Genomic DNA, 288,358 nt, shown 5'->3' with positions numbered 1-288,358 from the left:
CTGACAGTATAGGAAAATTATCCACACACCTTTGTTTGGAAGCTGTTCCAGTTCACATGTGTTATGCTGTTATACTGTGGTTAAACTGCATGTTACAGTTCAGAGGTGAGATTTGATCAGAAGAGTTGAACCACAGAACTATATAGCAAACACATAATGTTAACAATGTTTAAGGTCCAACCCTTTTCTTTTAAAATTCTTAATTGTCTTGAAACTTTTTTGCATCAATACCCCTAATTTTGCATTTTAAACACAGTAAATGAATAGAATATTATCACATAAAATGTAATTTGTGCAGTTGGAATTCCATAATAGAGTGAATCTATTGCATTACACATCAAGCATTCTGAAATGTTAGACGTCACCGTGGGAAGAATCAGCAGAGAGGAGGGATTCCACTGCATCCTTCTGTTTTAACCTAGTAGTTGCAGGATGCGGAGCTGAAATGAAATTGGAAATAGTTGAAACACAAAGGGAAAAAATATAATTTTCATTGAATTGATCTCAATACATTAAATGAAAATATCTTTTGCACATTTAAGCTCGCAGGTCTTTTAGTACGTTCCTAGAGACTTTTAAAAAAAATATGAAGCTTCTCAAACCTTGGAATACTAGAAATAGTTCTCATGAGGACAGATTAATTAATAGCAATGATGATCATAGAAACACACTATATATGTCGAAGTCAGAGTACTTTGGTCATCAGATAATGATACTTCCCTCTCTCCCACACCACATATATGTACTTTGTTACAAGGTCTGCCAATTACCTACTGCACAACAGTACTGATATGTGAGAGATTATGAAGATGTGCAAAAATAATAGTAGAAACACAGAAAAATAAATCCATGTAATTGCAAATCCATTTCCAGCACAGGAAGAGCCTAAAACTGCTGCCATGGAAATCCGTTGCTATTTGGCCATTTTACCCTGTAGAAGAAGGATCAGGCCCTATATAAGCAGAGAGATAAAATATCCGCTATCTCTATTCAGCTGTATAAATTACAGTAACGTTAATTCATTTACTCTAGTGAAAAGTTTTGACTGTACCTTAGTTACTAAGCCTTCCAGTGAGTTTGTCAACTAGTACAAAACATCTCGGTATTTCCATGCGAATGATCTCCCAGGCACAAAGGCTGTATTGTTTTTCTTTCAGGAAAGCATCTATCCTCTGAAAGTATTTTTTCACTCTCCGACTGGTGAGCTGGAGTTCCTCACTTTCCAGTTTGGTTAATTCCTTCTCCATCTCTGTTCTCAAACATGCCTCCAGCCGCTGACTTTGCTGATAAAGTCCATTTTGGAACCTGACTAGGGAAGTCTCATCCCAGGCACTCTGGGTGAGGTTTTTGCTAAAGATGTTGAAGATCTCTTGGAGGATCTCTTGAATTGCCACCTTGGCATTCTCCTTCTGGGACACTGGAAGTTGGACAACATCCTGGGTGGGTCTGAAAGCTGCTCTTTCATTTATGCATTGTGAGGGGAAATTTCTGCTCATTTTCTGCAGAAGCTCCAAGCTTTCTTTGTTCACTTTGTTCTGCTGGAAGTGAAGCATGGTACAGAGCCGAGATGAGATTTCCGTAGAGAAGAGCAGCATGAGGCAAATGTGCAGCAAACATCTGGTGGTCATGGTGATATCTTCCACTTCTTTTCTTTGTGTGGAACCTTGAGCCTGGAGTTTGTTGAGGGTCCTACGTAGACTGCTGTGTCTTTCCTTCATGTCTCTGAATTTAAATATATGGCTACAGAATTTTTGTTTCATCATTTTCGTTTAAGGTTTTTCCCTCCTGGAGGCTTCAGTCTTTTTCTTTCTGTTTAATTCACTGCTTTCTAGTTCTTTTCCACGCTTCCTCCTTTTTGTATTTTTGTGAAAGTGACCACAAGTGGCAATATACAACCCCTTTAACTCATGGTGGATCCACATACATACAGGCTTTTCATGATACATTAACTTAGATATAATTTAATAAGATCATCCACACTTCAGAAGTGGTAGAGAGAAAACCCCCAATTCATCAAACCCTACACTTCCCATCCATAACCTTCTTCATTTGACAGACAAAAATAGTGTAGGTATATTTAAAGTTTTGAGGCATAGAGGAAGTGGGAGGAAAGGGTTAGGCCTCAGGGGAGCTGGAACAATTTGTATAGTGGGGCTGTTGAGAGCCATTGAACCAAACTGTAAACCCTGAATATGAAGGAAACCACTTCAAGCCAGGGGGTGTGGCAGCACCTATGTTAGGCCTCCCAAAAATATTGGTAAATTTCAACTTCAACCTGGAAAGCACACTTAATATGGAGACACCAGAAAATATCAGTATCTTCCTTCTAGGAAAACCAAGGAGACAGTGCGCTCTGCAAGAATGGAAGCTTTTTTTCACTTTTTGTTTACTTCCAGATGTGTGTGTGTGTGTATTATATACATATATATATATATATATATATATATATATATATACACACACACACACTGTAGCTGAGAAATAGATGCAGTTAGATGGTGTGAACATCATGTCCTATTGGTCACTCTGAGTAGCTGACAGTGGTGAAAAATGGAGGGTAATTCATAAAACAGGATGAGCAATTAGTTACACATACTAGAGAGGTACCCACATGGATGATTGTGATTTACAGTGTGGCTAGAAGAGAAGTCATGCTGTGTATTTTTAACAGGCATGTCCCTGGGTTGTAATAATTCAAAAAAATTTTAAAAATCAAAATCAGTGTTCACCATTTTTGCTGGTTCCTTCTCTTTTGAGTTTTGCTTTCCCCTTGGCATGGGCAGGGAAACTCTTCTGCTTTGTTTAAGCCTCTTTGTTTCCTATGGTCACATTTCATTTTCTGATATTCTTCCCCTAGCAAAGACTGTTTTGCTGGATTTTTCCATTATGTCAGGAAAATGTTTTTCATCCAAAAAGAAAACTGTTTTCACTGAAATTGGAAAGGAAGAATCACACGAATAAACCATGAAAACACTTTTGTGTATATTAATTTGGTTAGTCTCCCAAGTCTCCTGCACTTTTTTATAAGAAATTTCAGATTTTTGCATCAGCTACATAAAAGTTTCTGTAAAGCAGACTTACCAGAGCCCCCAGATTGCCATGGGCTGTGCTCCCCATTCTCCCATTACTTTACATGGGTGTTGGGGATGTTTATTCCACATGAGGGTGAAGTCCAGAGGAAGATGTTGAGGAGAGAGGGAAATAAGTAGTATGAATACTAGGAGAGGATAAGGTAACAAAGTAATCACAGGGTAATGGAAGGGGGGCAAATAATCTTTTTCAGTAAATCTGTATGGTAACAGCAATTTAGGGGCGCTGGAATAATTGTTGTTGTGTGGCTGCTGAAAGCCATTGAACAATATCGTAAACCCTGTATATAATGGAGACCATGCATTCACTTGCTAATATTACTTGAAGCTGCTCAACACCCCTACTTCCATCTCCCCTGCAGCAAGTAGGCAAACAACTAGTCTATTGTTTGAGAAGTTGGTTACAAGGGCCTCAGAGCCTGCTGCAGAGGATCCATGTAGGGATAGAGCCCTCTGCTTGTGACTCTTACCTGTGCCACATGGAAGTGTGTGTCGGGTGAGATGAGGTGCCATGGAGTCAGATGCTTTTGCACATAGTTCCCTCTTGGGGTGTTCTCCATACAGGTTACGATCCAGGTCTGGTGGGTGCATCTCGCCATGTCAGCTGCACAGAAATGACACTTACGGGGCGTGTCTGAGGCAACTGCAACCTGAAGGAAGCCCTGGTTTCATGGCTGTAATGGAACCATGCTGATAGGGACCGGAACGGGGCTCTGACTGGTCCTGACAACTGATGCAGAGATTCAGTAGCTCTGTATGAAAAGACCTTGTGTTCTGTGTAGAAGCCACAGGCTCATCTGTTTCTATGATGAAGGTTGGGGACACACCTGGGAGTATCCCCTCCTGCCTGCCAGTGGAAGGATAAAAGTGAGCTTAAGTGGGGATGTATTGGTAGCATTTTCCTCCTTTTTTTTTTTTATCCCCCTGTCATTGGCTTTCCTACAGGAAGGCGTGAAATCTTAGACGATACATATTATCAAATGGCTTCTTCAATAGATGAATGGATTCTTCCACGTAGCACAGCTTATAAACAATATGATGGGATGAATGTCAGGAGATTCCCCTCTGAACTCTACGGGTAATGAAGTAGCTATAGTTCGAAGAGTTTGTATGGCTCCCAGGTGCTATATGACTGCCATGTTCCACTGGGGGGGAATACATTTTGGAGGTGGTGATTTTGTCATCCTTGACTTTTTCATACAGTCTATTTTTGCTCTCATTATTTTCATATAATTGTGTTTTGTCAATATAACCTGTAGGTTCCAACTACATGAAGGAATGAATGAAGGGAGGAAGATTTGGGCAGGAAAGAATTTAGACAGCTGATGGCTACAGCTATTGGAAAAAGCTGCACCATAAGAAAGGATAGGCATTTGTTTTACTAGTTAACTCCTTATACGTGCCTTTAAACCAGCAGGTACCAAAAGGAGTTTCATGAATCAGTGGTAGTACATGGAGTATTGGGTGGTGGTCTTCAGAGAACTGGCAGATCCCATGTTACTTTAAAGACAGCTAAAATTATATAAATGCATTTCTAGTACTACCTTTCTTTGTAAGCATTTGGTGTACCTGCCACAAAAATGTTACCTGATCTTGAATGGGAGGGGAAATGATCATTAGAACAATTTTGGTAAGATAAGGCCCACATAATGAAACGTTTGACAAACCCTCAGATAAAGAGAACAGAGGGCAAAAGCTTCTGCAATGCTGCCATCTGTTGACTGTGAAGAATTTACAGTCTCCTGTTAGAGACTCCATAGTTTGGCTTGTGTTACAAAAGGGATTTAAAATGGGACATACATTCTTGTTTTTTCCCCAAAGGCAGGTAAAAATTCCCCAAAGGCAGGTGTAAAAATTCACACACGATTAATTTTTTTACTATTTGAACATTTAATGTAGTGGTTGTTTGACTTCTTTTAAAAACTTTTAAATAAGAAATCTCCAGGTTTAGGGTCTGGCTTAAATTAATCCTAGACAGTGCTATGACTGACTAATAGCTCTTCAAAAATACTATCTACATACCCAAACTTGGGAAAGAGAGAGATCCTTACAAGATTTGGTCCAAGATTTGGTTTGTTTTTTGTTTTGTTTTTGCTTTCAGGTAATTTTTAACTATTGGGTTTAGGGTAATTTTTAGTCATTATTCACAGCACAACTGAAATTTTGATGCACTGTGCTCATACAGCTGGTGGTTGTTGGTGCAACATGCAGTCCATAAGCACACACGCTTGTTTTGGGAGCTCCAGAGGGAGAGCAAAGGGAAGCAGCACCAGATGCTTACAAGCCTGAATGACAGGAGGGGTTGAGTATGTACAAGCTTGATGCTGTTTGTGAGCCAAGTGTACCCAAACCTAACTGGTGGAGGCTGAAAATTAGGCTCACACAAGCCTCCTTGGTGGGGGAAAGGGGAGGATACGGAGTCTGCGCACATGGAAACCTGATTGATGGGGAGCCAGTTCACACACATCTCATTAGGGGAGGGAAGGGACAAGCAACTTTGTACCACGACAGCCTGAAGTCTTCCTCTTGGAATGCCAGTCTCTCCATCACCCCTTTGATTTCATCACAATGAGCTACTGCTCCAAACACGCGCAACTACAAATGTTGTGGGGAAAAATAATCTGGTAACAGGCAGACACACACAAGCTGCAGAGTTGAGGTTGTGGTGTGTGGTCTGTTGGAGTGGTAAAACTAATTACCATAGCTATTTTTCTTAGGGAGTCACTGCTGAATCAGGGTTTCTGTTCACAATGCACTTTAGCATGTTCCAATGTTTAACCACTTATGTCAAAGGGAAGCTCGTGTACTTAAAGTTAGGCAAATGTTTACAAGTCCTTTGCTGAACTGGAGTCTTAAGGTAAAACAAGAGAAGATTTTTCTTGGGTCTCTAGATATTTTTTTAAAATAATAATTAATACAAATCACTACTGCTGTAGGTTGCTATTTTGTATAAATAAATATTTATTTATAAATATTATAAAATCTCTGAAAAAATAAATAAAAGCAATACATTAATATTTTGAATACATATAAATGGACCAACATAAAACACTCTTACAAATCCCATGAAATGATCTGAAACTATTTTTACAGTGCAGGAAAAGAATATATATTTGCACTAGTTTAAAATTTAAGAGTGCCTAATTATAAATGACCTAGAAACTGGGATATTCTTGTTTCTTTGTTATCCTTGCAGCGAAATACACCTCCAGAAGTTTCACTTGCTTATGAGTCCATATCAGGATCTTTCTATGCAACTGTCGTTCCAGGAAGCTTGTGAGGGTATATAGCATGAAATGTAGGAAATCTGTTGGAGGATCTCCTGGATGGCCACCTTGGCAGTCTTTCTGGGTTTCTCTGGGCTTGAGAAACTTTTGGGGCCATGTGAAGTCACTTCCTTCGTTCTGCCATTGCAGGAAAATTATCCTTCCATTTTGTTTGGAAATTGTCCTGGTTCAGATTTGTTGTGCTGAAGCAAAGCCTGTTACAGTTAGGAGGTAAGATTTCATTTTTAAAAGCAGGCCAAGGGAAATTGGAGCAAATGCGTAATATCGGTGATTAAGAAATAGTAAGATTTTTCTCCTTTGGTTCAAATACTATGTTGTCTTCTGCGATATTTTCAGCAAAATCTTCTGTTTTACATTTTCTCATGTGAATAAATCAGACCGGTAATGGCAAGTAGTATATAAATAGTGCAGTTGAAGTTTGACAATTTGCTTAATTCAAGATGGATTGATAAGAGTCTCGAAAGGTGCTGCTTGTAGAATCAATTTAGAGACAAAGGACTCCAGTGGAGGTGCAGTTTCATTCAGCTTTTTTCATAACATCATTACTTGACGCACCGTGTGCTGGAATGAAAAAGGGGAATGGTTCAAACATGGAGAGTTTCAAATGCCAAATATAGGCCATCTTTTTCTAACCAGATGTCAAATCATAAATCCTGATCCTTACTTCACTTATCTTGTCACAATTTGTTGTTACTAAGGCTGTTGAATTTAGGGGTAAACAAAACAAAGAGAAACCGAATAAGAACCTTCGGCCATCCCAGTGTGCAGAATTAGATGAATTAGAAGTGTGTGAACACAGACCCTCTATTTTCTGGTGTCCTAACTGGAATGTTGTCTAACAAGGCAGTTGTTGAAAGGGGGCTTCTCACTGTTCTTTTCCCCAACTTAGAAACTTACTGGGCAAAGTTATATTTGGTATGGCTAGTTATTACTTAACAATATTTTGTCATTAGTTAGCAGTTATGATATATTTCTACATTTTTCATATAGAATATTGTGTGTGGTAGAGAAGCACTAAATTATATGCTGCTCTAAAAAGATATGAACATATTTTTTAAATAGCTGTATACATAAAATTACGATGGGAGAAAGATTGGGCCCTACATATTAGGAGTTATAAACCTATCACCCACCTCTCTCCAGCTGTTTTATTCTAGGAAAAAAGAAAATATGGTACCTTAATTTTGAAGTCTCTTTGTGAGTATGTTGTGCATGAGGAAACACCTGGATATTTCCACACAGATGATCTCCTAGGCACACTGGCTGTATTGCTTTTCTTTCAGGAAATCGTCGATTGTCTGGAAATATCTCTTCAGTTTGAGGCTGGTGAGCAGTAGGTTCTCATTTCCTGGGCAGGTTATTTCCTTTTCCATCTTGGCACTCAAACACGTCTCCAGTTTCTCAATCCACTGGTGAAGTCCATTCTGGAATTCCTTTATGGAAGTCTCATTCCAGGCAGCTTGGGTGAGATTTTTTTCTAAAGATATGGAAGAACTTTTGGAGGATCTGCTGGATGGCTTCCTTGGCATTCTCTTGCTGGATCTTGAGGATATCTCTGGGCTGTCCTTTCATTTAGACATTGGAAGGGAAAGTTTTCACCCATTTTCTCCAGATGTTCTAAACACACTCTATTCATTCTGGTTTGTAGAACATAAATCCTGTTACAGTCCAGACATGAGATTTCACTGAAGAAGAGCAGCATGAGGCAAAATTGCAGCAAACTCCTGCTGATCATGATGATGTCTTGGATTCCCTGTGTTTGTGTAGAACTTGAGCAACTGGTGCCTGTTCAAGGTCTTTCGTAGACTTTTGTGTTTTCGACCCATGTCTCTGAATGTAAGTATTCTGTAGGAAGAGATTTTGCTTTCATCACTATCTACTTTTCAAGGTTTTTCCTGCTTGAGGTTTTTACTTTCGGTTTCCTTCTTTTATTTAGTGGAAGCGAACAAGTCATTAGAAGAACAAAACCAGTTATTATTATTTTTTTTAATATTAAAGAATCCCTACATTTCTTTCCTTAGGTCGCCCCTCCCCCATGCCCTCTTAGATAAAGAAAATTTAAAGGGTAAGAAGAGTGATGATTAACAGTGTCATCCAGTTACAGGTTAGAGTAGGGACCGGTCTGTCTGCTCCCAAGTACCTGTAGTTAGTAGTGCTGGGCTGATCTGAATGTCTGTTACATCAGCAAGACTATCTGTCTTATGAGAGAGGAAAAAACATGTTTGTAGAGAATACCAGAGGATGGACAAAGGGCACTGAGAAACTGGGAGGTTTACTTAAACTGATAACTGAAAAGATTGTGTGGTTGGTAAGAAATATGCCAGAGCGACTGACCTAAATGAATGTCACTTTCAAATGTGTTTGACTTTTCACCATTCAAGCTTTATTCTTTTTTTTTTTTTTTTTCAGTGTGCATTTTACTGAGCTTGGACATTGAAATTGAAGTGGTCTGATGAATGAAGTTTGCATCCTGTGGCAAGTTTCATTTTCTGTTTTTCATACCATAGCACTAGGCTGTCATGTTGGAGTTTCCATCCGTGAAGGGGAATGGTTTTCAACCCAAAAATTGAAAAGGAATGTTTTCATTTTTTTTTTAAAGGAAAAGAAGAAAACATAAATATCATTCTGTTCATGTCACTACTTCTACATCTCCCTCCCCCATCACCTCAAGCATTGTCTTTAATCATAATTTAGAGTTTTGCCTAAACTATTTGGAAGTGTCACTTTAAAGAATGTACATAAGTATTGTACATAAGTATACCATATAAGGGACCCAGTCATATCAGAGGCTTTGCACCCCAATCTTGCATTCACTCCAGTGGGGGTCCTTCGTGTGCATTTTCTGGCAAGCTGAACCTTCAGGGGATAATATTTATATTAAAGAGAAATTAAAAAATCTGAATCTTAGCTTTTCTTGTTAAAGTAAGAAAGCAATGAGAGTAAAGACAGTCTTTCAGCATATTTTCATCAGCAATTAGCCTGTTTTCTGGGAAAGATTAGCTTCAGACTCAGCTGGGTGAAATATTTGCTAGAATTTGATGAAATACTATATATTTAAATTTGAGTAAAAATAGCGGGAATTTTTACTGGATTTTTTTCCTGTGTGTCAGCCAGCTTAATTTGAATATGAAATAAGAGATTAATTTAGCCTCTTTTCCTATTTGCAAATCTGCAAATAAATTCAGAATGTGCGAATGTGTTTTATTTAAAATGATTTGACAAATGGTTTATGCACATTCCACTCTGATTGTTCAGGACTTCCTCACCATATCTTTTCCTATGAGTATTTGCTATGCATAATTTGCTACTTGTTTTGTGTGATGGCTATTGTGTCTGTTCCCAGGCTGATTGCCTTCAAATTCAAAACTGCTTTCAAGATGTCTGCATGAACTTTTCTTGAGAAAATTCTCTTTAAAATATGTATTTATAGGACTGTTTGTTATACTTTCTTATTAAAGAGATGTTCTTTTCTAACAATTTCAAACGGAGAAATATTACAGAAAATGTTTACAAAGGGCCAAACATTTTTCATAAATGTTTAATAAGTCTCAAATGTTTAGGCTGTAGCTGAAATATGTTGTTGACTGATAGCTCTTCAGAACTACTATCCACCTACACCAAACTTGGTAGTGAGGTGGATTCTCACGAGATCTCATGCAACCAGCAGGGTTATTACTAGAATTTTAAATGTTGGGTATAGGTAATTTTTAGGCATTGTTGATAAAGCTGAAAGTTGAGCACATTCTTTATACCAAACTGGTTGTTGGTGGCAAGGAACCACACAAGCCTGATGTGGAGGGGTGGCACCAGTTGGTCAGAAAACTGAGGGATAGAATTTAGTTATATAATATAGACTTAGAGAGAGAGAGAGCCCTTCTAAAAACATTAACATGTATTACCGGCATGCGAAACCTTAAATTAAAAAGAATAAATGAAGACTTGGCACACTGCTTCTGAACGATTGCCTACCCCTGCTCTAATGAAAACACTGGAGGTTAGTACATAAAATGTAGACACTTTGACAGAATGGGCAAGAAAAATATTGGCCCAGCCAAAGCATAGAAGCAACTTGATGTAACCTCTCTTCAAGCAGGTCATTTTAACTCTTCACTTTTACATACTGTCATCAGAGGCTTTATGTAAACTCCCCATCAGTAATGACTAAACTGGGAAAAGCATAGGATAGAAAAAGCAGATCATCCAAATAGACTGTTGTTGCCAAGTCTGTTGGCATCTACAGAAAACCAAGAATGTCAGCAAGGCCAGGGACTCTTTTCATGGGGAAAAAAAAAATCCCATTTTTAGACCTGCTCATGAGATTTTTGGCTACTTTATAACTGGACCTGGAAGAAGCACACCTACTGATTTTTTTTATCTGTTTTCGATTCTTAACTGTGGAGCAAATTCATATCCCACCTGTCAAAAAACACAGAAAGTAAGCTACATATTTTTCCTGTGAATATTGTCACAATTTTTAGTGTCTCTTTTTTTTTCTTGTTCATCCCTGTATATTTATACAAGGCACCCAGTTGACTGTTCCACCATTTTTGTTTTGGGGAGGATGTTTTCTCCATTCTACTAGACACTGTTATGTTTGTCCTGCTGTATGGGGAGATTTCGGCAAACCAGTAAAGCGCCTTAAACCACTATGGCTTATTGCTAAAAGAAGTCATATTAGCAGGCCATAAAGTGGCCATGCAGCAGCCTCAGCTTGACCAAGGCAGGAGGGAAGGGGGATATGCGTGCCACAGAAAGGGCAGCTTGACCCGTGTCCTTCCTGATAAGAATTGTGTTGGAGTTGCTGATACATGCATTTTAGAAGAGCAGGATGTGCCCTCAGGAATGTCTATTAGGACCTGAAGCCTGCAAACTCTGGGGAAAAACCCATACCTGGTTAATCAATAATCAGAAGAAAACCTCTTGCTTGACCATTGAAACTGCTTGCTTAACAAGTTTTCTTAAGGAACACTTCATTGTGTTTCTAATGTATAAAATTAAGGGGAAAAGTTTGAAGTAGTGGGACTCTTTGGGGCAGGACTCTCCCTCTGGATGCATCTTGTGTTCCCCACCAGCAGACGGGCTGCTGCTGTGCTATTCGACAGCCACACTCAGCTTCGATAATATCAAGGGTTGGGGGTGTCTTACTAACCTGCTGCGGACGTGTGTGAGTTCTTGAGACTAAGTAACATTTAGCTTTAAGTGAAAGCACTCTTGTCTTGTCCTGTTTGTGCCAGCCACCTATCGGTCGTACGGCTGTGTCTCCCCTGATTTATTTCCTGACACCACCTCGCACAGAGTAAAAGTTACCAAGAGCTTTGGGTTGAAAGAACCCTGGGTAACACTGACACCATCATCAAAACTGTTTCACAAAGCTAGAGGTATTATAAAATGCCAAATGCTGTTGGGCTGTCCAGTCCATAAATACCTTTTAGAAAATAACAGATATTCCAACTAGGTCTAAATAATTATCTTCTATATTTCCCTTACTCCTACTTTTCATCTAACAATTATGGCACCACAACAAAGTTCATGGCATATTTCCCACATAATTTCTCCTCCTTTTCCTCTCTCTTGGTTTGTGTCATGCTTGCCTGTACTTTTCTTCTCCCTGTTAGAACAAAACTGTGCTAGATAACCAGTAAGGGCCATCATATAAACCCCTTTAATCCTAATTTCCCTTGAGGGGCTTTCCAACCTTGGAGCTTTTCGGCTAAAAGACAAACTCATCTTGGCCTATATTTGTCTGAACTTCTGACAACGTGGCAACCCTTCAGCACAACTCCTTTCACAAAAGAACAATTTCATATCTAGTGGGGTGATTGTTTTAAATTACTTGACTGTGTATTCATGCTGGTGATGGTCAAATGCACAGATAATTGCAGCATGTATGCAACTGCCATTTGCAAAATAAAATGTTAAACTATCTTCTAAGTTGAAATTTTATGACTTTCAAAAACATATACTAACTATGCAAGTCAGAATGCATCAATTCTCCCTATGTATAAATCTGTGTGGTATAAATCTGTTCCTTGAACATCTGTCAGATACTTCTTTGTATAATATATGAGAAAATGTAAGTGCAGTATGACATGACACACAGGATCACAATACAGATTGACATAAAAGCAGAAGGACATAAATAGACAAGACAGAGGTGCTATAGTTGTTACCTAAATACAAAATCTTAGACAAGGTGAAGAACCTCCACAGACTATGGCAAAGATGAATCCCAGGATGTTTTTCATGCTTATACTCAGAGTAAAACATACTCTTCAGTCTAGAAAAGAACAGGAGTACTTGTGGCACCTTAGAGACTAACAAATTTATTAGAGCATAAGCTTTCGTGGGCTACAAGCCACTTCTTCGGAACTGAACTAGTGGGTGCTCAGCATGTCTCAGAATTGGACCCAAAGACTGAACAAATAGAAATTTTCCATGACAGAGAAAACACAGTGACCGTAACATGCTGCATCTTAAGGACAAGATGGCAGCTGCATTAGTCAGGGAGAAAATCTACTTTTAAAAGTGTAGTATTTAGAAAACAGCCTTTATTTTACATTGCTACGTGTAGAAAGAATAGTTAGACATAATAGGCAAGATTCTGCCACTCCTACTCACACTGAGTAATACCTCATTCTACTAACACTGGTTTCAATGGGTATTGCTTGTGGGGTATTATACTAGTCAGCATAAAGGTGGCAGAATCTGGCCCAACACGAGAACAATGGGCCAGATCCTCAGCTCCTGGAATGCAGCATGGCACTATTGGCTGGCCCAATATCATTAGAAGAATCCAGATAACCCAGAGTAGAAGTCAGTTACAGTGATTGGTGTAAGAAGGTCAGAGTCAGAGGCTGACAATAAAATTTATATATCTAGAGAGAGCGAGCGTGATCGATCGATCATCCAGGTGGGGTAAATACTTGTCCCAGTCCTGTGGGTGCTGGTTCATAAACGTTTTCAGCATCATCTTTAGGGTCCCATTAAACCTCTTCACCAGCCTGTTGGACTGACGGTGATATGCTGAGACCCAGGTATGTCGGACCCTACACTTCTCCCACAAGCACCAAAGTAGTGTTGACGTGAAATTGGAGCCCTGGTCTGTAAGGACCTCCTTGGGGAATCCCACTCTGCTGAAAACGGTCAGCAGTGTGTCTGCCTCAATAGAGGACAAGGCCACCATCTCAGGATAGCGAGTAGCGAAATCTACCACCAGCAGAATGTATTTTTTTCCTGTCAGAGTTGCCTTGCTGAGGGGTCCCACTATGTCCATGGCCACCTTCTGGAAAGGCTCCTCTATGATGGGCAGGGGCCTCAAAGCTGCTTTCCCCTTGTCACAGGCCTTCCCGCACCCTCTGGCAGGTGTCTCAGGACCTGCAGTACTGCTGGATGGCATCAAAGATCCCAGGCCAGTAAAAGTTCTGTAGCAGCCTCTGCCTGGTGTGTTAGATTCCCTGGTGTCCCGAGAGAGGGACATTGTGGGCCAAGTACAGTAGCCTGTGGTGGTACTTCTGGGGGACCACTAGCTGTCTCCTGATCACCCACAGTTCCACTTCCCCTTGGGGAGCCCATTCCCAGTACAGGAATCCCTTCTCCCACTGGAATCTTTCCCGGCAGCCTTCCCCCAGGGTTTTCGCTGTGCTGTGGCCAGCATTTTCCCTTAGCTTCTCTAAAGAGGGATCCTTCCACAGCTCAGCCTGGAATTCAGCAGCTGGGAAAGGGATGCGGACTTACTCCCTCTCAGTGGCTGGGTCCGAGGCTGCAATCCCGCCAAGTCCTGTCCCCAGTGACTCCTTTCCCGCCGGGGTAGGGACCTGCACCTGCGGCAGGGTACCCTTCGCTTGCTCTGGCTTTGGGTGATGACTAGGGCACTCTGGGGGTCGCCTGGCCAATCTGCCAGGTTACCTCCCCCCATCAGCACCTCCGATTGGCAACTGGTGCATCCGCACATCTTTGGGCCCCTCCTTGGCCCTCCATTTCAGATGTACCCTTGCCATAGGTACTTTAAACAGGGGCCCGCACACACCCGTCAGGGTTAGGTAGGTGTTGGGCACCACCCAGTTTGAGGCCATCACCTCGGGCTGGGCCAGCATCACTTCAGTGCCTATGCCCCAGTACCTAGTGACCTGCTTCCCATCCGCCTCCAGGGGAATGAGGCACTTGCTCCCCAGGGGCCACCCCACACCCACCCTGTAGACTGAGAACTTTGAATCCAGAGCATCAAGGCTTCCTGAGGAGCTGGTCTGGAAGACTCCTCCCTCTTGGGCCATTGGTAAACTGCCAGCCCCTCCCACCTGGGGAGCCAACCCCTTCTCCTGCTGGGCTCCCACCCAGTTAACCCTGTGAGGGCTCAGTTTGCTCATCCTGTCCCTGAGTTTTTGGCACCAGGCCCATCTGTGGCCCCTCTGCCCACAGTAATTATACCTCGGGTCCTATTGGTCCCCTGCGGCTGGTCGGTCAGCTCTGGTATTGGCTGTGCCTCTTGGGAGGGATTTATCAGAGACCCCCTTCAGGGAAGCCCCTGGTTGACCCCCTTCTGCACTGATGTGGGCCTGTTCCCCTGGGATTCCATTCCATATCCCGCCCGACTGTCTACAACCTCGTCAGCCAGCAGCTCTGCATGGCACAGGTGCTTCGGCCTCTTGTCCACGAATCAGATCCTCAGGTCAGGGGGACAGTTCATATAGTTGCTCCAGTCCCATTAGATCAATCATGTTCTCCTTGGTCTGGGCCCTGGCCCCATTCACCCACTTGCGGGTGTATTCCCCCATCAACTGACCAGTTCCAGATAGGTCATCCCCTGGGTCTTCTGCACACCCTGGAACCTTTTCCTGTTTGGCTCGGGGGTCAGCTCAAACTTGCGCTGCAGGGCTTGTTTGAACAGTTCATAGTCCCCTGCTTCCACCGTATCCATCTGGCTGAACATCTCTGTGGCTTTGGGACCCAGTAAGGGGGTGAGATGCAGAAGCCTGTCTGCAAGGTCAACCTGGTGCACATTGCAGGCCTTCTCAAAGGCAGTGAGGAAGGCATCTATATCATCCCCTTCCTTAAACTGAGGCAGCACTTTTATATCAGAGTTCCCTGTGGGCTTAGCCACCATGGGCCCATCCCCGCTCACCACGGTAGGGGTCTCTCTGCTTCTCAGCTCCACCATTACCAGTTCGTGCTGCCTCTGTCTCTCATGGTCCTGCCATTCCTTCTCATGGTCCTCCAGCTCTTTCGGTTTGAGTCCCGTTTCCAGCTCCAACAGTCTCAGCTCCACCAACGGGGAACTCGGTCGGGAAGATCCCCTGCTGGTCGGGTAGGTGGATCCTGGGGCTGCTTGGCTGCTTTCAGCCCCTCCTGCATCCCCGGTTGGGTCGGTGGCTGGAATGACCCCTGGGGCAGCCTGGCTGCTCCCAGGCTCTCTCATGGCCCCAGCTGGCTCAAGAACCGGCTCCTTAGAGCGATCATTCTCTTCCAACTGGCAATCAGCTGTGCCTTGGTGAATTTGGTGAACTCTAGGGCCACGCTGAAGTTACTAGGGATGCATACACCAGCAACCCAGAGGAAGCCCTTCAGGCCTCAGCCTCCTCAGCAGGGGCAGTACCAACCTCGCCCCAGGCACGACCCATATCACAGATGGGGCAGAAATAATAGGCGTAGGCTGCCAAATAACATGCCTAACCAAGGCCAGAATAAACCCCAGCCAGCGAACAAGCAAGGGTTTTGAAGGCACGCTCGAGGACAGACTACCAACCCATTTCCAGGATCCATCCCCCGGTTTTTAAACTGGCTATCTCACTTCTACCATGCGTGGTCCCGTATAATATCTGACTGCTGGGTCCTATGCATGGTACAGGTGGGATACTCCCTCCAGTTCTCTTCCTTCCCTCCCTCTCACCTCCCTTCCCCGTCCCTCTTCAGGACCCCTCTCACAAGCAACTCCTTATGCAGGAGGTCCATTCGCTCCTCGAGATAGGGGCAGTGGAGGAGGTTCCCCAGGAGCTAAGGGGAAAGGGATTTTACTCCCATTATTTCCTAGTTCCGAAGGCAAAGGGGCGGGGGGGTCTCCAACCCATTCTAGACCTTCGTGGACTCAACAAATGTATGGTCAAGCTCCAGTTCCGCATGGTCTCTCTAAGCACTATCATCCCATCACTGGATCCAGGAGATTGGTACACCTATTTCCACGTTGTCATCCATCCGGCACACAGACGCTTCCTCCGGTTTGTAATAAACCAAGAACACTACCAGTTCACGGTAGTCCCGTTTGGCCTATCCATAGTCCCCCACGTGTTCACGAAGTGCTTGGCAGTGGTGGCGGCCTTCAAACCTCTGGTCACTTATTTCCTCCTACTACTTTTCATGGAAGGTAGCATTCCTGGTGGCCATTACATCGGCAAGGAGGGTGTCTGAGCTGAGAGCTCTCACCTTGGAACCCCCTTACACAGTGTTTCATAAGGTACAGCTTAGATTGCACCCTAAATTCCTCCCCAAGGTGGTCTTGCAATTCCACATGGGACAGGATATTTGTCTGTCGGTGTTCTTTCCAAAGCCCCACACGAGCCCACAGCACCACAGCTTACACACGCTGGATGTTCGAAGAGCCTTAGCGTCCTACATAGAGTGCACGAGGCCTTTCCGCAAATCAACCCAATTGTTTGTGGCCATAGCCGATAGCATGAAGAGCCTTCCAGTTTCCGCATTGTGCATATAGTCTTGGATCACAGACTGCATCCGCACGTGCTATGAATTGACCAGGGTCCCAGCCCCAGCAATCACAGCCCATTCGACCAGAGTGCAAGCGTCTTCGACCACCTTTCTGGTGCAGGTTCCCATCCAGGAGATCGGCAAGGCAGCTACCTGGTCTTCAGTGCACATGTTTACAGTCCACTATGCTGTCAACCAGCAGGACAGAGATGATGTGGCGGTTGGCAGAGCTGTCCTCCAATCAATCGTTCTGACTCCTACCCACCTCCAATAGTAAGCTTGGAAGTCACCTAATTGGAATGGACATGAACAAGCACTCGAAGAAGAAAAAATGGTTATTTACCTCTTATAACTGTTGTTCTTCGAGATGTGTTGTTCACGTCCATTACAATACCCACCCCCATTCCCCTTTGTCGGAGTCAATGGCAAGAAGGAACCGAAGGGGGGCCGGGATGGAAGGGTACTATATACACCGCCATAAGGGCGCCACTCTAGGGGGCTCCCCTGCCATCCCGATGGGAGCTGCTAAGGGGAAAAGTTTCTGACGTCCGTGCACGCAACACGTGCACATCTAATTGGAATGAACGTGAACAATACATCTCAAAGAACAGTTACGAGGGGTAAGTAGCCGTCTTTTTTTTCCCCCCTGTCTAGACAAATTGTTAAAAATAATTGAAAACATCTACCTCTACATCAGCTTTCATTGTAAAGTAACAAGACCTCTTATATATGTATTTCCATTCTGTCACACTGATGACTGGGTTATATTAATTCAAATACTCAAAGTATGTGCTTCAGTTGTGTCTGTGAATTTCTTGTCTGTATCTTGCTAGCAAAATTTAGCCCTAAATGTCTAAAAGTAATTCTTAATTGAGATCGAATAACTCATTGAACTAAGAACGAAAAAACCTACTCAGGGAGATTAACCAGTTTGAGAAAAACACTTGGACGCAAGAGCTACAGCAGTGTGTAAGGAAAAGAGCTGAATCTGACACAGAATTTGAATTGAAGAACACAGTTTCCAGTTCTCACTTGGACTGGGATCACAGTCCTATCAGCTAAAATAATTAGTCCAACAGACCTATCAGCAGAAGCCAAAATGGTAAATACTTTTAATTAAATATTTACCATTTGAACTCTGATCTTGAGAGATGCTATATCTTTTCTCTTGGTCAGTCTGAAGAACTTTGTCATCTCTTGCCCTTCTTCTATGAAAGGAATTACACACACAATTTGTTCATAAAGCAAGAGAATGGCGAAAGACTGCCCTCTAGTGAAGTTTCACAGTAATCTTTCAGAGGTTGCTTTACTCTTTACCATGGACCAAGATATTCCAAATCTGCCAGGCCTGGATTCTTTTTGGATTAAGACATTTTGAAAGTCTTTCTATAAAGTAAAGAGAGACTTGGGAACATGGTTGAATCAAAAATGTATAGGGTTACACTTCATTCTTTGAAATTGCCCTGGGATCAAAGATGTTGTCGTCTTAGTTTCCAGGTAAACAAGCAAGCCATAAACAGAGCAGTCAATAATACTTATGAGTCTTCGCCATGGTAAGAATTTCTGATGGTTGTTGGTTTGGGTTTTTTTGTTGTTTCTTTGTTGTCTTTTGGGAGGGGAAGGGGCTTAGAACTGCTTTTCTTCTGGGTTCCCCTGGAAACCTGTTACACCTGTATAATATTTGTTCATCATTTTTTATTGCTACAGAGCCAACAGAATGTCACTTTTTAGGGTGAGTATATTTCTGCCCACAAGTCATAAAGCTTAGTTGATAGATACATCTCATCTTCTAAACTATATGTTCCACAGGTCATTAGCTGTCATTGATTTACTTCTGGAAGCTCCCATCAGTTTGTTTCCTTATAAACAGGGTTTCTAGTTTTGGGGTTTCAACTGATAAAATGATCTCAAATCTATTTTAACTGCCTGGAAGTTTTAAAAACTAGAACAGAAATGAATCAAATTTGGATATTTTGAAGGTTTTATTTATTGATTGATTGTATTTAATCTTTCCTGTTGGAGCAGGTCTCCCAGTCTGTTACTGGGACGTTAAACAATACGTCTGTGAGTGGAAGGATCTCTGTAATGTTATTTTACTCTGTTAAAACAATGGCTTAGATTCTTTCCTGCTATGTGGCAACATTGTGATCCTCTGCTGGTGAAAAGCTGCTTTCAAGCTGGCATAGGCAGCCAGTAGATGATTCTCTCTCTCTCTCTGCTAAGGAATTCTAAATGGTGTAGAGCCTCCTTCTCCTAGTCCTTGGGGTAGTGGACAGGGTTGAGGAAAAGGAGGTATGACTGGGATTTTCTTACACATTGGTCATTCTTAGCTGTCAGATGTGTCCTGGGAGCTGTGGACAGATAGCACAATTTAGAATAGCCCTGAGGTTGCTTTAAACTGCTTAAACTGAGCTTGAGCACAAAAAGCACACAGACCCAAGGGTCCTGTCCCATTTCTGTAATCCAAGTAGGTTCATCACAAGTCTATACTACATTAGTTATGGACTGATCTGACAGCAAAACCTATAATACCTCACATTTTCCATTATAAGGCCCATTCTCAGTTGCTTATAATTTTTCAAAACTGCAACAACTTAGGCCTGATTTTTTTTTTTAAGTTTAGCAAAAATGGGTCAGCTGTTTCTGAGAACGGGATGGGGGGGGGGAACATAGTTTTGCCAATGTTTACAAAATAAACCTTTTATTTCTGATTTTTAGAGGGGTTCTAGCACCTTCAGACTTTGGAACTTGGAAATTTGGCAGGGGAACAGTCTTGGGGCAAGAGAGATGTCTTTTGCTGCCCTTGTGAGTATGTAAACAGATTTGAACAAGTCATCAGCCACTGAAAATCACCATTTCCACATATTCACTGGAGTTTCTTAGAGGCTTGCTGCTAAAATCTCTAAACATTCCATCTCCATGGAGCATGCTGTCAGGCCTCAAGGAGCTTTATGGTAGGTACAGAGCTAAAGACTTGGATGGGACATAGTCAAAGCAGTATAATTAGCAGCAAAATATTGTATGACTTAGAGGAAGGTGTGCAGGACTGAGAACCTGGAAATCTTCAAATCTGTCTTGTGTTAATAATTCTGCCTACTTCAGCCCTCCGACCTTGGGAGACAGGCAAGTATCATTCTCTGCATTTCTGCAGGAGCTGAGAGATTGCACACGGTCATTTCTAATGGAGCTAGGAATAGAACACAAATCTCTAAAATAGCAGACACAAAACTCATCCATAGCTATGCTGCCTTTCAGACACAATGTGCCAAATCTGTGTGTTTGGGCGTGCTGTCTGTGTTAGTTTTTTTCCACAGGTCTGGTCAAATTTAAACCAGCATGTGAGCTGTTAATCTCCTAGAGGAAAAGGATATCCGGGGGGGGGGGGGGGGGAAGAATGAGGATAAAAAGGCTCCACGTAGGTGCCCAGCCTTTTCTCCCCCAGTAAACTTTCCCTTCTGTCACCATTCTTTTAGCCTTCTGCCCCCTAACTTTCCCTCCATTGCATCATTCGGTGTACAGGATAGACAGCAAGTGAGGCAGAGTAATACTGAAGAGAAAAGATGTTCTCTTAGGTGAAGGCACTGCCTGGGGACCCAGGAAAGCACAATTCTATTGCTGATTCTGCCACAGGCTTCCTATGTTATGCTGGTTGAAATCTGTCATAATCATGCATAGATGTGTGGGTACTAAGGTGGCACATGGAACCTAGATTCTGGCATTTCTTAAGTTCTGAGTGCTTCACTTTGCAACTTTAACATTCCTTTAACAATGTGTTGTTGGTTTTTTTTGCAATAAAATAGTAAAAACAATAGATATATTGACAAAAAATTGTGACTCTCATATAACGGAGTATGACTTTTCTCATGTGATCTGACGGAGTTAATTAAAACAGATTTTTATAAGTATTTAAGTGCCTGAAGATGCTGATAGGTTGCTTAAGTGCCTAACTCTGACTTCAATGGGAGTAGGTGCTTTTGAAAATTGCAGTGGGTGCCTAACTACTTCTAAAAATTTGGCCCTTAAAAAATTCTTATTGATTATTCTCAGTTTGGGTAGCTTGGTAATAGTGGTGCTATTTAGCTTCTACTGTGACTCATGGTAATCACTGTCACCACTTGTATTGGAGTGAAATGACAATATGCCCCCTAATTATCAGGGAAATAAATGGTTTCTCATGCGTATCATTGAACTGTCTGGGACACATCACAAAACGATTTTCTGTTAACAGGTTGCCACCTTTGACACTAAAACTTCAAGTAGTTTGGTGTCACAAGACCTGTCTGCTGGGTGGGTGTAGTGTTGTTCACCATTTCCCTGTATTGCAGTTCAAATGTTTGGGGAGAGAGAGGAGAGGGAGAGAGAAAGAGAGAGAAAATCATGAAAATCTCGTGCTTGTTAGTAACAGATACAGACTCCTTTGTGAGGATACACAGCAGGCGCTAGACATGCTTGCCCCACTCTTGTGAACAGATAGGAGAGCAGAAGAACCAAGTGTTCTGGATTCTCTTAAAACCATCAGTATTTTACCTGCTCACAGAAGCAGGGCTAGGGTAATTGTGATCTGCACATTCATCTAAGGAGAAAACCAACAAAACCATCCTAGTTATTCCTTCTCCAGGGCTTCTCTGTGCATCCTATTGGCTCTGTCGCTCTTGGTTAGCTTGTATGTTCTTTGGGACACTGTTGTGTTTTCCCCCCCGCTAAGAAGCTCAGGGCCTTCTCATGTTTAGCTCCTAACAGAATAGCACAGTGGTTGGTTTTCGTCAGACTACTGGAAATCATAATGGTACGTTAAAACTCCTGGGGTCAACCTCGAAGAGACCCGGCTGGGCTTCACCAACTTCAAGTCATTGTCCTCACCTGTCGCACCGTTGCAGCCAAGCCCGCTGAGGTCAAGAGTGGTCCAGGCCACTTCCAGCTTTTGAGTCCCCTAGCCATAATAAAAAATAACACATGGTCCAATCTTGTGCCATTAGAATGGATATATTTGTATTAATATTTATGAACATTTTTAACTCCTTCATATGACAAAATATCAGTTAAAAAAGTATGTCTTTCACTAAATCATATCTTGTGCTTAAATTGCAGCTCTAAACTGTGGGAGTGTGTCACATTTTGGTCTGATAGGGATGCAGATAAAAAGTTGCAAAACTGACGAAACGCTAAAAAATTAACAATTGGAGGCCCCCTTTGAGCTTGAGGCCCAGGCCAAATGGCCCTGCTGCCCCCTCTGATGGGCCCTGGTGGCAGCAGCAGGAAGTCCAGCAAAGCCCTGTTCTCAGCCCAACCCGGGGGCTGGGCGCAGGAGGGGCGCGCTGTGGGCCCTGGCGGCTGAAGCCGTGTCCGGGCCAGGCCAGTTGCTCGCGCTAGCCGCTCTCCGTGCCCGGGTGGCCAAGGACGGACCCTGTGCGCGGGGAGGCGCTCGGCCGGCTTGGGGCGCAGAGCGGGGAAGCAGTGGAGGCGGAGGGGGCAGCGCTGCGTAGGCCGGTGCCTGGGGGCATGGCCGGGAACAGGCCAGCCCCTGGCTTTGGGGCTTGTGCATTGCTGCGGGAGGGAGGAGCCGGGCAGGCACTGGTCCGTGCCTCTGCTCCTCCCCCGGCCCGGGCGGCGGTTTCCACGGAGACCGCGGGGCACAAATGCCTGGAGCCGCGCCGGGGAGCCGCCACCCCAGCCCGGCTCGCCTTGGCCCGCAGGCGGCGGGTGTTAGCAGCCGCCCCTGACCCGCTCCCGGGGCCCTGCCCGGGCTCTCACGCCGTGTGGACGGGGGTGACTCGCCCAGCCGACCGGCCCCCCGGCCCCGGCATAAATAACTCTCGTGTGGCCCGGCCCGGCGGAGGGGCCGCCCCGAAGACAGAACCCGAAGCCCCCGGGAGTCAGCAGGTTCGGCGTCCGCCGTGATCACTGCAGGCAAGGTGGGTGGTCAGTCCCGGGCTGGGCTGAATGTGTCACCCACAGACCCGAACACCTGGCCAGCCACCCCCTCTCCTCTCCTGCCATGCAGCCTCCCCTCCAACCACACAGTAATGCAATCACCCCTCCCGCAACGCCCGTTCTGCTATGCGGGCAATCAGCCACTTCTCCAGCCACCCAGCGACCCGTCCAGCCATGCAACTGCCTGGCCATCAGTCCAGCTACCCAGACACCTTTCCACTCCTCCAGCCATGCAGTCGTCCATCCACCCTGCCACCTATCTGTCTGGCCATGCAATCGCCAGCCAGTCCTCCAGTCATGCAGCCACCAGACCAGCCGCATTGCCACCTGTCCAGGCATTCTGCCATCTATGCAACTGCCCAGCCTTCCAATCAGCCAGCCACAAAGCTGTCCACCCTTCCAACCGCCCAACCATGCAGCGGCCTGTCCAGCTTTCCAAGTACCTGCCCAGTCATGCAACCACTCACCCAGCCTTCCAGTTGCCCAGCCACCTGTCTAGCCTCCCAATCACTCATCCGCTCTCCCAGCCATGGAGCTGCTCAGCCACCCAGGCTGCCAACCTACCATCCATCCACGTCCACTCACCCAGCCATATGACCACCCAACCACTTACCTCACCATCTGCCTTCCTATCATCCATACATCTATTCACTCATCCATACACCCACCCACTAGCTCAGCCACTCACTTTCTCACTCAGACACCCACCCATGCACTCAGTCATCTACCCATCCACACACCCATTGGAGGAGCCATCCAGCCACCCATACAACTGCTCACTCACCTAGACATCCCCCTATACACATCTGCCCACTCCCCCAGCCATCCAAGTGCCCAGTCATCCATACACTCACCCATTCTCCTAGATATCCTTACATTCAACCATTTGCTCATTTGCCAAACCATATGTACCACCATTCCATACGCCTAGTAAATTTCTTATCCTGTTCTTCTCCTCCTGATTCTCTGTGCCCCAACCCACTTTCCCATCCATCTCCCAACCCATAAACTCAGCCATATCCTTACTTACACACCCACACACTCAGCTGCTTTTTGATCCATCCCTCCACACACCAGTCCACCCATCCATCACTCAACTTTAAAATTATGTTATCGTTGTTTATTATATAGCACCCCAGGTGGACATGGAACTTTCCAGAGCTGATGAAGACTGTCCTGTTCGTGAGAGTTTACCCTCTAAAGCACTGGTTTCCAAGTTGTGGTCCATGAAGCACTTGCTAAGGGTTCACAGACAGCTGGCTGGTCACAGGGTGTTGACTCACTTCCTTGCTTCCACCTGCTTGACTGCATTTAAAAAAAGTTAAAAATACATTAGACACTTTCCTCACACTACTTTTGTATGTAGTTTCAGTAATTGCTACAGGAATGTATGCAACAGAAAGGGAGGGTCCATGAGGTAATCTCTCCATTAAGAGGTGATCCATACTATAAAAACAACTTTGAGAGCCTTTGCTATAAGGTAAGATGATAGATAGCACAGGGAGGGCTAGGGGAGAGAGGGTGAGGATGAACACAATACAATTATTCAATTGATTGGGGAATGTACTGCATTTTTCTTTAGGATTATGCAGGTTATTTTAAGTGATAGGACTATGTTTTATAAGCAGGGCTTGAAAAATCCACTTGTCTTTGGCTAATTGGAAAACTTCTGCAGTATATAAACTTTCCTTTAAAAAACAAATTCTAGTTCTTATGGTTGGGAAGATAAACAAATGTGAACCAAGTGCAAACTGGTGCAGTACTGCCTCCTGGATCTTCTACTCCTGAGGAAATTCTGTGCCAAAAATTAAAAATTCTGCACCAGATAATTAAGAATTCTATGCACAATAATTTAAAATTCTGCAAAATTCCACATATCTTAGTTGTCAAAATAACACTATATAATCATGCCAGTTTCAATTATTTTGAAAAATTCCCCCAGGAGTAGAGAGTTAAAGAAACCCCTACGACAATCCAGCTCCTGTTTCTATTTCCCTTACCCTCCAGAGCCCAGCCATGAGGTGCCCCTCCCCAGCAGCCCAGACACTTGCAACCCCTTCCCTCCCAGAGCCCATGTATGCAGAGGGAGAAGCAGCCTGATGCTGACCCGGGCTTGTATGGCATTTCCTGCACGCCATCTCCTTCCTTCAGGATGTGCCAGGAACTGTAGCTTCCAGGAACCCTCCAGCTCCTCCTCCCTCTCCCCCCAGCAGTGTCTTCTATTTGGAAGTTGGGCTTTGCTGGGTCCAGCTGCCCCTAGTGACAGCTAACAGCTCTGCAGTGCCAGTTCTGTTGGGGGAAAAAGGAAATTCTGCGCTGAACATTAATTCTGCACAAATTCTGCATTGCGCAGTGGCACAGAATTCCCCCAGGAGTAATCTTCAGATAGACAGCTCATGTTTCCAGTATGCTGCTGCTCAAGGTGAAAACTGCAGCACAGCAAACACTAACCAGTCTTGTTAGTTTATGTTGCTGCTATTCAGAACCCTCTGGGGAGCGGTGTAATTGACAAAAATCAGTTCCATTTTACTCTGCTGCTGCCCCTACTTGAGAAAGCTTTGAGCAGTTGTAAAAGGAAGCACTATTCACTGGGCAGAAGGACTCAGACAGAAGCTGAGGGAGGAGGAGTATACCAGGGTAACTTCCTCTTTGAGCAGTCAGGGAGGAGCTAGAATAGAGATCAACGCAGACTACATGTCCTGGTGTGTGGTGTTCCATTTTGCTCAAAGCAGCCTGGTCTCATCACTCCAGTGAAGATACAGCATTGTTTGCTGGTGTGATATAACTTATCTCTAAAGTCCTAAAGATATTTGCGTTACTATGGTAACTCCCTTGGGTCATTTCTTCTGGATAGGGGATTTCTAAAAAAGGTGAAGTGGGCTGGATATAGGATAAACTATTAGAAGTGAAGTGAGAGGTTGACCTGAGCCAGAGAAGTAAGTTTGACCTTCATGTTAAAGAGAGCTCTAAAGCAGCAGTATTTGAGATCTACTCCTGTATAAACCCGCCTGGGTACATGAAGATTGAGGAAGCCTGGTTTAAAGGTCAGAGACTAAGTACTAAAAGGGCCAGGTTATTGAGTATACAGGGATGTACCAAAAGGTGTTGGAGAGCTAATGTGTTGAAGAAATCTCTTCTGACTTTGTTCTATTTTGTTCAGTTGAAATGGACTTCTGTGTATCTAGTAAATATTATTTGTCCTTTTATCATTTGGAAACTATTTGGAAATACTATTTGGTTTATGTTGCTTCATTTGTGTTGCTTTCTAGCAAAAGTGGATGAGATCTGGGCTGTATTCCTATCTGTGCCAGATATCTGTGTGCCTTTGGGCAAGTCACTTAATCACTCTGTTCTTCAATTTCTTCCTCTGTGGCAACTAGGATAATATTTACCCATCTTACTGGTAATGTTTGTAAAGTCTTTTGAGGTTCTTTAAGGGAAGGTACTGTAGCAGTGAAAAGTATTGTTTTTAATTATTAATCTGGTCTGCATTAAAGAAAATGGTATAGAGGAGAGATTAGAGATAGATGTTGGTAAAATCAACAAAAGAAAACTAAATCCCTAGAAAACTTGGATGTTTAACCCTTGTTCTGCATCCAGAACTGTCATATTGTTGAACCAAAGGAGGGCAGTTATTGTATAGTTTTCTTGTTGTGGGATGAGACAAAATGGGGGTAAAATAGGCTATCTGTGAATGGGAACTCTGGGCCAGGCCAGACAAAGCAGAGTAGGCTTTGCCTACTTTATTAAGTTAGAGCCAATGTGATCTTTACTCACGTTGTAAATTACCAATGAACATTTCTTTTAGTTTTGCCGAACCATGTTCAAATATCACCTGTCTCTACTGGGAACAAGAAAAACCCTTTCGCTGCATTGTCTCACCTCTCCTCCTTCAGTTGCCAGTCTTACCATCCCTTAGCCTCCTCCTAATTTTCTGTCTCCCATCCCCCCCCCCGATGTTGTTTACCAAGTTATTTCCCTGCTGAATTGCCCCACTTGACATAGCTTGTATCTGCAGCATTGTCACTGAAATGAACTAATATTCTGTACTATTAAAACACAAGTATAATTTATTTATACCTCTAGGTGGCAATTGCAGACTGTGATCTGTTTTAGAGACTCATATGATAACACATTGTTTTCTTAAGGGTTTAATCTGGTGGTATGCAGTTTACTTTGGAACAGTGATTACTCCTGGTGGAATTCTGTGCTAAAAAAATTAAAAATTCTGCACACAATATTTTAAATTTCTGCATATTTTATTTGTCAAAATAACACAATATAATCACATCAGTTTCAATTATTTTGGGTCATTTAGTTCAAAATACCTGTCAGCAAGTATGTCTATAACCATACAGACAACAAAAAAGATTCAGGAAAGGTTTTTTGACAAATAGATTCCTTACTAGGCATATTAATACAGAACGCTGAGTAATAATTCATTTAAACTACAATACAGAACTACATTTCGGCGGCGGGTCCTTCAGTGCTGCCGAAGACGCGGAGCATCTGAAGGGCCCCCCCGCCGCCGAAGACCTGGACCACCGCTGGGTGAGTACAAGCACTGCAGCCAGGGCCAGAATCGGGCCCTGCGCCCCTAAGAGGGCCCCGCAACGTCCAGAAGGAGCTGCCGCCAAAGTCCCGCCACTGTCTTCAGTGGCAGCTCAATCGCTGCCACGGAGGAAGGTCCCTCTGCTGAAGTGCCGCCGAAGGCACCGGCAGCTGATTGAGCTGCCGCCGAAGTTCCGGTAATGTCATCGTCGGCAGCTCAATCATTGCCGCTGTCTTTGGCTGCATTTTGGCAGAGGGTCCTTCCTCCGCGGCAGCAATTGAGCTGCCGCCGAAGACAGCGGCGGGACTTCGGCGGCAACTTCTTCGAATCGGGCCCCGCAGTGCCTAAAGCCAGCCCGGGCCGCAGCTCCCCCGCTTTGCCCCAGGCCCCATGAATCCTCTGGGCGGCCCTGCTGGAAGTCCCAAGCTGGCAGGGAAAACGGGCTCAGAGGTAATTCCAGCATGTCAGGTGACAGTCCCAAGAGGGTCTCTGTGACTGAACCTGTCATATATGAAACAGGTTTTTTTAGGGGGAGGGCAGGGAAGGATTGTTAGGGAGCTTACCCCATGCAGACCCTGGCTGGCCCTAGCCTCTCCCATTCAGGCAGGCACATCTGCCTGCTCCCATGTACCTCTGTGCCCTCACCCAGCCACTCTGTTGTCCCTATGTAGCTCTGCACTCTTCCCACATCACCATGTGTCTGTGCCCTCACCAGCTATTCCCCTGTCCCTATGTCTCCCTGTCCCCATGTGTTTCTGTGCGCTCACCCAGCCACTCCCCTGTCCCTATGTAACTCTGCCCCTCTCCCCCTGTCCCCACATGTCTCTGAGCCTTCCTCCTCCTGTGGTCCTGTGCCTCACTCCCATTCACACCCTGCCCCAATCTGTCTTCCCCCATTAGCCCTTATGAGCCCTGAGATAATGCTCCTGGTGGATTGAGATAGTATGCATTTTTTGCAGTTCTTCAGCAGTTTCCGGAGTTGGCTTTAAAAACAAACAAAACAACTGACTGCCTTTGGCCTCTGGGTGAAATGCTGTCCCCATTAAAGTCAATGGGAGTTTTACCATTCACTTTAGTTGGGCCAGGATTTCACTCCCAGTATTTTGGGGGCTCCACATAGCTTCAGTAACACCCAACCTGATCACCATCTAGTAGAAGGATGGCTTGTTTTGTTTTGATATTAGTTAAACCTTCACTACTCTTTTGTTTTGTGTCATCCAGAAAGTGACTCTACAGAAATGACATTGTGGGTTCCATGTTTGTCTTTCAGTTACTTCATATGAAATTTGATCAATTTTTTTTATCTGTCAAATGCAGAAACCTGGATCTGAAAGTCAAGTCGGATTCTTTCCTTCTTGAGTATAATTACTGGTATTTCAAATGAAACTGAGGTGTAGTATAGGTGGAATGATTGTCCAGTTCATTACACCTGTACTAGGGATGTAAAATGCTAACTGGTTAACCAGTAAGCATAGTCTTACCGGTTAACTGCCTTAACCGTTAACGCCTGGGCTGGCTGGCCAGCTGGCTCCCGTGGCCTCGTGCCAGCTGGAGCGGGCCCAGCCGCAGTGCCCAGATGGAGCAGCACCGCCTGGACGGAGCGGGTCCAGCTGTAGTGCCCAGCCGAAGCAGTGCCGGCTAGCCAGAGCAGGCCCAGCCACCACCCAGCCACTCCGGCGGGATGGGCCCCAGCCACTTAAACAGTTAACCGTTTAAACAGCTAACTTTTTAAACTGTATTTACCTCCCTAACCTGTACACTTCTTATGGTATCAAAATACTATATATTGTATTTTATCATTTGTGCTATTCTGTTAAATATGAATCTCCTAATTTTCACCAGAAATTAAAAGATACAGTGCCAAAAGTTAAATCTCTGCAAGCTGCATGGAAACTTTTCAAAGACACTCTAATAGAGGCTCTATTTAAATGTATGCCTCAAATTAAAAAAACATAGTAAGAGGACCAAAACAGTGTCACCGTGGCTAAACAACAAAGTAAAAGAAGCAGTTCGAGGCAAAAAAAACCTTTAAAAAAGTGGAAGTTAAATCCTAATGAGGAAAATAGAAAGAAGCATAAACTCTGGCAAGTGAAGTGTAAAATATAATTAGGAAGGCCAAAAAAGAATTTGAAGAACAGCTAGCCAAAGACTCAAAAAGTAACACCAATAAAAAAAAAAAAAAAAAAAATTAAGTACACCAGAAGCAGGAAGCCTGCTAAACAACCAGGAGGGCCCCTGGCTGAACGAGTCTGCTAAAAGAGCACTCAAGGAAGATAAGGCCATTGCAGAGAAACTAAACAAATTCTCTGCATCGGTCTCCCTGGCTGAGGATGTGAGGGAGAGTCCCAATTCTGAGCCATTTTCTTTAAGTGACAAATCTGAGGAACTGTCCCAAATTGAGGTGTCATAAGAGGAGGTTTTGGAACAAATTGATAAATTCAACAGCAATAAGTCACCAGGACCAGATGGTATTTACCGAAGAGTTCTGAAGGAACTCAAATGTGAAATTGCAGAACTACTAACTGTGGTATGTAACCTATCATTGAAATCCGCTTCTGTACCAGATGACTGGAGAATAGCTAATGTGATGCTAATTTTTAAAAGGGGCCCCAGAGGCAATCCCGGCAATTACAGCCTGGTAAGCCTAACTTCAGTACCAGGCAAATTGGTTGAAATTATAGGAAAGAACAGAATGATCAGACACATAGATGAACACGATTTGTTGCGGAAGAGTCAAAATGATTTTTGTAAAGGGAAATCATGTTCCACCAATCTACTAGTATTCTTTGAGGGGGTCAACAAGCCTGGGGGACAAGGATGATCCAGTGGATATAGTGTACTTAGATTTTCAGAAAGCCTTTGACGAGGTCCCTCACCAAAGGCTCTTAAACAAAGTAAGCTGTTATGGGATAGGAGGGAAGGTCCTCCCATGGATCAGTAACTGGTTAAAATATAGGAAACAAAGGATAGGTATAAATGGTCAGTTTTTAGAATGAAGAGAGGTAACTAATGGTGACCCCCAGGGCTCTGTACTGGGGCCAGTGCTGTTCAACATATTCATAAATAATCTAGAAAAAGAGAAACAGTGAGGTGGCAAAATTTGCAGGTGATACAAAACTACTCAAGATGGTTAAGTCCAAAGCAGACTGCGAAGAGTTACAAAGGGAAGTCACAAAACTGGGTAACTGGGCAACAATGACAGAGGAAATTCAATGTTGTTAAATGAAAAGTAATGCACATTGGAAAACATAATGCCAGCTATACATACAAAATGATGGAGTCTAAATTAACTGTTACCACTCAAGAAAGAGATCTTGGAGGCAATGTGGATGGTTCTCTGAAATCATCCAGTCAATGTGCAGGGGCAGTCAAAAAAGCGAACAGAATGTTTGGCATCATTAGGAAAGGGATAAATAATAAAATAGAAAAATCATATTGCCTCTATGTAAATCCATGATACACCCACATCTTGAATACTGCGTGCAGATCTGGTTGCCTCATCTGAAAAAAGATATTAGAAATGGAAAAGGTTCAGAAAAGGGCAACAAAAAGGATTAGGGGTATGGAACAGCTTCCATATGAGGAGAGATTAGTAAGACTGGGACTGTTCAGCTTGGAAAGAGATGACTAAGGGAGGATATGATTGAGGTCTGTAAAATCATGACTGGTGTGGAGAAAGTAAATAAGGAAGTGTTAGTTACTCCTTCTCATAACACAAGAACTAGGGGTCGCCAAATGAAATTAATAGGCAGCAGCTTTAAAATAAACAAAACCAAGTATTTCTTCACACAACATACAGTCAATCAATGGAACTCTGTCAGAGCATGTGGTGAAAGGCCAAAACTATAACAGGGTTCAAAAAAGAACTAGACAAGTTCATGGAGGATAGGTCCATCAATGGCTACTAGCCAGGATGGTTAGGGATGCGAAACCATGCTCTGAAGTGTCCTTAGTTTTGGTTTGCCAGAAGCTGGGAATGGGCGACAGGATGGATCACTTGATGATTACCTGTTCTGTTCATTCTCTCTAGGGCACCTGGCATTGCCCACTTGCAGAAGACAGGATGCTGGGTTAGATGGACCATTGTTTGACCTAGTATGGCTGTTCTTACGTACCATTTATCATCACATATTCCTTCCCCTAAACTCTATCCAGAAGCTTTGTAATGTGATGAGTATTTTGATGTTGTTGCCTGAGAAGATAATTGTGTGCTTAAAGCAGCTGTTTGGCCTTAAAGCCAATAAGCTCACGCAGCTTTAAAAAGTCTGAACTCAGGCCCTGACTCAGCAATATACTTAAGATTGTGCCTAATTTTAAACTCATGAGCCATTCCATTGAAGTTAGTGGATCTACTCACATGCTTAAAGTTAGATGCATGCCTAAGTACTTCGCTGAGCTGGAGCTAGTGCTTCTACAGCTGATTCTGGACCCATGTAAGTTAATGGGAATTTTGCCATTGACATCATTCGATGCAGGATCAAGTCTTTAGCCTCAGAATGGAAAAGTAAAATTGCATCTTGTTTTAATTACTTAATCCAAACTAATATGCATTTTTTACCTTTTTTGTCTATAGTTAGTTGCTTCAGTCCTGTAATAATGCATTGAATATGTTCAGGGAAGGTCTCAGTTCATCTGTAAGAATTATATTTGTAGTTCTACTTTTGCTGAAAAATTTCATTTTTGTGTACATATGTTTTTTGCAGATGGAGCATTTATCTGAAAAAGCAGCTGAACGGCTCCATGCTGAAATCATTAATGAAACAGACACACCTCGCACCCGCGACCTCAAGCTCTTACGGGCCAAGCGCTTAGCTTACTATGGAAGGTGTGGAGGGACAAGGATTTACTCTTGTGGTACTGATAATAAACCAAGTTCATCAGCTTCCAGAGGAGCAGTTTTACATTCTGCAGTGAGCACAAAAGAAGAAAATCAGATTTCCACATTAAGTGGCTCTCAGCAACCTAATGATGCAACAAATGGAAGGAAACCTTTAATTCAGAGATCATCTGGAGTAAACCATGAAGGAAAAGAACAAGAAACAATTATCAGAAATCCAGAAACACATAGCAAATATATGAGCCAGACTTGTATTTCAGAATTAGATCATAGACTACTTGAGGATCTGACTGTTCCGGAGACTCAAAAACTCCAGCATGTTATGAGTTGGGCACAATTGGTCCTTAGTAAATCTCAGCAAGCAGCTCATATGCTGAAATGTTCACAGTTATCTCAAGGACTTATTTTGCCTCAAGACAATGAAAGTGAAATAGCACTAAATAGGGAGAAGAAAGAAACCAGAAGCTCATATGGTTCTTTGTCACAATCGACAGATGCTTTTAACCTCAATGCACATGCTAATATTCTTAAGAGTTCCAGCATTTCTTCAATCTCTGAAGTTAACTCAGAGCATACAGAGAGGTGCATTTCTCTTGATCCTTTAAGAGATAAAACATTAGCCCCTGAAAACAAATATTTCTATAACATTCAGGCTAATAATAATAATAGTCAGAGAAAGACAATAATTAGGATCAAGAGAGAAAGAAGGGACCCTGAGATCTCCCCATGTATTTTGGGCCGACTTGCACTTGCTGATGAAACCTGGAACAGCAAAGAAAAATCAAATTTTCAAAATATAGGTGAGAAAGATATGTGGTCAGAGATACATAGAGTCCAGCCACAACCTCAAGTTGTGTGTAAAACTGACAATTATTCAAGTAAAACCGCAGAGGCTCCACGTGAAGATCCTAGTACTTATTTTTGGGCTCCCCTAGTTGATAGTTCAGATGAGGAATGCACAGACAGAATTGTGAAGACAAAGAGAACTAATAGGTCTGGTGCTGAGATCAAGGAGCACAAAAAATCTTCACACAGCATATTTTCATTTAAAGAAAAAAATATAAAATATTTGAGTTCTGGTGTGCTAGGCGGTAGTATTGCCTCCATGAGGAAGATGTACAGCAATGGAAAATGGTCTGTGGGAGAAAAGCTCATATTAGAGAACAAAGAAAATTATAAACACAAGGATTTCAACTTGTCCTTAAAGGCTCATGGCTGCAGCGAAGGCAAGGTTATTGCAAATAGCATCAAGGGAGAGGCTGAAAACAGATGTATCCCCTTCTCTAGTGAATCTGAGGTTGAAAATGATGAATTGGAAGATCTGGTGGTAGATTTTACACCTCTGAAGAGAGAGACAGATCAGAGAAATGAATCAAGGTTCAGGGATATGGAATTCTCAGATTCCACTGTTGAAGCGAGAAAATGGATTGGAGAAGAGCAAACAGACAGTATCTTCAGTAGCACAAGTTTTGACAATAGTATGGGTAAAGGAAATAACTACAAGAGAGCTCAAAAAGAAATAGAGCTAAAATGCTCTAAGAAAGATCCAGCCATGCAAAGTAGCAATCCTTTGCTGAATTCATTAGTGAACCCTCCAGAACACACTTTTAAAGTTTGCCCTGACTGTGCACGTCTCAGTTATCCAGATATGACTTGGTGCAGTGGGTGTGGTTGTGTTTTATTAGGTATATTAACACAGTCTAGTAAAGACAATATGGAACATAAATCCAAAGTATTCCTAGGAGATGTGACTGACAAGCAGAAGAATGTTTTCAGTCAAGTCATCAAATCTTCACAAGTTTCAGAAAGCAGCTCAGAGGAATTCCCCAAACTAAGAGAAAGAAGTAATGATTGCCAAAAGATATGCTGGGATGATAAGCCACTCTTATATTCAGACTGTGATATTAGTGTTTTGGATAAATATTATTTTTATTTGGATCAGTTAAATAAGGCCAGATGTCTTCATCCTAAAGAGAAAAACCAGCCATTTTCTTTCCAAGAATACCGTGGATACTCGAAAGAAGAAAAGATCGCCAAACATCTTGAGGGTAAGGTGGTTGAGCAAGAGGAGACTGAAGAAACTCACCGTGATTGCGGAGCTACTGAACTAAGCTCTGTTAATGACATAAATCCTGATGCCATAGAACAAGAGAACAGCCGTCTTGAAGAACAGGACACATCTGAAGGAGAATCTACTTTTATGAAACTTTTGGATGATCTTGAGTTGAATAGTAAAACAGAGCAGAAAAAAAGCCAAGTTTCAATAGGTAAAGAAAATTTTCACATTTGTTAAGTTGTTCATTTTTAATTATGTAAAATATATAACCATTGCTAATGACTACTTACTACTCTTACTACATGAGAAATGTGCTAATCCTCTGTTGTTGAATATATGCATGATCCAGTTGTTTATTCTTCTCTGACTGTCATAATTCTTCTCTGACTGTTATAATTATTTATTTTGGGTGTTTATATGTAAATCTAAAATTTTATGACCTTTGATATAAAAATAATAATAATAATGGTTCAGCACTGATAAAGTAGCATCCATCTCTCCAATTCCTAATTCATTGTTAACTGAAATTGATTCATGTGTTTTGAGATGCTTAGTTTTTGCATTAAAAAAAGCTGTCAAGTAATGACACATAACTGTTTGTGAAATTCATTGTTTTTATTAGCCCTTTTTTATCACTTGCATGTAAATAAACAGCTCTGATTAGGCTGTTCTTGGGACTCAATGAGTAAAGTTGATGTATGTTTTTAGGAAATGTTTCTTGTGGAGTACAGTAGAATGTAGAACTACAGTACTATAGTTTGGTGTCAGAATTTACTCATAGTGAAGTAAGATCGCTCCCTATGATAAAAAAATCGTAAATTAATTATATGTAAATGTTTGGTAACATTTAGTGTTGTTACATATTTTTAGATAGGAAACTCTCAGAAACCAAAAGCATTAGGACAAAACTGACTGGTTTTAAGAGGTATTGGGAGAAATCCAGCATTGCATGGTCATCTTACACACATGGAGAACTGAAGCCAAGGTTTGCTTACCTTTTTTTCGAACTTACAATCTACTAAAAATTATCTGTAATAAATGCTCCAGTTAGGGCTTTAATACTTACATTCTACCCATCAACATCTTTAATTTTGCCAATTTTTTTTCTAGCTCTGCAGTATGTTGTTCTAAAGTTACAATTTAATTTGAAACATTCTAATTTTAACTCAAATTAGTCAAATTAAGTTAGTCAGAATTGAGACACTAGATTGGCAAATAATTAAAATCAAGATTTTTCTTCTACAACTCTAACTGCTTCTGAAACAAATCAAGCAGTGGGGATTTTCAAGGCAGCTGAGTGGGAAAGAACAAGAGTACTCACCACATGGTTAATATCCCTTGGAGTCACAATAAGGTCTGTGGAAGACATTTGTTCATAGCGCTTCCCTCTTCCTTCAGGTCAGCGATTAGATGGCAAATGGTTAAAGAAAGAGGTTGGAAAATACAAAACTGTTGTGGGAATATTTTTATTGTCTCTTAAGTAGAACATTATTTATTATGGTCTGATTATCCCTTATACTAAGGCCCCTTTAAACCAGTTTAGCAGTGTAAAGGGGCTGTAACAAACCCAGACCAGTGGGGTACAGGAGTCTGGTAGAGGGCAAATATACTGATCACTGGATGAGTAGTTTTCTGTTCCCTGAGTGACTAGAGCAGGGGCTGTGCTAGAGTAATCAGGAACCTGCTAGAACCAGTTAAGGGAGGCAGGCTAATTAGGACACCTGGAGCCAATTAAGAAGAAGCTGCTAGAATCAATTAAGGCAGGCTAATCAGGGCACCTGGGTTTTAAAAGGAGCTCACTTCAGTTTGTGGTGGGAGATGGGTAGAGTCTGGTGGTAGCAGCCTTCAGATGGCATCTGGCAGAAACAGAGAATTGAGTGGGGGGAGAGGGTGGGGTTAGCTCTTATTGTGGCACCATCCATATCAAGTGGAATGAGCATGAGGATCCTCTCTCTGACTTCCCAGCAATTTTAATTCCTGGAAGCCAGGTAGACAGTGGCAGCAGCAAGGGTCGTGCACAGGAGGCGATGGTGGTTTGCTGTGGGAGCTGCTCTGATGCAGCTCACTCCAATGACATTGCTTCCTGGATTTGGAACCCAATGGAAAAGGGCCAAGTTCATGGGGCTCAACATTTTCCCCATAATTAAGTTGGAGATAATAATATTTCCCTACATCACAGGAGAGGGGAGGATTAATGCATTAGAATTAGCAAAAAGCTTTTAAATTGCTGGCTGGAAGGCACTATAGAAATGCAAAACTGTTTCATTATTGTTACTAAGCTAAATTCACCCTGGTGTAAATGCATTGACTTCAATAGAATAACACTGTGCTGGATTTGCACCATTGTCTGTTATAGAACTAATAACAAATCAGAGCAGCAACAAAAAGATGATAAATTTACATATTTCCAATCTAGTCAGTCAAATTATTGGTTGTATTGTGTATGTCTAAAAGGTGATACTTGTATTAATTTAGGGACCCAAATTTAGGCACCCATATTTGAAAAGGTTGTCCTACCATTTTTGTGGTGAAATTTCCAGTTTTAACAAATTCTGTTTCTTACCCATTACACCATTAAACTGATTCATTGCTTCCTGCAATGGATAGTACCAATAGTAACGAGATAAATCATAGCTTGGGAAAGTCTCATTAATATCTCATAGTCTCTGACCCTGGACATTGTTTCACATGGGCAAACCTCTGTGTTCATGTGGGGTACCTGAAAGGATTGGGCCCATTTTTGGAGTCCCGCTTATAGTAAGCATCATTTGTTTTGAAAGTTTATTTTTATATTTATTTTCTTTTAAGAGAAATAAAATAATTAAACTAGAGGTTTTATAAATCTTATCTGAAGAAAGCATTCCCCAAGTACTCTCAGCTTATCAGAATTGGTGTGAGCGTATTATAAAAAACATGCATCTAAACAGTGGAAAAAGTCAGTGTATGTAGAATTGGGGAGAATTCAGGCCAAACATGAAGCTGCACAAAGTAATTTTCTTCATCCACCCACTCAAGAGGGCTAAATTCTTATGATTTCATGGCAGAGAGCTGAAAACGTTTTTTGTGTTAATATTAAGATGCTCTGGGTTGGTTTGTGTAGGAAGGCATTTTTTGTGTGTAAAAATCCAGTTGTGCTTTTTCGATAATTAATGAACTTCTTAGCACTAGTGATCAATAAGGAAGAGAATTGTTTTAATCTGGATTCAGTTACTAATGGCCTCTTTTCTTATTTTCAATTGATTTGTTCTTTGGTGGTAAGAGTCTGTGCATGTGCTCTTGCCCACATCCTCTGTCATGTTTTGCCTCATTTCTGTCCTTGTTAAGGGCCTGACCCTGCTTCCTGTGAAGCCACTGGGCTGGATTCTGTGGTCTACTAAAACCACTTTGCACAAACCAGTCTTAAAGTTGCTGGAAATGGACAGTGGAGAACTCCCTTGCACACAGGAACTCTTCACAGCCAGCAAGCTGGCAAAGCTGGCTCCACCACCTCTTGTGTCTGCCACCCCTGTGCCACCCAACTGCACTTACAGTTAGACATTAGGAAAAACTTTCTATCTTAAATCTCCCTTGCTACAATTTAAGCCTATTACTTCTTGTCCTGTCCTCAATGATTAAGGAAAAAAATTGATCACCCTCCTTGTTGTAACAGCCTTTTACATATTCAGTGACTGTTATCAATTATGTCTCCTCTCTCTCCCCCTCCCCAGCAAGCCTTCTCTTTCCCAGACTAACCAAAGCCATATTTTACAGTCTTTCCTGGTATGTCCTGTTTTCTAGACCTTTAATAATTTTTGTTTCTCTCATCTGGACTTTCTCCAATTTGTCCACATCTTTCCAAAAGTATGGTGCCCAGAAGTGGACACAGTACTCCAGTTTAAGCCTTATCAGTGCTGAAAGAATTACTTCTCATGTCTTGCTTACAGCACTGCTTTTAATACAACCCAGAATGATGTTCACTTTTCTAGCAACACTTTTATATTGTTGACTCATATTTAATCTGTGATCACAGTATCCCCCAGATCCTTTTCTGCAGTACTCTGTCCTAAGCAGTCATTTCCCATTTTGCATGTGTGCAATTTAGTATTCCTTCCCAAGTGTAGTACTTTACAGTTGTTCTTATTGAATTTAATCCTATTTACTTCAGAACATTTCTTCAGTTTGTCAAGCTCATGTTGAATTCTAATCCTGTCCTCCAAAGTGCTTGCAACCCCTCCAAGTTTGGCATCATCCACAAACTTTAGAAGTGTTGTCTCTATGCCATTATCCAAATCATTTATGAAAATATTGAATAGAACCAGACCCAGGATAGATCCCTGCAGGACCCCACTCGATATGCCCTTCCAGCTTGACTGTGAACTATTGAGAACTACTCTCTGAGTGCAGTTTTCCAATCCATCGTTCACCCATTTTACAGTAGGTTTGTCTCTAGACTATATTTCCCTAGTTTGCTTATGAGAAGGTTATGTTAGAGAATATCAAAAGCCTTACTAAAGTAGAGATATATTACAGCTACTGCTTCCCCGTTATCCTCAAGGCTTGTTATCCTGTAAAAGAAGGCTATTAGGTTGGTTTGACTTGATTTGTTCTTGACAAATCCATGTTGATTGTTATTTATCACTCTTATCTTCTAGGTGCTTACAAATTGATTGATTATTTACTCCATTATGCTTCCAGGTAGCGAAGTTAAGTTGACTAGTATGTAATTCCCTGGGTTGTCCTTATTTTCCTTTTTATAGATAGGTACTATATTTTACCCTTTCCAGTCCTCTGGGATCTCCCCCGTCCTCCACAAATTCTCAAAATAATCACTAATGGCTCAGATATCTCTTCAGCTAGTTCCTTAAGTATTCTAGGATATATTTAATCAGGCCCTGTCTAGTAAGATTCACACAAGTTAGATGTAAGACTTAACTTGTTTGTTCCCTGTTTTAGCCTTATATCTTACCCATTTATACTGATGTTCGCTATGTTAGTTGTCCAATCACTGCTAACCTTTTTAGTGAAAGCTGAAACAAAAAAGACATTTAACACTTTGGCCATTGCTGTGTTTCCTTTATTGTTTTTCCCTCCTCATTGAGGCTACGTCTTCACTACCCGCCTGAATCGGTGGGTAGAAATTGATCTCTCGGGGATCGAATTATCGCGTCTCGTCGGGACGTGACAATCGATCCCCGAATCGACGCTTGTACTCCACCAGTGCAGGTAGGAGTAAGTGCCGTTGACGGGGTGCCGCGGAGGTCAATTTGCCACCGTCCTCACAGCAGGGTAAGTCGGCTCGGATACGTCGAATTCAGCTACACTATTCGCGTAGCTGAAATTGCGTATCGCCCCCCCCGCCCCGTAGTGAAGACTAAGCCTGAATAATGGGCCTACCCTGTCCTCTGTCTTCCTTTTGCTTCTAAAGTATTTGTAAACTATTTTCTTGTTACCCTTCACATCCCTACCTAGTTTAATTACATTTTGTGCCTTGGTCTTTTTAATTTTTGTGGCTACATGCTTGTGTTGGTTTTTTAAATAGTCCTGCTTCATAATTTGACCTAGTTTCCACTCTTTGACTCATTTTTGAGTTTCAAGTTGTTGAAGATCTCCTGGTTAAGCCAAGGTGCTCTTGTCCCATACTTCCTATCTTTCTTGTGCTTTGGGATAGTTTGCTTTTGTGCCCTTAATAATGTCTCTTTAAAAAACTGCCAACTCCCTTGAACTCTTTTTTCCTCTTAGGCTTGGTCTACACTACCCCCCTAATTCGAACTAAGGTACGCAACTTCAGCTACGTGAATAACGTAGCTGAAGTTCGAAGTACCTTAGTTCGAATTAGTTCGAACTTACCTTGGTCCACACTCGGCAGGCAGGCTCCCCCGTCGACTCCGCGGTACTCCTCTCGCCGAGCTGGAGTACCGCAGTCGACGGCGAGCACTTCCGGGTTCGACTTATCGCGTCCAGACTAGACGCGATAAGTCGAACCCAGAAGTTCGATTTCCAGCCGTCGAACTAGCGGGTAAGTGTAGCCAAGGCCTTAGTCTTGCTTCCCATGGGTTCTTTGCTACAATTCTCTGATTTTGCTAATGTCTGTCTTCTTGAAGTCCATTGTCTTTATTCTGTTTTCCCTACTACCATTCCTCAGAATCACATACTGGAATCATGAAATGATAAAGTTCATAATTCTTTTCAACCAAAGTGCCTACATATGCCTGTAGAAATTCAAATTGCTTGAAAGAAAGAATTTTACTAATTTCAGTTTACTCCCTTTTCTGGATCATTAGAGAGTATTTTAAATATGACAGGACACAATACTGGATCCCTCCTGTATCCCACTTGATGCCTCCTTTCATTCAGTAATTTGCTCTTTATTTTTACCCTTTGTTTTTGTTCCTTCAGTCAGTTTTCATTCCATGTAACTTTCCTCTAAACCCAAACAAATGTGAATAAACTTTGTGTATAATCTGCCATGAGAGAGTTTCAAATGCTTTATTAAAATCTGCATATTAATATGTATGTGTGTGTTTCCTAATTGTCTTCTAAATGAACATTAATGCTTTAAAACAACTCTGTTTATACACTGTGGCTCTCTGTATATTTCCCAGTTAGTTAACAAGGGCAAGCAGTAATAATTTATACTAACATTGAAGGAATAATGATTCAATAAGCACTTGTAGTATAATTCCATATATATGAGGTAATTTGCTCTACAGTAACTTAATGAGGAGAAATTAAATAAAGTCTCCTCTTGAAATAAGGTTAATGTTATCAGAGTTCATGTGCACACACGAGAGGTGTGAACATCTGACTCAAGCTCTCTGTCTTCATTTGGCAAATTAGCCAAAGGAATGCTGTGGTATTGGAGGTGATCTGATTGATTAATTTGTGATGGAAATGTCTGATAATGAAAGGGATGAATTCACACATGACAGGACTCAGATATTCTTCTAATAATACTTTAGTGGGAGGAATCTGCATACAGTTCTTTTTAAGAGCCACTAAAAAATTTCTAAACCTTGACAAGTTAAGTGAAAGAATTTTTGTAGAACCTTCCTTGGATAAATGTAATAGGTTCTGCAAACTGTTTAGTTGGTTCATAGCATTTATCACATGGCTATCACCATGGTTCCATATGGCTCTGCAGCTTATCAAATATTTATTCTCTCCACATATGTTGTACATTATATATTTAAATAAATGTGTCTAGTAAGTTTAATAAAACAGTAGTGGTACAATTTCAGTTACATGTTTGTCTTCCATTTACCGGGTGCTGTAGTGCCAAAGCTGCGCACTATGTTGTCAATCCATAATATGAAATATATTATTAGCCTCTGATGATGGGCAAGTGGAAATAAAGAAAAATACTATTCCAACGATTTTTTTGTTTGCCTGATATAGATCACAATGTGTACAAAGACCAGTCTCAGCTGAGGTAGGCAAGAAGATGGTCTATATATCTCAAAATATTCAGCCTTCAGGTATGTGTCTCAATAAACAGTAAATGTGACCAGATCTACGATATGCCAAAGAAAATTAATATTTTAAATATCATGAAAATATGTATCAGTGATTTGATGCATGTATAGCATGTAACTTTTGATAGGGGAGGGGGAGTTTAGCTAGACTCCAGAAGCTGAACTTTCTTCTGAAATAGAACATGTAACTGTATTCTAAGGGATCAAATCTATTTCTAATTTTTAATATTTTAATTAAAAACACAGATGAAAAAAGGGAGAAATGATCTGCTACTATGAGGATTTAAAGAGCCCCACTGCCATATCTTTTTTTTCTGTCATCTTCTCCTCTTCCTTGTGAGAAAAGTGATGTGTTAAATGGATAATATTCACTAGGGCTGAAATTCAGGTACCCACCACGCCTCTCACCAGAGCCCAGTAAACAGGCTTTGCACAGGGAGGATGAATATGGAGACTGAGGAAAAATGGAATTTTCCCTTCTCCTAGCCAAGAGGCTGGACTTGGAGCACTTGCTCAGCCAGTCCGTATCCATTAGTATATCCTGTGGTCTAGTAGCAGACATAGCTTGCTACAGCCTCGCTGTGCAGGGTTTGTGCACGCTGGATCTGCACAGTTATTGGGTCCATTGACCACTACCACTTACCCACCCACCTACAATACTTTACCCTCTGCACTTATGTAGGGAGAGCTACCATGGAATTTGACTCCAAGGTGTGCAGGGGCGGCAGCAGACTTTGTGGATATTTTTGGTAGTTTCAATATATCCATAACCATATCTAGAGTCTCCCTGCTTATTCTTTCTTTTGGAATCACACACACAGGGCTTTCCATGGCCCTGTGTTAGGCATTGTGAGTTTCACCTGAGAAGAATAATTTAGAAGGCAAATAAAAATGTGGGTAACTTACTGTAATACCTTGCATGTCATCTAGGCAGTAATTCTCTGCCCTCCTCCACATTGTCCATCTTCTTGGAGACACCTTTATTGGTACAGCCTTTGCTCTTGCTGAAGGCCCTATCCATGATGAGCTGATTTATTTGTGATTTTTGGTTTGTAGATTTCATTTTAAAAACATGTTATTCGTATCCCATTTATTGGCAAGATCACTCAGCGCAAGGATCCTGTACATCAGTGAGATGAGCACAAATGAACAAAGAATACAGATTAGAGCCTTATCTGGCCATGCTGGAAGACAAGAGGCAACGGATATAGTTTAATTAAACTACAAGTTTATTCTCTTAAAATATCTGGCAATACGTACATCATCATTCCTTAATCATTTCTACATGATCTGCAACCTGATCCTTGCCATCCCAGTGCTGGTACCCCACTGCCCACCCATTGTCTGAGCTAAAAGGGGGCTCTAAAAGGAGAGAGTTGGCTCCCTGCTGTGCCAGATGTAGGAGCCCCAACCTCCTATTCCTCAGATCGCTTAAGGGATGCTTTCTTTCAAATCCTTTTCCAGTCCATTTTCTCTGATAACTGTATCCCTTCCTAAGAAGTACCTGCACTGGACATCTTCCATGGGTTTTATGTACTAAGTTACAATGTTAGAACCTAACTCCTGAGTCCCAGACTTCCTATGGGGAAGGCGACCCCCCCGCAATCCCTAAGGAAAAAAGGGTGACTAGCATAAAGCCCAAAGTGGCTCATGAGGAAAATGGTCCTTTTGCAAATTTCATGGGTGGGTTGATGGGTGCGTGGTGCCATCCCAATCCAGGTAAGAGAAGATTCTCTGGGGCTGATTGGTGAGTTATAAGTACCCCACTCCACTCTTCTGGTGAGAAAGAAGGACAGTGTTCCTCTCCCCTGACCTCATCCAGTTGCTTCCTGCTCTTTCTTAGGTTCATAGATTCCAAGGTCATAAGAGGGACCATTGTGATCCTCTAGTCTGACCTGACATATAACACAAGCCATAGAAATTCTCCAAAATAATTCCTAGAGCAGATCTTTTAGAAAAATATCCTGTTGTTCTGCTTGCTTGACTTTTGGTCCGCAGGAAAACTGATTGAGACATGATCCTATCAGTAGATATCTGCATAAAATTTACTTTGGTACATAGCGTGCATAGCCTCGTGATGACCACACAAATTAGACTTTCAACTTAGATCTGTTACATAAGCTGGTATGGTGCTAGAAATGCATGTCACATTCACAATGAAAATGTGCTGGCAATATGCTAAAAATGCCCACCAGGCCCATTTCTGAATAGACCTCTGTATTTACTCTAAATGTGTCTCTAATGGAAATGTTTCAGGGACATGAAGGGATGAGTGCTCAAGAAGTTGTCAGTTGACAGTTTTGCCTTTCTTAACTCATCATACAGTGATTCAGTAATAGCAGTTTCATAAAGAAGTACAGTAATATTTCTTTCCATAGGGAATGTACAGATTTTTAAATTTAAAATTGTGTCTAAAATTTCACTATATTTTTCCTAGTCCCTCTCTGTTTTTTTGGCTGTAGTATCTGGTTTCATATGGTGCTACTCTTAATCTATATTTCTTGTGACTGATATTTAAATTTGGCTTCTTCCTTTCCTAGCAAATTACAACCTATCTGATTTAGTTTAGGTGATAGAGGAGTAAGCTGTCAGGTTTGGGATCAAAAGTTCTATGTTCCCTCATTCTTGTTTGCCATTTTCCCACATCCTATTTTGAGTAGCTGTCCAGCTATGTATTTCTACTTTGCCTATCAAATAAATATTTTTAATATGCAGAAGTATCTGGGCAAAGATTAGAGACAGTTACTCTCTAGCCATGCACCCAGACACTATGAAGATGGGTGCAACTGAGAACCTGGATGGAAAGATAAAGAGTAGCTAATTATTTGTCCATTTTCCTTCCACTAGTTTGAGTCTTTTTGAATGCTTTAGAGAAGATATCTTTGGGTGAAGAAAGCCAGCGAGGCCAAGAAAGCCAGAGAGGCCATGTTGAGGCTATTTTATTGGGGGTTGGCCTGTGCAAAGAGGTGTGCTTTGCATTGTGATGTAAGGTCTTTAGTCAGCATGGTTCAATTCAGTAGGACTACTTGTTTCCTTAAAATTAGGCATGTGTTCAAGTACTTTGCTTAATCCAGTCTAACTATTTGAGGCATGGGCTCATCCCACTCTAGGCTCCGAGCTCCTCAGCTGTCACTTCTCTTGGGCAGAGACCCATGTCTCTCTCCCTTCTGACCAGGGTTTTTTAGGCACAGATCTCTGCCTACACTTCGATATTCTTAGCAAGTCTGACTGCCTAAACAGGCCAGTTCTGCGCTTTGCTTTCTCTTCAGAAGGCTATGAACAATGTAATTACCAATAGTTACGAGTTACCACACAGCTTGGTATAAGCAAGCACATTTATTCTTCAGGTGAAAGCATTACAGAGAAAACATATTGAAACAATAAAGAATCTACAGTTTACCAGAGATCACAAAGGCTCTGGTAGGAGCCAGTCATTCAAACTTCATATAGAGTTTTTTCTGTGGTTACTAGTTCAGAACAGCCTTAGCTCAGAACAAGCACCTGCTGGAATAGATCAATCTCCTTTATACAGCTTGGGCCCTTGATCTTGACCTCATGTGACAGGTAATCAGCAGACAAAAGCCCACTCCTCAGAGCATAGCTTAAAAAGGCTGGCTGTTTGCATAACCTGGGGTGGAGAATTTGCATGCACCACCCCCTAAATATTTTCCAGGAAATCGACTTCATCCGTATTGTCCAAAAAAGATCATTCTTGTCTGCCACATGGTTCAGTATAGTCCTTTGATCATCCAGGTCCACAATAATACATAACCTTTGCATTTAATACAATGGACTCCAAAGCTACTTAAACTTAATTCAATAAGGTTTTTTTAGGACATTGTAGGAAATTGCCATATCTGTCATGGGGAGTTCCACCAGAAAATTTTGCCCTGTAGCTGTAGCATCCCTGTGGCATGTAGAGCACTAGGATTGGGGATTTCATAATCTAATAGTTAATTTCTACCTCTTACTTCTATAATATTATCAAAACTTTCCTCCTTTCTGTAGGTAGTGTTAATTCCAGACAGATGAAGGCACATCCTCTCCCAAAACCTACCATATCTGCAAAAGCTCAGCAGAAACCACCTAATTATCAAGCCACATCAGTAGCTTTTGTGAAGACTGCTAATGCTTGTAAGTAAAAATGTGTGCACATATTTGTTAAGCATGTTAACAGTCCATAAAGTTTTTATTAGGATATGCAGAGGAATGATGTGTAAATTGTTTCATGTAATTTTTGTGTTCATGTGTACTCAGTATGTTCTTTTTAATCACTTTTGACCTTCCTTCCCATTTACCTATCTTCCTTTTGCATTCTCCAAGTGCTTACTCTGTCCAAGGAACTAAAGCTGAGTGATAATCGATAGATGCTGACCTGAAATTTAAAAAGAAACAGTAGCTCAAAGTGTCAATAAACTATAACAGTGCAGATTAGAGAATTTGAAGATAATTTAAATTAGTAATAATTTAAATAGGGAAGAACAGCAAGATACAAACAAATATTTTTTAAAAATTAACCCCCAACTGTAATTTCTAAGCCCATTACTTCCTCATTTCTTTTGTCTTATGTAATATGTATGTTCTCTGATCAGATCTAGTGTGAGGACTGATTCTGGAAGGTAACAAACACCTTTGGAGAGGTACTGAGAGCCCTTGACTCTCATTGCAGTTCCTTTCTTGTGAAAATGCTGAGATCTTTAATAACCAGAAATAGTCAGGACTGTGGGTTTGTATCTCATCTGCAAGACATCAGTGCTATCATCACAATGCTTCTTTACAGTGTGTTTGGGCATTGGGACAGTCCTGATTTAGAAGGGGAATGGCTTCTTGTAAATTACCAGTATCATTTCCTGCAACATCTTTGGCTTTACTTGGAGGCCTCCAATAAATATTGTCAGGCCTGACTCTGCCATGGAAGATCTAACAATATCCCAGCCTGATACAACATGGTTACATTACATCCTAAATGAACAAAATGATTTTGGAAATTCAAGGTAGAAATCAATGTTTTGTAGTGGATAAACAGATCACCTTCCTTTTAAAAATAAGTGGTCACTCTTCAGAGACCCATTCCATGACAATGGCTTTAATAAACACCCTTTACAATTTTTAAAAAAAAACATGAGAATGAATTTACTGGCTACATAAAGAACATTTCTGACGAGTATTAAAAGACTTTTCTGAGCCTAACAGTGTGGACCTCAATTAAAGGCAAGTGAAATAGGTCAGTCAAGAGATCCATAAAACTTAATAAGGGTATGTTACATGCAAACAGAACAAAAATATCCTGGGGATATTTATGGTTCCACAGATTTATAACTGAAAAATTGAGAGTAAGGGAGTTTCCTGTACTCATCCAAAGTAGCAGAGAAAATTGCATGTTTTGGTGAATGTTCTTTCTGTTGTGAACATTATTTAACAAACACAGCAATGATCTGTGCAGATAATTATAAGGAGTGGTTTTAGTTTTTATTTGATTTTTAGTCTGTTGAGGACATCTGACTAAATCAAATCTGTTTTCTCTACTCATAATGCCCTGGGTTAGCTCCTTCCAGTTCCTGACCAGCCAAAGAAGAATCTGCCTTCAAAAAATCTGTTCGAGGTGGTACATTGAATGATGGGACAAGAGTTTGGGAATTTATTCATTGCTATGTGAATGCTCATTTAGTGTTGATATGATCAATAAAGCTCTGTCTTGCAACTCACTGTTGAGCATCAGTGCCTTATATTAAGGTGCTCCCTAATAACCAGGACAGGCAGCTATTTATGGGTTGGTTGATTGCATAACTATTTACATAACTTGTGTCTAAAATGGAAATATAGCGGACATTTGCTATCTTAATAGCAAATTCTCTTGAAATGAATACTTGCAGCTATGGTCCATTTGAATCTCTATCTGACGATATTGTGTTCCATGTACAAAGACAATCTGTGCCAGCAGTGGTGTTATAGTTTCGGTGTTCAACCACTTCTGCTTTTCTAAAAGATGCTAATAATGTATTTAGGATGGTGTATGACATTGCATAGATTAAAAGGCTTCCTAGTGAGTGGCCTTTCGACTGACAAATGTTTGATTATTTTTTTTAATGTATAGTGAGTATAATGCAACTGGTCTGTTAGCAGCTGTAGTGACAGAAAAAATTAATATAATTCAATTAATAATTGCACCATTCACCAAGACAGAAAAAAGTTTGATTTGAATATTTGCCAAAAATGTGTTATTCCATTGACATGTCTGATATATTATATCTGTATATATTAGAGATAGAAAATACCTGTTAAAGCCATGTAATCTATCCTCCTACTAATATGGGAATATTGTATTCTAGTTCTGTGTTTAAGTTAGAGATTAAGTACCAGCATTTTCTTCCTGCCTTCAGTGGTCTCTTTTTTTGACTTGTAAAATTGTCAGCATAGTTATTTATACCTAGGGTGACCAGATGTCCCATTTTTAAAGGGACAGTCCCGTTTTTTGGGACGTTTTCTTATATAGGTGCCTATTACCCCTCCCTCCTCCCACCGCCCCTGCCCCGTTTTTTCACAGTTGCTATCTGGTCACCCTATTTATACTTGCATTAAGGTTACATAGATGTCTAACTATCTAATTGCTCCTGCAGGTCAGGTACTCAGACATACGTATGACAATGTTTGTTTGTGTCCAAATAATCACACACACACACACACACACACACACACACACAATTATGGCACAAAATTATGCCTGCAACTATTTGCCCCCATAATTGCAGTCATAAAAAGGGGCGCCAGCTTTTGAAAATCTGGTGCTACTGGCAAGATATTGATACGTAGAACCACCAAATATATTTTTCTATATGCGGCTGCTGGGTTTGTTTGTTTGTTTTTACATTAAAGGCAATTGGGAAGAATCCTGCCCTAACCAGAGGTAAACTGAATACCTTACCAGGTCTTTTTCATCTCTAATTTCTGTAATTCTGATTATTTATAGTGTGGACACATGGAAATATTGCTTCATCTTTTTCTCATATGTTGCTCTCTATTACCAAACAAACAGACTTTCACATAGCTCTGGGATTCCAGAATAATTTCTCTTTTACCCAGGCACTGACTCCAAGCAACCTTGCAAAAGTCCATTTCAAGGTTTTGAGGAAACAGTAAATTGGGTAAGTGTCTGCATCAGCTCCCTAGCTGTATATGGAACATGCTGGTGTTTCAGAATTTTGAAATCTATTTTTCATACTAAGCTCAAATTCAGTCTTTATAAATAAAAGATCTTGTCTGCGCAAAATATTCCACCTTCTGGATTGGGCCTTAATAACCCAGAGCCAAATTCATCAAAGCAATAACTGCTTTACGTATTTATTTACCTTTTTTAGAAAAGTTTGCTGTACTTTATTTAATCTGGTCATTTGAATCTGTTTTCTAATGTGAACAAATTTCTATTAATGATTTATCTGCTGTATGAATAGCAAAATGGTATTTTGATAGCTATATTTTGAAAAAGAGAGAACTGGAGAGCTTTTATGAGACTCTTTTTAAAATTAAGTTGTTAGGTAATAAAAAACCACTATATTCTGCAGGCAAAAAGTTTTATTGGCATTCAGATGGAGAAATTTGTAGAAGAGATGGGGATTGAAGCCCATCTATGGCTACCTTGAATGACAACTCTGGAGAAGTTTTATAAAATAAAAGTAACATGGTGAAGGGAAAAAATTGTTCTTCAGAAACTGTTATCATGATGTGGTACCTGAAAGCATTGTTGTGCAGGGGATTTGTGGGCATATGGAGCCAAATCTCTACCAAAACAGGCCAATGCTGTGCAAATGTCATAAGACTTTATACATTGAGTTTTCCTGTCCTCTGTACTTCTCCTATGTAGGGGACAATCTGGCCCTATGTCTGCAAACCATAGGACATACTTAAAAAAATGAAGGGTAGTTGGTCACTTTCTTCATGTGTCTTCAGAGTGACTTCAGTGTCTTCCAGGCTGTGTTTCCAGCTTGGGAGAGCTAATCAGAACCAAAACATTCCAGATCTGGAATTATTGTTATCATTATTATTATTATGAGAGTTGTATTGATAAAGTGAGCCGGCTAGTAAGGGTGTGGCTGATCAGAATGCTAGATTCTCATTCCTTCTGACCAGCAGGCTAAGCCCCAGATTTTGTGGCCAGCTAACCCAAAATCCAGGTGGTTAAAATTAAGTAATACATCGTTCTGATGCCTCAGATTGGAAATAGAAGAGGAGAAATAGACAGTTCCTTTGCAGTAAAGTCTCTTCTCGCTGTGCTTGCCAGTGAAACAGAAGAAAATGTTCTTCTCTTTGGTACCTGAATCTTATTTGTTTATTTTACTGTTTGTCATGGACAGGAGTTAGCTGTCCACTAGAGAATGCATTGTATTTGTTTGCCGTTCCTTGTAATAGCATGTTACTTTGATTTGTTTTTAGGATAATAAACGTGAGAGTGACCTCTCAGTTTGGTTGCTTCTTCCTGATGAACTGTGGCTATGCATCTTCTCATTGTTTTCCCATAAAGAGCTTTCTCAGGTTGCCCAGGTCTGCCACCGTTTCCACCAGCTTGCGAGGGATGAGTCCTTTTGTAAGTACATTAAAATACCTAGCTAGTAATGGTCAGTAAGCAGAAAGAAAGGAAGGTCCTCCAAGGTAACTAAGAATGCCAGTATAAAGGAAATCTCTAGTGTAATATCAAAAATATCCTAGGATCCAGGATATAGGCAATAGGAATAGCAGCAGGAACAGACATTTCTGTGAACTACATAGAGGAGTGAATCACTAAAAATGTTTATTAAAATGTCTCTAAAATAAAATAAAAATGAATAATTACCAATCAGTTTGGAAGATGTCTGTTTCCTACAAAGTTGAATTGAAAGAATTGGCTTCAGCTTTTGAAAATGTTATCTAATGGTCATCATGCTACCTTGCAAACAGTATAAATTTTCAAGTGTAAAGAAAACTGTGAAAGCACTGGAAATTAGGAAACTTTGGAGTTATAAATTAAGATCTACAATTGAAAAGAAAATAGTTGATTTTAACAATGATTAAATCAAATGCTAAGTTAAACAAATTGTTTAAAAAACTTGATAATTTAGAATTGATTCAAATTGCTTTCTAATGGTGCCGCTGTCCCTCAATCCTACTGTACTTTGAATTACATTGAATCCTTGCTTTGAAGTGTCATCCAAATGGCATCTCTTTCTGAAAGAGAACAGACTCATTCACTGAATATGTATACTGAAATTAGAGATGGATATTAAACCAAAACCCTGAATTGGAACAACCCAAGCAAGTTCCCCATGATTTTTCTGGGGAACTTGAACAGATCCTCAAGGAATCCATTTTGAAGCAATTGGAGGAAAGGAAGGTGATCAGGAATAGTCAACATTGATTCACCAAGGGGAAGTCATGCCTGACCAACCTGACTGACTTCTATGATGAGATACTGGTGCTGTGGATATGGTGAATGTGGTGGACATGATATAACTTGACTTTAGCAAAGCTTTTGATACAGTCTCCCACAGTATTCTTTCCAGCAAGTTAAAGAAGTATGGATTGGATGAATGGACTATAAGGTGGATAGAAAGCTGGCTAGATTGTCAGGCTCAACAGGTAGTGATCAACAGCTCAATGTCTAGTTGGCAGCCAGTATCAAGTGGAGTGCCCCAGGGGTCGGTCCTGGGGCCGGTTTTGTTCAACATCTTCATTAATGATCTGGATGATGTGATGGATTGCACCCTTAGTAAGTTCGCGGATGACACTAAGCTGGGGGGAGAGATAGATATCTGGAGGGTAGGGATAGGGTCCAGAGTGACCTAGACAAATTGGAGGATTGGACCAGAAGAAATCTGATGAGGTTCGACAAGTGCTGAGTCCTGTTCTTAGGATGGAAGAATCCCATGCACTGCTGCGGGCTGGGGACTGACTGGCTAAGTGGTAGTTCTGCAGAAAAGGACCTGGGGATTACAGTGGACGAGAAGCTGGATATGAGTTAACAGTGTGCCCTTGTTGCCAAGAAGGCTAATGGCATATTGGGCTGCATTAGTAGGAGCATTGCCAGCAGACCGAGGGAAGTGATTATTCCCCTCTATTCGGGACTGGTGAGGCCACATCTGGAGTATTGCATCCAGTTTTGGGCCTCCCACTATGGAAAGGATGTGGACAAATTGGAGAAAGGCCAGCAGAGGGCAACGGAAATGATTAGGCGGCTGGGGCACATGACTTATGAGGAGAGGCTGAGGGAACTGGGCTTATTTAGTCTGCAGAAGAGAAGAGTGAGGGGGGATTTGATAGCAGCTTTCAACTAACTGAAAGAGGGTTCTAAAGAGGATGGAGCTAGGCTGTTCTCAGTGGTGGTGGATGACAGAACAAGGAGCAATGGTTTCAAGTTGCATTGAGGGAAGTCAAGGTTGGCTATTAGGAAAAACTATTTCACTAGGAGGGTGGTGAAACACTGGAATGGGTTACCTTGGGAAGTGGTGAAATCTCCGTCCTTAGAGGGTTTTAAGGCCTGGCTTGACAAAGCCCTGGCTGGGATGATTTAGTTGGGGGTGGTCCTGCTTTGAGCAGAGGGTTGGACTGATTGACCTCCTGAAGTCTCTTCCAACCCTAATCTTCTATGATTCTATGCCCTTACTTGCAATTTGTGGTTAAAGTGTAATTGTGGCCCTACCTGTTTGCACCAGTTATCCCTTTTCTTTCAGTAGTTTGTTTGCAGAATACACCATATTCACACATAAAAGAGACTTTTGACATGCTCTGCTTTGATTTCGGACATTTTAAATTCAGCCTTGCCCTGTCAGATGCATCTTCTTAACCACTGTGAAAAAGACAATATCATTCCATAATTCCATTTGGAATTTCTCCAAGCAGAGGGGTAACTATAATGTTACTGGACAAGCTGCTCAATAAAAAACACTGGGGGAAATTTTTCAGTTTCACAAAATATTGTAATTCAAGTCAATGATAGCTGGTGATGGAAACTTTGTATGATATATTTAAAAACAGCAACCAAAATTATTACTGTAGTATTTTTAAAAACATTTTTAAAATGCTTTGAAAAGTTATAACAAAAAAGAATAAAAAAGGCAAAGATTTTCCAAAACCATATTATGCCTGATGTCAGCATCTTTATAATTTATTTTAATTCTCTGATTTAAAAAATGACATGATGTTTTTAATTTTGGGATTATAATTGCCTTTTATTTGTTCTTTGTCCACGTCTGGGTTATAAATTATCCTGCTTGGAATTTTTCAATAGGGTAAATACCGGTACTCAAGAAATGTTTCCATAAAGGAAAATTCTGTCATGCTTATCTTTGATAACTTAGTTCCTGCTGCAAGGTGCCCTCTCTGTCTCTAAGTTCACCTTGATATGCTATCCACGTACTTGCTCCTGATACCATCATGACTCCTATGTTCGGTGATCCAAGTGGCCTCAATGATTCTGATTACATGATCACACTGAAAAGAAGAAAATACTGGTAGTTAAGTACCATACGTTTTGTAAGTTACTGTCTCAGGGCTAATTGCTACAGTCTTTACACCACAAATAGTATGAGCCGAATGAGTGTAGTACCTTTAAAGCCTGTTGAGCTGCATTCATTTCCTCAGTGTAGAATTTCACCCTGTATGACTGTAGAGTGAAATGAGCTTTTTGTGGCTTTAAGGGAGTCCCTTTGGTTGGGATCTATGAAAGTCCCAGTTTTAGCTCCATTGTGAGCCACAAAACTCACTGAACCCTAAAAGCACTTGGCACCTAAGTTTTTAGAATAAAATTTCCCTAGGGGCCTAAGTTCCTGCCTCTAGGCATGCGCACTGCAGCCTCCCTCTAGGCAGCTGGATGCCTATCTCCTGCCTAAGTGCCACAAACCAGGGAAAGACAGGTAGTTGGCCACCAAAGTCACCTGCCTTGGGGGCTTGATCTGGTAGGCTACCTCTGAGCATGCCTAGTGGATCGGGTCCCATTTCAGACTCCAGGAGGAGCTGGAGTATTACGTCTCTTTCAAAAGCGAGAAGGTGATGGTAGTATGCCCCTTAAAACTTTTAGCTACATGGTTAGTGCACTCACCTGGAATCTGGGAGACCCAGGTTCAATTTCCCTCTCTGCCAGAGGGAATGACTTGACTGGGGTCTCCTATCTCTCAGGAAGGTGCTTTACCCACTGCCTATGGAATATTCTGATGTGTGGCTCCCTCAATCTTTCCTTTTGAAGCTGTTGACCTGTGGATAAATAATGAACGAGAGGTTGAAACAGGGGGACTGGACAGGGACTTTTACCTCCCAGATGAGGACTATAATCACTGGGCACCACCTTTTCCAACCATTTTGTGTGGTGGAGTGCCTAATTCAGTCCCATGAAAAACACCTTAAGCACCTGAGCTGCCTGACTAAATGGCAGGTTCCCATTTGTGGATCATTAAGAAGAGCTAGGTGCCTCCCTGCAGCCCAGACTTAGGGGCCTATCTCTGAAAGAGGGGCAAGGCTTAGTGTACACACCCATCTCCTCAGCACCTCCCTTTGGCTATTGGCTCCCCGCCTAATGTGCTGGCTTTTGTGGATTACATTCTTAGGTGCCTATATATCCCTGTTCATTGTATAGGGAGCCTAAGCACCTAACTTGGCTTTGTGGATCACAGTGTTGTTCCTGTGATTTTTTTTTTTTTGGTTGCCTAAAAGTTAAGCACCATGATGCTCAGCATTGCAATGCCTAAATCACTTTGTGGATCCCATCCACCATGTTTCTGTTTTTTCCATCTGAATAAAGGGGATAATATGTAGGTATCACTTCCAAAGGTGTTTTGCGCATTAATTAGTTAATCTTTGTAAAGAGCTGCTCCACAGATTTATGATTACATTTCATTCACTACTGACTAGGGCCTTATTTGAACCAGTGACCTGGATAGCTATGGAAAATTCTGTATCCTGTTATCAATAGTAGTAGTTCATATCTGGATTTTTATATCCTTTAAACAAAGGAATCCCAGTCACACTCAGAATTTCCTCCAGGTAAAATAATTGATCCAGCATATTTTTATCCAAAAGCTAATCATAAAGATACATAGTTAAAACAACAACAACAAAAAGCACTGAATGAACTGAATGCCAGACGTTTAACAAAGAAAGTGACTTCTAAAAAAAGAACAAACTCAAGGCTGTGACTGGGGAGGCAAACAAAGCTGTAGGTCACCTGCTGTAGATGCCTGTGTCTCGGCTTATGTCACATTCCCACGGTGAACTCCAAGACAAATACTTACACCTTGAACAAACAAAGGTGGGCCATTAGACGTAGCTGAGTGTTGCGTTTCAGTGATGTTGAACAAATGTTCTAGGAACTAAGTGTATTGTTCTTTTAAAGAAGCAACAGCTGTCATGAATGGTCTTTGCAACTTGATGGAGAAGCTCTGATGTTTATAACTATTGTGTAGCCATTGGGGCTTGCATTTCTAGATGAAGCCAGCAGTGCATTCTGTAAAATCTTTGAACTGTATTGTAGGATCTCATGTATGAGGTAAACTAAACTAACCAACTAGCCATGAATCAGCTTAGTTTCTAATCCGGGTTTTTTCTTTGTGTGTTTGTTTTATCTTATCTCTGCTGTGCATACGGTGTATAGCATCAGTTGGAAAACGTATTAGGAAGATTTTTCAACTCCACATGGCAAATACAAGTGAAAAAGTGTTTTAGAGGATGTACAGTATATTTCCATACTCCCATGTATTTCAGCTATACTGTAGCATATGGTTTTACAAATATTAAAGCAGGGTAGGCCTTTATCAGTCTGTTTTGGAGACTTTAGCAAGAGGAATTACGTTGTTTTTCCGAAGCAAAAGCATTTTCTTTGTGAGGCCTAGTCTACACTAATTTTAACTATATGGGTTTAGAAAACGATATAATATCATGGTAGAACTCTGCTCCCTCCCCCACTGTAGATGCAATTATACCTGCATAAAGATGCTTATTTCCATACACTTACAGAAATAAACTGTCTGGCTATAAACACCTTTACACTGGTGTAACTGCATTCACATAAGGGGATTGTACCACTTTATTGGTTTCCAAACCAACACAGTTATAGCAAACAAAAACTGTACCTAGACCAGCCATAAGAGAATTGTTTGTAAGTGTTCACAAGTGCCAAGTTGATATTGATAGAATAGGTTTACAGTAACATGGGCAGTGGCCCTCTTCAGTACCCCCCTCCCAGTCAATTTTTCCAACCCTACAGCTTAGGTCCCTGCAAATTGTAAATCCTGCCCTGCTTTTAGCTTCAGTTCTTCATATTTTTATCTGTAGTCGTCATCTTGGATATCACTCTATGCAGTACTTGTCCTGCCAATATGGTGTGTAGTTTGGATTATGTTTGAGTGTACACAGGTCAGTTTTGGTGTATTAAAGCAACTTTACTGGGAGACAGGGGGCTGCTTGGAGCACCTGAATTTGATATACTGTTGATTGAATATTTAAAATAGCAGATTCATTTAGTGTGCTTGTATCTTTTCCCTTGGATTCTCTTTAGAACTAGTTGAAAAATGACCAGCTACAAAGCTTTGCAAACTTTCTTTATCTTTCATAAAGAGCTACACGTATTTATAAAATATTTCTACCCTGCAATTAAAAACCCTGCGGCTGGCCCTGCAAGGTTGGAGAGTCCAACAGTTTGGGCTGCAGCTCGAGCCTGAAAGTCTACCCACAATAAAACAGCCTCTTACCCTGAGCCCCACGAGCCAGCTGGCACAGGCCGGCCGCAGGTGTCTAATTGCAGTGTAGATGTACTGAGGCTAAAATTTTGTGGGGAATGAATCTTTATCTGTGAGGTAGAAATGTCTGAAAATAAAGAGTCAAGTAATATTAATACCTATTACATCCTCTGATTACATTAAACAGTTGCATATTTCCTTGACTTAGCGGACTGGTAAGTGAATCTCTCAGTTAACATTGATGCATCATGATTTGCATTTGCTCAGGATTAATATTATCTTTCACCATGAACATTTCATTTGTATAATATTTATCCCCTTTACTTGTATTGGAGCACTCAGGGCCAAGTGTGCTGAGCTCCACCAACTTCCAAGGAAAACAATAGGTACTGAGAGAGATCAGACCCTATGTTTACAAGTATGACTCAAATGGAGAGGCTTGAGAAGCTGCTGTATATGTCAAAGGGCATTTATATTAGTGCAGTTTTGAATGAGGTACATGTATTGCAAGGCACGAAAGGGAGTAAATCAGTCTAACGATAATATGAAGGCTCTTCTGATACTTAACATAGAATCCCATTTGGACTTTCATTTCTTGTTTCCACAACCACCGTTTAATTTAAAAAAGGAGAAATTTTGGTTAACTGTTGTGTTGCTGTCATCTCAGTCAGACTTTATCGGTTACTGGGGTTTGATAGTTAAATGATGGCTTTTGGCACACAGAGAAAGACCCTGAGCTATTTCGCTGAAAGCAACTTGGCATTCCTGGTCTGAAATGGAAGGTTCTTGACCCTTTGTGAACTAAGTCTTGAAGTATATGTTCTAAATTGTTTATTGGGGTTGTGATTGTTATTTATACAGCACCAGAGATGTGCATCATACTTTATAGACAAGGTGGGGGGGGGGCAGAAAAGACCCTGCTGGGATATCTTTTCAGTCTAATTGGAATCATATATTAAGCAAAGAATTTTCAGTGAATGAATGTGGACAGCTGAATTTATGCACATCAGTAATTCAGTTAGAGCTATCATAAGTCACTTCAACATTCAAGCACACATTAAAATATATTATGTCAAATCTGGAAGTCTCTGCATTTGATCTATATTTAGGCAATTGAGTTATGCCAGAGTTTGGATTGAGTACAAACTACATAACTTCAGGATTTGGCCCTAAATATATTCCTAGCAAGCTTAGAAACTTTCTGTATTCTTGCACTGCTGTTGCTGTGGTCACAAAATTGTTTGTGTATAGTAGAAGCTCTACATTTTGTAAACAGTTTGTTCCTCCAACCTGCATCATTGACTAATGACACAGTTGAGGATTTGTGACATTGCAAGTGTTTCTAATGTGATGTCACAACCTCTGAGTTATAACTACTAAAAGAAAAAGGCTAACTATTAAAGAGAGCTATTTACATCTCTTTTTCTATGTAATCAACAATGATGGCAAAAGTACAATAGATGCCTATTTTCGGCTCACTCCCGTGAAATGCTAAGTACTCTAAGCTCCTGTTGACTTCAGGATCTAATGAGGTTTTGTGAAATTATTAGAAATCTGTGCTTGGTTATTTAAGTGCACAACAACTAGAAAAAGCATTGGAAACTATATCAATGAATCTTAATGCCAAAGGGTTAAATCAGTGACTTTGCTTGGCATATATCAGATGACTGTTTAAAAAAGAAAAAAGGTACAGACTGCCAGCATTTCTGTCATAAAAACCCCGCCTACTACTAAAGAAAAGAAAAAGAAAGGGACATACTTGCTTCCCCTGGACAGCTCAGAAGAAATCCCATTAGTAATACAGGTAGGATTTTAGAATACTTTTGCATAAAAACCGTAAGGAAAAATAGACCTGTGTTTATGAACCCTAAAGGATTATGTCGGGACAAAGAGATGAAGAAAACACCTGTTCAGTAATGTAATCCAACTGTTATCTTGTATCCCATTTCTTTGGATTCTGTAGCGGAATGTCATTCAGCTTTGATTAGTGAGCCAGTCTTAGCAGCTAAAGCCACTGTCTTCAAAAGATTTAAATAGCTGTGTTCTTTACTTAAAGTTGATCTTCTCTTATCCCTCATACAAAAAGAAAGAAAAGGCTTTATTTTGATCCCTTGTGTCCAGTTTCCTCTGGATCTTGTGGTGTACTTTGAGTCAAGTCATATGCAATCAGTCAGACTGTAATGTATCAATCATCTAGGCATACAGAACATGTCAAAGGGGTCATGGGTTTGAGTTCTCTTTTATTTTAGAAGTGCTGTATATATTATATAGCTATGGACAGTTGAGGTTAAAGTAGCCAATTAGATTAGGATTTGAAATCTCTGTTAACAGCAGAGAACTTCTCACTGTTGAGGTGACAGCCAAAATAACAGGTTTTTTTTTTAAAGTCAGTGAAAAGGGAAAGGAATTGCAGTGACCTATATTGTTCTCTTGCCACACCCAGGGCTGTATAAAAGTTTATCCAGAAGCTCAGTTCCATTGTTGCGTTGCTATGGGCATTGCTATGTAATGGTGTATCAGACACAAATAAGGGCTAAACCTTGAGGCCCTTTCTTGGAAATAAGTCTCAGTTATTTAAGGAGTCTTGAACCTCTGTAAGTTTAATTCTTCTGACAGAGGAAGTCAAATTACTATTCATTGTAATATAGCAATTTCATTTTAAGATGCGTTGGTGGTGGTGGTGGTGGTGGTTTTATTTCATGTTTAGAATGCTAAAATCAGCTCAGGTTCCCTAAGGTTTGCTTTCTGTTCAGATGCTGACTTGGCCAAGTCACATGCACAGGCCACAAATCAATCACCCAAATCTTACATATCCTGAAGGAATCAGTTTGAGCAGCATCCTGAAACACAAAAAAGTGATCAAGGAAAAAAGGGTCTCAGCTGGAAGGAAAGAAATAAAGTGAAACCATGGGAGACAGGATTTTTTTAACACAAGTATTAAAAGCTTTTTAGCAAGAAAAGGCCCTGCTCAGATAAAATTCTTTGATACTATCAAGGCCATGTTCAGGAGGGAAGTTGGAATCTATTTGAACAAGGCTACAGGTATAATCTGAGAAAAAATATATTTAAAATCATGAGTTTATTATTGAGATGTTAATACACTCTTTTGTATTAGTCCAGATAAACTGTGTCTTGTTGAACAGGCTCAAGCAGTGCAGAACTAATTAGCTGACATCAAAGACATTGCTTTGGTAGTGGATAAAGATGACACGAGCTACCTGAACATTATGATCTGATTCTGGGAACTAAGCAGAGCATGACTGAGGGTGAACTGTTCTTTACGCAAAGCCTGACATATCCTAGAGGAAATTGCTAATTTACCTTAAGCTTTAGCTGGACTCACTTTTATCATAGCGTTCTTAAAAACTTTACAACAATAACAGCAAACATAGCTATATTTTTATGCATATAGATCTCTCTACAAAGAATTTGTCCTCCTGCCAACCAAGGGTCTAATTCTTCTCTTATATACACTGTTGCAAATCAGGAGTAACGCTACTGAATAAAAGGAGTTATAATGATGTAAAATGGGTATGGGTCAGATTCAGGCCACAAATTGTTAAATCATTGAAGTTCACACTAGTTTTACATTAAATGCTTACATTATGCAAGATACTAAATGCTCTCAATACCTATTGATTTTCCTGACAGCACCTCTCAAAGTGAGTCCCTGGGTGATTATGTGCACCATTTCTGTGAATAAATATAATTTAGATGTCTCCCTTCCTACTAAATAGAGATAGTATAATATATAAGTACCCAACACAAGAGAAAAAGTCCTGATACTCTGGCAAATTGACAAAAAGCAGTCATGATTCTGTATACTGTATTATATGCAGTGTTATTGTAGCCATGTTGGTCCCAGGGCATTATAGGGTCTAGGTGGGTGATATTAAAAGAAGTTGGTCCAATAAAATATATTACTTTGCCCACCTTTTCTCTCTATACCAGAGGTTCTCAAACCGCGAGCTCCATTCAGGTGGTCTGCGGATAGTTCCCTCTAAGGTGCACGCGCCTGGGCGGCCACACACAAGAGAATGAAGGCACCCACCTAATTAGTAGAGCTGTGCAGGCGTGGCTCCACTAATTAGGTGCCTGGACCCCGGAGAAGACGCACATGTAAGGTGAGGTGGTGGCCTTGGGGAGGAATAGGAGGTAGGTGGGAGGAGGCAGTGGGGTGAAAAGAGGGGGTGGGGGGAATTTGGGATGTGCAGGGCTATGGCGGCCAGAGAAAGAGGCACCTTTCCCCGGCAGCCACAGCCCTGGAACTGGGGAAAGACCCCCTCCTTCCCAGCCCCAGCTTGGGGGCTGCCATGGCAGGGCAAAGACCCCTATCCTTCCCAGCCCCAGCTCAGGGGTTGCCGCAGCGGGGGAGAGAAGGCACATCCATTGCATTAGAAAGGTAAGACTACTGCTATTAAAATATGAGTTGTGCTTTTATTTGTAGAACAAAAAATGTTAATTATTAAGGGTTTTTTTTTTATATAGCACTTTTATCCAAAGTGCTTTACAATAGTTAGCTAACGGTACAAATAACATTTGGAAAGATCATTAAGTGGTCTGCTGAGACCCTCAGCAATTTTCAAGTGGTCAGCGGAAAAAAAAATTGAGAACCATTGCTCTATACCATGTTATGTGCAGTGTAGTTGTAGCCATGTCAGTCCCAAGATATTAGAGAGGCAAGGTGGGTGAGGTAATATCTTTTATTGTACCAACTTCTGTTAGTGAGGGAGACATGCTTTTGAGCCACACAGAGATCTTCGGGTCTGGGAAAGGTATTCCAAGCATCACAGCTCAATGCAATGCAATATGGAACAGATTGTTTAGCATAAGTAGCTAGCACATATTTTTAAAATCTGGTTGGCATGTTGGAAAGTTCTGCCCATTCTCTACCCCCATCTACCTTACAAGGGAGGGGGCAGGAAGTATTGAAAGCACAGTCCCTGTTCGTCTGCATCAGGGGAGCAAGGGAGGGTTTCTTAATCCTCCTTACACCGCAGTGTAGCAACACATGGTCAGTCACCACTCTGTGTCATCCACAAATGTTATCAGCAGCTATTCTATATTTACTTCCAGATCATTGATGAAAATGTTGAATAGCATCAGGCCTAGTACTGACCCCTTCAGAATGCACTAGAAACCTCCCCATTGGATGATGAGTCCCCATTGACAGCTAGTTTTTGAGATCTGTCACTAAGCCAATTCTTTATCCAGTGAGCATGTGCTCTATTGATACTGTATAGTACTGTTTTTTAAACCAGAAAGCCATGTGGTACTAACTCAAAAGTCTACTACATCTATGCACTTACCTTTATCAACCAAATTTATAATCTCATCAAAGAAGGAAGTCAAGACCTGTTTTCCATATTGACTGGCATTAATTATATTCCTTTCCCTTAATTCTTTCATTATTCTGCATGGGATTAATGTCATGGTAACCAGCCTATACTTACTTGGGTCATCCCACTTGCCCTTTTTGAAAACCGGCACAACATTAGCACTTTTCTAGTCTTCAGGACTTTCCCTGGTATTCCAAGATGTTTTTAAAAATTGAAATCAGTGGGACAGAGATCTCCTTAGCCAGCTGTTATAGGATTGTTGGATACAAGTTGTTCAGGCCTGCTGATTTAAAAATGTTTATTTCCTATAGATATTGGAGAAGTATGTTAGACATTACAAATAGTCTGGAAAGTATTTTGTAGTCCTTGTATGATATGGGTAAATTAACCTTTTATTTTTCCAAATACAAAACAGAAATATTTATTGAACATACCTGTCTTTTCTGCCTCATCATAACAGTTTTATCATCTCCATCTAGAAATGGGCCTATCCCATTGCTAGAATTTCTCATGACACTTGGGCCCATTCATGGTTCACTACACTATGGCTACATCTACACTACAGGGGGGGGGTTCGATTTAAGATACGCAAATTCAGCTACGTGAATAGCGTAGATGAATTCGATGTATCGCAGCCGACTTACCCCGCTGTAGGGACGGCGGCAAAATCGACTTCTGCGGCTTCCCGTCGACGGCGCTTACTCCCGCCTCCGCTGGTGGAGTAAGAGCGTCGATTCGGGGATCGATTGTCGCGTCCCGACGGGACGCGATAAATCGATCCCCGAGAGGTCGATTTCTACCCGCCGATTCAGGCGGGTAGTGTAGACCCAGCCTATGTCAGCAACTCCTATCTCCTGTCTGACCTGACAAACTCACTACATCTAACATGTTGCTGTCATAGTATTTATCTATAAAGAGTATCTTGTAAAGTATCAAATGAAAGCTGGGAAAACTTGGGTCATTAATATAATTGTGAAACCCATATATTAACACTACCTGAGGAATTATGGATGCTTACTGGTATTTTGTTTGAAAGTCTGTAGCCAAACAAAGAGAGAAACAGGTTTCAAGACAGGAGGGAAGGTAGGTATCTTCCTGCCTTGCCTGGTTGGGAAACCAACACAAAGGAAGCTGCATTGGCATGCAAGTCAACAGGAAAAGCCAGGTTGACTGAAGAATGTGAAATCAGCACAGAAAGACAACAGAGATTAAAGCTACAGAGGGCTGGCTTGTCTGTGGGGTCAAAACAATGACTTGTGGGGAAATATAAGGTGAAGCAAAAAGATGTTTTGTTATCCATCACTGAGGGAACAAATTGGTCAGTGCCTTTTGTATCCATGAATGGTGGATCTCCAGCCATGTGGGTTGGTAATGTTGAGAGGTGGCTTTTGGTGAGAAAATGCCATAGTCAAGGATTTCAGCCTATTAAGTTTTAGTCTCTAGAAAGCATATTATACTACTTGTTTTATTTGTAACTATTTTCTGTTTCTGTTGTCTTTACTTAGTATCACTTAAATCTGTTCATTTAATAAACTTATTCTTGGTTTTATTACAAGTTCATCTCACTGATGTTATGTTACAGTGGGACTCCTTGCCTGCGCTAACAGGATAGTATGTATACTCTCTCTTTGGAGACAGTGGACTTGGCAATTTCTGTGAGTGTCCAGTGACACTGGATACTGCAGAAGAACACTCTTCCAGGTGGTTTGGGAACTGGTTTGCACCAAGCAAAGCAGAGTAAGGGCTGGCAGAGTCTAAGGAGTTGCTTTGGCTGACTAATAAACTGGGCTGGAAGGGAGTTGTCACTCACTTTGGCACCAGCAAATCTCTCTTTTGCTAAGGCAGAGGGTAACAAGGTGACTTGCAGTTCTCGATGCCCTGTGAAAGCATCACATGTCCCTAATGTTTAACTTGGGTGCACCCAAGTTAAATTTCTTACTGTCCTTAGTGCTACCAGTCATAGATCTTCTTTTTTCTCTGTCATCTTTAGCTTTCCTTATCAACCTTCTGCACCTCATAACTTCTAGTGTATATCAGTTGCTATTTATATCTTCCTTTTCCCATTTGTGTTATATTACTTTTTTATTTCTAATTGCTGCCTTTGCCACTTATTCAGGATGGGCTTTTAGTCAGTGACACCTCTTTTTTGACTGGGGGATTGTGGCTTTCTGGCCATCTGATAAATTCTTAAATAACTGTAAATTTTTATTCATGTTGTTCTGTCTAAATTTTTCCTCCCAATCAGTTTTGCTCGTAATTTTTCTCAGTTTTGGGAAATTAGTCCTTTTGAAGCATAAAGTATATATGAATGACTGGTTGGGCGTGTCTTCCATTTACACAAGTCATGATTACATGTCCCAAGGCAACAACCAATGTCTAGTCCAGCGATTGATTCATGTTTATCTGTCATAATGAGGTCCAAGATAGTTACCTCATGTCAAGTGCAATCCTTCTGTGTTAGATGATAATTTTCTATAAATTTTAGAACATCTAATGAGGATTTACTGGTGGCTGCATGAGTCTTCCATCACACATCTCCCAAATTGAAGTCTCCTATAACACAATTTTTTTTCACGCATTTACAAATAAGTGCTTAAAGAGTAACTCATCCTGTTCTTTGGCTTGATGTGGTGGTCTGTAACATAACAGTTTTCCCACTGAAGCTTTGAGGCCACTGCACACCACTGGTGGCAGTGTGTAGGGTATGTATAGCTACACACCACATTGAAAAGCCTGCTGTGTCCACACTGTGGTGTGTAGCTATATGGTAGTGGCAAGACAGTGTGGAAAAGTTTCAACGGCTCCTTGCTGCTGGAGCTTTTCACTGGCATGAGGAAAGGCTCGGGCATGGGGGAGGTGGTGTGGAGGGGAAAAGCTCCAGTATTTGGGAGCTGGTGGAGCTTTTCCTGGCTGCCTCCCCAGCTGCCAGAACCTCTCCCTGCAGCAGGGAAGGGCTCCAGCAGTGAGGACATGGCAGAGCCTTTCTCTGCTCCTCCCACCTGCTGGACCATTCCCCTGCTGGAGAAGTCTTTTCCTGCAGAGGGTACTACACTGCTAAGCACTGTAGACTGGAGCATGGTTTGAGCGAGTGTCGAGGGTGGAGGGTATATTCTCGCATACATACTCACACCCTTCAGGGCATGATTCACCGGCAACACTGCTATTCATATCTGTGCTGCGGGTGCTATGGGGATATGTACTCTTCATGTGACCTTTAGTCGATTACATCAGATCTTCTAAGAGAGGATGATAATTCTTTACATCTAGCACAGATTTTAAGAAGTTCTGATTAAGTTTTGCAGTATCTGCTGCTGTCACTAGCACAGGCTGCTCAGAAACAGTTAGATTTTAACTAGACCTGGGGGGGGGGGAAAGCCTGGAATAGATTAAAGCAATATAGGTATGTTAATTCAAATAAGAAATGGATAGTTCTGGCAGAGTCATTTAAAGTTACAGCTCATGCAATTGTGGTCTAATAATCACACAGCTCATAGCTAATGAGCTGCACTAATTACTGGATATATCTTGCAAGGTGCTGAGTGCCCTCAGCACCCCAGACAAGATGCTCAGTACCTTGCAGAATCAGTCCTTCTGTACCAAAACCAGGAAGATTTAGGGTGGAAACCTGGCACCACTAGTTTTGCCATGGTCTCCAATGGGCCAGGATTTCATACATACTTTCATAGCAGATTCTCAGCTGCTGTAGAACCTGTCCTAGGTCCATTGAGTATAATGAAGCCAGTGACATCATCTGAGGATCTGTGCCTCAATCTTCACTCAGGCAAAACTATCAGTGACTTCAGGATTTGGGCCTATTTCTCTGCATTTTAAAAGCCAATTATGCCATTTTAAAAACAAAACGACAGGCTCCAGGCTAGCAATGATTATTCTTTGGCTTCATACCTACCTGAAAGTTGGCTATGTCAATATCACGATTATGACTAGTATTTACTAATGCTTTCACATCTCATGCTGACCAAATAAATTTCCAAAAGTTACAGTAACATTTAAATGCTTTTATAGACAATACACACAAGGGAAAACATGTTGACACCGCCACCGTAAGCTCTTCTAGGAATATTTCAAAACAATCCATGTTAAATGTCAGTGCAATGTTTTCAGATTTTTTTCTTCAGCAGAAAATATTCAGGAAGCATATATAATGGAATCTCCTTTGTTTGGAAGAGCACTGCCTTTGTAACCACTTGATATAAAAATACATTTTGCATTTTCAGCTCATAGTAGGGCTTTTTGAAAGTTGCACTTTAATGATGGATATGTTAGTGAAAACATTATGCAAACATACCCTGAAATTCAGTTATCCAAATGAGATCCATCAATAATTATATTCTACCCTGTTAATCAAAACAATAGACAATAAATATGGGCTTGTATTTTGTGTTTGACCATTTTGGTAATCTGGCTGTCTTTTTCCAGGGAGGCACATTCAGATTTTAGACTGCCATTGCTTGAGTGATGAGTGGCTGATCCACCTGGGACTACACCATCCCCAGTGTTTCACTCTTTACCATTGCCATGATGAAACACAGAGCATTACTCATAAGGGGTTAATGAAGTTCTTTCAGCACTGCAGAGACTCTCTTAAGGTAACATCAGCCTACGTTTTAGAATACAGCTTTACTTTCTGAGACATTTAGTATGATGCAATACTAATATATTTCAGATTTCTAAACATGTGTCCACAGATTTCTAAACGTGCTCTGTCATATGCACAAAAACTGTAAAAGTAGCATCCCAGTAAAGAAGTATTTCATTCAACTGTCTGCTTTTCTTACCAACTTTTCACAGTATTTTAAAAATGTCATGTTTGTCATGATGACCAGTATTGTGTCCTTGATTCCTTGTGCTTCCCCCCATCTGTCTGTTGTACCATTCGTTTCTCATCTTATTCTTCATTTGTAAGGTCTCTCACCAAAGGCTCTTCAGCAAAGAAAGCAGTCATTTGATAAGAGGAAAGGCCCTCTCATGGATCAGTAACTGGTTAAAAGTCAGGAAACAAAGGGTAGGAATAAAAGGTCAGTTTTCACAGTGGACAAGGACCAGTACCGGATCCAGTACTGTTCAACATATTCATTACATGCTCTGGAAAAAGGGGTAAACAGTGAGGTGGCTAAGTTTGCAGATGACACAAAATTATTCAGATTTGTAACTCTTCACAGTCAGCTTTGGACTTATCTAAGGGATCTCACAAAACTGGGAGACTGGGCTACAAAATGGCAGATGAAAGTAATGCACATTGGAAAACATAATCCCAACAATACATACAAAATGATGGGGTCTAAATTAGATGTTACCACTCAAGAAAGAGATTGGAGTCATCATGGATAGTTCTCTGAAAACATCTGCTCAATGTGCTGCAGCAGTGAAAGCGAACAGAATGTTAAAAATCACAAGGAAAGGGGTAGATAATAAGTATGGAAACAGTTTTGTCATGATAGAATTAGGCAAAATTTATGGAACAGTCATGGTGAAAATGTACAAAATCAGGGTATGGTCATGACGACAAAAATATGTAACAATTTAATAATAAAATATTACAGTGTAACATTTACACAAAAACAAACTAATTCATTAGTTTTCATTTCCTTGTCAAAGTAAACTGTTTCAAAATTATATATGCATATTGTGCAATAATTTTTCAAACAAAAATAATGAAAAACTACAAAAATAACTAATTCTTTTTAGTAAAGTCCCTTTTGTAAACTGTTGTAATTTTGGTATGACAAATTATGCAGAGACAGATTATTTTTTTTTAATGTGGCATCTGTTGTCCCCAAGCACATTTTTATAAGATGAGAAAGAGTGTTTGGCGTCCATGCTGTTGACTGGTACTGCTAAGCATCACAGGACAAGTACTGACAGAGCTGAGAATTTGGCAATTGTGCTTCTCCAGAACTGGAAAACATCCTCGTTCCTCAATTCTGGAACTGCTCCACAGTAAGCCCAATATTCTCTCTGTGCTGGAATATTATCTCCAGTTGTATATTGTCATATACCGTGGTCTCACAAATGTCATAGTGTTTTGCTTGGTTTGGCTCAAATACACTGAAGTTAAGTACTGAAGAAAGTGGCAGCAGGTTGGTGAAAGTGGGAGGTTGAGTCAGTGTCCATGTATGACACAAGAGTGGTGTTTTTGCAGTTGGGGTGTTGGCAAGTTTCACAGCAGCTCTCTGCCTACAACACAAAATCACACATGTCATTTTTGACTTGATGAGCACAAACTGTGGGCTCTTCATAAGCTGTAAGCGTGTTCATGATTCAGGGTGCAAATTCTTTTAGAGCCTGAAGTTCAATAGCTGCTTGGGATTGGCAAAGATCAACAATCTCTTGAACACTTGAACTACTGCTACAACCATTCTCTTCTGTAAAAAATGAAACGTAATCCTCAGTGTGATAAAGAGCTGCATTGAACTAGGTGTTCCATCTGGTTATTGTGGGAGGTTGTTGTGATGGAAGGACTGTTCCCTCTTTCTTTTACAAACATACAGAAATGGGCTTTTCTTGCAGGGCAGGCAGTGAAAGCATGTTTTACCGTCACAATTAATTCATTTACTTTCAAAACTATCTTCCTCTACAGATTGCCCTCAAAGTTAAGCAAATGTGCCATGCATGTAAGGTGTTCAGCATTTAAAAACAAAGTTTTCAAACCTCGATCCCAAGCTTTCCTCGTGTATGTGGCATTATTGGTCACAAATGCAGTGTTACGGTCAAATGGTAGGGCAGATTTTTCAACTGTTTCCCATATAGCTTTGTGGACGGTTTTAAAATTGACTGCTTCCAAAACAGTGTAACAAAACAACAACAAAAAAAATCCAGCTTGTGTTCACTTGCATCGGAAGTGCCTGCATTGTCACTGCTTGTTGGGAAGGGGATGGCAAGAATGTTAAGCACATACGTTGTCTTCAGCATCGGAGTTTCACCTGCGACAATGCTAATTCCTTCACAGGACTGCAACTTTTCCTTTAGTTCTTCAATGTGACAGTCAAACACTTTGGAAGGTAACATTTTCTAAGCTGATCTGCACTTGGTATAACACCTACCTTGCTTTCTAAAGACCATCTTAGTTTTGGATTGTCAAGCGTATGCAGGGGTATATTTGCAGCAGTGTGTGTTAATTTGAACACTTTATTTCTCCTGTAAAGCTGCTGCTTGGTCTTGGTATTAAACCGCTCTGTAACTGTTTTCTGCTTTTAAAAATTTCTATCTGCGTTTCGTTTGCGCTTATGAGTTGCACTTTCAAGATGCTTATCACAGCTAGTGTTTCTTATAAAATCAACATCTATATTGTATGATGTAGAAAACAACTTTCCTTCACTTTCATAGAATGTTTTAGGGTACTGCTCTGCTCTCTGCCTCGCACTTAATTTTGTCATTTCGTTCATTTTTTTTTTGTTTGCTGTTTTTCTCTGTCTTCTTTCAAATTAATCGCTCTAATCCCTTCTTTTACAAGATGCGTGACTCTTACGTATGAAATTTGACAAAGGCAACGTGATGTAACATCCATAGTTACTGTTGCTAGGTGAGTGACTGTAAACAAAGTGAGCAGTGGTGAATGGAAACAAATGTTAGCGAGTTTATTTCATTTCTTTTTTTACATATACTTCTAGTTCTTACAAATAAAAAAAATTAAACAGTTTTATATGGATGGAATGGTGCATTTTAAGGCATTCTCTCTGTTTTCATGGTCAAACTGAAGTAAATGGCAAAATTCGTGGATTCTGTGCCAGTGATGACTGCCATGACATAATTGTGCCCATAATAAGACTGAAAATATCATAATGCTACCATATAAAACCATGGTAAGCCCACACCTTGACTACTGCATGCAGTTCTGGTCACCTCATCAAAAAAGATATACCAGTATTAAAGTTGGAAAAGGCACAGAGAAGGATAACAAAATTATTAGGGGTATGGAACAGCTTCCGTATGAGGAAAGATTTAAAAATGCTGGGACTGTGCAGCATAGAAAAAAGATGACTAAGGGGGGGATATGATGGAGATCTATAAAATCGTGAATGGTCTAGAGAAAGTACATAACACTTCCTTATTCAACCCTTCACCTAACAAGAACCAAGGATCACCAATGAAATTAATAGGCAGCAGGTTTAAAAGAAACAAAAGGAAGTACTTTCTCACACAACATGCTGCCAACCATTGGAGCTCATTGTCGGGGGGATGCTGTGAAGGCCAAAACTATAATGGGGTTCAAAAAGAAACTAGATAAGTTCATGGAGGATAGGTCCATCAATGACTATTAGCCAAGATGGTCAGAGATGTAACCTTATGCTCTGGGTGTCCCTAAAGCTCTAACAGCCAGCAGCTGGGACAGGACAACAGGGGATGGATCACTCAGTAATGGCCCCTGTTCTGTTTATTCCCCCTGAAACATGTGGCATTGGCCACTGATGGAAAACAAGATACTGGGCTAGATGGACCATTGGTCTGGCCCAGTATGGCCATTCTTACATTCTTATCCAAGCTATTCATTTGGCAGAGGAGGAAAATGAGTCACTGAGAAGTTAAAAGAAGAACAGGAGGACTTGTGGCACCTTAGAGACTAACAAATTTATTAGAGCATAAGCTTTCGTGGACTATAGCCCACTTCTTCGGATGCATATAGAATGGATCCGAAGAAGTGGGCTATAGTCCACGAAAGCTTATGCTCTAATAAATTTGTTAGTCTCTAAGGTGCCACAAGTCCTCCTGTTCTTCTTTTTGCGGATACAGACTAACACGGCTGCTACTCTGAGAAGTTAAAAGCCAAAATGTTCAAACATGTAAGGTTAAAACTAGACACCTAAATCCTAGTTTTAGTCAGAATGACTTGTTCAAGGCCAAACGGTGAGTGAGAAACAGAACTGGGGTTAAAACTTTGGAGTTCCTGGCCCTCCAGCAGAAACTTGAGGCTCCACTTGGGATTCAGAATTACTTCAGAGTTTCTTTTAGTTTGTAATGCTAAAATAGGTTTCTGCATAGTGAATGAAACAGCAGCCTCTGTCAAGTAGGGAAATAAAATCTGTGAACCTTGTCATTGTATAGCTGGCACTTCCTCTATATACAATGGGCAAAATTTATCACATATATTCCTGGTATAATTCCATTAAGAATTCACAACTTTTTCATATGCTGAAAGACTTTACAGGAAAGAATCTCTCTCTCATTCTAGCTATCATTAGTGATCTAATTGTTCAGTGTGTATTGCCATATAGATTCAGTTAAATAGTGGATTTCAAATTTTGTCAGAAATATATTTGAGAACTTTCATTTTAAAAATAGAAGAATCCTAGACTTCTGGAAATAAAAATAAAAAGCCGCAGGTGCAGTGCTTTCACATTCTGTTGATCCTACTTGTAGTTCATAAACATCTGTACTGTTCTCCTAAGCATAATGAATCAAATTCTGCTTTCAGTTACACCAGTGTAAATCCCTAGGAGCTCTACTGATGGCTTTGCACCAGTGTAACTTAGTAGAATTTGGCCCAATATTTGGAACTTTCCTTCTTTCCCCTCCCAGCACCCGTAAGAGCAGCTTGTAATAGTCATAGAGGTCACAGGATTCAGGAAATAAGTAGATTAGTTGGATGTCTTTTTAAAATATCTTCAGATTATTTGACTGCCTTTTGTTTGCAAAATTCACTTAGTGATAGCCTTCTATTAACTTGGCATGTAATTGTGCAGTTCTGTATCACATGCCTAGCTATGCAAACTGAATAAAACAGTTTTCCATTCAAAACATTTTAACTAAGCAGTTAAAATATTCTGACTGGAAAGTCTACCACTTGTCAGTAGCAACTTATTTAACAAACAAGTTGCAGGTTTCATTGTTTAGTCCATTAACTTTCTCAAGAACTGCAGTGGTGAATCATGCCCTAAAGTGCAACTTCTCTTAACTATATTCAAATCATCTTACCTTTTAGGGCACTACTGTGGCTCCTTATGTAACTCTGAGCTCACTCTCAACTCTGAACATCTTCAAGGATGAGGCCATATGTGACATTCCCATTTAAATAACCCCTAGATGTTACAGGTTTTTGGCTGGGCAACAGAATATTTGTCTGGTATATGACAGAGGGGGAAGTGTAGTACACTGGGGGTGAGGGCGAAACAACTTTTATTCATGTGACCAATACCAAATCCAGAATAACCAAAGCATTACATTGATTTTTTTCTTATGTAAATACTGTCAGTGCCTTCAGTACAGATGAGTTTTCCTAGGCCAAATAATCTCTTCCTATAGCAGTATTCATTGGACAGGGGGAGGAAATCTCTGTAAAGATGCATTCTTGGTGATTCTCTCAGATCATCCAGTTGTGTGCAGGGTGGATGGGAAGTGTTGTCCCCTCTGTGGAATAAGCTGCATGGATAAACGTATGTATTCGCAAGAATATGTGTGGTGTACGTAGTAAATACAGTGCTTACCTGGTAATTGTATTTAATTGCCATTTAATGTGTGCCCTTGTTTAAAGGTGAACTCTGTAGGAAAGTTGTTGGGGGTTTTTTTCTGCTTGTTTTTTATATTAGAAATATGTCCTGGAGTCACTTGTTTTGTTGAAGGACCTTCTGGAAGACCAGAAAATTAAGTGGGATAATGATATCACCAGATGTGTTGCAACTTTCCCAACCCTCAGTTTAGGGGAGATTGGGGTTCTCACAGAGACCGCTTGTATCCCAGCTGTTTAATGTAAGGAGCTAGAGTTAAAGAAGTTTTAATTAAAACAAAACTTTAAGAGAAGTCTGACTCAATGTCCCGTTCTTCCCTGATCTAACTCATGGGAAAGCTGCTGCTCAGGTTTCAACCTGATGTGATGTCACTGTTCTTTTCCAGTTCTTCAGGAACAAAGGGTCCTTCAGAAAAACAGGGAAATCAAGCTCTGATATTTCTGTTTAGACAAATAAGCCATAACAAATCCTGGAACAAAATCCTTTTGGTTGAAAATATACTAAGGACCTGTCTACATGAACGGTTAGTTCATGACAATCTGAGGTGTGAATATACCCTCACTAGCCTGCCGAGGACTAACTCTCCATATGGTTCCCGCTGACATGCATTAACAGTTTGTTAATGCTCTTTGATCTAGTTCTCTTTGAAACAGGCTAGACCACAGCACATTAACAAATTGTTAATGCATATCAGCATGATCCACATGACAACTAGTCTGCAGCAGACTAGCGTGAGGTGGATTCACACTCTTGCTTGCCGCAGACTAAATGTGTGTGTAGACAAGCCCTGAGACTTGAATTTTCAAAGGGGTTTAAGGGTATTTGATGCTGAAATCCCATTAGAATTCACAAAAAGAAGAACAGGAGTACTTGTGGCACCTTAGAGACTAACAAATTTATTAGAGCATAAGCTTTCGTGGACTACAGCCCACTTCTTCGGATGATATATGCATCCGAAGAAGTGGGCTGTAGTCCACGAAAGCTTATGCTCTAATAAATTTGTTAGTCTCTAAGGTGCCACAAGTACTCCTGTTCTTTTTGTGGATACAGACTAACACGGCTGCTACTCTGAAACCTGTCATTAGAATTCAGTGGCAGTTTGACAGCTAACTTTCGTAGGCTCCTTTGAAAATTCCAGCCTAAGATTGACTTTATGCATTATAAAGGAGAAAAAAAGTAGAAGTAAAGAGTACAATCTTTTGTTTGTTTTATTTTGTAGTTCACCTTTGAACCACAAAATAAGATGTATTTACAATGTCATTAACAGTACTTAACTTGTAAACATCCAGTATGTATGTATCCAACCTGTAAACAAGAATGTGACTCAAAAGATAAACAGTTGCCATATTAATAGTTTTACAATATGTTTGTGCCCTGTAAATTAAACCATAATTGCATAGTCTAGAACATACTGGTTCTGATATTCATCAATAAGATCAGTGTTAGTAAGAAAATGTTTGTTATTAGATTTTGATTTGCCAATAAATAGTTAAATTCTAATTCATAATGGTTTATGGCAAAGATCACAGCAGTTTTACCACAGCCATGTGTGGTAGTACAAAAAGAGCCGCATAGGCTTTTAAAAGGGAACTTCTTCAAATACTGGGAAGCTATAATAGGCTTATAGTATTTGTATTCATTCTATAAAGTAAGAATCTGAAATCTACTTTCCTCAGGATGGAATGTTTGACGTCCTAGTTGACTAGATTTCTGTTCTGTTTGTTTAGTAATACTCATCTTTACCACATTGGAATAATGATTGTTTTTAGTATTTATATAGTGCTTTACATTGTAAAAGCACTCTACAAACATCAGTTAATCTACACAATGTCCTTGTAAAATAGGTAATTATCTCAGTTTTATAGTTGAGACAGAGAGGTAAAATGACTTGTATGAGACCAAACAGTGGTCCTGATTCTTCTCAAAGGTGTAATTCCACTGACTTCAGCATGGAGTGTAACTCTATCAACTTCAATGGAGTTACTCCTGATTTACACCACTGTAAGTGGGAGGAGAATCAAGTTCAAAGAATGAGTGGCAGAGCCAGGATTAGAACCCAGGTGAACCTGTCTCCTAGTCTGAAGACCCATCAAAGTCCCAAATGCTTGGAAGTGGAACTAATAAACCTTGGGTATCTACAGGAATTAATGTCTAAATGCCATAATTTGCACTGAGGATTAATAAAACTTTGGCCCCAAAGTTTTAAAATCCATCTCCAATGTTGCAAATGCAATCAGTTGATAATGCAAATAATTGGGAGTGTAAATTACGGCTTTTAGGCATCTGACTGCATGATTTGCTGGTGCAGTCAGATAACTTCACATTTAAATGCCATAATTAGTACTTGCAATTGATTACTCTCACAAAATTAGTGATAGGATTGAAGCCCCTTTTAAACTTTGGTCCATCAATTTACAAATTATTCAATATGTTGATATTGAGGTACTGGCTAGTCCACTTTGCAGTTGTCACCAAAGAATACAAAATACATATCTTTATTCAAGTTTCCGTACAGTGATATGTTTAACAATGCAATTGGGGAAAAAAATCCACATCCTGGAACTATGCTTGGCAAGGTGTCACCATGCCTCCATGGGTCAAAACTGAGAATACCAAATTCATGACAAACTGCTGAGAAATAGGGCAGACACACCCAAAACTGATGGTTATTCTTCCATGAGCTTTACTCAACCAGCAACAAAAGTAAACTTCTGTCTCACCACACTGGCTAACAAGAAGTCAGAAATGCAGCCTCCTTTTGAATTCCAGTCCTGGATTCAGTACCCAGACACTAGACTTAATGATGAGTGGTTATTTAAAACCAATTTAATCAAACAAAAGGTCCTTCTGATCCCAAAGGACCAGCCACATACCCGGGTCAATATTTAACTCATATCTTACCCAATAATCATGCTGTTGCCAATCCTTTAATATCTAAAATCCAAAGGTTTATTTCTAAAAAGAAAGAAAGAAAGGTAAGAGTTAAAATTGGGTAAAAGAATCAAATACATACAACAATTGCAAAGTTCTTGGTTCAGGCTTGTAGCAGTGGTGGAATAAACTGCTGGCTTATGCCAAGTCTCTGGTTGCTTCCAAATCATTGGAAGGTCCTCAGTCCCTTGGTTAGAATGCTCCCATTAGTATAAGTCCATAGTCCAGAGATCTGAGCAGGAAAGAGGCAAAATGGAGATGCTTCCAGGGCCTTTTATAGCTTCTGCCAATCTTTCCTCATAAGTCATGCTTTCTAAACCTTTAATCATTTGTGTTGCTCTTCTCTGGACTTTTTCCAGTTTGTCCACATCTTTCCTGAAATGTGGCACCCAGAACTGGCAATACTCCAGTTGAGGCCTAATCAGCACTGAGTAGAGTGGAAGAACTACTTCTCATGTCTTGCTTACAACATAAGAACGGTTATACTGGGTCAGACCAAAGGTCCATCAAGCCCAGTATCCTGTCCTCTGACAGTGGCCAATGGCAGGTGCCCCAAAGGGAATGAACAGACAGGTTATCATCAAGTGATCCATGCCCTGTCACCCAATCCCAGCTTCTGGTAAACAGAGGCTAGGGACACCATTCCTGCTCATCCTGGCTAATAGCTATTGATGGACCGATCTTCCATGAATCCATCGAACTCCCTTTTGAACCCCATTATAGTATTGACCTTCACAACACCCTCTGGCAAGGAGTTCCAGAGGTTGACAGTGCATTGCGTGAAAAAATACTTTCTTGTGTTTGTTTTAAACCTGCTGACTATTAATTTCATTTTGTGGCCCCTTTTTCTTGTATTATGAGAAGGAGTAAATAACACTTCCATATTTACTTTTTCTATACCACTCATGACTTTATAGGCCTCTATCATATCCCCCCTTAGTCGCCTCTTTTCCAAGCTGAAAAATCTCAGTTTTATTAATCTCTCCTCATATGGAAGCCATTCTATACCCCTAATCATTTTTGTTGCCCTATTCTGAAACTTTTCCAATTCCAATATATCTTTTTTGAGATGGAGCGACCACATCTGCACTCAGTATTCAAGGTGTGGGCGTACCAGGGATTTGTATAGTGGCAATATGATATTTTCTGTTTTCTTACCTATCTCTTTCTTGATGATTCCCAACATTCTGCTCACTTTTTTGACTGCCGCTGCACATTGAGTAGATGAGTTCAGAGAACTATCCACAATGACTCCAAGATCTCTTTCCTGAGTGGTAACAGCTAATTTACACCCCATCATTGTATATGTATAGTTAGGATCATGTTTTCCAATGTGCATTACTTTGCATTTATCAACATTAAATTTCATCTGCCATTTTGTTGCCCAGTTACCCAGTTTTGTGAGATCCTTTTGTAGCTCTTCGCAGTCTGCCTGGGACTTAACTATCTTGAGTAGTTTTGTATCATCTGCAAATTTTGCCACCTCACTGTTTACCCCTTTTTCCAGATTGTTTATGAATGTCAAATAGGACTGGGCCCAGAACAGATCCCTGGGGGACACCACTATTTACCTCTCTCCATTCTGAAAACTGACCATTTATTCCTATCCTTTGTTTCCTATCTTTTAGCCAGTTACCAATCCATGAGAGAATCTTCCCTCTTATCCCATGACTGCTTATTTTGCTTAAGAGCCTTTGGTAAGGGACCTTGTCAAAGGCTTTCTGAAAATCTAAATATATTATATCCATGGATCTCCTTTGTCCACATGCTTGCTGACCCCTCAAAGAATTCTAGTACATTGTAAAGGGAAATCATGCCTCACCAAAAACCATGTTGACTATTTCCCAACAAATTATGTTCATCTATATGTCTGACTATTTTGTTATTTACGATAGTTTCAGCCAATTTGTCTGGTACTGAAGTGAGGCTTACTGGCCTGTAGTTGCCAGGGTCACCTCTGGAGCCTTTTTTAAAAATTGGCATCACATTAGCTATCCTCTGGTCATTTGGTACAGAAGCTGATTTAAATGATAGGTTACAGATGACAGTTGGTAGTCCTGCAGTTTCACATTTGAGTTCCTTCAGAACTCTTGGGTGAATACCATCAGGTCCTGGAGACTTAAACTAAACAGTAATATCAATTTGTTCCAAAACCTCCTCTAATGACACCTCAGTTTGGGACAGTTCCTCAGATCTGTCACCCAAAAAGAATGGCTCAGGGTTGGGAATCTCCCTCACATCCTCAACAGTGAAGACCGATGCAGTGAAACACTCCTGCTTGTGATCCACTATGACCCCCAGATCCCTGTCTGCAATACTCCTTCCTAGGCAGTGCAACTGATTGTTCCTTCTTAAGTGGAGTACTTTGCATTTGTCCTTATTGAATTTCATCCTGTTTACTTTAGACCATTACTTTAGACCAGTTTGTCCAGATCATTTTGAATTTTAATCCTATCTTCCAAAGCACTTGCAACCCCTCCCAGCTTGGTATCATCTGCAAACTTTATAAGTGTATTCTCTATGCCATTATATAAATCATTGATAAAGATATTGAACAGAACCAGACCCAGAACTGATCCCTGCGGGACCCCACTCATTATGCCCGTCTACCTTGACTGTGAACCACTGATAACTACTCTCCGGGAACGGTTTTCCAGCCAGTTATGCACCCACCTATAGTAGCTCCATCTAGGTTGTATTTCCCTAGTTTGTTTATGAGAAGGTCATGCGAGACAGTATCAAAAGCTAATGTCAAGCTATGCCGCTTCCCCCCCATCCACAAGGCTTGTTACCCTGTCAAAGAAAGCTATTAGGTTTGTTTGACATGATTTGTTCTTGACAAATCCATGCTGACTGTTACTTATCACCTTATTATCTTCTAGGTGTTTGCAAATTGATTGCTTAGTTATTTGCTCCATTATCTTTCTGGGTTGTGAAGTTAAGCTGACTGATCTATAATTCCCCAAGTTGTCCTTATTTCCCTTTTGTATAGATGGTCACTATATTTTTGTCATTTTCTAGTCCACTGGAATATCTCCTGTCTTCCAGGACTTTTCAAAGATAATTGCTAATGGCTCAGATATCTCCTCAGTCAGCTCCTTGAGTATTCTAGGATGCATTTCATCAGGCCCTGGAGACTTGAAGACATCTAACGTGTCTAAGTAATTTTAAATTGTTCTTTCCCTATTTTAGCTTCTGATCCTACCTCATTTTCACTGGCATTCACTATGTTAGATGTCGAATCGCTACTAACCTTTTTGGTGAAAACTGAAACAAAAATGTAATTTAGCACTTGTCATTTCCACATTTTCTGTTATTGTTTCTCGCCCCCCCCCCCCCTCCATCATTGAGTAACGGGCCTGCCCTGTCCTTGGTCTTCCTGTTGCTTCTAATGTATTTGTAGAGTGTTTTCTTGTTACCCTTTATGTCTCTGGCTAGTTTAACCTCATTTTGTGGCTTGGTCTTTCTAATTTTGTCCCTACATACTTGTTTTATTTGTTTATATTCATCCTTTATCATTTGACCAATTTCCACTTTTTGTTTGCCAACTTTCTTGAGCTCTTTTCCCCCTTAGACTTGCTTCCCATGGGATCTTGCCTATCAACTCACTGAGTTTGCTAAAGTCTGCCTTCTTGAAATCCATTATCTTTATTTTCCTCTTTTACCTCCTACCGTTTCTTAGAATTATAAACTCTATCATTTCATAATCACTTTCACCCAAGTTGCTTTCCACTTTCAAATTCTCAACCAGTTCCTCCCTATTTGTCAAAATCAAAACTTGAACAGCTTTCCCTAATAGCTTTCTCCACCTTCTGAAATAAAAAAAATTGTCTCCAATACATTCCAATAATTTATTGGATAATCTGTGCCCTGCTGTGTTATTTTCCAAAGAGATGTCTGGATAGTTGTCCCCCATCACCACTAAGTCCTGTACTTTGGATGGTTGTTAGTTGTTTTTAAAAAAAGCCTCATCCACCTCTTCTTCCTGGTTAGGTGGTCTGTAGTAGACCCCTATTATCACATCACCTTTGTTTTTTACGTCTCTTATCCTTAACCAGAGACTTTCAACAAGTCTGTCTCTTATTCCCATCTCAACCTCAATGGTCTCTGCATTGTCTCTCTATTGATTTAGCTTGTTCCTGTACTTTGAACACCCAGCTTTGACCATTGGTTTGCACCTGGACTCTGGCTATGATGCTGATTCTGGGTTGATGATGGGCTCTGATCTCAATTTTGACCCTGGCCTGTCCCTGCATCTCAATTCCAGTATCATTGTTGGCCTCGTCCTGACCCTACACCCAGCTTCAACAGCCACGCCAACCACTAGGCCTGATTACTGGGAGGCAGTGCCTGACATCACTTCTCACCTCATAGGGATGTTGTGAAAATAAATAAATTAATGTTGTGAAGCACTCATATTATATATACCATCAGATCAGGATTAAACAAAGACTGTGAATGGCTATCCAACTACAGAAGCAGTTTCTCCTCCCTTGGTGTTCACACCTCAACTGCTAGCAGAGCACCTCACCCTCCCTGATTGAACTAACCTCGTTATCTCCATACTGATTTATATCTGCCTCTGGAAATTTCCATTACTTGCATCTGAAGAAGTGAGGTTCTTACCCACGAAAGCTTATGCTCCCAATACTTCTGTTAGTCTTAAAGGTGCCACAGGACCCTCTGTTGCTTTTTACTCATATTATAGTGATGAGAACCATAGAGAAGTTCATAAGGAAATGAATTCTGTCTTCAGAACAGTGTTTGGATAGTGTGCAGTGAATAAGGCTTGGGAGTTAGACACTGAATAAGGACAAAACAAAATATTGACTATGCATCTTGTGCATTGACTGAGGCAGGAAAAACAGTATCAGATAGCTTTTTTGGTCGCTGCCTTATACTTACAGATTTAATGTACCCTAATAACTTTAGTTTAAATGAGTCAAGTTTTTCTAAAGTCTGATTATATATAAAAATCATATAGTACAGCTTTATATAGATGGGCTGTTTTTGCACCTGTTAGTTATTAATGATCTGATAACAATGATTTTTTTAGTTTTTAAAACAAAAGATAAAGGAAAAGTAGATCTGAATAATATATTTTATAATAAAATACACTATCTTGCTAGGATTTGATTCTATAATTGTCTTTACCAAGGAAGTCCACTTATTCCTAAAGGATGCTCAGTATTTTTGTGAGGGAAAACGAAGAATGCAAATGAAAAATAACCACCAGAGGGAGCCCATAAATTACCATTACCCCATAAATATGACATAATATTTTTATACAAGCATAGCAGAAGGTATTCCATCTTTACTTCAAGATGTAAATGTATGTGGTTCTTCTTGAAAATTATTCCTAATAATTCCATGTATTTTAATTTTTCTTCAAAGAGATAGTGAAAACTTTTAATCAGATGCAGTATATTTTTGAATGCTCATAGCAAAGAAAAGACACTTATTGAATAAAAATGCAACCCTACTAGGTTTGGGACAGTGTAAAATCCGATCTCCAATGAAGTCTGTGGAAGTTTTGTCATCAACTTCAGAGGAACTAGGATTTTACTCTGTGACTTAAATGTAAGGAAATCATTTTATCCACCAGGCTACAAAATGTATAGTTTTTGCCTTGAATATTTTTTAAGAGTTTTCAAGAGTTAACAAAGAAGGTGACAATATGAACTTGTTATGGTTTTCAGGGATCTGCAAGGGTCACACAAAGAGTGGAGACCTATTTGGTACCTACAAGAAAAAGGTGTAACAACTAGTATTTCCAGAAGGAAAGGTGCAGGCTAGAAATGAGGGGCAAGCTGCTTCTTTGAGGGATTTGTTCAATCGGAACTTTCTATCATATGGTGATATGGAAGCAGATAGGTAAATGAGTTTAAGACAAAGATAAATATCTTTTTGGAATCCAAAAATCTACTTAGGTCTTCTGGCTGAGTAGCAAGATGTCTCTTGCATAGGGTAGAGAATGGAATAATAGATTAGTTTCTTTTATTATCTCATGGAATTACTCTTGCTTTACACAAATGTAAATGGGAGGATAATCAGGCCCAATGTGTCTAATGTCAATACTTTGGCCATCCTAAATTACTGATAAAATGCGTGGTTTAGACAATCATCATCCTTAGGGCTCTTATAGAATGACAATTTCCAGTTAAAGTCTCAGGGTAGTCATGGTAACAAGGGGAAAAAATGTAAGTACGGATTAAAAAAATGAGGACTTGATTCTCATTCGCTACTTTATAGTGTAAAGGGGACCAGAGCAATGTAAAGGGGCCTTAGTGTGAATGAGAAATCACACCTAAGTGTCATGGAAGTGGTTTTTATTGTGTATGAAGGTGTTGTATGTGCTTGTTATGCTTTTTAACATAGAGGCTATGTTTGATAACCGAGAAACATTTTGAATATAATAGTTGCCATGCCACTGTCATGGGGTTCACTCACCACTGCGGCACCTCCTGCTGGCTGTCACAGGGGTTCACTCTGCTAGCCGGTGTGCCTTCCAGGTAAGGTTGCCAATTTGGGTTGGATGTATTCCTGAAGGTTTCATCACATGACATAGTCTTTAATTGAAGATTCATCTTAATTCCTGGACAATCCCGGAGGGTTGGCAACCCTACCTCCTGGTGGTGCCTCACCTGTCGTTGTCGCCTGCAAACCTGACTCAGTCTCAGTACTGCAGCATCTTTGTCTTGACTCAGCCCTCTGGCTGTGTCACTGTCCATATTTTCCTCCTCGCGGGGTAAGGGTGGGGTGATGGGAAAATCTCCGTTCTAGAGTCTAGCCACTTCCGCAGTGGTGAGTGGGGGTGGGGGAGGCCCACCCATTACCCTGAGTCCTGGCCCAGGGATCCTGAAGCTAGCAGTATCCTGCTGCGTCTCCTTAACTTCTCACCTATGTTGCTTCAAATTCCCCGGGCCACAAGAATATCTCAAAACCCATGACTCTGTGTGGCCATCATGGCTAAAAGGTAGCTTTGATTATCATAGGGAGTGACAAATGCTGTCTGCTGCACTACACCAGTGCTGCCAATGACATAGCTGAAAGATTTCAGTGCTCATTGCCACATAGGAAACATATCTGTTTTTCGAAGACAATATTCCAGCTGCTACGGATTCATCAGATTAGTAAGAAAGGAGACTGACTGCCGTGTAGTCTTTGATGTTCTGTTGAACTTAATGAACGGTGAGCTTGAAGTTAAGCATGTTGACTGATGAACAAGGGCCTTAATTTCTGTGGGGACCTGTTTTAATATGTCACAAAAAGCTGACTCCTTAAAAAAGGCAGGTGGGGAGGAAACGGAGAACCATATTTTGGGACACCTAATGCATTAGTGGGCAGTGTTTTGCACAATTTGTGTTTTATTTTTGTAGTTACAACGTATTCACATCCACATAGCAATCCATATAATTATTTTAATACATTCACCAATGCATGATCTGGTAGATATTAGGCACGCTGGTTCTGATGCATCAAAAGTCTTAATATGGGGATCGTGCTCCCCCCCCCCCCCCAAGCATTGTGAAGTACTGTGGCTCATAGTTGTTAATACATCATGATTTATTTTAGTGTTTATAAGTGTGGTGTGTTGAGGACTGTGTTGGAATTGCAAGCTATTGCTTTAAGAGCAGGGGTGAGCGGAAATGTTCCCTGGATCTGCTTGCAGACTAGAGGGTTCTGTAGCAAAGTGTACAGGCAGAGGCAGTTTGCAGACAGACCGCTTAAAGCTGGGTGGAGTGAGCTGTGCCTCTCTGCCTTAGGATGCAGCCTGTTTTTCTCTCTCTGTTTTTGGGTTCGTGTATTATTGTTCTGAATTCTCAGAAGTAAAGTAGTGTTATGTTGCAACCTTCCAGCAAGAGAATTTGTTTTTTTTATTTTACTACTCTGTCTGTATGCCATGAAACATAACGATATGTAAATATTTAGTACCATAAACAGCATTTTTTTTTTAGGGAGACCTGAGGAAAGTCCTTCACTTGTTTATAAATTGTCTGTTCTATGGTTCTAAAGGAACAAAAAACATTCTAACCATGGCATTGTATTGGTCCCTTACTAGATGGAAATGGTAAAATTGTCAATAATAATAGAGAAGAGGCAGAAGTGTTCAATAAATAATTCTATTTTGTATTTGGGAAGAAGAAAGAAAATAGATTCATATCATAAGATGATAATGAAACACATTCCTTTCCAACGGTAACTCAGGAAGATGTTAAATAGCATCTACTAAAGTTAGACATTTTTAAATCTCCAGGTCTGGATAATTTGCATCTGAGCGTTTTAAAAGCACTGGCTGAGGAGCTAGTTGGACTGTTAATGTTGAATTTTCAATAAATCTTGGAACTTGACACACATTAGATTAAAGAGACTGGATTAAAATCTGGCTAATTGACAGGTTTCTAAATGGAGAATCATCAAGTGGTGTGGTTTTAGTGCAGTCCTTCAGGGATTGATTCTTAGCCCTACTCTAGTTAACATTTTTGTCAATGACCTGGAAGAAACCATAAAATTGTTACTGATAATTTTACAGATAAGCTTACAAAGGGAAGATTAAAGGGTTACTTGATCACAGTCTATGTGGATATCTACACAGCATTTTAAAGCCCGTGGGAGCGAAACTTCCAGCCCAGGTTGACAAACTCGAGTTAGCAGGGCTCACACTGGTGTTCTAAAAATAGCTGTGAAGACAGCACTTTGAAGTTGTGGTTTCGGCTGGAGTTGGGCTCTGAAGTCCCTCCTACTCCTTAGGCTTTAGAGCCTGAGCTGTAGCCTGAGCCACAACTTTCAAGTGCTGTCTATACAGCTATTTTTAGAGTGCTAATGCGAGCCCCCCTAGCTCAAATGTGTTGATCCAGGCTGGGAGGCTCACTCCCGTTGGCTCCAAAATACTGAGTAGGCATATCCTATAAGAGCCTACATGGGGAATAAAACTTTGATTGTGGGCTCTTCAATTTAGCAGACATAGCTATAACAAGATACAATGACTGAAAGGTGAATCTAGACAAATTCAGACTGGAAATAAGATGTATATTTTTAGCAGTGAGGGTCTTAGCCACTGGAACAACCTACCCAGGATGGTGGTGGATTCTCCATCACTGTACATTTTCAAATAACTTTGGATGTTTTTCTAAAAGAGACGACGACTTCAAACAGAAGTTGATTCAGAGAAGTCCTATGGCCTCTGTTATGCAGGAGGTCAGACTAGATGATTGCAATTGTCCCTTCTGGCATTTTCTATGACTCTATGAATGAATAACTCGTTTGCCTGTGCACAGAATGTATTTTTCTTTTTTGTATGGTTTGCTGTCTCACATGCCAGACTTTCTAATATAAGCTCTGATTTAACCTGCAAAAGTGTACACTTTCCTTGTACCATATTTTCTTGTACACATAGGGCATTTGCATGTGGAAACACGGTAAAATCCTGGCCCTGATACCAATGGGGATACAGAATATTTACATGGGCAAGTGTTTATATATTCACATGAAAAATTTGCATATATGTTTGTGTCAAGCATCTGAGATTTGAAATTTTGGCCCTTAAGGATATGGTTTCGGAGTGATCTATACAACTTATTCTTCCCACCTCAGTTTATCAATAATACTAGACATTCTGAAGGAACACATTTCCTCAATAATTTCAAATGAGAGAGATTCAGCTTTGGAAATGGCCAGCTAAATTGCATCAGATTAATTAAGCTTTTTCTTCTCAGGGTGGTCTGCATTGTGTGGGGAGCTGAGGGGGAGGAGGTCTGTGGGAGATAGAGAAGGGAAGTCAGAGCTCTACCACTATTCACTTTAAAGGCCACAGATCTTTTCTAATGCATCAAGTCCTCCGAGTAAGAATGCACGTATGTATTTGTCAGAACATATGATGTGACAATAGCTACATAAATAAAATTATGGCTTATTGTTTTGCACTTACATATGTTCTGTTCATAATACAAATAGTCACTACAAAGTAAACTATCCATGCAATTAAATTTCAAATGACTTTATAATCTCTAGTTGTAAGCTGCTAGATTTTTATATATACATTTTGGGAAAATTTAGATCCATAAAATAAATTCACTGTACCATGTACCATCTCAATAATATAAATAAATTCTTCAGAAACAAACATATAAATAAATAAAACTATTCTCCCAAAATAGCGACTAGTACATAAAATGTCAGCTGATATGAAATAAATAGTCTTCTTCAGAGACAGAACTATTGTATTCCATAATGAAAACATTGTGTTCTGACATTTTATGCCATTACACAAGACTGCTGGAAATAATTCAGTTAATTTCTGTAGCAATTAACCTTTTGCGTGATAGTTATTTAATTACATGCCCGTTTCCACAAGTTTAAGATTAATTAATAGAACCAAGTCTACTCTTCTAAAGCAAGTCATTGGACATACATCTCTAACCCGATATAACGCTGTCCTTGGAAGCCAAAAAATCTTACCACGTTATAGATGAAACCGAGTTATATTGAACTTGCTTTGATCCGCTGGAGTGCTCAGCCCCGCCCCCCCCCCCCCCGGAGCGCTGTTTTACCGTGTTATATCTGAATTCATGTTATATCGGGTCGTGTTATATCGGGGTAGTGTATTTACTTGCATTCAGGTTTTGATTTATTTTAAAGTACAAGAAAATGGCAATAATAAGTAATATTGCCATTTTGTTGAGAAATCTAAATTTTGTGAAATTAGGCTATGAATTTTTTTTTTTTTTAGTTTTCTGAAACTTCTGCTTATTGTCAATTTAAAGTAATTGCATTTAGAACCCAATCCAGCTCCTACAGAAGTGAATGGAAAAGCTCCTATTGACTTCAGGGGGAGTTGGATTGTACCTTAGGCCTTGACTACACTACAGATACGTGAACATAGGTTGCCTTGTGTTGACCTACTTGCGTTTTTGGCTATGCTCAAATTTGTCACCGGCTAACATAATGGCTTAGTTACAGCAAAGTTGTAAAACCAACTGCTGGAATGGTGTGAAGCTATGGCTGAGCTACTGAGGTCAATGCAGTGCAAGTGTAGACACTGCATGACCTATGTGGACACTAACAGTCCTTCAGCAGTTGTCCAACAATGCCCTATTCCCTGCAACAGTGACTGCTCAGGTCACAATTGGAAACTAAACTACCTTGGGGTCATGGAGACTGGAAGTCTCTCTCCATGTTAAAACTTCTCGTGTGTTTTTGAAATTCCTTTTACATATTGCCCAGTTGTACATCTAGGAATTCTCCCTTGCTGTGTGCAACTGCCCAACCAACCATGCCAGCTACATGCATTAGACATGCTCCGGCCTGGAGTAGAGATGAATTATTGGATCTCCTGGGATTGTGGGGAGAAGAGGTTGTGCAAGCACAGCTATAGACCAGCTGGAGAAACATGCACACCTATGAAAACATTGAACGGGAAATGCAGGCAAAGGGGTATGATAAGGATCATTTGGCAGCAGACATGCAAAACCCGTGGAAAAAAATGCAGAAATTGGGTTTGGTTTTGGCCTAATTGGCTTGTGAGTTGCTTGTTGGCTAGTTTTTTGGCTTGTAGCTTGTTGCTTGTTTGGCTTATAGCTTGTTGCTTCTTTTTTTTTTTTTTGATCGGCTCCCAGCAAGGGGGGATAAAGGGGGGAGAGAGTCAGGGGTGCACAGCAGGCCCCCCACAGTCCCAGACCGCACGCCGGGTGGATCTAGTCACATAGAGTGTTGGGGTTCTTAGGGATTGGCTTATTTTGGCCTTGTTTTGAAATGGGATTAGCTTGATTTTTGGCTTATTGTGAAAGTCGGGTTGCTTATTTACGGTGTGAAAGTTGGCAACTGTGATCCACAGTAGTGTCACATCAAACTAAGGAACTTTGTTAGGCATAAGGCAAGGTCAGGGAGGTCAAAAAACTTTCTGGTGCTGAGCCACAGACCTGCCGCTTTTACAACTGCCTGCCATACTTGATGGAGACCCCACCAACACCTTGCAGATCACCATGGATACCTTGGAGGAGCTCAAGACAGACACTCCTGCAGTGAGCAGGGAGAATATTGGGAGGGTGCGGTACACAAGCCATGCCATGAGCCAGGACCTGTTTGAGACTCCACCACAGTGTACCCAGTTCCACCAGCCGAGCATGGACCAGCCCATTGACAGGGAAGGAAACTCAGGTGAGTGTGTGCATGCAATTTTTCTTACAATGTTCAAATTTAAAGATGCCCCAGCCCATCCCCAAGTTAACAAGACACAGGTACTAACTTGTCATTATTTTACTCATGAGAGAAGATGTAGTGGTACAAAAACAGAGGTTGCATGTGCCTTTCGTTCCCCTGTTGGGTTAGGTGGGGATGGGGCATGCCGAGCAGTTTGTTTATGTACATAGGGATATACCTTGTATCCTCCTAAGGGATCTTAATAAAATTTTAGTGAAGATACTCTGCAATCTTCTTCCAACAGTTTCTAGGGTTGGCTGCCTTATGTTTTCTTCCATGGAGGACACTTTCCTATGTCATTCCATGATGAGTTCAGCAGGTACCATTGTAGTAAACAGGCTAGCAGCATACGGGCCTGGGCAGCGTCAGGCTGCCAATAGCAGCTCTCTTTGCTTTTTTTACCCTCGGGAGTGAGTTATCAGCCAAAAGCACCACTGCCTGTGGAAAACAGTGCCAATATTCATTGCCCTCTAGTATGTGTGAACTAGGGACTGAAATTGTATTGCTTCATGAAACTGAAATTCCTTCCCATGTCTTATTAAACATTTTTATGGGACGAAGGGAAGGGAGTTTTGAAACTTGTCTCCCTTTCCACTGTGACTGGAACGATACAATGATACATCTATCTGTTTTTATCAGCTACTGCTGTTGTGGCCTTAGGGGGTGCCCCTTCCACACCCGCAGAATGTTTAACCCAGAGGAGGAGAAAGAAGATGACTAGGGAGGACATGTTCAGGGAAATTCTACAAGCTACTGCTGCATCAGAGCATAAACAAAGGGCCTGAAGGCATGGAGAAGGAAAGAGCAGACAAGAGAGAGACCCAAGAGTCCCAGCAGGAAAAGAAGAGGGAGATGCACCAGGACATAATGGGTCTTCTCAAGGAGCAAACCAAATGCTCCAGACGCTGGTTGACCTACAAGTCTAAAAATCCCAGACTTCCTACCTTTGCAGTCTTTGGAGAACTCTACGGTAACAGCTCCCCACATCTCCCAGCATACCACATGACCTCCCTACTCCTACCATTCCATGTTTGTCTATGTGTGAAAAATACAAACTGGGGTGAAAACACAAAAACTGAGAGAGACAGAGGCAAAATGCAAGAAAGCCAAGTGTATGACCCTAGAAAACACCAGAGAGAGAGTGTGTATTTGGGGCTTGGGGTTGACTAAAGAGGATTGGGGCAATAAGCTAAAATAATATTCTTTTGTTTATGGTTCCTCCTGTGTTCAGAGAAGCAGAGACTTGTACATTCCTTGTAAATAAAATTGCATCAAAGAAAATACCAGACTCGATCATTAATTTCTACCCCCAACTGGAATATCCTCAGGGCCCCCAAATTTTGACAAGCCACCCACATTGAAAAGAAGCAACTAAATGACAGTCAGGGGTCCCATGTTAAGAAGTGGATTTTCCTTTTCATTTCAGAAGGTTGTACAGGAATCTTATAAAGAAATTACTTGTGGCACTCAGTCAATGGATCCAGTGTCATGAAGCTCTTGGCATTTAGAATTATTTTTCAATTACTACTGTGACTGTACTTCAAAGTTGACTGCATAAAATTGATTACAAATGGAATATGAAAGGGAGAACAACTGCAATGGGAAATCTAAGTAATATTTGTTAGTTGATTGAAAAATTTTATGTTATATAAAAACAGGCAAAACTATGCTATTCTCCAGCACAGCTCAAAAGATAATTGCAGGAACATTAGTAACCTCATGTAGTTGATGTCTCTTGGTAAAGATTACAGAGATGTAATATATCAGAGGGGTAGCCATGTTAGTCTGAATCTGTAAAAAGCAACAGAGGGTCCTGTGGCACCTTTAAGAGTAACAGAAGTATTGGGAGCATAAGCTTTCATGGGTAAGAACCTCACTTCTTCAGATGCAAGTGATGGAAATCTCCAGAGGCAGGTATAAATCAGTATGGAGATAATGAGGTTAGTTCAATCAGGGAGGGTGAGGTGCTCTGCTAGCAGTTGAGGTGTGAACACCAAGGGAGGAGAAACTGCTTCTGTAGTTGGATAGCCATTCCATTCACAGTCTTTGTTTAATCCTGATCTGATGGTGTCAAATTTGCAAATGAACTGGAGCTCAGCAGTTTCTCTTTGGAGTCTGGTCCTGAAGTTTTTTTGCTGTAAGATGGCTACCTTTACATCTGTTATTGTGGGGCCAGGGAAGTTGAAGTGTTCTCCTACAGGTTTTTGTATATTGCCATTCCTGATATTTGACTTGTGTCCATTTATCCTCTTGTGTAGTGACTGTCCAGTTTGGCCAATGTACATAGCAGAGGGGCATTGCTGGCACATGATGGCATATATAACGTTGGTGGACATGCAGGTGAATGAGCCGGTGATGATGTAGCTGATCTGGTTAGGCCCTGTGATGGTGTTGCTGGTGTAGATATGTGGGCAGAGAGTTGGCATCGAGGTTTGTTGCATGGGTTGGTTCCTGAGTTAGAGTTGTTATGGTGCGGTGTGTGGTTGCTGGTGAGAATATGCTTAAGGTTGGCGGGTTGTCTGTGGGCGAGGACTGGCCTGCCTCCCAAGGTCTGTGAAAGTGAGGGATCATTGTCCAGGATGGGTTGTAGATCACTGATGATGCGTTGGAGAGGTTTAAGATGAGGACTGTAGGTGATGGCCAGTGGAGTTCTGTTGGTTTCTTTTTTGGGCCTGTCTTGTAGCAGGAGGTTTCTGAGTACACGTCTGGCTCTGTTGATTTGTTTCTTTATTTCCTTGTGTGGGTATCGTAGTTTTGAGAATGCTTGGTGAAGATCTTGTAGGTGTTGGTCTCTGTCTGAGGGTTTCAAAGTAGCAGCCGTGTTAGTCTGTATCCACAAAAAGAACAGGAGTACTTGTGGCACCTTAGAGACTAGCAGATTTATTTCAGCATAGGCTTTCGTGGGCTACAGCCCACTTCATCAGATGCATAGAGTGAAACACACAGACAGAAGATATGTATACATACAGAGAACATGAAAAGGTGGAAGTACGCATACCAATTGTAAGAGGCCAATCAATTGAGATGAGCTATCAGTAGCAGCAGAGGAATAAACTTTTAAGTGATAATCGAGATGACCCATAGAAGGTGTGAGGAGAACTTAACATGGGGGAAAAAAAATTCAGTTAGTGTAATGACCCAACCATTCCCAGTCTCTGTTTAGACCTAAGTTAATTGTGTCTAATTTGCATATTAATTTGAGTTCAGCGGTCTCTCTTTGGAGTCTGTTTTTGTTTTTTTGTTGCAAAACTGACACCTTCAAGTCTGTCACTGAGTGATTAGAGAGGTTGAAGTGTTCTCCCACTGGTTTTTGAATGTTATGATTCCTGATGTCAGATTTGTGTCCATTTATTCTTTTGCGTAGAGACTGTCCAGTTTGGCCAATGTACATGGCAGAGGGGCATTGCTGGCACATGATGGCATATATCACGTTGGTAGATGTGCAGGTGAACGAGCCCCTGATGGTGTGGCTGATGTGGTTAGGTCCTATGATGGTGTCACTTGAATAGATATTGTGACAAAGTTCCTCCTCTATCTTGGTGGGTCCTGCGCTTATTGGCGGATTTTCTTGCCTCAGAGATTCACCATGTGGGTTGGGGAACAGCCCAGAGACCTTCCCCTCTGGGAGAACCCACAGTCCAGGTCAATTAGGAGGTTTGGGGGGAACCCGGGCGCGCCCTCTACTCCGGGTTCTAGCCCAGGGCCCTGTGGACTGCAGCTGTCTATAGTGCCTCCTGTAACAGCTACATGACAGCTACAACTCCCTGGGCTACTTCCCCATGGCTTCCTCCAAACACCTTCCTTATTCTCACCACAGGACCTTCCTCCTGGTGTCTGATAACGCTTGTGCTCCTCAGTCCTCCAGCAGCACACCCTCTCACTCTCAGCTCCTTGCGCCTCTTGCTCCCAGCTCCTCACACTCGCCCCACAAACTGGGGTGAGCTCCTTTTTAAAACCCAGGTGCCCTGATTAGCCTGCCTTAATTGATTCTAGCAGCTTCTTCTTAATTGGCTCCAGGTGTCCTAATTAGCCTGCCTCCCTTAACTGGTTCTAGCAGGTTCCTGATTACTCTAGTGCAGCCCCTGCTCTGGTCACTCAGGGAACAGAAAACTACTCATCCAGTGACCAGTATATTTGCCCTCTACCAGGCTCCTGTACCCCACTGGTCTGGGTCTGTCACAATATGTGGACAGAGCTGGCATCGGGCTTTCTTGCAAGGATAGGTTCCTGGGTTAGTGTTTTTGTTGTATGGTGTGTGGTTGCTGGTGAGTATTTGCTTAAGGTTGGGAGACTGTTGTAAGCGAGGACTGGTCTGTCTCCCAAGATCTGTGAGAGTGAGGGATCATCTTTCAGGATAGGTTGTAGATCTTTGATGCGCTGGAGAGGTTTCAGTTGGGGGCTGAAGGTGGCGGCTAGTGGCGTTCTGTTATTTTCTTTGTTGGGCCTGTCCTGTAGTAGGTGGCTTATGAGTACTCTTCTGGCTCTGTCAATCTGTTTTTTCACTTCAGCAGGTGGGTATTGTAGTTTTAAGAATGCTTGATAGAGATCTTGTAGGTGTTTATCTCTGTCTGAGGGATTGGAGATGTAATGGCAGTGAAGAAAGATTTAACACCTCATTTTGCACTCCCTTTGAAGTCAATGGGAGATCAATGTATGTAAGCCTTGCAAGATCCAGGTCTCAGTGCAGAAGAGCATTTAAGCACATACTTAATTTTAAGCATGTGTTGAAATTATTTGCTTAATCTGGAGCAGTACTTTATCTCAGAAAAAGAAATTTTAGGTTAGAATATGTTACAATTGTTATAATCCTAATAGAGCTCTCCTTGTGGATGCTCACCACATTACTATATTAGACCCAAACCTTGGATTCTGCCTGAGTTTAGGCTGCTAAATTGGGACAGAGTCCAGTCACTGTCATAAACTCTGTAGCTCTAGACACACTCTTGGCATGCAGATCCTCTAGCACTCCTTTCTCAGATATGGTACTCTGCAGGCCAACAGCACTGGTGCTGAAATTAATATTGCCTTCCCAAGCCTTTTCAGTAGCGATTGCATGCTCCTCAGAGTTCCACTGAAACCATGGACTCTCTGGATTTCTGTTTCATCCTTCAGAGAGTATGTGACAGTTAAACTAAGAGAGAGACAGCTATCACAAAACAATTCCTAAACACTTTACTCATAGACAAAGCACAAAAGATATATAGACCTATGGGAAAATAACCAATACCTGCATGGAAATTCCTGCTTCCAGTGTCCTCAAAACTCCAGAACCCTTTGTGTTTGGGTCCTTTTTTTTTCAGGGTCCCAGGATCCTCCTCTCTTCCTTCTTTTACCCAGTGTTGCCTTCTTGTTTGAGACAGTGAGAGAGTGCCCCTGCTAAAACCAAAACTTGCCCTTTTATAAAATTCTATGCCCCTCTGTGAGGTGACCTTCCAGAGCAGCTTCAAGTCTCTCTTCAGGTAATATGTTGCTTGTTGACAGCCCACCTGAAATCCAGATTGGGAAAACTTGTTCTAAGGTGCTTCCATTTGAATGGAAGATCATCCAGATTAAGAAATCTTGATGCTCACCATTGTTAACCTACAGCTAGTGGGCACACAGAGTTTCTGTTAAAGAACTCCTGGTTATCTCAGTCCATTATGGAGGTTAAGAGGCAAAAGTGAAGGCACAATGCAATATATAATCAAAATGGAGTTGCCCACCAATATAGACATGTGCAGACATACACTCATCTGTCACTACAATGTTGCCAACTTTTGTAATTTTCATTCCCAATCTTGCATTTTTTGGTGTTTTTCTTAAAACCCCCTCTTGGGGTCCATTGATTACATGAGAATGTCAGCTTTCATGTAAATAGAAAGTTGCTGAGAAAATCTTGAAAATGGGAACACTAAAGGCTCAGAAACCAGAAGGCAAATATAAAGTATGCCAACTTTATTATTTTTAAAATTTTATTATTTTAAAGCCAGTCATTTTATTTGGGGGCCTGATTCTTGATTTTTTTAATACTTGAGGTTGACAATACAGTACATAGCAAAGTCTATAGACCTACGCCTTGTGAGGCTGCAACATTATCGTTTTACTTAAATAACAGTGACTTAAGGAAAAAAGTGTGATTTTTTTTCTGTATGTAATTCAAAAGGAATAGTTTGGCTTTAAGACACTGTTTTTAAAAAAATCAGGCCAATAAAAAATGAGTGGTTTGGACCTTGGCCACTAAGAGACCAACCCTGCAAAGTGCTGAGTGTCTGCTGTAACATGCTGAATATCCTCAACTCACAATGAAGTTAGTAAAGTGAAAGGAAGCCACTGTCAGTTAAAATTTTGGGTGCTCTACACCTTACAGAGTTGAACCCTTAGTTGCTAAGGTTGACCCTAAAGACTTACCAGCAGTATGTTGGGGGGTGTCCAGTCCCACCTGCAGAAGTCCACAATTGTATTTGCAAATGCATGCACCTTGTATATTGGAGGGGCTCTGTTAGAGGCCCATTAAAAACCTGGCCCTCAATATCATAAAATCTCTCTCTCTCTCTTATATGTGTGTGTGTAAAAATATATGAAAATGAGACGGTACATTGAAAAATAACAATGAAAGAAGACAGAGACTGTACCCAGTTTGTAGTCTGGAAGGCAAACTTCTACAAGCTGTAGTCCTTATTTAAAGTTGTCCTGCACTGCAGCTATTTTGTTCTTTGTTCACCCAGGAATTGAGCATAACAAGCTGCAGTGGTCCTAGGTTGCGAGGGGACACAATTCTTCTCCATGCAAGCACCTTTTGCAGCCAGCTGACATCCGTGGATATAAGCTGGACAGGGGCTACTGATTTAGGGGTCATTGCTCTAGCAGAAGCTTCTTTAAGGTAAAACACTTAAAACTGCTCCCCTTCTCCACCTGCTTGCTTTACAGCAATAGGTATACATTCCTCCTGTGGATCTGTTTATCTGTGCAAAGTAATGAAAAAGATCAATTGTATTCATTGGGTGTGATTCACTTCTGTGCCAAAGCTCTGCTCAGTGTGGAGGAACTGAAGGGGGCCAGGAGTTGCATTCCAGCTCTGGCTCCCTGGTTCCCGGGTCAAGCCACAACCTTGGTGGAGTTAGGTTCTTCCTAGCAGCTCTAACTTGTGCCACTGATGTAACAAAAACAGAGCTCTGTCATGGACCCCTCCCTGCCTGGCTCCAAAAAGTCCCTGACTGCTCCTTGCATTGGGGGCGAGGGAGGAGACAGTAGGCACAGGGGCTGGAACCAGCACACTTGTATAATTTGGGAGTTCCTCTCAGATGGAATTTTTCTGCTGGACAGATATAGCCAGTTTCCAGCCCCTTTATGTCTCCTAAGCGTCAGAAGGGCAACAAGACAAATAAAATCGTGGTGTAACTTCTTTGAAGCTGATGGAGTTAAACTAGGGATGATTTTTTTAAATATAGAGAAATAACTGTTATTTTACATTTCAGCCTCCAGGGCCTTTCTGCTAATGGATGCCAGCTGACAGATGATGCTATAAATGCCTTGGTTGAAAAGCATGGGAAAAGGTAATTCATAGTCATACAATGATCCTGCACTGAGATATTAGCATTTTGTGGTGGGTATGCTATTATTCTTTGGCTTGTTAATGGCTAACAGTTGTTTCTCTTCTGGCAACCTACTTTTAATAAAGGTGCAACACACAGGAGTGCTAGTAAAGAGACTGGTCCTAGTCACTTGACATGGGTCAGAGTTAAGAATGGTTATTTCCCTTGTATCTATTCACTACAGTGGCTCACCTACCTTTCTTGCACTTCCTGCTATGCTCATCCTGAAAAACCAAAATGCTACCTTAACTCTGACCATATTTATATGGTATATGTTCAAACCACCTGAACACAATGCACCAACATATAACCAATCACAACATATGTAAAAATACCTGAACATATAACCAATAATCTTACTTTTAGTTTAGTTAGACTTAAGACTGCTTGGGTATTTTCTTTTTTTCAAGATAAGGGTGGAAATTTATGAGCTGTAAGGAATGTAAGGGAGGTAACTAGGGTTGAGATGGGGAACTGATGGATGGAGCATGAAAGAGAGACTGAACAACTGAACTGTTTCTTTGTGTGCTTTATAGAATTTGTGTTGGTTTATACAAGGTCTAACAACCTTAACTCAAAGCTAACAAAGTTTTGTTGTGTGAAAATATGTATTGGGCAGCATGCTCAAGCCCTCTGATGGCAGTAGATCAAAAGGAGATAAGAGGAGATTTCGCAGTAAGCTTTAAGTAAGCATGGGAGTGAACATGAAGTATGTAGGAGGTAGCACATCATTTTGTGAAGGAGTGAGATGTAATGGGATACTTCTGTAAATAACTTGCTGAATGCAGACTCTGCTAAAAATTTGTAATTAAAAATAAAAGTTAGGAATAGATAATAAATCTGTTGGGAACCCATTGCAGCTAATGAAAAATCATTTTTTTTATATTGCCTATTTCAGCAATAGGGTATAATAAGACATGCGCCACTAAGAGACAAAAGCAAATCTTGGCTGTGTAGTAGCGAAGCAATAAATCAAAAAGATCACATGCATGAATTGTGATCTTTTTTCCCTACCCAGAAAAAGAGGTACTTTGAGACAGACTTGCTCGCTTGTCAATGGACGTCCTTCTAAAACATGGCATCATAAAACATGAAAATCTAGTTTTATTGTGTTTCTGACATTCCATTTGTTATTGCTAACAAGCATGACTCAGAGGATGAATAAACCCAGCCAGCTGAGACCTATGTTTTTGTTTACAATCTGTGGATAGTTCTAATTCCTCAAATATTTTGCTCAGGGAAGAAATGAAAATATCATGGTGAATGAAGTCAACAGAGATGTTTATGTAGGTTTCTGCTGAATTGTGTTGGCGCTGAATTTTAGACAGAAACTTGATTTGACTAATCAGGAGGCAGACAACCTAATAACCCAGGCAGCCACTCAGATTTTTTTGGGTAAAGTCTAAGGGCTCAGTCCTCAACTGTGACACGTGAGTTTACAGTATGTGCAGTTTGATAAAGGGAAGAGGGGAAAGGTAGCCCCCTGGTCACTTTCTTCTCCCCAAACCTGGGCACTCAAATTGCCCTGGCATAACTTAGAGCAGTCTCAGTGCTGCTTTAAGGTATGCCACCTGTAATCAGCAACTGCAGTAGCTGAAAATCTGATGGATTGCTTTTTTGTAAAGCTGCTGGATCCGGGGCCTGAAACTGAGTCCTAGCTCTTTAGAGTCTGAATTTGCATAAAAAAATTAAATGGCAAGTCAAGTGGATATTGTTTTTCATCTAAGGGCTAGGTTAAACTTCAGTCCTAAATTTAGGGCATTGGGTAGCAGCACCGTGTCCAGGAGAAAGAAGAACAGGAGTACTTGTGGCACCTTAGAGACTAACAAAACAAATGTGTGTCCAGGAGAAACGCCTTGAAGAAATTGTGATTCAGTGGCTCCCTAGACTCCTCTCTTGCACTTGCAGGCAGGGAATAATTTACTTCACTCCTTTTTGAGGTGCAGCATACTCGCTCCCTCATGCAACAATGACTAGAATGTGGGCATAGAGCCATGGCTCCACCACTTGCTGCCCACTTGTTTGCAGGGAATTTTGGGTCACAGCCTCTACTATCCCCTCACACTTGAAATGGCAACCTGGGAGAGTACTATGTATGCATGCATGCAGGATGAGGGAGGAGCCTTACTCCACTGTTTAGCTGCATAGGAAAAAGGCACAATCAAGCTTTTCTCAGTTATAGAAATGAAGCATGTCTGACCAGCAGGGGAGAAGCTGTGGAAATAAAGGCCAAACTTTTCAAATGTAGCTTCCTAAATCTGGGCATGTTGAGGCACCTGAATTATTGACCTGAGTTTCAGAAATATTGAGTGCACAGTCTCATTGAAATTAGTGAGAACTGTGGGTACTCAGTGCTCCTGAAAGTTAGGCCACTTACAGTATTTAGGACTCTAAATGTGAGCTTAGAAGCCTGGTTCTAAGCAACTATGTTTTAATTTTTGACCCAAAGAATTCAGATGGAGTTGAAAATCTTTAGAAAGAGGGTTTGTCATGGACATCTCCCAAAGACATACCCTGTTTACTAGAGAGGAAATAGTTAATGAGCAACATAAAACAGGACAGATTAATTTACTTTACTATTTATGGACATTATAAAGAAACAAAAACAATGTGTAGTAGGATCTATGGATAAACCAAAACCAGGTAATCAACCCTAGTCTTAACCCTAACACCCACTGCAGATAAAGGAGAAGAAATTCCCTTCATTCTCCCAATAATCAAACATAAGTGATTGAGCAGTTTTGGAATGGTTTTAGAGATTAGTCAGCAGCCTCTAAATCTGGGCTTTTTCCAGCCTGCTTTCTTGCATTTAAATCCATATAGGAGCATGGGAATACACTGAGCTCCAGTCTCCCTTCTTTAGAGTTCATTCTCTCATCTGAAGGTAAATCTCAAGCCCACCTCCAAGTATCCATTTTAGAACTTCTCCACTCATGCTGGTTCACCAAGTCACTATCTTCTCTGCATTCAAGTCCTGCCTAAAGACTCAGATATTCAGTGACACTCACAACAAGTGAATATGTTCTTTATGAATAGGTCATAAAGATGGAGCAAGGCTAGTGTACTTGTGCCTGGTTTGTTGACCCCAGTTAGGCTTAAAAGATGGCACCTGGCCCTGGCGGGGGGGAGGGAGGGAACGACTTGGGTGAGTCAGGCCTGAGGTCAGTCAGAAAAGGGACAGAGTGAGCGCATGAAGACATGGGGCTCTCAATGCCTGTTCCCATGGAATAGGGAGATGGGCCAGAAGGCCTGGGTATTGGAAGCAGGACAGCAGGATGTTCTCTGGGAGAGCCTGCCAGAATCCCTTGGGAGGGGAGGCAGTGGAAAACTGCTGGGGAAAAAGAGTCTCCAGGGAGAATCTCAGGGTGGTGGTGCTAAGTGAACAGAGCATAGAAGATTCCTGCAAGAAGCCCTGAAGGAGGAAGGACTGAGAAGTGAAGGGGAGAATCTCCTGGGAGCTGTAGCCCAGAGTGAGCTAATTTTTATTTTGTTTTGTTAATTTTGCCCATGTTGGAAGAATATAACTGCCTGAAAATAGACTCTGGAAGTGGCAATGTGTCCTTTGGGAACTGGGGACTTATTACAGTATAATAAGTCAAAATTGATTCTTCCTCCAAGCCGCCCATAATATCCCATAATATCCCATCTTTTCTGTGTTTGTCTTTCAAATAGTCAGTTCTTATTGACAAGGACTGTTTTCATTTTGTGTGTGGTTCACTGCTGAGCACACTTCTAGCAGTATTATTACTATGGAACAGTATTAGGGGGGTAACTATAAGGTGGCCTATACGTCAAGCCTTTGGCATGTTCATTAATCAAAAGAAATCAGAATACATGAAGAGAGTATTCTGAAGTTAATTAAGCAAATGCTTAACTTTCAGCATGTATATAGTCCCACTAAAGTCAAGTTTAGCTCTAAAACTACTGTATAGTTTGGCTATAATGAGTGTAGCTCTGCAATTCTTTACCATTGCGCTTGCTTCCAAAAGAAATCACATCATGAAATCAATGTTAGTTTAGATAGCTTCACGTATGCAGGAACCAGTTGACACAGATCTGCTGGTATTGGGTTTTTTTTGTGGATCCTCGTAAATCTCATTAAATTTAAGGTTTCAGAGTGGCAGCCGTGTTAGTCTGTATCCGCAAAAAGAACAGGAGTACTTGTGGGACCTTAGAAACGAACATATTTATTTGAGCATACGCTTTCGTGGGCTACAACCCATTTCATCAGTAGCCCACGGAAGCTTATGCTCAAATAAATTTGTTAGTCTCTAAGGTGCCACAAGTACTCCTGTTCTTTTTATTAAATTTAAGGAAACTATCTAAAAGCATACTAAGAAAAGAGAAATCTAGAGCACTGTGCAGATACAAATTTTGTATCTGCATCCAATCCATGATCCGCAAACATGGTCCGTGGATATAAAGCAGATATCTGCAGATTTGCAGGGCTCTAGAGGTATCTTCTATTGCACAAGATCCTTAGCTCACAAAAGATGCTTTCTTAAAAGTTTATGGCAATTTGCACTCAGAATAGAGACTTTTTCTAGGTTAACTAATAGCCAGCAATGGTCACATTGCATCAGTTTTCAGCAATTTGAAGCCCAGTGTTAACTGGGCATGTGAGAATACAGTCTGTCTTATTAATTAGTAAGGATGACCTAAATGACACTCTGAAGAAATAGCATTGGATGAGAGAGAATGCCAGTGCTGCTTCTATTTTCAGTAAATACTGTTTTTTTCATTATTCACAAATTGTATTACATGTTGCATGTCTTCAGAGAGATGACTTCAAAAAGTGCTTTCTTTGAGAACAAAAGATGGTGGTGATTGTCTGCCACGTTGGCCACAGAGGAGATCTTCAACATGCTCTGCAAAGTATATGAGCATGAATTAGAATTATGGAAACACAAAAAACCTTGCCCATCTATTTGATTTCCTTCAATGAATAAATTATGCAGTCTCAACGCTAGCAGGAAGCCTAAATGTTGTCTGTTATTTTAATCTGTCTGACTGCATTCATACTTAGAATGACATATAAAATACCTCTAAACAATAAATTGTTAAGCCTTCATGTACCCTTTCTTTCTTGGTATCTCACAGCCTGTCAATTAGACTAAAACAGCACATATTAGAACACAGGACACAAGCGCAATCAGTGGGAGTTGTGTATAATGGCCATATCCTTAGTGAGTGTGGATTGAAGTCAATGGAACTATGCTGATTTACACTGATGAGGCTCTGGCTCTACAGACTATTTCTGAGGGAAGAACTGAGCTCATGGAGTGTAGAATTTTTTATTTTTTTAAGAAATAGGTGTAATCCAGCTGCTAAGGGACACTTTTTTATGTAGTTTCAAAAGCCTCTAGCCCACCTGTTGGTGGAGATGCTAATGGCAAATATTTGTGATAAGAGTAAACATATAATCCCAATAATAGTCTTGCAGAGTGACAGCAGTATCTTTAATAACAGTTTTAAGAGGATCCTTGGCCTACAGTTTTGCATTTAAAATCCACATTAGGCACTTACAAAAAGTGGTCTGATATTTAGAATTCTGCATGTCACATTGATTTCACAGCAGAAACTGGATTTCACAGTCATAGCAGGAGTTATCTCACTGAGTATTTGTCTACAGCATTCTGGGTGTAGTGCCTGTACATCTAAGGCTGGCTGTCTTAGACACTGCGAACAGGTGGTTGCCTAGGGCAACAGAATGTTTAGTTATAAGCCAGCCAGGATCTATATCCTGTAATTAAAGTTTCTTTACAATCCCTCCTACTCGCACCCTCTACTGCTTCACCACTTTCTAAAGAACACGCAATAAATCCTCCTCTCAGTGTTAACCCTATCTTATCCAAACCACACACATTTGTACTTTAATACTGATCGGAGACATGTCAGTCTCTTTGGACATTTAGAACTGATGGAATGGGTTGTATAACATACAGTGAGAGGAGGGGGAATTTTCTCTGGTGCAAAGCTGGATGAACCTATAGGGTCAAGATCAGAAGCAGAGAAAGACTAAGAAACCCCTCCCCCCAAAAAAAATCATGACCGGAAAAAACAAAAATGAGGATTAATGTAGTATAAAAGGAACCTCAAAAATACATTTCAAAAGTACCAGAGAGAAAGAAAGATGCTAAATGAAAGTAGGAACAAAAATAAAGTGGGGAAAAAAGAATACTACGGGAAAAAGAATAGGGCCTGATCAAGTGAGGAGCTAAATTCCTTAATGACTTGAGGAGCTCAACATCTCACAAGGTGCTCAGCATTTTACACTATCCCAGACCCATACTGAGAGAATCCAGCTATGACTTTATTGTGTGAATGAACCTATATAGTCTGAAACGCCTGATCCAGCCTACATGGCCTCTGTGGGTTTTATAAGAATGACTGCATGCTGCAGTTTCTTTAAGAATGAAATAGGCACCATGCTGTCATATTTTTGGAGCCTGCTTTTTAGGGAGGCTGTGCACCCACAGCTCCCATTAATTAAGACCACATATAATTGTTTCCATAAGACCCAAGCCCCATTCAGTACGCAGAGAATGTATCAGGTTGTCTAGTGAATGAAGTAGTTTTCTGTAGGATCTCTGTGCAGTTGCAGAAGTTGGAAGGTGCACACCTTCGGTGGTTGCTGGGAGATGGCAGGCCTAGGCCCATCTAAAGCTAAAGGCCCACCTACTCACATGAGGGAGAGAAGCGTAGGCCACAAGTAAATACTAAAGAAAATAAATGAAAAAGCAGGGGTGTGAGTGATGGTTAAAGATTAGAAATCAGGAATCCAGAGTGGGACACCGAGCAGCGACACCCCCCGCCCCCAACAGCGCCCACTACTCAAAGGTGTATAAGGAGTCAGTGGACAACATCCAGAGGAACTCTGTCCAGAGATGTGAGTGGACAAGGGGCTGGAAATAGGCCTCGCAGAGCAACCCCTCCTGTGCAGCCACCTCCTTTTGGTGTGATGGATGGCCATGTTGGCCAGCAGCAGGAGGAGGTGTGCCAACTCTGTGGGGCAGTGAATAGGATGTGCTAGGATAAACAAGTGAGGGGGGAAGTTCAGGTGGAATTTCAGGAAGAGGTTCTGGAAGAGTCAGAAGAAGGGCTGCAACCTGATGCACTCTACACAGATGTGTGGCAGGGTCTCCTCATACCACAAAAAGAAGAGGTGCGGGGGAATTCGTGAACCACGCCAGGTACACACCCGTGCTTAAAGTTCCATGGAGGAGCCACCACCTAATATTCCTGGTGAGCTGTGGAACCAGAGTGGAGTACAGACTGGCCCACAAGGTTTCCTCACCTTCCTCATAGAATAATAGATATATAGGACTGAAAGGGACCTCAATAGGTCACCTATTCCAGTCCCTTGCACTGAGACAGGGCTAAGTGTTATCTAGACAATCTCTGACAGGTGTTTGTCTAAACTGTTCTTAAAAACTTCCAATGATGGAGATTCCACAACCTTCTTAGGTAATTTGTTCCAGTGCTTAACTACCTTTACAGTTAGGAAGTTTTTCCTAATGCCTAACCTTAATCTCTCTTGCTGCAATTTAAGCCCATTACTACTTCTCCTGTACCAGTGGTTAAGGAGAACAATTTATCTCCTTCCTCTTTATAACAATTTTTTTATGTACTTGAAGACTGTTATCATGTCCCCCCCCTTAGTCTTTTCTTCTCTAGACTAAACAAACCCATTTTTTTCAATCTTTCCCTTATACGTCATATTTTCTAGACCTTTAATCATTTTTGTTGCTCTCCTTTGGACTTTCTTTAAAACTTTCCTGATGTGTTGTGCCCAGAAATGGACACATTTCTGGGCACAACTGCTCCAGTTGAGGCCTTATCAGATGGCAACAGGTATCGCCACTTGGTGTCGGGGATGGACATGAGAGTGAGGGAGTGGATAGTGTGACACACAAGGGTGTACCACTGGTTTTTGGGTGCAGTTCGGAGGCAGACTGGCTGGATGTCATGCAGCCGGCTCAAGTGGCATGCTGGGGGTGGCTGGGGAGGCCCATAGGGCAGGGCCCTGATGACAAGTTTCAGAGGGCTCAAGGAAAGCAAGAGAAGCAAAAGGCAAGGCTGCCCTCACCTCCTGGAACACAGAACAGAGAACATACAGGGTGGGCAACCCCATGCACTGGCTGAGTGCCTCAGGGCCCATCCAGTTCCTCTGAGCATAACCCAGGAGGTCTCTGAGTCTGGTGGTACCACCAAGGGGCGGCTCCACCTCCTGCCCACGAAGGTGTGGGTTGTGTAGCAGGGGTTCTGTATTGGAAGGCAGGAGACTGAGAGAAGAGAAAGGATGGTCTTGTGGGTAAGACAGTTGAATGCTGCTCTGGAGAATTGGATTCTATCCCTGCCTCTGCCACAGAGTTCCTATGTGATGCTAGACAATTCACTTGAACCAAACTTTTCACAGTTGGCCACATTTTTGGGTGCCCAATTTGAGACACCCGGAACCTGATTTACAGTTGGAGGTTGGCATCTCTGGCACTAAGGCAACATGGTCAAGGGAGCAAAAGGTTAGGAGTCAGGATGTGCTGAGGTCTAATGTTTGCCCTGCTCTGCCATTGATTCACTTTGTGGTTTTTGGGAAATCACTATATCTTTGTCTCAGTTTCCCTGTCTGTAAAATGGGGATGATAGTGTTCTCTTGTCTCCCAGGGAGTTGCAGAGATAAATTTATTAACATTTGTGAAGCACAATAATTCTACAGTGATGAGCAATATAGAAAGCCCTAGGAGAAATCTAATAATTCTATACTCAGTGCAGCATTTGGATAGTGCACAGTGAATAAGGGAAGGGCCACATATTGAGTAATGAGTATAAAAAGAGATATTAAATAGCTGCCTTATTCCCTCAGAGCCATCCACCCTGTACACTGGACTCCACCACAAGAGCAGAACTCTTGTGGAAGAATTAGTAAAGACTGTACCATAATGCATATACACAAAGGGGCCAAATTAAGATCTCCCGGGCAGCCTGAATACTGGCATCTCCTAAGTTTTGAATGTTTGACTTTGCTAAATAAATAATTCTTTTGACATAGATTTTTATATATAATCATTAACATATTACCAAATATATATTATACTGCCACATATATTTTAAATATTTTTCTTGCTCAACTCACCCCAGTAGGCACGCACAATTGCTCACAAGGCCAATTGTGTAATAATATCTCTTTTCTTTTCTAAACAACTTCCTCCTGCTTGCTAAACAATTTTGTGCCACTACAAGCTGACGACTGGGACAACAATGTGACTTCGATGGTTCTGAATTGTATTGTCGCAAACACTAGTTTGTGGCCTCAGTTCAAGGAATCCAGGAGGAAGGGGTGGAGGTCAAGTATATAAGAAACGATAGGGGACAGATTCAATACTGCATCCACCTTCTGCAAGGTGCAACAGAGCAGGGATCTGTTGGAAACTGCTTACAAGTCCCTGATTCTTTGTCCCCGCCCCAATCCTGATACAGTTTAGAACAGCCATGGGGCTGTTTAACCTTGTGGCACTTGATATGACCTCCAAAGGACCCTGTACCCAGTAGTGAGGAGCTGGAGAAGAAATTTTTATGTTCTGGCCATTCCCTGTCCTGGCTCCCAACATGCCCTTGCTGCTCTTGATGTGCCTCCTGCATTGGGTGCTGCAGGAGTGGAATCATACGAGCCAGCTCTACACCTGTTGGGGACTCTCCCATGTACGGTGTGGCACCAGAAGGGACTTGTGGGAGATTTCCACTCTTTACATTCCCTCGAGAATCTAGACTTCTAGAAAAGTCAACAGCAGTGCAGGCTTCATGACAGTGTCCTGTCAGTGTGCCTCATCTTAGGCAGAAAGGAACGTCTCTAAGGGTACGTCTACACTATGAGAGTAGTTCGATTTTACTTAAATCGAATTAGTGGAACCAATATTACAAAGTCGAACGTGTGTATCCACACTAAGAACAGTAATTTGACTTTGTGAGTCCACACTAACGGGGCAAGTGTCAACATTGGAAGCAGTGCACTGTGGGCAGCTATCCCACAGTTCCCGCAGTCCCCGCTGCCCATTGGAATTCTGGGTCGAGCCCCCAATACCTGCTGGGGCAAAAAATGTATCGAGGGTGGTTTTGGGTAACTGTCGTCATTCAACTCTCACTCCCGCCCTCCCTCCCTGAAAGCACCAGCAGGCAATCAGTTTGCGCACTTTTCTGGTGAGTGACCGCGCGGACGCCACAGCACTGCGAGCATGGAGCCCGCTGTGACCATCGCTGCAGTTATGGCCATTGTCAACACCTTGCACCTTATCATCCACCTTTTTCAGAGGCAGATGCTGAGAAATTGGGCGAGGAGGCTACAGCAGCGCGGTCAGGACATTAAGTCTGAGAAAGGCACAGACCTCTCACAAATCACGGGACCCCGCGCCGTGGACATCATAGTGGTAATGGGTCATGTTGATGGTGTGGAACGGCGATTCTGGGCCCGGGAAACAAGCATGGACTGGTGGGACCGCATAGTGCTGCAGGTCTGGGATGAATCACAGTGACTGCGAAACTTTCGGATGCATAAGGGAACTTTCCTGGAACTTTGTGAGTTGCTGTCCCCTGCCCTGAAGCGCAAGGACACCCGGATGCGAGCAGCCCTGACTGTCCAGAAGCGAGTGGCCATAGCCCTCTGGAAGCTTGCAACGCCAGACAGCTACCGGTCAGTCGCGAACCACTTTGTCGTGGGCAAATCTACCGTGGGGGTTGCTGTGATGCAAGTAGCCAACACAATTGTTGAGCTACTGCTCTCAAAGGTAGTGACCCTGGGAAACGTGCAGGTGATCATAGATGGCTTCGCCGCGATGGGATTCCCAAACTGCGGTAGGGCTATAGATGGAACTCACATCCCTATCCTGGGACCGGAGCACCAGGCCAGCCAGTACATTAACAGAAAGGGCTACTTTTCAATGGTGCTGCAAGCACTGGTGGACCATAGGGGACGTTTTACAAACATCAACGTCGGATGGCCGGGCAAGGTTCATGACGCTCGTGTTTTCAGGAACTCTGGTCTGTTTAGATGGCTGCAGGAAGGTATTTACTTCCCGGACCACAAAATAACTGTTGGGGATGTGGAGATGCCTATAGTGATCCTCGGGGACCCAGCCTACCCGCTAATGCCCTGGCTCATGAAGCCCTATACAGACCTCCTGGACAGTGAAAAAGAACTCTTCAACTACCGACTGAGCAAGTGCAGAATGGTGGTGGAGTGTGCTTTTGGCCGTCTCAAGGGGAGATGGAGAAGCTTACTGACTCTCTCTGATCTCAGCGAAACCAATATCCCTGTTGTTATTGCAGCTTGCTGTGTGCTCCACAATCTCTGTGAGAGCAAGGGGGAGATGTTTATGGTGGGGTGGGAGGTTGAAGCACATCGCCTGGCTGCTGATTACGCCCAGCCAGACAGCCGGGCGATTAGAAGAGCACAGCGGGATGTGCTGTGCATCCAGGAGGCTTTGAAAGCTAGGTTCCACAGTGAGCAGGGTAACCTGTGACTATTAAGTTTGTTTAAAGAGAAGCTGAACCTGCCACTGTTTCTTTACCCACTTAATGTTGACTATCCTCTTCAGTTACATACCCCCTTCACCCTGTTGCCCCCCTTCCAACACATCTTTAAAAATAAAATAAATGGAACTTTGTTCATTAACACCGCTTTCTTTATTAAGGGTTTCGTGGTAAAGTGTTGAAACTGGGACGCAGACTGTGGTGGGGAGCAGTGTAGTGATGGAAAGGACGCTTCTAAACTTGAGGAATGACAGGCTCCTGCTCCTAGAGCGGTCCGCAGTGGTGGACTGGTTGTTTCAACGGAGCCTGCTACTCCTCCTTTTCGGGACTCTGTGTGTGGGGGCTATGTGACTTTGTGGCGGGGGAGGACGGTTACAGATCCCCTGCTGCGTGGCTCTGTCATCCAGGCTAAGGACCGCTGCATAAGATCTGTAACCGCCCTCCCCCACCACAAACTCACATAGCACCTCCACACAGAACATGAAAACCACCTCCCAGACTGACCAGGGTGCCTAGTGACTGCAATGTGTGTGTGACCTGCTGCTGAACCTGCCCCCGTGTCTGTACCCTGGTAAAGGTGACTGTCCTCTCCAATTACCAACCCACTTTCCCCCCTTCAAACACACTCTCCTCTAAAAGAACCTGACGGAAACAGTAATGAACAGAAACGTATTTTTTATTAACAACTACACAGTTAGGGGATGACACTGGGACGGGGGCTTGGGTGAGGTGCTTTTGGAGTGAAGGAAAGGACTTATCAAAACTTTGGGAATGAGAGCCATCTGGTACTTGAGCAGTCTGCAGGGGTGGAGTGACTGTTTTCACGGCCCCTGCCGCCCCTCCTTCTTGGGACTTTGGGTGAGGGGGGGATGGGACTTTGTGGCAGGGGAGGGTGGTTAGAGATAGACTGCAGCGGGGCTCTGTCCTCCTGCCTCCGGTCGTGCAAAACATCTACAAGGCGCCGAAGTGTGTCTGTTTGCTCCCTCATTAGTCCAAGCAGCGTTTGAGTCGCCTGCTGGTCTTCCTGCCGCCACCTGTCCTCCCGTTCGCTGTGTGATTGCTGGTATTGCGACATGTTCTCCCTCCACTGGGTCTGCTGTGCCGCCTCGGCTCGGAAGCAGCCCATAACTCGTCCCGTATCCTTCTCTTTCAGCGCCTAATCTGCGCCAGCCTCTGGGAGGGGGATGCCGGGGTAGGTCGGGAGACACTCGCAGCTGTGGGATGGGAAAAAGGGAGTGAATTCCTCACAAAGATACATTTTTGTGAACAATGAACATAGTCTTTCTCTGTGAACAAGACCATGCACCGCACCTATCACATGTGCACTCAGGACAAGGTCGAATTTTCGGCCTTAGCATTCAGTGCCTGGGGTCTTGAAGTACAGATCACAGAAGCAGGGCAGGATAGCGGAATTCGGCTAGACGGTGGACATGGTAAGCCGTAGACTTTTGGCTGCTGAAAGCTTAATTTATAGCAGTGCCCTCCTTTCATGTTCAAAGCAGTGCCCCTAGCGTTGGCCAGTTCCTGCTGCCGGCAATCTGGCCAGCATGAACTCTGACCCTGTCCCACCCCCCCTTGCGGCTGTCCCCGGGAAAGATCCCTGCATGCTGCCCCTGTTCCACCTCCACCGTGTGGCTGTAAACTGCCAGTTACAGTTATGTAAAGGAACAGGCAATCAGTCCCAATACTAACATTCCCCTAATTTAAAGAAGGTCACCATGAGTGATATCACTTTGATGAGGATCTCGGACACAGAGAAAGACCGCATGCTGCGTGAATGCCAGCAAAAACCAGGGCCGTATGCGGCCATGCTGTGCGAGGCACTGATCCCGGAGTACTTGCTGCTAGTCTGGCGCAGAAAAGTTTCCTACCATGGAGGACGCAATAAGGCCGCTCTCCCCAGGAACCTAATGCAAAGGCTTTCAAATTACCTCCAGGAGAGCTTCGTGGAGATGTCCCAGGAGGATTTCTGCTCTATCCCCAGACATATTGACACAATTTTCCGGTAGCTACACTGGCAAGGACTAAAAAGTAGAACCCCTAGGGCAAAGTAATCATGCAAAACCGGACATTTTGAGATACTTTTGCAGTAGTTGCGCTGGCAAGGACTAAAAAGTAAAGCGCCTAGGGCAAAGTAATCATGAAAAACCCATTGTTAATGTTCCATTCCTGTTCTGATCAAAATAAATGTTTACATGTTTAAAACACTTACCTACTGATCCTTCCCCTGATTCAGGGTCAGGGTTAACGCCTTGGGAGGGTTCGTAAGGGATCTCCGTGCGGATGATGAAGAGATCATGGCTGTCGGGGAAATTAGCGTTGTTTGCGCTGTCGACTGCCTCGTCCTCCTCATCTCCTTCCTCATCTTCCCCGTCCGCGAACATCTCCGAGGAAGCGGCCGTCGACAATACCCCATCGTCAGAGTCCACGGGCAGTGGCGGGGTAGTGGTGGCGGCCGCACCTAGAATGGAATGCAGTGCCTCGTAGAAACGGCATGTCTGGGGCTGGGATCCAGAGCGTCCGTTTGCCGCTTTGGTCTTCTGGTAGCCTTGTCTCAGGTCCTTGATTTTCACGCGGCACTGTGTTGCATCCCGGCTGTATCCTCTCTCCGTCATGGCTTTTGAGATCTTCTCGTAGATCTTCGCATTCTGTTTTTTCGATCGCAGCTCCGAAAGCATGGACTCATCGCCCCACACAGCGATCAGATCCAAGACTTCCCGATCAGTCCATGCTGGGGCCCTCTTTCTATTCTGCGATTGCATGGTCACCTCTGCTGGAGAGCTCTGCATCGTTGCCAGTGCTGCTTAGCTCGCCACGATGTCCAAACAGGAAATGAGATTCAAACTGCCCAGACAGGAAAAGGAATTCAAATTTTCCTGGGGCTTTTCCTGTGTGGCTGGTGGCTGGTCAGAGCATCCTAGCTCGGACTGCTGTCCAGAGCGTCAACAGAGTGGTGCACTGTGGGATAGTTCCCGGAGCTATTAGCGTCGAATTCCATCCACATCTACCCTAATTCGACATGGCCATGTCGAATTTAGTGCTACTCCCCTCGTCGGGGAGGAGTACAGAAATCGATTTAAAGAGACCTCTATGTCGAACTAAATAGCTTCGTTGTGTGGACGGGTGCAGGGTTAATTCGAGTTAACGCTGCTAAATTCGACATAACCTCCTAGTGTAGACCAGGCCTGAAAGTGAGAGAATCAGGAGAACCATGCCATAGAAAGGGAAAGAAAAAAAGATAAAGTATAGAGAGCTGAACTTTTATTATTTCTTTTTTAAAAATCCAGGGAATACATTTCATCTTGTCAAAGAGAAAAGAAATGTGGAGTAGAGTGAAAGGTATTCTTCTCCATCTTTGGAATAAGAAAACCTCTCTGCATAATGTCTGTTTTCTCCAGTTGTTTGGAATGATCTCATACCACGTATGTTTGTGTTCTTAGCCATTCAACTCATCTCTGTTCTATTAAGAGGAACATTGATTATCTGTCGCACTGTAGCTACCATAGACAAAGCATTTTGATGAAAGTGGCTCTTCTGTTGTTTATTTCTTTTTATTAGGTAGGACTGAATGTTCAGTGCACTTCATTTTAGGGTCTCCACATATGAATGAAGATAGTACTGTGGGAATTGCTGTAGCACTGCTTGTCTAATTTGTATTGATTAACTCAGTGCTGTCATCCAAATGGGGCTTTAGCATTTTGCTTCTTTGCACTTGAATAATGTGTGCTGGGGTGGAAAAATAGTTTTTTCTTTAAATGAAAGGCCCTATCTAATGCAATTTTCAATGTACTAATTTCTTATATTTAATACTTTAAAAAGAAGAATTTGTTTCCTTAAGATATTTAAAGTTGTTCCTCTTCATCCTTTAAAAAAAATGTTTGCCTTGAATATTGGTACTTATTTTTCATGATACAGTGTTTATTGCAGTTAATGGATGAAAAATAACCCTAGTTTATTTGGTTTATTGGTGATCCAAATTTGCATTGGATTCAAGAAGTCTAGTTCTGATCTCACCTACACTGGTGTACTGGAGTAACTGACTTCAGAGGTGTTTACTTCTGATTTACACTGATTTAAGTGAGAGCAGAAACAGACCCCAGTCTTCTTTCCCTATTCATTGATCTGAATCTCTTGGTAGCATTTGTCATAGATGCTTTTCTTCAGGTGCCTAATCAGTCTGTAATTAGGGGTTGTTTAGAAGGTTTTTGTAATAATTATAATTTCTTGATAACATTTTTTTCATTTATACATTTTCAGAGTACAGATGAGCAACATGTCTCTCTGGTGCTTCTGTTTACACATAATATGATTTGTAGGCTACTTATTCCCTTTTGTAATCTTTAACTATATGTAATAGAATAACATAAAAGAGTGAATTTAAATACCAGCATATAGAATAATGATGATTGCAAAATAACCTGTTTATAATATATAAACACACGGTAACATTTATAAACCTGGCAGGAACAATATGTAATATTGATAATAGAAAAAACAGAATGTGAACCTTCTGAAATTTACGACAGCAGAAAATAAATTATTTTTCCACTACTTTCAAAGAGTGAAATGTGTCTCAAGTAATTTGGTCTTCCCGGTAATTAGCCTCTTGTAAGACATTCCCTCTTGAATTTCTCATTTTATGATTTGGCTCTGCAGGAGTTTTGTGTTCCTAAATCTCCACTCCTTCTCTTATCTAGTGACCTCACTGAGCTGCAGACCTCAGCTGTTTCCTGCCTCTACTCTGACAGTTCCTACCTAGTTCTTAGTGAAGAATCAAATACAAAATAGAGGTGGACTGAGGAAATGATGTTCTGGATTAGATTTAGGCTAGGAGTTTGGGTTGAAATTTGCATCAACCAAAATCTTGCCATCTTTATTTCTGAGATTATGGCCGAGAATGATGAAAATCTCATAAGATAGTTGTTCTCATGACATTTTCATCATTGGGGGCTCAATAACCAGAGAAGTAGGTTCAGATCAAGGTATTCACATTCAGTTCCTTATCTAGGTTTGGATTTGAGGTTCCTGTTTTTCTTGTCTCTACCAAAATTATACCAGAACTGTATTATGGGGAGTTATCTCAACAGTCCCTCTATGTCATTGGTTGAAATATCTGAGGGCTGGAGTTCCCTGGTTGATGCCATCATCAACAATAAGAAAGTGAAAGGCACTTGTGTTTAATGGTGCTTGACAAAGTAGGGATCTCTCTTAATTAGCTTTTGCTAATTAGCAGGCTCCTATCCTTGCTGGGATCAGCCACAAGAGGGAGAGATGATCACCTGTGTTATGCCTGTGTATTACACTACTTTGTTGAATGGATGCTATGTGCTCAGATGGAGTTAAAAAAGTCAGAGTGAATGCTATAGGCTTATGTGTTGAAAGTGGGTTACTTTTAGGGTAATATATGATTATCTGAATTATTTTCAATCTGTTGCTAAATTTTATAGGGGAAAATGAACATTGTTATTGTTAGTTTTTAAGTATTTTATCAGTGATTTTATTCGTCAATTTATGTGATAGCCATTTCCAATTGTTTCTTAAAGTTATCAAATATAAGGGGACTTGATTCCGATCTCACTTTTACACAGGTCTAATTCCAATTACTTCAATAGCGCTATCCAATATTTACACAGGAATGATATCAGAATCAGGCCCACTATGTTTAGGAGAAGGAAAACTGAAACATCTTACAAGAAAGTTTATGCAAAGCTGTGGTTTTTGTATGTGTTGCACTGTTGATATTGGACGAACTTTTTCAGTAATCTCATCTGTCTTCCCCCAGTCTCAGTAAACTAGAAATATTTGGCTGCCATGCTCTTACTACCAAGTGCCTGGGTTCCATGGCTAGAGAGTGTCCAAATCTGCGGACGCTTAACATTGGCAGAGTCCCCAAGGTTACTGATGTCTGCTTGGTGAAGATAGTAAATTGTCTGAAAAAGCTAACTACACTCAATATAACTGGGCTCAATGTGGTAAGAACACTTTGATTTCTCACTGTTTTCTCATTGGTTTTAAATCGACTAGAAGCAGATTGATTGATGTATATGGTATTTGTATCAATAAATGCACACTGGTATGTCTGAAATTCTCTGTTCTTTTCCAGACAAAGTGAAGTAATTGAAGGAAAACAGCATTTTTATATAAATGTTATGATCATTTCACCTAGTTGTGAGATATGCAAATAGCCAATTACTTTGGTTAAAAAATGTTATCAAATATAATACAAATTCAAAATTAGTTAAACAGTAAGAGAGACAGTAGCTTCTAACACTTGTCCCCTGTACAAAGCCTGAGTAGCTGGGCTTTGCACAGGTTACTTACATGGAGTTTAGAAGGGACAGATCCTCCCTCTAGTAGTGCCCCAGAGGTCTCCCTATGTCCCGGCGTGGAATAAACAATCGTAGAAGGGAACACTGCATTTGCTAAAACTCATGTCTGTTTTCAAAATACCCACAGCAACTACTACAGCCTTTAGGCTACAGCAGTGTCTGCACTTACAGTGCCCCTCCTCTCCCATGTTTAAGGGTTATGGCAATTGGCTCTGTGTAGCTGATATTATCCACTGTCCCCAATTTCCTCTCTGAGTTTCTCTGTGGCACACAGTGGGTGCCTGCTGCTGTTGGGCTTTACATGATTACACAAAATTGAGCAGGATTTGACTCAGGTTTTTTCTTAATAACAGAGTTAACCTTAAAACTATTGGGAAAGTGTCCAACATCTCCTACATTCCTATGCTAAGAACCGTAACACTGAATTTGTCACAAGGCATGTCAGTAGGATCACACTGGTGCTGAGGAGAGGCACTAAAATGGGTAACTCTTATTGAGAGTCTACAGAACCATTCCAGATCAATACATGTAGAGATTTTTAAACAATGGCCAGGATGGTGAAAAGATGGAGGAAGGACAGAGTTCAGTAATCAGCTGTTAAATTCAAGTGCAGTAAAGTGCAGAAAACCAAAATTAGAAAAATCATAAAGAAAATAAAGCAAGCTGAAATTAGAGTTGGAAAAACTTCCATTAAGAAATGTGGTCTCTGGCCTTTTAGAACACCCAATACCTTTATTTGCTACTTGGATCCCCAAGTAAATACAGGATTTAACAACATCCTGCATAAGTGGGCCAAAGCTGCTGTAGTGCTGAGATCCAAAACTTTCTGTATCTTCTTATTCAACATTGGAGGATTTAGGTCATTCACAATGACAGAGCCCTTCAGTCTCACTTGGAACCTTTCGGCTTGGAAAGAAATGCTCTTTGAGCAGAGAGTGTAATTTGCTATATGTATATACAGTGCCTAGCTGCCCTAAGGGAACCCGGTCAGACTGAGGCCACTAAGTGCTACTGCAATACAAATGACGAATAAATTACTACTACTACTAAATGAACCTCCCCTAATCTTGTAAAGTTATCACACCACGTGTTTCATAGATGTACGTGGTGAAATGGGTCCAGCTGTGTGATGGAGAACCCATGAGTCTGTACATATTTTCATTATTATTATTCTTTCTGTTGTTTTTCTATTAATTTCCTTTGTGTTCTATGAGGGCCCTGCCCACGGGAGTTTCCAGTCTCCCTTCTTCCATATGGGTGAGAGAGAGCAGTAAGAGCCAGACAGATTCTAGGGACAGGAGTTGGCTATTGGGTCCTCCAGGCCTAGGGTCCCATTCACCCTTGAAATTTAGACTAAGATGGGCATCTTCTGATTGGCTGTTTATTTGTCGCTCGGCCATGTCTCTGTTTTAGGTAGGTTTGGTGGAAGAAGGGCAGTTTACTGTATTTACTCTCTCAAGGGAGAGAGTGGGCCAGGTTAGGGCACGAAGAAAATGTGAAAAGTGAAGGAAGCAGTTGGTGATCATGTCAATATATAGAATCACCAGACAGCTGTAACAGACAAAGGTTGTGAGAAGGAGATACATTATACAGGCACATCATCTATATAAACTCAAACCATATATATAATGGAACTAACATGATGTGTGCTTCACATCAGACTCAAACACTGTGCCTGTATTATTGTATCCTCTTTTGACATGCAAGTTCTTCAAGGAGCAGAGACTATGTCTTCCTAAGTGTCTGCAGTGCCTAGCACATTTTGGAGAATAATGTAAATAATAATGTTTGATAACATGACTGAAAGAATGAATTTTATTTCTTTAGCTACCACCGAATATCTCTGTGGGCTTTTGACAGACAATTGCTCATATCTGAAAGAAATTTTGGCATTTCTTTTCCCTTTGTGTGATGCGTTCTAGGTAAGAGACCGTGTTGTCCACTTTATTGTGACACAGTGTCCTAAACTGGAGTATCTGGTTCTCAGCTCCTGCTCCCACGTGACTGATATAAGCCTAGTGGAAATTAGCACCTACCTACAAACAATCAGGTACAAGTTTGAAAATTAAAAAGAAACTTTTTGCAAATGAATTACCATTCAAAAGTTGAAAGCATTTCTATCATTCAAAAAGGACGATTTTTGGGTTTGATATTCCAGCTAACAGAAGCTTTGTTTGGTTTGCTCACAGAAAGTATTGCAATGGTGCTGTGTGAGCCACAGTGTAATTGCCCTGGATCCACAGTGCAGCTCCCATTGGATGTTACAGGTGTGGATCAAAGCAAAGATGTGGCCTTTCAGTGTAGATCGCTTAATAAAAACCTATTATTTCTACATACACACATTATGTGATTTTGATTTACAGAAGGATGTTGTCACTTGCTTTTCAAATGTATAAAACTCATGAGTCAGAGTAAGAGTAACCTCTCATACTAAAAAGAGAGAACACTTTTCTGCGGTAACCAATCATAGTGCTGTAGTACTACTATGGCAAGATATGCAGCATTTGAACCAATACTGTAGAATTCTGGAATACTTTACTATAAAAGAAACAATGTATGTGAATGTGGAAATGCTAGAAAGTTATTCGATTAATTTGAAATTTATCGTAATTATACCATTGTATCTCTGAATACTCACCTTGTTCTAATTCTTCACTAAAGAATTTAAATAAATGAATACAAGTGCAAACCTAGGTAAGGATTTTACAGAATTGATTTAGGGTCTGATTGAGTGAATGTGATACCAGAAAATGAATTACCGTGGATTGCAGAATTAGACCTTCCATCCCTGGAGTGAAATCTTGACTTCAGTCAGGCCAGGATCTCACTTCTCATCTCTTTAATCTTCTGAGTGGCTCAGGCATAGGCCAGGTCCATGAAAGAGATGAAACAGTGGAAGTGGCTTCTATGCATCTATCTTGGGTATCTCTATTCTGCTCACTGATGAAGTATCTAAGCACTGCTTCTGCAGACCTATTGACCGTGCTGTTCAATAGGTTGGCTGAACACACAAATCGCTGAGAAATGTGGAAATCAAATATGAAAGGAAATGTTACTTTTATATTAATCCCTTATAACACTAGCATCTTTCAGGCTGTTGGCCAAATGAAATCATAGGACATGTAGTCTCCAAATGGTTAATGACAGTTGATTGAACTACAAGGAGAATATATTCCTACAATCATTTTACAAATAACAAGATTTCATGGTACTATTTGATATAGTGATTTGGTATTAAATTAATTCTGACATAGCATACATATTCTAATACAAGACACGCCTTGGTAATTATTCCACAGTTTTAGCTCCTAATTGGTCAATTAGTAGCCTAAAATCCCATACAGCTGAGACACAGTTGAAAGCTTCCCCAGTTTTATTATGCATCCTTGGTGAGATATTTCATAAATGAATACGCACCATCAGGTTTTGGTCTTATGGTATAAGATTGACATTCATGAGCCATCTAGGCGTGAGGCTCACACACAAGCGGAGTGGTTCTTGCACTTAGAATGCAAATGCGGCAACACGCTTATAGCTCATTAGATATAACTCTCAGTGACACCTAATTCATTTCATATTCTAGAAATCATTACATTTGTGTTTCTAAAAGTGTTTATATATAAAAAAGGTTGAGGGTAGGGAGAGGGGATTACATTAGTACGTGATGCTTTTTTGTATCCAGAGGAAAACTGCCATGATGGAATAAAGAAAACCTTTTAGGTAATAACACTTCTATTTTAATTTGAGCTTCCTGGGAGTAAAAGAAATGAAATATTAGTGAATTTAGAAAGGGCAGTTTTTTGAATAATCAAGCTGTTTTTTTGTTATGCTTTCTGGAGTTACCTGTATATTAAAAATAGTATAAATGGGTAAAGCTCGATAAATCATCCCTGAAAATGAAACTCGTTCACCACTTTACACTATTGTGCCAATATTAGACATTCCTTGGTAGTAATCTGTTCTGAATCCTACAGGTATCTTGATGTTAGTGGCTGTAAAAGAGTGACTGACGTAGGAATTCAAGCTTTGGCAGGGAGCTGCCTTCAGCTTTATTACCTTGATCTGAGCTCTACAGGAACAAGCAAGAGGGGGTAAGATATAACTTCAGCAGTTATCACCTAATACTCAGTATTCTCTCTCTCTTTTTTCCTGTCATTTTCTTCTGTGTAACAACCTCATTTTGCTTCTTTTGTAGGATTTGCAATATTCAGAATGACCATTCATTAATCATCAAAACAAACATGAGTTACCCGTATAGTCCTTCTGTAAAGAATATATAACTGGGCATCACTAAAATAGTGACATATGCTAATCACACTTTGTAATTATCACAGTGTTTGTTATATTCTTCACTCTAAGTGCAGGGAATACCACAAATCCATGTGTGAGATAAATACTACATCATGGTGCTGCAAACATTAAGATTGAAATGGCATTTGCTGTGCAGAGATGTACAGGCATTCAAATATTTTATGCCCATCATTACTTATGTTGGTAACAAAGTATCCTCACTATTAATTAAGTACTACAGATGAATAGGGAACATTTTAAAATGTATTGGTTAAAGTGATTGCCTTGATTAAATTAATAGCCACATTAAAACCCCAGCTGCTTCATAATATCTTGCTGAAATTCTTCATATATCAAATGGTTTTAGGCTGAATCAAAATATTTTATATTAATTTATGTGTATATATTTATATATGTTTTATATTCTTTTTATAGGGCAGATAAAGGTCTGTATATACAAATTGCCCACGTGCAAATCCACGTCAGAGATTCCTTTCTAGACACATACATTTGGCAGTCACTCTTAGAAATATGTTTTCTCTGTTTGTACATATGTGTCAGATGTATAGGAGGAAGAGTGACATGCTTGTGTGTATGTTTGTGTGTGCTGGTATGTTGTTCCAGAATCTTCAATTTGCAAAGACTTCAGTCAATGTGAGAGATTTTCTCATTGAGTGTGTGGCAGTCTGTGAAAGGGTGAAAATATGCCACTCCAGCAGAGAGGAAAGGGTTAATAAGTTTCCTTGAGAAGGAGAAGTACCTGCCACACTTCAGACAAACTGTTATTTTTGGCAAGAGTGGCTGGCAGTGATGTTTTTTTAAGGATCTAGGCTGTTTAAAAGAAAAAGTTTGGGCCCTGCCAGGAGCACTTGCTCCTGGGAAAGAACACACTGCGCCTGGACCCTGTCCTGTAGGACTCACATGAAGGGCAAGCGACTCTGAACATAAGGATGGTAGATTTGGTTTTGGTGTGAATTCTGTAGCAGACTTTTCACACACTGCAGCGACACCACTGAAAAAGTCTTGTGGTAGTCAGACACACTGAAGTATAGCCTCTTGAAATACAGATGGCGTATTTATTTTCTTATTGCTGGGATCTATCTGGATATTGATAGGAGAATAAACCCCTTAGTGCAGGGGTTCTCAAACTGGGGATCAGGGGGTTGCGAGATTATTACATAATTATTATATGTGAGTATGCGATAGTATCCTGTTGAGGAGAGAAAATCAGAACAGAGCTAAATGGTACTATATTATACAGTTGCCTTGCGCATAGAACCCTGACTTAGGCATAACCAACAGTTAATTACAGATGGCTAGAACAAACTAGATATTAATTGTAACCTGTGACCCACTTAGATTTGTATTTGTTTCTTCTAACTTGAAATTTAACCTCTTCTTTGTTGCCTTACCTATGTAGTACATCAGTCAAAAAATATCTCCAGTGTTACTGCATGTGCTGCGTATGTCCTCTTTTGAAATACTGATATTCCAGTGGAACTAGGGCACTTCAACATAAGTCTGCTCCAGTTTTACTGCTGTTGATTAAATACCAAAGCAAAACGAGACATTTGATTATTATTGCAGCCATTCATTACAAGTACCCTCCCATTTTCATTTCTTGTGAAGCTTTGAAATTCTTTGCTGTTCCCTTCTCTGGTTTTCAATGTCATCACTTTAGGGACAGTTAAATATTGTTTCAGGGAGTAGTGTGTGAGGAGAAGGAGAGATGTTATTACAGACAGAGGACATATTTTTTTTATAAAGGAGCAAAAAAACACATGCAAACATGTTCTTGCTTCAACATGGCTGTATGTGCAACTGCAAGTGGAACTTGAGTGTGCTTGTTTGCACTCTTTAAACATTTGTCACAGAGTGTCAAGGATTTCATTATTGTGTTAGAGTAGGCGATTTCATTTTCCTAAGCTGTCAATAGCTGAAGAATTTCTCTCTGTACTATAAATTGCTAATATTAATCTATTTTGACATCGTTAAAAGACAGAACACGTTTTAATAGAGAGTGTGTCATTCCCAACTGTACAGAACCCTCTCCCCTCCTATTCACAATCACAACTTCCTTGTGGCAACGACAGCAACTGCTTACATGGAAAGTATTAGGAAATTGATTATGTATGTTTAGTTTCTTTTAATGTAATGTTGCAGCTAGAAACAAGGAGGGGAGAAAGAATCATATGACCAATCCCTTCTTCACAGACTAGTCTATGAGCCATTGTTTGGGAATCCCCAGGTTAGAGGACCTGGATGCCATAGGGGAGTGGCAACTCTAGGCTCTTTGGGCTCTTAATGAAATGAATTTGGCCATTGGCTGTGTGGCTATCTCACTTCGTGTAACTTACAGTCTAAGAAATTTCCTGATTTGAATCCACCACCTTTGGGTTTTTTCCTTTCTTTTGTTCTTTATTTTAAACTACATTGTTTTAAATTCAGTGAGAAGTTTTCAGTATATGGGGAAATCTGCAAAAACTGAATAACCTATGACCTCTAAGCTCCATTTAAAAAAGAGAATGTTAAAAATTCAAGTTATACTCTAAGCCCAAATGTCTTAATCTTTATTCTTCTTCCGATTTAATCCAGCTATCTCTGAGGGTACCTCTAGACTTTGAGCTGGAGGTGTGAATTCCAACTCAAGGAGGCATACCCATACAAGCTCTGATCATGCTAGCGGTAAAAATAGAGTGTAGCCCTGACAGCATGAGGGGCTAACAGCCCCAGGTATGTGCTTTGCATCTCATACGTACTTGGGATGTCTAGCTCCTCCTGTTGCTTAGGCTGTGGGGGCTATGAGAGCTAGTGCAGGTGTGTCATCTCAAATTGGAAGATACACCTCCAGTTCGAAGTCTAGACATATCCTGAGAAAAGAGGGGCATAGAAAAAATGTCACTGAAAAAGTATGAAGCCCCCTAATTCTGGTAGAAAGGAGATGCCCCCAACAGGATGAACAAGTATGTTAAAAAATATCTGGATACATAGTCTATAGGTTTGTCAGGAATTGGATCTCTGATCCATTCCCTCATACACAGTTGCAGAGGGAAGTTTTTCTAATGCTTATTAAATCTACTGCACAGCCATGCATAGGGTTTTGAAAATGCCAGAGAATTGGGTGTTGTAGGATATGGACCTTTCAGCTCCCCTCTTCAACTTTCTCTGTCTTTGTACTGCCTAAAACAACAGGGCTTTTTTTGATTTTGTTATTAATGGGTTCTGCTATATACAAACCCTTTCGGCTAACTAGTTGTCCCTGTCAAGGTAGCCCATGTTGTAAGATTTTCCACAGTTTTGTGTTATGAGGTGGGAAGTCATGGCATATTGATTCTCTTGATTCTAGACCTGAGGGTGCAAATCATCAAATCTATCTTAAATAATAAGGGAGGAGATTGGGCCCAACATCCATTGACAGAATTTCCCTTCCCAGAGCATAACTGGGTTACCAGAGACCAAGGGCAGAGACCAGGCTGTTGAGAGCCATGTAGGGTGACCAGACAGCAAGTGTGAAAAATTGGGACGGGGTGGAGGGTAATAGGAGCCTATATAAGAAAAAGACCCAAAAAATCGGGACTGTCCCTATAAAATCGGGATATCTGGTCACCCTAGAGCCATGAATCAGCAAAGGCACAGAGCCTCAACAGGGTTGATCCACAGGGTTAACTGTGTGGGTCATATGTCTCATTACACAAGGAGGAAGAGGAGGAACAAACCCAGCCTCCCTGATAGAATGATATGGGGGAATCTTCGTGAGGGGATCCCTGTGGATTTTTCCTTCCCTCAGCCCATTCCCATATGCTTTACCCTAGGAAAAGGATCTGGTCCAATAGTCATACATAACAGTACAGTTTACTTGCATAGCACATTTTAAACAAGGCTTTTTTCCCAATCAATTTTTTGTGGTTACATTTATTTTCTCCAGCTAGCTTTCCATGTTTCCATTACAGATCTTTGTGTTATTCTGTGACTAGAAAACCCAGGAAAAATAATTTAAATGAAGTGTGTCTATGTGTCTCTGTGTGTGATGGGGGAGTTACATTTTTTTTAACAACTGAGAATATATAACTTATACATGAATACTAGGTTTGTATGATTCGATTATAAAAATTCCTGGTTTTGTTTATACATTTACAGTGAAACAAGGAGCCACATGCGACTCATTATGGCTATGTTTTCTGTATTATAGACATAGACTTTCATGTGATTGTAACAAATCAGGTCTATTTTTTAATTAGAGAATTATCTACATTTAAAAAGAAGATGGCCTCACTGATGTGCGTCAGAGGCTACAAAGCTCCATGATAACAGAAATGCTGCCAGCAGGTGTAATGTGGGTGCTCTCTTTTCATCACATCTCCATCTTTTCAGAGGTTAAAAGCCTGCTAATTAAAACGCAGAGAGGAGAATAGGCTAAAGAATTGAAGAGTGTTTTAAGTACATTTTCAATTTCCAGTCCTGAATCAATGTGCATTAAGATTTTGCATTGTGTTTTCTAGGTATCTATAGTAACATTTCCATTTTGTTGGCTTTTATGTTTCTTTAATACAGTTCAGTTCTACAGGAATATCTAGTTTGTTTCTGTCCATTTATATACGACTGGTATTTTAGGTGAAATGTCCAATTGATTCAGATTTTAGTATTCTTTCTTCTGTGATCCAAGAGGATTATGGTGCCTTTGTCCTTGTTGCTGGCCTTTTAGTAATTATATGTAGCTTGCTACTGTGGTATAAATTATAGCAATAATTTTGATGCAACTTCATAGCACTGGGTTCCCTCCACTGTCCGTTGTCCTTCTCTACTATCCATTGACTCGGAGGAAGAGCTCAACACCTAGTAGGGTCAGACCCAAAGAGTACATGTCAGTTAGTTATACCTCATCAATCAGTTATATGGATGGAACATTCCCAACCCTTTAATTACTAACAGAGTTTGTTTTATAATATTAGTCTATGCTATTTTAATATTGAATGAGGATGAAAGAAAACATTAGTTATTTATAAATAGGTTTAAGTTGCTGTTCCAATTCCAATATTTTATCATCCAGTGAAACCTGTTTTAAGCAACCATTCAAGTCAAAATATACAATGTAAATATCCTTAAATCAAACTCTAATAAGTTATAAAGCAGCATTTTTTTTACTTTGTCTATCATTTGATAGACATTTTGATTATTGATGGAAATATTTTTCATTGGTGTGTTAGTATAAGGTGAAATCTTACCAATCTTACCAACGTTTACCGATAAAAAAACTATTTCTTTCAAACCTAAATGTATAGTATGCAAGATTTTAATCTTCTCATGCTTACATTTGGAAAATAATGAACAAATTGCTGCCATAAATTAACAAGTTGCTCATAACTCCAGCAGAAATGCCTGCTTTTAGACTAATTAGTGTGGAATCTAATGGACTATTTTTTGTCTCCTAAGAGGAAAATATCCTTTTACTCAAGATCTGGAAATTAGCTGGTTATAGATGGTTCAGCCTACAGCTACTCACCTTGTAATGATGCCTTCAGGAGCAGTTGGTCCAGTGAATCACTGAACACATCCTATTTCTATTAATAAACTGCTTCATATGTGCTATTGTATTTTATTAGCTTAACGTGAAGTTTAGTCTCTGGGGGTGGAATCCTGGCCCCATTGAAGTCAATGGCAAAACTGCCAATGATTTCTCTGGGCTAGGATTTTACCCCGTGCTTCCATTAGTCATACACACTGGCCAGTCTCAGTTCCAAATGCTGCTGAGTGTAGAGATGCTAAGAGCACCCAAAACTTTTATTCTTCTGTGTGCAGAGAGGTTTCAGTCTGTTTCAGTGAGAGTTTTGGAAGGAAGAATGAGTTCTTGATCTTCACCCAGGGATCAGTATATTTATACACCTCTAGAATGCATAACAGCTCTTCACCAGGAATGTGTCATTTAACAATCCTTTTTCAGCATTGCGTGTCTATATAGATCAAATGGCACCCATCTGTATTAGCAAGGATACCTGCAGCCCAATGTGGAGGCTGGCAGTGTTTGTTCAGCCAGCCTTCTCCAAGGGCTCATCCAACGGCGGGCAACATTAATTTGCAATTGGAATCTGATGGTGGATACTGCTAAGGGATTTGTTATTTGTATAGCCCTATCACCTAGAGGCCAAAGTCAGGACCTGGGGACCAGATTTGCTATGTACTGTACAAACACATGCAATGAAAAATGGTATGTGCCCTGAAGATGTTGCAGTGTAAGACCCCATCCTGCATTGAAAACCATGTGGGTGCAGGGAGGTTTGGGGCCCAAATATTAGATGAGACACGGCAGGTAGATAGAACAAACTGATTGGGGGAGCACAAGGTAAAAGTGAGACAATTATGATTAGTATAATACAAAGCAGACTCCATCTGTGTGTATCCCAAGTACCTAGTAAACCCCCTCTTCCTTGATCACTACAGCCCACTTTTCGGGTTACAGTGGCCAGCTGCAGGTCCCCTGGCAGAGCAGGGTTCAGGACATCTTTCAGAAAATGAGTGAATCATGAGTAAAATTTTAAACTCATAAATGACTGCACTTTACAATTTGAAATGTTCATGTTGGCTGATGCTCTCAGAAGTCTCTCTATGCTTTTATTTAAAAAAAAAAAGACATACAACTAAGTTGTTTAAACTAGCAGCAGGACCGGCTCCAGCATTTCTGCTACTCCAAGCAAAAAAAAAAAGCAGCTGCGATCAGCGGTGGCAATTGGGGAAAAAAAAAATCCGCGATTGGCGGCGGCAGTTCAGCAGCAGGTCCTTCGCTCCTAGAGGAAGTGAGGGACCTACCGACCCCGAATTGCCGCAGGTGCCGCCCCTCTCCCTTGGCCGCCCCAAGCACCTGCTTGTTAAGCTGGTGCCTGGCGCCGGCCCTGACTAGGAGTATGGAGTAGTATCCTTTGCTAATACTGAGAGCTATAATCAGAAGTTTGGCCTCAAGGAAGTTAGAACTCTGTCAACTTCCCTGACAGAGCTTTTAAGCTCCACCAGCTTTATAGGTATGGATTTTTTCCCTTTTTCTTCCTTTTATTTTTCTAAGCCAGGGAAATTAAAATATAAATCTGAATGTATGTTTTTATATTTCTGTATGCAATATATACTTATATTTTTCTAGCAGTGAACCACAATCACCCACATTTTTCTGAGATAATGTATTTATAGGTCTCTGTGTGGAGAACAAAAAGAGGTGTTTTTCAAGAGCCTGCGCAGAACTTGGAGTTAATCTCTTTTTTTATTCTTGGGCTTAAGGGTCTGCTTTTTGGCCAGCTTCTGCCATATCAGTTTGGAATGTGTGAAGCTCAGTTTCTGCAAGGATATCACTCTGGAGGCAGTTAAAAAACTCTGCAAAAACTGTAAAAGGTAAGAGCTTCGGCTTTACACAGATAAAAAACTCAGCTATCCTGATATACGAAGCTATTCTATCAGATACAGACTTTGATCCTGATAAATTAATGGGGAAGCTATAGCCAACAGTACATTGTTTATATATGTTTTCCATTCATAATAGATGCTGTTAAGGTATCTGTATTCAAATGTTTTACATGCCCTTTTAAATAGCTTTTAAAAACTGCAGAGGCTGATGCAACTCTCAATGACTTTTCATACAGTACTTCAGGTGTCTACTTCCACTTACAGTGTTTTTAACACTGATAAGAGAAATCTGATCTGCAGAACATAAGCCTGTATTGTATTTTTTTTAAATTGATATTGTTACATCTGAAAACACTCAGAATAGGTGCAAGTGACCCAGCTTTCTGACTGTAGATATGAGCTGATAGAATTAACCATGGAAATATAGAATGAAGTGATACCAATCTTTAGATCACTGGTTAAAGAAAGCTAGCAAGCAAGTTCTGATGTTGTGTTTATAGTGTATAATCATAAATCATAGAAAATATCATACCTGGAGAGGTGAAACCAAGTCACTTTAGAATTTTAGTATATCTTTAAAGTGGCGCTGTAGTTGTCAGTACTTCTGTATTAAACATCTGTACCTTTCTTGAGTTACTAACCATGATCAAAATATGATCCCGATCCTGCAGTGAGATATACGCAGGTAGGCACTTGTGCCTGCAGGGATCTCAGGCTCCACATGGCCCCTGAACTGTGCCAAATCCTGGGAGCTGAGGAATGCTGGCCAATCAGCACACCTCTCTCCCAGCTGGCCAGTGGGTGCCAGAGAGTCCCAGGGAGAGGAGTTACCTATTGTCCCTCGGCAAATGCCTCCCTGCCTTGCTATTAGGACTGTCCCCCTTTCAGCACCTGCCCATCAATATCCCCCACCTGTTGATGTGAGTGGGTGGCACTTTGATTAAAGAATATTTGATGTAAGAGCTAGGAGAAGGGACAAGTTGATTTTCAGATGCTGTGGTGAGTTTGCAGAGCTGGCAGTTACAAAACCTGGGCTTGAAAACTCAGTTGCGTTGCTGTGAAAGCCATAGAGAACAGAATAAATGTGTCTCCATGAAGTCATATTTACAGTCACTTTTCTTACTAAAACCAAAGTTTAAAAGAAAAGGTTTATATTAAAAACAAAAAACAAACTCAGCTCTGTGATCGGTTCACAGTGTATTGTTTATTTAACAAATGTAGCTGCTTTTATTTTTGGATTGTCTGCAAAGAAATTTCATAAATTTATTATTATTCAGAATTATTTGCTAAGTCCTCATTGCAAATAATAATTGGTTTGTAGTGTGTATAGAAACGAGATGGTTGTGAGTTTTTGAAATTTGAGCTATCTTAGGTTTGATTGGACATATAAGGTCACCTGTTCTGTTTCAGTTCTGTGACTGGATGAGTAATTACGATGGCCAGTCTATATTACAAAAATAACTGGACAAGCAGAGCTGGCTATAATTTGTTAAATGTCATGTAGTTACAAGACAACAGAGGTTACAATATGGACATATCCAAAAGCCTTAGCCCTGTTTCGCAACCCTGTTAAAACTGTGTTAGGCTCTGCTCCTGTCTGTGTTAAAATTCTAACTGTATAGTAACCAAGTCAATGGACAACTGTTATATTTGGGTCTTGGAACTCAGTTGTTTAGGATCATAGTTCCATTCCAACTACTCCTGTGTACAGAGTCTAAATTTGCTTTCTGTGTATATTCTCCAGTACTCACTTAAAATTCATTGTTTAAACAAACATCATTATCAGTAACTTCTTTGCTAGAATATTTGTGGTAACAGGATGTGTGCAAAGTCTAAGCAAATATATGTAAATATTTGAACAAATATGTGTTGAAAATAGTTGTTTTTTAAGTGTTCTCCAGTTCTAGAACATTGTGCTCAACGGAGATATCTGCCAGGTTAATGTAAAAACTTTAGAAGGAATATTTACTTCATTCATGGAATGGGGATCACAAGAACACCAGCTTTATTTCATAGTTAATATTGGAGGGGAGTACAGGAAGAGCCTAGTAGTAAGAAATCCACTGCATTTTGATATAAAACCTGTCTGTTAAAAAGAAATGGCACCCCCATCAGAGTTCACATTTTTATTTTTTCTATCCAATCCTTTATCGTTGATATACATTCTTTATTTTACCATTTATAAAATGTTTATAGTGTAAAAATATAAAAGGCTTTTATGGGCCTTGATGGGAAAAGGCCCACAAAAGCCTTTTATATTTTTACACTATAAACCAGGAGGATCTCTTAAAATGGTTAGAAATACTGAAGAAAGATTTTCCAGCTCACTTGTTAAAGAACTATGTGAACAACTCACTCCTTAATTTCAGAGCCATAAGTATGAGGTTCTATATTACATTCCAGAAGAATTAGTGTAGTTTTACAGCTTTGTAAATCTTATCTGGTTTGTCTCACTTTGCTGTTCTGAGTCATGTAACCTTTAATCTTCTTTGGTGTAAAAGAACAGATGAACCTCCTTTAACACTTCCTCATTGAGGAGATTCTTGAGAGATACCATAATTGCATTCCTGTTCTTTTTCTTTTCTGCCCATATTGTTGTACCAACATTGTTTCCTTGTAAACACAGGCAAATAATTAATTGGTGTTTTGAAGGGAACTTTTACTGTCCTGAATTGAGAGTGCCAAAGAGTTGTTTAGGCCTAGAGTACTCAAGTTGCTTGTATTCTCCATTTTGCAGCATTTAGATGTAACCAGGCATAGGGCCATAATAGAAATTGTTAAGGTGCATTTTAATATAGAACAAAAGTATGACCCTGTTAAGAAGGAACTGTCCTTTTTTCAGGATAGAATATGTTCAGTGTAAAAAAAAAAAAAATTTTTTTACCTAGATCCTTATTCTACTCTTATGTTAAGGTACAATGAGTTTCAAACTCTGTATACAGAAGCAGTTTCAAATGCAGCTCTTAATCATTCTGATTACATAGGTATGTTACATAGAAATTACATAGGTATGTTAGTTCAATACAGTAACTCCTCGCTTAACGTTGTAGTTATGTTCCTGAAAAATGCGACTTTAAGCGAAACGATGTTAAGTGAATCCAATTTCCCCAAAAGAATTAATGTAAATGGGGGGGGGGGTAAGCTTCCAGGGAAATGTTTTTCACCAGACAAAAGTCTTTATATATATATATATATATATATATATATATATATATATATATATATATACACACACACACACACAGTATAAGTTTTAAACAAACAATTTCATACTGTACACAGCAATGATGATTGTGTGATTGTGAAGCTTGGTTGAGACGGTGAAGTCAGAGGGTGGGATATTTCCCATTTTACTGCTAAATGATGAACAAGCACTCGGCTGAGCCCTCAAGGGTTAACATGTTGTTAATGTAGCCTCACACTCTACAAGGCAGCACAAATGGAGGGAGTGGAGACAGCATGGCAGACAGAGACACACACACTGTGTGTGTGTGTGTGTGTGAGAGAGAGAGAGAGAGAGAGAGATGTGCATTGCCCCTTTAAGTACACTGACCACACTCTAAGTACATTTTAAGCAAGCTGAGACAGCAGCTGCTGCTAGCATGCTCTCTTCATCCTGAGCCCTCTCGTGTCCCCCCACTGCTCTATGGAGATGGGGTAAGGGGGTGGCAGGAGCAGTGGGGAGGGGAACACTGTGATATTAGCCCCCCTCTCCCACCCCACCCCCCCGCCTCCCCCGCACAGCAAGCACGAGGCTCCTGGGAGCAGCTCCAAGGCAGAGGGCAGAAGCAGCACATGGCAGTGTGGGGAGGGAGAGCTGAACTGCTGGCAATTGATAGCCTGCTGGGCGGCTGCTGCACAGGGAACTTAGGGGAGCGGAGAGCTGATGGGGGGCTGCCGGTCCACCCTGGTTCCAAGCCCCACCAGATAGCTCCAATGGGCTGCTTTTTCTGCAAGCAGTGGACAAAGCAGGCGGCTGCCAAACAACATTATAAGGAACCATTGCGCAACTTTAAACGAGCATGTTCTCTAATTGATCAGCAACATAACAAAACAACGTTAACCGGGATGATTTTAAGTGAGGAGTTACTGTACAACATAATACAGCTGGTTTTCGTTCCAGTGTGGTTTTGAAGTCATAAGGAAGAAATGTTTGCTGGGAACCGAGAAGGACAAACTTAAGTTATTTTCCCTTGTGCTTTATGCAGTCATTCTATTGTAGTTCTTTTGCTGAGTTTGGAGGAGATTCACACTTCAGATTGGAGAGGAGAATTTTGGTTTAATTTAGGTTCCATTTTTGCCTGTGGAGGAGGAAATAGTAGGTGATAAGTCAATGGGCAATGTCCTCCTATTTTCAGTTTTCTCTCCACAGATCAGAACTCTTTCTTGAGAGGCAATCCAATGACAGCCACAGTATGGAGAGGTCTTGGCAGAATGAATCCTAGTTCTGTGCTTTCCAGGAGCCAGTGAGGCCAGATGACAGTGGAAAGACAAAGGATCTCTCTGCAAAAGCCTCTGTTTCCCGCAGATCTTTCTGAATTCTGCAAGTTTGAGGGTGAAAGCTACAGCTATACCCAAATTAAAAAAAAAAAAACATAGTAAGAGGGCCAAAAAAGTGCCACCAGGGCTAAACAACAAGGTAAGAGAAATAGTTAGCGGCATAAAACTATCCTTTAAAAAGTGGAAGTTAAATCGTATTGAGGAAAATAGAAAGGACCATAAACTCTGGCAAGTGAAGTGTAAAAATATATTTAGAAAGGCCAGAAAGAATTTGAAGAACTGCTAGCCAAAGACTCAAAAAGTAACAGCAAAATTTTGTTTAAGTACATCAGAAGCGGGAAGCCTCCTAAACAACCAGTGGGGCCACTGATCAAGCTGCTAAAGGAGCACTCAAGGAAGATAAGGCCATTGTGGAGAAACTAAATGAATTCTTTGCATCAGTCTTCACGGCTGAGGATATTAGGGGGATTCCCAAACCTGAGCCATTCTTTTTAGGTGACAAATCTGAGGAACTATCCTAGATTGAGGTGTCATTACAGGAGGTTTTGGAACAAAATGATAAATTAAACAGCAATAAGTCACCAGGACCAGATGATATTCACCCAAGAGTTCTGAAGGAATTCAAATGTGAAATTGCGGAACTACTAACTGTGGTATGTAGCCTATCATTTAAATCAGCTACTGTACTAGATGATGACTGGGGGATAGCTAAGGTGACGCCAATTTTTTAAAAAGCTCCAGAGGTGATCCCGGTAATTACAAGCCAGTAAGCCTGACTTCAGTACCGGGCAAATGGGTTTTAACTAAAGAACAGAATGATCAGAAATTAGATGAACACGATTTGTTGGGGAAGAGTCAATGGTTTTTGTACAGGGAAATCATGCTTTACCAATCTACTAGAATTCCTTCAGGAGGTCAACAAGCATGTGGACAAGGGTGATCCAGTGTATATAGCATACTTAAATTTTCAGAAAGGCTTTGACAAGGTCCCTCACCGAAGGCTCTTAAGCAAAGTGAACTGTCATGGGATAAGAAGGAAGGTCTTCTCATGGATCCGTAACTGGTTAAAAGATCGGAAACAGAGGGTAGGAATAAATATTCAGTTTTCAGAATGGAGAGAGGTAAATAGTGGTGTTGCCCAGGGGTCTGAACTCGGACCACTGCTGTTCAACGTATTCAGAAATGATCTGGAAAAAGAGGTCAAGAGTGAGGTGGCAAAATTTGCAGATGATACAAAACTACTCAAGATAGTTAAGTCCAAAGCAGACTGCAAAGAGTTACAATGGGATCTCACTAAACTGGGTGACTGGTTAACAAAATGGCAGATTAAATTAAATGTTGATAAATACAAAGTAATGTACATTGGAAAACATAATCTCAGCTATACATATATAATGATGGGGGTCTAAATTAGCTGTTACAACTCAAGAAAGAGATCTTGGATAGTTCTCTGAAAATATCTAGTCAATATGCAGCGGCAGTCAAAAAAGCTAAAAATGTTGGGAATCATTAGGAAAGGGAATGATAATAAGACAGAAAATATCATATTGCCTCTATATAAGTCCATGTACCCAGATCTTGAATACTGCATGCAAATCTGGTCACCTCATGTCAAAAAGATATATTGGCATTGGAAAAGGTACAGAAAAGTGCAACAAAAATGATTAAGGATATGGAACAGCTTCCATATAAGGAGATATTAATAAGACTGGGCCTTTTCAGCATGGAAAAGAGATTACTAAGGTGGGATATGATAGAGGTCTATAAAATCATGACTGGTGTGGAGAAAGTAAATAAGGAAGTATTATTTACTCCTCATAATACTAGGGGTCACCAAATGAAATTAATAGGCAGGAAGTTTAAAACAACCAAAAGGAAGTATTTCTTCACACAATGCACAATCAACCTGTGAAACTCTTCGCCAGAGGATGTTGTGAAGGCCAAGACTATAACAGGGTTCAAAAAGAGCTAGATAAGTTCATGGAGGATAGGTCCATCAATAGCTATTAGCCAGGATAGGCAGGGATGCAAAACCATTCTCTGAAGTATCCCTAGCTTCTGTTTGCCAGAAGCTGGGAAGGGTGGCAGGGGATGGATCACTTGATGATTACCTCTTCTGTTCATTCCTTCTGAAGCATCTGGCATTGGCCACTGTCGGAAGACAGGATACTGAGCTAGATGGACCATTTGTCTGACCCAGTATAGCCGTTCTTATGTTCTTCAATGGGGTTAGGGCACACACTTGTTACTGATGGAAGAATTAAAAGGAAATGCCCCATGTGGAAGCTCAGAATTTCCAAACCTCTTCACAGGGTATTTCTTTTAATTGAGAATCTTTGTCATTCTGGGACAAATTCTTCTCTCACACCATTGTAAATGCAGAAAAGTGAGTATAATTTGTATCCTTTATATCTAAAAAGCATTTAATAAAATAACTCTCAGTACTTTCCTGTTCTTTTTTTATTAATTCTCTCTAAATTTTGGAGGGTTATTTAACGGGTCTGTTATCTGGGGTAAAATTTTCAAAAGCACTGAGGGTCTAAGGATCCTAAACGCTATTGAAAAGAAGTCAGATTTAGGCTCCTCAGTTACTTAGGCACTTTTGAAAATTTTACTCTTTTCGTTGGTTAAAGGAGCACTGTGATATATATGATACCCACTATTGTATGTTAATACACAAAACATTTGCTTTTTCATATTCATAGATTATAAAGCCGGATGGGACTGCTGTGATAATCTAGTCAGACCTCATGTATAACACAGGCCATAGGATATCCTGGAATTAATTCCTGTGGGAACTAGAGCATGTCTTTTAGAAAACATCCAATCTTGATTTTTTTGCCAATAATAACTCCTTACATTATTAAAAATGAAAATAATTACATCTAATTTACTTTGATCATTATAGGTCCCACTCTGCCCTCAGTTACCTAGGGAGATGCACTTGTGTAACTAAAGGCAGAATTGGGGCCTTGATGTTTACTTTTTGCATTTTATATAGCTTGGAAGATAAACCCAGACTGGTCAATTTCTTTTTCTGATTCTCATATACTGCAAATTGTGTTTGTTTAGGTTTCTAATAGTGCATGGGAGAGGGAGAATTATTCTGTTTAAAACGTTGTTTAAACTATAAAAATATTACTGAATAAATATATTAAAATAAAATTCTGAAAATTTTATTGAGAGCCTTTTAATATCAGGGCTTGCAATCCTGCCCTCCCACCCACTTTTTACATTAACAAAACGTCATGTAAATGTTGGGAATAAACTACTTGACAGCATCCCCTTAATATATCCTTCTCCAGTCACCTCCTGACATTGGAATATTTTTGGTAGAGTGGCATGAGGAAGACTACACGGGCCTCCCTAGTTAGGACCATGAACTTTTATTGGTTATTCCAGAGGCTCACAAACTACCTGATTGATCAGATAGTCAAGGGGCTTTAAAAGGGATCAGCACAGTATCAGGGACTCATTCTGCTTTTTCTGTCAGGGACTCTTTTACCATCTGTGTTTAATTCTGTTCCTAATGGTCTGCTTTCTCTCTTTCAGGTTGAAGTTGCTTCATCTCTATGGCTGCCGCATCACTCCTGATCTGGAGTCCATTAAAGAAATCAATAAAACCGTGCAAGTGTATCACGACCTCTGTTTCCCACCTGCTAACATTTAGTTGAATGAGGAACTCTGCCTATTGCTACGGACCGTGGCTTGTAAATATGACAGTGCATCAGCAAAGAGATGCTATATCAGTCAGTCTTGTACATATTTTTAATTGTAATCTCAGCACGGGATTGGGAACCATGAATTCCTGAACTGTAATCCTGACACTGACTCCGTTTCTAGTTTTGCCCAAGTCACTTACCTTCCTCGCAGCGGTGTTGTGAAGATAATGGATGTGATATATTTTTAAGATGAGAAATACAATTCACATGCTAAATATTACTAAATGTATTATCCTTGCTATTTGATTGGAAAGAATAAAAACGTGGGTCAAAATCAGCAATGATGTCAATGGTGGTCAGCAGGTGTAAGCTCCGGTGTAAGAAAATGTTTGCAGTTGGCAAAGGAGTGTAACTTGCAGTGGCTGTGCACACTGAATGATATACACCACTTGGTATTCTGTGGGGAACAACTTTCAAATCTTGTGTAAGCAGCTGCAAATCCCATTGAAGTCACTAGAAAAAAGAAGGGAAAGGGAAGAAGGCCACCAGAATGAGGACAACAGCATAGGCTGAAGACCTCCCTCCAAAACTACTGTATACCACAAATCACACACCTCCATCTTAACTCTGCATTCCTAAGGATGCCAATCTTTCATCATCTCCTTTACCAAACACATCTCTCCCAGCACACCAAACTTCCGTACTAATAGTAGTGAGAGGGGGTAGTGTGGTAAAGAGATATGTATGTCGAAGAGAATTGTGAGGAGGGGCAGAGTTACGGTTGTGGTATTTTTTCTGTGTGCCTGTGCATGAGGAAGTACAGGGTACGTACTGCTGCTCAACTTTTAACTTCTTTGTTTTTCTGGAATTGTGATGGCTATGTTATGTGTGCACAACATTTAGTTGTTTCACAACAAGATTTTTTGTGCATGTGTTACTGTTTCCAATGTGGTTGGTGCTTTGCAAACAAATGGCACAGCTCTGGCCCAAAGAGCTTAAACTGTCAGAAGACAAAACAAACAGGGAACATGGCCATATAGTGACTGGTCACATGCTGATAATACAAAGTTTTAATGGCAGAATATATATTTACATACACAAAACTACATTAAAAGAACATTATTAAGATTGCAAAGCTAAGTACTCAAAAGTTAGGAAATGCCAGAATTAAGGTTGCCTGTGCAATTAATAATTATCACAGTTCCTGGCTGCTCTGGGCCATGCTGGGTCCAGCACCTGAAAGGAGATCAGGGAGATTATCTCTCCTGTGCTATAAATGACCCTGCTGCTGTGGCCAGGCAGTGGGGAGGAGAAAGTTGCCTGATTCGAAGGTAGAGAGCACAAAAGTTGGATCAGTGGTGGGGGAAAGGAACAAGGGACCTGGAACAGAGCTGGCAGTGAGGTGGAGAGGGAAACTGGGACTGGATGCTGGGATAGTGGGGGAGGCTAAGACTTCAATCTGGGAGACTGGAACTGGCTAGGCAAAGAGACTGGGTCTGGGAGCTGGGGGAAGACTGGGACTGGCAACCTTAATGCATGCCACTGAGAAGAGAATTTAGCCCCAGGAACTCTGTTTAAATAAGTCTCTTCTCCTCCTTCCCATTCCTGTTAGGCAATGTAATATGACACCAGATATCACAACTATTGTCAAAATTAGTGGGATCCTCATTTCTTCTTATAATGTAAATGATTAACTTATTTCATACGTAGTGGCAAAACGCACAATTTAACACTTCAGAGTGATACTGTTTTATACTGTGTCCAACATAGCACCAGTAAAACTGATTTTATGTCATGTACACTTCAGGTTCTATTCAAACAGAATATTTTAGGTTGTGATATTATGTTAGGTACTCTGTATTCACACACAGGCTCACACAGCATGATTTCATACCCTGCTACTGTCTTATTCAACCATAAATTGTCTGGTGCTGAAACTGGTTTTGAAGTGTGGTTGGAGTTATCTTTTGTAGTCGGGTGAAAGTAAGCCGGTATGAGCTGCTATGGAGTACCGGTAAAAAGTGGTCGCCGGTACTGGCCTGTATGCAGCTGATGTTAAAGCGCTGCCACAGCAACGGACCGTGCTTTAATGTCATTGCCCCTTTTGCTCCCCCCCCCGGGCCTCTGACAGAGGCAAAAGGAGCAGCTGCCTTGGGGCCGGTGATTTAAAGGGCCCAGGGCTCCTGCTGCTGCTGACGCTACTGCAGCAGCGACCAGAGCCCCTGGTGGTGCAGGCCAGTGAGGCCTACAGCCCTGCCCCTTCTGCCTGAGGCCCCGCCTCTTCTGGGGGTCAGAGCCAGCCCCCATACTGCTAAGTGTTGAATGTTACTTTCACCTGTTTGTAGTGAGACAAAAAGGGACTGAAAATTATATCTCTGCTATTTCTAAGATGGTTGTAACCTTGGTATCTACCTATTGAATTGATATGACTGCTTCTTTCTGTCTCCTGGGTAAAAACTACAATTAGAGAGCCATAGAAGTGATATTTTGTTTTTGAATAATTAAATTAGGCTAGAGCTGGACTCAAGCAGCACATCCTTCTAACAATAGGTGCATAATTTCAGAACAAAGCTTTGTTTTGCCATTTCCTGCTGGGAATCCTGCCCTCAACACCCACTGTTAGGGCTCATAAAATGAATCATCTTTTGTTTTGTTGTATCTGTGTCAGTTTGTCTGAATGGCATGTTTGAACCCTCTGATTAGAAACATGGGTGCCAAGCAGGATAGGTTGAAATTGGCTGATTGTATAATACTGTAGGTACCATCTGTTTTGGAGGATATACCTCTTCCATGACAGTGTTAAATGACAGCATACATCATCTTGTTGCTTGAGCTTAATCGGCCAAATTAAAACTTCTGTAGCCGTGGAGGAAAGAAAGGCCCAAAAGACCATATTCTGCCCTCCAGTAATAGCCACTAACTACAGAGTGGGTTGCATTCATATAAGTAAAGGCAGAATTTGGAGAAAATGGCTCTTACAAATATTGCTTTTATAGGGCCTGCTCCAAAGCCTCCTGAAGTCAGTAGAAAGACTTCTATTGACGTCACAGGGCTTTGGATCAGACACACTGCGGAGCGAGGTGGGAATGTCTTGTATTGCTCTTTATTACTTGTATCATCTTAGATGTTCAGGGGGCTTTACAAAACAAAGGAAGTTGGAAGCCCTAGCCTAAAAGGTTTAAAACCTAAGGAAGAAGAGAACAGGAAAAGGCAACATATGGAAGGGTTGAGAAGAACAAGGTGTAAAATCAGGACTAATAAAGGACCAAAGTAATGTCCAGCTATACTCTATGTGATGGCATATCCATGGTAGACCATGCCTCCAGAGACATGCAACCAAGAAAGAGTGAATCTGACCATGCCTGAGATACAAGATTACCAAGAAGTATAATCTAGTGAACAGCATGTGGCAACAAAGGCAAACAAGATAGGGTGTACATGTTTATTATGATTTTGAGATATCACTGCCTGGTGAGGCAAACTCAGGGCCGGCTCTGGCTTTTTTGCCTAGGGCGGCAAAAAAGCCACCCGCCGCCCCCCCTTCCACCCCCCCCAGCGTGGCAGGGGAGGGTGCTGAGCCCAGCTGCGGGCCCGCAATCCCCGACCGGCCGGAGCGCCGGGAGCAGGGCAGAAAGCCGGGCCGGGACTCTCCGCTCTCCCCAGCGGCCAGAGCGCCGGTGGGAGGGCGGGGAGCCCCCGGTGGCCAGAGCGCCGGGAGCAGGGCGGAGAGCCCGGCCGGAGCTCTCCGCTCTTCCCGGCGGCCAGAGCGCCGGTGGGAGGGCAGAGAGCCCCCGGCGGCCGGAGCGCCGGGGGGAGGGCAGCGAGCCCGGCCGGGGCCCCGCTCTCCCCGACCGGCTGGGGGGAGGGTGGCGAGCCCACTGCGGCTCCGCTCTCCCCGGTAGCCGGAGCGCCGCGGGGAGGGCGGCGAGCCCAGTCGTGGCCCTGCTCTCGGGCCAGAGCGCCCCGCCGCGCCGCCCCCCTCCAGGCTCCGCCCCAAGCACATGCTTGGTGGGCTGGTGCCTGGAGCCGGTCCTGGGCAAACTCAACCCACAAATAAAAGTACTTCAGCTCAATAGGTTGTGAACATCAAAAGCCAAAGCCTAGAAACTCCTGTTATCAAAGGGCTGGCACGCATAAGCAAGATACATTTGTTTCATTTTGATGAGGGAACAACTGAAGTCTGCCTTAAAGCTCTCCTCTGTTAGTACCAGTGCTCTTTCTTTATATGGTCTGTTTATTCATCAGGTCAATACTTAGTGGGCCACCTTTCATATAAGAGCAGGGAGGAAGCAGGATTTCTTTTTTTCTAGTTAGGAAGATTTTGCTGGAGTACAAAGGGTTACATTTTAGACCATATCTACACTATGTGGGCTACAGCAGCATAGCTATCCTGGCTTGACCCTGTGTAGACACAGAGAAAAAAACACAACTTGTTCCTCCAACCCACTTCTGAGGTCATGTCAGCTGCTTCTGGAGAGACTGAAGTTGGTATTGTGAATCCTTTATAAAATAATAAATCAGTCAACCTAAATAGTGTTTTGGATCTCTCTAGAGTGGCTTCCTAAATGAGATTTATGGTAGATCACAAATTCTGACAGACCCCATAGTTACAGATAATTCCAAGAACATAGCACTTCCTGTGCTGCAGAGTGAACGTTTTAGTTAAGAAGTGTAGCAACACCACCTACCTAAGGGATGGCAACTAGGTTGACAGAAGCATTCATCTGTTGACCTAACTGCATCTACACCAGGGGTTAGGATTCTTCACACCACTGCGCACTATGTCGATCCAAGTTTTAAGTGTAGACCGGACCTTAGCCTCAGTGAAGTTAATGGAGTTTATGCTTCAGTGAGATTGGCCAGTTCTGGTCTACATTAAACAAGATGATTGAAAAAAAACCAAAAAACATTTGGTTCCTGGATCTGTTAGTCTCTTCAGAAGTCAGGCTGTGGAACAACAATATTTTATATTACAACAGGGTCCCCATAAACTTTCACTGATGTCATTTTCTGTTGATTTGATATTTTAATAGGATCCTCTTACATTCGTATCATTTGCCATTGTATCTGGATCACAATACACTGGACTAGGACATTCTTAATTAACATATTCTAAAGGCAACTATTTATTAATACAGGAAGCACTTTTAATAAGAAACAGACTCCCATTGACTTCAATGGGCTTTGGACCAGTCCTTAATGCCCTTTTTCCTTCTTCAAATACAGAGTCTTAAAAACGGATGGGGAAATTTCAGTTACCTGGAAAGTTTCTGCTGGAACAGAGAAGAGGACTGTGGTAAGGGGACTAATCAGAGAATGAATAACCAACTTCTAAATGGTGTCATCTTACTAACAGCCTAAAGAGAATCCCAGATTCAATTGAACCACTGGACATAAAATAGGCAATTCCTGTGGCCTGAACACTTAGCAAGGAACCATTTCTAACAGACCGTTTAATGTTTTCTCCAAAGCAAATATAATGCAAACATATGCAAAAAGGGTCTACTCTTAAAAGCTTCCTAGATAGCTTCCATAACTAACTGAGTAACTTTACCCCACTCTTAGCATTACTTCCTGCGGGGATTTCCTCCAGCAAATAGAAGGGAGCGCCGCAGTTACGCAGGTAACCGCATCATTTGTCTAAGGCGAACCTGGCAAGTTTGTCAGGGTGAGCGCTGCTGACAGCGATGCCCACGGGCAGCCAAACGCTACACCTTGCATAACAGCACGTTCCTGGGCTCCGCCCGCCGACTTCCAGGGCTCCTGCCTCGCTCGAGAGGTGCGCGGGCTCCTCCGCCCAGTGAGCGGCGAGGCGCGTCTCGGGCCGGAGGGAGGGGCCGGGGGCAGGGAAAGTTGTGCGGCCGGTCGGTTCGCTGAGCTCAGCGCCGGACAGGAGCGGAGCCCGCAGCCCGGCCCGGAGTGGGCGGCAGGAAGGCGCTTTCCGGGCCGCTGGCGATGGAGCTCGAGGAGGGGGACGAGCTGGCCCGGCTCCGCTCCCTCTTCGTGGCCTGCGACGTGCGGGGCTCCGGGCGCATCGAGCGGGCGGAGTTCGGCTCGCTGTGCGCCGAGCTGCGGGTGCGGCCGGCCGAGGCCGAGGCGATCTTCCGGCGGCTCGACACGGACCGCGACGGGGCCATCACCTTCCAGGAGTTCGCCCGGGGCTTCCGCGGGGCCGGCCAGCGGCCGCTGGAGCAGGACGAGGAGGAGGCATGGGGCGCGGCGGGGCCGAACCAGCCCTGGCGGGATTTCGAGCTGCGGCTCGGGAGCGAGGCCAGATACATCCCCAGGTAAGAGCCGCGCTGGCGGCGGGGCTGCTTCCCCCGGCGGCCGCAGGCACCTGCAGGGAGAGCGGCACGGGTGTGTGGCAGCAGTTAACCCACCTCTGTCTCAGCGCCTACCCGCCCCACACGGCACCAGCACGGGGAGCGGAGACACTGCCTGCTTTAGGGGGACCCTCCGTGCGCACAAGGCAGCCTTAGCGCTGGTTGCATCGCGGTAGGGTCAGCTGTGCCAGGCGCTGCACAAAGTGATGGACCTTGGCTCAAGGACCACACGACAAGAGACAGGGAGTGGGGTGTCACAAGGGAACAGTAGGGCTCAGGATGAAAAGCCGCAGTCACAGTACAGCTGGTAACTTCTGGCCTGGAAAGCACAGTAGTGCCTGTTGGAGAGTATGGTCCCAGCTGCAAACTCAGGGTAATAATAGTTTGTGTGAAATAGGGGAAAGTCGCTTTTCATTTCATTCCCTCTCAATCTGCTTCTCTTTCCCCCACCCCCTTTTATACAAGAGAATTAGTTCTTTGGGTTTTCCATGCTGGTGAAACCACACCAAGTCCATCCTGGTTAGCCAGAATAGGCACCTGTGCATGTTGTGAGCTCAAGAGACATCACCTAATTGATGGGTCCCTGAGAATTAATGGAAGCATAGCTTAAAGAGGATGTAGGTTTAATGCTTGTGGGAAAGGGTGAGGAGTTCTGCATTGTTTTGGTGGGGCAGGACATGATCTTATACAAACACTTCTGTATGTAAGGTAAAATTTGCCTGTGGTGTAGAGGACTGCAAGGACTTCTAACCACTTAGGCTATCCAGAGGGCACGGCTCCTGCTTGGACTCAGAGGGAGATGAGCCTCCCATGGGCCACACAGAGGGAGGGATCCCAGTTGGCTACAAAGAGGCTGTGCATAGTGTGTTCTGGACAGAGGCCAGTTACATAGGTGCATTGACTCAAAACCTATGTGTGGAAGAGGTTTGGAATACCAGCACCCCCTTTTCCAATCTATGGGCTTGATCCAAAGCTCATTGAAGTCAGTAGCAGCTTTAGATCAGGCCCATATTCTGGAGTTGCAGATGCTTATGGACTGCATTTCATCTCTCCACTCCTGCATTGTTCGAGTTGTGAATATCCTCTCCCTCAGCTGCTGAGTACCCACACATCATTTGAACAAAAGACAAATGATTCAGTACCAAACAAAGCAACAGATGAAAAAGAAAATCACATTAATGGGACAGTGCCCACTTGAAATCTTGACATTTATGAGTTAAAAGTAGGTTCAGGTGCTACTTTGCCCCTGGGTCTCCCTGCCAGTTTTTGTGGTCCTTACTATCACATTTTTGAGTTTTTAAAATGCTTTCCCTCTCCTCTGCTACTGTGAAAGACTCAAACAGAGAAAGGACTGACTGTGCAAGTGAAACGGTCTATATGCAAAATATTGTGAAATGCACAACTTAAACAAATGAGGGGGAAAATTCCCCTCTAATCTCTTTCAGGTATAGTAATCTGATGTTATCTGTCATTCGAGTAGAAGATAAAAAAAATCTCTCTTCTGTCTGAAAGTTTAAATTGACTGACTCCTTGAATAAGCAAGGAGGCTGTAATTAACTCATTCTGCACCATACTTCCTGTGCTGTGATCTCAACTCAGACTTCACTACATCGCAAGAATTCTCCCACTTCTCTCTTTATGCTCTGAGCCTTCTGCGAGGGCCCCGATTCTGCTTCCACTGAAGTCAATGAGAATATGTTCAGTCCCATAATGGGGAAAGTTGGCTGGCCGCAGCCTGCTTCGCAATGAAAACTGTTAAAAAATACTTCCATAATTGTAAAGTTGTTTCCATTTTGAAGGATTCAAAATGGATCCATTGTCTATTTTTTATTATTTTTAGCAGAAATTTTAATTAAAATTGGTACATTCTATAAAATCAGAAAATTTTGACGTTGACAGTTTTGGGTTTTTGTTGTTGTTTTGTTTTTTGAAGAGTTGTTAAAAGACCATTTTTTGGCTAAATACTTTTTATGCAAAAAATTTTGACCAGCCATCCTCAGAGTAAAGCTTCATGTTAGACAGGAAAGGTATCAACCTGGCTTGCTTGTTAAGGTCACAGTCCTGCAAACGCATATGCACAGGCTTAACTTTACTCACAAGCAATCTAATTTAAATCAGACAAATTTTATGTAAAAAGCTAAGCACTGTATAAGCAGTATAATCCAAGACCAGGGTTGTAGTTGGAAATGTTGAGAAAGAAACAAGGAAGAGATTTTGCAGAAGAACAAATAGGCAAAACCTCTGGTGCAAGTGAACCTATTAAAAATAGTTGAAAATGTCAGTATGTTTCCAGACCATCAAGTTTTTCATTGTTAAAAGTTTAGTCCAGATCATACTTCAATCTATTTTCTTGAAACAATTGTAAATGGCTCAGGACTTAATATTAAAGAAATGAAAAAAAAATCAAGTCAGACATGATGAATCTCAACTCACTGGGTTATAATTTTAAATCAAGATGCCCAACTATTTAACTTGATTTAAAGGTCTATATATTAATAAAATAGAATAATCTGTAGTGTTTTGATAAACATCTAAATGTTATTCCTTAATTAAAGTTTAACTGCTACTATTTAAGGCTCTGATTCTGCAAAAACCTATGCAAGTGCTTTGAAATATTTGAAATATGTGACTCGTCCAATGTAATTCAGTGGGATTACTTGTGTATAAAATTACCGTAAATATGTATGGAAGTCTTTGTAGGAATGAGGCCAAAAAGTGTTTTTTTAAATCTATACTATTTCCCCCCCCAAAAAAAGCATTCAAGAGATGTAGTCCTAATATTTTGGATAATTAAGAGTAAAAGCTGTTTTTTACCTGCCAAAACCTTTGTTCAATGTCTTTGTCTTGTAGCTACACTTTCAGAAGTGTTCATTTAGGCTTCAGTGTTGCATGCTAGTGTGCCTTGATGGACCCTTGTGCTCATGCAGAGACCCTGACTTCAATAGGGCTCTGTGCATTCACAAGGGTCCATCCATGTGGCTCATCTTGTAGGCTTGGAGCCTAATTTTGTGTGTGTCAGTTTTGGGCATCCTGTTTAAGAAAACTTATGCATATTGTGGACAAAGAGGAGAACGACATCACTGCTAGCTCAACGGAATTTTTCATAAGCAACGGACAATATTGCAGCAGAAGATGAATGGGCTGACTGCCAGAAAGCAAATCAGTAATTTATTAATTTTCATTTGGACACTGGTGCACAAGCCACTGAGTTGTCAGAAACAGTGGTGATAGCACTAAAAGAAAAGCCGGGGCGGGGGGGGGGAGTGAAGGTAAATGCTAAAACAGTAGTGAGTTTATCCCATTAAAGGAGAATATTAACTAGATATATGGGTAAATAACAAACTGGAAAGATAAAATTTGTAGTAGTGCCAGGGAAAAGAACATCTGCCATTGGGTTAAAAGTGTCAAACTCTTAGTCTCATCAAGAGGTGCACTCTTTGGTGGGGAAGAGAATCAAAACAAATGATGAGAGTTTGAGGACATCTTCCAGGGGATAGGGAGGCTCTCAAATGAGTACAGAGTATAGCTGAAAGAGCCTAATTGCCCCACTATTCACACACCTAGGAAAGTTCTCTTTGGCCTAAAGCAGAGAGGCACAGGCTTATTGCTCTGGTAATCAGAATGAGAAGAACCAAAAGAGTGGGTATACTTGTTAATCTCTGAAGGGAAAAAAAAGATGGACTCCTTCACTTATTTATAGACCTAAAAAATGATATAAATATGTAAAAAGAGAATATTTTCCACTACCTGTCAGGGGAGAAATTTTGAGGGATATGGCTGATGCCAGATATTTTTCTATGCTGGATGTGTTGTAGACTGGTACCCATCTCTAGAAAACATTGTGCACATCTGTGCACATTCAAAACACCTTTGGGAGACACTGTTTCCACAGACTTCCATTTGGATTGTGTTTTGTTCCTGAGGTGTTTCACTGAATAATATAACAAATGTTTCATGATATTAGCGGATACTAAGATTTAGAAAGGTAAAGTTCTGATCTGGAGAAAAACAGTAGAAGAGTATGACTAGAGGCTCTGGGCAGCTCAAGAAAGAGCAAGTGCGGCTGGGCTGAAGTTAAATAAACAAAAATTCTTTGTAACAGAAATAACATACCTAGAAGAGCAGATAACACAGCAACGTGTCCTGGTTGAGGTCATCACCTGCCTGTCTCAACAGACGAGAGGGGTACAGAGATTCCTTGAAATGGTGGACTATGTAGGGAAACTTGTGCCAAATCTAGCTGCTTAAACCAGCAACCTGAGAGCACTGTTATGCAAAGATGTCCAGTGTACATAGGCTGCCAGTCTTAATAAAGGGTTTGAAAAACTGAAGAAGATAATTAAAGAGGCCCTAGTCTGGAGGTACTATCACAGTAAGTGTAAAACTGAGATGTCCATAGATCCCTCCAAGGAGGGTATTGGCAGCAGTATGGTCAAAACTGGAGATGAGTGGTTTATGCGCCACGGGCGCTAACAAAAAACTGAGTATCAGTGTCCTCCGATAAAGGAGGCGGCTATGGCCAGTCCATCAGTGTAAAAAGATTCATATTTTTATTTATGGGAGACCAATGTTAGCTGAAATGACCATAAACCATTTATTACCATTGCCATAAAGTGCTTGGTAAATATTCCCCAAAAATATAAAGGTTATTTTTTCAGTTGCAAATCGAATAGAAACCTGGGAGTGATTTGGTAGTTGCAGACATGCTTTCTAGAATATTTGTCTAGGGGAGCAAATTCCAGAGCTAGATTTTGTGCATGTCAGTTTGGTAAAATAACCTTTCTGGTCTCAGACAAAATGTGGACTGTGATTGCCAGAGCAACAGATCAGGATGAGAAGCTGCAGAAAGTGAATAAGGCTATTTCTATAGGGTAGTCAGAAGAGCATGTTCCCAGCTTCTATGACCAATTAAGAGGGAAGCTCTCAGTCCTAGATGGCATTTTCTTTGAAGATATCAGGATGAAGACCCTTAAATTGTAATAGAAAAATATGTTAAAAAGGATAAAAGATGCTCATGTGGGGATCGAAAACTCTAAGAGGAAGCTAGAAACATTTTATATTGGCCTCAAAAGAACAGCGACATTAAGGAAGCTGCCATGGCTTGTTTCATGTGCCAGAAGTACTAGCTAAGTCAAGCAAAAGAGCCCATTTTGGTGACACAGGAAAGATTTTCTGCTTGGAGCAGAGTAGGCATAGATTTGTTTACGATGACTGGGGGGGGGGAACTATGCATTTATTATAGACTGTTATTCTCACATCCCTGATATAGTTTTACTAGAAGATACTACAACTAAACAGGTGATCGTGCATATCAAATCTGTTTTTGCTAGCCATGGTATACCTGATGTGGGTATACCCACATGTGGTTACATCTGACACTGGGCTGCAGTTCAGTGGATATGAATTTAAGAAGTTTGCAGTGAAGTTTGGGTTTAGGAATGTAACCTCTAGTCCCCATTACCCCAATCCAATGGATTGGTTGAAAATGATGTTAAAATAAGGAAGTGTCTGTTGAAAAATGCTGCAGTCATTGTGGTGGTCTGTAATTTAACAATACCTAAGTACAGATCTTTACCTTTACATTATAGAATGTACCAATGAAACATAGTTTATTACCTGTAGGTATTTTATTTAATAGAAAACAGAGAACTAGAATGCCTGTAATGAAAAAGGTGATCTCAGAGGAACTGGAGATTTGCAGAAATATAAAGAGACAGATAAAGCTATACAAAAAACTCAATGTGTTTTGGGGTTCTGGGAGCTATCACTACTTCATGAATACGGCACAGTGAATGTCTCTGATGGAAATGAATGGTTGCAAACAGCAATGTTTTAGGAGGGTGTCACTCCAAATGGACATATATTGAGGAGGAAACAGACATTTTCCCCAGCTTTGAGAAAGGAAAGGGAGGAGGGGCACTATGTTTGCTGTCTTGCCTGAGAAGGTCTCAGTTTGGTAACAGCCACAACCGATCCAGACAACTGAGCCCCAGGATATAATACCGCCAGAAAAAAGTAGACTCACTGCCTCCTGACAACAGTAGTACTTGTGTTCAAGAGAAACCTGCAAGTCCAAGTGACAGTTGAAGACCCCTCAGAGATTGATAGAACACTGTTAGTAAATCTAATTAGGTTGGTTATAAGTGTTTGGAATTGTGTGTTATGTAAACATTTAAATTATGGTATTCTTAAGTTTTGGCTGGCAGAGGAAGGAAGATTGATATTGGTAACTGTACCATTAGGTGGTTTAACTTCCCAGACAGGTAGTCTGAGGGGAGGGAACTGCAGAAGCCCACAGTATGTAATGCAGAGGCAGCTGGGAACTGGCATCGCTCAATAAAAAGGATCTCTTTGATGCACTTTGGGCCTACCATGATTACTGATGTAGGAGTCATTCAGTAGGAGATCAAAAAATATGACTTGTGCTCCATGGTGCTTTGTGAAAGCATTCATCTTCTTTCACTAACAAACCTATCCCAGTGTCTTGGTTACTGTGTTTGCAGCAGCAATTTGAATGCTGTCCCATTGTTTGTCTAAGAGGGTAGTAGGAGGGAATGGGAATAGCTTTATTTGGTATAAGTGATGTGGTCTGATTATGAGAGTTGGAATTCTCAGACATCAAATTACCAACTGAAAGACATTCAAAATGAAATGGTGGTGATTTAAGTGCATGTGTACTCATATCAAATGAATAATTCTGTACTGTTTCTTCATGCAAACCAGTCCTCTTCCTTTTTAGGTTTCTAAATAACTTTGAACCTCTCTAATGTACAGAATTATTCACTTATACCAAATAAAGCAGGACCAATCCCCAGACAGATTTTTGTCCCAGATCCCTAAATGGCCCCCTCAAAGGATTGAACTCATAACCCTAGGTTTAGAAGGCCAATGCTCAAAACACTGAGCCATCCCTCCCCCCTCAGGAACAGTCAACATGAATTCACCAAGGGCAAGTCATGCCTGGCCAACCTGATTGCCTTCTATGATGAGATAACTGGCTCTGTGGATATGGGTAAACTATATATGGGTAAAGCAGTGGACATGATATATCTTGACGGTATCAAAAACTCTGCTGAAGTCTCCCACAGTATTCTTGCCAGCAAGTTAAAAAGTATGGATTGGATTAATGGACTATAAAGTGGATAGAAAGATGGTTGGATTAATGGACTATAAGGTGGATAGAAAGATGGCTAGATTGTTGGGCTCAATGGGTAGTGATCAATGGCTCGATGTCTAGTTGGCAGCTGGTATCAAGCATAGTGCCCCAGGGGTTGGTCCTGGGGCTGGTTTTGTTCAACATCTTTATTAATGATCTGGATGATGGGATTAATTGCATCCTCAGCAAGTTCACAGAGGACACTAAACTGGGGGGGAGAGGGGGAGGTAGACAAATTGGAGAATTGAGCCAAAAGAAATCTGATGAAGTTCAACAAGGACCAGTGCAGAGTCCTGTACTTAGGATGGAAGAATCCCATGAACCGCAACATGTCTACCTAATGTAATTTTATTGGATTTTCTTAACATAATCAGTATTTTCATGTACATGAGTGGTCCAAAATTCCGGTGACAATCAGTAAAAAACCGAATAATAGCTTTTGTAAAACCCAGGAATTTTTCCGTAAAAAGTAGTAAGAACTTATAACAAAGGGCCTTAACTATGGCATATTCACTTTCTTTAATCAAAACTAGTGTTTTTAATAGAGTTCCAGTCATGTTGTCTTTATGTACGGTTAATGCAAAAGATACCAAAATCAATCAATTTTTCAGAAAGCCATAATGCAGGAGCAAAAGTATTATATAGGTTTTTTAAATAATTTTCTAGAGTTGAATACTGACTTTAGTAGAGACAATACACAATTCCTGTGGTATCAGAAATTCCAGCTAGTTAACATTATCTGTGTACTTACTTCTGACTTTCTAATATTGCCTTATGGGTTTTGTCTTGATCAGAATAGAAGGTTAGCTAGCATACTCTTACTAGCACATTCTAACACTCTAGCATAGACAAGCCCATGTAGACTATTAACACATGCCAGCTGGCCAAGATGAAGCCTACTTAGAAAATCTGTCTAATGATACACCTTTAAATCTTAGTCATGACAAACGGTATCACACCAGCTAAAGGAGAAATCCTTGCTGAACCACCAGTTTAAAATGATAAGTTATGTTGTTAACTGCTGCCTTATCAAACTGTTGATAAGGTGTAAGGAAAGTGTCTGGTATCTCCAATATTATATAGGAGTTCAGCAGGGCTGATCACATGTAAAATTACATGTGTAAGTAATTTCAAGATTGGGGTTGAAGACCTGCTTCAAACAGCTTAAGGTTAATTACCATGTGGTATTAATATTTTCCAGATTGTATCATATTTTGCGGTGTTCTCAGGATGATTATGGGTCAGATTCAGTGCCCACAAATCAAAGAGATTTCAATAAGCAAGGCTCAGGAATTATTTCAGTAAACATAACATTAAAAGGCACAAAATAAGCCTTAATTGTTTTCAGTATTAATGATCCATCTCCCAATCAAATCGTCATTCAGTATAGTAGTAGATGTTAGATATACAGTATCTGTGGGCAGGTAATCTGTTTCTACATACTGTATAGTGCATCTTTTGAAACTAGCTTAATTTTTTAGACAACTGTTATGGGATGTGTCTTGCCTGTCTGCAGTTTGATTTATTGATTGTCCAATTAATTTAATTTAGCTTGCTGTCAGGATGCCTTCAAAGCATGTGTTATAGTTGCCTCTATTATCTTTTGAAATTAGATGGGAGAAGTAAATTTATCTTTTTTTCCTCCAAAGAAAGATTATCTTTCCACAAATTTCCGGGGGTGAGTTTAGTCAGTTTCCTACCTGAGGCATTCACTGTAAGCGGAAGTGTTGTTTGCCAGTTAGCCTTTACACTCAGTGATAGGGTTACCATATTTTGTGCCTCCAAAAGGAGGACACTCCACGGGGCCCTGGCCCCGCCCCCAGCCCCGCCCCCTCCCCGCCCCAACTCCGCCCCCTCCCCAAAGTCTCCGCCCCCTCCCCTGCTTCCCACGAACATTTAATTCGCGGGAAGCCTGGGCAGGTAAGGGGAGGTGTGGGGGGAGGAGGTGCGGCCCAGGCTGGCCCCCCCTGCGGCTCCAGCCTGGGTCGGCTCGGGCCCTGGGGTGCCGGCCCTGGCCCTCGGCCGACCACCCCCGGCCCGCCCAGCACTGCCGGCCCCCGGCGGCCCAGCGCACCCTCCCGGCCCCGGCGGCCCAGCGCACCCCCCGGATCCCCTCCCCCGGCGGCCCAGCGCACCCCCCGGATCCCCCCCCCCGGCGGCCCGACCCCGCGGCCCAGCGCACCCCCCCGGCGGCCCGGCTCCCGGCCCGACCTCCCGGCCCGACCTCCCGGCCCCGCGGCCCAGCGCACCCCCTCGGCGGCCCGACCCCGCGGCCCCGGCCCGGCTCCCGGCCCGGCCCAGCGCACCCCCCCCGGCGGCCCGGCTCCCGGCCCGACCTCCCGGCCCCGCGCACCCCCCCCGGCGGCCCGGCTCCCGGCCCGACCCCCCGGCCCAGCGAACCCTCTCGGCCCCCCGGCCCCGCGCACCCCCCCGGCGGCCCGGCTCCCGGCCCGACCTCCCGGCCCCGCGCACCCCCCCCGGCGGCCCGGCTCCCGGCCCGACCCCCCGGCCCAGCGAACCCTCTCGGCCCCCCGGCCCCGCGCACCCCCCCGGCGGCCCGGCTCCCGGCCCGACCCCCCCGGCTCCCGGCCCCGCGGCCCAGCGCACCCCCTCGGCGGCCCGACCCCGCGGCCGCGGCCCCGGCCCGGCTCCCGGCCCGGCCCAGCGCACCCCCCCCGGCCCCGCGGCCCAGCGCACCCCCCCCGGCGGCCCGGCCCCGCGGCCCCGGCCCGGCCCCGTGCACCCCCCCGGCGGCCCGGCTCCCGGCCCGACCCAGCGAACCCTCTCGGCCCCCCGGCCCCGCGCACCCCCCCGGCGGCCCGGCTCCCGGCCCGACCTCCCGGCCCCGCGGCCCAGCGCACTCCCCCGGCGGCCCGGCTCCCGGCCCGACCCCCCGGCTCCCGGCCCCGCGGCCCAGCGCACCCCCTCGGCGGCCCGACCCCGCGGCCCCGGCCCGGCGCCCCTGGACCCCGGCCCGGCACCGCGCGCCCGGCCCCGCGACCCCGGCCTAGCCCTCCCTCCCGATTTTCCCGGACATGCCCGGCTTTTGGGGATTTCCCCCCGGACGGGGATTTGAGCCCCCAAAAGCCGGACATGTCCGGGAAAATCCGGACGTATGGTAACCCTACTCAGTGAGCAATTGTGCTAGTAGCACAAAAAGTGGAAAGTGTTTCCAGACTAGTAACCTAGTATAATGCAACACATCTGATTTTTAACTGAATCTTTTTTTGTTGTTGCTTTCTTTTCATTCAGACATAACCATTCTTCCTTTATATTAAATCAAATGCAATGAGTAATTAAGCACAAAAAGACAGTGATTTCATTTTATATGTAGTGAGCTACCTATTGGAGCATATTTGCATGAGCCTTAGAAGTTCTCCTTTATTGAGAACTGAGGCACACATCAGATTATACAACTAAAAGCTATTTGACTTTATCTGAGTATTCAGTTATCCTCACACGTATTGAAATTTCAATTGCCAACATTAAAAGACAACAGCAGGGTATTTTTAAGTCTGTATAAAAAGGAAAGCAGTTTTTTCCTCCCTGAAATTAGAATAAGAAATGATCCAACGCCCACTGACACCTCAAGAGAAAACTCGTGCTTGCAAATCATGTAACCATCAAATGTGCCAGCAGTTATTGATGTCTGCAAATGGTGGACTATGGATAGTGACTTATTTTGGATTTTGTCTCCTTTTATGCCCCAGACAGGGATTTCATGCCCCAGCAAGAAGTTGGTGGGGTGAGGGGAGGAGAGGAATAGGGGTAGGGAAGAGAGAGCTTTTCAGGGCCAGCTTCTGAATCCCACTACCTGGAGAAATTTGATTTCTTTCCCCACCCATCTTACAGGACACTGAGCTTCAGTCTGAAATATACCCAAGTAAATATAAACTAAAAATGATGTGAGGAAGTGTATGCAGGGTCGGCACAACCCATTAGGCGACCTAGGCAGTCGCCTAGGGCGCTGCGATTTGGGGGGGCGGTGACCGCGGCGGTATTTCCACAGCGGGACCTTCCGCTGCCTAGGGCGGCGGAAAACCTGGCAGTGCTCCTGAGTGTATGCTACGTACCTAGAAAGGTCATTAAATGTAAGGTTATAAATATTCTTTCTCTGAAAATCCCACCATTTTTCCATGCTTTTCACTACAAAGCTCCACTTCTGTTATCTATTCCTTTCTTTGTGCCTTACTTCATTTTACTTCCTATGTTTACCTGATTGTAGGCTCCCATCTCTTCAGGACAAGAATTTAATTTTATTTCATTTCTATAAAGTTGGAGCTATGTGAATGTTAATTTTGTTCATAATAGCTCTTCTATGGAGCTATGCAAGTAACTGATTTTCCATAAAATATCAGTAGATCTTTAAAATTTAATAAACTCAGCATAACATTGGCGTGGACAAAGCTACCAAATCTGCAAAATAATGTACAAAATAATCATGACTGAAAAATGTGCATCAGTGTCTACTGCATAAAAAGCTGCATTTCAGGATGATAACACTCAAGAAACGAGCGATGGGTAAAAGAGGGCAAAACCTTCCACAGTGCACTCATTCAAAGCACTTGAGACAAATAAACAGGTACTGTCTAGACCTTCCAATTTGTTCCCAGAGCTTCAATCACTAGCGCTATTATGAGACAACTGTGTTCCTGAAAAACATTCTGGTCCTGATTCTGACTGCACTAATACCAATGTAAATCAGGAATAATTCCACTGAAATAAATTGTTACACAGATGTAAAACTGAAAGATAAAGTTAGGAGGCATGAGATCAGAATCAGGCCTGTAGCATATTAATATGAAAACGAGTACTCCAAGCATCCTAACTGGCTTCAGAATTCCAGTGTCCATAAGGATTAAAAGTTTCTAGGCCCTTTTTTTACAGGTTTTGCAAATGCACTTGACAATTGTGCATAAACACAATTTAAACTTGTTTGTGGCTGAATTGGGTTCCAAGATGCCTTGATTTGTCAGTGTGCATGGAGGCATGCCGCAGAGTCATTTAAAAAAAAAAAAAAAAAAAAAGAGCTCTACCTTAGGTCATCTCTTCCTGGCCTCGCTCTAATGCACTTTAGCTCCATTCATGGTGGCTAGCCAAGCTACGGTAGAGCCTGCTTTCCCTACAACTGCATAAAATGGAGATGGGTTTGAGCTGATACGGATCTGAAATTTGGAGTGTTTGGGTCTGGAGTTTTCAGGCCAATCTCTGTCTTAAACACTGTTGTAAATACCTGTCCAGGCATGACCTTAAGATGAAGCAAGGTATATTCAGGGAAGGTACACATCAATACTCAGAATGCTTTTCTGTTCTACATTTATTGCAAAGCTCTACTTTGGGAACATACCTTTTGGGAATAGCTGGCAGATTGCACAACAGGGGTTCAGGCCCTATTAACAATGAATAGCAATAATTTCTTTCACATTAGTTTTTAAAACATCTATCCCATGCAATAATATTTATGTACATCTCTGGGTGTACACATTTTTAAGAGTTAAAAGCTTGGCACTTGGAAGTGAAGGAGGCCAAAAAAACCATTGAATAGTCTTAAAGAATTCAAACTGGGTTAATTTTTAAATTGAAAGTTCTGAATTTTCTTACATTGAAATACAAACTTTTTAGTCTCCCTCTGTATCCCATCAAAACAATCTGAGTTTCAAATATCAGATATTCACAATGCACTGCTCAGGAATAAGCTGCAGACCACAACTTATTTTCATAATTTATTCAGCAAACAATTCTGAATAACTAGTACATTTTTGAAAAGTAATCTCTCCATAAAGAGTTGGAAAAAATGGACAGCATGAATCAGTTGACTCTGACTCTGACTCTGTCCTGCTGTAATTATGCCAGTAAAGTGTCCCAAACTATGTTGAAAAATATGCAAATAAGCAATTTAGAAAAATTATTTTCATAACCATCAAACACTCACTGCACAAGGCCACATCCTTCTAAAATTGTGTGAATTTATAAAGTATTACAGTGAGCTTTCAAGTTAATGTTACAAAATTCAGATACTTGAGGTGATTAAGTCAATGGCATTACTCATAATTTGTGAAAATGTATTCCATCTTGCTCAAGATGCCAGTAGTCAAATGGAATTATAGCAAATTTGTTACAAATTTTTAATTTCTTCTGTGTTTTTCTGTTGCTTCTGTGGGATGTTGAGTCATGTTTTTAATTAAGATTTTATGCAAAGTTGTCACTGATGTGCTCAGGTAAGTGCCATCAACATCCCCTAGCTGTCAGTTTCAGTTTTAAAAAATAAAACTCCCAGTGGCTATTGCAGCTTCTGTTGGGTGTTGCACTACTGTGGTTGTGTGGGCTTTGTTTTACCTCTTAGACCTAACTGGCTCTGCGTAAAAATATGCCACTAGGGTGTTCTGAATCTAGCTCTGACGGCTGTAATTGGGCCAGTGAGGAACAATGAACATAAAGAGGTTTTTGGATCACATAGCTAGCCTAAAGTACTATAACAGCTACTTATGTTTCTGACATCAACATCTTAATACAAAGCTTACCCACATCTGTGCGCAGTCAGACACAGTGGTAGTGAAGCATTGCTTTCAACCTTCGTTCTTTGTGTTTGTTCATTTGTTTAATCTTTGATGTCAGAAAATAGAACGCTGAGAGAGGAGTGGCAGTGACACTCTTGGAACAGGAACAAAAATGTAAAATTGTAAAAATACAGAACAAAGCTTCACCACTGGCGCAAGGAGTTTGTTGTAGGGAGAGACCAGTGTACTTGATTAATTTTCAGTTTGTCAGCATGAGGCATTGTAGCTGCATATGCTATACTGTAAGCAGGAACCTATTGGTCAGTGCACTAAAGATGCTTTAGTGGTAATATTTTACATGAGTACAGTGCTTTCTGTCCCAAAGGATCTTTCCAACCACAAAGCACACTTTAGATTTACACATATAGCTCCACTAGGATGGTGGGAATCAGTCAAGCAGTACTGTACAACACTGGAGTGAGGAGGGCCTGAGCATTGTTTTGCCAAGGACCTTTTTTTTTTTTTTTTTTTTTTTTTTTTTTTTTTTTGCGAAGAACACAACACAACCCCCCTACTCTTGTGAAAGGGTTGATGATACGATCTCTTCTGTCCAAACAGAGCTGACAGAACCTGTATGTGCAATACAGATGTGTGAGCATACAGATGTATGTGCAATACCTCAAAAAAAACTCCACAAACATTTTCTCGAATAAAAAAATTGAATACATTTTCGCTATGTTTGTGTTTGCTTTCTGTGAATACTATAACAAAGAGTTTTATTGGAAGGAACGTTCATGGAAGCAGCAAATTTAGAACAGATATAAAATATTTGCGAAATGCAAATTTTGAACTCAGATGTATGTGCACACCAAAAACCTGATTCTAAAAAGTTGTGCTCATCCATCTGAGGAGGCAGAAACATGCCGTGATATATGTACAGGGCCGGCACCAACTCAGCAAGCAGGTGCTTGAGGTGGCCAACGGAGGGGGGCGGCACGTCCGGCTCTTTGGTGGCAATTCGGCGGCAGGTCCCTCTCGGAGCAAAGGACCTGCTGCTGAATTGCCGCCAAAGAATGAAGCGGCAGTGGTAGAGCTGCTGCCGAAGTGCTGCAGATCACTATCGTGGCTTTTTTTTTTTTTTTTTTTTTTTTTTTTTTTTTTGCTGCTTGGGGCGGCAAAAACCCTGAAGCCGGCCCTGTCTATGTATCCTGTCAAAACTAACCAGTGCAATTAGTTTTGAATATCAAATGCTCTCAATAAACTGATCACAAATCATCTATGGACCAAGAATTTTTCATTTTTGGGGGGGTGAATAATACCTACTAATGAATAAGAGCAGCCATACTGAGTCAGACCAAGGGTTCATCTAGCCCAGTATCCTGTCTTCCATCAGTGGCCAATGCCAGGTGCCCCAGAGGGAATTAACAGAACATGTCATTATCAAGTGATCCATCCCCTGTCGCCCATTCCCATGTGTCTTATTGATATGTGTCATCTTGACAATTAACAAAAAGAAAAACTCACTGAATAATGTAGTCACTACAAATTTTTGCTCAGCTTTAGATTTTACGTTCACATCCCAAAGACCCAAGAGTGCTGATCCAAATAATGTTGAATGTATCTACCTTAGAGGGATGAAGGATTCATTTGACTATGGTGGATTTTGATATACAAAGAACACATTTTCTTTTATTTAGGGCCCAATCCTGACTTAAATAAGTAGTCCTCACTCATCTGAGTAGTATTGTTGAGTTAAAAGTGACCGCTAATAATACTACAATAATTAATTAATACCTACTTTGTAAATGTTGGCAGGATCCGGCCCTCAATTTGTTTTTGCCGGGCAAAATCTAAACCATTCTAAACTCTTCTTGTTTTGCCTAAGGAATACTACACGATATGAACCATAGCATCTCAACTTTTGTCTTGCCCTTGTAATACTGAGAACAAAGTAATAAGAGGATGGAATTTCAGCCTTTGAATTTCTTTGTTTTCCCTCATTTAAAAATTAATTAAGCATGGTGATAGTTTGTATTTAATGTCAGAGGTGTTTTAACTTTTATATTAGTGTCAAATGAAAATGCCCTTATCTGTATTTTAAATGTGGGTTATTGACCAAACTGTGTAAATATGCGTTAAGGGAGTTTTTTAATTACTGGTTATTCATGCATAGTCATGACTGGATAAACCTGGTTAGTACCATGATCATTATGAATCATGATATTACTTTAAAAATATGTTATGAAACATGCAACTTTTCATATATGGCAGAGAATCTTCAAAGATTATTACAAGTGTTGAAATTTTAACTTACAGAAATACCTAATATACCTAAAGCACTAGCCTGTATAAAAGAAATGATTTCTGAGAACGATAGTTTAGGTGTACAAAAGTGCCATGAGCATCAGTAAATCTGCATTTCATTGTGCTCTTGGTACATTGCCATATATTCAACTTGTACATCAAAGTTTCAGCCTATAGATTTTTACAGTCTCCTGGAAGTTCTGCAGTTGTTTAAAATGGTATGTGAGCTATAGCAGCAGTTATGGTACAGTTGTAATAGAATAACGCATACTGCTGGTGGGAAATCATATGGAGACACTGTGAGAAGGTATGTTGATAACCTACACCATGGATTTACAGTATGAGGTGCTTAAAGTAGATAAAGTACTAGCTACAGAGAACATGAATCCTCATTCTATAAAAAAGTGTCCAAGGAGATGCAAACCTTTTAAGTTATATTTTAAATAATGCTGCATTTGTAAGAGATTCTTCATGACTGGATAACTGCAAGTATAATTTCATTATTGGAAAAGGGTCAAGTATATAATCTTGGGGAAAATCTTAGAAACTTTTCATTTAAAAATTTCAAACTTTTCTGTAAAAAGGAAAAGAGAAAATTTACACATGGTATATTAGATATGGTGCTGGAGTAGGACTCAGAAAACTTTGGTTTCATTCTATTTTCTGCCACTGACCCACTGGATGACGTTGGGCAAAACACATCACCTCCCCATACCTCAGTTTCCCTTCCCATTTTCTCTGTCTATTTAGGTTGTAAACTCTTCAGGGCAGGATCCATCTCTGTGTGTACAGTGCCTCACATAATCTGGCTCTGATCTTCGTTGGGGCCTCTAGGTCCTACAATAATATTTCCAGTACGGTAATCAGATTTATAATCCAAGTAACAGAAGTATCTAGCTAGCATGTAATAAAATACATTACACAACTATAGTTCCTGATGATAAGGTCAGAGAGTTCAATGAGTTCATTATATTCTTCAGTAGTAACCTCTGTAATATTGTCCTCTTTTCTTAAGCTGTTGTGTGTTTTGTTGCTATTTTGCCAAGAGCAAACACAAAAATTGTTTGATTAGGCAGTCAGGAATGTTTGTATTATAATTTATGAAGGGAGTCTGCATTAAAAAAATGAGCATGTTGTTCTGCACAATGGCAGAGTTTTTATAAGTGGTGTTTTTTCTTGTAAAAATTTTCAGCTACTGTACACACAGACACACACACACACTTTTTTGCTTTCCTTAAACATCCTACTCTTTTTCACATGAGAATGGTATATAGGAATGACATCTTAGAAAGATTACCTTTTTATTTTTTGTCAAATAGAGCAGACAAAGTTCCAAGAATAAAATGATTGGAATTAAAATAATTTGTTTTATATCAGTGATTTTTTTTACTCCGTGTTCCTTGACAGTTTACTTCCTGGTTAAATAAAAAATGTTGGTCACTATCTATAAAGCTGTAAATGGTCTGGGCCCCAGATATCTCCGAATTCACCTTATGCATCACTATGACAAATGAAATTACTGATTCTGATTTACTAATGTGTTGTTCATTGAGTCATCTCTGTCTTCTTTTCTCCAAGAAAATATACCCAACTCCTTAACCTTCCATTATAACTTAGGTGCTTGAGGTGGTGTCTCTTTTACCCTATGCAGCAGCCTCCAACAGGGATAATCTCCTTATATAGTATGATTAGCAGTAGTGCACTCAGTGGGCCTGATTTACCACTCTGATACTCCAGTTTTACCCTGCACTTTACACAACTAACATAAGTAATATGAAATGATTTAAGTAATACTTCGAAAAGGTTTTTCTGGGAGAAGTATAGTGCAGTAAAGACACTGGAAGGGGCAGATGCTGTGCGGAATGTTTCAAATCTGTATTTGCCTTGTTAAATTTTAAAATCTGAGACACAGGTTGTTTTCATTTTCAATAATTTTTGGAAGCCTAATGTAGTGTTTTTGTGTAAGGAAATATGTTTCATTGTTTTTGTTTGTTTTATTTCCAGGCAAGAGCAGGCCAGTGTTCTGTATGCGAACATCAGCTTAGTGGAACCAAGATTAATTCAGCCTTATGAACATGTTATTAAGAACTTCCTCCAAGAGATCAAACTTCAAAGCATAGAGATGGAAAGCTTGGCCATATCTGTAAAAAGGTACAGGGGATAGTTCTGAATGTCAAACGTGTGCAGTTATGCAGTTGTGAACTTCACCACTTATGCCTGTAGCACAGTGTGTTGGTTAAAGTTGCCTGGTATTAATGGCAAAACATGTTGAACAGAATATTTTCATTTTTAGGATATTAAACTGACAAGTTGAAAGAATCACAGGGTTTGGGGTTTTTTTTATACAAACCAGATAGTTTGCAAATTGCAAATGATTCTGTATGTAATTACTTACACTTTGGATAAATTCTGGGATCCAAAGGCAGGCTAAGATCCCAGATTTTAATAATTAAAAAAAATTTGGTGTTTCTTTTTTTGGTTGTAACTGTAACTTTGAATAGACATGCTTTTACAAATATTATTTTTTGTATCTCCAGCTTCAAAGAGAGTATTTAGGTAGTATGTTTGGGTACTGTACAGGCAGTCCTCGACTTTGACATTCGACTTAGGACGAACAATACTCACGTTTCTGAATTGACACCCTGATTCGACTTACGACAATTGGTTTCGACTTTACCACACTCGGTCCCTCAATGGAGCGGATTGTGGTTCAGAGTTATCATGTTTTGACTTACGATACACTTTTCAGGAACCAATTGTGTCATAAGTCCGAGGACTGCCCGTATCTTAATGTTTGTAACTATATCGTATTGGCATATTTTTATACTACATATTAAAATTCCTGTATGTCAGGGAAGCTAAAAATGATTCTGTTCTAAAAAGTGACACTGCAAATGTTATCATGATGTTCCCAGTTCATTGTGTCTCAGTGAATCCAGACTAAATTTGCTCAGTTTACAAGTCAGAAACTTTTAATTTCCAGTCCTGCAAACTCAGCCTTGGCTTTGAGAGTCAAGATGATTTCTTTCCTTCTTGTACATCGTCTCCAGTAATATCATAGAAACGTAGGACTGGAAGTGACCTTGAGAGGTCATCTAGTCCACTCCCCTGCACTCATGGCAGGGCTAAATATTATTTAGCCCATACCTGACAGGCGTTTCTCTAACCTGCTCTTAAAAATCTCCAGTGATGGGGATTCTAAAACCTCCCTGGACAATTTATTCCAGTCAGAGCCGTCTCTTGGTAGGGCGAATCAGGGTGACCACTCTGGGCCCCACACTTTGGGGGGCCCTGCAGGCCAGTGCTATTGGCTGGCGCTGTCAGTCCCGGAAGACATAGGCATGGGAACTAGTAGTGGCTGCTGCAGCACCCCCGGCTGCTACTCCCACCCCATGCCTGGGGTCCTCCCCCCACACCCGGGGTCCCAGCTGCCGATGCAGAGCGGGGCCCCCAAGCCTATGGGGGCTGCTTTGTTCTGGGCCCCGCACCTCCTAGGGATGGCCCGATTCCAATGCTTATGTAACGTCGACAGACCCCGGTCATCAGCAGGTAGGATCGAACCTGGGACATCTGAAGTTTAGTGCATGAGCCTCTACTGCATGAGCTAAAAGCCACATGGCTGTTAGTTAAGGCTCTAGCAAATTCATTAATCTCTAAGTGCTCTTGGTGCCACTACATGGGATAGAACACCACACCCAGGAGGTGTGTGGGTTACAATTATCCACCCTCACAGGAATTTTTCCTAATGTCCATCTTAAACCACCCTTGCTGCAATTTAAGCCCCTTGCTTCTTGTCCTAGCCTCAAAGGTTAAGGAGAACAATTTTTCTCCCTCTTCCTTGTAGCAATCTTTTATGTACTTGGAAAACTGTGATCATGTTCCTTCTCCAGACTAAAACAAACCCAATTTTTTCAATCTTCCCTCATACGTTATGTTTTCTAGACCTTTAATCATTTTTGTTGCTCTTCTCTGGACTTGCTCCAGTAAAGGCTCCAATAAAGGTGCTACGTCAAGTTTACATATCAGTCCAAATGTATGTATGAATGGTCATCATCTTCAAAAGACTTCCTTGGCTAGGTAATCTCAGATTGTCAGTGGGATGGCACAGCAGTAAATGAAGGCAGAATTTTGTCCTGCCACTGAACCTTAAACTTTAAATTAAATTTATGTATTTTGACAATGTGTGAGAAGGAACTGAATAAGCCATATCAGTACTGTAATAATAATAATAATAGTAGTTAAACAAGTAAAAATATAGCTTTTCCAGTAAAGTAAGTCAATGTATAGACTAAATGTATATAGGGCCTAGATCTATTGAGAAGATGGTGTATTTCTTACATAGTCATTTTTCAGAGGAGAATTTCACTTTAAAGGTTTATTTTAAAGGGAAAAATATGAAACCAACTTTCTCTAAACAGAGCATAAACATCATAGCCTTTTGTCAGTACTGCAGTATCTATCTTTCAGCCACTAATAAAACTGTGACATAATTCCCTCTCATGTTTGGCCCATGTTTCAACATTTGCATGTGTATGTTTGAACTGGATAGGACGTATTTTTTCTCAAATTTTCTTTGAAGTCAATGGAGGACTCATTAGAGTATATTCATGTTTAAATCTTAGAGCTCAGGATAAAGCAGCAATACAGCTCAGTGAAATGGAGGAGGAGATGGATCAGCGGATCCAGGCTGCAGAACACAAAGTCAAGAAGGAAGTGAGTATTGGATATTCCCAGCATTTCATAATTATCAGGTTACTCCTGCCCCTATTGAAGTCAATATTGACTTTAAAGGTGCAGGCTTCAGGCCCCAATTACAAAATATTTCTCATGTTGATTTACAAATGTCTAAAAGTTTATGGTATCACATTTTCCAAATCATCTTCTGGGAAGTACTATCGTTTGGTTTTGATGCCTGTGGTCAAGGTCTACAGGTGTAACTGAGCAATATTTCCACTGAAGTCATTTGCTTGAATGTGTGCTGTAGAGAATTTAAGACAGACTTAAGGTTACCAAATGCCTGAATATCATAGAAATGTAGCACTGCAAGGGACCCCAAAATGTCATCTAGTCCAGCCCCTTGTGCTGAATTAAATTATCCTTCCTTATCCTTTTCTTTTAAAAGCATACATTTGATGCTAATGAGGAACGTAATTCTTAAGGAATGATTTGCACCGTGAATGTTCTAAAAGCCATCCATTTCCCCTGCAGAAATAGGGGGGTTGTATCTCCATTTAACAAAACTCCCATTGAGTTTAAGGAAGGATTGAGGGCTAAATGATTCTCTGGACTTCCATAGGCCTCAGGGCCGGTGCTACCTTTAAGGCGAACTAGGCGGTTGCCTAGGGCGCCAAGATTTGGGAGCGCCAAAAAGCGGTGCCCCCAATTTCCCCCCCACAGCAGCTCCCCACCCCGCTGGCTCGGGGAGCCCTGTGGCAGCTCCCCACCCCAGCTCACCTCTGCTCCAAGTCCTCTCTGAGCACGCCGCCCCCGCTCTAATTCTCATCCCCTCCCAGGCTTGTGGCGCCAAACAGCTGATTGGTGCCGCAAGCCTGGGAGGCGGAAGAAGTGGAGCAGCAACGGCATGCTTGGGGAGGGGGTGTAGCAGAGGTGAGCTGGGGTGGGGAGCCGCCACTGGGGGGGGGGTGCCTCACGGCGGGAGGGGGGGGAGCTGCCGCAGGGCTGGGGGAGGGGAGGGCGCAAGGTGGAAGTTTCGCCTAGGGCACGAAACTTCCTTGCACCAGCCCTGATAGGCATGATCCAAAGCGCACTGAAGTCAATCGAAAGACTCCCATTGACTTCAGTGGGCTTTGAATTTGGCCCAGGAAGAGGATAAAACCTCCCAAAGGACATTTTTCCATTTTCCTCACAGAACAGATTGGCTGCTTATGTGTAAGTAACAAATTGCAAGACACAGTGCTCCTATGTTGTTGGGTGGGGAGTGGAAGGGATTGACCACTGAAGGGGCATAGAATGGAAGGATGACATCACCCCAGGGAAAGGGTCTAATCAGTAGTACCGGTGCCCTAAATTTTTCTGTCTTTACAGAGTTATGTACTGATTATTGTTTGAACTGTTTAATCTGCTTAGACTTTCCTTCCCCTGTTCATGCACAATTATTTTTTGAGAGATTCCCAGAAGAGGGAGAGAAATCCTCTCCCTATTGTAGTTAATGGGAATTTTGCCATTGTCTTCAGAGATTTTAGGTTTCACCAATTATCTTAATCCAGTTGCAACCTTGATGGACTGTTGGAAGAATCCTTTTCTCTTTATTATTTATGAGAATATATATTAGAACCCTAAATGAACTATGTAATAAAAGGTAGAAAATACAATAAACTACATACTCCTCTTTGTCTATATAACATAATGTTATGTTAAACCACTATTACATTCAAATGTAAACCTACTTCAGTATATAATATGCCTAAGAACAAAAATAAAGTTAAGATGGTCTAACACATGCACAATAAATACATCAAATAGTTTTTATTGTTTATTATTATTATTTATTTATTTATTTATTTGTTTAATTTTTGTAGCCTACACAATATACTAGGACCAGTCTGCATACTGGAAGACACTGCCCGTTTCACCAAAAGGGAGCACATTATTATAATAAACTGCCAAACACTCATTACCACTTATATCATTAATGGTTATTTGATTGGTTAGTAGGTGAGACGGTAAATGGTATTCGGATAAATATGCTTATGTCATTGTCCTGTAGTATGTTTACAGTAAATACTCATTTTGTAATATAATAATCAGTGATTTATCTATCAGTTTCCTAGAGGGGATAGAACACACATGATGACATCAAGGTCTCAGGTGTGAATTCAGTAAAATGGTGTGTTATAATATGTTTGGCAAATGACAATGTAAATCACAGGAAAATAAGTGGAGGATGGGCACAACTATATATCCTGCTGGGAAGTTATGGAACATTTACATGTAGGAAACAAATACATTACTTCTGGAAGAATTTCCTCTCTGCACACACAAATAAATCGCAATAATAAATAAATAAAATGTAACACTCTCAACAACCATTATGTGATCCACAGATGAACAGGAAACATGTATCAAAGGTCAGGCACAACAAGCCATAGCAATTGTGCATTCGTCCTGTCTGGTACATATTTCCGAATGTAGATTATAATCTTTATCCTAATACAAATCAGTCTGTACCACGGGCTAAAGAGTTCTAACAAATATGAATGGATGGACTAAAAATCGGATAAATTACAGTTTTTTAGGACCACTGGGGTGAAATCCTGGCAACATCAAAGTTAATTGCAAAGCTCCTCAATGGATATGTCTACACTGCAATTAAAAACTTGCGGCTGGCCCAAACTGTTAAACAGCTAAGGAGCTGTTTAACAGTGGTGCAGACATTTGGATTTAGGGATCCTGCAAGGGGGGAGGGTCCAAGAGCTTGGGCTCCTGCCTGAGCCTAAATGTCTACATTGCAATTAAAGAACCCCTTAGCCTGAGTCCCACAAGCCTGAGTCAGCTGACACAGGCCAGTTGCGGCTGTTTAATTGCAGTGTAGGCGTACACAATGGAGCCAGGATTTTACCCTTGATACCTAAGTACCAATATCAAGGATGGGCTGTAACTTATTTCTCCTATCATTCTTTAAATTACTTTTCTTTTACATGTTTCTTTCAGTTCAAAGCTCGACATATTTTTCAAAAAGTAAAACGCCCCGAGAGCAAATGTAACTTGCCGAGATATTTATTTTATGGGATTGTTCTAAGCCATAAATCTTAATGGCTGCAGTGAGCACACTATTGTTTCAGACAGTGTGCTGACTCACACCAGTGTGACACCTTCCTCCATATGATATCTGTATTTTGAGTGTTCCCTGCCTTCATGTTTTCACCAGGCAGGCAAACAATTACTGTGCAAGTCATACTTTAGGAATCTGTACAGGTGTCAACAGAAGGAAAATCCTGCACTAGCTGGACAAGTGATTACCTATGTTGCTATAATTAAAACACATGCATACCAAAGGCTCTTTTCTGAAAAGAATTGCACCCTGAGTAAAGTTTCGGTCTTTGTTTCTTTCCACAAATAAAATCTGGCAGCTCTCTCAAAATCTTCATTTGCCAATGCTGATTCTTGTGACACCTTCTGGTTTGTAGTGCTCAAGTCAGAGTGGAGGCCTGCAGTGAGTTTAACACTCCCATCTACAGCTCTGGAAGTCTGTGTAAACCTTATTGATTTAAACAAACAAAACCCCAGTAATCCACTTGGACCAATGTTCAAACTAAAAACCTTCCTGAGTCCCCTACAAATTAAGATACTGTCACCATCCTTTCTCATACTCATACCTCCCCTTTCCTCCTCTCCAAAATGGGATAACAACAGTATTGCTTTAGTTGTATCCAGAGACACTTGGGATAGATGCATTTTTATAACTATATAAAAATTATATCCGAATCTGATATAACAATGCTATACTACTACATTATGTACTGAAGTGTGCATTTGTAGTAGAAGGCTGATTTGAAAAGCATAATCTCTTCCCAGAATATATGATAGTTTAAAAAAAAAAAAAAAAAAAAAAAAACCTCAGGTGAACTCTCCTTTTCAATTTCATTGTGGACACTGGCAACATTGAAACAAGGAAGTATGACATGAATTACAAAGAACTGTCACACAAATTTATCTTGGGAACAAGCTTGTGATATTTTCTGAGGGGAGAAGGGGGGAGAGATTATTTACTCTGGGACCATATGTGTCTTCTGTGCAAATCACACACTTGTCTAAAATCCAGCTGAGTCCACAAAACTGGATTACGTTTGAATTAAGTAACATTGGTGAACTGACCTGAAGTTTTACTCCAATCTGCTAAACATTTCTCTTCTACAATTCAATGCCCATTTTAGTCAATTGAAAGGCACCTATTGACTTTGAGTGTTGGATAAGACCTGTAATGGAAAGCCAAAGATATGTACTTCAAGTTAAAAGGAAATTGTTTGTCTTTACAATAATGAAATGTTTAATACCTTGGTGACCGAGATTTTAAAGAAAATGTTTAAACCTGTGTTTTGACTGTTAATAAAATACCAAATGTTACAGGAGAAGCGGAAAGCTGAAGAGGCACTAAATGATCTCAAGCGTCAGTATGAGAATGAAGTTGGTGAACTTCAGGTGACAATAAAAAAACTTAAAAAGGTGGGTAGCTTGGACTTGTGCCTAGAATTCTGTGGATGATATAAGAGGGCCTGACCTGGGGAGATGCTAAGTGTTTCTTCCGAGGTGGCTAATGGGAGCTAAGGGTGCTCTGCCTTTTGCTGTAAAATTTTTCCAGATAATGTGCATCATTAAATGACAATTTAAAAATAGTTTTTAAAATTGTGTTGACTAAAATACCCATTGCCGTTGTCCTTGAATCCATTCAGTATAGTTTACTGAAATACTTTGCCAAAGGACCTAACTGCTAGCCAAATAATATTACCAAATAATTGCTTATGATTATCAAGAAACTGGCATTTTGATTACCCAGTAGCAGTCTGGAATTTTATACATTGGAAAGAATCCAATTTATCATTTATAATTATTTGTAATTGACAGAATCATAAAGGGGTGAAAAGGATCTAGTATCAGATGTCATCATATCCATCCTCTTGGCAATGCAGGACTGTTCTTTGCACTATTAGGTTTATCTCTACTATTAATATTCCTATCTCTACGATTAACATTCGTAATACTGCAGAGAACCCCAAATCTGAACTCCCAGAGCAGGGTCCAGAATCTGAATTTTGCAGTTGATACGTACATCTGTGATGGGATAAACCAGAACCCCAGAACTGAATGCTCGCCTTGAATATTTGAAATTCAGATTTAGGTTTTTGTGGCTGACGCTTGCTATAGCTATTAGTAATATTGTATGTGTCTTTCAGCAATATGAATCCTGGATGTGAATTGCACTCCATTTTCCTCTTTATTATCATTAAATCACACTTACAATTCCACTGATATTAGTGGAAGTTTCCTGTGAAAATGCTGTAGTTCTCTTATTTTTTACTCTGGAGAGAATTGGGGCTAAATGGGCTGGGTAGATATGCACAGCTCCACTGAAATCAGGGGAACTACCAGTCTTATTACCAGCAGAGGACCAGACCCTTGGTTGGTTTCTTGTGTTGCAAAATGACTGTTAACATTTCTAGCAATACTAAATTCTGTAGAACACATTTTGAGAAATTTTCAAAATATTTTTTCTAAAAATGAAATGATATAAACTAGATAACTTGGAGGTGGAAATTTCTTATGTGTACACCTGGAGAACTCATGTATTGATAAAGACCTTTCGTAGCTTGAAAATGCACATAGGTGTCTTTCAATATAGCCCTTGATCCAAATGACTTTCATTGACTTAAGTGGGCTTTGGATCAGTCAAGAATGTGTTTTTAAAATTTGCACATTTTATTTGCTCTTTCAGCTGGAAGAACAGTCAAAGAACATAAATCACAGAGAAGATTTGGCTGAATTAAAAAAAAGAATACATGAATTGTCATTGGTAAGAGCTGATTATAATTTACATACAGAAGATGTAGATTCAACCTGCACTTTGTACTTTCTTCAATACTGATTTGTTTTCCCACTTCAGAACTGATATTAGAATTATGAGGCTAAGAGATGGCTCTCTTTTGTGTGTGTGTGTGAAACTATTTAAGATGGTGCGATTGCTTATTCTTGGATAAAGAAGAAATAATTCTGTTTAAGTAGATATGAATTCTATATATACTATTTATGGTGTCATTTTTGTGTATGAGAAACTGTAAAATCTGAACTTAAATTGAGTTTTTGAGTGTTAGAACTATGGCTCCAATATGGCTCATGGTATGGAGAGCATCTTCACTCAGATATCATTTATATCTATGGAATGTGCTTAACTTTAAGCATGTGAGTAGTCCCATTGGGTTAGTTAATTAACATTTCTAAAGTTAAGTGTGTATTTAAGTGCTTTTGCCTACATCAGAGATTTTGAGTGTCAATCTTAAAGGTTTACCTTTGTAAATTAGCTTTTCATAACTGGCACTTTTAACAGTTATATTCTTAACTCTATTGAGATTTTTATATTACTGTTTTTTATTTGATTTTGATGTTCTTTTATATTTTAGTATTACAGCACTTCATTATTTTGTGAAGGCAGCTCTGTTGCATAAACTTCATTTTCTGTTTTTCTTTAGGAAAATCAGAAACTTAAAAAAGATCTTTTAGAAGCACAGACAAGTATAGCTTTTCTTCAGAGTGAATTAGATACTTTGAAAAGTGATTATGCAGATCAAAGTTTGAGCTCAGAAAGGTAAGATACTTCACATTATAACATTTTTATTTGGGGGGGAAATAAGTTGGTTTGTGTATATATTATATATCTAGTCAGTAACAATTATTTTAATAGATCATAATTGGCAAGTATATAGGTTAAAACTGATATATTGCCACATATCTACTGTTTACTTAGTAGGCTATAATGGCTGATAGAGCAAATTTTGGGCCTGATCTGGAATCCCTTATTCATGCAAGTAGGTTCACTGACTTCACTGGGACTTCAGTAGCAAGTAAGAACTACAGGGTTGGGCCCTTTCTTTATAACTCCATTTCGCTGAAATACCCTTGTCTGTCATGGTAAATAAGGCCATGGAAGTCTTCCAAATCAAGGGTGAACCTGTGAAAACAAAAGTTACTCTGACTATTTTGAGACCTTTCACAAGAAATAAAAGTGAGGGCTAAATTATGCCTCTCATGAGGCTGAGCAGCATTGGAGATGGAAGGAGTCATAATTGCCCCAGTGATGGTGCTAGAGGCCTTATGCCTTTGAAAGGCACAGTGGCTAGTGGGTGATGAGCATGTCTTGGTACACCTATCCAGTAGGCTTAGCCAGGGTCCGCTTAGTACAGAAAAGGAAGACCCATAAACCCATTAGCACGTCACTCAGAGATTTACCTATTGGACCATCAACACCACTTCCTGTATTCCTAAACACCTGCAGCTAAATTATGGCTGGCTGCTGGTGGGAGAATAGGGACTCCCTTCTGTCCCTCACCTGCTACAGCATGTTTAAAATGGAGCAGTAGTAATTTAAGCCCCAATCATTCAAATGGCTGTGCTGTGGCATACTCTTATGTGTGATCAAAGCCCCATCGAAGGCAGTGCGGCTCTTCCTGGGAGCATGAATGTACCCACATGCTGTCAATTGTAGGATTGCTCCTTTAACCTTTAGAGTACATAGGAGTCAAATTAAGAAGAACAGGAGTATTTGTGGCACCTTAGAGACTAACAAATTTATTAGAGCATAAGCTTTCGTGGACTACAGCCCACTTCTTTGGAATTGGCATTAATTTCTTGTGCTAAATCCCCCTATCAAATATTTGTTGAATTCAAAGGATTTTGTACCCACAGCAGGAAGAGAGACAATTTTTAATCTTTGGGGAAGCTAGAGTTACAAAATTATAAAATAATAGCTGTTGGCTATTGCTTAAATGAGCAGTTTGGTATCATGACTAAATTTGTCCACTTTTAATAAACTGAGATAAATGAACTTCTGTTCCAAACACAGTGTTTCCATTATTAATGAAATCCCTGGGTTGTGAGGGGAATCAGGAGGGGGCTGGCAAAAGCCATCCAAGTCCCCGGCTGTCTATGTCCAGGCACGCTGGCCAGTTTTGAAACTTCTGTACCTCTTGGAATTTCCTCGTGGGTGGAACCCTGACTGTTCACAAGGTGCTGGCTTCTTGTTTCCACCTACTGAATTACATTTAGAACAAGCTAATGATACATTAAAAACTTTAGTAATACTGGTTTTTTCACATCAGTAATTATCACAGTTGTCATAGTTGACCACCATTGGGATAGGAGGTGGTCCATGTGATTGTGAATTGGATGGGAAGCATTTGCAAAACAATCTCTTTTAAGACATGATGAATGTTTGAGAACACCTGGGCTGTTATCAAATTGCTAAAATATTTTAAAAACAAATTTCTTTTTTAATATAAACAAACAAAACAATCAAAACCTGGTGTAACTTAAACATTCAAACCAATTCTCCCTCCCCCCCCCCCCCCCCGAATAAATTTGCAGCCCTCTAAAAATATTTATTTTAGGTTTCTAATTAACTTATTCAAAATCTGTTACAGTTGAATTTTGTTTTCTGCAAGAGTTAACACTCTAGACAATGGAGCAGTGTATATAGAGTAGTATAACTTTATATTTTGCAGAGACCTGGAAATGGTCCGAGAATACACTGAAGACAGAGAGAGCCTGGAAAGACAAATTGAAATACTTCAGTAAGTTTTTAATAATTCACTGTTCTTTATTTACAAACTTTATTCTAAAGTGTGCACAGCTAAACATGTTTCTCTAGTTGTAGGGATATCTTGATGGAATGGGAAAAGAAAATATTATTAAGGGGAAATGTTTATTTTAGCTGCAATTTAAACTGTTTCTGTTGTATTAGACTTCACTTTACTACCTGGACTATTTAAGAATAGCTTTAGTGTCACATGCAGCAACCTGGGAACACAATGTAAAAATACTATCTGAATTTTGTATCCCTCCATGGGATCCCTATATATTCTTGTCCTTTCACAAAAGATGAAAGTATATTCTGTCTCAACTCTTCAAAAATTAAGTTGTAATGGCTCAGATATGTTTGGACTGGTACTGGTTGACTACTTCATTCTTATTTTACCACAAAATAACTGCACACATTATTACCTTTATATATAGTACTATAATGATTTCTGACAGTCTATCCCTGATGTCTCTATTTATGCATGCTACAGTTCTGTCTGCTTTTTTTTCTTTAATGCTGTTGAGCAGAGGGATACTGGACCATATCATGCCACTGATTTATAAGCGGAGCTCCTTATTGACTTAAGGGAGCCAAAAATATTAAAGATTTATCCACCACAACTGCCAGCTTCTTCAGTTCAATATTTGGTAGTGTGTGAGATTGCTGAGTCTTGAATACTTTTGGGGATTTTTGTTCTTAGCTTAATTGCCTTTCATTTCTTTATAATAAGCTGAACAAGATCCTTGTATATCCGTGTTATTCTAAATATTATCACTTGGCTCTTTTTTATTGACTTTGCCTCTCCAGTAACTCCCTCTTTTATCGTTATCTTTAAAGCATCAACAATGTGTCCAGTGCTGTATGGCGCGCACACACCGCTGCCTTAAAGGATCACCCAATCTAAATAGTTTTATATCCTCAGCAAGTTTCCTCATCATACTCATGAGTTTTCTTCCAAGTAATTGAACCAAATCTCTCCTTAAAGTTATCCCAGTGGCACTCAGACACTTTCACCTGTTCATCCCAAATCATTATCATTCACAAGCAGTTTCTGGCTTTGAGATCCAAATAACTCGGCTGAAGTCGCTCATCTCCCGTGTTCTACTTATTGACCTTGCAGAATTCTTTTAAGGATTACATAGATTATGTCCACTCCTCCTACCACCAAATATTTTCAGTTACTCAAATTTTTGGAAAGTATAGCATTTATGATCTTCCTTTTGTGAATTCAAGATAACATTCTTTATATGTCACTTTCTAACTTTCAGGTATGCCCCTATTTAATGATCTTGACTTTGCAACCTTAGGCCCTGATTCCAGGAACATATATGTGCTCAACTTTACTACCACGAGTAGTCATATTATTTTAATGTAGGTTTTTTTAGAATGTAATGTATACAATATATAATATTTTAATGATTCCATAGTGGACCAAATCATTGGTCTTCTCCTCCTGAATTCCTCCACCATAAGACTTTGTACATCAAAGGCTAGCTATATGTTTGCATACAAAGATAAACAAAATAGTCCAAAGAGAAGAAATACAATGAAGTGTGTTGTAAAGATTGCTAAGCAGTCAAACTCCCAGCTGGAGGACTAAAATAACCTATTCTGTTTTGTACATTGTCCAGCCATGTTGGAAGAAAGACGCAAGGCAATGGATATGGTATAATTCGGCCACAAATTTATTCATCTAAAATAACTAGGAGTTCCTAACATTAAATTCTACAGTGCAGGTCATAATTATTTCCTTAATCATTTCCACATAAGCCCCAACCTAGTCCCAGCCATCTTCTTGCTGAGACCCTGCACTCTACCCTTGTATGAGGGTTACGGAGGCTAAGAAAAGGAGAGGGTTGTTTCCCCTCTGTACCAGATGTAGGAGCCCCAAACCCTCCTTTCTCAGCTCCCTTAAGGGATGCTTCCTTCTAAATCCCCTTCCAGTTCATTTGATCTGATAACTGTATCCCTTTCATAATGAGTACCTACAGTGGACATCCACCACACAGAGGTGCCAGCAGTTAGCTTGGCTGCCTCCCTCTACCCCCTCTCGGTTCTCAGATATTTACCAATTCCTTCCTTAATATTGGACAAAAATATATCCACTCCCCAGTGTACCGCTAAGTCCTTTCCCTCTAAAGAAAGAGAGGCACCTACACTAAACAAATCTGTAGTGCTTTGATTGGGCAAATTCCGTTCTTTCCACACTCTTGTAGAAGTATGACTCTCCTTGCTGTTCCTTAATTGGTTTGTTGACACATTGTGAGTCAGGGTGTCAAGTCCTTCCCCCCCCATTGCAGATCAACTGGAAGGGCAGTGCCCCTCTTGACCTGGTCCAGTGACCACCTGCTCTTTCATACTCTGTCCAGGTAAACTTTCCCCTCTTCCTCCGCTTCCACTACATATTACAGAGAGAGCCCTTAAAGCGGTAATAACTCCTTGTCTTCTGGCCAGCTGACTAAGGACCTCGTCTACAGTTGCAGTGAGCCCAGTCGTAGTTCACAGTTTACTTGAGAGTAAACATCCGCAGTTGTTCATCGGAAAATGCTCACAACATTACACTTTGAGTACAATAACGGCTCTGGGCCACGCTTCTCATTAGAGTTCATTTAAGAAAAAAAGAACCTTTCTAATTCCATCACAACTGCTGGATTTGACAAGATGTAACCTGTAATGTAAAAATCTAATAATCCTTTTTTTACTTAACCTATTATAGAAGTTTTGCAAGAAAACTTTAATTTTGTTACCTGTTTCATCTTAGATCAGCTAACAGAAAACTACATGACAGCAATGATGGTTTAAGGAGTGCACTAGAAAACAGTTTAAGCAAATGCAACAGATCACTGGTATGTAATATAAAATTATAAGTTATATTAATATATTTTATATAAAGGGCCATATTCTGCTGTCTCTTACACCAGGGTAAGCTGAGAAAACTCTATTGACTTCAGTAGAATCATTCTGGGTTTACACTCATGTAACTGAGAGCAGATTTTGGTGCAGAGTTACTACATTCTGAAGTTGTCTGTTGTCTCTATGTGTACATAATTCCTAGTAAATATTGGGGTTATACACATGCATATCAAGAGATGAAAAGATCCTTTCCTTCATCCTGAAATGAATATATTTACATTGGAACCCTCAAATACTGAAGACACACTTTTGCACAAAACAACTTGAGTCTCAGCAGAGATTCACTGTAATCTGAATTGCAATCTGCCATTTAAATACATTGACAGAGTTCAGGACTTTCATTATATTTAACGGACACACAGGAGTTTCACTGTAACTGGGTTCACTTTCAATGGGTTCCACTGCCCCACCTCTAAGAAGCCACTCATACTTCCTGTGCTCTGGATTCTCCCTGTTCGCTGTAATTTGAAGGAAGGTATGGCTACACTTCGAGCTGCAAGGTGTAAATTCCAGCCTAAGGAGACATAGCCACGTGAGCTCTGATTGAACCAGTGTGCTAAAAATAGAGTGTAGCTGTGGCAGTTGAGGAATTAGCTGCCTCAAGTATGTACCTGTCCAAGATGCTAGGAATGTGCTTGAGGTGGCTAGCCTCTCACGCCGCTTGTGCCACTGCAACTACTCTTTTTTTAACATGCTACTTCTGATCAAGCTACTATAGGCATGTCTCCTCAAGCTGGGAATTGCACCTCCAGCTCAAAGTGTAAATAAACCCTGAAAGAAGTCTGGTTTGATAAGGACACGGAAACAGCAAGACATAGTACGGTTAAATGTAGTGGCCACAATTTTATTCATTTAAAACTCTTACCTAGCTGGAGTAGCTCCCGCCAAACTACCCTGCGGGGGTTTTCTCATGTAAATGTCAACTGGCCCCAATAGTTCCAATGGACTATAAACTTGAGGATGATTGTGAAGGTCAGGTTCCCTCTATACCCTCAGGCCTGCCAAGAGACCTTGATCAGAAGCTAGAGTCCCAAAGAACTCCCCATCTCCACATTGGAGGCAGGCGAGATAAGATGAGAGGAGGTACATGCTGAAATATAGAGGCAACTCCCTCACTGTGCGCTGAGGAGATATGCCTAAGCAGTCCACTGAGCTACAGGGACCTCCTCTGGACTCCTAACCCACCAACTGCACTGGTACCATCCAATATTGCAACAGTTGTAACGTAACCCTCTCCCTTCCCTCAGTCAAACATTCTGATGCTGGGTGAAAAAACCATCCAGCAGTTTGCCAGTTTTGCCATATAGGAAAATTCCCTTCCAGACCCTAAAACTGGTTGTCAGCCAAGCCCCTGGCATTACCAGAGATCCAGCAACTAGATGGGTTGGGAAGGGTGAGGCTGAAACAGGAAGCCCACAATGGCTACCCTGCCTAGGCAGCAAACTGTATTAACCCTCCTCCCCCACGAAATGGGATCCAGCATCATTCCCACCACCCAGTGAGAGCAGTGGTGGGTGGGCCAGGCTCCCTGAGTCCAGGCTCAAATGTACCATGTGACCCACCTCCCTCTCCCCCATACACCCTGCAGCACAAGGAAGAGAAAAGCAACCCTTACATGCTGAAAGCAAAGGGGAAAGGGTGAGAGAGGAAAAGAAAGGGGGGTATGTGGAACAGTCTCAGCTGCTCCCACCCGGGAACTCAACTCTCTCCCTTCAACCCCCTGCTTATAGCCCCATCACAGCTGCACCCTGGCTGGAAAGGTGAGCACATTTTGGTAAAATAGATATTGAGACTTTAAAATTTGGTATGATGTCTTCCAGCAGCCTGAATGTCTATGACCTGAGGGTATTTGAATCACATTGGTGATTTCGCTCTCTCCATCTTGACCACCTACATAATTCTAACTGGTGGCTATTCCAAAATGAGCAACAAATCTTAGGTCATTTCCCAAAATACTGCATTTCCAAAAAACTGTATTATAGTTCATGGAATGAGGTCACTTACTCAAATGACGCTGTTATACAGGCCAGCCACTTCACTCTCTCAGAAATCCCATTGCTGCTTGGTGGTTGATAACTCCAGAAGTTGGGGTCCATAATGTCATCCTAACATTACATATTTGAATGTAACATGTTGGACATATATACATGTTGACATCCAGTCCTGTTTTAAAGGATAAGGAAAAGAAAAAGTTGGATTTACATCATAACATACAGCAGCATTAGCTGTGATGGTTGTAATCCCACGTGTACAATAAGATACTTATAGACCTTTCTACACATGTCTGTTACAGCGTCTAACAAACATCTCCCCGGGGAATACAATTACTAGAAGCAGCCCCAAATGTAATGGTGGCCAGTCTCCTCAAAATCCACGATATGACAGGTAGGCCTGGTACATTTTTACTTAAATTATAGCATAACGATGGACCATTATACATGTCTTAAGACAGCCAAATACTTAGTACAAAATGGCAGAGTTAAACAGCCTTTTCTAGCTTTTCTCAATTCCAACTCAAGAAATTCAAGCAGAATTCAATTTGTGTCCTCTCAGCAGGACCAAGCCTTACAAAACATGATTCTAATATAGACCATTCTTAAATGGTCCCTTCAGCTCTGGTTTTTCAAGATCTTTAACCTGTATAGCTGGTGTCCCCTGTGTAATACCTTCTATCAGTGTATGAGGGCCTGATATTTCAAGGGGTTAAACATCCTCATCTCTCAATGAAATCCCAGTTAAATGAGTATGCTCAGTATTTTTTCTCAGCACTTTGCAGAATAGAGTGTATAGAGAGCATAAGACCATTTAATTAATTTTCAGCTTCAGAAATTCTTGGGGTAACTATTAAATGGGCAAAGCAACTGACTGTCTGCTTTGTTTTATTGGATATAAGTTCTAGATCCAAAACCCACTGAAGTCAATGGAAAGACTCCCATTGACCTCACTGGGCTTTGGATCAGGCTCTAAGTGCAATAGGTCATACCATTTTACTGGCTTGACACATTCTCTTTAGAGTTAGCTACAACTGCAGTGGAAAATGTGTTTTCTTTCTTAAATGACAGATTTTTCTCTCTTTTCCCCCCCCCCCCCCCTCCTTTGGTATTACTTCAAACTGCATATAGCTCTATATTAGGGCCTTTATATGGTTAACATATATATTTTGGCAGTGGGTTGACAATCCTTTTGTAAACATTAAATTGGCTTTCATTTTACACTAATGATATCCAAATATATCATTAATTGAATACTATTATTGAATCTGCTGTCTCCACGTTGGAGACTTATTTACAGGCTATAAAATTCTGATTGCAACAAACTATCTTTCTGCTGAATGCAGATAAAATAGATTCCCTCTTGTTAGATCCTCTGTATCTTTTGAAAGGAGATTTCCCTTACTAAGTTGCACATTAAAATAAGTAATTTTCTGAAGTTAAGGAAGGAAGAAGTCTATTTAGCAGGCCTTAGGGATATCCTTCTCTGAGAGCGTTTAAAAAACACCAACCTGCTATTCTGTGCAATCTAGTGTATTCCAATCTGAAGTGAAAAAATTGATTTCTTCAGAAGTACATGTGCCAGAGGTAAAACTCATTCCTGGCATGTATGGCTTAGCAGTATTTAGAGAGAGATGAAGTTCTGCTCCCAAAATGTCTGTCCATTTTCAACACATATCAGACAAGAAACATCAAATCAGTGTTCAGAAATCTGGGTGCTGGTTTGGATTCTAACCTTGCCTTTAAGACATTTTGAATAGTAAATATATTTTTCTTTTCTCTGGTCATATAACCTCTCTTATATTAAGTTGCCTTAAGCACGTATGGAATTCCCAACACTGATTATGTGCTTTAGTGATTTTGAAAATTGACTAATGTAGTCCTTTGTTTGAGGTTATGCTTAATGCTCTTAACTTTGCTACAATATGAACCCTTTGTTCTCATATATCAGTGACTTTTTATAGGCTATATGCATGAATACAAATAGTATTACAGTACTACTGTGGTATTCCAAAACCAAGATCATGAGTATTTGAATGAGAACTCATTACCCTGGGAGCATGGAAATAGACAGTTCTGAAGTTGTTGCAACAGAAAATGGTCCCTGTAATGCTGACCAGTAATTGATAGAAATTATCTGGGAGTAGGCAACCCTATGAATCCCAATGAATAGAAACTACAGCCCCACAGAAGGCCTCATCTCCATGCTGCACACTAGTGCTCAGATCACTTGGCAGCAAAACTCTACAAGAAACAATGCTGCCATTGGCTATATTAGCTGCAACTGTGATTTCCACTCCTATAAGATAGAGCAAAGTTCACTCCACTACTTTCAGGCATTTTCCACCCCACTTTACTTTTATTTGCTCCTGTCCCTGCTTGCTGCAGGTAGGGGCTGGAGACCATAATACCTTTTTTGAAGGTTTCCCTCCCTCCATTTCTCTTTCTTTTCCTTTCCCCTTTTTGTACAAATTAACTTAAAAAGGAAAGACAGTGAGTCACTTTTACTTCAAGCACTACTGTCATTTGAGTATCCTATTGTATGTCATGGCACCCAAAGCAAAACAAAGATAGCCTTGGAAAAGAAAAGCGAATCAAAGGGGAACATTGTCTTGGAAAGGAGGGGAGAGTCAAGCCCATACTTACGAGAAACCAATTGTTTCTGGCCGTTATGCCAAAGATTATGTATAGGACATCTAAAACTGGAACTGAACACCTATCTGTCCTGCTTCTTCAACTGTTGCTGCGCTTGTGATTTCTGCTGCCTCCTTTTTCATATTCACAGATATTTGCAGGACAATAAATTATAAGTAAAACCTGGCTACATCCATTTATATTCAGAGACGGTTTTCCAGGTCCTGGGATGGACTAATATCTCTACTGCCCTGTTTTTAATATGTTCATGGTACAATGTTCTATTTTTTTTTAACAACCATTTCCTTTTGGATTAAGAATAAGAATGCCAGACTGTGAATAAATACAACATCCTCACCATGGCATGTTAGATGAACTGTTTGGGTGCTCACTGCTAAGGATCTAAATTAAGGAATTCATTTATTGGAGATTAAAAAAATAGAGATTCTTCTTTCAGTAAAGAGCAATAAAATGTGTACCTGAAATGTCTTATTTTGTTGGGGAATCAGATCCTGTAAAAAGCATATCCCCTCCCCCCCCGCTTTTGTCACCAGATCATCTCGTTCTTCCTATGTGGATGAAGATGAGTGTTTAGCCCTTTGTGACCCTCTGCAAAGGATAAACTGTGATGCTGATAGCTTGTCTGAAAGCTGCTTTGACAGTGGTTTGTCTACCTTGAGAGACTCAAATGAATATGATTCAGAAGTGGAATGGAGACATCCAAGAAGTTTTCAAAGGCCACACTGTATGCAGGACAGTTCTGGTGGTGATGCTTCTGATACAGATGTAAGCTCCAGTCTTATTGCATTGCTAAGAGACACCTTTGTTGGGAGGCAAAATTAGCTCCCTGTTTGTGAAGTGAACTCTATCTTTTTTACATAAGTCAGGGAACCTAAATTGTCTTTACCTGGGTCATAAGCATTAAAACAGAATTAATAGGAAACTTTTGTGGGATGCTTAAGGGAACACTCTGTGGTTTAAAAAGTCCCATTTTAACTGATTTTATAGACTCATTAATGAAGCTATAACTTTTCATAAGTTTGTAAAAGTGAATTTAATATTTCTGAAAGTTGATAAATTATTAGCTCTGAAGATTAAAGTCCTTCTCTTATCAACTGAAGAGATATAATCGAGGTAGTACATCACCCACAGCCTGCCAATGTGCCTTGGCAGTGATGTGAAAAGAGAATAATAATAATAATAATAATAGTATTTATTAACACTTACAACATTTTACATGCAGAGATCTCAAAAAACTTTACAATGTAGGAAAGCATTGTTGTCTTCTTTTGACTAAAGAGGAAGCTGAAATGGAGATAGATGTAGTGACTTACTGTGAGGCAGTGACAGAGCTGGGTATAGAATACTGGCCTCCTGACTCCTAAGTTGCTCCATCTCCCTGACTCTTCAGTCCCTGATCTTTGTGTTGAGAATGCTACTAAGGGTACCAATTAATGTCAACTGCGGTGACTTTGTTTAATTAAGGAGGTGGCTCAAACTTATTGAAGTATTTCTTTCATAACTTTTGAAGTAATTTTTCTCACTGTTTATTGTAATCTTTCTGAATCTGAAAATTTCCTTGCTGAAATCTTTTATTCCTATTACATCCGGAAACCAGCTTGATGTTTTAGGGTTGTTTGAGTACTAGGCATTTGGCACTGATTGTTCTTGAGAACACTAGAGTAGAGAAAGATATTTGTTTTGGGGGGAAAATCCAAGATACATAACACTTCAAAGCACTATTTTTTTCTGAATTGAGATATTACAAAAATAGTAACATTTACTGGTAATTGCAGGTTCCAGAGATCAGGGATGAAGAGGCTTATAGCCCTGACAACAGCAGTACAGCAGAAGACTGGAAATCCTCCCAACCAGTCAGTCGAAGCAGCTCTAGTGCTTCAACAAGGAGGTGTCTCCCTGCCCTCTCTCCACAGGTAACCAGTCCAGAGCACTTTTAGAATCCTAGAATATCAGGGTTGGAAGGGACTTCAGGAAGTCATCAAGTTCAACCCTAGGACCAATCCCCAGACAGATTTTTACTCCAGTTCCCTAAATGGCCCCCTCAAGGATTGAACTCACAACCCTGGGTTTAGCAGGCCAATGCTCAAACCACTGAGCTATCCCTCCCCTGCTTAACTATACATACTTAACTATACTGCAATTTTTTTCTCATTTTTAATATGGATTTGGTGGGCTCTTTTTGCTTTTAGACAGACACAATAGACAGTAACCTGAAATACCCTAATTCAGAGAAGGCTTACAAGATCGTTCTTGCTGGAGATGCAGCAGTAGGGAAATCCAGTTTCCTTATGAGACTTTGCAAGAATGAATTTCGAGGAAACACCAGCGCAACTCTGGGTAAGGATTTGAGATCTAAAGCATATGGGTGCCTAAATGTGTATTAGGTTGGGGAAACTAAATGGTCATGTTTATCTTTATAAAACATGGAGCATGTTCCTGAACATCCTCTGCACAAAGACACCCATTAAAATCAGTGTGGAGGGGCTGCAGTATCAGGATCCTTGAACCTACTTTAAAAAAAAAATCCTCTTTCAGTTGTCCATTATCTTCTCTTTCCTGCTATGATTGCCACCCCCCAGCACACCCCTTGTGGCCCCTCATGGCCCTGCACTCACCATGTATCCTCTTCCTGGGGTCTGATTTATTAAGACTTTCTACAAGGTGTAACTCACTTTGTTAATTTCCCCAGTTTATGCCCACTCTGGATCCATATAAGAGTCTCTTGCTCCTCTTCAGGTGGTCTCCCAGCCCCCTTTCTGGAACTGGGGTTGAACTTTAAATTGTCACTTCCTGTCCCTCAAGTCAGGAGTCTCCAGCTTCCCACCTGTAGTGGGGTTGTAATTTAGGCAATTACAGGTCTCTCTGCTCAAGACAGAAACCCCCAGCTCTCCTCCCGGAGCACGGTGTACTTCAAGAAGTCATTCTGTCTCTCCTTAAAGTAGGATCCCCAGCCTTCTGGATAATTCAGAAGTTATTAACTCTCTCCTTAAGCCAGGAGTCCCTCATGTGTACTCATTTAGGTCCTCAGTGGAGCCTCAGCCAGATTCTCCTCCAACTGACCCTTTTCCTCTAATTAGTCCTTTAATCCTCATGCTAGGAGGGTTCAGCAGGCAAACTTTCTCCTTCTGGTGTCATCCTTGCTATTGGGGAGGCAGCGTATACGCTAGTCCCCTTCTCCCAGCTCATCTCCAATTGGTCAGGTCAGAATGGAGCCTTGCCACACCCACTCTGCAGTAACTTACTTTCTCCAAACAATACTTATACTCGGAACTGCTTCCTCTCTACCAGTACCTTTTATTATCTAGGTCTTTACATATATCAGACCCTCCCAGAATCCTCAACGGGCTTGCGAGTGGACAGGCAGAAGGGGGACACTTAAGAATCCCAACCCTTATCTCTGTCCTTTTTCATATCATTTTCTCTTCATCCTTTCTTCTTCAAAGTGTTCTTGAAGCCTGGAATAGCTCTAATTCAAATGCAATTGGAAGGATTTTAAAAGCTTGGAGGTCTCAACATTCCAATCTATATTATCACATCCATGAACTACTGTAGTTATATTAAGTTCAAAGCTTGACTTTTTTTATCTGCCCATCAAATCACTTGTGTGTTTGTTTGTTGTGATTTGAGGGTTATTTTTTGTTTGTTTGCTCCTTGTTTGGAATAAGATCTACTATACAAAATATTTTCTGTCCTTCTGTAAAAAGCTTTTATAATATAACATATGTGGAGCTTTTTGTTTGTTATGATGTGAAATTTGCATCAGTAAATGCATGAGAGGATGTTTTAATTCCCCCCCCCCAAAACCAATTGATTATGCACCATAATACACTGGGGGATTACTGCGTTTTTTTGGGGTGCTTTAACTCTTGAGCTCTTTCTCACAATATACTAAATGACTTGTAATTTGAAATGGCTGTTACAGCCTATTATTTGAAATATATCACACTGTTATTCATTTGTAATTATGTTGATAATAGTATTAATGTAGTTCTTAAATCAAAGCCAATATTATGTCCACTGACTAGTTTTGTACACTTTATATTTCTTTTTAAGGAGTTGATTTTCAAATGAAAAGGCTTGTTGTTGATGGAGAACCTACAGTGCTCCAGCTATGGGACACAGCAGGACAGGAGAGGTTAGTAATGCTCAACAGATTACTAGGATGTAGATGTGAATTGACTTGTTTCTTAGTGAAGAATTTGTATTCGCATCTGACTTTTTTCCTAGTTGTAAGAAAAATAGTAACAGTTTCTTGTCCACATTATTTCTCCTATTTTTACTTTTCAGTCCCTTCCTTACTTTTGCTATTACAGACCTTTACCTTTGTAAGGGCTCAGTCTTAGGAGGTGTTCAATGACCTAAATTCCTATTCGGATTCTTGACCTTGATTCCCATTGAGCACAGCCAATTGTCTCTTCTGTGGTATCCAAAGTCTTTTTAAGAGAGGCATGATAAACTTGCACAAATTGCTGAATTCTCATAAATGGATCTGTAAACTATCTATGTAGTTTTATAAACTCCATAAAATCCCATGAGATCCTGGACTACAGAGAGCCAATACATTTTAGCTGACACAATTGTGTGTATATTAAGGTGCCTGATCTAATTCCACTGAAGTCAGTTATAATCTTTCCATTCACTTCAGTAGAATTTGTATTGGGCATGCTGTCTGTTTTTGCATTGAGTAAAGACGATGTATTATGTGGAATAGGAAGTTAAAAGGTATATTTGGCCCACTCGTTTTTCATCATTATGTGAAGAATCTCAAATGTGCAATGTAATGCCTTGTCAGTAATCTTAGTTTTGGAGCAGAGCACAGTACGTTTACAGAAAAGAAAGCCCTCTATAATTGAGGGACTCATCCCTGTTGTAAATCCATTGGTTTCATATTCCACACCCATTTTCTTGACTTCAGAAATGTTATACTAGAAATGAATTTGGCCCACTGTGTTTATGAACTTTGCCTCTCAGACAGGAACCTAAACATGCTACCATATCACCGAAACTCCTGTGTGAAGAAGGTGTCCTACATGTACATTGCTGTTTACTGCAAAGTGTTGTCTGACTGCGGTATAGGATACTGCAGGTTTTAATGGAGTGTTTATAGAAGTGCATAAATAATTTGGAGAAACCTTTATATGAATTCAGTAATACATGCAAGTTTGTCACATTTTTCTTAAGAAGGCTGTGGGGGAGACAAATTTATTTAACAGACTAAGCTAATACAATAATGATTCATTATTAATGGTAGTAATATTAAATCTATGTTTAAAATGTTTCAAACATCATTTTTTTTCTAAAAGATTTCGAAGTATTGCCAAGTCATATTTCAGAAGAGCAGATGGCGTGTTACTGTTGTATGATGTGACATGTGAAAAGAGTTTTCTTAATGTACGAGAATGGGTGGATATGATTGAGGTAAGAACTTAACTGTGTGAAATCTGCAAAGTACACTTACTATGTAGTCATTTTAATATTTTTTTTTTAATTAGGAAATGGGCATTTCCTTTGGGAGAACTGTGGTATGGGTCAGAACCATGGAGTCCTTTTAGGGATACTTGTTTTATTTGTTTTTAAATCTACATTAAGGTGGTTGTGTTGCAGAATTGGCCAACATGCAGTTTCCACTAGTAATGCAAGTTAAATGCACTGCTGTCAGGATACAAGAGATTAAACTAAATCCTGACACAAGCTTCTAGGCTCTCATTAAAGTTGCTGAAATGTGGTGTTTGGTATCACAAAATACCATGTAATCAACCATTTCATATTGTTCCCCCCATCTTGTCTGAATATCTCACTTCCCTTTGATCTGAAAATGCAATACTCACCCATTTCAAATAGTTTATGGGAACAAGCTCAATTTTCTTTGTGGCCTCTGCCACAGTACAGTGTTTCTTCCTGTACAACCACCATCTTTCCTATAATCCACAGCAGTGTTTTCCCCTCTAGCTTTATCTTATTATTACCCTTTTGTGTTACCTGAATACTAATTTGCATTTAATAAAAAGGGCTTCCCTCCTTTGCCCAAAGGTGTTTAATAGAAAGGAAGGTGATTAGAATAAAATTTCATTTGCCTCTTAGAAAGAATGCTTTTTTTACCATGGAAATTGAATTAGCCCCTGTTTTTAGGGGTAATTGTGTCATATAAAATAACATAAGAATGGACATTATGTGTCAGACCAATTGCCTATGTAGCCCAGAGTCCTGTCTTCTGACAATTGCCAGTACCTGATGCTTCAGAGGCAATGAACAGAACGGGGCAATTTCTAGTGATCCATCCCATCGTGCAGTCCCAGCTTCTGGAAGTTGGAGATTTAGAGACACTTGAAGCATGGGGTACATTCCTGACCATCTTGGCTAATAGCCATTGATGGACCTGTCTTCTATGTACTTATCTATTTTTTGAACCCAGTAAAACGTTTGGCCTTCACAACATCCCATAGCAATGAGTTCCACAGGTAGACGCTGAACTATGTGAAGAAATATTTCCTTATTTCTTTCTGTTTGTTTTAAATCCACTGCCAATTAATTTTATCAGGTGACCCCTAGTTCTGATGTTATGTGAAGGGGTAAATAACACTTATTTATTTTTTCCACACCATTCATAATTTTATAGACCTCTTTCATATCCCCCACTTAGTCTTATCTTTTCTAAACTGAACAGTCCCAGTCTTTTTAATCTCTCCTCGGATGGAAGTTGTTTTATATTCCTAATCGTTTTTGTTGCCCTTATCTATACCTTTTCCAATTCTAATGTGTCTATGTTGAGCCATAATGTGCAGTGTTAATTTCCATAAGAGTTATCTAGCAAATACAATTGTTGTTGGAAATGCATTCACTCCTGGCAGGTTCACTATTAAGATGGCTATTTTATAAGTTGTTTTATCTGTTCAACATGACTGGTGTTCAACATATTTTAAGTATCATTTCTTGCATTAATATTGCATTGTTTTTAGATGTTTTGGTGGTGAAGTAATTAATATGATGTGTGCTCCAATAACCTGCTGATATATTTGACCTTTTTTGTATTCAGAATTTTCCAAAGGTAAATAAACGATATATTTATTACAGGATGCAACTCACGAGAATATTCCAATCATGATGGTGGGTAATAAGGCAGATCTTCGCCAAACAGTTTCAGAACAAGGACAAAAATGTGTACCAATCAACTATGGAGAAAAATTGGCCATGGTAAGACCTATATCTAATTGTTTCAAATTTAACTCCTCTTAAAAACTTTAATATGAGGTCTGGATAATTCACGAAAATAATTGTGAGTCAAAGAGTCTTTTACCTTATAGTCACCAAGATGGAATTTGGCCTTGGATGGGTAATGCATACTTGATGAGGTTGAACAATGTCACCAAATAATGAATAATGAATGAGTTAGCTGTCTCAGTCCAGAGTTGTCATCACAAATTGGCACATTGTTGACGTTCTCAGAAAAATGGTCAAGAAATTCATGAGTCTGAATAGGGTGACCAGATAGCAAGTGTGAAAAATCAGGATGGGGGTGGGGGGCAATAGGTGCCTACAGAAGACAAAGCCTCGAATATCGGGACCGACCCTGTAGAAATCAGGACATCTGGTTACCCTAAGTATGAGACTGATCTTGCCCACTCAGAATGTTTGTACTCTACTACAGGTGTGAGGCGCATTACTGAGAGGATGTGAGGAAACTAGCTTCTGCTTCTCTTGTACCCTTAGATGTTCTGAAGTTGAAGTATTTTGGTTTCTAAAGCCCAGATTTTCAAAGGTTTTAGCTGCCTACCTCCCCTTAAAATAAGTAGAATGTGGGCATCTAAATACCTTCAAGGATCTGGGCCTAAGTAATTCTGCACCACTCTCTAGCCATGACTGCAGCAGTTTTGGCATGATTTGTTGCATAGGAAAACATAAGCAAGATTCCGGGAACTTGTACAGTGGATCTGCACATCCTGGTTGCTGTGGAGCTGTGCTTTATGGGATTCCTCACACCACTGGGGGCAGGGTTTTTTGGCTAGCCAGCAGTGGAGCAAGAGTTTGCTCCATTGGTAGATCTGTGATAGTGCAGAAGCAGGGCCATTCTCCGTGCAAAGGTGTGTGGGCCGAGAGCTGTGGATGCTAATGTAGCTAGTACTAGTTAAATACCAAGGTGTCAGGGGTTCTGGAAATACGATAGGTAGAATGTAAGCTCCAGTAACAGCTTCAAAGCTTCTGTTGCTGGTTTGCAGCCTCACAAACAAGATTATTCAGGCTGGACATTGGGACCAGCCCAGGATTTGTTCCTGAATCAGTTACATATCTTAAAAGCTCTTAAGTTTAAAAAGCTATAAAACTGAAAATAACTGACTGGTACTTATTTCTGTAGTATTAAAACTAACATCTACAAAGAATTAAAAGGACCAAAATATCCTGTTCACTTTAATTTGTTAAATCTGCTCTTCAGTAGTTCTTAAATTTTCCGAGGAAATCATTTGGAGTAAACATTTAGACCTAATTGTACAATCAACAATGTAGCTGATCCTTTTCTTTTCTTCTCGCAGACTTATAATGCACTATTTTGTGAAACAAGTGCTAAAGATGGAGCTAATATTGTAGAAGCAGTTCTTCATCTTGCTCGGTATGTAGTCATGTTTCTAATATCAAATATTAACTTTGTTGGTTAATATCTATTATATTTACTTTATAAATAAATGTAAAACAGGATTTATTCTTAAGGTTTTACATGGCATATATTTTATTTTATTTATAGAGTTCATTTTAATCTTAGTTGATCCTAGTACAACAATTTTCAGTGTTAAATATCTATATTCTACAGAGATATATTTATATACATATACACATAACTTAAATGAGTTTAGAATATAGATATTTAACATTGAAAATTGTTGTACTAGGATCAACTAAGATCAAAACAGGACTCTCTAAATAAAATATATGTGCCTTGTAAATCCTTTAAAAATAAACATAAAACAGGATTCATAATTGAATAAGTGAATCAAATAAACGACTTTAAAGAATCTACACCACAAACACTAAAACAATATGAACATATTTACAGACAAAATTATGTTAAAGTAGAGCTCAAATATGGATCCCATTCTTTTAAAAATGTCTCTGGTTGATAAATTATACTTTCTAATGAGATGCATGCATTTATTCTTTTAATCTTTTCATACACTGAAGACACATTTGGTTTTGTATCATTATATATGATTTTGCTACAGACAATTATAATCACATAAATTTTCCTTGATGTCTACTGAATGTAACTTTTTTCTAAACTATTTAAAATGCAGACATCTGGATTAAATAAAACAAACCCATCTAGCAAAACTTAAACGTACTAGATAAATTCTGACCAAAACATTGCAATTTTCCTACGGTTTCCAAACTAGTATTAATTATGATTACCGGTGTGTCTATATAATTTTAAAGGATCAGCAATATGCATTACATTTAATACATGGAGCTCTAAACTGGAGTCAATTGCTCATCATATTTATTTGTTTTTACTCTGAAGCTTGATATGAGAATCAAATCTTTTGACTTGAAAGGTCAATATTTGGCTATTCCATGCTACAGTATTTTTAACAGTAATAGCTTAAATAAAAAATTGGATTATTGGAAAGAAGTAATGCTGTCTGTTCAGTCAGAAAATGGAAAAATACCTATACTTCCAGTGAGAACAGGTGTAGCAGAAGTATAGTCATTCATTTATATCCAAATGTCAATACAAAGTTAATTGTTAACTTGTATGACTCATTTCCAGGCACCTGACTATGAATGCAACAGAGCATTGTGCTGTTAGAAATTTCTACAGCACAGTTACATAATGTTAAATCACAGGTGAAAAAACATGTTAAAGGCAACATTTGATTACAATAGTTCAATGATTATAATAGTTCAATTTTGTGAAGGGACAAACTGCTCTTCCCATCTTGCCTATTCCCTTTTCAATACCTTGAATATATGATTAGAACCAGTCTGTTCACTGGCTTAGTGAAAGTTCCTTTCTGAGGGATCTGTTAATATTTGGTATATTTGAGAGCAATGACAGAGGCACCAGACACTGTCCAACAGTTTGGTCTGAGATGGATGGTTATACTCAGGGATTAATATTTCTCATTTCCTGGAAGTAACATCTCTAACTTAACATTTCAATGGGAAAGTTAGACCTCCAGACCCATGTTACTTGTATTTAGGGTTTGATTCTGCCACTGTTACTCATTTTAAGTAGTACCATATTGATGTCAGTAACTGATTTCAGTGGAACTACTCGGTCTGAGAATTAAGACTTTACAAGACACATTAATAATACTGGTACAAAATTGAAAATCACATGTACAGATAAACCAATTACAAGCATCTTTGTAACAAAGTGGCTAATGATATGCACTATTTCTCAGAATAGATTTATAATTGTATAATAGTTTCTTACTTTAGTATATGAATATCTAGGGCCCTTTGCTTTCCTCTTCTGTGATATGAGGAGGGGAACAAATAAAAGAAAAATGGGCTACAAAGGAATGGAAAACATAACTAATTGTCTAGACCTCAAATTGAAGTTATATAATTAATAGTTTTCACATAACAACTATACTTATTTCCTTCTGCTAATTTTGCACTTTGGCAGAGCACTTTGTATAGAATTATTGCTGCCATTCCAAAGCAGAAACTATAGAGAATTTCACTCAGTCCCAATCCTTTCATTGATTTCATAAACTAAAAACATTTCACAAACTGTCTAATAGGATAATTTACGTTATAAAGCAGTGGCTGACAGTGGGCAGTGCATTCCTTTTTATTGCTCTGTGTAACATATTTTGAGTAGTATCAGAGGGGTAGCCGTGTTAGTCTGAATCTGTAAATATCAACAAAGAGTCCTGTGGCACCTTATAGACTAACAGATGTATTGGAGCATAAACTTTTGTGGGTGAATACCCACTTCGTCAGACGCATGTAATGGAAATTTCCAGAGGCAGGTATAACTATGCAGGCAAGAATCAGTCTAGAGATAACGAGGTTAGTTCAATCAGGGAGGATGAGGCCCTCTTCTAGCAGTTGAGGTGTGAACACCAAGGGAGGAGAAACTGCTTTTAGCCAAAAGCAGTTTCTCCTCCCTTGGTGTTCACACCTCAAAAGCAGTTTCTCCTCCCTTGGTGTTCACACCTCAACTGCTAGAAGAGGGCCTCATCCTCCCTGATTGAACTAACCTCGTTATCTCTGAACTGATTCTTGCCTGCATAGTTATACCTGCCTCTGGAAATTTCCATTACATGCGTCTGACGAAGTGGGTATTCACCCACGAAAGCTTATGCTCCAATACATCTGTTAGTCTATAAGGTGCCACAGGACTCTTTGTTGATATTTTGAGTAGAAATACCAAGATACAGCTTGGTGAATGTAATTTATTTCATTGCTGTCTTACAGTGAAGTGCGAAAAAGAAGTGACAATGAAGACACAAGGTCCGTAACCAACCTGGCTGAGCCAACTGTCAAAAAATCAATGCTAATGAAGAACTGCTGTAATATATAAATAACAAATTCCCTTTCTGCCCTAAATAATTTTACTTTTGTATTTTTATCACTTTTAAAAATGAAGGATTTACATAATGTTTTCTCCTTACTATGGATTTATATGTATATAGTAGTTGCAAAACTTGAGAAATTCAGTTCCTACTGTCTGCTGCTCTGCACTGGTGCACTTACCTTGCCTCACAGGCTGTGGTTTGATCTCACTTTTATATCAGTGTATGTCAATAAAATCAAAGAAATTACATTGGTTTTAAAATGGTCTGAGATCAGAATCAAGGCTTCTACTTTTGCCGGGTATTTATGATAGTCAGTACATACAGTACTGTATTTTCATTTCATTCATCTAGATATTTCCTTATAAAGTGAAAGAGGTTTCACCAGCTGAAGACACTATAATAATTTATTTTAAACCCAAGATATTCAGAGCCCAGGGGAAATTCCATCGTTACTTCATCTAATTTTGCCTAGGACAGCAAATGCAGGTCAAATTAGACCTGTATGAAATATTCACAACAAACCACCTAGCCACTTGAAACTTACGTAGTTTCATTACAAACCTGGCCAGGTTTGTCAAAAAGACTTGTCAATTTTTTTGAACTTTTCAAGTGAACTTGTTGAGTTTTGAGCAAACCTCGGCAAATATATGGTGTTGCATCTGAAAAGCAAAACTCAAGTCTGATCCCACACAGATCAAAACTGGAGGAAATACTTGCATGAATCCTGCAAAGCAAAAAGACAAATTATATACTGCTCTAACCTCAAGAGAGGTCACAGTATCTGCAGGACTTAGGAACACTGGGATGAATTAACGATACAATTCCTGCCTGTTTATAAACGAGACTGTTAATATAGTAATATAGGGGAATGTGAATTGTCCCTTCCCTCTTGTTCTTCAAATGTTTGCCATTGATATATATGACAATTCAGACAGTTCAAGTAATGGACTCTAATAGTACAGAAGAGTCTGTAGTAATCTGTTTTCTTAGTGAATCTTTAGGCCTTCAATCACCTGTTAGCAGCTGTACGTGCACAAGACTCCATATTACATTTTTATTAAAGGAATCAGTCCGCATGACCATGAGCCACTTTCCAAAAATCGGGCAATACTGTTCTCATTAAGGTAAGGCCGAGGACTCTCAACTCCACGTGAAGTCAGTGGGAGCTGCAGATGCTCAGTCTCTCTGAAATTCAAGACATTGGTTTTATTGAGTTTTCTAAAAATCCCATAGTTTAGTACATATTTTAAACTCAAAGCCTAAAATCATTAATGTAAAAATGACACTATTATAGTATAATTATTAAAATAGGAGTACAAAAAAGCATCACACCCTAGTGACTTTGTTTAGTCTTTTGTTCCCTTACTTAGGGCCAGTCCTGCAAATGTTGAAGCATGTGAGTGACACTTTGCCGGCAGGTAGTCCCATTAAAACCAATTCGTGTTTATAGGTATTTGCAGGGTCAGGAGCTTGGGGCCCAGTCCTCCTCCTGTTAAAGTAAATGGCACAGCTCCCACTGACTTCAATGGGAGTACTGTTAGGACCCTTAATGGCTGAGCAAACTATTTCAGCCTTTTTTTGTGTATATTAAAAACAGGTCTCAAGCTGCAACCAGTCTGCCTAGTGTCAGACTTAGGTGAAGTTTTAGGGTCCGACCTCAAACCCGTGAAAAAGTGGATACTAGCTGTAGCAACATTAGATATTTTCTGAACCACTACATTTTAACAGAGTATAGTCTGTGACTGATATTATTAATTTTTATAAAATATGGACTTCCCTAGAGTAGGGTAGTTTATCACCTGGGTTTTTAAAAAAAATGCCTTTTCAGGTAAAGAGATCTGTGTTTTTAGGTATCCTTTTAAAGCTATGTTTTCTCCAAGATTTTGTCCTCAAACGACTAATCCTGAGCATTTTCCAGCAAGGCAAAGAGACTATAATGCCAAATAAAATTGGCACCTCCATTATTTCCATATATTTTGGCCTCATAAAAGAAAATGTATTTGGGACCGGATCATGCCCCACAATATCCATAAGCTGAGGGGAACCTTTGCACACAGATCTACCTTATCCCACATGGGAGGGGTAAGGAGTCACCTACTTCTGCAGCACCATCCTACCCCACCTGGCAGAAACCTCTCTGTGGGTCTTGGGTCTGTGCTGGGGGAGGTGACGGATGCTGGGAGAAGAGTGAGCAAGCTAGGCATATGGCCATGGAATATAAGCAGAAAAGATAATGCAGCCATTTTTCTACAGGGGCAGCCATGGCCAGGGGGAGCTTGGCTTTGCTGTCAGGGAGAAGAGATCAATGCAGATCACTGGGAATCCAGGATTTCTTCAGTGAGGGATGAGGGTTAATCCTCCCCCCTTCCAAAGGAGTGAGTTGATTGTATATCCACAAGGGTATCCTGGAGATTTCCTCCTCCAGAGCCCACTCCTGTGGGTTTTATCAAGAGGGAACATAATCCAGCTTTTGGCTTCTAAAAGCCTAGGCTGACAATTTATAGGCTTTCAAATCATTAATCTGTTTGAAATTGACCTTCCCAGTAAGAAAGCTAGATTCATATTAACTCTTTATTTCAATTCAAGTTATTGCTCATTCAGTGTTGATAACTTCTGCTCACTCTTACTGCCACTCCTGAAATTTTCCCAATAATAGCTGTCTTTCCTTAAAAAAATTTCCTTAAAAAATAAGCGAGAGAGAATCACAGGTTACCTTTCATTTCATGGACAATGAAGGAGAAATAGAAGCAATCCTTGAAAATTCTGCAGGAACATTTAAAAGTAATGAAATTGTGTCATGCTAGTATTCAAAAGAGATATCCCATCAGCAGTGAAGCTGTCTTTATCTATATTAAATAGTTACAATTTACTATTAAGGGCCCAATCCTGTGAAGCCTTTTCCACACACCATCTGTGGGAAATAATATGGATCCATATGACTGTAACTCAACCTGAGCTGAGGCTCCTTTCTGTCTGTTGGGCCCAATTTTGGAAGATGCTGAGCTTGAAAGCTAAAGGTGTTCAGCACAACCCTGCATGGGACACTTTGTGTGCACCCAAGAATGCTATTGACCTCAGTGAGAGATTTAGATGTACAGAAATATAAGACAGGGCCTCAGAGCTAGGAATCTAAGGCTGGCAGATGGTTAATATTTTCTCCCCGAAGATAGCAGGAACAGACCAAGTCACATCGAACTTTTGAATTTATTAGGTTTTCTTATTAGTATGACTCACTATCTTAATATTATTTAAATGTAGTTTGTATATTTTATTGATTCTTTATTGAGATCTAAAATTCCAATGTGTTACTGATTTAATAACCTGGGGGTGTACAATTAAGTACAGAATATACAGTATTTTGGCAGTTTTAAAGTAGGACATTACATACCCAATAGATGGACATTTTCTTCTTGGCGTTGTAGATCTGGGTCCTGTAAACAGGCATTTGTGGGATGTACTCTTTTTAAAAAAACAGGTCCGAACTCCATATGGAAAGTAGTTTGTGTGCATGTGCAGTAAATGCTTTTCCAAATTTATTTAACATGATATGCCCTAATTCTGGAAAGAAAACCATGCAAGTGGAGTCCTGTGCCTGTACAGAGTACAGCTGAAGTCAGGAATGTCAGTAGCCTGACCATCTAGTTCTCTCTGTGGGACTGGTGGCTTGGGCAGTTCTTGTTGATTTTAATGACCAGATGTGTGTGTCTAGGGATTTTGCCAAAATTTATAAATGGAATCTATTTTTTTTTTTAAACAATGTGACTTTTGTTTTGCATGTGTGTGAGCTATAGCTAAGCAAACCCACCTTGAAACAATTGTTTTAAAAATAAAAAAAGTGTAATGGTCAAAATAGTATCAGCCAGGTTTCATCCTGGAATGTGTTTTATGGTCAACTTTTATAAATTCTTAGAAAAAGGGCTTTGAAATGAAAATCCTCTGTCACTGGGCCAAATTCTGTTCTCATTATAGGCAATGGAGTTGCAGAGAGTGCAGCTCTGGACAGAATTTTGCTCACTGGCCATAGCAGTGTGAAGAACTCTTGTCATAGTTACATTTTATAAGCCCCTTTTGCAATTAGATTCACAAGAGCAGTTTTTTTAAGCCCTGATGGGATCCTGCTGACTCAGTGAGTCTCCACACAAGCATAAGGATCTGTGCTACTGTAACCAATTGTAGGATTTGGGCCTAAATATATATATACTGATTATAATATATGCACAATTTATTAGAAACACATGGATTCAGGCCCTCTCCCACGATATGATGCATACTCAGAGACTGCTCCTATACAGAGCTCCATTGACTTCAGTGAGGGCTGTGCACAGGTGTAGAAGTCTGCTCCCATGAATCACTTTGCAGGATCAAGGCCTTATTTAGAAATCCTGCAATGATCGCCCCTATCAAGTCTGACAATTGGCATAATATGAGATGGCATTCATGGTAAAATAAGAGGGCTTGGAATGAAATTATTAATTTTAGAAGCTAAAATATCTGCCTTTAAAAACAAAAACAAAGCTAGTGTTTATATAAGGTCCTTCTTTTGTTTTGCTTTGAAAAGTTGTCTTGCCTACTGCCTAAAACATATGGCAGCAAACAGCAGATTTATGTTCTGGCATGTCTGCACTATTGTGTATTTGTGTTCCTCTATGATTTTGTTCAATACTTAAAACTGTTCATTTATTGCACAAAAGTTGTTTTGTTAGTTAGTGGTGATGTTATCTTAATAACTATATTTATTTTTAAAGGAACGTCTTTTCATGTTTTTTTCCAACAGAATCTGTAAATAAGATTTTTTTATGCACTTGACACACAAGTATTATTTTCGTCCTTCATTGTCTTTGCCTTTTTAATGGTCACACGTTAAACATATTTTGAGGCAATAATTTTTGTGGGACGCTTTTAAACATCCAGGTGATCAAATGATTTTTTTTCTAGGGGGTCTCTCATCTATTTAGCACTATTTAATTGCTTATTAAAATTTGCTGTATTATTTCCCCTACTCAAGAGCGTAGTTATGATCTAACTGCTTGAAACCATATTTAAAACATATCTTCTCTCATATTCATTGAACAATTCCCTCTTATTTTAGCAAATACTGTTGATCATAGAGAACACTTTATCCCAAAAGATCCCAAACCACATTACAAAACTAATGTGGCAATCCTGCAAGGAGCATCATGTGGACAGACCCTTGAACCCATGCAGAGAACTCCATCAGTGGGGTTCTGTGCCAGCATAGAGGTCTGTTCACAAGGAGATCCTTGTACAAAGCTTTTTGAGAGGCTGGGGCTAGGGCTATGCAGCCTATATTCTGAAGTGTAGCTACCTCTGGGGTTAAACGTGGTTCCTGTTTAACACTCATAGCAATATTATACATTGTAGTACAGGAAGTGAAGACTACCAATGCTGACATATCAGATGGATGTTGTGGTAGGCACAATGTATTTATCCCCATTGGAATTTGATGAGGACAATAGGGTTAATTATTCTGACAAAAAACAACAGTCCATGGTATTTATGATCATCACTAGTGATTAAGATCTCATTTTACATTTCTCCTGCAATTTCAATGTCCCCTACCACCATGTCCCAAGGTGTTGATACAGTAGGTGATAGATTAGTAGTTAGAGGAAACTATCAACATCACTTCCTGCAGCACGAGGTATTTGAGTAAAGATATCCCATCCAAGCAGGGACAGGCATAATGCTGCTTGGCTTAGATCTGACATCATAGCCTGAAGGTTTTTTTGTTTTGTTTCACTATTATCTGGCATTTCTTTTCTTTTTTCTTTTTCTTTTTTTAAACCCAAACCACTTGTATTTTAGGTTCAATTTGTGCCACAGAAAGTGGTAGAGTGCTCTGTCACTCACATTTTCAGCCCTTAGAGAGAGAGAGATAATTAACTTCCCACTAGCTGCATATATGTGAAGTTAGTAGTTAAATGATCAGCTAACAAATAACATTTGTATAAACCCATGCTGTGCAAACTTCTAATGGAATATAAAGTTAAGTATTTAAAATAGAGATTTATTTTCATACTTGTATAGTGAGCAGATTCAGTGAATTTTAGTTTTATGTGCCAAGTTTAATTACAGACTATATGTTTAAAAAGTGTGCAATAAAATAAACATGTCCTATAGAGTGAAACAATTGTCTTGAAACTTTGATTTATTCTGTTTACAAATACGACAGCAAGAACTGTGGTGTTTGTGCTAGTTGTTTTTCCGCAAAACTACAGATCATTCCAACTACGGTGTAATTTTCTACATATGTTTAAAAAGAACCACGTGTTGTCTATTCCATATTGCTGTACAATAAAGTGTGCTTTAATCGCTATTTAATAGGGTTTATTTTTTCCTAATTTGCCACTAAACTGCACCCATAAATATTTTGTTCAATGTAATACAATACAAGTGAGTAACTTTATTTCCCCAAAGCTAACTGAACGGCAGACTTTGGACAGCCGTGTACTAACCGTTAGTATACCAACTAGAGCTGGGTGAAATTTTTCAGATTAATACTTTATTCACCTAAAAATGCAATTCGGTTGACCCAAAACTATTCCTGAATTTGCTGAATACTTTCAGTCACAACATTTCTTCCAGGCTAGATCCACAAGGGGACTTAAGCACCATTCACAAAATAGAAGAGCTCCTGTCACCTCCCTTATGTCCAGTAACATTGAATGCACTTACCTAGGATGTGGGAGAAACAGATTTAAATCCCTGCTCTGCAGCAGAAACTTGAACTTGGATCTTCCACAACCAAGGAGAGTACCCTAACCACCAGGCCATTAGGTACTCTGAGGAGGGCTCTCAATCTCTCCTGTTGAAGCTGTTCCACTTTTTATGACCTACTTAAATATTCACTGGGCCAGAGTGAGATTGTTGAGGCTAGAGCACTCACCTAGGTTCTAGATCCTGCTCCAATAAATATTTTATAAGTGGAACAGCTTCAACAGGAGAGAAGGAGAGACTAGTGCACCAGCATTTTGAATAGCCCAGTAGATAGGGTACATACCTAAACTGTAGAAGATTGAAGTTCAACTCCTTGCTCTGAATCAGGCAGAGTTCCTTCTCTACCACAGACTTCCTTGGGCTGACCAGTCTCTCACTCCTTCAGTTCCCATCTGTGACATGGGCTTAACAATGCTTCCCTACTAATGGGGTGATGTGATAATGAGGGGCGGGGCATGTAAGTACATCAGAGGGATAGAATAGTCTGCTAATTTTGCCTTAGAAGTTGTGATCAATGGAGCCTATAGGAAGTTTTCACCACAATGATCTTCTGATGGAACATTCTTTTTCTACAAAATCAATTTTCTGTTGAAAAATTTCCATTGTCCATCAGGAAACTGCTGTGGTGTCCCTGTTCCTTGGCAGACTGCCTGGCAGGTCTTAGGGGGATATATTTACACTGCAGTTAAACACTCCCAAGCTGGCAAATGCAGTTGACCTGGGCTGGTGTGGCACAGCCTAAGGGGCTGTTGAACTGAACGTAGGCTTTCAGGCTTAGCTCTAGCTCCCTGTGAGGTGGGAGGGTGCCAGCACTTGGGCTGCAGCCTGAATCCGAACAGCTACACCACAATTATACAGCCCCTCAGTCCAAGCTCCATAAGCCTGAGTTAACTGCACGGGCCAGTTGTGGGAGTCTAATTCCAGTGTAGACATACCTTAGGAGCCCAAACTTCCAGGCTTCGTGGCTCCCAGCCTTGTGGTCTCCCAGGTTTCTGGGTCACTCAGGGAGCCCGGAACCATTTCAAAAAGATTTAAATGAAACATTTGAAATTCCAATTCAGTTGCAAATGTTTAAATTTTGTTGCAGAACATTTTAAAAAAATAAATAAATGTAGGACTTTCCCCCAGAATGGGAATGCAAGTTTCTGTCCTGCTCGAGTGGGCACAAAAGACCTCTCCTGATTGGCTTCCTGCTATAGTTTTAAAGAAAAAAAAATACACATCCTCACGGTGTGACTCTGCCACTTTCCTTAGATAACTTGACCTCAGTATTTATAGTAATGTAGGCATTGCACATCGTAAACCTAGGTAATTATTATTTATAGCTCCACACATGCACACTTTTCAGAACAAAGACAGATGGAGTACTACCTAGGCTAGTTGACACTCTAAGCCTTGATCCTGCAGCTGTGTGTCCGTAGCATTACACCTGTGTTTAGTCCTGCTGAGTTCAATGCAGTGCACACATACCTAAAGTAAAGTTACTCACATGCTTAAATGTTTGCAAGATTCGGTCTAAATTAAGAGAACTGTAAGATTAGGCAATGCCGCAGGGAGGTGGTAGGAAATAGCATAAGAGGAAGACAATGATTGTGTGTGACCAGGCACTATTATACATTGTATAACAACCTGGAATATTAACATGGACTGATTATTCACTAGCTGCTAAGTGTTGGATTTTCAGGATGTATTCTCCTTAAAGCAAAACTTATGGCAGCCTACTACCAATCTTTTCAGTTTTTAAATTTTCACTCACTTTCACTTGGTGCACTACCTTCAGCTTGCTCTGAATTGTGTTTATATGCTTGAGAACAGCTACAGCTATGCTGAGCACTACTAGGGTGACCAGATGTCCCGATTTTATAGGGACAGTCCCAATTTTGGGGTCTTTTTCTTACATAGGCTCCTATTACCCCCCACCCCCTGTCCTGATTTTTCACATTTGCTGTCTGGTCACCCTAAGCACTACCTATGCTTACCCTTTGTAGGCTGGTGTTACGAACTGTCTTCAGCTTTGCTCTGCTATTCCCTGGCTCAGTTGGGATGGGCTAGAGAGCAGAGTAACATTGACTGGCAATACACGGTAGCCTTTTTTCCTAGGCTTAGAGCCAAATTCTGCCCCAGGATACAATGTACAATGCAATGACTGGGAATTTAAGCAAGAGAGGCTTAAATTGGTTCTCTCACTTACACTAACATTCATCCACATTCTGTTCTCATGTAAACAATGGGCACAATATGCTTAGGCTTATAACTGGAGGAGGCAATTGGGCGACAGGGAGCAGAGGCAGAGGAATAACTATTTAATCAAGGAGTAAATTAATTTTATTCTCCCTACTTCCAGAACCCAAGGTGAAAAGTTAAAATATCAGATTTAATATTTTCCTTTAACATCCATCTTTACTTTTAGACAGCTTTCTCTCCCATTCCTACAATCCATTCCGCCTGGGGCTTTAAAACTGTAACTATAGAACGGAAAATTGTTTTGTAATCCTTTGCAACATAAATGTTTGGTTTCTGTTCCTCTTAGGATCATTTAAATTAGCTTAAACACCATTTTGGGGATGATACTTTTTAACCACAATTAATATTTAATAGCCAATACATTCATTGTGCAGTAGGAGCAAGTGTTACTGTCCTAAATAAGGGACTATATCATGTTATTGATTTTATGGGATATACTGGTTCATAATCTATTAGTTATATGAAAAAAGCCCCCGAGAGAGTATGGGATGTAATTATTCTTATCCCACAAACTGCTAAATTGTGCTGGAAACATGAGATGCAAGGCTCAAAAACAAACAGAAACCCCAAAATGAAATAGCGTTACAGTCTATAGATTCTTTGAACATCTGCACAAATACAGACCTCCCAGCTTCATTCACCTGAAAGGATCTCAATGTAGCATTTTTGTCTATTTTATATTGGTCTAATTGCCCCTTATGAAAATCCTGCAGGTCTCCTGAAGGGTCCTTTTTAGCTGGCTTCCATTTTAAACAAAGGCAGAAGTCGCTATTGTAAAGAAAAAAGAAGCAAGTAGATCTATTCCTGACACCATCACTGGATGAACGTGGGCAAATCAATAAACCTTTGAGTCTCACTTTTCCCGTCTGTAAAACAGAGATAGCAACAGCTATTGCCTTTAGGAAAGTGCTTTGAGATTCTAAGATGAAAATCCCTCTATAGGTGGAAAGTTTTACTTTTACTATATATCTGCCTATAGCCCTTTAGAAACAATGGCAGACCCAACTGGGCATGTGCAGCAGGAAATGTTAACTTGCCCTTTAAAAATAGGAATACTCAATCAGCCTCTCTCCTTTTACACTTGGCTGCCTCTGGGTGCAGTTATCCACCAGCTTTGCTATTTTTTCCTCAAAAGGTAATGGCTTCCTTGTAAATGAGGGTCTCTCTTTTTTATTATTTATTTTTAAGAGAAAGTATTATTTTGGTAAAGAGGAGCAAGGTAGACTGTTTGCTTCCCCCCTCCCCCAACATATTCTAATAAGCAAGAGCAGCAGGAATATTTCACTTAAAAGAAAAATCAAAGCTGCTAAGTTGTATGGTTGTAACAATGCTTATGGCATCCCCTCTGCTGCTAGCAGCCCTGCTCCCAGTTGACTTCCCAACAGACCAACATCTGCTACCTTTTGGTAAGTAGATTCTATTTCCTTGTGTAGCCTTTGTGGGACCTTTTGATTCTGTCACACAGGTGTATCTCCTTAGGGATCCTTATTGGAGTTGCCAGATAGAAAGTTAAGACCTGTTTGGGAGGAACTGGCCATCTAATCTAAAACTCTTTAAATTGACTAGCTGGTAGAGGCTGGGATTGGGTTTGACGTCTATTTTAATTAAAGACGTGCACTCAGTTTCAATATATTGTCCAGCCCAATCTAAAACAAACTACAATATATTGATAAATGAAACAAATTAAAATTCCAGATTTTGAACATGGTCCCCATCAATGTCAGATTTCAAAAAATGTATTTGGCAATTTATCTTTCTTAAAAATAGAATAAGTACAATATACAGTAAAACATAAAAATGTGTACTTAGCCTTCTACCCACCACTATCTAGATTTGATACCACTCATGCATGTATGTTCTCTGTCCATATTATAGAGCTGTAACTCACAATTTTATCATTATTTTTTGTGATCAAGATGTTCCTGCAAGGCACTATCATCCATCTCCACAAATCAATTTCTTATGAATCTCAGAGACTTCCCTCTTCTCAGAATTAGGCTTTTGGTCTAAGCAAGGGCAATAGCAATCCTGTGTTTTAAAACATACCTGCGTGGCTTTCGCATTCTGTGATGGTGCATTAGCATGACATACTAATGTCTCTCATTTTTACAAGAAATGTTATATCAATGTTTATAAATTAACAAACATCCACATTATCCAGTCTCATAGCTGGATGGGAGACATACTTTAATGAAGAATCTCTGGACTCGTGATGTCAAGGCTGCCTGCGGCAGATCAGGCCTGCCATGGAAAGGATGGTTACAAATCACTTTAACTGTACCGTATGGTGCCTTCTCAAAACCAAATCTCTCAAAGCAGAGGGTCCCATGTTTACAACTGCTTGCATAGGGGATGCATAATAAATAAATGAAATAATGGCGAACTTGAAACATTTGTATTTGAAGTAGTAGATGCTTTCAGAAATGTTACTGCTCGTGCTTATTTTCAATTTTAGCCAAAAACAAAGCCTGTGTTCTGACCCTAATAAGATCATTAATGGTAAAGTCATCCCTAGTCAGAGTCCTATACTGGAGAGGGCCTAAATTTAAATTAACTGAAGCCTAAATGTAATCCTTGCCAGATGTGTAACCCTTTTCACTCTTTTCCTAATCCATTGTGGAACCAAAAAGAGTACTGAGAAATCTGTGCAAGACTGCTCTTGTTAAGCAACCTCTAGTTCGGAGAGGCTGCAGCAAAGATACTCAGTAGGCTGTTGCTCCTCCTTTATTAGCAAGCCCTCTCTGTTAAGCAACCATTGCCAAGTCTCTTGAGTGCTTGTTTAAGAGATGTCAGTTTAATGGAGGGGAGTGTGTTCCTCCCAGCACCTGGAAACCATTCAGAGACATCCTGAGACCAGAGGACTAGATCGGTGGGGGGATAATAAACACTAATTGATTTCTTTTAAAAAATACAGGGAGATAGTAACTTTTCCATAGCAGTTTTCAGAAAGAGTAGGAGTATTCTTGTCAACTTTTTCTCTCAGTAATAACCAGTTCTGAGTCCAAAGCCGTAGGAAAGATCTTGCTGAACACATGATGGCTACCACATTTGCCCACAGAGCATTAGTAGGATTTTACTGTAAAATGCTTTGGGCTACCTTGAATATAAAAGCTGCTATAAAAAAATTCTCATTCTATTCCATAATTACTTGGGAATGTGAATCACCATTTGAGTACAGAAATGCCTCAAGATGAACCTCTTCAGAGGTTGGCATAGCTGATTTAAGCTGCAAGGTGGTCCTAAGGAATAAATAGTGTCTTCCTAAAGACTTCATGGATCATTTGAGCACTACAGTTCTTTCAGAATAAATGTGCTCCTTAAAAAGGAACATGAATAATTTGAACAGTGAAGTGCTTTGATGGGCATGAAATCTGTCCCCCTTAAAAGGGGAATGCACATGGATCATTTGGTGTGTGTGTGTGTGTGTGTAACAGTGAGAGTGACATTTTTCTGCCTCTTAAAAATGATACAAGTCTTTCTTTAGTGCATTTACAAGTGACTATTGGGGTGGACTATTGGGGTTTCTGCAGCATGTCTATACTGGCTCCCCAGAGAGCATGTTGACAAATACAGCTTTGAAATAGTTCTGTATGAAGTATTACATTTTCAGTGTACGGAACTAATAGATGGTGTTGAGTGTAAAATATTTTTGGAGATTAGCTTTGGAGAGTATTTTGCTGAAAGTAATGTGGTTCAATTATTTTATTTTTCCAAAACATATCTCTGAAGGTGGGGATGCTCTAAGACCCCCCAATCCAGCAAAGCAGTTAAGCATGTGTGTAATTCTAAAAATGTATTTCCACTGACTTCAGTGGAACTATTCATATACACAGTTACACATGGATTTAAGCAGTTTGCTATCCCGGGGCTGTCTCTTAAATGACAACTCCAGTAATTATTCTGCTAAGGTATACCAATTTTATTAAATAAGAAACTGCTCTTCCTCACTATTAAAAAAAAAATAGGTGAGGCCCTCCAAAATGCCAGGCTTGTCTTAAAAATTAACAGATTTAAATGAATACATGTATATTATTTTAAATTTGCCTTCTGTTTGTTTGCTTGTTTTTTGAGCCTGTAAAGGGAAGCTGCCTTTCTCCAAACAGTGAGAATTTCAGGATCAAAATTCAATCTAAAATAAACAGCAAAAGAGCAGGCCTCCCTACTGGCTGCTTAAAGGGGACCTTCCCTTACCTAATCTTAACCTCTCCTCCCCGTTACTGTGGAATTGAGGGGTATGTTACCCCAGAGTTTGATCAAGCTAATTGTGTGCAATCAGCCACCACAAATTAATAAAATAGAACACCACATAGTTAAGGGTTAATTTGGACAAGCAGGGCTTTTGGAGGCAAGGTCAAATACTGCAGGCTTGCACTTTCTGTTAATCAGAATGAGAGGAGGGGAGAAAAGAGTCAACAAATTATGAGATTGAAAGAAAATAAATGGATGGAGACCTTGAGTTTGGGCACCTTTGATATAGAAGCTTATTATGGCCAAGATTGTTAGGATTGTTTTGTTGATAAGTAGTTGATTGAAGTTAGAGGTGATGACCCAGTAGGAGTCACTATGAGCTATGTGTTTTGTAAAAAATGGTTCTAAAAAGGCTAGCTAATAGAGCAGTTCTCTGAAGCTATCCTGAGAGACTTTTTCCTGACACCATAATCCCCAGTGGGGAAGCAACCGGCCATTGCTGATCTGCTGCTAATTACGCAACACTATCTCAGATTTTAGATAATTATTTGGGATGTTCTAAATCTATTGCTTATGTCCATGTGTGCTTAAATCTAATAAATAGTATTTTTAGATAAGAGCATGCTTCCTTATATCACTCTTTCATCAGTCAGACATGCGGTGTTCCCATTGATTTATTTCTGACACCGCCTGGAGTGATCATTGCTAGCCTGTCTCCTTTACTGCCCATCTCTCTCCTCCTTCACTCACATTTTCCCATAGTTTCCTATCCCCAGCCCACCTGCCTTCACATTTTTCCTGTTTTCCCCTTCACAGTAATGTTCCCTTTGCTGCCACCTATTCCCTTGCACCTCTCAATTTTCTCTCATTCCTTTTCAGTGTGCCCCCTGCACCTCCATCAGCCAGATCTCCTTTTCTTCTTCAAGGGGAAATGACTTCCCACATACTTCTGTCTCCTCATGGTTTTCTCTCCAACCCATTAAAAATAGCATCCAGGAGGTGGCCATTTTGCCTGCCTGAGTTGGCTGTCTGGCTTCAGTCTAATTGAAAATAGTGGGAGGCGGTAGCCATCATTACTACTTTTTCTCTTTAGATAGGAGTGAGCAGAAAAGAGAAATACACACACCCCATCAGTTCCTGTATGTGCCTCAGGGCTGAAGCACGTTGATAGTATTTGAGTGATTACAGTAGAGCCTAGTGTCCCTGATCAAGGCCCCATTGTGCCAAATGCAGCACCGACATGAAAAGTCACTAAAGGCAGAGGAAGAAAGAAGCTCTTTATCTTCACTTGTAAAAGCATTGACACAAAGGGTCCTTGCACATCCCTGACTCTTTGATTTTAGCTATGCCCCTGGATGCACCATACTGCACCTGGGTCCACCTATTGCTGGAGACACAAGATATGAAAAGTTGCCTATGGGCAGAAGATTGTTTTTCCTTTGGACAGGTCTCGGCACTAAGCTCACGTGTAAAAACTGTAAGGTTGGGGCTTTTTAGAGAGAGTGATTGTACCTAAGAAGCTTATCCTATCAGAGAACACTATGGAAACTTGGTACTTTGCTTAAATGATCATGTGTTGGAGACATCTCCAGTTCAATGAAATAAAGATTGAAGAATTAGCAGTAATTTAAAGGGGAAACCCTCTAACCCTTAAAGAATATTTGTTAAACACCTAAAAAAACTAGAAAGCTAGTATCTATCTACATTAGCAGTGCTTGTACTGTTGTTGTCATGGTATTGCAAATTCCTAATATAGATGCCCCATACTGATGTAAAGCAGGGCTCACAGTGGTGTGGTTTCCTATGGTAATTAACCAGATTAAATTACAATCTAAACTAGATTTGACGCAGCAGTGTGTCTGCGTTAGGGTTTTTCATCAAAGTAAGTACATTAATCTAGTAAATTTGTAAACTTTTTTCCATTATTGACAGATCCTAAGTAAAATGTTAAATTTGAGTAAATAAATGAAACTTAAAAACACCCCTCTTTTCCCCTCAGAAACAGTGGAAAGTATGGAAAGGTAGAGGGTAAGATCACTCAAACAGCTTAATATATAGACTTTGGGAACTTTTTTTATATGTAGTTTTTTTTTTTTTTAAGAAATCCTGTGGCTGGATCATGGTTTTTCATTAAAAATTCTGCATATTTTTTTTTTAAATCTTTTAGTCTCTGTATCAGATACATCACTAGGTATTAAATGTCACTACGTGTTCAGCACTTATTTATCTTTTATCATGCAAAATATCAGGCCCAATTGGACTCCCATTGAAACCAGTGGGAATGCTGCAGATAGAGAATTTTCAGGTTTAAGGCAATAGTCTTGCATTTAACAAATATATAGAAACCTTTTATTAACATATTTGATTCTGAGGGCCTTATCAATGCCTCCCATGCTGCAAACACACGCACATAACTGGATTTGCATGATCAGAGTGTAACCATTATTTCCTCTTCTTTGTAAATTATGGCCATTAAGTGTCTTATAATTTCCATTAATACAAATATAGTAGTTACCAATTTATCCTGTCATTTTTTTGCCCTTTGTAAAATTCTATAAATTACATATTTTCATGATTTGATTTTTTTCTCACTTGAGTTTCACAAATCTGTACATATCTAACCAGTACTATAGCACTTGTGAATTTTTTTTATTTTTACAATCAAATCAAACCTCAGACCATATGGAGTTGTTCAGCCTTTTGTAGCAATCAATTCCAAATGATTTTCTATCACTGCAATTCAGGCTGCAAATCAAATCTAACCTTGCAGCCTTTGTAATGGAAATAACTCTGCAGAGAGAATGATAGTTAGATATCTCTGAGGAGCTGCTGTTTTTTTTTTTAAATCTATAGACTATATTACAGGTTCGCTGGAATAGCGTCAATATATAGTCACACAACATAATGTAGTGATAATTTCTGTTAAGTTTGCATACTGAAGCATTCATCCTTTGTTTATTCAAACCCATCATTTAAGAAACTCATTCAGATTTTAGGCTTAGAAATTTTTGCAGTAGTCCAACCATACACAATTGGTCATTGGAATCTGGGTGAAAAACCTTTAAGAGCAAATACAGTATATAATTACTGTACTAATTCTCTGTAGCCACTAGAGGACAGCAACATCCTAGATAACACATTTTTTTTCTAACTATTTTAGTACCTCAGGTTAGATTGGCATGCAGAAAAAATAATCATTAAAAATATATGCAATCAAAAAAAGTAGGTTATTATAGCGGCACGTTCATGCTGCGCTAGTTAAAATTCTGTCAGCATTTCCACTGTAAGCCCTCTTTTTTTGAAGGGTTTATCACTCAGCTGTGAAAATTTGCTCTAGGCAAAACCTGACATACAAGATCTCAACCCTGGAGCAGATTTCTTTTTGCCATATTTTATTTCAGTTGGTTTGGCTCTTTTAAGTTACAGTGTGGGAAGTAGTAGATATTTTTGTGGTTGCAGATGCTTAGCTGTTGTCCTAAAATGCAAAAATGTCTGGGTTGGGTTTTTTGATGATTATGAAAATGAATTACTACAGGTCAGTTGCCCCTAATGAGACGCAGTTCAATGTGGTGTTTGGAGGAAAGGTTAGAAAAATGATCTCTAACTCTTCTTTGATTGAATTATACTATACATATATATTGGATAGCATCGTGATTGCACTCCACATTTTTGGAGTGGCTTATGGTAAAGAGAGATTACTCCTTTAAAGGGTCCTTTTACATGCAGATATTAATAGGTTGAATTTGTTAAGGTCAAGTGAATAAATAAAGTCTGGAAGGAAAAAAAAAGTCCTTAACACTGGTTCTTGTCTAAATTAGATTTTGGTTCTGTTATGACTTGAGTTCTTTGACTGACAATTAATTTAAGCTAATTAACACAGTTGTAAATGCCAGTCTTATCACATCCCCAAATGTTTGTTGGTACTTTTGCCCATTTGATCAATGCTGCAAATGTTTGTTCTTTGTCCCACTGATCAGCCTAGCGTAATGGAAAAAAACAAAAACCACTTGCAGCTGGGAACAAATGTGTTCCACAATAGCTTTTATAAACAGGTTAAGTATCTCTAGTAAACTTCCAATTCATTAACGCTAGGTAAAAAAAGTCTAATATAGACATAGCACTGGGCTTGTTAACTTGGCCCTTACTCAGGTGTTGCCCTAAGCCATCTCCTATTCACACATACAGTCATCTTGCCTGATTGTGGTGGTGCTTTACACCAGACTAGCTAGCCCATTCTGAGATATAGGCTAAAGCCTGAGTAAGACTTTCACTTGGGTTGGTAACCCTCTTCCCCCTTCCCCATGTATTGTGGATGTAGGCTAAGCCACCTGAGTGCTGATAGTCCTCCACTGCCTTCCCACAATTCCCCCATTGGCCCAGGAAGGACAAGTTTTACCACGATTGGGAAAGAATCATACAGCAGTTCAGCTTTACTGCAGTGCTATGATTCATGGGATATGACCCCAGAAGTCCTAGTGATGTGGACAGGTGAGTGCAGCACCAGTGTGGGTCTGGGCCCAGGTCCAGCTTTTTAAGCTTTGTAGGCATTGTTGTGCTCAGCGTTGCAAGATCCAGGTGACTTGGATAACTAAGTCCCATTTTCTAGAGTAACTTAGTCTCCTAAGGGTGGGATCCATGAAGGTACTTTAGTCCCATTTTTAGGCACCACTGTGATCCACAAAACTTCTGCTTGGCTACTACCTACTTCTGTAGGTGCCTAAACTCACATGATGCCTAAGTTGCTTCCTCTGGGTATGTGCACTGCAGCCTCACTTATCTCCACCCTAAGCCCCAGAGCGATTCATAAACTGGGAAAGATAGGCATGTGGGGACCCGATACAGTAGGCATTCTCTAAAATTGCCTATTGGATTGGGCCCATCATGTGAGTTCACACAAAACAATGGGAAACCGGGGGGGGGGGGGGGCAGTGGAGGGGGGAAAGCTTCCTTATAAGCTTTAGCCTAGATCAGGGGTTCTCAAACTTTTTTTGCTGGCAGTGGCATTGTCTTCAGAGCTGTGCACCGAGATAGCAGTAACCACTCTCATGACCTCCCTACAATAGTCTTGTGACTCTCTTTTGGATCAGGACCCCCCGTGTGAGAAACACTGGCCTATATACTCATCTGGGATGTGGGAGAGCCCCAGTTTAAGTCTCCACTGCTCTTGAGAGGAAGTAGGAATTTGAACTGGGATTGGCTACACCTCAGGTAAGAGCCCTAACTACTAGAGTATGATGTGGGGCTTCCTCAGTCTCTCCTATTGAAGGTATTGCACTTTAATTAAATAATTGAAAAATTAAATATTAATTGGATCAGTGAAAGAGTTATAATCAATCTACAGCCTAGTGGTTGGGTGGCTCACCTGAAAGGTGGCCATTTCCAGTTTAGATTCCCCCCCCCCCTTCAGGAGGAGGGGTAACTTGAATTGGGACTCTCCCACATCGTGGGTGAGTGCCCTGCCCACTAAGCCAAAGGTTATAAGGGAAGTCCTTCTCCTCAGTGGCCCCCCGGCCCTTTAGTTTCAGGCCTACATGCTACTTAGGTGTTTAACCACCTATCTTCCCCCAGTTTGTGGATTGTAAGCAGAGCAAGGCACCTCCCTGCAGCCTGGACTTATGTGCCTGTTTCCATGAGAGGGACAGGGTTTACAACACACCTTCTGGTTGGCCGCTCCCTGTCTAGTGTGTTGGCTTTGTGAATTGCAGTGTAAGGCACCTATCCCTCCAGGTACCTAATTCAGAATTTGTGAATCACAGTGTTGCTTCCTGTGATTTTTTTAGGCACCTAAAAATTGGATGCTCTGACTCTGAAACACACCATCTAAGTCTATTTGAGGATCTGGGCCAATATGTCTAAGTTACTTTGGAAAATGGGACTTAGCTGTCTAAGTCACTTAGGCCTTGCAATGCTGAGTGAATTAATGCCTAAAAAAACTTTAAAAACCTGGGCTCCAGTAACTCAAGTGTGGCTTTGCAACATAGCTGCTCACACCTGAGCTAGGCTAACCTGGTGTTCAGATCTGGATGCTGATCACCTGGGTTAACTCTTCAGGTGAGCTGGGCAGTGAAGAGTAGTTATATGGTGCAGAGTATCTTTGAGATCTTAAAATTTGGTTTAGTTCCATTTTGGAACAAAACTGAAACATCGCAAAGTTTTCCACAAAATTGAATTACTGTTCTGTCCAGGTTGACTGGGAGCCCCAGCTCTGATACAGTCACCTGGCAGGATGCTGAGGAACTAGGAGCCCAGGGGTATGTCCACACTGAAGCTGGAAGCAAGCCTCCCAGGTGGGATAGACAGACTTGTTTTAGTGGGGTTCATGCAAACATGTTAAAATTAACTGTGTGGATGTTTGTGGTACTGGCAGACAGGGCCAGTGCTACCATTAAGGCAAACTAGGCGGTTGCCTAGGGCACCAAGATTTGGGGGTGCCAAAAAGCGGTGCCCCCAATTTTTTTTTTACAGCCGGCAGCACGCTGACAAGTAAAGCTCAGACTCCCTCTCCCAGCGCAGCAGCTGCTCCACTTCTCCTGCCTCCCAGGCTAGCGGTGCCAATCAGTTGTTTGGTGCCACAAGCCTGGGAGGGGAGAAGAATTAGAGCGGGGGTGGCATGCTCGGGGAGGAGGCGGAGCAGAGATGAGCTGGGGTGGGGAGCTGCCGCATGGCTCTCGGCGGGGGAGCTGCCGTGGGGGCGGGGAGCTGCCGCAGGGCTGCGGGGGGCGCGCAAGGTGGAAGTTTCGCCTAGGATGCAAAACTTCCTTGCACCGGCCCTGCTGGCAGAGGATCGGGCTGGCCACCTGAGCTGGACCCAGGGGGTGGGTGGGGACTTGGGTGGCAAGCTCAAACCTCTACTGGTACTGCAGTGTCTGCACTACTGTTAGACTCATGCTAGCACATTCAATCTACCCAGACTGGCTGGTTCACTTCCAGCTGCAGTGTAGATGTACTCTGGGAAGTCTGGCTGCCAAGGAGTTGTGAACTCAGAAGCCAGGGCTACTGAAGTGTGGGCTGGGGAAACCAGCAAATCTGCCTGGTTTCTGGTGGAATTTCATCAGAAGTGATATTGTCCCATGGAAGGTTTAGAATTCTACAAGTTGAAAAATTCTAAGGACAAACTATTTTCCTGACAAGCTCTACTGGGCAGAGAAGATATTTCCAGTGTGTCCTGGAACAAAGGTTTGTGGAATGGTTAGACCAGCAGTTACAGGCATATTAGCTAATTTGAGTTAATTGGCAATCAATTGTATTGTAACTTGAGTCAATCAAAAACTCCAGCTTAGGTAGACCAACATCCTGTAACTGACAGATTGATAGTCCATACATGTAAAATATATACAACAGGGACCTACTGTACCAGGCTATGTGGTGCATACTGATACCCTGAAATAAAAAAAGCAACTGTTAATTGCTTTGGATAAAATGCAGGTGCTGAAAACTCCAGTTTATCGACTAGCGAAGCTGAACCGAAAATACTTGGTTATATAATGTCCAGTAATTATTCATTTTCCAGATTGCTTTGTAGGCCATTGGATATGTAATTCACCTTCAGGTAACAGTGGTTTTGTTGGTAGAATGAGTCAGGAACTATTATTTCCCCTTTGTTTGACCAGCTAAAAAACACTGTTTTCTACAAGCATTCAGGTGCACCTACACAATAGTTAACTACCTTTAACTCTTGGGTTGCTTGTGATTGTCTCAGACATCAGAATAGCAGAATTGGTTTTAATCAAATAGCCAATAAACTGGAATTTCCAGCACCTGCATTTTATCAAAAGCAATTAACCATTGCTTTTAATATTTCAGGGTATTAGTATGCACGGCAGAGCCTGGTATGTATTAAGAGCTCTTTTCTGGCAAATGGCTTCTTCCTATTTATAGTTTTTCACCAAAATGAGTTGCTTAGCAGGCTTCAGAAAGCCATGTTCCTATGATTGTTTTTGTGTTGCTTCAGTAACTCTAGAGCATTTATCCATGTAATAGCATGGTCTTCTGCTTCACTGCTTATATAGTCCTTATGCTTCAATAACTTTGTGTGATAAGATTCAGATGAAATGCTGCTTAGTATATTTTATGTATTTAAATGAATATTTATAGCAAACAAGGAAAGCAAACATTTTTTAAAAACAATCCATTTGACTTAAAAGGTTAATTAGGCTTTAACATATATATTATTATATGACTATGAACAACTTGTTTATAATACATATAAATGCTGTAATTTATTGTGCTGTATTTGAAATGTGAATTATTGGCAAAATTGGTACAAATGCAGAGATTTTTATCTCCTAGTGTGCCTAAAAACATCCTAAGTAGGACAGTTCCAGGACCTGATCCTGCAAGCCAAGCCAGGCAGGCAGATCTCTGTGTCACTGCAACAGAGCTTCCTCATGTGAGGACCATGGGGGCAAGAATTAGAGGATGCTGGAGGTACAGAGGTCTGTCTGTGCCTGGATAAGCTCATGGGATCAGGACCACAGTATTCTCTAATCATTGCCCCCTCCAAAATTATTCAGGCTCAACTGAATTGGCTTATAGAAAAGGCTCTGCTGGCAAGCAAATAAAATGCCATTAGGTAAAAGTTAATTCACTAGCTGAATATAATTTAAGATTGTGTTTCTCAGTTAACCCAATACTTACGCAACACTGAATTAATTCAAATTATGTTAGTGACTGCCTTACTTTTACTTCCCATTTGCTTACAGCAAATTAGACCAATAAATTAGGGACATTTTGGACCAAGGAGGGAGCAAATTTCAAGGCTGAGAGGTATCCCAGAGAAAGTTGTCTCCACAGTCAGCTTTGTATTCTGTCACCTGGTTGAATGCCTCAAAAAATTGTAGCATAAGCATTAAGGCATTTGGGCCACCAGAATAGTGATCTTGGTATTGTACCTAGTAGAATGGATTAGCTAATTGTCAGACCATCTGATATATGCTTTCCCCTCTTTATTATTCTCACCTTGAGAGGCCAGGAAGATTAAAAAGGGATTAAATCAGTGTATTCCTCATGGGTCATTGCTGACATCACAAATCCTGGCTTCTACTCTTGACTTTGGGAGAGCAGTGTGGTCTTGTGGTTACAGAAAGAATAGCTAAGCACATAGATTTGGCAATTTTTTTTCTGAAAGGCAACATGGTTGTGTATAATATGGTAGACCCAAATCTTAGAGACCTGTGTTCTATTCCTGCTGTGCCAGCACTGACATTGTAAAGTGTGTACAATTCTCATCAGTCAGTGGAGGAAGACAAGTCTCTAGTCTCCAACCCAGTGTACCTTCCACTAGGCCAAAGGGTATTTTGGCAGGCAAGGGGCTGGTTAGTTGAGACCGCTCAGTGAGGTTTGGGAACATTCTAAGGCTGGATTATTCAGAGAATTCTTGAACTTGTGTAAATGATGATTTTCAGAAGCTGAGCCAAAACCTACCTTAGACCTAGAGACTATTTGGCAGCCAAATTCCAAATCATATAGGTGGTAGAACTCGTTAAAAATATTCTGACTTTAAAATATATATATTCCCCTGACCTCTGGGAGCAGGCTGAACTGTTTGTGCTGAAACATTTAAAATTGTACAGGCAGAGATCAAGCATGAAACTTTCAGTCTTAACTGTTCAAATCTGGCAAAGTTATAAGCATCAGAAAGCAGGATTATAATGAGAAGTGTTAGGTAATCTTAATTATCAGTGAAGCACATACTGAGGCAACCTTAAATAAGGTTCTGTGTGCGTATGTTGTTTGCTGTGTGTGTGTGTATATATATATATACACACACACACACACACACACACACACACACAAATATATTTTTATTAAATCCATACCTTGTATACATTTAAAAAATCAGTTATGTAATCATTTATGTTTAGTCATACTGTTTGTTAATATTCAATAGACACTATAAAATATAAATCTAAAGGAAGCATTTGATAGTGTTGCATGAAATTTTATACAGTACTCAATTAATTCAAATTTATCTTGGATGTAGGGACTGTTAATGGGACTGACTGTTGATCATCATAATCCCCCTTTGATTAATCAATGTATTGAATTGGGGGAGAGGTCTAGTGAATGCAACAGGGACTGGTGTAAAGTTTCAGCGTATCATTAATGACCTGGTTGGAATAGATCACTCATACTGACTTATGTGAGGGAAGATTGAAACTACTAAATATATATAGCTTGGTTGGATATTGATGAAAAGTATAGCTAGGGGTGGAGATATGTTACTCTACAAATATTTGAAGGATAAGAATGAGGAGGAGATGGAATAAAAGAGCTAGCAGGGCTAACAAGGTACAGTATTTCAGTTGCTACTTACATAAAAGGCTCCCATTCTTTCCCACCCCCACAACCAAGTATATACAGAAGATCCTTTGAGCTATAATGATCAGACCATGAAACAAAACATTTGTCTTTTGCTGAAAAAATATGGTTACATGAGTTAATCTGAATGGCTCTTTCATAGCATCACTTTACACAATATTTAAAAAAATTATATTTAGGTAAATATGTAACTCCTTTGCTGGACCCACGATCAAACCTTGTTTGGTCATCAAGATATCAGTGTTCAAAAACATAGTGCAGTACTTTTGTGAAATGTGTAGAACATATCACTTGTTTTGACTGACGGATCTCTCAAATTGCAAAGCCTAATGTGCATCTGTTTGGGGTTTTTTTGGTTTGGTTTGGTTTTTTCCCCCCCACCATGGGGTGGAAGACTTTTGTGTCTGAGCTGGCTCTTATTTCAGCCAATATTAGGAAAGGAGGATGAAAACTGAAATGTCCATAGGTTGCCATATCCCTTTTGGAGAGCTGTTTGCCTTGGCACATCTCTGTTGGGGCAGCTGGAAGAACAATTATGTGTTGCAGCTGAGAGAATCCTTTATTTCCACTGCTTATCTCAGATCTGGTGGCTGAGCTCAGAGGATTTAGCACTCTGGCTCCAATTTAAGCATTGTTCTTTCTGAACATTAAGGTATGATAACTTTCATCAGAAGTATCATACCTTAAACTCACAGGAATGTCGTTTTTAGCGTTCAGCAGTTCTGGATCTGTCTTAAATGACAAAAAGCAAAAAATAAAGAAAAAAATATTTAGACTTGCTGAAGAAAAGGATTTACTTTATTCTTTTCATGGTCTAGCAACGTTCAATAGTTTTACGATCATCAACAGAATCCATGCTGAGGCAGCTCATTGGAGCAGAAACTCCATGCTCATGGAGAACCTACTTCAAACCTGCAAGATAGGAGAATAAAAGGAAAAGATGCTCCCAAGTTGCTGTTTTGCCTGTTTTTGGCAGATTGTCATATTACACATCAAGTATAGATTAACTGCAGCCATATCCTATATCTTTATCATTAAAAATGATACCCAGTGTGATGGGTTGGGTCACAGAAACCCCTTTGGGACTGCCATCTGATGAGCTGAGACTACCTCTGAGCCCATTTTCCCTGCCATCTTGGGACTTCAGTACCTTGCCTTGTTTGAGCCAGACATGCTTGCCTGCTGCAACACAGATCCAAGTCTGAACCACGTCCCCCACAAGCTGCAGGCTAAATTGAAAACGGCTTAAGAAGTGATCCTGTCTCTAGCACTCAGATACCCACTTCCCAATGGGGTCCAAACCCCAAATAAATCTATTTTACCCTGTATTAAGCTTATACAGTGTAAACTCATAAATTGTTCGCCCTCTATAACACTGATAGAGAGATACTTACTCTGGGTTAATTAATAAGTAAAAAGTGATTTTATTAAATACAAAAAGTAAGATTTAAGTGGTTCCAAGTAATAACAGAACAAAGTAAATTACCAAGCAAAATAAAACAAAAACACGCAAGTCTAAGCCTAATACAGTAGGAAACTAAATGCAGGTAAATCTCACCCTCAGAGATGTTCCAACAAGCTTCTTTGACAGACTAGCCTCCTTCTAGTCTGGGTCCAGCAATCACTCTCACTCCTGTAGTTAATGTCCTTTGTTCCAGTTTCTTTCAGGCATCTCTTTGGGGTGGAGAGACTTTCTCTTGAGCCAGCTGAAGACAATGGAGGGGTTTTCCCAGGGGCATATATAGTCTCTCTCTTGTGGGTGGAAACCCCTTCCCCCCCTGTGTAGAATCCAGCTACAAAATGGAGTTTTGGAGTCTCATGGGGAAGTCACATGTCCATGCATGATTCAGTTTTCTACAGGATGTTCCCAGGAATTTGCGTCTATCAAGGTTCATTGTTAGCAAAGTACTCCCAATTACTTGAATAACTCCTTCACACTATGTCGCCCAAATCTGCCTTAGGTGCTTTCTACAGTAAACACTTTAAATACAAGCATCGAGCCAACACTCATAACTTCAGATATAAAAATGATACTTGCATACAAATGGGATGAATACATGCAGAAGAACATAACCTTTGCAAAAATATGTTACGTGTCATATCTAGCATACAACATGAGTGTAAATATGACATAACTGGAATAAGCCTATTTCTATAAAACACTATGGGATGCAACGTCACACCCAGATCTCAACATAATAAAAACAAGAACAGTATTTTAGCCACCATTGCACAAATGCACATATTAATGGAGTTATGGTCCTGTGGATCAACTCACCTCTCAAACAAGTGATCATGAGCTAATTCAGTTCAAACTAAATGGAAGGATAAACAAAAATAGATCTGTGACTAGGGTTTTTGATTTTAAAAGGGCTAACTTTAAAAAGTTAAGGAAATTAGTTAGGGAAATGGATTGGACTGAAGAACTTATGGATCTAAAGGCAGAGGAGGCTGGAATTACTTCAAGTCAAAGTTGCAGAAACTATCAGAAGCCTGCATCCCAAGAAAGGGGAAAAAATTCATAGGCAGGAGTTGTAGACCAAGCTGGATGAGCAAACTCAGAGAGGTGATTAAGAAAAAGCAGAGAGCCTACAAGGAGTGGAAGATGGGAGGGATTAGCAAGGAAAGCTACCTGATTGAGGTCAGAACATGTAGGGATAAAGTGAGAGAGGCCAAAAGCCATGTAGAGTTGGACCTTGCAAAGGTCTTAAAACCAATAGTAAAAGGTTCTATAGCCATATAAATAAGAAGAAAACAAAGAAAGAAGAAGTGGGACTGGTAAACACTGGGGATGGAGTGGAGGTTAAGGATAGTTTAGGCATGGCCCAATGTCTAAACAAATACTTTGCCTCAGTCTTTAATGAGGAGCTTAGGGATAATGGCAGGATGACAAATGGGAATGAGGATATGGAGGTAGATATTACCATGTCCGAGGTAGAAGCTTAATGGGACTAAATTGGGGGGCCCAGGTAATCTTTATCCAAGAATATTAAAGGAACTGGCACACGAAATTGCAAGCCCATTAGCAAGAATTTTAAATGAATCTGTAAACTCAGGGGTTATGCCGTATGACTGGAGAATTGCTAACATAGTTCCTATTTTTAAGAAAGGGGAAAAACGTGATCCGGGTAACTACAGGCCTGTTAGTTTGACATCTGTAGTATGCAAGGTCTTGGAAAAATTTTTGAAGGAGAAAGAAGTTAAGAACATTGAGGTCAATGGTAATTGGAACAAAATACAACATGGTTTTACAAAATGTAGATCGTGCCAAACGAACCTGATCTCCTTCTTTGAGAAGGTAACAGATTTTTTTAGACAAAGGAAATGCAGTGGATCTAATTTACCTCGATTTCAGTAAGGCATTTGCTATGGTTCCACATGGGGAATTATTAGCTAAATTAGAAAAGATGGGGATCAACATGAAAATGGAAAGGTAGATAAGAAACTGGTTAAAGGGGGAGACTACAATAAGTCACACTGAAAGGTGAACTGTCAGGCTGGAAGGAGGTTACTAGTGGAGTTCCTCAAGGATTGGTTTGGGACCAATCTTATTTAATCTTTTTATTACTGACCTTGGCACAAAAAGTGGGAATGTGCTAATAAAGTTTGTGGATGACACAAAGCTGGGAGGTATTGCCAATACAGAGAAGGATTGGGATATCCTACAGGAAGATCTGGATGACCTTGTAAACTGGAGTAATAGTAATAGGATGAAATTTAATAGTGAAAAGTGCAAGGTCATGCATTTAGGGATTAATAACAAGAATTTTGGTTATAAGCTGGGGACGCATCACTTGGAAGTAACAGAGGAGGAGAAGGACCTCGAAGTATTAGTTGATCACAGGATGACTGTGAGCCACCAATGTGATATGGCTGTGAAAAAAGCTAATGTGGTCTCAGGATGCATCAGGCAAGGTATTTCCAGTAGAGATAAGGAGGTGTTAGTACCATTATACAAGGCACTGGTGAGACCCCATCTGGAATACTGTGTGCAGTTCTGGTCTCCCATGTTTAAGAAGGATGAATTCAAACTGGAACACGTACAGAGAAGGGCTACTAAATGATCCGAGGAATGGAAAACCTGTCTTATGAAAGGAGACTCAGAGCTTGGCTTGTTTAGCCTAACCAAAAGAAGGCTGAGAGGAGATATGATTGCCCTCTATAAATAGATCAGAGGGATAAATACTAGGGAGGGAGCAGAATTATTTAAGCTCAGAACCAATGTGGACACAAGAACAAATGGATATAAACTGGCCATCAGGAAGCTTAGAGTTGAAATTAGACGAAGGTTTCTAACCATCAGAGGAGTGAAGTTCTGGAACAGCCTTCCAAGGGGAGCAGTGGGGGCAAAAGACATATCTGGCTTCAAGATTAAGCTTGATAAGTTTATGGAGGGGATGGTATGATGGGATAGCCTAATTTTGGCAATTAATTGGTCTTTGACTATTAGCGGTAAATATGCCCAATGGCCTGTGATGGGATGTTAGATGGGGTGGGATCTGAGTTACTACAGAGAATTCTTTCCTGGGTGTCTGGCTGGTGAGTCTTGCCCACATGCTCAGGGTGTAGCTGATCGCCATATTTGGGGTCTGGAAAGAATTTTCCTCCAGGGCAGATTGGCAGAGGCCCTGGGGTTTTTTGGCGTTCCTCTGCAGCGTGGGGCACGAGTCACTTGCTGGAGGATTCTCTGCACCTTGAAGTCTTTAAACCATGATTTGAGGACTTCAATAGCTCAGACATAGGTTAGGGGTTTGTTACAGGAGTGGGTGGGTGAGATTCTGTGGCCTGCATTGTGCAGGAGGTCAGACTAGACAATCATAATGGTCCCTTCTGACCTTAAAGTCTATGATTCTAAGATTCCATTTCCAATTGTGCAACATCCCCTTTCCAGCTGCAGCAATTAGCTATGCACTGATTATCTGGTTCCTTCTTATTCCAACTGCTTCTCTGAGAGTCTAGACTCCTTTTTTTTTTTAAGACACTTGTTAAAGGAGCTGACAACAAGGAGCAGGAATTAGCAATAGGTAACTTGCCAGCTATTTGCTCTTGCTTCCAGCAAATGCTCTGCTAATTGGTCAATATGCCACAATTTGGGAAATGCTGGTTATTATTATAACGTGTAAAACTACAACACTGAGAACCAATAACCCCCAAATCTTAAAATATGTATATGCAAACCACTTACCCAATTAAAACCTGGGCAATTACTCTATGACAAAAATGTTTGACTCTGTAGTAACTATTGCCCAGTTGCGTAACACAACAGCACAGATGTGAATAAAGCTGTCTTTTCTGACTGATCTGGCTTCTTTGTTTCTTGCAAATTACTCTTGTACCTGTCTGCACAGAGACCTCTCTACCCAGACGGTCACTTTGCAAAGATTTTGAAATAACCTCTAGCTCTCTGCGGACTGTCTTATCTTTCTTAATGGCTCAGTTGCTAGCATTATTGTCTGAGTTCTTTTATTTTCAAAGAATCTTTGCAGTACCTTCGGTTCTCTAGTGATACTCTACATTTCGACTTCGTCTTGCATAGCACTCAAGAAGCTGATGACATGTTCAACTTTGAGTGGTCTTAAAGGCATAGCTGCTGATATGGGGGGGGGGGAAACTGCTCAATGCAGTGTTATAAGGAAAATAGATTGCCAACTTGAAATTGATTAATAATAGTAGTTAGCCCTTATAAAGCACTTTTCATGTTCAAAGCACTTTACAATCATTAACTAATTAATCCTCAAGACACCCTGCTTTCCTCCCCCAATCTCATTATCTGCTCCCACCAGCCACCTTTCCACCCATTATCATCAGCTCCCACCATCCTCTAATTTTCCACTCCGACAATCTATCCTCACTGCTCATTCCATAAGCTTCATTTAGTGATTATTTATGAGCAGCATGTGACCCTCTCTCCCCCCCCCAAATCTAACCATTTTAAACACACACTTATCACAGAGTGTGTCATAAACCTATATAACATGTAATTTACTGCATTTGACTATGCATCAGATTCAAGCAAATTGACCATAAATTTATATGAAACATTTTATATTTGTACGGGGGTTAGCACTACTGATCAACTGAGAGCTTATCAGATATAAATATTCTTATTAAATAAAAAAAATACATAAATAGAGAATACTAGCTTCAGCCCTGTAAAAAAAAAAAAAAAAAAAAAAAAAAATTAGAAGGACCTCAGAAACTAGTGAGTGTGAAGTCAAGTATTAATAAACCATTGTCAAGTTTACCATTTGCACTGTAAATGTAACTTTTAATTATTTGGGACATTACAGCCGAGTAGAATTAACTCAGTTTAAGATGCAATAAAACATGAGTTTCATATGAACATCAGAGGTCCAAATGTTGGGTCATGGGGTTGTGTTATCTTATGTGAAGATGTCCACAGGGACTTTGTGGCAGCTGTGTCCAGGGGAGTCCCTGGTAGCATAGCTCAAATGGACCTGAGGTACAGGATGGTCCTGTAGACCCACTAGGTTTGGAGGCAGGATCCAAGTTTTTTTCTGCATGGATCATATTCCATGCCCCAAACAGGATAATGAACAGAGATCTCTAGCAAAGGATCCTTGCAAAGGTTTCGTTCCTTTGCAAGGGTTTGCCTGATTAGGTATCAAAAGTTACTGGACTCCATATCAGCTTTAGGTTTTTTATTTTTTCTGTTGATGTGATGAAAATAAGGAAGTCATCTGTATACAGCACAATTTTATAGGGCTATCATGATAATTTGTAATTGACTGAATGCTTTTTAAGGACCCATTAGTATTGCTGGTTGGTGTTGATATTCTGAATAACTGACTAAGAATGGTCTTAATTTTTCCAGTGGCTTGACTTGCTATGGAATTGATGTACTTCCATGGGTGGAAGTATTCTGACCAAATCTGTTTGCCATAGCCTTTGCAGTTATCTTGGCTCTTGTATTAAACAGTGAAATGAGTCTATAGAAAGTGTGTAATAGATGCCCTTTTCCAGGTGTCACACTGTCTGGAGTGGCTCACAACTGCGAGTGCCTACCTCTGAGCAGACTGGCAGAAACAGACTGGTGGACACCCCAAGCTGGTGGTATGTTCTATAATTAGATTTCATCAAGCCAGTAACAAATGTGAACTCCGATATCACTATACCAGTCTTGCCAAGGAGGCACAGACAGTCCCCTTAGACTCTTCAGCCTATCTTGCCACCCAGACAAACTGGACTTTGTGATAAAAGGTCACTTAAACCAAAAATCACATTGCATTTAGCTTGCTCCCAGTCCCAAAAGACCAGTCACTTACCCCACATCAATTGATACTCTAGATCTTACACCAAAGACAATACTGGCAGCCATTTCTATAGTAAACTAACTAACGGTTTATTAGCTAAGAAAAGGAAATAAAAGTTATTGAGAGGTTAAAGCAGGTAAAATATATGCACAGGTGAGTCATAGTGTGTGGCAATGATGTAATAAACTGCCAATTTCCCAAAGGTCTTTTCAGGGTCACACCAGGTTTAGGTATTGTTTTCCAGGTGCTATAAAATGTGTTTGCATGTAAGTAAATAGATAAGGTGCCAAAAGATGGCTCTTAAGAATATCCTGTGGTGTTCTGGGTTTTGTAGGACGAATAAACTGCACTGTAAATGGCTTCTCAGTGTACCTCTCTACATGCTGCTCTTAATTGTATAACTGCAATGTGGCATTCAGAGCTGCGTTCCATTGCTTAGACTCATTTTAAGGATTTCCCCTGTGTGAATATTAAGTCTTTTAAACATTTTATAATAATCTGTTGTAAAACAGTTAGTAGATTCTGAGGATTTCCCTCCATTTAAAGTCCATAGAGAACTTTAAAATTTTCTGTGTTCTTTCTCTGTTTAGGGTTTCTGTTTGGTAGTCACCCAAATATAGGAGTTTTAGTTTCAACAGCTATTTTGAAATGTTCTCAATTAGTTTTACCTGGTCTGCTCCTGAGTATGAAGAATTACCCAATTTGGTGTAGCAATTCTGAAACCTTTGCAAAAAATCTTTTGGTTTCAATTAAAAATTCTCCTGCACTGTTTTGAAGATTATATTTATAATTATTAGAATGGCTCTTTTTAAATAGATTTGCTGGAAGAATTCTAGATTACTGGCATGTCCTAAATATTTGTTTTATAAAGTGGTAATTTATATTTCCTAACTGTCAGGGTGGTTAAACACTGGAATAAATTGCCTAGGGAGGTTGTGGAATCTCCATCTCTGGAGATATTTAAGAGTAGGTTAGATAAATGTCTATCAGGGATGGTCTAGACAGTATTTGGTCCTGCTATGCGGGCAGGGGACTGGACTCGATGACCTCTCGAGGTCCCTTCCAGTCCTAGAATCTATGAATCTATTTTATTTGGGCTCTTTGAAATGGTAGAGAATCTAAAGATACTGTAAGAGTTTAACTTTAAGCTTACATCTTGATTCTTAAGTATCTCTTTCATTTGTACACAACTTACACTTTTCAAATAAAGTATTCATGGAATTCTGTCTTTATTACATATTTAAAATGGGCCTCTTCCTAAAATAAACTATTAATTCTGCAGAGTTTCATATGAAAGTATTTCCTGGTCCTAGCTTATGTTAGCTATATGGACACATGTTCTGCTGATGCCACAGTTCCAATGTCAGTATGTGAGGTTTTATTCTTCAGGGTATTAGAAAATTTTAAAACATTGATACTATGATCAATCTCTGAGATATTTAAATGATAGTCTTTTCCTAAAGGATTATTCCATCGCCAAATATCTACCAGATGTTGTTGGTATATTATTTCTCTTTTATAAGTTCTATCCCCTTTTTCATTATAAATTTAAATGCTTTCTTTGTTTTGTTTTTGTTTTTGTTTCTTTGGTTATGTGATCCTGGGTTCTAGACAAGGCTCTTCAACATAAACTCTGTGGATGGATGACATTCTAGCCTGGTTTGAATCATTGGTAGTTTTGCCATTGACTTTAGTGGGGCCAGGATTTCACCCCGTGTCTTCAGCAAGTATGTGCCTAAGATTTCCAGTACAGTTTTGTTTGACCTTTAGTTAAAGATGCCCTTCTACTGGGTAATTGACCTTGTCAATTTCTTGTTTTTTTGTTTATCAATTTATCTGTTTTTTTGGACACACAAGAGAGTTCTTTGTAGAAGGACCAGATCGTGTTTTCTGTTACATTTTTGGAAACCTAGTGTGATTGTGGATTTACACTTGTGTAAAGGGGAGTACAAATTGCCCCATCAATTGTACAGTTCTCTTATAAACTTTTAAATACAAGGAATTTTTCAAATACATTACATTACATGTGCACAGAAGGCAAGAGACTTTCTTTATAAAATGAAAAGCTAAAAATCTGAATCATAAGATAGCCACATGGGAAAAATGGTGCTAGGCTGTACTGTTGTATATCACATCCCTTCTTAATCTGTGCCTGGTCATAATGGATAGTGAGAGCACAGGGCTTCATTCCAAACATACCTTCTGAGATTGAAAATCTCACTCGCTTTACTTTTGTATAGGCAGGGCCAACAGAATGATGGAAAATCCTATTTTAAAAAGTGTATATGTCCAAAGTATGCTTTTAAAAGCCATAAGGCTGCCAAATCAAAATGAACGTTCACCAGGCCACCCAAAGACACTTTTGACCTAGGCACTAGCTCTGTGCCAAATTTCAAGTTTGTGCCAAATCTCAAGTTCCTACAGTTCTCACTGAGGCACTGGAACTGTTCAGGAAAAAGGGTGCTTTGTTTGTTTGTTTTAAATTAATGGAAACAGTGTACTGCCTCCCTTAGGCCTGGTCTACACCAGGAGGTTATGTTGAATTTAGCAGCGTTAACTCGAATTAACCCTGCACCCGTCCACACAACGAAGCTATTTATTTCAACATAGAGGTCTCTTTAAATCGATTTCTGTACTCCTCCCCGACGAGGGGAGTAGCGCTAAATTCGACATGGCCATGTCGAATTAGGGTAGGTGTGGATGGAATTCGACGCTAATAGCTCCGGGAGCTATCCCACAGTGCACCAGTCTGTTGACGCTCTGGACAGCAGTCCGAGGTCGGATACTCTGACCAGCCACCAGCCACCAGCCACACAGGAAAAGCCCCAGGAAAATTTGAATTCCTTTTCCTGTCTGGCCAGTTTGAATCCCATTTCCTGTTTGGACATCGTGGCAAGCTCAGCCGCACTTGCAACGATGCAGAGCTCTCCAGCAGAGGTGACCATGCAATTGCAGAATAGAAAGAGGGCCCCAGCATGGAATGATTGGGAAGTCTTGGATCTGATTGCTGTGTGGGGCGATGAGTCCATGCTTTCGGAGCTGCGATCGAAAAAACAGAATGCGAAGATCTACGAGAAGATCTCAAAAGCCATGACAGAGAGAGGATACAGCCGGGATGCAACGCAGTGCCGTGTGAAAATCAAGGAGCTGAGACAAGGGTACCAGAAGACCAAAGAGTCAAACGGACGCTTCGGATCCCAGCCCCAGACATGCCGTTTCTACGAGGCACTGCATTCCATTCTAGGCGTGGCTGCTACCACTACCCCACCACTGTCCGTGGACTCTGACGATGGGGTATTGTCGACGGCCACTTCCTCGGAGATGTTCGCGGACGGGGAAGATGAGGAAGGAGATGAGGAGGACGAGGCAGTCGACAGCGCTTTCAACGCTGATTTCCCAGACAGCCAGGATCTCGTCATCACCCTCACGGAGATCCACTACCAACCCTCCCAAGGCGGTAACTCGGACCGTGAATCAGGGGAAGGATCAGTAGGTAAGTGTTTTAAACACTTATTTTGAATAGAATAGGAATGGTATTTTAACAATGGGTTTTTCATGATTAGTTTGCCCCAGTCGCTTTAGTTTTTAGTCCTTGCCAGTGCAGCTACTGGAAAATTCTGTCACTATGTCCGGGGATAGAGCAGAAATCCTCCTGGGACATCTCCACAAAGCTCTCCTGGAGGTATTGTGAAAGCCTTTGCATCAGGTTCCTGGGGAGAGCGGCCTTATTGCGTCCTCCATGGTAGGAAACTTTTCCGCGCCAGGCTAGCAGTAAGTACTCCGGGATCATTGCCTCGCAAATCATGGCGGCATACGGCCCTGGTGTTTGCTGGCATTCACGCAGCATGCGGTCTTTCTCTGTCTCCGAAATCCTCATCAGAGTGATATCACTCATGGTGACCTGCTTTGAATTAGGGGAATGTTAGTATTGGGACTGATTGCCTGTTCCTTTACATAACTGTAACCGGTGGTTTACAGCCACGCGGTGGAGGCGGGACAGGGGCAGCATGCAGGGATCTTTCCCGGGGACTGATCCGCCCCGTCCCACAGGAGGGTGGGACAGGGGCAGAGTTCATGCTGGCCGGATTGCCGGCAGCAGGAACTGGCCAACGCTAGGAGCATTGCTTGGAACGTGAAAGGAGGGCACTGCTATAAATTAAGCTTTCAGCAGCCAAAAGTCTACGGCTTACCACGTCCGCCTGCTAGCCGAATTCCGTTGTCCGGCCCCGCTTGTGTGATCTGTACAGCAAGACCCCAGGCACTCAATGGGAAGGCCGAAAATTCGACCTTGTACTGAGTGCGCATGTATGTGCCTAAGATTTCCAGTACAGTTTAGGTGATAGGTACTGTGCATGGTCTTGTTCACAGAGAGAGACTATATTCATTGTTCACAAAACTGTATCTTTGTGAGGAATTCACTCCCTTTTTCCCATCCCACAGCTGCGAGTGTCTCCCGAGCTACCCCGGCATCCCCTTCCCAGAGGCTGGCGCAGATCTGGCGACGAAAGAGAAGGACACGGGACGAGATGTTCTCAGAACTTATGGGCTGCTCCCGAGCCAAGGCGGCACAGCAGACCCAGTGGAGGGAGAACATGTCGCAATACCAGTGATCACACAGTGAACGGGAGGACAGGTGGCAGCAGGAAGACCAGCAGGCGACTCAAACGCTGCTTGGACTAATGAGGGAGCAAACGGACACTCTCTGGCACCTTGTAGATGTTCTGCAGGACCGGAGGCAGGAGGACAGAGCCCCGCTGCATTCTATCTCTAACCGCCCTCCCCCGCCACAAAGTCCCAAGAAGGAGGGGCGGCAGGGGCCGTGAAAACAGTCACTCCACCCCTGCAGACTGCTCAAGTAGCAGAAGGCTCTCATTCCCAAAGTTTTGATAAGTCCTTTCCTTCACTCCAAAAGCACCTCACCCAAGCCCCCGTCCCAGTTTCATCCCTTATGTAGTTGTTAATAAAAAATACGTTTCTGGTAATTACTGTTTCCGTCATGTTCTTTTAGAGGAGAGTGTGTTTGAAGAGGGGTAAGGGGGGTGGTAATTGGAGAGGACAGTCACCTTTACCAGGGTACAGACACAGGGGCAGGTTCAGCAGAAGGTCACACACACATTGCAGTCACTAGGCACCCTGGTCAGTCTGGGAGGTGGTTTTCATGTTCTGTGTGGAGGTGCTATGTGAGTTTGTGGCGGGGGAGGGCGGTTACAGATCTTATGCAGGGGTCCTTAGCCTGGATGACAGAGCCACGCAGCACGGGATCTGTAACCGCCCTCCCCCGCTCCATTGAAACAACCAGTCCACCACTGCGGACCGCTCTAGGAGCAGGAGCCTGTCATTCCTCGAGTTTAGAAGCATCCTTTCCATCACTACACCCGCTCCCGACCACAGTCTGCGTTCCAGTTTCAACACTTTACCATGAAATCCTTAATAAAGAAAACGGTGTTAATGAACAAAGTTTCATTATTTTATTTTTAAAGGTGTGTTGGAAGGGGGGAAAGGGGGTTGGTAACTGGAGAGGATAGTCAACATTAACTGGGTAAAGAAACGGAGGCAGGTTCAGCTTCTGTTTAAACAAACTTAATAGTCACAAGTTACCTTGCTCACTCTGGAACTTAGCTTTCAAAGCTTCCCGGATGCACAGTGTGTCCCACTGGGCTCTTCTAATTGCCTGGCTGTCTGGCTGGGCGTAATCAGCAGCCAGGCGATTTGCCTCAACCTCCCACCCCGCCATAAACGTCTCCCCCTTGCTCTCACAGAGATTGTGGCGCACACAGCAAGCTGCAAGAACAATGGGGATATTACTTTCGCTGAGATCAGAGTGAGTCAGTAAGCTTCTCCATCTCCCCTTCAGACATCCAAAAGCCCACTCCACCGCCATTCTGCACTTGCTCAGCTGGTAGTTGAAAAGTTCTTTTTCACTGTCCAGGGTGCCTGTATAGGGCTTCATGAGCCAGGGCATTACCGGGTAGGCTGGGTCCCTGAGGATCACTATATGCATCTCCACATCCCCAACAGTTATTTTGTAGTCCGGGAAGTAAATACCTTCCTGCAGCCGTCTAAACAGACCAGAGTTCCTGAGAACACGAGCATCATGAACCTTGCCCGGCCATCCGACGTTGATGTTGGTAAAACGTCCCCTATGGTCCACCAGTGCTTGCAGCACCATTGAAAAGTAGCCCTTTTGGTGAACGTACTGGCTGGCCTGGTGGTCCGGTCCCAGGATAGGGATGTGAGTTCCATCTATAGCCCCACCGCAGTTTGGGAATCCCATCGCGGCGAAGCCATCTATGATGACCTGCACGTTTCCCAGGATCACTACCTTTGAGAGCAGTAGCTCAACAATTGCGTTGGCTACTTGCATCACAGCAACCCCCACGGTAGATTTGCCCACTCCAAATTGGTTCGCGACTGACCGGTAGCTGTCTGGCTTTGCAAGCTTCCAGAGGGCTATGGCCACTCGCTTCTGGACAGTCAGGGCTGCTCGCATCTGGGTGTCCTTGCACTTCAGGGCAGGGGACAGCAACTCACAAAGTTCCAGGAAAGTTCCCTTACGCATCCGAAAGTTTCGCAGCCACTGTGATTCATCCCAGACCTGCAGCACTATGTGGTCCCACCAGTCCGTGCTTGTTTCCTGGGCCCAAAATCGCCGTTCCACAGCATCAACATGACCCATTGCCACCATGATGTTCACGGCGCGGGGTCCCGTGCTTTGTGAGAGGTCTGTGCCATTCTCAGACTTAATGTCCTCACCACGCTGCTGTAGCCTCCTCGCCCGATTTCTCAGCATCTGCCTCTGAAAAAGATGGATGATAAGGTGCGAGGTGTTGACAACGGCCATAACTGCAGCGATGATCGCAGCGGGCTCTATGCTCGCAGTGCTGTGGTGTCCGCGCTGTCAATCACCAGAAAAGTGCGCGAACTGATTGCCCGCCGGCGCTTTCACAGAGGGAGGGCGGGAGTGAGGGTTGAATGACGACAGTTACCCCAAACCACCCTCGACACATTTTTTGCCCCAGCAGGCATTGGGGGCTCGACCCAGAATTCCAATGCGCAGCGGGGACTGCGGGAACTGTGGGATAGCTGCCCACAGTGCACCGCTTCCAATGTCGACGCTTGCCCCGTTAGTGTGGACTCACAAAGTCGAATTACTGTCCTTAGTGTGGATACACACGTTCGACTTTGTAATATCGGTTCCACAAATTCGCTTTAAGTAAAATCGATCTACTCTCGTAGTGTAGACATACCTCAGTCTCTTGATACTCAAAAATGGCTACATTGGTTTTGCTGAAACTTAAAAAAAGTCACCCTCAGGCAGAGACTAAATCTGGAAAAATTCAGCCTGAAAGGTAAAATTTTGACCAAGTTATAAGCATCAGAAAATGCCCTTCAAAATGGAAATGCTTAGACAACCTTACTATAAATGTTGATATGTGTTCCAGCTATAATAAAATCTGGTCAAAGTACTCAAATTAACAAGCCTTGACTAAATGATTGACTGTGAAATTCTATGTCAAAAACAACAAACACTGCTGAGAATGATTCCTGAATTTAGCCTGAGAATTTGCAGAACGTTACATTTTGACAGTGAAGGACAAAGTCAGCAAAGGTGTAAGCAAGTCCAACTTCATTAACTTTAAGGCAGTTCTACCTGCTTACTCTAAAGTTGAATTTAGCATTGATTTCTCACAGATTAGAGACAATTACTGAACTGATCTTTAAGGTCAAATATTTTTTGTTATTCCAGTTGAACTGTATTTAAATAAATCTAGATTAAGCTAGCTCTGTTATCTTTCCTTTACCTTATTAAGTGTTAGTGTATGAATATTGTTTATGTTAGTGATGAGAAATAACTGCCCGGCTTTGCAAATACAGTATATACCGAGTTAATTTTTCTGGTTTTCTTTAATTTATTCTGTAGCCTTTGACTCTTTAACAAACTTCTGGTGTAGTAGTTTATTGGAATAAGTATCCAAACATTTTGTCTCTGTTACAAATACAGGGCTGTTGAGCTTTCCGCTGTAGCAAAAACAGTTTTAATGAAACACAGTACTGTAGAAATTGGCCTTCTGCTCTTATTACTCTGCCAGTGCACCATAGACTTGACCTGTGACATAATAGTTATTCCTGACTTGAACCTCTTGTCAGCAGGGACTGTTCATTGATCAGGACATGCAGGTGAATGAGGACAGACACAGGGATGGTTTAAGCAGCAGGCCACAGTTTTATTAAACTTAGCCCCCCTCCCTAGTGTTATCTGCTCCATCTCCCTTTACTGACCATTTAAGTGGGTTCAATGCAGGATTTACAGGGTTGCTATCATATAGCCGATAGCTCTCCTCTGCCTGCTCTTGTGATTCAGCCCACTCTGCTGAATCCTCTCATCCTTCCCTGATGAGGAGGACAGAAGGTACCAAAGAGGGACCTTGATCTGTGAATATTTCAGTCCTCCCCATTTCCCATTGGCCTGAGGTCCACCAACAAAATCCCAGGTCTCTCTTATTTCTGGGCACTGGCCCTTTTGTCCTTTTATCTGCACTGGACACAAGTTGTGGCAAACTAAACTTTCATACACGTTCCTGGTATTAAATTTCTAAATTGTATTCCTGTTTAACCTAACCGTGTCTCTATCAGGCCTCAGCCAATTTGGCCCCAAAGGGAAACATTCTTTCCTGACCCTAAAACAGGTCACATCCACAGGATCCTAAAAACTCAGTTCCTATACTATCTAATTACTGGGACATAGGGTGTTTTCAGCTAAAATGGGGCAAGAGACTTGAGCAACGTAGGGCAATTATTAATGATGGTGGGGAGCAAAGAGCCAATCAACTTCTATCTCCCTCTGGCTGGCCAGTGAGTGGCAGAAAGCTCAAGAGAAGGACCCTACCTTGGCATACAGTTCCCTTTTCAGTCTGAAGCTGTCCAGCACCATGCTGATCCAATCAAGTCTCCCACCCTTTAAAGTGAGTGAGTGGTTGTGATGGAATGCACTTCTGTATTCACACCATACACACTATTGTAATAATCTTTGTACAAAATATGCCTTGTATGGTATCATTTTGAAAACGAATAACTTGCTGGTTAATAATATCATGGTGGAATGTAGCAACATTATACGTAAAGTTAGGAATTCTCCCTGAATGATGCTGATGGCACATATTCAAACCCACATAGCCCTGATTAGGCAAAACTGGGCGAGCAGGTCTTAAACAAAGGAATGTGTGTTTACCTCAGTTTACATTTACATTGTAAACAGAGTCCTGAGACAGTGAGGGGGAATGCAGGAGACCAGGAAAATCTGTATTTCAGCAAACAGAGGTAAAAATAAACAGAATGTAACTTCTTTCACCATTTGACATCATGTCACCTTCTTTACAGTTTCAATAAACTTTTCTTTGAGGGATAACCTTTAGGAAAATGCATCTCCAAGGGGGACTGGACTTTAAAAGGGAAGGGCAAAATAACCCAGTTTCTCTTTCCCTATCAATCTCTCTTGAACCTAAGAACACAAACAAAAGAATCTAGCTCTTTGACTCTGACCTGAAGACTTGTCAGTTGGGATGCATGTGGTAAGAATTTTACTTTGAACCAAGCCTAGTTTGTGAAGTTTTAGTATCAGGAAGCCTTTTATCTTTATTTCTCTTATAACAATTTCAGAGTTGAATGACTATACTTGTACTCAAAATCCTATCTTCTTGTGTTAAATACACTTATGTCATTCTTTAATCAAAACTAATCCACTGTTGTGGTTAAACTGAGCTGTGTGATAACTCCATTTAAAAGGAGCAAGTTGTTGTATATTGTTCCCTTATATGGGCAATTGACCTAGTATAGATGGACAGTCCAGGAGAGGGCTAGACAGTGCAGAACACACTTTTTGGGGGCAAATTTGGAACTGGGAGTATGTTAGGGTCACCCTGCAAGTAGTAACCAAGGCTGCTGGAAGCCACTGTATTGCTGGTGTTTGCTAACAGACTGCTGAGGTCAGAGCTGCTGGACCAGATGCTCGGGGTATGACATGCATGCTGTTTGGCTGTTTGTGAGGAGCCTAGGCTGGGAGCCATAGCTGCAAAACATTGTGAGGTACCCTGGGTTGCAGGCCAGGTGGTGACACAGCTCCTTATTGGTCTGGATTGCACCTCATAATGTTATAACGGCATTATGCTAGATTAAGGACTAGTCTGAGATCACCAAACTGATATTTTCCCCAATGATCTAAGTAAGAACATTCACTCTGGTCTTCAGGGGTAAAAGGCAATACTTATCCTTTTTAAAAAAAAAAAATATAAATACAACATTCCGGTTACAAAGCTGTCAGTTATAAGAATTATTTGTAATATAAAGTCAGCTGTACTGCTACCCCAACTCTCCAAACTTTGTCAATTATTGAGCTAAACAGGCGATTTAATATATCACAAGAACAAATTTTTAAGAGAAGTTGCACTGTTTTATTATCTGGCTATTGTCCCAATTACCTGCTACTATTTCTCCTACATGTAGGCTGCCTCTCATCTTGCCTTTTAGTAAACATAATTGTTCATCATTCCATTTCTGAATCTGCTTATCACCAAAGTACAGTTGTATATTGATGTGTGTTTGTGGGTCACAGAAATAGTCATAGTCCAACAGTCATACATTCATGTTCTAGACACCATAGACACTGTTGTTGGAGAGCTCTTGGCATACTCCAATCAGTGTGGTCTTTTACAATTTATGAAGAACCTTTGTGAATAATTAAGCAGTGTCATTCCTGATTATCTTTGTAATAAAAAGGAAAGCTTAGTAGTATACACCCACACCTTCTATGTTTGTCATAATTGATTATTGATCGTGATTGTTTTCCCCTAGCTGTTTATAATTAAGATCCAGCTTTTAGTAATATTTGCTGTTCCTCTAAGGTGGTAGAAGACTTAATGGACTGAATAACACTGATCCCAGAGATGAACCATGATATAGGACAGGGATTTCCAAACTTTTTGCTGGCATGGCCCTGTTTTAATGAAGTATTTCCTGCCAGGACCCTAGACAGCATGGAGTTTGCCATTTTGAAGAGAAAAATGGTGCCCTCCACACACGGTGACCTCGAACGCACCATATGTGTGAGAGCATCCTCCATGCGGCATGACATTTTGCTCCACAAAATGGCATCTTCTTCCCAGTATGTATGTATAGTGTGCGTGGGGTCACACTGTGCAGAGGATGCCATTTTGTAGAGCAAAATGGTGTCATCCATGCGTTGTGACCTTGCATGTACAGTGCTTGCGAGGTCACACTGTGCAGATCAAAATGGCATCTTCTGCACACTAGGGATCACCGTGACCCCATCTGCTGATAGCATGATCCCATGTGGAGTCATGACCCACAGTTTGGGAGTCGCTGATATAGGAAAAGATGGAGCTATTTTAGACACTAGAATTGAGGATTATAGAGGAGTCATTTTCCCTGGTGTAAAATACAAATAAGAGTGTGATTTGTGTAAAGTACAGTTGGACTGGGGAAAATGTCTGTACTGAAAGGAACTGATGGATACAAATATAATACAAAATACATAAAGTGATACTGCAGATAATTGTGCTGCTTGGATATAAGTAGTGATCAGCAATATTTCTGATTAAATTAAATGTACTGAAGGAGTGTTCATTTGGGCCTTATCACTAAGGAACTGTTTGTTAATTAACATCGCTTATTTTGTTTTACTATAAGAGTCCAGGGTTGAATTGGTTTTGGGCCAATCGGCTGTATATCAATAGAAGAAACATGAGTACAGCAGCCTCTTGGTATTATACTACCTCCATAGTCTCTGACTTTAATATTTAGTGTATTATTAAGAAAACTGATGGAAATAATAGCTTTCCTTACTCCTGTTCTGCATTGTTCTTACATAGATTTTAACCGCATTTTCATGTTGTTCATATAGATATCACAGTGAAAGGGATCTTGTAAGTTAAGTACATGTAGTAAGGATAATATTGTCCTAAACTGCTTTTCCTTCCATTGTTCCTTTTTGAAGACCACAAAATATTTTTTTCAATTAATAGTTTCCAGACTAATAAAATAGCTTGTCCTTACCCAAGAATATTTATCATCTAAAGAATTATCAGTAATATATTCAGTGGTCTAGTCTATCTTCCCCCCCCCCTGATTAAGTTAGTATCTTTCTGGGATGTGATTAAATGTTAACATGACAAGGATATTAGTAATATGGTCAGTTGACCTCTGATTCAGCATCCATTAGCATGATATGAAATGACGAATAATTTGTGAAAAATCACGAGGCATTTTATTAAACTCATTATTGTTGTAGTTTGCTATGCCTGTACTCACTCCTTATTTCACTAGAATAAATTCCCTTAAAGAGACAAAAACATTACTTTTAACTGGTTAAGTCTGCTTGAGTGTGATGTCTAGCCCTATACACATCTTTGAGAACAGACTTTGATTTTTATTAATTTGTTAACTTGAAATTTAATGAACAGTTTATTCAAATATATATGAGCCTAGGAATTTCGTGAGACCCATTCACCACAACTATTTACTTGAGTATTCAATATTGGTAATTTGTCATGTGTGATTGCTGAACTGAGTCACATGTTATGGTGTCCGTTCCCTCATTTGTTAATTCCCAAACCTACAAAGAGTTCTTGAGATGGCTGTGTGAATTATTCTGATTTGAATACTTGTACAAGTATATATTCATGTGCCTATTCAACCCCTTCTCTTTATGTATTCTTGAACAAAAACCCCTTAGTACACACAGGGATATGAATACAATTGAAGCAAATCTGTGTCTTCTGTTGAGACAAATGATTAATATTTTTTTCTGTACTGTTATCCTAGATTTCATGTAACTCCCAAAACTCCTCTTCTTTTGAAGCTGGATTCAACAGTGCAATTTGTACACTAAACAATAGTTTCTAGTTCTGTTAAAGAACCACTATTTAATTTATATATACATAACTGATCAGTGAAATATCTATCTTTATAGCTTTTAATATAATTTTAACAACTTAGGTCTGAATAATGAAAAAGTATCTACCATGACAACTTGTTGAATGACTGATGCTACATTTCATAAGGGGACTTGCTGCAAAATGCCAATCAAGAGTTGAGAAATTGTCAAGAATTCTGAATATATATTACAATAGATTATTCCCCCTGGATTGTTTCACCAACAGCCAATAGTAGGGACGCTCTGTAAATGTTACACCACAAATCCTTTCCAGAAAAAAATACTAAAATACTCCAACTAGATTCTGTTTGGATACAGCATTTGGTGTCCCTAGAGTCTACATGTGCCTATAATTCCAAACCGAGAATTAAAAAATATGTCAACATTTGATCAAGACGCTTTACTCTGTGACTTCACTAGTTTCAGCTATCTTTACTTTTAATACACAGAAAGACAAATAATTTGTCTATACTGGCAAGTAGGGATGGGCTAGGAGAGCTCTTACAAGCAACAACAAATTCTAGTTATGGCTAGAAATGGAAAACTGGTTGTGGGTAACCCATGTTCTTAAATGGATTTTTTTGTGTACCCTGAGAATAGGGAAAGGTGTATATATTGGATATTATATATAGCCCTTGCTTACCATGAGATGATTTAGCTAAATAACCAAAAATTTCAATTGGGAAATGCTGCTAGGTGTCTCATGGGAGTTGTAGTTGAGATGCTTCATAACCTCATTCTCCTCTATGGGTTGGGCTCCCTGTCCGAATTATGAATTATCATCCCCATGATGAATCGCAGTCTCCCTCTCACTGAGGCACTGTGGGGCATCATGGGAAATGTAGTCCAGCTGGGAAGTCCAACCCAGAGAGAAGAATGGAAGCATGAAGCACCATGGTGGTATATCCAAACTGAAACTTTTCAGTTTTTGGGTGAAAAGTTGAAATGCTCTATAGAAAACAGTCACTTTTTAAAAAAATACTGTTTTTAGTACAAAACATTTTTCCCTATTGAAATGCAATCAGTCCAACAATGGAGATCCACTGGCTATGTAGGCCCTCTGGGAGTGAAATTCCATTCACGATCCCAGTTTCTATCATATGGATGTTCCCTGTGTGAATGCTGTGTATTGACAAGGTATGGGAAGAAATTTTGGACTTCTGTACAAAGTCTGAGTAAATGAGGTTTGCTTAGGGAATCTGAATGGAGACTGGGGGAGAGAGAGCTGTGAGGCACCTCACCGCTACCTGCCCTTAACATGACCTAGTCTTGTCTGTGCCTGCTGTGTATCAGCTCCCTGGAATCACCCTCCTCTGGCAGCACTCGTACTGCCCTCCAGACCTCAGCAGATCTTGCTGTCGCCATACAGGTAGTATGCACACACCAACCCCCAAGTTCCTGGAGCATTCCCTGCAGTGTCCAGCACCTTGTCCACTGAACTACCAGAATTTCCAGGATGGCCGCTCCCAAGGAACAGTACACACCAGCTTGTTTAGAGTCAATTCAGGACCAGCACTTTGCTTAACACCACAGCACTTAGATATATCTATAGTGAAAACAAAAATAAGTTTATTATCGAAGAACAGATATTCAAGTGACATTGACTAAGAATATTGGAAACAAAATCATAATATGCTTTTTTGAGACTAAACTTAACTAACAAGTTATCCTCTTGTTTAAAGAAGCTTATCTTACCTAAAGTTCTTACCAGAGTTTTCAACCAAGCCTGGTTGAGATCCCACTTTTGTGAAGCAAATTCACTGTCCACTTAACTCCTAGGTCAGGGATGACAGGGCATCGTCTTTGTCCCCCAAATATTGTAGAAAAAACCCTTGACGTTCTCCTCCCCCCATCTTCTTTTTTGCTTTTTTTGTCTCTTTAAATTTTTTCACAATCCTTCACTTGCATTCGGTTCAGACTAGTAGAAGGAGACTGACTCCTTGTGAAACATGCAGTTCTTAAGATACATATAACAGCCAGCTAGATAAATATTTCTTTCTGGACAGCAAACCCGTTTTTCACCTTTGCTTGTGACCAGTCTCTTACACAACACCTGTACATACATTTTACAATGATACAGATGACCAGTGTGACACAGGCTTTCATTTGAGACCCTCATATGATATTTTTTGGTGAACTAGAATGTACACACTAGACTCAGGAGATTCCTGTAACCCCTCTCCACCCCCTTGCCAGTTGGATTAGGAGGTTTTTTGGGTCGCTCCTCCCCCCAGGTGTTTGGCCGCATAGCTGCAGCTTCACTATAGCCATATGTCTTCCTTTCTCAGCCTCGTCTTTCCCGGGGAGAACCACATCATAACATTATAGTCTCCCCCCCATGCAGCTGCTGAATGTTATTACTGAAGCTAATATATGTGGAAATATTTAAGTATTTGCTCACCTTAATTTTTTTTGCCACCAGTAATATAAAGACGTAGGGTGAAATTCTGATGTCATTAAAATCAATGGCAAAACTGCTATTGAGTTCAGTGTGCCAGGACTTCACCCCTAGTATTTGGATCTGAGATGGATCAGATTTTTAAAGATCTATGGGCTCCAAAAGATGCAGATGGATGCTTTTGAAAATCCCACAAGGTACCTAACTCTCATTGTATCTTTACAAGTCTGAATACCTGTACAAATCTGGCCTTAGTAACATTCAACAGAAAGTTGGATACATTTCTAGAAATACATATTGCACTGCAGGGTTCATGGGTAATAATCTCTAATGCTTTCCAACAAAAGGTAGTTTCCTGAATTAATGTAGCACATCTGGGCACTGTTCCAATGAAAATGTTGGCTAGATGATGCCCTGGCTGAAAATATTGAGAATTAAATAGCTTCAGGCAGGCACTGCCAGCTAAAGAGAACCCCTTCCCTACCCGAGTAGCTTTACTGCATGTTTGAATGGCAAAGAGTGTAAACAACAATTGGTCATGGATTTTTAAATGGAAAATGTTAAACAAAAGTAGAGGTAAAGATTTTGATGCAGGTAATCACTAATGAAACAGTAATTCTAGATCTAGTTCTGCACATACCAGGATAGTTTCTGGAGAGCAAATTCTAATATGTGCTGGATATTTTGTGTGTGTGTGTGTGTGTGTTTTATTGTAAAAGAATTGTAATAGAGCCGTTGTGGGGCCAGGTGGTCTAATGGATAGTGCATTCAGTGTTGCCTCTCAGCGGGAAGGCCCTTCTGTCCAATTTCTCACCTGAGGATGGGTTTTGCTTCCCCCGGGTTGCCATGTCCTTGCCCTCTTTTTATCAGGGGGAGGGAGGTGACGTTGGAATGTGGCTTATGGCTAGCAGGGACAATGGGTAGGGGAGCCAGAGTCCTCCCACTCCACTGGACTCCAACTGATGGGCCTATGAGATTCAACAGCACCCTGGAATTCCCTCAGAGTTACCCTCCCTGGGTCACTTCCTACCATCTGTCTCTCCCCTATGGCTCCAGGTCCAATATAAGGTAACAAAAGAAAAAGAAAAGGCAACTAAACCTTCAGCCCCAAATGGGCTCAGCGTGCAGCCCTACTCCCCGCAGGGAGGCTTCTTTGGTACCCTTGTCTAGGAGTCCTTAGGGTGGGTCTGTCTTCCTCCACAGCCTCCCTCTGGCTGAGCTGGGTTGCTCCATTTCAAGCTTCCTCTCCAGAAGGAGCATACTTTGCAGGTCCGGCGGGGTGGGGCTACCCGGCCCAATATTGTCCTTTAATCCTTTGGGCCCAGTGTGGGGTTTGTACACCCCATCACAAGAATATTGTGCACAAAAACAGCTTTTAACATCCTAGCTTGAGGTGGAAAAAGTACTTGTTGAAGAGACTAGGACGACATGCCTGAACACCTGGTTGAATAGAAAGTCTTTATTATAGACTAAGGGCCCAAACTAGTAGTTTCTATTCATATGATGAGTACTTCTTGCTCATGTAAGGAGTCTCACAGATGTCAGTGAGGATCTTCCATGAATAAGACGTGTTCAGGGGAGCAAGAGTTGCACCATTAGTTGTCAAACTGTGGTTTTTAACCTTTAAAATATTTCTCCTCCTATTGAGGCTGTGTTTGGTCATTCAATGGGAAAGATAATTATGAGCTCTTTATAATGATCTCTGGAATCTTCTCTGCACTTCCTAGTACACAGATGATGTCACAGAATGATATGGTCTGTGACAACCCAGATATCATAACTTGTGTGGGCTACCGTGGTACTTCTGGTATCTTTGTTAGGTGATTGATGTCATTACAGAACACACCAATGATCCTGGAAGTGCCAGGAGGATTTCACATGCAGAGTGGGAAAACGTGAGGAAAGAATTTATTGCTTACACTAAACTGTATCTCTTCCTGGTACAAACATTCTTAGCTTGCCGAGTAAATTATGTCTTTACAAGAGAACTCATTTCCTCCAGGCTTTGCATATGTATGTATCTCAGATACTTATATGGTTCCCATCACTGTAGTATCTGAAAGCCTCACAATCTTTCACATATTTACTCTCAAAACACCCCTGTGAGGTAGGGAAGTGCTATTATGCCCATTTTACAGATGAAGAACTCAGACATAAAAAGATTAAGTAACTTGCCCTATTTCACACAGAAAGTCTGTGGCAGATCTGAACATGGGTCTTTCAAGTCCTAGGCTAGTGCCCTAACCACTGGAGCATCCTCCTTCTCCATTAAGCAACCACTGATGACACATGCAGGGGTTATTTTTCCAAAAACACACCTTTAGGATTACTTAATTACCTTGCAAAAACATAGGCAAGCATTTTACATTCAGCATACTTAAGACCAGGAACTATATGTTTTTAAGAAATGTAGATGCTGGATATAAAATAATCAATGTCTGTACAGCAAGTAGAATTCATCTCCAGCCGGATGGACACCACTGTCATGTGAATTTATATTTTTAGAATCCATTAAGGATACACCAGGAGGCACTTGCTGAGTGTAGTGTTTTTGTTCCTCTTTATGTCACTTGGCAGTGAATAGGTTAAGAACACTCCACTCTGCATAAGCCATCCCATTAGGAAATAAGAGAAAGAAATGGGTAGGTAATGAAAAATGCTTGGTTGGAAATGTTAAGAAATGAAGTCCAGTAACATGTGTAATAGCAGTAGACGGTCATAGGTTTATGGAGTGTATTGATTAGCTAATAGCAATAAAAGGAAAAGATTAGGATGTTGTAGACAAAGACCGTGATACTGAGCCAAAGAATCTGCAATCAATCACTAATTTTCAAGATCCTGAGGAGGATACAGGGCTGACTGATAAATCTATAGGGAAGCAAAAAGCTCTCATCTGCTGACACTTGTTTTACCCCCTTTCCCTCACACACTGCTCACCCTCCAACCACTCCCCTCCACCCCTTCTGGTAATGAATACCAAAAAAAAGCAAATGCCCCTGAATGAGGATGCTGCCTGGGACCATGGGAGCAGACGAGTTTGAGAAATGATTCTGTATGGCAAAGCTGAAAGATCTAGTCCTCTTTCCTTTAAATTGCTGGGAATGAAGAGTAGTGACTATTCTGAGATAGCGTGGAAAGAGTTAAATCTGGTTTCAAGATAACCCATGCTATCTGACAGATGACAACTATGTGTTAATGTCACAGGAAGTTCCTAATTTCCTGGACAAGTTGGCTAATTATGATTGCGAGCTTATGCTCAGAGCACATGACTTGTTCTATGAGATGTATTAGACCTAGTATATGCCATATGCTGTGGGGCCTCTACATAGAGCACAGGCCTTCAGGGAGAAGTCCTCTTAAAACAGAATAAGAGATGAACCAAAGAATGATTGCACTGTGAGACTGGGCACTAGCCGCAGTGACACTTACTGATTGTTGTTTTTCCTTATGTGTAAAAACTTTCCAGAACTATAGGGATTAATGCAAATGACACAGGCACTTAGTGGAAAGAAGAAGGATATAAGGAGTTCAGAACAGTAAAATGACAACTAAGGGAGATGAACTGGAATGTGTCCCCATGCTGAGGTCAGGACTCCTTTATCCCACTGCCCGTGTGCAATAAGGGTTAAAAATGTCTACTGTGTACTAAATTATACAGGGGCAGGCAAGTATGATTCCCCTTAAAAAGCTTGTTTTAGCTAGGATCCTCCTTTTAATTACAGAAAAAGATTCTGGCATTACTGTCCTCTCTCTTTAGCAAATCCTTTTGAAACAGCAGCCTAAATAGAAGAAAATTGGCCTTATTTAGGTAACCTGCAAATGATGGCTGCATAGCTTGCTGTGGCTCATCTTACAAATCTTCTGGAACTATTTCTTTTAGGTTTAAAAAATCCAATTTAAATCTAGCCTGTGTACAGAATCTTCAATCCCTCTTAATATGTCGGGGCACTATCCGGAAACCAGACCACACATGTTTGTATATTCTAGGAGAAAAACCAATCCTGTCTTCATTATTCAAACCATCAGCCCAAAGACAAAGGGGAAAAATAAGAAACAAATCACTACAGTGACACCCAGATCTTTCCTATTTTATCTTGACAGGGTTTCATTTATACGATGGTGCGTTTTCCTTTGCAGCTATTGCCTCCTGTTACTCTTTATGGTAATTGAAGCTGGGCCCAAAAGACCTTAGAGGCTTGTATCTTCTCTTCACATGAGTGACGCTTCAGTGATAAACTTGAACTTAAAGTTACTGAGGCGTAACTGAGGGTTCATTTGATAGCTAGTGGTTTTCAGCAGCACTGCAGGGCTTCAGGGGCTCAGCGTGAGCGAGATTGTTAATGTCCTGTGAGGAAAAACAATAACACATTTCATTAATGCATTCATGTGTGAAGCATCCATTAGTGAACTGGAGGTATTAATGACGTTATGCTTTAAACTGACATGTGGGGCATGACAGGAATTGCAAGGTCTGATGGCAACAGATGACAAGATAAGCAAATATTTGAATGGCTTCATTTGCCTGCAGGTCAAAGGATGGGAAGTGAGAAAATGAAAACCTGGGAGAGATTGGTGGTGTTCTAGCATGGACTGAACTGCGGCAAGACTAAAGGAAAACAGAGCTTACAAGGTAAATAAAGTCTTTACTAAGGGCGGTAACATTGTAAAAGGGAAAGGTCTAATTGTTCTAGAGATTCAAACTGTGACATTAGAAGAAATGTTAAGAATGCCACAGCAAAGTTTGAGGTATACATATGTGCATACCACCTTTGTTTGTATGAACACACCTTTATTTGACATTCCAGCTTGTTTCCCCTTTCCTGCCTGCTGGCAGCAGGGTTTAAAATCTAGGGCGATATTCATTGCTGGCTAAATCATCAAGACTGTGGCTGCTTATGCCAGCACTGAATTTGACCCTTGGATTTTAATGGAATTGTTCATCTACAGGTCAACAGAAGGTATTAAACAGTTGATAATTGGAGGATGGGATTAATTTTCCTTCTCAGAACCTTTGATTGTTATGTGTTTTGTTCACTTTGTCAGGGTTTAATTATTCAGTTTTAGTTGGTAAATAGACTGATAAAGGCCTGTTCACCTGCTTGGACCACGGTTGGATTCTTACACAAGATTCTGAGTAAAAAGGACTTGACAGCTGCAGCTGAGCCTTTAGATGACAGCAGTGCACATCTCAATGCCATCAAGCATAATTTAACATGAATAATCTGACATGCTTGGCAGCTTCTCGGAGGAGGGGGGAAGAGGCCACTGTTTTGCTAGCTCTGAGTCAGAATGACGTTCCACAACCGGAGAGTTTTTCCATTTAGCACCAGATTGACGCTCACTAGTTGGCTAATGCAGTGAGATTTACATTATGAACACGATGCTGCTGCTGACTTGCTCAAAAAAAAAAAAGAAAGGAAAAAAAAAGACTTAGTCCTTCAAGATTCTTGTGCAAAAAACAAAACAAAACATGTCTCTCTTCGAAGATCCATAGCCCCCATCATCCAATAGCAAAGTCTAACTATGTGCTTATGTACCCCTAATTTCCTCTCACATTCCTGTGTTAAATTTCAGTATAATGAGTCTGTTACCTACCCAAGGCTTGTTCTACACACATTTTAAATCAAACCTGTAATGGTTAATATAATCGTAGTGACACTCTCTCACCCCACACCCTTTAAACGCTGGAAAGGTTGCCAAACCGTTTCTGTTTACAACCACAATCAGAAACATTCCTCACTTACACTGAAATTTTCCACGTATGGAAAATTGCACTGAAAATTTCCCTGAAGGTACGTTTTTGGGAGAGAAGTTTAAGCCAAATCCCTTCAGACATTTGGAGTTATGAGAGGGTGGGGAAAAAAATAATTTTTCCACTACATAGTTGCCAGCAAGTAAAACATGTTGCCAGGGACAATTCTTTTAATAAGATGCAGGGCTGTGCATAAATTCTGGTGAGTTTTAGATTAATTTCTTCATAAGTGGGTGAGAGAGAAAATGTTCTGCAGAATGCATGTAAAATGCTCTGCTAGTGCTCAGCCTGCACCTGACGAACTTGAAAAATTATTCCTTAAAGTCCCCCCCCCGCCTTATTTTTGTCAGCCTGCCCATATTTTGGCCAGAACTAATCTGTATTCTGACCGCTCCATGACCTCCCCAAAGTAGGCGGAGCTAGGAGATGGCTGCCTGGTGACTGAGGTAGTGGGAGGAGGAGCAGCCACAGCAATCCAGTGTCCTAAGTATCTTTTCCTGCAATAGAAAAATTCAAAGAGAACTCTATGGGGATGATTTTGCAGAGTCATTTTTTTGCCAGATTTGAGCTGAAGGTTCTCAAAATTCAGAGGTGTTTTGATCCCAGCTTTTAGTTTTGTCGTGACCTTTCTCCTGCTGTTCTCTAAAAAGTAAACTGGGGACACTGACTGGGAATGGATAAAATAACAGCTTGCCCTAATCTTTGTCAAAAAATAACCCTGCTCTGCATCTTCTTGGGCTATTGAAAATATTTGGTTAATTTATTTCTCCTTTTCATGCTTCTCTGCCTGTCTTGGCCAAATTCATCCAGAAGTGGAGATACTTAAAATACAATGGAAGAGTCGATTCCTACATGATTCCAAGCCTGATTTCTAAATGAAAATGACTTTGATAAACTGCTGAACTTTTGGATGCTTATTTGAATTGAACCACCAAACCTTTTGTGACTTGTCCATTGCTAATGCAGGTCTAGCTCCTATGACATTGACAGTGATGAAGGGTGGTATATAATGTTAAATGTTGAAGATAAGAGACCAGATGAAAGGAAGCCCCTGAGCGTGAATCATCCCATGGCAATTAAGTAGAACTATAGAAGTTTTGACCTTTCTGACTAGAAGATGTCTAGAGGTAAATGGCAATAAGGCAAAGGGCAGGCATGTCATTCATGTAAAAATGACTTAGTAATCTTTCTTCACATTACCTTCCTTTAGGTAAGAAGAAGAATCCTTGTTCCAGTCCAAGATTTCCCTCTATCCCCATAGGATTGCTATGTGTCTTCCTTGTGGATTATACCTCAGGAACCTGGTTTGGAACATAGGCTGCCATGGTAGTGGCAATGCTGGTAGAGTTAAAGTCCTGAACCTTGAAGTTTGCATCCTTTCATGAAAGTATCTCTTTGTCCCAGATCCCTGCCCGATGCCTTCTTACCCTGATTGGCAGCAGAATCTTCAGGGAGGCTATTGCTGTATTTCCAGACTGTAATCTCTTGCTCTCTGTAACCTTTACTTCTACAGATTAGGTATAGGGCCAGATTGAATCTGCGTTCTATCCTTTTGAATTTTTGCATGTTCTGCGATGCAGTGGTTTCTTGGACCCCCAATCTCTCAGCACAGGAGAATTGAAAGTGGAATTGCTAAAGACTAGAATGCATTCAGCTGAGCCCAAGAGTTGTACTGTAAAGGTTAGGAGGAGGACCTAGGACCACAAGTACGCTTGGGGGCGGCTCCACAGTAAAGGTAAGAAGACAGTTTCCATTACAAGAGTAATGCTGACAACCTCACATTGAACACAAACTTCACTCCTGATTTGTGGTCCCTACCCAGAGCAGATTTTTTTTTTAAAGTTAAAGGGGTTAATTAGACAAGTCATCTTTGAGCTGTGTCATTTTGAAAGAGCGCTGTGTGTGTTCATTTTTTAAAAAACTTTCTTGTTGTCCACTCTCAACTCACTGTAAAAACTTCAATCTGCTTTTATTCACTAATTCTCAATGAGAACTAGTACATTAGGATGTAAATTTTAACCACACGTGAGTGCAGAGATTTTGTTTTATGTCTGCATGATTTGTAACTTTCACAAGAGGCCTGGCAAAGGTTGCTGTAAGCTCTGATATGCACTTCTTTTAAAAAACAAAACACTTCATTGTACAATAAAAAAGTAAACAAGCTTAACCCCTCATCCCCCTTGATAGCCCTTCTTATCATAAAGAGAGTCTTCAAAATGTAAACCAGTTATTAGGCTTATAAAGTTATAAATCTGTCATGTGACTTTTCCTTAAATATACCAATTATTCAAGATTATTTAACCCCTCCCCCAAAACAAAACAAAATCTCACCAACACCAATCCTTGTAAGTGTAAGTTTGAAGTGTAACTCACAATCACCAGCCATCATCAGAGCCCTTGCTTAAATGTTTGCTCCTAATCACCCCCATTTTCCCACATAGTCCACAGGAAATGGTGGGACAGGGACCCATCTCCACGCAATGTGAACTCCTTCAGATCCTTGCTCTCACTGTTAGCAGCTCCCTCAGAAAAGCACTTTGCTGCACTAGTTCATGAACCATGGCTACTTCCCCCCTTTCCAGCTCAACAGATGGGGTCCGTGTGAGGGGAGTCTTGTAGGGAGACAGTCTCCTGAAGGAACTTCTGTATACTGAGAAGAAGGGGACACCAGGTAAATATGATCTCCATGTTGGTAATAGGGAAATGACTATGCCCTTGTCTCTATATTTCTAGATGCAAAACACACTCATAAACTGTCTTCTAATCCCAGCAGGTACCCTTTCTCAGTAAGGACCCCTCAGAACAGTATGGGCCCTTTACGCTTGTGCTACAGTGCTAAAAATAGCAGTGTAGATGTTCCTGCTTGGCCTATGAGACCCACCCCCCTCACCAGGTTTCAGAGCCTGAGCGGGAAAGTCTATGCAGCTATTTTTAGTGCCAGGGGGTGAGCCCGGATCTGTTTACCTGGGCACTGAGACTTGCTGCTGCAGTTTTATTGCAGGGTAGATGTACCCTTTGAGACTTTCTGCAAGCCTAATCAATTTTCTTAAGCTCATTCTGGAAGGTGGAAGGTTATGCTTTGCATTTGGAGTGCGTGATTTTCTTTTGAGAGACGTAGGTTGCTTTTCAAATATATAAAACTGATACTTCATGTGTTTAAAATTTGCATGGGTATATTGCACTCCATAGTTAAATCTAAACACAAATAAACGCGCTAGATTGAAGGGGGTGTGTGTGTGTGCACACAAAATTAGCTTTTCTTTCATTGCTCATGTTTAATGAGTGTCAAATTTATTAGAACAGGCAAACTGTGCTTTCTTCTCTGCCCAATAGAATACATAAAATGCTACATATATTTCTTCCAAGTATTGTACTGCTTGGAAATCTGCAAAGGCAACATCAGAGGTCTTGTCTACACAGAGCAGCAATGTGCTCTATGGGGGTGTGATTTCTAAAGCACACTAATGTGTTCCGCACAAACTGCTCTGTGTAGACCCTGCTGGCACAAATTAAAAGTTCCCTTGTGCACTTTAACATAGTGCTGACTATGTTAAAAGGCACCAGGGAATTCTTAGCTCATGCCAGCAGGGTCCACATGAACAGTGTGCTTTACAAATCACAAATCCGTAGTGCACCTTGCAGCTCTGTAGACAAGCCTAAAAAAAATCAAACCGAGTGGAAGATAAACTGTGGTGAACTAGTTCTCTTCTGTAAATTAAATTTCCCGGAGTCCCATTTTTTTAAGGCTTTGTACATATACTTTAGATTCAAATAAAGATAGTTTGTAATTAATCATAAAAGAAAGTTACAGTCAGAACTTGAGCTAATTCACATTTCATCAGTTCACATGGAAAAATGAAAGTCTCTCCACTTCTGAAAGATTTAATAGCAAAGTGATGTGTGATATCTGCTATTGCTAAAACTTCATAGCTGTTTGTTTATAAATATACTTTGAAATATTACAATAAATTGAAGCTAACTGAGCTAAGTACTTTTTTGATTCCTTACCTATGGTTTATAGTGTTTGACTTCATATACATCATACATAATAATTATTTGTTAAGAGTGAACTCTGTTTGGGACTGTACAAGACCCAAATATACAGTCTGTCCTAAAGAGAATACAATCTGAGAGAAATCCAGAGAAGAAAGGAATTCACTGAGAAATCCAGTTTGAAGTAATCTGTAGGGTGTTTTTTTTTTTAATTGTCTGATTAACTTAGTTCTTTTGGGTATCATGGAATTGAATTTTTATGAGGGCTTTGAACGAGAAGGGTAAAGTCTTGGTAAATGGGATCACAAGGGACAGCGCCTATCAAGGTACTGCCGTGCCTTCATTAAGTAATATTTTACACCCACTTTGCACAGGTGTAAATGATGACATAAAGTGCAGGACAACAGAGAATCCGGCCCAGGAGATGTAGGTTTGGTGCCTGGCTCTGCTACAGGCTTCTTGTCCTAGGTCTCCCTCTTGGAAAAGGCACAGAGCAGGAGTAGGAGAAGACAACAAATGGGGGTAGTGAGGCTGGTCTTGCTGATGGAATGTTTGCCTGGGGAAATATGGTTTAAAAAAAAAAGCTCTGGAATGGGATATGGTAAACCCTTAAAGAGAAGGAGTTTAAACTGGACAAATTGTGTAAGGGGAAGCCAGTGAAAAGGGTTTAAAGAGGAGAGTCACAGGGCCAGATGAACAGGAAAGCAAAATAATTACTTGCTAATTGACAATATTCAGTAATTTGCAATAGATCTTCCAGCACTGATATAAATTAGCCAGGTTCTACTATTTTATTCTGTTTCATGTCTTTCACACAACTGGTCCAGTAATAAAATATTAGCCTCAGTGAATATTTTTCCTGGACGCCTTTTAGAAAGATGGGCAAATCTGAAATACCTCTGCAATAATACCAGTTCTTCAGTCATGTCTGCTGTGCCATGGTATATTTGTACTGACAAACATAATAATAAATCAGTAATTCATGGCATATTTCATTTAGACCCTAATTGCAGTTCTAGCTCATTATTGATATTAATGACCCAGCAATCCTGACTGTTAAGTGATGAACTGAGCAGAGATCATGGTCCATAAGCTTGCTACTTTTTTAATAGATTCAAATGAGAATTAGAATATGCATGCAAATTGGGGTCTAAAAGAAATGGGAGCCTTTCAGCACTATTGAATTAGCTCATTTTATTGGAAATCAAAGTAATATTAACAAGGAAGCGTGTCTTGACTTGCAATAGTGTTATATCCCCATCACTTGCACTAGGTGTCACTGTATGAGCTGGTATTATGCTCCATAGTGTAACATGGGAAGCAGAAAAGAGACACCTTTCAAATCTTCTGGTTTTGTACTTCACAGAATCTCAGTATTTCTTGAGTGTCAGCAAACCGCACTGTTTTTGAATATATACATATGTTAAATGCAAAATGAATAACATGCCTGAAGATATATTGACGCCTTTCCCAAATACTTTCTCTGATTTGTTAGAATTGTTGTGAAAAGAAAATCTTCCCAAATGACAATGTCTAAGTGCCAGCCAGTATGAATTAGGCCTTGGAGTAAATCTTCCAAAGTTCATAAGTCCCACTTTCAAAAGTAACGTAGCTGCTTTATAAAATGGGACTTAGGTCCCCACGTCAATTAGATGCTCTTGAAAATATTACCCCTCGTCTACATAAATAATCTTGCAGGACAAAAAAATTGATGCACCTCAGCTAACATGCACCTTGCATCCTTACATGATGGTGCTTCAATTGATTATTAGGTATGCTAAATAATGTTATGGACAGTCCTTGGTTTTTGCATGGCTACGTAACAGTTAAAACTCCGTTGTTTTCAGTCATTTGTTTTCCAGCACGGATGGAGATGTCATGCCACAAAATTTGTCTCTGGATTCAGTTTTGTAATTGCCCTAAATCTGGAGGAAATTAGATCAGAGGATTTGAACCTAGCCCATCTCTGCTTTTCAATAAAAAAGGCACTTTTTATCAGGCATAGTAATGATTATGCCTGTCTTCTGACTGATGTGTATTTATGAACATTCTTCACTTTGCTGTGCTCTGTGGGTGTGGTTGTAAATCAGACACCTACTAAAATGTGAATTATTCACTGGAAAAATTTATACATGACTGAATTCTATATGATGGTTAAAAAGAGTCTACAGAGAGGCTGCCATACTCTATTATATTCTCTAGGCTGTTGTAATTTGCATGGAGTCCTCATTTGTTTTTTTTTCTCTTAAATTCAATAGGATTTTATCCATCAGGGTGAGGTCAAATATTAAAATCAGGTTTTTTAGGTGTTTTCTGTAGGTCACCCAAGTCTCTCAGCCACAGAGGAGAGTTGGGATTATCACCGCTTTATAAACTAAAAGTCTAGTGTGTGTTCTTATGTTGTGATTGTTGAACATCCAGTGAGACAGTCTGCCAAAGGCAAGGCTGGTACTGCGAATTCTGTGCTGAATCTTAACATCTATGTCTGCCCACTGTGAGAGATGGCTGCCAAAAAAGGCAAAGTTTTCTACATTTTCCAGTTCTTCTTTGTCAATGTAGATCTTCCTTGCTGGGTCTGATGATTGACTGTGAGCTGGCTGGTGGAGAACTTTCATTTTGCTGATGTTCAGGGCTAGCCCTAGGCTTTTGTAAGCTTCAGAGAAGCAATTAAGGGCTGTTTGTAGATCCTTCTTTGAGTGTGCAACTACAGCACAACCATCTGCATACTGGAGTTCGGTTATTGTTGCTGATATTACTTTAGTTCTGGCATGAAGAAGAGAAAGGTTGAAGAGGTTGCCATCAATCCAATATTGGATGCCAATGCCCTGTGGTAGACGGTCTTGGGTGAATGTTTTCATAGCTGCTAAGAAAATGGAGAAAAGGGTGGGTACCAGTACACAACCTTGTTTTAAGCCAGTTTGGATGACAAAGAGCTCAGAGTTAGAATCACTGCACAGGATGGAGTCATCTGGTCATGGAGGAGTCTTACAATGGTGATAAATTTGCTTGGGCAGCCAAACTTTGACATAATTTTCCACAGAGCCTCATAGTTGACAGAGCTGAAGGCTTTGGTCAGATGGATAAAGACCATATACAGCTGCTGGTGGTGGTCTTGACATTTTTCCTGGATCTGCCTGGCTGTGAAAATCATGTCGGTTGTGCCTTGTGATGGTCCGAAGGTGCACCGGGACTCGGGAAGTACTTCCTCTGCAAGAGGGAGCAGGCAATTTAGTAAGAATCTAGCAAGAATCTTCCCAGCAATGGAGAGGCGGGCAATGCCTTGATAGTTGTCACAGTCATCCCTGTCTCCCTTTTTGAAAATGCTGACAATGTTAGCATTACATAAGTCAGCAGGGATTTCTTCGGTGCGCCAGATTTTGAGGAGCAGCAAGTGAAGCTTGTTAGTCACTGTTAATCCCCCTACTTTCAGTACTTCAGCTGGTATGCCATCAGGACCTGGTGTTTTATTGTTTTTCAGGTGTTGGTGGGTTGGCAAGAGTTTCCCAGATTGGGTGCTGAGGGATGGAGTCGATGGTGTCCAGTTGATTTTCAATTTAGAAGCTTTTGGTAGTATTTCTTCCAATGCTCTTTGATGGATTTTTTATCTTTAAGAAAGGTACTACCACCTTTAGATCTCAGAGGTGTGAGGTCACATGAGCTTGGTCCATACAGGGTCTTTATCTCACAAAAAAGACTCTGCATAGCATATCTGTCAGCAAATGTTTGGATTTATTTTGCTTTGTTCTCCCACCATTTGTGTTTGATTTCTCAGATCCTCCTTTGAACTTCAGCTTTGAGCTGATGGAAAGAGCTCTGTTTCTGACTAGATAGCGATTGGTTTTGCTAGTTGCAAAAAACTTTTCTCTTCTGGCCCAAAAGGGTTGTAGTCTCAATGTTGTTGTTGTCAAACCAGTCCTGATGGCGGCGGGTAGCAAGGCCAATGGATTCCTCGCAAACCTCATGGATGGTCCGTTTTAGGGCTTCCCAGTCTTCTTTGACACTTGTTGTCATTTCCAGGTGTGCATATGGCCAGTTTTGCACTGAGGAGTGCTTGGAAGTTCTCTTGGTGCGATGAAGATTTAAGCCTTTGGATGTTGTATTGTCATCTGTGCGATTTGGGTTGCTTTTTTTGTTTCAGTTTAATTCTGATGGGCATGACTGACCTCACCAGGCGGTGGTCAGTCCAGCAATCATCGGCTCCTCTCATGATGGGGTGATTTGGACATCCCTTAGATCCTGTGTTCTTACAATGATGTAGTTTAGGAGGTCCCACTATTTTGAGCGAGGATGTTGCCAAGTTGTTCTATACTTGTTGCTTTGTCTGAAGAACGTGTTTGTGATCACAAGGTCATGCTCTGCACATTTGCTGAGTAGAAGGATGCCATTGGAATTGGTCTTGCCCACTCCTCCCTTCCAACTCTTGCTTTTAAGTCCCCTAAGAGGATTATCTTATCTATTTTTGGAAGGGATGACAAAATTTTATTAAGGTCAGTGTAGAAGGATGCTTTCTGTTTATTCTTCAGCGTCAAGATTGGTGCATATGCACTGGTGATAGTGGCAAATGACTTATTGACCAATTGGATGCAGAGGGTCGTAAGGCGCTTGTTGATGCCGATGGAGAGCTCAGTCAGGCAGTTGACTAGAAGATTTTTGATTGCAAAGCCAATACCGTGTATTCAGTTGTCGCTTGCTGGTTTTCCTTTCCAGAAGAAAGTGTAACCGCCGCCCTCTTTCCTCAAGTGGCCTTCATCTGCACATCTTGTTTTGCTGAGAGCAGCGATGTCGATGCTGTACCTCGAGAGTTCTTGGGCAACAATTGCTGTTCTGCATTAGGGTCTTTCACTTTTTGATTCATCTAGTAGGGTACAGACATTCCAAGTTGCAAGAAACATTTTTGTTTTTCGACCGCATTGGGAGTGATCCCTCTGGACACGGTTATCCAGTCAGGTATGATGGGATCAGGAGTGCAAGTATGGTGGTACTGTCTGGTACCCTGTATCTACAAGACATGTCTAGCTGGTACAGAGTACCAGAAACATGTGGGGTCGCTGGACAGCCCCATGGAGCTGCATAGTCCTGCTGGAGGACACGGCCAGGGGAGTGGGGCTGCGCTCTGCTCCTTTCCCCACTGCGGCATCAGGGAAAGGAGCAAACGCAGCCAGGGCATTCGAGTCTTGGCTTCCCTTTTTGTAATGGGAGGTGAGATGTAGTTATGAGCAAAGAAATGAGCGTGAACAGCTTACACTCTGGGGGAAGAAGGGGGCCAGTGAAGGACCATAGATAGGCAGGGAAGCAGATCAAGTGAGCTGCTGAACATTCAGTCGATTGAAGAGGGAGAGATGGGAAGCTGGAGGATTAGAAAGAAGGTGGTTCTCTTGGTGCAGATTAAAGAGAACCATGGTTCTTGCAGAGGGACTGGAGAGGAAGGGGCAGGTTTTAGAAGTATCAGGCAAAATTTGGCAAGATCCTGGATCAGGAGAAAGAAAGGGAGGAGTCAAAGCAAAGCCTGAGTCTGAGTGATGGCGAAGGGATTGGTGTTGTCCCTGGTGAAAGGGGAGAGTGTAGAAAAGAAAAAACTTAGACAATCTGTTTAATCAAGGCCCCCTCTAAGGCTGTGGTGTGACCTTCACAAGTAGATACATTGAAGAGACAGGAAGAGCCCTTGCTTGAGTGGTTTTGTTCTTTCCTCTCCAAATGTCAAAGCCTGCTCCCATTGAACTCAATAGAAAAACTCCTGTTGATTTCAATGGGAACATGATTTGGCCCCAAGAGATCAGAGAATGTGATTTTGATCAATTGCTTATCTGTCCAGAGACAGTTCTCAGGCATGTTCTGCCAATGATTTTGATTGTCCCTCCTGTATGTCATGCTGAGGAAAATAATAAAGCAATTTGGGCTGTAGTACTATAAAGATGTACATGGTGCACACAGTTCTATGCCTCTTTTCCATCAAACCCAGATGGCGCAGCATCTTTGTATTCCTAGTGCCTGGAGGAGAGCCCTTAATAAAGACAGGCTGGCAGAAGCTTAGTTTGGACATAAGGGAGGCACTGATAGTGTGTTAAGGGAAAGTAGGGTGATTGTCCTTCCAATCCTTCTTTCACTTAAGAAGTTTTTAATTTGGGGTGCTGCTGGATCCTCAATGACCTCTGAAAGTACAGGTGGCACCAGGGGCCCAAAGCATCATTTAACAGGTAAGGGGGGATGTTAGAGGGGATGGGGAGAGCGTGGGAGCCCCAGGCTGGGAGTGGGGTGGGGAGGAGTCACATGGAGGGTCACACGAGGGGTGTCACGTACCCCCACCTTGTGTCCGTCCCATGAGTGCAGTACCAGCAAGTCATAATTTCTCCTTGCACCACTGGGTGGGATAGTCTATGTTTGGGACACCTTTTCTAGCCCCTTCCCCATATGGGATGAGCAGAGGGGTTCCTAAAAAGGCCTGCTCAGTCATGATCGCTGCTGCCAAAAATGCCCCCCATCCCAGTCCAGGGGCACATGACGACCATCTTTCAGTCACCGCCTGCATGTGGGTCTGTGACTAGGGACTCCAGGTGATCACTTCAACTGTCCCCGTCACCACTCATCCATTGCCGCACGGTTTTTATGGGTAGGGGTGGGGGAAAAGTTCTTCCTGTGAAAAAAGCCTGTGCATGAGTAGTTTAATGTGTGCAAGCTGTTGCACACCAACGACCACGCATATCTTGGTGGAAGAGGGACCTGTGTCTGGTGGCAAGGAGGTCCAAGACGACTGGGGATTTCTCCTCCGTTGCAGCCACTGAGAGGTGATCCTGATTCATCTGCCTGTTCTTCATTGAGGTCTTATTTAGCAAAACAGGGACTAAATGTGAAGCTGTTGCAGCATTGTAAATGGAATACAATGCTGCAACATGTTGATGTAGATCCTTTTTAAAGCACTTCAGCATCTAAACCTGTAACTAACATTTATTATGTGCATAGTGCTGCTGACCTACTCACTTAGTTTGGAATGGAAGAAAAGAATCAGCTGATCAATGTGATTGGTCCATAATTCTTTGCTGTGAGATTGGGTTTGGGTTAGGGTATGGGTTGGTTGAAGGGGGAAGGCTGGTCCAGAGACAAAACATGTAATGTCGTTACTGAGGGAAGTAAGCTTAATTCTTCCTTCAACTAGTTCTTCATGGTTTGTCTTTTTTGATAGTTTGAGACAAAGCAGAGCTCTGTGCTCTTTCTATAGTGACTAATGGGGCTTGCCATGCTATTAGTGCTATGTCTTGAACATTTCACTTTTTAATTTATGGAACTAGATACTGAAAAGTTTTTAAGAAATGTTAAATCAGTCTCATACCTACCTATTACATCCAAGGAGAATGGAGTAAAATAAAATACAAAATACCCGCACCCCAAAGTGCTCATTTTGGTCTTTTTCATGTCTTCTTTCACACTCTCTGGTTTCATATTTTTTTATATTAAATTGGAACAGTAGGAAAAGTTCAGCTAGATTTTGGTTTGTTTGGGACAAACCATGTTAGCTGCTTGTGAGAACACTCAGATCAAGGTTTTATAATATGTATGGCTAAAGTTGGACTGTTAAACTATTATTTAGGATCCTAAAAAAGTGGCCTGATTTTTTTTAAAAGTGTGAAGTGTATTCAATGTCTTTCACTGACTTACCTTTTGAGCTTCTGAGTGTTCAACACTCTTTGAAAACCAGACCACTTAGGGTATGTTTTCACTACAGCTGTGAGTGTGCTTCCCAGTCCTGGTAGACAGACTTACACTAGCTCGGCTTGAGCTAACATGCTAGAAATAGCAGTGTGGACGTTGCAGCATTAGTGAAGGCTCAGGCTAGCGCCTCACACCTGGACCAAAGAGGTTGAGGTGCCACCCAAGCTGCCACATCCTCCGCTATTTTTTAGTGTGCTAGCTCAAGCCAAGGTAGAGTGACTGTCAGCCAGACTGTCTATAATGCTCCCAGCTTTTCAGGTGCTTAAATAAGAATTTAGAAACCTAAATCTATCAATCACCAACTTTGGAAAACCTTGGCTTCCTAATTCATATTAGTAGGACTTTTTAATAACAATTATTTTGTTTTTAATATATTGTTCTAAGTTCACGGTCTTATTTATGTATGTAACACAATGTGTACTGTTGTTAAAGTTACTATTTAACTTTAACCATACTATCTAATAATATATATAGTAATAAAGCATATAAAGTATAATATGGTGGTATTAATGTGCATGGTTTCCAGTTCTGAATGAAGTTCTGCACATAATAGGTGTCTTGCTGTTTCTGGAACAATTGCAAATGTACTATAAATCTTATACATTGACTCAGATCAGTCAGCATATACTGAAGAAACTCCTAGTCAAAATCACTTGTTGATACAATAGTTGGTGTAGGAGAAACTAGGCAAGAGTGGGTCACCAAAACAGATTAAAAAATCAACCAGATATTTTCAAATAAACAACGTAGACTATTCCATAGCTCCTATAGTCCCAGTCCCCAAAGTTCCCGAATATCCAGACATGACCTTACAGATCTTATTGGTTCATCTGTGCTCAGAGAAGAGTCCTAAGAACTCCATATTTCTTTGGACCCATTGTTCACACTTTGCATAGCCGGCTGTGCAATCAAAGTAATACTCTTAAACAAATAATAGAAGAAATTCATTTGCCGGAATAACAGGTTAGATTCTCATAGCTTATTCAGATGCACAGAACTCTTGCAACAGGTCAGTGTACGTCATAAATTCTCCTGCTGAGGTTGCAGGTTCCTCTGATGAGGCTCTTTAAAACCTGATTAAATTTAAATATCATTGCAACCACATCAAAGTCAGCCAGCTGGATTATGTGTGTGGCAAATTTAGACTTAGATCTAACCGTAACCTATTTCTCTCAGTTGTTTCAATTTTTCATGCAAATACTTACTCACAAAATCTATTGGGGCAAATTTCCAAAGACAGCCTCTTAAATTTCACCTTCAGTTTTGCTCATACAATTGTTCATGAACACAAACTCCACATTTGTATGCAGGACTTGAATAGTTACCTACCGACTTGATCTTGTGTGTGTGATTTTTATAAATATATAAATGGTCTGTATTTACACAAAATGTACACACAAAGTTTTGGATGCTGGTTTGATATGAGATGGCTATTTGGCCCATTAGTATAATAATTTTTAATCTGAGCCTTGGAAACTTACTGTGAAATTCAGTGAGCATCTTGAAAAGTGCTTCAAGCTGGCTCCTACCTCTTGGAGAGAGACTACATGTGGGAGTTCATACAAATCACCACACCATAGCCCACTGAAATTGGCTCAGTTTCAAGTCATACCAAGTATTGACTCTAGAAACTTTCTACATCTGCTCTTCCAAAGCAAAAGCAACAAATTTAGATACAGGTTTCTTCAGTCTATTGAGCGCTTACCAGAGTGGTGCTGTCATGTGTCTCAGAGAGAACCTTGCAATGAATTTTAGAAGTCTGTGAATTTTGCAGCCTAGGAAGATATAACCCCTTTAAACTGTTCAAGATTGGGTCTTCCCCCTCCCATCTCCTTCCTGATGACTATGTACAGTGTGTTAATGAAGTCAGAGAATGAGTGGTAGCTCTCCCCTGGAAAAGGGAAGGCTGATCTAGTGGTTAGGCCACTAGCCTATGACTTGTCAGACCCAAGTTCAATTCCCTCTTCCATCTCAAACTTCCTGTGTGACTTTGGGCAAGTCACTTAACCTCGCTATGCCTCAATTCCCCATTTCATAGCTGGGGATGATAATACTTCCTTATCTCCCAGGGGTATTGTGAGGATAAATACATCAAAGACTGCAAGGCGCATAGAAATTACACCTTAATGTTAGGTTCCTAGAAGCTGAATTAAAAGATACAATGGAAAATGGAATGATGTGCATTTGGAATCTGCTGGTGCCAGACCCTGTTTAACCTAGATTTAAGATGAAGGAATGCTCTTTAGTCTGTGTCCCTAGGAAGAATTATTTCCACTAAACTTATCTTACAATGTACTCGGCAAGATAACTTTCCAGGTGCCAAAATAACTACCATGTGCTACAGTCCTTGTCTCCTACTAAAAAAACCTCAGACAGCAGTCTAGCACAGTACACCATCAGCATGCACTTGGTTAAGTTTTATTTCACTATTACTATTTGTATCTGATTTAAAAAAAAAAACTTAAAAAATCCCCAGAAACTCATTCCATCTTTTTAATTGAAAAATTTAACTTTGGAAAATTTTGACTGGCTTTTAGCATATTTCTGGCTCTTCAAAAAATGATTAAGTGCCTCACAAATGTATGCAGACATGGTGCTTAGCCTGGAGAGCATACAACAAATAAAGAGTCATAGTCATGTGGTGTGTGAACCAGGAAGAGTAAAACTCATTCACTGGGGAGAAAGCAGGAAAGTATCTCTTAAAAACGACTTCCTGAACTGCCAGACCTGGAGAGAAGAGTCAACAGCTGCAGCTTGTCAGGTTGCTGGGAGAAACAGCCGATAGCTATGCCTCCTAAGTGGAGGAAACCATAAAAAAAAGCAGTGGCTTCCACAGGGCTACAGAGAGAGAAGTGTGAGGAGCTGCTTTCTGGTCTCTTCCTAATCCAAGTGACTGCTGATCTATACGCAGGCTAGGGAAAAGGAGGAAATGGGGGAATTAGTAATGAGGGAGAGTATATGACTACCCAGAGACTGTAACCGTAGTAGGAACTGTTTTGTTTGTTTTTCACCTCAGGTGGATCCTTGTCTGAATGAAGAGCAGCCCTGTGTGGTTTGGGAGAACTGAGACTAGGCAAAAAGAAGCTGCTCTGTGTTTGCTCTGTAGTTGTGGTCAAAGGAAGCCACTCTGTGTTTATATTATATCCTCCTGGTTCAGAATGGAAAGTTTTTTGTTGTCCTTTTTAAGAGCCTGGCTTAAAGAGGCTGTAACTCCAAACCCCAGGGTTGGCTGGTGGGCCTGCCATAGTCATAAACAAACAATGAAGGGAAAGACAAGTGAGACAATGATATGATCTGGCAGTCAACTTTGTTCCATTCCTTCCTGCTCTCTTCTCATTGATGAGATGGCAGAAGGATGTCTTTAGGGAGGATTTGAATATGGTGAGTGAGATGACTTGAATGGACTAAGGTGAGGAGAGGGTTTTGAGCATTAGGAGCAGCATGGAAAAGAGCACAGAGACTCCTTTAGGAGGAAAAGATGAGGGGATATATAAACTGGCATCAGTGGATGAGCAGAGGGGAAACGGGGGAAATACCTACTTTTCTGAGCTGGTATTCTTTTTGTAAGGGCTGCATTATGTGGGGCCTTAAAGATAAGGACAAGACATTTTAATTTGATGTGTAGCGCAGTAGGGATCCAGGAGGATATTGTCAAAACAACGGGGAAGAAAGATGACTTCTGAAAACACTTGGATGGACTGGAGGAGTCAAGGTGAATATTAAAAAGACCCGAGAGGAGGTTGCAGTACTCAGGGAGAGAAAAAAAGAGGTTTAGGGAATAGTTGAGCCATTTGGCTTTTGGGAAAAAAAGGGAGAATGGATTTTAAAAATGTCAGAGAAGAAATGTGTGGGAAGAAGACAATGGAGAAGTCCAAGGAAGCCATCAGGTTATGGGCCTGGGTGATTGCGAGTATGATGGCATTGACAGTTGTACTTAAGATGGTACGATTTTTAAAAAATTAAATAACTACTGTTGTCTAAGTGGCACTTGACCTAGCTATTAGTAATTTGGTTAACTTCTTGTCCTCCCTGCTCTACCAATGATGCTAGCATCATCCCACACCTGTATTTGCACTGTCTCCTGTTGCACCTTCACTGAATTAGTCTATAAGGCCATTGTACTTTTTCTCCATAGCTGCGACTTCTTCTACAGTGACACCTTCAACAAACTATTTTACAGAAAATGTTTTGGTTGAAAACTGCTTGGGACTAATGGATATTTATTTTGTTGGCTGAAACCAACCTATGAAACAAAGAAGTCCCTTTGATTCTGTGTTTTAACCCTCTCCCTTTCTTCATTTGTCACTTCTTAGAGTGTGAGCTCTTTGTGGTATTTTAGATGTTTGGTAAGTGGTTAGCATATTAGTTAACAATGAGCATAGTGAGTTTGGTGACCTATATGAGACAGTGAGCCAATCGAGATCAAATGTTTGAGGTACAGTGATATATGTAAGGGTGAACTACAGAAGATAGATCCAGATAGATACAGATTAGAGCTATTAAGTCCACTGACCAGACTTGGTCACTCAAAGATAGCATATAGAGAGGCGAGGAAGGGAACAAAAATAGAAGACACATAAAGATTATCTGTATGGGAAAACCTGTTGAACCAATTGAAACCAATGGGGTTCTGTAGAAATTCTCTAAAACCTATAGAATTTGATAGGGAATTATATTTCTGCTATAGAATTCTGTAGGTTTGGGAAGTTATTGCTATGTATGAAATCCTATAGAACTTTTCTGTAGCATGCGTTTAAATGTTGTGGAAAGGAGGAAGAATTTTCAGTACTGGACAGGAGCCTTTTAGTGTGTTACAAATACAGTCTGAAAGATGAGGATGGTTTGTACAACTTAGCCAGATAAAAGCTTGAAGGTCTAAATATGCCTCTTAGTGCAGTTCTGTAAGAATAAATGTTCCAGTCTCTCAGAGTGTTCAGGAAACTGACACAGAGAGCAAAAATTGGGACAATAAATAGGAACTTGTTTACCTTTTGGGTATTCTTAAATAGTCTCTGTCTCAAAATAGAAATACTGCACAAGGTTAGCAGGACTTTCCCCTCAAATTCTAATTCTTCCTCATACCTATTCATCCTATTATATTCTTAGACATGACACAATCGTATTTTAATGAGACACATGCTGAGATTTTTCCTGTTTAAAAAATGTTAAAGTAATTTAGTTCTGTGGTATTGTATAACAATGAGAGCCTTGAAGACCAATCTCTTTACCTACCCACACAAAGGTGCAGTGGTGGTACAAACTTGCTCTCACTTTCCTGACAGTATAACTCAAAGGTGGCCCACAGACAGTAATTTAATTTACAATTCCCATTCAATCCAGGTGTCTCTGCAGAGACACAGTGCCATTTATGGTGGCTCTTTTGTGCTGTGGATAAAGAAATTGAACCAAGGCAACCAAATCACTTCATCTGAATCATTGAACAGCTATGAGGTGGTGATTTGAACTTAATTTGAAACAGTGACACATAATCCTGTAGAGTTGCCACCTACGAGATGCAGAAAACTCAGCCATTGGCCACCCTCCCAACCAACAAAAAGGGTCCTAGTGCAGACAGAAATTATTACTAAAATGTTTTAGACAACCATTTTACACACACAAACCCCACACAGTATATGTATTTTTGTTGTTTTATTATTTTTCTTACCTATCCGAACTTGACGATGCAGTCTGGATTACTGGGGAGAGAGAATTTCAGAGCACTCTAACATATCTCAAATGAAAACAAGAAAACAGACAGCCCGGCACATTAAACCTTTTAGCCAGCAAGGCAGTACAAAAACCAGCCAGGTGGCACCTGAGCCATACGGTCTTCTTTAAACTTTAATAAAACAAGGCATGTTCTCTTTGTTTGAATAGTCAGGTAAAAGAGGAAATATGGTAAAAAATATGTAATAGTCATTTAGATAGGATAACAATGTGAAAAACAACCTAATTGTTAAGATAAAGGGCCTAGATCTGTCCCTGTCTGCTCCAGTGGCAACAGAGGCCTCAAAAGTTCTAGAGCCTCCTTGATCTCTGCAGAGCAGACAAGCTCAGTTTTAAGCTCCTATCTAGCTGATGGATCTATCAGGCTAAATAACCGCCCCCTGCTCCTCCCACTCCCCACCAAACAACCACCTTACACTATAAAGATCTGAAAATTGGGTGGGGTCAGGGGTGTTGAAGCAGCCATCTATCCACCCTCTACCTGGCAATGTACACTCTTTTGTTGTAGAAAATACCTACAGGACATAGTATTGACCCTCTCTGCATAAGGAGCTGCATAAGGGTTATTACAGCTGTAGGGCTGCAGTGAACTCTGCAGTCTCAAGACGGCAGAGTGTTTGGATCAGTGTATAGCTGTTTGGGAGGTGAAAGAGGCATGGAACTCATTTACCTGCGTTGTTCGTTCCAACTGTATCAATGTTCCAACTGTGCGGTAGTTGTGGGTCTGCCCTCTCCTACACATGTTGAGCTCCTGTAGACTTTCCTGAGGGCAGCAAGTGCTCAGCAAACTATGTAGGTTTGGGAGTCTTGTACATCCTTTAGGGCCATGTAACTCTTGTTCCAGGTTTGCCCCAATGTTATGTCTAAGTAAAAGCTTTCTTAAGTTTCACTGAGATTTAATGCTCAATGGAACAGTGTGAACACTGCTAAGGCTTCATAAATGTTTTGAAAAAAGATCCATTGCATACATTCTGTAGAACACAGAATTTCTGAAATCACGTGGCATTTATACACATTTCCTGACAAAAAGTCTATTCCATTTCCTTACTATTTATAATGGATGGTCCTATGACAGAATGCCCAGTGACCAAACATCAGAAATGCTGATCCTGTCAATAATACCTGAACAAAGTCTGCTGATGAGGATCTGTTAGTAATTTCTAAAATCTAGGACTTTTTTTCCCCCCTGCTGTGGAAACTGAGGATAGAAGGGAGAGAACTTTAAGACTTTCATTTATCTTGTTCTTCTGTTTAAGTTGGAGTTCTTGAAGAGTTCAGGTGTAATCACAGCCTTCTGTTGCAACAGGAAGCACCATCTGCTGAGGCATTCTGTAAGCAATATAACGTCTCTCTAGAGATAGTTTAGCATTCAATTCACAAAGAAGGATGGCAGGGACTTGTAAACAAAAGGAGACAACTGAAGCAGTGAAGAATGGGCTGTGCTCTAAAGATTCAATATGTTTCTTCATAGCTGGAAAATCCTGTAATGCTATAAAAGCCTGGCAGAGATTTCTGATGTATTAATTGTTTTTTTTTTCTTTCAACCTTGCTATTTGAAAGCCAAAAAGTAAGCCCAAAATGTAACACTTTGTTCTTTTCACTGAAACTTTTAAGTTCTTATGAACCTGGTATTTTTTATACAGCAACTGCAGTTGTTAAAAGAAAAAATATCAAGATTTTAATTACAGTGTGATCCTAATTATAGCGTGTGTGCTTAGAAAAGAGCTGATATGACTGGATTTGTCTATTATATATCTAGTTGTACAGCAGCTTGAAATGAACAAGTCTCACTATGTAATAAAATTACTAGTTTTATCTCCTCTCATTTAAAAACAGTCTAATAATATATTTGAAAGAAAACAGACATGGGGTGTGTGGGGGGCTGTTTCTGGGATTGGGGGTTGGGAACACTGTAACAGTGGTGCAACTAAGTCAAAGGATCCCAGTTGTATAGGCTAGACCCCTACTATATTAGTTTCTTTAACTAATATTTGAATTATAAGTAGACAAAAAATAAAATCCTGAGAACTGGCCCTTGATATCAGCAGAGGTTGTGGGTTCCTAGGCTCAGCCCCAAGAGGTTAAGATTAATTTAAATCTTGGGATAAAATTCTGCCCCACTGAAGTTGATGGCAAAACTCCCATTGACATCAATTGATCTTAATTCTTTTTCTAAAAAGATATTTTCACAGTATCGTTCTACACAGTGAGTGAGCAAGTACAGTTAAAGGATGTTCTTGATCTTTCCCCCTTCCCTTCACACTTTCCATGACATGTCAGGTCCCCTTAGTTTTATTAGAAAAGTTTAGTTTAATGTGACATATGTTGGACATAGTGATAGTTGCATGTGTGCTTTATGAGTATCCTTGAGCTGTGAGATACATTTTGCCTCATATGCTTCATGAATTAAGCTTTCAGAAAATGTTTGCTTTGTGGGGGGAGGGAGAGAAAGTGGAGGGAGGGAGGGTAAGATTTCTTTTATAGGAGTCTATTATTTGAACTGTGTAAAGTGAGGTTCAATGCACTGTTTCTTTAAGGCTGGACTGGGGAGATGGTAAGCGATTAAATGGCAGTTAAATTCCTAGACAATTACATCCCCCAGAGGGCCAGCTATAGGACCATGTTTGTACTTAGTGAATATAGTAGCTCCTACCCCTTTTATTTTTGTTGTTGAATATATGTATCAAGTTGATATGGAGTTTATTTGTATTTGGTCCTGAATGTGAATCACATCAAGATTCAAGTTTGCTATATAATGTAGGAGGCTTCAAACTAGATATAAATGCCTTTGTTTAATTTTAATAGAAGATGTTTGGATAAATCCCTTGTACTGTTTAAAAATCTCAACCTTTATTTTTCAACCATTGCAACTTATTTATGGCGAGGGCCGTAAGGACTGAAATGGGACTTGCGCTGGGCTTCTGCACAAGCATGTGGCTTCCTCACTTCTCTTCTGACACTATTCCATAATTGCAGGCCCTTCAGCCAGCTTCAGATTCCCACTCTTTTCTAAATCCATTTAAATTTTATTTTTTCTAGTGGTGATTCCTCAGGCACTATCTCCAATGCTTTGCTAAGGTCTAGATGTGTTCTATCTATCCAAGGTGACCAGAAGTCCTGGTTCATTGGAACTCTGTTCTGAGGTCCTAGATGAATATTTTGAAAGGAAGGTTTTGATCTCAGTTTCAGTATAATCCAGGGTGGTTTATAATCCATGTGGTCACCTATGTTCCACACTGCTGCTGGACTTCAGAGGAGCCTCTTCTAGCTGTCCAGGCATCTGTTCCTGATCCTAAAAGGCTATTCAGCAAAAGTCAGAAGTAAAATTGACGGTACATCTCAGCACTATTTGGTAGGAATGTGTGAAGAATTGGTGTCTGTGGATCTCCTTTATTGTCTTTCACCTGTCAGCTTCTCACAAGAATGTCTCTGGTGCTGTTTCTGCATAAATGACCTCTCCTTCAAATCTCCTTTGAGTCTTTCCTTAGTTTTGGGGTAAGAAGGGAATGTTGGCATTTACTTCCCCCAACATGTAGAGTATTGCAAGTAGATACACTTGGTTTTATTCCTCTTCATCCACCCTTCATATGTCACTTGTATTCCCAGACTGTAAGCTTTTTTGGACAAGGACAGTGTCTTCATATGTGTTTCTACAGTATCTGATATGATGGATCTCTGATCCTGATTCATGCTTCAGGGACTTACTGTAATATAAATATTTAATAATGACCCAAAGATTTGCGGAAGTGGGATAGAAAATAAAGTAAAGAACGTGAGAAAAAATGAGAAGTGGGAAAGATATAAATGCAACTGTCTTCACTAACAAAACCAAAAGGAGTACTGTGTAATAATGAATGAACACATGAGGACATATATGAGGGAAAGGAGAAGACCCTTCCAGGCTGAAAACATGGCAAGAAGGACCCCTTTGTTCTCTTTAAGGTGGCCATCACTTGCAGTGCTGCTATTCCCATCTCTGGACTTGTCCTAGACATTCCATCTGCATAGGAAGATGCCAGGGAGGGAGCTGTGGTTTGTGTTGCAGTTGTAAATGTTGGGGGGTGGAGAACTTTTTATAGTGGTGGTGATTTAGTATTTAGTTCATTCTAACCCTTTCCTTTGTTAGAGCCACTTTTTCCCATCTCCAATAAAGTCTTTATTTTGGGGTGTGGCATTTCATTTGTTGGGGGTTGTATTATTGTATTTTGTTGTTTGGATACTAGGTTGTACTCCTTGTTAAGAGTAGTAGTATTAGTCATTTTCCAAGGGACAGCACCCACTGTGTCCCAGGCACAAGGAGGTGTCAACTTGGATGGAGGCAGCAGGCACCACAACAGAGAACCCAAGCCAACCCATACAAGGAGGGAGGAGAAGCACTTTGATTTGCAAGCATGAGGGAAGATGCTTGAGCTGTGCCTTAGGGGGGAGAGCTACAGTAGTGCTATACAATTTTATCTTTTAGAAAAGATAGAAAAGCAAAGTGGACTATGTGACAGCACATATGGAGTCTATCTCTTCCCTCTGAGATGTGATTGGCACTGCCTCTAAAACCTACTCTGACTTCTTTCAGCCCTCTAAAGTCAGGGGATATTTGTCTGGATTTGTTTGTGAAGGGGGAAGGTGATCCCTTTCCTGGATTAATGCTGAAGTGTAACTTTCCCCACTGGAATGCATTATAGGACTGATTATGGGAATTGTAACCATTTTAAACTCAAAGCTTTAGCCTTCCTACAGTCACTAGAGTCTGGCTGACAGTGGGGAAGAGAAAATCTCTTTGGGTGATTGTGGAAAGGCATACTTTGTAAGTCTGACTCTCTTAGCCTGTGAGGCCCGTATCCTATGAGGGGCTGTCATCTGAACTCCAGTTTAAGTCACTGGTAGCTTAGGAAGTACAGAATCTTTCAGAAGCAGCCTCCTCTGATGGTAAGTAAACTCTGTGAACCTCTTTTAGCATCCTGTAGTCTTGGTTTTAGGTACAGCAGTCAGTTAGGGTTGAAGGGCTTCTTAGGATCTACATGTTGCATCCTTTTAATCTCCTCCTTGGTTGGCTTCGGGATGACTCACTTAGGGACTTGCTATTATCTTGTTCTGTTCTTAGAACTTTTCGTAGGAGATCTGAGTACCCCAGGTGAGTAAACTTTGGTGGTTTAGGCTTGTAATACCCACCAGGGCTGGATTAAAGAATTTTGGAACCCTGTGCGCTATGCAAGTTGGGGGATCCCATTTTTGGAGGGGGAAGGGATGGCAAATCTCCTGGTGGTTCAGTGGTTATGGTGGAAGTGGGGCGTTAAGCATCAAGTCACAGAGTCACTTACCCAGATTTGGCCTGGCTACCCCTTCATCATGATATGTATGAGGGGTGGCCAGGCCAAATTTGAATGAATGGTGGTGTGATCTGGCATGCAGGTTGCAGCGCCACTCAGTTTTGTTTTCCTCCCAGTGGTTGAGATGGGTGCCCAGGGAAAGTGCACCAAGTGCACAGTGGTTAATCTGGGCCTGATACTCACTCAATCCTGTTATCATTAATCTAGCAGTTGAGCTGGCCTGCCATCTGGACTGACATTTTGTCACATTTGCCCTTCAGTAAGTGAAGACGCTGAAACTCAGATGATTTTTTTTTTGTCTGTAGCTCTGTGCAATCAAACATTTGAAATCTTCTACTTAGAAGCATCACACAGGGTCTTGTTCTGCCAACTTTGAGTCTGTTTCCTGTTGGGAATGAAAGGGGCACTTTCAACTTAAAGTCAAACCAGACTTCTGTCTGAAAGCCTCTTACCCATTATTGTTCCAGGTAACACCTCATATTGCTACATCTTAAAGCAAATAGAGACAAATATATTGCTTTTTCTCATCTTGTTCACTGTGTGCAATTTGCCTTAGCAAAACTGCATCCAGCGTGAAGTTATATCAGCAAATGGGGTTTTCTGTTGAATCCTTCTTTTTTTACATTCTCCTTTTGGTGGAAATTGATGGGATTCATTTTTGTCACAGTTACTATCAACTGAGTACAACAGTTCTGAAATAAAAAATGGGGAGACAGAGAAATGCAATGGCAACAACATTCAAATGTTCTGACATAGAGGTGTTGGTTAGGAGAACTTCCTGTAAAGTGAGATTGTTGCAGAAGAGTTTTATTTAATGATTCTTTTGGAGAAAATCACTCTGTGCTGAAAGTGCAACTATAGTATTGTGTATATAAATAGTAGTAATATTAAACAGAGTTAGAATGCCTCATATTAATTTGGGAATCAATGGTAAATGTAGTCACTTTTGGCTTGCAGTATATCAGTGACCTTTAATAAGGAAGCAAAAATGTCAAATGCTATTGCTAGACACCTCTTTGGCTCTGATAGCAAAAGTATTTCCCACTCTGCAATGATCCATTCCTCATCAAAAATCCAAGAAGGAAGTGTGCAGGTATTTGATTGATTAACTGTCAAGTATTCTACACTGGCTTGTTTGGAAATCTTTACCTTAAAAAAACAAAACAACAACACTCTTCATACTGCCAAGTCCTTGCTTTGTTACATCCCATGTGCCATTTCTAATTTAGCTGACTAAGTTAATCCTGTTTCAATGGGTTACCTTCACTCCTCTAGTTTTCAGAGAATACCCAAAAGTGTCATATGTCTCTTACATCGCTTTCCATCTGTTGAATGTCCCTCACTCTTTCTGCAACTCATGCACTATTGAATGCATATGCTCAAGATAATGGTTGATTATAAATTTCATAAAACATCCTAAGGCTGAACAGGCTCATACTGGCCTACAAAGCAACTTCCCATGAAGTCTCTCCAAGCAGTGGCAGATTAAACTCCGATCCTTTGATCTCTGGAAGCAGGTGCTGGCAAGCAGGAGGCCACAGCACCCAACATAATTGATATAGGGGTCCAGGCAGGAGGCCTCACCACTGGAGAAGAAGGGGTCCAGGAGGCAAGGATCCCAGGAGGATAGGGGCTACCCTCTGCCTTTTGCTTTTAGCATATTACTGGGTTTATTCCTTGTAGGAAACGATGTGTGACATCCGCATAATACTGTGATAACGGCAGGAGGGCAGCGCATGAGGTAGGCCAAGCATTGAAGCAGCTGGGCCATCGGATAATCGCAACATGAAGTGGTAGCAGCAGTGCTTCCAGTCCCCTTAGCTGAGGGGACTTTCCCTGTCCTATCGGGCAATATTGATCGTGCAGAGTCTCTGTTAGCCACCACTTTCCAAATCTACCTTGAGGCCACTTTTGTCTCCTTCCCCTGGAGGTTCTTGCCTCCTCAGACTGATGCTGAAATTGCATCACATCAGACCCAGGTCCATTTTATCAGGCTTATTTCTTTAGCTCTGGTACTGAAAAATGGCAACATTCATTGTGGATTTTAACTGTTTCACAGCCAACAGACAAAAAGATGACATTGGTGATAGTGAATAGGAATCCCTGGAGCACTGAAAATTGAAAGGACGTTAGATTCTCTATTACTTGATCAATGCTGTCACTAATGCAAATCTATTCCCACAATGCACAGAGTGACATTAATTTTATGTTGTTTACGCACTCTTGCCATAAGGTTAAGCAATTCCTACTATTAAGCTAGATGAAATTGCATTACCTTAATGAAATGCACTTTACTGATAAAGAAGAATGTCACTTTCACAAGTGGAAGCACTGTTAGCAAATTTTTACGAGAGAATTCCCAAAATCATATCTTAATTGCTTGGACAGCTGTGTAGTTTACATAACGAGCAAACAATGCCAAGGTTTTTTATTTTCTTTGTCAGCTGTACTGGATGTTAGTATGCATGGTGGACCTTTTTTAGGCCTTTTATTACTTGATTGCAAATCATTCTTCATTGCTGCCCAAATTTATGGAAGGACATTGCTCCCCGAGGTGCCGTATCCTTTCAGGTCTGTAACTGAACATGACTGATGGCTCCAGTGTAACAGTTGCTTATTACGGCGCTCACTGAGCTATGATTGCTTCAATACTTTATGTTGGCAGATGTGTTTCCCTTGGAACAGCATCTCCGAGACAGAGGTCATTGATCAAACCCCCCTCTGGCTGTTCCATTATGTGCAAATTATTGCTAAAAGCAGAGAGACTGAGAGGGTGTGTGTGTGTGTGTGTGTGTGTGTGTGTGTGTGTGTATTCATTGCAGAACTTGTGGGGAGGGAAAAAGCTAATGTAATGAAGCAGAAAAAAATTCAGACTAAACCGGAGTAGTGTTTTTATAATGTGAATCAATAAGGGGAAGAAAAGAATGACATAAAGATTATTTAGATAGAGTACAATTACAGAAAATGGTAGTGTTTTCTCTTATTGTTTTAAACTGGGCAACGTACAATATTATTGGCTGTGCTCTGTGACTAGTAGAGTATTGTTAGTGCTGGAGTTAAATCAAAAGAGGGTCAATCAATACCCAACACACTCCTAATAACAATAGCTAGACATGTGAGAGAACCTTATGTGTTGGAAACAGCCTTGCTAATATGGACAGTGATTGAGCAGTGTTCCAGTTCCCAAGAATCAAAGCAGAGACGGAAGAGGTCCTGAATAAGTAAAGAAAAGAGGCAACTTGAAGTACCTGCAGAATTGACTTTTACTTCCCTTCTTTCTCCAGCTGTACATTAAAGCTAGAATAGAGGCTTTCAGCAACATATGCCTGCTGAATCAAAGATCCTTTCAATGAATCCTGTATTCAGATGGTGGGTGGGAAAAGATTGTTCACAAATATAGGAGCAGGAAATGTGGGGAATAAAGCAATGCTCCATGAAATGTTTTGGAAACTTGGATGAGCTTCAGATAAGTATCTGATTTCGGGGATATTTATTCAAATGCAACTTCTAAACACCACAAACTCCTATCCTTAATGGTGCTAAAGAAAAAATCCACTGTCAACTGTGGATGTTGTGGGGTTTTTTGTTTTTGTTTTTTTGGTAAACTTCTGCACATCTTTTGAATTTGTTGGGGAATCTGATTTGTTCAGTAGGGACTTCAGAGTCAAGAGAAAAATGACTTTTTTTTTAGAAATGACTGGCTGAGATTTCTTTTCTTTTTTCCAGGATGTGAAAAAATCAGTCGGAAACAATCTATCCCTAACTTAAAAACTTGGAGCAAGTGAAAAATGAAACAGAACACTGGGCTGTTTACCAGACTGAAAATAGAATTTATTCAGCGTTAGAATCTAGTCCCAATCTTCTTGTCTGGATTTCCCAAACATCTCAGATTTCTTGTAATGTAAAATAATTGATGGTTGACTCCAAATGGATGGATGGACATGGACATGCACACATGTGGATTCCCAGGGAAATTTAAAAAGACAACTTTTTAGCTCTTGGCAAAAGCAGAAGTCACTGTTTTTATTTGTACCAGTCTTTTCCCAGCATTGTCTCTTCCCTGACTATTTTATGACTGAGATCAGCAGGAAGGGGCAGCAGAGATGCTGGTGAGAAGAAAAATAGTTTCACATGCCTGGCCCACAGTCTCCATGGCTGCTGACTCTATCATACTCATAATGTTTTGGCAACCAATGTTCAAGTGGAAGGGGATTACTCATCAGAAGATGGTAACCGATACTTTGTTTTCCATACGGGACCATAATTTAGTTTTTGAGACCTGCCATGTTTTTGATGAGAAATCCAATCGATCACTTTCTGGTCATTTCTCTACGATACTTTACTAAAAGGTGCTTTTTATCCAGCACCAGTCTTTCACAGTTTCAAGCAATGATGAGTTCATCATTTCAGTAAATGGTTTATCTTTGGAGCCAAGTTTGGAGCCATTTCCATGCATATTCATTTGAGTTCAAAAGTAAACTTTCTTTTAACAACACTTTCTGTCCTTCCATTGTTATCTTCCATAACAACTTGAGATTCTCTGCTATAAAAGAAAAATGTATCTGAAATGTCTGAATAGTCACCAAAAGAAATTTCAGATTTGAAAATGTGCAGTACATGTTATGTTGGTTAGTTATATAAATATTCCATATGGGGAACAGAAACATGATGACGACTTACAGAACTAACACACAGAGAGATTTCAAATTGCAAATAATTGTAATTTATGAATGATCTGCAGAGCAATAAATATTTGAAGAAATTAATAAATTTTGAATAGTGAATATTCACTTTTGAACCGTAAAAAATTAATGGTCTGTTTAAAGACAATTCAAACCGGCGGGAAAATGCAAAATTAATCAGCTTATTCATTGTAAATTACACATTTGCCTCTAATTTTCTTTAGGATTTCATGTGTCTGGTGAGTATAATACTGTCAATGAATTTTAATTTCCACATACAAGTTGCCCAAATGGATGACACTAAGTGTTTGATACTAAGTGAAGAGAAGATTGTGCTATTGGTGGAACACAGGAATGGAGTCAGAATTCCTAGGTTCAGTTCTTGTTTCTGACTGGGTGACTGTAGGCAAGCAACTTAACCTCTATGCCTCAGTTTCCATACTAGTAAAATAGGAATGATAAAGCCCAGGACTTACAAAACTGACCCGATGCCTACTAGTCCAATAAGAAAGCCAACTGTCCTCAAGGTCTAACAATAATGTAGATGGTTCCATTGCTTGTTTCGAGAGAGAGAGAGAGAGAGATGGTTCAAATGCATATTGGGCCAGGTACTCAGCTGGGAGCATATCGGTGTCGCTCCACTTGAATGGAGTTTGCATGGTTATACACCAGTTGAGGCTCTGGCCCACTCTAGCGAGACCATCTTAATGATCTTAGGTTAGTTCAAATCAGGAAAGCCCATTAACTTCTTCAGATAATAAGCTGCTTTAGTTTTTACCAATGAATACAATGAGGTTCCCATAAAACTGTTCAAGAATAGAATTCTCCCTAGGGAGTACTATTTTTCTTCATAAATAGTTTGATCGTGATCATGCTGGATACCAAGCAATTACCTTGTATAGCACTGTCAATTATTTTAACCACATGCTATATATTATACCTATATTTTTTTCCTTTTTAATAGAAAGACTTTTTCCCTTTCAGAGAAGAAAGTAATCAAAACCAGCTTTTCTGGAGAAAATAAAAGGGCCTGTGATTAATAGATAATTCCAGTTCTGTCTTCTCCCTCTTACTTTTATTTTTGATAAGGGATTCCATTTTTAATTTAAAAGAAAATTAAAATGAATTTAGTGTCCATGCAGGTTATAAATTGATAGTCCTAGAGTTTAAAAGCAAAAAATTACTTACTGTGGTAAATGTGGCTCCTCAGGACTCTTGCCTCTGTATATTCACACATGTGAGGTATGCCCCCCCGCCACACACACAAGTGCTGCTGAGTTCTGGGAACTTTCTGGAAAACAATTCCCATCAGAACCACTTGATAACATCTTGAGGCACTAGGCATTTGAAGCTAAGGTTAGAGAAAGGCCTTGTGGGCCCAACCACTTCAGTCCCGTTTCTTAAACCTAAGAGTTATATGAAAGTAGATCCTTAAAAAGTAAGGGAAGGCGGGGGAGGGGGGAGCATGGATACACGGAGGCAACATTGTCAAAGAACCACAGCTACTATGTTAAGTAACCTTTTTTCTTCTTCAAGGTTACCTCTGCATATTCTTGTTTGTGGTTGTCTAGTGAGCGGTAAAACAGCCAGGAAAGTGGGCTGAGGAGCTCATATTAAAGTAATTTCTGCACCAGATTGTTCTAGGGGAACAAAATTCTTTGGTGCTGAAAGAGTCCCCAGAACTTACTGAGCACCTGATCAAGCATTCTCACGATTAGGGCCTTGAAATGCCAAAATTTACATCTGCACCAGTAATTGTACTGATGAGGCCTCCGTTCTCCTTGAAGACTTGGGCATTATAGCCATTGACACAGATTTATTGGGCATCAGTGTCTTTGTGCTGAGGTCATCCCTATCTTGTCTGGCTGTATAGCTAGAGGTGGCATGCTCTGTATCTTCACTGGACAAGGGGCTGATCCAAAGACAGATTTAGGAACCAACATCATAAGGCCTCCTCAGTGAAAAAGACATAGTCCTTGCTGCTTATGGGAATGGGCTCAATGTATGAAGGCCATACATCCATAGAAGTGATTTTAGGTAAATGATCGAGTGGATAGGCCATTGGACTGGGAATCCAAAGACCTTGTCTAAGTTGCCACTAACTTGCTGTGTGAAGGGAATTCACTTCACTTCCCTGTGCTTCAGTTTCCCCACCCAACTTTCTGTCGTGTCTGTTTAGATTGTAAGCTCTTCAGGGTAGAGGCTGTCTTTTTGTGTGTGATTTTTCTACTGTACTTGGAACATGGAGCCCTCAACTATGATTGTGGCACCATTGTGGTACAAATGCTAAATAATAAAGAAATGCAAGATCTTTTTTTATTAAATCCAAGCATTAAAAAGAATAAGTAAAAGAAATAATATACTGATTGCCTTATGCATATGTTTGTAGACACATGGTGTTTGAATCTTGCTGTTTACAATGTACATGGTACCTATGGTTGAATCTCCATTTCCATTGAAAACAAACCCAACTGTACATAAAGGAAAAGTAAAACATTTTTACTGCTAGCAGCATCCATGAGTTTGGGATTGAGGGAGATGGCTGTAATCAGGGAAACCGTGGAGGAAGTGACAGCAAAGAGAAAGTAAGGAGGAATAAGAGAACCTAACAGAGGGAAGAGAATCACCACTGCCTGTAGGATATAACAACAAATGGAGAACCTAAGCCTGAACTACAGCTGGAAAAGGAAAAAAGCCCTAGCAAAGATTTGGCATGCCAAAGGTATGGCCCTTCCAAGTTTACTGTAAATAAATTTATTAAATGTATAGGTTCACAAATTTATAGGCAACATTCAAGTTTGGATTCACTCACTTTTATCATAGTTTCACCCAGGGTTTTCTGTACCATCAGAAGTGGCACTAGATGGGCATATTTGAAAATATCATGCAATTGTCCCTAGCAATCCCAGTTCTTATTGTCAACCTTAAATGATTCCTGGACAGGGCTCACTAGACTAGGCATTGGCTTGATCTCAAACCGCATTGAAGTTAGGAAAAATTTAATTTAGGGGAAAAGTTTGAGCTCCATTACTTGTAAATTCATCAGAGAAATAAAAAGATTGGCCAAACCAAAAATGGCAAACTTTGACAAAATTCTGCTTTATTTCTACTGTTTCATAATTAAACAATGAAGTCTTGCCCAGTGTTAATCTGCCAACATCTATCTTTAGTTCATCATTGGTGTTGAGACTAAGAAGCTTAATTTCTAGAATATCTTTTTGCTGAAAAAATATATTGAATTGATATATATTCAGTCCTGTGAGAGTCAGTAACCATAAACACATCACTGCTGAAATATAGTATTTTGTGAAGAAAAATTAATTTAACTTAGGAACAAGCTAAGTTATTAACATAAGAGCCAAATTCTTGCCCTCTTTTCTTTTTTGTGCCTAAGTTAGGTGGAAATCAATTTTTCAATTGCCATGAGGTTTTATGTTTATGTTCTAGCTGTCTGCTGATGGCTCAGGCCAACATACAGATCGTTTGAGTAAATGTCAGGACAATCAAGGCAAAAAGGTAGGCAATACCCCGATTCTCAAGCCACAGCATTTCATAGATTTAATAGATTCCTAGGCCAGAAGGGCCCCCTGTGATCATCTAGTCTGACCTCCTGTATAACACAGGCCATCAAACGTCCCAAAATAATTCCCAGAGCACCTTTTATAGAAAAGCATCCAATCTTGATTTGAAAATTGTTAGTGATGAAGCATCTATCACACCTTTTGTAAGTTGTTTTAATAGTTAATGACTCTGACTATTAAAAATGCACACCTTATTTCCAGTGTGAATTTGTCTAGCTTCAGCTTCCAGCTATTGCATCATGTTATACCTTTCTGTTCCAGATTGAAGAGCACTATTAAATATGTTTCCCATGTAGGTACTTAGACTGTAATCAAGTCACTCTTTAACCTTCTCTTTGCTGAGCTAAATAGATTCTGCTCCTTCAGTCTATCATTATAAGGCATGTTTTCTAATCATTTAATCATGCTTTTGGCTCTTCTCTGAACCCTCTCCAATTTATCAGCATCCTTCTTGAACTGTCAATACCAGAAGTGACTGGTGTTCCAGCAGTGGTCTCACCAGTGCCAAATACAGTGGTAATATAACCTCTCTATGCTTACTCAAGATTACCCTGTTCACACATCCAAGGATCACATCAGCCCTTTTGGCCACAGCTGTCTTTCTTGGAGCTCATGTTCAGCTGATTACACTGCTCTACAGCCAAAATGCTTCTGAAATAAATGTAGTCAAACTTTACTAATTCTGGGTCACTGAGAACGAAAATTATGCTTAAAATTGTTGATTGGCTCTAGTTTTCAAGATATGCTATTGGGTCAGTATATATGACCCTTGACTTGGGACTGGCGGAGGATAAGTGAGTTATAAAGGGAAGGGATCTCAATTTAAACCAGAAATGACTAAAATACATCTTTGACTGGATCTATGAATAAATCTATGACAGGGTTTGAACAGTACTTGGTTTTTAGGCAAAACAATGAATGATGCAATCTGAAGCTGGTATTGCGTCATACATGATATGAATTGCATCATGTTATTCCTAGAAGTCATGGATGATGCAATCATAACGAAGCTTACATCACTCTGCTGAACAAATTGCCCTATATCAGCTCTAGAAATCTTACATTGTCATGCTCTCTTATTTGTCAGTGTTTGATTTTGCAAAGGGACACATTTCTGTTTAGTCAAAGTGAGCAGAGATACCTCGTACTTGTGTGAACAGTGAAGATAACTTCTGCTATGTTTGTGGTGAAGTGACTTTTGCATCACAAAAGTGCAGTATAACCACTATGGTTAAGAAAGCCTATCACCTTTCTTTTGGCTGCAAAATTGGAGATCAGGACAAGAGTGTGGGCCCCACACATATGCTGCAATACTTGTGCAACAAATCTTCGCCAGTGGTTGACCAGGAAAAGGAAATCTATGCCTTTTGCAGTGCCAATGATTTGGAGAGAGCCAACAGATCATACCAGCAATTGTTACTTCTGCATGGTGCCTCCAGTTGGGAAAGGTGTGTCAAAGAAGAAAAAGTGGACTGTGCATTATCCAAACATTCCATCAGCTATACACCCAGTACCCCACGGAGAAGGACTGCCGGTTCCTGATGCACCAGAATCATTCTCACTTGAGTCAGACGAGGAAGAGGAAGAGGATGAAGCTTCTGGTCTTGAACCATCAATGTCACAGGACCCACATTTTCTCCCATCCTCCTTCTCTGAATCACACCTCATAACACAAGGTGAACTGAATGACCTTGTCAGGGATTTGGAACTACCCAAGAGTAAGGCAGAGCTGTTGGGCTCCAGACTACAGCAGTGGAATCTCCTGGCAGGTGATGTTAGGGTTTCCATGTTCTGTGACCGTCAAAAGGATCTTGTCCCATTCTTCTTCATGGAAGGTGATCTTGTAGCCTGCAACAACGTCGATGGTGTGATGGCAGCCCTCAACATCGTTCACGATACAGACGAGTGGAGACTGTTCATTGATTCATCGAAGATGAGTCTTAAAGCTGTTTTACTGCATAATGGCAACGTTTTGCCATCAATTCCAGTTGGTCATGCAGTCCATATGAAGGAAACCTATGACAACATGAAACAACTTTTGAGGTGCATAAACTATGACCAACATCAGTGGCAGCTTTGTGGCGATTTGAAGGTTGTTGCTCTCTTGCTTGGTCTGCAGACTGGATACACAAAGTACTGCTGTTTTCTCTGCGAATGGGATAGTCGTGCAAGAGATTCCCACTACATTAAGAAAGATTGGCCACTCCGACAGTCATTGGAGCCTGGGAGGAAAAGTGTTCAGCATCCACCACTTGTTGAATCAAGGAAGATTTTGTTACCATCCTTACACATCAAGCTGGGTCTGATGAAGAACTTTGTCAAGGCCATTGACAAAACACAAGCAGCTTTCAAGTACCTCCGTGGAAAATTTCCAAGGTTAAGTGAAGCTAAGATAAAGGAAGGTGTTTTTGTTGGTCCTCAGATTCGTGAACTTCTTCTAGATGATGCATTTGACCATGCACTGCGTGGCAAGGAAAAGACGGCATGGAAAGCCTTCCAGTTAGTGGCAATAAATTTTCTCGGAAACAACAAGGCAGACAACTACAGGTTGTTGGTGGAAAACCTCCACAAGGCATACAAAAACCTTGGTTGCAACATGTCACTAAAGATACATTTTTTGCACTCTCATCTAGATTTTTTTCCACCGAACTGCTGAGCAGTGAGCGACGATCACAGCGAGTGATTTCACCAGGACATTGCAACAATGGAGAAACGCTATCAGGGCAAATGGAGCTCATCAATGCTTGCAGACTATTGCTAGACAGTGACAAGAGATGCTCCATTTAATGAATACAAGAGACAAGCAAAGAAGCGCCAAGTAGACACTGAATAGGACTAAATTATGTACATAATAGTTTTTTGCCTTTTGTTTCATAATAAATTTTATTTATATAACCGTTTTGCTGATTTTTAAAGTGTTACATAAACAGGACAGGTGAAATATTATCATGTAAAGCAACCATAAACACATGAAAAGACCTAGGTTTACAATTTATGATTAAAACTCTACTATCGAGACAATATACATAGACATAAAATGTAAAAACTTAAATATCTTAGAAACAGTAGCCAATCAGTTGTTTTGTCATATTTGAATTCAGCACATCAAAATACATAATAAATAGCACATTTTATCTCTGAAGCAGATGACTTCTCAAAAATTGTAGACCAGTGTAATTATATGACTTTGGTGAATATGGGGGTGCCAAGGTGTGTCAGCTCAATTTCAGTGACCTATCCTTCCTTATTTATCACTCCCCCAGGTTTTATGTCATCGTAATGATTTTTTGTTTTTTTCTAGTTCACTGATTTAAAAAAAAAAAAGGGCCAGGAACCCATTCCTGTGAGATCCCACTAAAAATGTACCTCTTCTATGATGATTCTCTGTTTACAGTTATATTTTGAGACCTGTCAGTTAGCCAGCATTTAATCCATTTAATGTCTGCCATGTAAATTGTATAGTTTTTTAGTGGGACAGTTCAAGGTGATTGGAATTTTCAGGGAGTTAACCTCATATGTTTCCAGGGTGCCAAGATAGTGGCAAAATAGTTGTTTTGTGGTCCCTCTCCTGCAGGAGTATACATATACATAAGCTAAAGCCAGAATTTTATTCAGTGAATCTCCCTCTTTTGCAGATAACTGTAGAAGTACCCATGTTGTGTGGGTACTGTTACTGTAGTTCATTACTATCACCTTTGCACCTGATTTAGTTCCAGTTTTCGCTAGAAATGAGTCTGAAGCCAAATATTGACTCCAAACACTTCTGACCTCTTTGGAAGTTCACAACCAGAACTTGACTCAGTGCTGCCCCCTATTTCTGTAGCTGGTCAAACTAAAACCTGGATCCTAATATGCTTGAGAACAGGGGAAGTTTGGGTCTGAACTTTGCAGCTTGGGCCCATCTCTAATTCTCTCTAAATCAGTTTAAATTCACCAAGCTAATGAAAATGCAAGAAATGTTGGGTATCAAACCAGTCATGGGTCTTGTTCCTGCAATGCAGTCTACTACTGTGGAGCCTTTGCCTGTGCTAATGCTGAGCTGGGGTCTGTATGGGTGAAGGGATCTGTGTAGCAGATTGCATTGTGAGATTAGGGTCTTGAGCAGTACTGTAAATTAAATCAGGAAAAACTTTGTGGCTAAGTTATCTGGCACAAATTTTTTCCTGGTTTGGTATTACAGTATTGCTCAAGGCCCTGATCTCACAATGCAATTTGCTAGGCCAGACCCCTTGACCCATACAGATGCCAGCACAGCATTAGCATTGGCAAAAGATCCATAGTGGGATTGTGTTGCTGGAACAGGACCCCTGCTTCTTTCTAGGAGAGGACTTTTCTATTTCCCCTTATGTCCCATTGGAAAGCAAAGCCTTGTGGGTAATATCTAAATCACTCAGTAAAACAGAATAAATGTTAGCAAAATCAAAGCTGCTAAAAGACTTTTACAATCATTCTACCAAGGCTGAAGTAGCAATCTTTCCAGGTCAGTGAGTATCTAGTCTAAGTCCCGCTGAGTCTTCCTAGATTAGCAAAAGTATATCCATACTCTTTCCAGGTCAATAAAAGTATTTCAAGTCTCCAAGAGTCTCCCCAGGATGTTGGAAAGATAGTTAGAGACAGTTTAAGCCAAATTCAGTCAGGTTCTGTTTCTTCTAGTTGAACTATTCCAGTATGGGTAGGCTTTTATTAAGTCCTTACAGGTGTAAATTGACATCTCTTCTGGGAAGAAAAATACTCTCTCTCCTCTGGAAGAGTATAAATAGGAAAATAGGTTTGCAAAGTCTAACAAGCAAAGTGATAGCTTTGTAAAGACCAATTATTCTGAATAAAAGATGAATAAGATACAAGGTTATGAGAAACTTTGAATCAAATATTCATTTCTCTTTTGCTGCACAGTACCCCGGAATTAATATGCTACCTATGTGTTAAAATGGTCAATATTTAAAAGCTAGTATTTTGTGAGGGCTCTCTAATTTGTGAACATGAGGGAACATTTTCACAATAACATTCCTGAAGTTTGCAATCAGTACTCCTTAATCAAAACTACAATAGTGTGTGGGTGTAACACATGGTCATCTTGAACAGTCCTTCCCCTCTACCCCACCCCACCCCACAGCACAACTTCTCTAATTAGAGGTTTATTATTATTAAAATTGCATGTTGTGATGCATTTAAAATAACTGGTCTTTCATTCATTCAGTAGTATAAGTGACATTTCACCATATCAGAATTCACGGCAAAGAAGACTTTGCTCTGTGCATATAATGTATATAAAATATGCAACCATATAAACACAGCTTTCTATATGTGTGAGACTACATGGAGTTAATAATCGTCTTGAACACCATTACGTATTTACCATCTTGCTGTTAACACAAAGACTAAATTGCTCTGATAGTGCTTCTGATATTGTGGAAACCATTTAATACAGACTGGTGGTGTTGAGAAATATGGTATCACTGAACAATAAGACTAAGATGAAGATGGAAGACCAACACAGCTAACACCTCTATAGGAAGAAGAGTTTATAGATATGCAACCTGGTTCAGATTGTGGATTATATTAAGAAAGCCTGATACCAAAGAACTAGAGGGCACGGGACTAGGACATTGGGGGTCAGCCACAGACTTCCTATATGACCTCGAGCAGCTCACTTAATCTCTGTGCCTCAGTTCCTGATCTGTAAAATGGGGATGATACTTTATCCTGACAATACTCATATGATTCTGAGGTCCTCAGGTGGTGAGGACCACGTAAGTACAGGCAGGTAGGTAGCTATGGAACTACTATGAGGTACATGAAAGGAAATTGGAAAACTTAAGATTGTAGTTCTAGAAGAGGAAGAGGTTATCAGGAAATATTGTACATAGCCATATTAGCCACCCATTAGAGTCCAAACTACTGCACCTGAACAAATACTATCATTCCTGTGTGAACACAACATATAACCCCATGACTAATATAGGAATGCACACTTCAAAGTGACTGAAGAGTATAAATGGCAGGAATTGACACTGAAGTGGGTATCATGCTATTAGAAGCTGGTAGATGCAGGGTTGCAGCAAAGGGAGAGATGGAAACTGACACAAACACAAGATCTCTAAATATGTGAGCATTTAATTCTTAAGTCTTTTTGCCTATATAAGCAATGCTAGTTGTGCTCTTAGATCTAGGTATGTTCTAGCCCATTGCTCTTTGACTTTTTTCTCTAACTTTTCTTCTAATATACTTGGTTATATTTAAGCTCAGGGGCTGAAGTTGTGCATGGCAAGGGTCCATTGGAAAGATAGTTGATTAAAGATTACCATCTTGTGCATACAAAGGGGTAGAACTAAGTTTGCATAGGCAATCTTAATTTTATCATTTCTTTAATTTGAGTGCTTGACTTAGCCAACTTTAATAACAGTGGAGTCACCTGTTGGGGTGGCAATGCCCTCCTTCCTTGGTTCAGTGACAAGTGGGGGGACAATAAGGATGCCCACAGTTCCCCAAACCATGGTAAGGGGGAGAAGGAGGGATCAGAATCTGCAATCGCCCAGGTAGGATAGAAAATAAACTTTCCATCCCTTTGGGCTTTGTTGGGTCCCTACCATGGGGTTGCTTAGCAGTGACTCTGAAATTTCTGTCACCCCAACTTAATTGTCATCCACTCATGCCAGGGCAGTAAAGTGATGTTGTCCTCATTAATCTTCTGTTTGAGTGATTCACTTCTGGAATTTCCTGACTTAGGGCTTGTTTGAAAGCCTATTGAAACCAAATGGTATGTATCCATTGACTTCTGTGGACTTTGAGTCAGTCTTTTTGAGTGCTTGATTTCTTGTTACGTTAATGCAGAGGTTCCCAAAGTGGGCGATACCGCCCCCTGGGGGGCGCTGGAACGATCCAGGGGGCAGTAGTAGCCTCGGGTGCAATTGGGGGGCGTTGAATAAAAATAAGGGGGCGGTGGAAGCATAAAGAAAGAATATAAGAAAATTTTGAAAAACCGTTCGTACATGTTTCATCTGTTGTGTAACATAGAGTTAAAGTTGTAGTGATTACTTTATTTTCCAAATAAATTCACAAATTATAACCGATCAGGTGTCAAGTCCGCCAACAGCTCTTAACAAGCAAGTGTTGGCAGGCGAGCGTGTCGCGCATTGTCGGGAAGTCCAGCATGCATCGGCAGGAATATGTTCGTGTAATGACTTGTTTACAATACGATACTATAAATAGGCAACAGGTATGAAATCTAATTTAGATTGTTTCTTAATTGTGTAAAAAGCAGTTAACAATAGTGCAATAAGTATTTAAAATTTTTTATTCATATTCAATACCTTCGATCTTTACGGATTACGGATCACATACAAAGCAAATTGTATTATTGTTGTTTCAATAAAACAGCAATTTACACGTATTTTTATACATTTTCTTACATATCTACTGTACGTTTCTGTGTCTCTAGTGCTTACTAATAATAAAATCGTAGCAGGCTTGTGTCGGTACAGTACTACTTGAAGTGTACAGTCAATATATTTGTCATATTTTTTATTACAATATTAACGAAAACGGGAATGAAATCGTAAAAAACTGTTAACTATTAACATTTATATCTATCGAATCATCTGTGTTAATTGGTAAATAAGGCGTGTGTTAATAAGGAACAATTATTTAAATAAGGGCAAACTAAATTAAAACTATTAACTGATTTTTAATTGCATATTGATTATTTTTAATTAATTATTTCTTGATAAATTTAGTTTGATATTTGACAGTTTAATATCAAATACATATATCTAATGCTGAGCAAAGAACAAAACCCAGTTTATTAGTTTCATTAGTATTTTAGTTTGGTTGTCTTTTGCCATCTTACGCAAAAACCACTGTATACCTGATGTCGTGGGCGATATTCTAATAACACATCTTTCTTTACTATATTGTAGGACGTAGGTAGAAATATAGATACATAAAAGAACACAAATTTGTCACTGCATCTTTCTGTTTGTTCGCTTAAAGAAGGTAGATTTCCAGGGGGGCGCTGAGTAATTTTTTTCTGAAAAGGGGGGCGCTGAGTAATTTTTTTTCTGAAAAGGGGGCGGTAGGCCAAATAAGTTTGGGAACCTCTGCGTTAATGCTACTTTTTTGCATAGATCTGACTGCTGCTTGAAATCACACTCATCTAAGCATCTGCATACAAATGAAAATTGATAGAAGTGGGAATCTTCCATTAGCCCCATAGCATAACACTTTACCACAATAGTGTACTCCATGACACATACTACTATAACCCTTGAATTCCATTCTAGGTGAGTGAAGATTTGGATCGTGAATCTCAAAATTTATGAGTGGAAGAAATTTAGGAATATCTTGCTGTGAACTGACTCTGACGAGGCATACTACTATATTGCTCAGAAAAAAAACAACTTAATATCCTTTTAGTGCATTCAAGCAGAACTGTCAGTACACACTAAGCAGAATAAAATGTACAAAAGATAACATTTAGAAAGAACATCTATAATACTAGAGAAAAATGTGCCCTATGCCAGAATGTACACAGCTGATGGTGGGCGCACAAGTGAAATCCACAGTATTGCTTGGTAATCCCATTTTCTCTTGTAATGATTATTCAGATGCATTTTGTTTCCAAGTCGCATGAAACTATTCCCAAGGAATTATATCAGTACTGGAATGGCTGAGTGAGTTTCACTAAAACATAAATCTACTTGTTTATGGCCAAGACTACCGAGTAGCAAGAACACAAGTGGTGATTGTTACTCCATGAGATGTTCATTGGAATATGTAAAATCATTGGGCCACCCAGGAACTACCATAAATCTGGTGGATCTGGTCTTGGACCACGGACAAATCTTTAGGTGGTGTGAAGCTGTGGTAGTGGCTTCTATGGCAGCCTCTTTATTGGCCCATGGTGCAGATTGTGTGGCTAGAGAGAGAGGGGCATGGCTGAGGTATCCCTTCATGCTTGTAATACTTTGCTGCCTTATCAGTCCCCAGGGTAGCTAGCCCAAATTAGAACAGGCTGCAGCATACTTTGTCTTGCACCAGGGATTTCTGGATTTTTGGACATGCATTTTCTGAACAATTGTAAAGGTACAAGCTGTGTATATAATAATAATAATTAATAATAAATGGAGATATCCCATCTCCTAGAACTGGAAGGGACCTTAAAAGGTCATCGAGTCCAGCCCCCTGCCTTCACTAGCAGGACCAAGTACTGATTTTGCCCCAGATCCCCAAGTGGCCCCCTCAAGGATTGAGCTCACAACCCTGGGTTTAGCAGGCCAATGCTCAAACCACTGAGCTATCCCTCCCTCCCCATCACTTCAATGGGATGTCACCAAGTGTCCTTATGCATTCACTCTCTGTCATTTCCCTTTTTAAAATACTATGAACCCCAAAAAATATTAGTTATAATTAGGAGTTTCTGTCCATTGTAAATAATGGAAAACACATCGATCCATAATCATCACTGTCCTAACAGATAAAGCACAAGATGGGGTATTAATTGTGATCTACTACAGACCACTAAATCACACTAGTGAATAGGATTACCGGTTCCTTAAGCAACTGTCCATAATGTGTAAAGAAGAAAAAGCTGCATTATCATGGGGGACTTCAAGCTGAGTGACACATACTGGCAGTCTTATGTGGCCAGTACTGCTATTGGAACACTGTGTTCAGTTCTGGTGCTGAAGAATTGGAGAGAGCTCAGAGAAGAGCCCAGAGAGTGATTAAAGAATTGGAAATCATGCTTTATAGTGATAGACTCAAGGAGCTCTAATCTTCTTTTTGATAAAATAAATAGATAAAGTGTGATTTGACCAGTTTTTATGTGCCTTTAACAGGAACAGAAATTTGATCAGAGGGCTTTTCAATCTAGCAGACAAAGGTATAACAAGGTCCAATGGATGGAAGCTGAAACTAGGCAAATTCAGACTCAAGGTGCAGATTTGTGACAGAGAAGGTAATTAACCATTGGAACAATTTACCAAGAATTGTGATGGATTCAATTTTAAAATCAAGGCTGGGTGTTATTTTAAAAGATATGCTGTAGATCAAACAGGAATTAATTCATGGAAGTCCTCTGGCCTGTGTTATGTGGGAGGTCAGACTAGAGCACAATGGCCCCTTCTGTCCTTATATCTGAGATGGGGAGTCAGCTCCACACAGGATTGGAAAGGGCTAAGGTGGCAAGGTAGGCCTATTAACTCCACCAGCTTCACCTGGAGGAAGAACCAGAGAGCAGGGAGTTGATTGCAAGCAGGTTCAGCTGTGCAGAAACTGATGGGACCTATAAAATCAGGAAGCTGGACAAGGACAATTACTCCCTGGAAAGAGAAAGTAGTACTTGGTGGCTATAGAGATGTGTAGGCTTCAGGCAGTCCCTGGAAGGAGGGTTTAAAGCTGGTACACTCAGAGCAAGAAGGGGAATCAGGAAGCAGTCCAGGGAAGTAGTTGTGAGGACTGGGAGAGTAAAGCCTAGAACTGCTAGGTTGAGAGTCCCTAGACTGGAAGCTGGAATAGAGGGTGTTCTGGTGTGCTTGTGTTGCCCTACCAGCCACTGAAGGAGAGGCACCTGAGGCAGTGAATGGGAAGACTGCATAGGGCTACTGAAGGAAAGACTTTGATGCACTCCAGAAGGGGAGAATGCTGAGTGACCTGGCCAGAGGGCTGAGTCACAAAGAGGATGCTGCAATTCCTGAGTGAGAAAGGGGCTACAGACCAGAAAGCATAAGAGTGACACTGTGCAACTGTGGGAATGGGGGTTGTCCTGATTAGCTAATCCCCAGAGTGGCCTGGAGGAGGCACCAGACTAGCCGTGAGTGGTGCACCCTGTCACATACACTATAAATCATTTTTCTTAAAAGTGTTTAGGTACCTGCCTGATCCTTTCAAAACTTCTGGGTATCCTACAAGTCCTATTGATCTCTGTGACTTCCCATTTTCAATTTTATGTGATGTTTCTATCAGGTGCTCTTTTCAGGTTTGGAGGTTTGTTGATCTGTAGATATGATACACAGTAAGCAGTGTAGTTCATTAAGTACATAAAAGTAAACTGAAGAAAGCATAGGCATATTTGGAGAGCAGTACTTGTGACACCCAATTTCCACTTTAGAAAATGTTTTATCTTCTGTGGTGAATGCAACCACAGTGTTAACTCCACAGGGATGGCATTTCTCATACATTGGCTCTGTCTTGTTTTAAAAGTTCAAAATGGGAAAACTACACTGCTAAATTTTAATAGCAGTGCAATGTTGGTACTGCATGCACAAATCTTGCTATTGAAACATACAGGGCTGTATGTTCCCCTTTACTCTGGTATTGTGGGGCATAACATAGGTCAGAATGAGGTAGAAAAGCCCACACAAGATAAGAAGGGGACGTAGTAACTACACAAAGTTCATAGAAGCTCTTTGCCTTAATGTGAGCCATGCAGATGGGGCTCTTGGGTGGGTGAAGTGCAAAGCTAGAGACTATTCAGTCTTGGTAGCATCTCCTCTGGAGAAGCGTATGTTTGTATCTGGATTATTATTATTTTTTTAAATTTTCCATACATCCTACTTTTAGGATCGGCATTAGTTTTTATTCTGCTCTGCATGTTTCCTACAGAAAGGATTGAGAGCAAACAAAATTCCATCAGGAATTGCTCTTTATTGTTGTTTGGATTGCAGTAGTGCCGTGAGCTTCAAGGATGACAGCCCCCAGTGAGCTAGATGTTGCATGACAAGTTGAATGTTAAAGTTACAAATCTAGTTCTAGGTTCATGGCAAGGTGTTAAAAGGGTGACATAATAAGCAGTGTTGTTGTAGCTGTGTTGATTCTACGATATTGTAGAGACCAGGTGGGTGAAGTAATATCTTTTGGTCCCATTAAAAATATTACCTCACCACCTTGTCTCCTACAATAAGCAGTAGTTTCAGGCCATCATGCCATATGAGAAGTCTAGACAGCATCACAGAGGGTCAAGCCCTCAGTCCATGGCTGGTCTGGGACCTGTGGGCTCTGAGCTTCCTTTCCTTTGCTCTTTCTATGCTGTGCAGTTTTCAGAGTCCTTAGAGTCTTGCCACTGCCATGATACCACATACTCCTTTCCCTTGATGAGAGAACTTACTGGAAATATTGTAAGGTGAACCTGTGGGGCTTCCTGAGCCCTCTTACACCTCTTTCAGACATTGTGGGACAAATAGGATACCCTCTCAATCTGCACATAGAGTACCTCCCATACAACGTTTTTTAAAAATGGTCTACCAATTGGAAATTGGCTTATTTGTACAGAGTTTGCATAAGAAATATACATGTCCTGACTCAAACATGCTGCTTGTAGAATTTTTAAAAACACATAATTTAAACCTGTTTAGCTTTCAATACATTCATAGTCATGAAGGGCTTGAAAGTCCTGAGGACTCACTGGTAAACAAGCTCATTTAAATAGAGGTGACTACACTTCACTATTGTTGGTGCCAAAATGTACTGTACAGTTTCTGTCTCAGGTGGCAAATAGGTCCCTGTAAAGCAGATGGTGCAACGTATACAAAAACCTGAACTTCTGCTCTTGAAAGCCAACTGAAGTCTTTATTGATATATGTGCATTGCTAAGGATATGATTTGGTCACGAATTCCGTGACTTTAACAGATGCTGCAACTTCTTTGGCTTCAGCCCCGGATGGCTGGGATGGGGGAGCACCACCTCCATCCCCTTGCTCACCTCAGTGGGCTGCCCAGCCTGCAAGTCAAGTGTCAATGCCTCTGTACCCAGGAAATGAAAACGATTGCATTAACTTTTTGTTTTGTATAAATGTTACCCTGTAATATTCATTATTAAATTGTTACACATTTTTATTTGCCGTGACCATACCCTGATTGTGTATGTTTTTACCATGACTGTTCTCTGAATTTTGCCTTACTTTACAGTGACAAAATTGTCATTACACATACAATGGGTATGGATACCATCTCCTAACTCCAGGTTAATTGGATGGCTTTATGAATCTGTAAATTAAGAGATCATTGGAAAATTTGACCATTTAAAAAAAATCACAAGTTGAATTAAAAAAAAAAACAACTCTGCTCATCTGTTACTAAACTGAAAAAGTGCTTATGCATGCAACTCTAAATTCTATGGTTAATTTTGTCTGAAAGAAGAACAAATGGGCTGAAAAGTAGGCTGATTGGCTAGTTTGCCTGCTACCACTACTACTAATCTCAGGGAATTGTAATTAGTATTAAAGGTTATTTGAGAATACTTATAGCAAATGAACTTTAGCTTTTTCCTTTGCCATACTGCTGGTGTTGATAAAATTTCCATAAATTTACAGGAGAGTATTGCACTTTAACTTAAAATCTCTAGCAGGCTATTGATCATTTATTATTAATGCAACATGCTAAAACATAATGTAAAATTCAAGTTGTAGGATGGGGAGTAAGGCCAGTCTAGTCACTCTAGGTTGAAATTACTTTCAGTTGCATAAAGCAGGAGTAGTCTGGCTTTATGTACAGGAAGTGTGGCAGGGTTGGAGAGGTGGAATCCAACCTCCAACTTGGTGTTAGGGCGCAAGGCAACAGTACAGCTACCCTGTACTCCACATATACAGAGGGTCAGGGCCATGGGTCCTGTGGTCCTTCCCCCTGCCGTGTCCTATGGCTCAACATACATATGATTGACTTGAAGGTAGCCCACTTCTAGGTTTAAGTGGGTCTTGTGTGGGCCAATCCACAGAAGAGTGAATTTTCCCCGATAGACTGTTGCATGTGTAGTTGGGGAGGGGGTGAGGTAACCCTGGGCTTGAGCTATTTTGGAAATTGTGTCCATTTTTGTTCCGATACTGAGAATTGTTTTTAGTTTAATTTTTGTACTGTACTTTTCCTTGGGGCTTATTAAATAAGCCACCCTTACTGATCTTAAAGTAAAAATGGACTGGCCCTCTCATTGTTCACTTGTAGCAAAATTACATAGTCTTGTGGGGCAGTGCAAGGTGTCCCTATTGACCAGCTTCACTGTGTGCAGGAGCAGAGAGAAACAATCTGAAAGTACTTGGTGCTATTCAAATATCATTTCTCATTGTTTCTGGAAATAAGTACAAACGGTTCTTACCATACATTGCTCCAATGCACCTTCCATGGCAGAAAAAGACAAAGCAGCTTTAGATCATACTCTAAAGAATAGAGGATCTACAAAGAGGATTCTGATCAGTGGGTTTTATAGGCAAGAGGACTTATTTTAATAAAAAAAAAGTGAACAGTTTTTTTTCCCTCCAAAAACAAAGACTGTAGTATAAATAAGAACGAAATGAGCAAAAATAAGGAGTTGGGATTATTTGAACTTCCTTTAAGATTTCTAGACTATAAAGAGAAAATAAATAAACTGTAAAGCTAAAATAATAGTTGTTGTGTATACTATGGCTTGATTTGGAGAGCTGCAGTTGCTCAGTACCTTTTTGAAATTACATGTTAAAATATCGTGGGTTTTTTTAATATGGAAGTGTGAGAATTACAGATAATATTGTGAGAAATTAAATTTTGTGTATTCACATGCTGCTCCAAACAGGTGCTGATATATAAAGTAGGAAAAAAGGTAACACTGCTGACCTCCAGATCAAGAAGTTGGTGCGGTTATTGAGAGAGAAATCTAATACATACCATCGAGATAAACATACACAAGAGGGGATTTAATTGAAGCATAAAAATATTAAAGCTGTAGATAAAATCAATAAATGTACTTTCAACAAAACCTAGATGGGGGAGGACCAAGAGGCAAAAAAACGGAAGTTGAGCAGGGATGAAAAATTAATCACATCTGTTCTAAGAAAGCATGTAGTCACTCAGAGAATGATGAATGTTTGGGATGGCCTACAGGTCAAAGTTGCTGATGCAAGGACACAGGGGTCATTTTAGAAGCAATTAGATGTGGCTCTCCTGGGAGACAGTGAGGAAACTAACTAAATGGTCTCTCTCTCATTCCAAGTACTTACTGAATCAGGCAGGCTTGCAGCACTGGGTGTGCTGAAGTGCTGCTGTACTGAGTTATATAACTTTGCTGCATATCCTCTCTATAGAATGCCAAAGTATCCCCAAGAAATAATGTAGAGACCCTAAGTTACATGGGTTAAGAATTACAAAAAGTTGTGGTGGACAGAGGCTCCTGGAGCTAGAGAATGATGCATTTCCTGCCACTAAAATTCAAATACATCGATAGGCACAGCAATAAAGGCAATATGAGTGACTCAAAGCTTAATCAGGCTTCCATGATCAATGGTATAAAATTCCACTCCAAATCTCAGTATAATAGGCACCTGAGCAAAGCTATTGGTTAGTACAGTTCCAAAAACCCACAAAAAAACTGGAGTGTGGGTGGGTTGGGGGCACAGGGAATAATTTTCAGTCACCATGAAACCTAAACTTTTTGGAATTTTCAGCAAATTGAGAAGTTGGGAGAACTCCAACTTCATTTGATCCAAAATGGAACACTTTTTTGTTTTTAAAAAAAATCAGACATCTTTAACCTTTTATTTAAAAAGTAAAGGAAACTTGGAAACTCAGGGTTTGATTTTTAAGGCAATTTCGGCATCATTGATAAAAATGTGATGGTGGTGCTACTGTCCCCTTATGTTCAATAGCTCGGTAGTTAGGACACTCACTTGGGATGTGGGACACCCAGGTTGGAATCCCTGCTCTGGAGTAGGACTTGAGCCTAGGTCTACCACAGGGCAATGTGGTTGCTCTAATGTAGGGGCTCTCAACCTTTCCAGACTGCTGTACCTCTTTCAAGAGTCTGATTTGTCTTGTGTACACCCAAGTTTCACCTCACTTAACTTACAAAATCAGACATAACGATACAAATGTGTCACAGCACACTGTCACTGAAAAATTGTTTACTTTCTCATTTTTACTATATAATATCAATGGAATATAAATATTGGACTTGTATTTCAGTGTATAGTATACAGTGTGGTATAAACAAATAATTGTCTGAAATTTTAGTTTGTACTGACTTGGTTAGTGCTTTTTATATAACCGGTTGTAAAACTAGGCAAATATCTAGATGAGTTGATGTACGCCCTGGAAAACATCTGAGTACCCCCCCAGGTGTACATATACTACCCCTGGTTGAGAAGCACTGCTGTAACCACTGGACTACTGAGTATAGGGGCACAGCAGTTCCTTTCTTTTTGTGAATGATTCTTAAGTCCCCTTGTGAATCTAGCTTGAAAAATTGAAATGTTTCATTTTGAAAATGGATAAAATGGTTTATTTAGACCTTTCCATTGTTTTTTTTCCCCTTTCTCTTCTCCCCCCCTTCCCCAGTGAAATAATTAGGCAGAATCAACAAATTCATGAAACATTTTGTTCAATATAAATCTGCCTTTTTTTTTTTTTGTGGTGGTGAGTTTGAGCTGAAAATGTTTTCCCAGCTGTAATCCTGAATCAATTCTTAACAAAAGATGAGCAATGGTTCTTCATGGAGCTATGTCCAGGCTACTGTGGTTTGGCCTTGTACAAGGAATTCTTGAAAGCACAGTCGTATAATAAGCATGTAAAGAACATGCAATGACACTTTATAACTACTTCCTGTCTTTGACTATACTTGTATACGATGGACAAATATTCACCATCCTGCTGAGGCCTAAGAAGAGCCTCCGGAAAGACAATTGTTTTAACTTCAGAGCCATATAACATAAATTTTACCAGTGACCCATCAACTGGTAAATTGAAACAGCTGCTGCTGCTAAGCTGTTTTGATTAGGACAGTATTTGGTACAACAAGATGAAGATCAAACAGTTCGGGTTTAGTTTGGCTAATTAAGAATCCAAAAGTTTGAAGAATTATGTAGATTTCTCTGAATATTCTGAAGTTTAGAGTCTAGCGTCACAACTATGGTACCCTTCCCCAGAACTGGCTTTTGTTCCTCCCACCCAAACAATCTTCTTTCTTATGCCCCTCTGTGAATAGATCTTCCCTCACATTACTTTGCCTTGCCTTCTGGAGTACAGAGAAGTCTGATGGCCTTCTGCTTCCCCACTGCATCTTCATGATGTGACTAGGTGACCGTCTCTCCTCCTTATAAGGGGTGTTTGGTAGATTCTTTGGTCCTCAACTTCAGGGGGAACACTGACCTGCTGGCTTGCCTTCTAGCACATGAAAGCCTGGAAAGGTTATTGCTGTCCTTTTGATTGCTGCAGATGCTAGCCCTCCAGCACTATCTGGGATGAAATCAAAATTGTCTTGTTTCCAGAGTGTATTTAACAAGCTGTAGAAAAAGCAGGAAGGGCTGGAGACCATTCTGGCCCAGATGCTAAAGGATGCCAGGGTGGGCAGGTAACAAGCCTCTTTCCAGAAGGTAAGGATCTAGGGTTTGGGGCGGGGGGCATCTCCTTTCAAGTCCTGTAAGAGAACAAGAAGTGGAGCAGGTCAGGGTTCTCCATTCCACTGGGGATGAGGCCAGACATCCTCTTGGGTTGTGTGTACCTAACACCTCCCACTAGAAGACTATTTAAAGAAAAGTGGAAAGGGAGGCTAAGGATATATGAGAAAAAGTTTTGAAAAATGTTTGGGCAATACCCTTTTGGTAGCTTGAAGTCTCAAAGGGCTCTTATTTGTCATATTTCATGTTAATGTAAGAAAATAATTTCCACAGTCAAAATTCTGTTCACTTTTAATAAAAAAAAATCAATAAAAGTTTCTTGGATGGGGGCAGGGTATCTTATTTTTCAAAATGGGTAATAGTTCACCCATCTCTAATTTGTACAATAACATGTCAAGGTTTGCTATTTCCAGTCATGCCCGCAGCCCCTTGGTGCCAGCCAGTCTGGAACTTCCACCGTTGTCACGAATAATCCTGTATGTGTTACAGTAACTTATCAGGAAGTGCTGTATAAAAAGGTTCGTTAGAGCTGTAGTGGATAATGGATACTTACTGACCTGTGAGCAGCCTAAGTGCTGTTTCTTAACTGTTCTTTGCTTAGAAATAGTTCTTTAGAACATACCCATTGCATTGCACCACGTTACTGCAGGTCACATTTCATGGATAACTACATGTATTCAGGCATAAAACTCTGCATT

General features: G+C 40.8%; 3 protein-coding genes, 2 long non-coding RNA genes and 1 pseudogene across 11 annotated transcripts; 4 read left to right on the top strand and 2 right to left on the bottom strand.

The window, feature by feature from the left end:
- Window positions 1-1,052: 1,052 nt before the first annotated feature.
- Window positions 1,053-1,628, bottom strand: LOC112059536 (interferon epsilon-like). Its single transcript, XM_024105435.2, has one exon. The coding sequence runs from the start codon at window positions 1,626-1,628 to the stop codon at window positions 1,053-1,055; it is 576 nt and encodes a 191-aa protein (XP_023961203.2).
- Window positions 1,629-7,554: 5,926 nt separating this feature from the next.
- LOC135972496 (interferon beta-like) lies at window positions 7,555-8,111 on the bottom strand (annotated as a pseudogene).
- Window positions 8,112-22,732: 14,621 nt separating this feature from the next.
- LOC101945119 (uncharacterized) lies at window positions 22,733-133,111 on the top strand. 4 transcript variants are annotated; one of them, XM_065549446.1, is made up of 16 exons: window positions 22,733-22,980; window positions 24,131-24,479; window positions 32,255-34,655; window positions 35,315-35,429; window positions 41,819-41,898; window positions 45,904-46,029; window positions 48,976-49,037; window positions 50,323-50,473; window positions 66,365-66,534; window positions 94,221-94,375; window positions 94,971-95,048; window positions 112,393-112,582; window positions 114,862-114,989; window positions 116,914-117,030; window positions 124,490-124,600; window positions 132,665-133,111. In XM_065549446.1, exons 2-16 carry the CDS (start codon window positions 24,390-24,392, stop codon window positions 132,780-132,782), a joined length of 4,092 nt encoding a protein of 1,363 aa, XP_065405518.1. In that variant the 5' UTR covers window positions 22,733-22,980; window positions 24,131-24,389; the 3' UTR covers window positions 132,783-133,111. The 4 variants fall into 4 exon arrangements, with proteins under 4 accessions (XP_065405518.1, XP_065405521.1, XP_065405519.1 ...); XM_065549449.1 differs by lacking the exon at window positions 124,490-124,600; XM_065549447.1 differs by lacking the exon at window positions 24,131-24,479 and having other exon boundaries at window positions 22,847-22,980.
- LOC135972242 (uncharacterized) lies at window positions 37,274-41,661 on the top strand. The gene is made up of 2 exons (XR_010588647.1): window positions 37,274-40,162; window positions 40,462-41,661. It is a non-coding gene; the product is annotated as an uncharacterized LOC135972242 (long non-coding RNA).
- A 5,462-nt stretch (window positions 133,112-138,573) lies between the features above and the next one.
- RASEF (RAS and EF-hand domain containing) lies at window positions 138,574-187,854 on the top strand. The gene is made up of 17 exons (XM_065549445.1): window positions 138,574-139,061; window positions 157,059-157,205; window positions 159,677-159,767; window positions 164,142-164,237; window positions 165,505-165,582; window positions 166,256-166,371; window positions 168,284-168,352; window positions 171,122-171,206; window positions 173,567-173,658; window positions 176,453-176,684; window positions 177,695-177,832; window positions 178,109-178,256; window positions 179,973-180,054; window positions 181,223-181,337; window positions 182,991-183,110; window positions 184,445-184,521; window positions 187,335-187,854. The coding sequence occupies exons 1-17, from the start codon at window positions 138,730-138,732 to the stop codon at window positions 187,438-187,440; spliced, it is 2,124 nt and encodes a 707-aa protein (XP_065405517.1). The 5' UTR covers window positions 138,574-138,729; the 3' UTR covers window positions 187,441-187,854.
- A 9,757-nt stretch (window positions 187,855-197,611) lies between these two features.
- On the top strand, window positions 197,612-267,126 carry LOC135972495 (uncharacterized). 4 transcript variants are annotated; one of them, XR_010588957.1, is made up of 5 exons: window positions 197,612-197,823; window positions 238,075-238,176; window positions 240,509-240,685; window positions 240,812-241,033; window positions 265,773-267,126. It is a non-coding gene; the product is annotated as an uncharacterized LOC135972495 (long non-coding RNA). The 4 variants fall into 4 exon arrangements; XR_010588954.1 differs by lacking the exon at window positions 197,612-197,823 and adding an exon at window positions 204,894-205,093; XR_010588955.1 differs by lacking the exon at window positions 197,612-197,823 and adding an exon at window positions 217,907-217,999.
- Window positions 267,127-288,358: the final 21,232 nt, after the last annotated feature.

This window comes from Chrysemys picta, chromosome 6, assembly GCF_011386835.1.
Source record: "Chrysemys picta bellii isolate R12L10 chromosome 6, ASM1138683v2, whole genome shotgun sequence".
Lineage (NCBI taxonomy): Eukaryota > Metazoa > Chordata > Testudines > Emydidae > Chrysemys > Chrysemys picta.
Note: the sequence above shows the minus strand (reverse complement) of the source record. Positions and strands in the feature narration are given on the sequence as shown.

Bases quoted from the DNA above. Each gene is read 5' to 3' on its own strand.
- RASEF (XM_065549445.1), top strand. From the start codon at position 138,730: ATGGAGCTCGAGGAGGGGGACGAGCTGGCCCGGCTCCGCTCCCTCTTC. The intron at 139,062-157,058 runs GTAAGAGCCGCG...TTTTATTTCCAG, and splicing joins GAGGCCAGATACATCCCCAG to GCAAGAGCAGGCCAGTGTTC. The intron at 184,522-187,334 runs GTATGTAGTCAT...GCTGTCTTACAG, and splicing joins GCAGTTCTTCATCTTGCTCG to TGAAGTGCGAAAAAGAAGTG.
- LOC112059536 (XM_024105435.2), bottom strand. From the start codon at position 1,628: ATGACCACCAGATGTTTGCTGCACATTTGCCTCATGCTGCTCTTCTCT.
- LOC101945119 (XM_065549446.1), top strand. From the start codon at position 24,390: ATGCAACAGAAAGGGAGGGTCCATGAGGTAATCTCTCCATTAAGAGGT. The intron at 24,480-32,254 runs GTAAGATGATAG...TGTTTTTTGCAG, and splicing joins TTGAGAGCCTTTGCTATAAG to ATGGAGCATTTATCTGAAAA. The intron at 66,535-94,220 runs GTAACATCAGCC...TTGTTCACCCAG, and splicing joins ACTGCAGAGACTCTCTTAAG to GAATTGAGCATAACAAGCTG.